At 42.5% G+C, this 288,358-nt stretch overlaps 1 protein-coding gene across 4 annotated transcripts; it reads right to left on the bottom strand.

Moving 5' to 3' along the window:
• Nucleotides 1-59,062: 59,062 nt before the first annotated feature.
• On the bottom strand, nucleotides 59,063-234,433 carry ADAMTS16 (ADAM metallopeptidase with thrombospondin type 1 motif 16). 4 transcript variants are annotated; one of them, XM_002815404.4, is made up of 23 exons: nucleotides 233,800-234,433; nucleotides 233,573-233,675; nucleotides 227,883-228,208; nucleotides 194,054-194,315; nucleotides 190,166-190,365; nucleotides 188,645-188,728; nucleotides 186,325-186,484; nucleotides 184,690-184,795; nucleotides 176,218-176,355; nucleotides 167,580-167,733; nucleotides 155,239-155,334; nucleotides 146,219-146,367; nucleotides 143,323-143,495; nucleotides 141,380-141,510; nucleotides 139,208-139,331; nucleotides 138,558-138,802; nucleotides 136,367-136,505; nucleotides 115,795-115,921; nucleotides 75,283-75,484; nucleotides 74,986-75,180; nucleotides 72,483-72,707; nucleotides 61,095-61,242; nucleotides 59,063-60,354 (listed from the first exon to the last, which is right to left on the bottom strand). In XM_002815404.4, the coding sequence occupies exons 1-23, from the start codon at nucleotides 233,869-233,871 to the stop codon at nucleotides 60,239-60,241; spliced, it is 3,675 nt and encodes a 1,224-aa protein (XP_002815450.2). In that variant the 5' UTR covers nucleotides 233,872-234,433; the 3' UTR covers nucleotides 59,063-60,238. The 4 variants fall into 4 exon arrangements, with proteins under 4 accessions (XP_002815450.2, XP_054411363.1, XP_054411362.1 ...); XM_054555388.1 differs by having other exon boundaries at nucleotides 59,075-60,354; nucleotides 74,986-75,484; XM_054555387.1 differs by lacking the exon at nucleotides 59,063-60,354 and having other exon boundaries at nucleotides 60,552-61,242.
• Between the last annotated feature and the right edge of the window lie 53,925 nt (nucleotides 234,434-288,358).

Raw genomic sequence — 288,358 nt, 5'->3', positions numbered from 1 at the left:
AGGCCCTGGGGACCATCATTCTGCTTTTTCTCACTAGTGAGCATATTGCCTGTGATGCTTGGAATGGATGACCAGCCGACCAAGTAAGCTCATCTCCAAAAAAGTAAAACAACAAAACAAAGTTTTGCTATAAGGAAAGCACAACTTATCTAAATTGAGAAAGGACTCCTTCCCTGATTCTGTTCCAACATGTTACATAAGATTCCATTATTGTGCAGAAAAAGACTGGGTTCTTTCTGACTGTGTGGGTGGGGTATAGACAAGCTGTGAGTGGCTGCCCCCAGAAGGGACACAGAAACACATCCTGAGCTTCCATGGCTTTGTAGTGAAAGTAGCAGGGTAGAACATTGCTCCTCTAGTAAGTTCTTCCAGACTGAGTAGGTGGACAGCATCTGCTATGATTTGAATTCCCACCAAAACTCATGTTGAAATGTCATTGCCATTATAACAGTGTTGAGAAGTAGGACCTGTAAGAGGTGATTAATTATAATGCCATTATTATGGGAGTGAGCTCCTGATGAAAGGGTAAGTTCTGCCCCATTTCTCTGTCTCTCTCCAGCTTGCTTGTGCTTTCTGCTTTCTGCCATCTGCCATGGGATGATCCCTGCCAGGGGCTGGTGCCATGCCCTTGGCCTTTCCAGCCTCTAGAACTAAAAATCAAACAATCTTTTTTCCTTTTATAAAGTACAGAGTCTGTGGTATTCTGTTATACCAGCAAGAAATGGACTAATACAGTATCCCTTTGGCCCAGGCATGGCTGATGTTATCTACATATTTCATTTTCCTCTGGACTGAGACTACTTGTAGCTCAAGCAGGAAATGTGATGACCTGGAATTAACAGTTAGCAAAGAGGGAAATTTATCAGGCCCAAACTACTGAGGGTTCTTTGTGGGCCCCCCCGCCCCTGCCAACATCCCCCTCTCCCCTGGATGGTGGGCTCTCCATGCACAGCAATCCTGTCATCCTTTTTACCTCAATGTGTCCACCTCATGACCTGGTGCCTAGTAGGTGTTCAATAAATATAAAGTGACTAAATGAATCTATGTAATCATAATAACATGTCATTATCACATTTCCATAGAAAAAGCAACATTTATGTGTAAAATGAGCTAAAACCCAAGCCATAAACATAAAATATCTCTGCAAACTTTTCTCAGAACTCCTGGTCTTTCTGTGGATGCTCAGCTTCCTCCCCAAAGTTGAAGCCAAGAAGGGGTGAGATAATGACAGTGAATCATGTAAAGTGGGACAGGCGATGCAATCTTCAGAGACTCGTGGGCCAGTGGCTCAGGAAGCTGCCACAATCCTCATCAAAACACATTCTTTATCTAACTTGGATGCAGAAATCATAAAAAGGCCTTGGAAGGTCTAAGTGGCAGGGACCAAAATCAAAGTCGGTAATTCGAAAGCTGTGAATTTATAGATCTCCCCTCAAATTGGCAGGAAGTGCAATAGCAGCCACTCCTTAAACACATTTTATGTGTCCCTGAGTTGTTTATTATCTTCCATCTTAAATTTATTCTGTGCCTCTTTCTATGGCCTCTAAGCCAGGATGACAGAAGAACGAAGAGTATTCTGCAACAGGAGAATGGCCCAGGCCAAAGGCAATTCCAGAGAAGAGAGCAAATTGGATGTGGGGTTAGAATCCCGTTCCTGTGGAAAACCTATTGCCAAGAAGGAAAATAAACAGTTGGAGTTTTCCTTAGCAAGAGAAGTTGTTTGAAAGTGCTCTGAAGAAGCTCTGAAGAGGCTGGAGAGAATGTCCATGTTTTTCTACAGCAAGTCTCCAGCTCAGCTGCACTTCCAGTGACTAAACGTTGATGATAGAAAAAATTAGCATATATTCATGAAAAAAGAAACAGTGGGAGATGGGTCATGGGCCTGTGGGAGAGAACTCTTGAACCTAAACTGGTTCTGGGGTAGAAGCCAATTTTGTGTGTGTGTGTGTGTGTGTGTGCATGTGTACATGCACATGTGTTAGAATATGTGTGCATGTATGTGTGTTTGTCCATGCAGATATGTATGAGTGAGCATGTGCACCATCCTTGTAACCTTCAAGACCTAACAGACTCTTACCGGTCACTTAAGAGTGAAAAGGGGGCCGGGCGCGGTGGCTCATGCCTGTAATCCCAGCACTTTGGGAGGCTGAGGCGGGCAGATCATGAGGTCAGGAGTTTGAGACCAGCCTGGCCAACATAGTGAAACCCCGTCTCTACAGCAAATACAAAAATTAGCCGGGCATGGTGGCAGGTGCCTGTAGTCTCAGCTACTGGGGAGGCTGAGACGGGAGAATCGCTTGAACCTGGGAGGCAGAGGTTGCAGTGAGCCAAGGCCACGCCATTGCACTCCAGCCTGGGTGACAGAGTGAGACTCTGTCTCAAAAAAAAAAAAAAAAAAAAAAAAAAGAGTGAAATGGGGAGAGAGAGAGAGTGGGAGAAGGAGGGAGAGAAAGGAGAGATTCACATGTGGCAGATCCACATCCAGGTGTCTGGAGTGGTAGTGATGCTGGAGGCGGCTGGACAGCAGGTGAGACGGCCTGGTGGGAAGGGCTCCCTGGCAGGACCACCTACCGGCCTGCACACTGGGAGGGCTGCACATGGGGGTGGAGCTGTGGGAAGTTCGCACCTTTTGCAAGGGGGAGGAGCCTGGCCTCTCTCTCCTGTTCTGTGGTGTGGTAACCTGGGATGCAATCTGTTAGATGGGAGCCTGTTAACAGTAACCTCTCTCACTTTGCTGAGTTTTTTTCCTTTTCATCCAATAAATTTCATTTTTCTCATCCTTCAAAGTGTCTGCGAGCCTAATACTTCATGGCCATGTGACAAAGACCCTGTTTTCAGCTGAACTAAGGAGAAACTCCTACAACACAAGGAGGCATGGAGCCTAGGCCGGCTGCTCCCCAGGGCACATGTGTGGGGCACCAGCTGTGCCTCCAGGCTTACTTATGCTTGTGTCTTCTGTGTGTGGTTCAGTTTGCTTTTGTAGAGAGCTGACAGCTTGGTTTGACGGGTATTATGAGGGAGGTAAGGAAACACTTATTTGCACTTGTAGGGAAGGACACTGGAGGCAGCTGTGATACCAGTGAGACCCTGTGTTCTCAGGCCAGTCCTCCTGCCAGCCAGGAGTCCACTGTGGAGCACGACTTACTATCCGTGAGTCTGTTTCTCTGACAGTCCACATGAATATTAAGAAGCTATTATAGGCCGGGCGCAGTGGCTCACACCTGTAATCCCAGCACTTTGGGAGGCCAAGGGGAGCAGCTCACCTGAAGTCAGGGATTTAAGACAGCCTGGCCAACATGGTGAAACCCCGTCTCTACCAAAAATACAAAAATTAACTGGGTGTGGTGGCGGACACCTGTAATCCCAGCTACTAGGGAGGCTGAGGTGGGAGAATCTCTTGAACCCAGGAGGTGGAGATTACAGTGAGCCAAGACTGTGCCACTGCACTCCAGTCTGGATGACAGTGTGAGACTTCATCTAAAAAAAAAAAAAAGCTATTATATGCAATATTACGCACACATTTGATATTAAACATTGTGTCTTCACTCACAAAACCCTGTTACCAAGTGGAGGTTCTGAGCACACCTGGAATTAGCTATTTTCTTTCATGTCCTTTCTGATCTAAATATAAAGTCAACCACTATGCTTATTTCTAGATTCAATCGCTGATTAAAAAATAAAATCACAAATTTTTATTTCATTTAGAGCAGGGTCATGAATTAAAATAAAATTGTGAAAGTACTATGTGCCACTGAATTGCATGCTGGAAAATGACGAAAATGATAAAATTTTTGCTATGTGAATTTTACCATTAAAAAAGTTAAGTAAATAACATAAAAGAAAAATGCAGCGGTAGTCCTCAGTCTAACTTTCCCCTTCTAGGCTTTCTCATTGGTTACAAGACAAAGTCCCCACGCTGTGGGGCAGTGGTGTGGGTATTTAGAACCTTCTCCACAGGCTCTAGCCTACTTCTCCAAGGCCTCTCCCCAGCAGGAAATTTCCCTTCACGCTAACTCTAGTCCACAGGACATTCTCATGTATTTGCAGACCAATTTCCACCTTTGTATCTTTTTACAGAGCATTGCCTCTGCATGAAATAGTCTCTTATTTATCCCAGGACCCCAGGCCCACAGGCCCCACAGGCCCCACAGTCCCCTGATCTATCCATTGCTTCTCAAATGTTCGTCTTCCATGGCAGTGCTGGGCCCCTCTCCTGGAACCCTACTTCGGCAGTCTGCGGTAACCCTCCCCTACCATCCCTCAGCTGGCCTCTCCTTGCTGCCTCTCTGTAGCGTCCCTGAGGCTTCATGAATGCCCTTCTTTAAATTCATGCAGAGAACGCTTATCTAGTGGCTTTTACAATACATGCTTTTTTTGTAGCCAAATTGTGCCCCTTGAGATCACCCAGGCAGCCCCAGCAGGTGGCAGGGCTGTCCCCTCACAGGCCTGCTTGCAGTTTCTGGGCTGCTCACCAGAGAAAAGAAAGAGTCCACTGCAGCCAGTTCAGGGGCATCTCCAGCTCTAGGGGAGTCCAAGCCCTGAGCAGATGCTACAGGCCACCCCTGCCCCCAGCAGCCCCCACTGTTCTGTGCTGTGGGCTGGGAGCTCTCTCAGGGCAGGGGTGGTTTCTAATTTCTCTCTGGTCCCCTGTGCCTAGATGATGAGGCCTGAAACGGGGTGGGTGCTTACTAAATGTTTTTGACAGCATTATTTTCAAGTTTCTTCTTCCAAAACCACTAACAATTGTTCTCCTCAAGTTACCTTCCAGATCTGGGGGCTCCTCAGAGTCTCTTCAGCGCTGGACCTCAAGGCCCTGCAGCAACAGAAAGGGAGCCCCGGTTCTCGTTGCTGCCATTGTTTTTCTCTGTTCTTTTCTCACCGTATAGAGCATAGCAAGATGCTGAACTGGAGGAACTCATGACGCAGTTAGACCTAACAGATTCTGACCCAGGCGACCCAAATCCCAGGACGGCCAGTGACCTATTGTCCTGGCTCAAAAAATAGGGGCAAAGCCAGACCTCGGTTCTCATGGGGATCTGGGTCTCAACAAGGTTGAAATTTACCAGAGCCCTGAGCTCCTGCCTAACAGTGAAGGCTGAGCAATGCCCCCACCCTTTGTGTTCCGGAGATGGGCTCATTGTGAAGACCACTCTTCCCATAGGAGGCCATGAGACTCCCAGATGCCCCCATTTTGTCCAGCACCAGCCAGACACAGACCTGCAAATCCCCATCCTCCACCTCAAAATGATACACTGTGTGTCTTGTCCTCATGAGTTCACTGGAACAAAATGCCTGTGGACCAAGCTTGGTGTCAGCATCCCCTTCCTTTAGGCCACTGAGGTTTGGCCACACCTTCAGCTGGAGTCTACAGACCTCCCTTCAAGAAATAGCCTGGCCTCAGGGAGAAATCTTGTCTCATCTGTGGTCCCATCAGCTACCATATCATTCCCTTTTACCTTACCCCAGTTCTTTCTAGCCTTTTCCTAACCCTTGAGAAGGTTGCAGACCTTCGGTCAAGCCTTCTGCTGCAACAGCCTTCATCCCACAGTGCAATCGCCCTGTCCTCTTGCAATAATTCTTTCGAATAAAATCTCTCCTTAGATGAAGAAGGCTGCCTTTGTTTTTATTTGAGGTGAGGCTGCAGCAGTCTCAGTGGCCTTGGAGGAGCTCAGGAAACACTCATGTCCTAGCCTCAGGAAGCCTGTCACCTCTCAACATTCGGTCCACGGAGATGCCCAGGTGTGTCCCTGCAGTTGGGACCCTTGGACCTGAGGCCTGCTGACCCTCAAGGAAGCTCAGCTGCCATGGCCACAGGAAACAGGCTCTGCCCCTAGAGTGGGGAAGTGGCTCATGGGTGAGCTCCAGAAGGGACATCCCAGGACAAGCCCTGCTTCACAGTAGTAGGTTGGAGAACCTAACTCACTGGAAAGGGGAGAAAGGCAGAGCTTGGATGTGTACCCAGGCAGTCTAGCAGCTCCAGGGTGCCCACGGCTTAGGTTGGGCAGCCATCGAGGGTGTCATGGACCCCCAGCCTCAAATCCAGACCCTAGGTCCAAAAGCAGCAGTTTTCGGACAAGAGGCATCAATAAATGATCCCCTGGGAGAGGCTCCTCAGTAAAGCTCTAAAACCGGCGGGTTTCCATAGACAAGAGAGGAGTTGCACACTTAGGTCAATTTGAGCTGAAAGGGACCCCAAAGGGCAATCACTCCAAACTGCTTCTTTTCCTTTTGTCGAAACAGAAGCCTCCCTCCTAGTGTCAAACAGAAGTGGGAAGCAGAACTATGATGAAAATCCTGGTCTCAGCTCTCAAATAGAGTGCTCCCACCACTCACCCCTGCCACCTTAGCAAACAGGAAACCCCCCAGGACAAAATGTAATGAGAGTATAGGAGAGAACTGACCTCAAATGTGACTATCCGGGAGGTATGACTCAATGTCTTCCTCAGGCATAATGGGTCAGGTTTTGTTTGCTGTGGGGGGAAAAAAAAAGAAAAACCTGACTCTAACTTTAGCCAAAAATGGGAACTATCTTAATGAGGCAAAAGAATGACATCGAGTTAGTTTTCTCCAAGAACAAAACACCTATTAAATGTATGAACTCATTTTGCATAGGGAACACGTGAACCCTGAAAATCAGAGACTGATTTCAGTTAACTTAAAGAGTTTATTTTGCCAAGGTCTCAGTTAAGTTAAAAAGTTTATTTTATGTGACACAGCCTCAGGGGGTCCTGACCACAGGTGCCCAAAGTAGTAGGGGCACAGCTTGGTTTTATACATTTTAGGGGGACATGAGATGCCAATCAATAAGTGTAAATTGTACCTCGGAAAGCTGGGACAACTCCAGGCAAAGGCGGGACAACTCAGAAGCAGGGAGGGGGCTTTTGGGTCATAGGTAGATAAGAGAAAAATGGCTGCATTGTTTTGAGCTTGGATGAGCTTCTCCAAATGAGGCAATCAGATCTGCATTTATCTCAGTGAGCAAGTGGGTGACTTTGTATAGAACAGGAGACAGGTTTGCCCTAAGCAGTTCCCAGCTTGACTTTTGCATGTAGCTTGGTGATTTGGGGGCCCCAAGATTTATTTTCCTTTCACAAACATTTTAAAGAGCTAGAGAACTTTAATTTGTTTTTGTACGGTATGCCTCAGGACAAACAACTGGAAGAAACAAAGCAAGAAACAACACCTGAGGCCATGTCTAAATTCAGGTAAGGAGAGCTTCAATCCCTTTATTCAGTTTTTTGTTGTTGTTTTTGAGACAGGGTCTTGCTCTGTCACCCAGGCTGGAGTACACTAGTGTGATCATAGCTCATTGCAGCATCGACATCCTGGGCTCAAGAGATTCTCCTGCCTCAGCCTCCTAGCTGGGACAACAGGGGTGCACCACCATGCCCAGCTAACTTTTTATTTTGTCTAGGGACAGAGTTCTACTATACTGCCCAGGTTGGTCTCAAATTCCTGGGTTCAAGCAATTCTCCAGGGCCTCCCAAAGTGCTGATATTCCAGGTGTGAGCCATCACGCCTGTCCCCTTTACTCGGTTTTATTTGTAAAGTTCTTGGAAAAAATCACTTGGTTTTCATGTATAGATTGAATGTAAAACTATACATCTTTTTCAGATAAAACCTAACTAGTCTCAGTATTATGCTTATAAAAAGGGGTGCTATAAGGGAGTGATAGTTTATATCTTCTTTTTAATTTAAAGGAGATTTTAAGATTATTTCTTTCTTTCTTTATTATTATTATTATTATTTGAGATGGAATCTCGCTCTGTTGCCCAGGCTGGAGTGCAGTGGCACGATCTTGCCTCACTGCAAGCTCCTCCTCCCGGGTTCACGCCATTCTCCTGCCTCAGCCTCCCGAGTAGCTGGGACTACAGGCGCCCACCACCACGCCCGGCTAATTTTTTCTACTTTTTAGTAGAGACGGAGTTTCACCGTGTTAGCCAGGATGGTCTCGATCTCCTGACCTCGTGATCCACCCGCCTCGGCCTCCCAAAGTGCTGGGATTATAGGCGTGAGCCACCGTGCCCGGCCAAGATTTTTTTTTTTTTTTTTTAACTGGTATAAACAATCATCACGTGAGACTATTATATAAGAACAATGATTTTAAAACAGACCCAGCCCACAAAACACTAAAAAGAAGGCAATTTTCTTTGTATTCAGTTGGGCTGTGGTTAATTATCATCTTTTATAAGTGAAGTGAGCCACAAAGGTGCTCCCAGCCTCAGCGACTTTATACTTGTTGAGCTCTTCTGACAAATCTTGCGCTTTGAGTTTGAATTCTTATACAGTAAAGGAATACCTTCCTGGCAGTGGTCCCTTAACGCGCGAGTCCCCAGGGTTGAATCTATCCCTGATGGGTGGTGACAGCAGGAGAACTGAGCAGGCATGAAGATGCCATGTCCTGCCAACATCCTACGAAGCCCTGCCTCCATGTCTCAGCCCTGGGATGCCAATGCCGTCTCTGTGCCGCTTTCCAGGTGAATGTCCCTCATAGAGACACTTATCCTAATCACTCTGGACAGACGAGGAAAAATGAAGATTTCTGGGATTGCACCTTTTGTGCCCAGACGGCTCTATTTACCAAACTCATCTGGTGTCCCTGGTGATGGCTTTTGTCTTCTGCACAGGCTGAAAGAGCTTTTACAATGAGAGAAACCAGAGGTCAACAGGGGTAAGGACGGCCCTGGCCACTGGTTGTCACAAGTTCTCAGGCTTTGAGCCTCTGGTGTTCAGAGTTCACTGAGGCTGACATGTGATAAGCAATGCTTCACAGTTCTTCAGTTTAGACTAGAAAAAGCATTTTGCTTCTTTGTTATTGGTTTAGCTTTCTGAATCTGCTCAAATACTTACCCCTCTGTTTAGGCAAAACTATAGGAAATATTCATTTAAAGAGGTTGTGTTTTCAACTTCTAAACGTTGAGATTATGTTTTCCAAAGATGTCACACGGCGATTTGGGGCACAGGGTGTTGGTTGTCAGACAATTGGTTATTCTATTAGTCATTTTCCATCAAATATGACAGCTGGTCCTAAGCCTACCCTTTACAAGTCCAGCATAGTCACACAGATTATTGGGGAGAGGCCTCTGTGTGCCCAGCAGACCCTCCGGTCCTCATATTCTCCAGAATGTGCGGCAGCTCTGTAAGAGGGGCGCAGTCAGCAGGCGCGCTCATAACAGAGAGCGGGATTCAGTAGGCAAGAGTATGGGAAACGTAGATATAAAATTGTTAGTGCAATTATATCAGTCAACTATAACAGACCAAAGCGCAGCAAAGCAGGCTTGTTTTTGTTGCCTTAAACTGAACATGTGCACTTAAAACATCCCCACATTGTGCTCCCACGCACCGGCTGCCTCCCTGCCGGGGAGCCTACTCTGTGTCCACCTCTTCTCAAAGCTGTTCTCAGCCCACGCTTAGATCAGCCGACTCTTAGACCTCTCTCTTGCAGGTCTTGCTCTCCAGCCCCTGTGGGCCTCCAGCCTTGATTTAGGGGGGTGACTGCTGCCATTAAAAAACTCACCCCCTTCCCTGCCCTTTTAATGGGTGCCTTGTAGGATCATCTTTCTCACTCCTTCCTTTCTCTTCCCTCCTTTTAGCTTTGCTTTCTTCATCCACCTCTTTCTGGGCACGTAGATCCTTCTGCTATGCGCCGAATGAGCCCTTCTCTCCGATCCAGAATGTGTACTCAGAGGCATAAACTTCTGCTTCCGTCCCCTCCACCCAAACACACTTGCCCTGCATTCCAGTGCTTTAAGACTCTGCTCTGCGTAAAATAATCTGTTAGACACACCCACTGTAAGACGATCATTGAGTGACTGATAGGGGAAGATCCAGGTTTTGTGGGGGCCTGAAGCTTTACCAGTTGTGCCTTCTGTAAGAAAAATAATATATTAGGTATAAAAGTGGGCATTGATCTGGGATGGGAAAAGAAAGCCCAACCAAAGACGGGAGAGGCTCAGGTCACTTTCTCCTGGGACTCCAAGAAAAGATTTATGAGAAATGCATCCCGGAAACTGCTCCTGGAGTGCACCTGGCTTCCCTCCCCACCTGCCCCTGGGCAGAGCAGCCCGGGTTACCCAGAGGACCCTGGGAGCAAAGCATCTGCTGCGTCAGCTTCACCGCGAGTCCTCCCTCTGGCGGCACACAGCGAAGTCTTCTGGGTTGAGCTAGGCACATCTGATTCTTGAATCATGGCTCCAGCCTCAACTTAATCACTGAATGGCCTTGGAAAAGACTTTTACACTCAGGGCTTTCCTCGTCTGTAACAGGGAACCACAGCACCTACTTCCCAACTGTGTGATGACATCATGTAGGTAATTCTTTTGTCATACCTGGCACCAAACACCCACTAAGTGGTTAACTCTTAGTAATAGGGTTGATTTCATAAACATGTAGGCAGCTATCTCCTGGCACACAACTGTGGCATTTCCAGTCCACCAGTGGAGTGTCCCAAAAAATTGATCTGACTTAAAAATGATAAAAACAAAACAACAATGATAGAAACAATAGCACATTTCAGAGAAAAATCCCCCAATTGTTCTAGAAAAATATCAATATTAAATAAGCCACAGCACAACAGAAGATCCTCCTCTGCATAAATATTTCACCTGTCACTAGCAGTTTATGTCCGAAGTGTGGGGAAGATGCTGTACACCGATGATGTGTGCCCGTCCTGGGGGTGCTGCTGAAATGGGAGCTGTGCTCACCCAGACCCTGTGATGCCTCGTTCTTCTCCCAACCTGTCTGCTTTCTTGAGTGATTTCCATTACTTAGAACAAGAGATGGAAATCAATTCCAGGAGAAGTACATGGCATGGGGGGCATGACAGGAGGTGTTGTTGGCATTTGGGTTTTATTTCAGGTTTTAATTTTCGGGTTTTCTTTCTTTTTTCTTTTCTTTTCTTTTTCTTTTTTTTTTTTTTTTTTTTGAGATGGAGTCTCACTCTGTTGCCTAGGTTGGAGTGCAGTGGCACTATCTCAGCTCACTACAACCTCTGCCTCCTGGGTTCAAGCAATTCTTGTGCCTCTGTATCCTGAGTAGTTGAGATTACAGGTACACAACACCACGCCCGGCTAATTTTGTATTTTTAGTAGAGATGGGGTTTTATCATGTTGGTCAGGCTGGTCTCAAACTCCTGACCTCAGGTAATCCACCCACCTTGGCCTCCCAAAGTGCTGGGATTATAGGATTGAGCCACTGTGCCCAGCCCATTTTGGGTTTTTGGTTCTGAAGGATGACAGCAGGATTTCTAGTCACCCTGGGCCTTGCTGGAGATCTTGGTCAGGCAGGTCACAGATGGCCGAGAAACACCAGGGGACATACATGTTGGGAAGTTTTGCTGCCTGAGCAAATCCAGGGCACTGGGATGGCAAATCCATGCACCCAACCCAAGAGGCATAAGAATAGAGGGAAGATGAGAGAACTTGTCTAACCAGCACTCCGGAGAGAGCTTGCAGTCTTGACAATCTATTAATTACAATTTTACAACTTGACCTTTGTTTTTTCCCTGACAAGAATAGAACCATTTTCCCCAGTGAATTTTGTGTGTAGTATGTTTTCTGCCTAAAAATAAAAGAGAAAGTATGTGGAAGGGAAATTCCATATTTGCCTTGTTTATCTTGTGGAAATGTGAGTACTTGAAAAAGAAATGCATTTGTGTGGGGAAAGAGAGGAGAGGACATTCGGAGAAGCAATGGGACAGAGTCTTCTTCCACATGTTATTTTGATTCCTTTCTCTAGCAAGGCTGAAAATCTGCTCACTGGGCTCCAGTTGCACCCCTCAAACATCTTGGTTTGAGGTTGCCACCATCCATTTCCTGGGACCCATATAAGTCTTGATGAGAAAGTAAATGAAAAATATCCCCCTGTAAAGAAAAATACCAAAGGCCAAGTGGAATACTATTCATCTTTTTGTCATCATTTTATGCTAGTGTTAATGATATTGTTACCTAATTTTAGAAAAAACTTAGATGTTTCCGGGAGTGAAGAGTTGGGTGCTAAAGAAATAAAACAATTTAATACTTACTGTTGATCTGTGTTGGTCCTCAGAATTCTCCAATGGATTTCAGTCATTCTTGGTCTATCTGAAGATTTGCTCCTTCAGTCTTGGTTCTTAACCAAAGCTTCCAAACAGCATCTGTAGTTTCAGGGTCTAGGGCTCCCTTGCAGGTACCCACAGGAAGAGTTCAACATAGTTGGCCCAAATTTACATAAAGACTTGCCTTTAAAAAATTGGTCATATACGCATGTTGTCCCTGAAACGCTGTTTTCTATAAAGCAAGCAAGTTGACACGAATATCTCATATCTGACATCTGTGCTTGTCATGTACTATGACCATCAGTCAACATGACACCCTCGTGAAGGACCCCAGCATAGGCATGTTGTTAGTCCCTTTTTAAGTAAGTCACAATTATAAGGACCTTAGCTCAGGCTGTGTCTAAGCATACAAAGGGATTTAACTTTGTATTGACCTGATGATCAATCAAAGTTTTTAAAAAACGCAGCTCAAAACATTAAACAACCTGAAATATTAATTCCATAGCATGTGCTACAGTTATCTTCTCTTTGGAACGTCAGAGAATATAGATGATCATCTTAATGTGATGAGAGAAATATTTTATTAGTCAAGGTAATAATATTTGGTATTGTCTGAACAGCTTGGTTCTCTAAGCTATCTCTTTTATTCTTTATGGTAACCTGGATGCTTCCCAGGGTCCTTTGGCTGCTGGGACCTCATGCATAGATGAAGTCCCCAACCCTAGGTAAGTTTGCATTCACTTCTGTCTTTTATGATCTGCAGTAGGATAAGAAATCATTTAGTGGCTCCTTGGTGACCCTCCTTGTTTGTGTACTTTGGGCTGGTTTATTTTGCTTTTAGGTGTGGGGCTATACCATGTCCAAAAGTGAGTTTCTGTGTCATGATGAGAGGCTGTTTACATTTTTAATAATTTCAATGAGCATAGTTGACACTGGTTTCTCAAAAACACCAACCTCTTTGTCCTCTACAATGCCTGCGATCTCTGGCTTGAGAATAGTCCAAAAGTTTCACTTTGATAGGCATTTCCAGGAGGTGACAGACTTGAGGTAGCAAAAAATCACTTCTTTCTGAAGGTAAATTTCTCAAGTCTTTGGGCTTGACACACGAGGTGGCTAATTATACTTTTTATTCTACAAATAAATAGAATGTTATAATTTTAAATTATTTCTAAGAGGTCTATAGAAACACAAACACACAAACACAAGTATTGACATAATCACATTTTCTACTTCATTGTTGAAAAATTGGATTTTTATTTAAAAATGCACATCTCATCTTTCAGCTCCCATTTATAGTGGGAACATGTGGTGTTTGGTTTTCTGTTCCTGTGTTAGTTTGCTGAGGATAGTAGCTTCCAGCTCCATCCAGAACAATGAGAACACATGGACATGCTGGGGGAGGGAACAACACACACTGGGGCCTGTCGGGGGGTGTGCAGGGGGAGGGGCAGCATCAGGAAAAATAGCTGATGCACGCTGGGCTTAATACCTAGGTGATGGGTTGATAGTTGCAGCAAACCATCATGGCACACGTGTACCTATGTAACAAACCTGCACATTCTGCAGATGTACCCTGGAACTTAAAATAAAAAAATAAAAACGCACATCTAATCCACAGACTTTACAAATAATTTACGACACCTCAGTAGGGATTGGCATATTTTTCAGAATTAGTAACACTGAACTTAATTTATCATTCCAGGAGGGATTGTGTACTTTGGTGAAATGATTTCCAAAGAAAAGTAAAAACTAATTTTGGCCTCAAATTTCTGCTAATTGTGTAATTTAAACCCCTATGACCTTAACTTCCAAAGATTTTGGCCATATTAAACAAAATAAAATTGATTTGTTAGAAAATGACGTTTCGTGAATGCAACCATCCATCCATCCATCCAGCCACTCATTCACTCCTTCATTCTTTTGTTCATGTCTTTATTCTCTCACATTAGTGAGTTGGGTTTTCCTTCTGCTGTGGGAAATAGTGCAAGGAATTACATATTATGAGGTGTATCTCACACAGCTTGACTTCCTTCTCTCGAGTCAGTTCATTCACTTTGAAGTTTTTAAGAGAAATGTAGAATAGAAAATGAGGAGGGAGCTTTCGGAGAGTGCCTGAAGACACCACATTCCTTTGGTGTCTAACACCAGCGCATTAGGGCTGGTGAGGAAATGGGGGTATCCAAGAAGGTGGCCTAACTTGTTCTCCTTAGCAGTGTAGCTCTTGGAGTCAGAACACAATCTGGAAGGAAGCTGTGATTCTGGCCAGGACCACCAGCAGTTCCTCACTCCACCTGGAGTGTTAAGGACCATCCACAAATCCCTGGGGCCTGTGGTGGCTCAGTAAACACGATTTGTGCCACAGTCTAGGCCTGGATTTGCCATGGAGAAACCAATTTTTATTGATGTTGAGGGCATATGACAAAGTCATATATAACCAAGCGTTGTTATTTATGGTTGAAATCTGAATGGAGATTAATAGTATAACACATTGACTGATTGATAAAATTGTGTCATCAATATTATTATCAAACTGTAGCAATAAGATGAAGCAATTTATTTTCCTAAACAAAAAGAAAAAAAACAGTCTATGAGTTAAGTCCAATGTTAAACCCCCACTTTTATCCTACAGGGGATAACATTAATGTTTACTATTAGGTTATAATTCCTTTCAATGAATCGAAGGTCTAAAATTAAAGGGCTCACAGATTTCTAGGCTTCACTGGGCAAGCATTTCTCTAGAGTAATCTAAGATGAAAAGTAATTTTTAAATAGCTGAGCACATGATTTTCTCAAGTAAGGAAATATCAGAAACATGTAGAATTACAAGGTTTCCCCATCTTATGATTGATGAGAGGCTTTTGGGGTGCTGGCATGTCACACCATGGGGGGCAGCTGTGCCAGACTGTATTTATTTACTGAAAACTTAAAAGGAGTATAAGACCATTGGGATGGCCATGATTTTACAAAGGATTACATCAAATAGGAGTGGAGCTTTAGCACGCGGTCCAAAACCAATGTTTAGAATAGGATAAAGGAAGTCCAAAAATGCAACAAAACACAAATCCCTTGCCTTTTCCATTATGATGTTTATACCGGGTGGGGCCACATTAGATGTTGATCCCGAGTGGGACGTTGTTTCCTTTCTTTTGAAAGGGGAGCCTTGGCATTGGAGAGGCCTTCTCTGTCGAGGTCTTTCTTCCTATGAGATGTGGATTAGTCTCTAGGGGGAGCCTGTGGCTCCTGCCCACACTATGTCTTGTAGGGAAGGGGAGGGAAAGGCAATTCTGTGCTATTTGTGGTTGGCAGGTTCACCAGAGGCGGGATTATAGGGTAAGTGTATTGAATACATTCTAATACACTGAAACTTCGAGTCATGTTTAGCCAATGAGCTAGTGAAGGGACTTGCCTCGCTGGGCATCCCTGGACCTGCAGAAGCCTCAGTGGGAGTGACTCCCAGGTTAAGGAGACCACCTGAGGCTCTCCCTCAAGGCAGAGAATGAAATGCACAGGCGCCCGGGACTGGGTGCTAGGTAGACACCGTTCAGGTCTCAGCTCCACCTGTTTGCCCTTGGGCCATCTTGGACAAGGACTCATATACTCTCTGCCTTGTTTTCTGTATCTGTCACAGACAAAGATGACAATGCCACCCTCAATTTTCACAAGACTGTCATGAACCTAGTAAGAGAGTTCTCAGAGAGCACGTTGTCCAGAGCTGTGTCACTATACAGGTTGTGCAAAATAAGTTATTTCAACAAGTGGTGCTGGGCCCATTGGACATCCGTATATGAAACAATGACCTTGAAATCTCATGCCCAAAACATCTCCAGGGGATCATAGATCTACATGTAAAACCTAAAACTATAAGACTTCCAGAAGAAAATGTAGGAGAAACTATCTGTGTCATTGGGTTACCCAAAGATCTCTCAGATACAACAGCAAAAACACAGTTCATAACAATTTTTAAAAAATGATAAACAGGACTTCATCAAAATTACAAAGTTCTGCTCTTTGAAAGATGCTGTCAAGAAAATGAAAAGACAGGCTACAGATAGGAAAAAAATATGTGCAAAACCCATGTCTGATAAAGGACTTGTATGCCAAAGAATCAAAACTCAATAATAAGAAAATCATGCGATAAAAATGGGCAAGAGATTTGAAAAGACACCTTGCTAAGGAAGATATTCAGATGACAAATGTGCACCTAGAAGAGAGCTTACCATAATTAGATACCAGAGAAAAGCCAGTTAACACCATGATGAGATGCCAATGCTTTTCTGTGAAAATGGCTGAAACAAAGCATCATCGGGCCAGGAGGTCCACCAGCTGTGGACACCTCAGCTGAACACAGAGGCTGGGAGGGGCGTGGAAGCCACTAGGAGTGGCAGGTAGAGCTGGAGCTGTGGATGCTGTGGGCGTCTTTGGAATATTACTATTACTACTAAGAGCGGCACTGTTGGAGGGGAGAGCATCCTATCAGAAAGTGAATTCAACAGAACTAAGCGTATCCCTCAGCAGGAGCAGAGGGGGAGCTGTGAGTTGCAGTTGACCAGCCAACTGGAGTTTCCGCTGCCATCAGCAGTGTGAGGGGCACTGGAAGTTCAGCTGTAAGGAAATACAGAAACCTTGTCTGTTTTTTAAAATTGGAGTTGCATTGTGTGAAGGTCGTACCCCTACCTACTCACCCCCGTGGTTTGTCAGCAGTCTTGGGAATATCTGAGTGTTCTTTCCACCAAACTAAATTACCAGGAAGCTGGGGAATCCCTCCTGTGCTGTTAAAGAGTTGCCCTTGACACCTGCTCACAAGTGCTTGTAGGATGTGTCCCTAAAGTAGAAAACCAGTGGGACTAAACTGTGGCAAGAACACCGTGAAGACGGCACTGGAAAGTGCAATTCGTTTTTGTTGTTGTTGTTGTTGTTGTTGTTGTTGTTTTGAGACAAGGTCTCGCTCTTGTTGCCTAGGCTGGAGTGCAATGGCAGTCTTGGCTCACCTGCAACCTCCTCTTCCCAAGTTCAAGCGATTCTTCTGCCTCAGCCTCCTGTGTAGCTGGGATTACAGGTGCCCACCACCATGCCTGGCTAATTTCTGTATTTTTAGTAGAGACAGGGGTTTCACCATGTTGGCCAGGCTGGTCTCAAACTCCCAACCTCAGGTGATCCGCCTGCCTCAGCCTCCCAAAGTGCTGGGATTACAGGCATGAGCCACCGTGCCTGGCTTGGAAAGTGCAATTCTGCCTTTTACAGAAGCTGATAGCATTTTAAATGACTTTACTGCAGTGGGAGTTTTAAGAAACATTTTTAAGCACCAGAATCCTTTTTCCCAGATCTGCACATATCCAGAGCCCCCAACAGGAAGAGCCGACAGACGGGCCTCGGTTGCAGCTAGAAGTTGCAGATGACAGACAGTTGCCATCCCCAGTACCCCCTCAGCTGGCTCCTGGGCCCTCCCCACTCAAGGGCATTTGTTTTTGAAACCACTGGCCTCCTTCACTGGGAGATTCCGTACATCCATACCAATTCTGTGAGTTTACCTGTTGAATGGAGTGGGAATCTTACTGTTCAAAAGGTTGCAATCACAAAATATTTTTTAAAAGGCTGGAAGGAAATATACAAAAAGCTTAATGGTGATTATTTCCAGCTGGCAAGATCAGCCAAAATCTTTTTTTTTTTTTTCCTATATTCTCTAAGTTCACCTACAGTGAGTATGTGATCATTTCATAACTGGGGAGCAAGGGGAGCAGGCTGCACTGTTGGCAGACGGCTGCATCCCTGTGGGTCAACACCAGTGTGAGAGGCTTGACCACACCATGCAGCCTCTCTGTGACATTGTGGCTTTAATTATGGCTCAGCTTTGCTCCAAGCAAATGGCCATTTTGCATTATAAAATTCTCTAAGGACCCATTTTCCTATTTGGTAACCAACAGAAGCGTCTTCAGAAAAGAAGACTTTAGCCTTTGCTTTCTGTGACGTGAAATGTGAATTGCACATATTTCGGATTAAGATGTTTTGGTAACAACGATTCCTTAAGGAGACTTTGTTTGTATATTTATTGTAGCAGTAGTTGTGTGTGTGTGCGCGTGTGTATGAATGTGTGTGTTTATCTGAAAGGAAAAGTGCTCAAGTTAAGTACTTCTTACCCCTGGGAGTTTTGCATTCCAACCTGATGGGCCTGTTCTGTGAAAGTGCTGCTTGTTTGACACTGAGTTGTTGCAGGGAGCCCTGAGGACAAGCCTGCACTGCAGTCAGAAGGCCCTGGCCCCCTTCCCACCCCTGACCAGCTAAGTTCCATGTCGGCCACTTCGCATCCTGAAGCCTTAATCTTCTCACTTGTACGAGACGGAGAGGTGTCCCATCCTGCTCAAGTCACCTGGTGTCTCCCAGGATCGAATGTGTGAATGCACCTAGAATAATATGTTAATGTTATGAAACACATATGTGCTTGCAGGCAAGTGTGTGCCTGAATGAACCTGGAATTCCTGAAACGTTGTAGTTCTTCCTGCTGGAGTACCAGAGTGGCTGACTGTCACTGTCCCTCGAGGGGCCTTTTGGAGTAGCCACGGTGCTTCCTGCACAGTGCTTCTGGCCTACTACCCTTTAGAAGCCAGTGTTGATTCCTGTGAACTTGATTGTGTGTTTATTAAGAGGACGTTTGCTGTGATGGAGGAGAGCAAGCTGACCCCCTTTTTCTCACCGTGCTAGAGTCTTGATTTCCTCGGAAACCAAGGGGGAGAGCTTCTCAAGTTGATGGGATGGAGTAAGTGCCAGCACATCAGATGTTTCTATGACCACGTCTCCCAAATGCCCACACCACCAGATAGCAATGAAAACTAGCTTTCCTGACATTGTGTGGACCAAAAGGGTTTAAACCAAACCATTTTCACTGTGCAGATGCATCCAGCACAGAAGTTTTATGTCAAAACAGCAACCGACAGAAAGGGCTGCTGTCTCATGCTCACACACTGCCAGGCCGCTCGCACTGACGGACCTGGGCCTCGCTCAGTGAGAACTACACGCTACACGAGGGGGACAGCAAGTCACGCATCAGGCACGCGTCCTGCGTCCCAGCTCAGCTCAGACTGGGGAGTGCGCTGGTGTCAGGCCCATGTTACAGAGTGGGTGTATGTCCGGCCCATTCTGCTGTCCGCCTGGTGGGGGGCTGTCCCACGGGCTGCAGGCCAGGTGGCCCTGTCTCTCTCTCTATCTTTACATCTGCTTCACAGAACATTTACCAGTATCTTCATGGGATCAGTATTCTGAGAAACACGATTCAGAAGCCAAGTGCTACGGGCTGTAACTGTGTTTTGGTGTAGTGATAGTCTAAGAAAATCAACTAAAATCCGCCCTAAGTACGGCCTTGGAGCCGCAATGACAAACCTGTTTCCCTGACACTGTCTGATTGTGACCCTTGCCGCACAGGAGGGACAGCGTGGGATGACATGGAGTGGCCACGATGGGAGACGCTGGTGCATGGCAAGGTCTGGTGGGGCCGGATGGAAGGAGGATTCTGGGGGACCAGACCCAAGGTGCTGGTTGGGCCTCTCCCAGGAAGGGAAAGGGCCATTTGCAGAGCAGCGGGTTCAGAAGGCATCACATCAGGGCAGAGCCATGTTCCAGGGCCAGACCTCTCCCAGGGCTGGGGCAGTGAATTCAGGAGAGCACCAAGAGCAAAACGATCCTAAAAACGCATCAAAACACCCCCGCAAGTTATGAAGAGCAACAGCTTCTCCTGCAGCTGCAGGCTCCTACATTCCTGGCAGGTAAACGAGAGGCCGTGTTCTTTCTTTCAGGGGCCACTGGAGGGAGGCTGGTGGAGAGAGGCGGGGGCAATGCTCGTGCTACCCAGAGGCGCTGGGCTGCTCTCCCTCCCCTCTGTTGGGGTTGAGGTTGCTTGTGACTGTGCCACCTGGACTGAGTGTCTGGGAGAGACTGGCTGGACCCCAGCAGCAGGGGGGCCAGGATCATCAGTGGAACTGATCCACACTATATTTACTTAGAAATTTTATCATCCACTTATTTTAAAGCCAGGTGTTTTCATCGTCTCTCTCTCGCTCTCTCTTTAAGAAAAAACATCTATCTGTGTATATAGAGACAATTTTTTTTTCTTAAGCATTTATCAGATGAGGAAAAAATATCTTGGAGTCTACTTTTATTTTTTACAAAATAAAATATTATTTTGTAAAATAATTTTTTTTAAGATAATTAAAGTATCTTTAAAGGATGGGTGCAGTGACTCACGCCTGTAATCCCAGCACTTTGAGAGGTCGAGGTGGGTGGATCACCTGAGGTCAGGAGTTCGAGACCAGCCTGGCCAACATGGTGAAACTCTGTCTCTACTAAAAATACAAAAATTAGCTGGGCGTGGTGGCGTATGCCTGTAATTCCAACTCCTAGGGAGGCTGAGGCAGAAGAATCGCTTGGACCCAGGAAGGGGAGGTTGCAGTGAGCCGAGATCGCACCACTGCACTCCAACCTGCACGACAAGAGTGAAACTCCTCCTCAAAATAAATGAGTAAGTTAAATTAAATTTAAAAATTAAATAAATTATCTTTAAAAAGATAATTTTTTCTAGACTTGCTAAGAATATAATCACAGATGTGAAATAAATCTGCTATGAATGTTTGGTTAAAAAACCTTTTAAGTGATTTTCATTCCTTAAGATGAAAATCTGAATGGAACAATCAATGAATAGGTATGTTTATGTGAGAATGTGCATGCATGTGTGTACTTGTGCGTGTGTGTACGTGTGCATGCGTGTGTGTCCATGTGTGTGAGTGTGCGTGTGTGTATGTGTGTATGTGTGCATGCGTATGTCCATGTGTGTGAGTGTGCGTGTGTGTATGTGTGTGTATGTGTGCATATGTGTGTGTGTCCATGTGTGTGAGTGTGCGTGTGTGTATGTGTGTGTATGTGTGCATGTGTGTGTATGTGTGCATATGTGAGTGTGCCTGCATGTGTGAGTGTGCATGGATGTGTTTGTGTGTATGTGTGTATGTGTATGTGTGTGTATGTGTGCGTGTGTGTGTGATAGTACCTTCGTTTCTGATACTTTGAATATAGAGTTCCATTAGCTCCACTTATTATTATTATTATTATTATTATTATTTTGAGACGGAGTCTCACTCTGTTACCCACGTTGGAATGCAGTGTCACAATCTCAGCTAACTGAAACCTCTGCCTCCTGGTTCAAGTGATTCTTCTGCCTCAGCTTCCTGAGTAGCTGGGATTACAGGTGCCCGCCACCATGCCCAGCTAATTTTTGTATTTTTAGTAGAGATATGGTTTCACCATGTTGGCCAGGCTAGTCTCGAACTCCCGACATCAAGTGATCCACTCACCTCAGCCTCCCAAAGTGCTGGGATTACAGGTGTGAATGACCGTGCCCTGCCAACTCCACTGATTTAATTAGCATTGCTCGCCATCCTTTCCAGGGTGAGGCTTTGGGAGGTTTGCTTCCCTCCTGACACCAAATATATGGTGTCTTTTCTAGGGCCACTTCTCCAAGTCTTTGACACCTGCTGAGTGTCTAAAAATTCAACTTAATTCATCCACACTCTACCAGGGGTAGCATCAGATCCCATCAGTGAAGGACTAGTCCCACAAGACTGGTCTCACCCCACACACCAATCCAACCCCGCATGCTGATCCCATTGGTGAAGGACTCAGTCCTCACTCCACAGGCCAATCCAACCCCACATGCTGATCCCACGGGTGAAGGACTCAGTCCTCCCTCCACAGGCCAATCCAATCCCACATGTTGGGCTCCCAGTTCCTTTGACCAAGTGGCTACACGCTGGGGGACCCACAATGCTTCCTCAGGAGGATGATGTGGTAGAATGGCTCACAGAGCTGGCAAAGCCACTCCCTTTATGACCACCAGTGTATTATAAAGGGCAAAGTGTATGGCCAGATAAAAGGGTGCATCACCCAAGGTCAGAGAGGTCCTGAGAACAGGAGCTTCTGCCCCGTGGAGCTGGGGTGCGATATCCTCCCTCCAGGCATGTGGAGCTCTCTCTGAACCTGTCATTTAGTGGTTTTCATGGAGGTTTTATAACATAGACGGAACTGATGCAATCACTGGCTGTTGGTGATTCACTCAACCGTTGGCCCCTTTTCCCTGTGGGGTGGGGCTGAAAGCCCCAGGCTTCTAATCAAGGCTCGGTCTTTCGGATGACCACCCCCATCCTGAAGCTTTCCAGGAGCCCACAGGGAGCTGCCCCATTAGAACAACAGATTCTCTAATCTCTCTTCTCACTCAGAAAATTCCAAGGGTTTTAGGAGCTCTGAGTCAGGGACTGGAGACAAAGACCAAATATCCTTTCCTAATATACCACAAGCACTGTGTATTCAGGTCTTAGATGGATTCTCTAGAGAGCCCTACCCTATTAAATTGTCTCTATGTGTTTCTGATAAATGGGGAAAATAAAATTTTAAAATTTAAAAAACATTAATTTTGATTTTCTATTAAATCACTAACCAGGCCTCTAATCTAGATTTTTCTGGAAAATAACTGGTAGATGGTTGAAAACAGAATATTGTTACAGCCTCTCTCAAAGAGTGGCCTTTTTAATTTTTTTTTTTTTTTTTGGTAGATTTGGATATTTTAGGTGCCCACAGAAACACTGAAGTGTAAGAAAGTATGAGTTTAAAATGATTAAGGATTTCTTAGTGGCATCACCAAATAGAAAATTCTTCCAGAAATACTTCATCTCCTTAGCTATTGTGCAGAGAACTGAAGACTTTCCATTGTAAACCTTGCTGTTGTCACCCCACCTCCTCTCCCCTGTCCCGTGCACCAGACCCCAGAGGGCCCTGTCCCTCCCTCCCTTGTGCCATGACTCCACTGTAGCCCTTCTCTGGCTCAATATAAGGTTTTGTTTGGAGTCGGTCTCTTTTCAGCTCTCTAAAGGTGGTAAGATGCATGGTAGGTCTCCACAAAAGTCGGTGAGATTAATGGATGGATCATCTCTTCTTTAATAAGAGAAAACTTCTGAAATTTCATATGTGGGCTGATTTGTTATTAAGTCTTTCTGTTCCTCTCACTCTGTGATACATTGGAATTTAACAGCAAGAAAACCATCATCTTTGTCTGACAAAGTTCTGTGCAAAGACGTCTTAGTCTTGTCACTGATCTTAGACCCTGCAGAAGACATAGGAGTCCAGTGTCCTCACAGTGATGAATGAAGTAACAGTTTTACTTTTAGATCCTTGTGTACTTGCAAACAACATTTTTTCTTTGGCCCTTGAACCCCCTGGGAAGAGAGGAGCTCACCAGCCAGGGTGAAAGAGCCCCCGTGGGCTCCAGTAAGGGGTGACTCATTGGGACACAATGAATGTTTGCCGTGGACTGGGGGAAGGACAGTGACTAAGGCACGCCCTTGCTCCACAGTCCCCACTCCCCCATCCCCAAGCATGACTTGACAGCCTGAAATCGGGGGAACCGAGGAGCGGTCAGACAGGCACACAAATACTATTTACATTACTCTGCAGCACGAAAGAGACCTGAGACGTTTATAGCCCAGATGGATATTTAGTGCTGATTTAGAAATTCCATGGCATCCTGGTACATCCATTTTTCACTCTTCTTGACAAGTGCTGCAGCTTGTCTCTAGGATCTTAGAACTCAGTGCCTGAGAAAGTTTACAAGATCTGGGATTCAAAGCATGGGTGCAAATAGAAAAGAAAACAACCTACCATGAAGACAATACGGGCTGCCAAGGCACAGTGACATGGGAAGTGTCCCCCCAGACGGTCCCAGGGCAACCGCAAAGAGAAGCTGGGGAAAAAGTAACTCTTCCTATGAGATGCCAGAGGACCTCTCCCTCGTGGATGTGCTGGCGTCCAACAGCCCCACAGCATTCCTTCTCCACGTCACCTTGCTGCTCCTCTGCTCTTCTGACCCCCAAGCTCCACAGCTCATCCATCTCAACGTGCCTTGGACCCCAGGAGGAGCTCCCTGTACTAGCCCACCCCACAGCTTCCTGCGAGGTGTTTTCGCTCTTTCAACTTCCTGCTTATACTAGAACTGCCCTCCACATTCCTTTCCTTCTAAATGTCCCTCAATCCAGGTTCTCTAGCTGTCCCTCTAAAGGGATGACATCTCATGCAAACCCACCCAGGGATGGCCTGTGGAGCACCCGTGGGTCTCATGGACAACGAGGCCACAAAGTAGGGGGTCAGCCATCAGGGGCGGCCTTGCTCCAGCCTCTCTCACCATTGTCAGTGTTTCTTCTCATATTTGGTTCTTGGCTAGGTATTTGGATGGCTTGCAGGCTATGGAAAACAAGGAATTTGAAGTTCCTGAGAGTCTTACATTAGGAACAGGCAGAGCACATAGGGAGGAAGTTGTGAGTTGCTTCTCGAGTAATGGACAGAGAGGTAGGGCTGTAGGGAGCCCTGGTCCTGCTTTGCCATTCTCCATGACGTGACCTTGAAAGTCATTGAAACTCTTCAGCTCTCAGCTATTCAACCTATAAAATAGAGGTGGATTCTATGAGCTCTTCTTCTAAAGAGTCCTCCACAGAACATTGGTTCTTCTCAAACATAATAGTTCTATTTCAACTTTAAATAAAGTAAATTGTACTTCACCAGGTCTACTGCTTTACACCAGGTCAGCACAGTTCTCATGGCTTCATTTTCTCTGTGTTATTATTTTTATTTGTATGCGTATATGCGTGTGCACACAAGGGGAGTACTTCTATCCATCCACTTGTCACCTCAGTAGCACTGGAAGCAACTCACACAGCTGGATTTTAATTTAGATTTTTGGATGCCTAATTGTTGCTTAAGTTGTCCTAAAAAAGATTGGCTGGGTTGCAGCTTGGAGAAGAAAAATGTTATGTTCCTAGCTGATTGCCTGTCACTGACAATCCATTCCACTCAAGCCAGGGAGAATTGTCCAGTGTCTTGGAACAGATGGTGGAGGTGGCTCAGGAATGAAGACAGTTTGGTAGAAGCTGGGGCACCTATTAGTTAAAACCCTTCTGTCTGGCATTACAGAGGAGGTGTTTAACTTTCAACAAGGGACAGTTTAAGGTGGAAAATGTTTGGCCAAATAAGAATGCAAATGAAACCTTAGTATTCTTCAAAAATTCTGCAAAACGTGTGCTGCCTGGCTGCCATGCTGCGCTTTGAGCCAATAGGTTCTGCCTTTTATCCCTGCTCCATCACTGCAGGGAGCCCAGGCCCATCTGCGTAGATGTTTCTGCCCCAAACCTTGACACCATCCTTGGCTCCACTCTGCTCACGCCCACATCCCATCCATCAGCAAGGCTCCTTGTCCCCACCTGCAGGAGGCATCCAGGCTCGGCCTCTTTCCTATGCCCTCCATTCTGGAGCTACTGTCTCCCACCAGCATTTTCGTGACTGCCTCTCAGTCGGCCTCAAAGCCTCCACCCTTCCTTCCTCCTCATCACTTCCTCCTCACTGCAGCCAGAGGGTCTTACGAGTCACAGTCCTCCTTCCGCGCCCCCTGCGCCTGCCTCCTACCTGCAGCTCAGCAGACACAGGAGAACATAGTGGTCCAGGAGACCCCACATCCCATGGCGCCCCTGCCTTCTCACTCGGGCCCCCACCCTACCTCCCTGAGCTCCTAGAGGCCCCTTCCACCTCCCAAGCCACACCCTGCTGTGGGGACTCGGCCCTGCGGTTCCCTCTGACCAGTGTGCTCTTCCCCTGGCACTTGCCTGGCCTTGTCCTCCTTCTCTGAGCTCTCAGATGCCCTGAGTATAGTGAGACTTTCCCATGAAGCAGTGATGTCCCTCCCTCCCTTATCCCCGCTCCCAGAGTCCCACTGCCCTCACTGTTTATCATGTTTCTCCATAGCTCTTAAAACCTTTTGGCATATTATGTGTGTGTATGTTTATATGTGTGTGTCTGTGTGTGTGTGTGTGTAGTGTGTACTTGTGTGTGTGTGTTAGTTCCTTAGCGCCTCTCTAATGAAGCGCGGGAAACCAGATGGCCTAAACAAGATCAATGTATCCCTTCCCGGTTCTGGAGGCCGGAAGTCTGAGGTCCAGGTGACAGCAACTTTGGTTTCATGAGGCAGCATCAGTTCCAGCTTCTCTCCCACTGTCACGGGGTTCACAGGCGATCATGGCGTTCCTAGGCGTAGAGAGTCACCCTCCCAATCTTAGCCCTCATATGGACATGGTGCTCTTCCCCTGTGTCTGTGTCTGAATTTCCCACTTTGTAAAGATGCCAGTCATACTGGATTAAGAGGCACGCTAATGAAGCCAATTTAACATGATTACTTCTGGAAAGAGCCCACCTCCAAAGAAGAAGGTCACGTTCAGAGGCACGCGTGAATTTCAGGGAACATGTTTCATCCATAACAATTTAAGATCTACCTGGAATAAATAAAAACAAAATGGGAGCTAAACTTGTGTAGGCCGGGTGCTGAATACAGGCAGCAGGGATGTATCCTTCAGACACATTATATAGGTAAGTAAGGCAAAGGTGAGGTGTCAGAGTGTATGCATGCATGTGTGTGTGTGTAAGTGTGAATGTATGGGTGTGTATGTGAGTGTGTGTGGGTGTTTGAGCAGGGGAGGATTTGTGTGTTGTGTGTATATGTGTGAGTGTGTATAAATGCACAGCCAAGGGCACTAAAGGATGCTAAGACTTATCTTCAGGAGACAAACAAGAATGGTGGTGAGGATCTTCCACAGTTTGATCTGATTCTTCTGAATATCTTAAATCTTTTTCAATAGGAATTTATTCATACATTTCTTGTATAATTTAAAAAAAAAATGTGAAAAGGAATGACCGACAGCCACAACACAATACGTCTCAGGACTGATTGAGGAAAGAAGACCAGGAGAAGCAGGATACATCAAGGCTCAGAAGCTTTAATTTGCAATGTTACTTCCAGCCTTCACAGTCTCTCTGCGTCTAGTTTTCCCCAGCAAGCTTTTGATTCCAATTCACATCCAAGTCAAGCTTCTCAGCTTTGCCAGACAGATTTCAAACCTACCTTGTGCTGGCCTGAGTCTGAATTTAGGAAAATAGAATGGCCACACTCCACGCATTGTGAAGTAGAACTTTGAGCTTTCTGCCACTTAAGGGCTTATGAGAAGCTCGACGGACAGAAATAGTCTCCAGGAACGATTCAGAGTACAGCCCTGTGATCCTATAGACACTCCATGGGCTGCCTTGGTTCAGCGGTTCATGAAAAAGGAGTCAAGCAGTGCTCTTGCACAGTGAAACGGCTTGCTCCGCTTTCGGGGATAGCTGCTGCATTGTCTGGCACTCTGGCCTGGGGCCATTGGTCCACACCAGGGTGTGCAGGAGGAAGCAGGTCTAAGAACTGCATTGACTCCTGGGCCACTGCTGAAGCCGGCATTACGTGCTGCTCTCTTCATGGTGACCCAAGGGGGAGATGTCTTCATGTCTCAGTTGCTGGGAACATTCCTACACATTCTGAACATCTACTTTACTTTTTATGTTATGGGTACTATGAATAGTAAACAGCCATGCTTGCATAGTCTACTAATTTTTCTACAAAATGGAAATGTGGGGCTCTGCCTAGCTGACCCCTGTGGAGTGGGCATGGTGTGCGTTTCACAGCCCTGGCCTGATGGCTTCTCCACCCTCCTCTACCTTATCCCCAGATGGCCTTGGCTGGTAATTTTGTTGTCCTGTATTTATTTTTAGAAAAGGTGACAAATTCTTTGCTGATCTAAATAGCCTTACATAAACAGACAGTTCTTTATTCTAGGAAATAAAGGATTATTAATTTATCCAGGGCTACTTAAAGACTACACCCTAGAGATTCTCTAAAACATTTCTTGTGGTTGACGAGCAAACATTTAAAAACATTTCCACATTTCCTTCCATAGTTATTTCAATACATTTTAGGATACACATTCATATATACATCCACACATACGTTTAATTAAACCTATGACCCCATAAATAATGTTAATTATGACAAAGTTAAATAGGAAGAGTTAGTTATCTTTTAACTTTTGTTATTTAACTTTATCTTAATTAACTTTTTAAGATAAAGTAACACCTATTTAAAATTTAAAGAATTGAGTCAATTTAAAGATATATATGTGAATATAATATATGTATTATGTACATAACATTAAAGAAGTTTGAAGAGAGGCAAAAATCACGAAGGACTTGAAGATGTGACTTTACTAAGCACAGTTACCCCAACACAAAAGTATTTCTGCAACTAGCTAGGAGAAGTCACGGGTAATTTTTAACATTCAAAATCTGGCTCTATGCTGTTACATGTGACACATCGATAACATAAAGATGCAGAAAAATTGCAAGTAGAAAAATGCAAAAATCTATACCCAGAAAATGCTGGTGCCGCTACAGCTGAGGCAGCAATGTCAATGTCAGACAAAGTGGATTCTAAGGCAGAGAGCACTAGGGATAAAAATGGACTCCCGGAGGATAAGCGGAACAATTTGTTGTGGAGATATAATGATAGTAAATTAGTATTTACCTAATAACAGAGCCTCACAACAGATAAAGCAAAAACTGCCAAAATGACAAGGTGAACATCCTCATTGCGGCGGGAGAGATTATGAAGTAGGGAAGGCTTCGGCCAGATCTCGTCAGCAGCAGGTGTGAAGTTGCCCCAGCAGAAAACGCATGGCATGCTTGGGAATTATAATTCCCAAATTATAAAGATTATTGCTCAGGGGGGTGTTGGTGGACTGGGCTGCACCTGATACCACAAAGGACTTTGAAAGCAGGTAGGGTGCTGGGACATCATCTCCAAGGACCCACTGATGTCCTCACACAGGGGAACGGTATGATATAAATTTTATTTTGGAAAGATTGGTGTGTTTGTGCATGATTAGTAAATGCCCAACTGCCTGAGGCATTGCAGCAGAAACTGAAGCCCCCTCCTGGCCAGCATGATTGCCGAGTGGCTGAAACCTGAAACAGAATGGGAACTGAATGGTGGCTCCCTTAAGGCCCATCTCATGCTCTGAACCCATGACTCCAGGTCTAGATCAATCTGGATTTTTTGTCCTTAGGTTTATGTTATCCTGCTGCTATGCTGAGGCCATGCTGCCATGTGTCTCTCAGTGAGTGCTCGATGGGTACAGCACTCTCCTAAATTCAGGTGCCTTCCTTTCAGCCATCTTGGAAAGATGGGGTAGGTTGAGAATGAACTCCAAAAGCATTAGATCTGAAGTCTGGAATCCATGAATGTCACCTCTTATAAGACAAAACAGACTTTGCAGATGTGAGGTTATCCTGGATTATCTGAGCAGACCCTAAATATAATCATGGGGGTCCCTATGAGAGACAGTTGGAGGGAGATTGGATCACAGAAGAAGGCAATGATGAAGACGGGGCAGAGAGAGGCTGGAGGAGCCTGGGGTCATGTGGCCAAAAGCCTGGAATGCCGCGGGACACCCACAGCCACAGGAGGCTGGAAGGAGCAAGGGAGGGACCCCCTAGCCCCTGGGAAGGACCACCCCCAGAGCCTCCAGGAGCACTGCCCTGCTCGCATCTTCAGTTTTGTGCACTGGCCCTGATTTCAGGCTCCTGGTCTCCAGAACTGTGGGAGAATAACTGTGTGTTGTTTTAAGACATGAGATCTGTGGTCATTTGTTACAGCAGCCAGAGAAAACCAACAGAGGAGGCTCTTGGTATAGAGGTGGAGGTGGGAATCAGGAAATAGCTGCTGTGCCTGGCCTGTGTAGGCACAGGCTGGATAACATAGACGCCCATCCTTAATGCCCAGTGATTCTGACCCAAAGCACTTTGCTTGAAACAATCAGAGGATCCATTGGTGTGAATCCTGATATGGGGATAACACAGGGGAACGAATGGGAATAGACAGAGAGAAAGTTTTAAAAAACAACTTAATATTCCTGGTAAAGTGCTTAGTGTTAGAGAAATTTTTTCATTTCTCCACGTTGATTCTTCTCCAGGTGCTAATTTCCAAGAGGCAGCCCTTTACCCCCTCACCTTGTGGAAAAGAAGATGCTTTTGACAGCTCTTCTGGTGGTCTCCTGCAGGATGTTCCATTAGTTCATGCATCTTTAAGTCTCATAGATGATGAAACAGGAAGGCTGTGCTATTTCAGCAGCCATTAGGCTCTTCGTTTCATGGCCCCGTGGCTTCTGAGCTGCTTTCTTCTAATGCTGGTTGCAGGAGAGGTGGGAAAACTTCACAGGGTCGTAGGGAGCCCAGAGCCACCTGCATTCTACCGGAGGACACAGGGGGTGATGAATGACCTTCAGAGGAATCTGCTGGTACAGAAGAGTGTTCTATCTGCTTCACTGAAGGATTTAATTTCCAAGATCACATCAGGAGCCCCAAATGAAAAACCTTCATCAAGTTCTGTAGCCAAGAAAGAAGACAGAATATCCTCCACTTGGTTAGCTCATATGACCTGAAAGGGTGTCATCCACACATATGCCTCTGGAAGAGTTACATTGGTTGATACTAAATCTCATGGTTATTTATTAGTTAGTATCCACAAGCAATATATGAATGAGTGGTTTGTCTTTGCATCTTAGACATCAGAAATTGCTGGCTTCAGGGCCGTATCTCCTGTGCAGATGTCCTAGTCTGTTGGGGCTGCTATAACGGAATACCATAAGCTGGGTGACTTAAACAACAACCATTTATTTTTCACATTTCTGGGGACTGGGAAGTCCAAGATCAAAGCATTAGCACATTCAGGGCATGATGAGGGCCTGTTTCCGGGATATGCATCTTCACATGGTGAAAAAGGTGAGAGAGCTCTCTGGGGTCTCTATTACAAGGGCTATAATCCTACTCATGACAGATCCACCCTCATGACCTGTCATTTGTCCAAGGTCCCACATCCTATTAACCATCCATAATAAATTCACAAGGTTTCAACATGCGAATTTCAGAGGGACACAAACATTCAGTGAATAGCAACAGATAATCTACTTTTGGCCTACACAGCTTTTACTTTTTAGAAAACGTGATTGAACATTTTTCACTGAAGTATGCACACTCTAATTTGCCCGGGTCACTTCAGCTTCCCCACCCTGCCTGTTGTGTGGATTTATAATTTTATTTGTACCCTACTGGTGACTGAGAGTAAAACCCTTCTTTGGCAATGTCTGTTCACATCAAAATGATCATTTTTCTCTTAAGGAAACCTGAGAGCAAGAATAAAGGTAGCCAAAACATATATAAACTGCTTCTCTAGAATCCTCAGTGGTGGCACAATCCATTATTTGCTAGTGTTTGGTGACTGTTAGATGATGATTGAGCTTGATGTGAGATAGGTAAGCTTAAAGACATTCTTAAGTTTAATTTTGTTTGATTTGGTACAAAATGCATTTGTGTTTATTTTAAGAAACTCAATGTTTTTATGGAGTAATCCAAAATGGAGATAAACCTTGATTAAATGAAGAGTTTTTGAAACTGGAAGAGATTCTGGGGAGCATCTGGGATCCTAATTTTTCTATTGAAAGAATTGAGGGCTGGAGGAGGATTTTGAACACAAGTGAAAAGACTGACTTCTGAGTTTTTTTCTTTTGCAATATTTCTTTTTGAACTTATTATGAAAAAGGCACCACTTGCTTATCCAGAATTTCTAGTCCCCCCTCTCTGCTGCTAAGAAGGTATTTCCTGGAACATCAGGCTGTGGCCAGATTGGATGCAGTGGTAGTGTATGCAAGTCTGCAGGTGCAATGGCCTGTGATGGTAGATGGGCAAGGATGGCACCCCTGGGCTGGAGCGGACACCAAGATATAGCTGCCCCCTAGACAATTCGACAACCAGGGACAAGTGGACACAAGGAAAGCCACAGCAAGTGTTAGGGGTTGCCAGGAGAACCCTGAGATTCAAGAGAGACTGTCTGTTGCTGGAACCATCAAGAAACAGCACCAGAACCAGGGAGCCCATATGACCAGATTATTTCCGTGAGTATAAGATGCTCAGCTGTGAAGCTCACTCTCAAATCAACAACAGCTTTGGCTGGAGGATTATTGTGGTGGAGATGTTAGGGAGAAGAGACTAAAATGTATACGCTAATAATAAAAGAAACAAGTGTGGCATTTATTTAACATCCTTCCTTAGTATTGCACAATTTGAGCATAAACCATTTTTTTTTTTGAGACAGAGTCTGGTTCTGTCCCCCAGGCTGGAGTGTGGTGGTATGATCTCGGCTCTCTGCAACCTCCATCTCCTGGGTTCCAGAATTCTCTTGCCTCAGCCCCCCGAGTACTTGGAACTACAGATGCGTGCCACCACACCAGGCTAATTTTTGCATTTTTTAGTAGAGACAGGGTTTCACCATATTGGCCAGGCTGATCTCGAACTCCTGACCTTGTGATTTACCCTCCTCAGCCTCCTAAAGTGCTGGAATTACAGGCGTGAGCCACCACGCCTGGCCTGAGCATAAACCATTTTATATTCAGTCCAGAGAGGCTTCTGAATCTTTTTTGCATTTGCAGTTATGCTTGCATAAATGACCAGATGATGGTGGTACGACCTCATGACATCTTTTGGATTCATTCCTTTGTTCAGTCAAGATTTATTGTTGTTACCAAGACTGCAGTTCTGTTCTAGGGGCTGAATGTACAACATTGAACAAAATGGTGAAGTTACCTTCCTTTGTAGAGTTTCCATTGAAGTGGGGAAATTCAGGCTGTAAATTGCAAATTTACAGATGGTCACGCCAGTTGTCAAAATGACATTGGACTTGAAGACCAGCTCTGGGGATTGAGAACTTGGCTTCAGAGTCAGTGAAACTGCCTGTGCTTTGATCTTCCACTGACTGTCCATGTGACCTTAGGCCAGTTACTTAAAATATTTTTTTGACTTAGTTTGATTGTTCTATAAATAAAAATGTTAATACTATTTTTTAAATTTTGAAGTCCTGGTTGTAAATATTTAGCATTTTTCCTGGCTTATAGTTAGAGGTTTGTTATTAATACACATTATTAATAACTGCGTATTCCTCTCATAACTTATATGCCTTAAATAAAAAATCAAAGTAAAGATTATTGTCCAATCTAGAGAAAGAATCCTTGCATGATAAATTATCTCAGTCCTTTAATTTCCAGAAAGGCTGGGGACACTTTGACTTCAGGTATTTTAGAGACTTTTTGCCAGTTTCTACTTGAATGTTCAGAGTAGACTGCTTGAGTACTGTCTTCCCTACACAAAGCTCACCCAGTACATTTTACTTTTAAATCACTTAATTGATTTTGGTCATAATTTTGGTTAAAGTGTAGAGAATCTGGATGTACACCAGCTTGCAGGAAGTGGTTTATCATTGTGTTACCTCAAATCTGACCAGTAGAGCCCGCGTCAGCCATAGAGCAGCACCCTGGATAGAGAATGAATTGCTGCTGGAAGGAACAGCGTAAGATGAGAAATGTCTAATCTTTTGGCATTAAATACACAAATCAAATTATGTAGCACTTGCAAATTAATATGCGTCATAATTATAATTTCTGAGCTGATGGATGAATGAATCGGAGACAGTGTTACTACTGTGGTGTGTGTGTGTGTGTTTAAAATTAGTTTCTTCTTTCTCATTAAAAGTGAGCTAGTAAAAGGGGTAGGGAGAATGGATGGGTAAAATGCAAAGTGTGATTAAATGTCAGGAGCTGGCTTGAACTGCCAACTCCCCCAGGCTTGGCAGCAGAAAACCAAACCAAACACACTCCAGGAATACTGTATATTAATGAGAAGCTCCAGCCTCCAGGGGCAGATGTGATAAAATCTGGGAAAATGTGGGGCTTTAAGGATGTTGCCTAGAAAGAACAATAGTCGGATTTTTCCAGGGCAGGAAGTGTGGGTTGAATGAGTTTTTATTTTATTTTTTCTTAATTTCCTGAATGTGTAAGCAACAGTTTTGAGCCCCAGAGGCCTGCGCTGGGGGTAGGACTGCAGCCAGGGAGTGCTGTACTCAGAGAGCTGCAGACTGGAGAGGAGGGAAGAGCTCCAGCGGCACCTCTGCGGAGGCTGGGAGTCCCCTTTGTGGGACGCATCTTGGTGTCTGGGAGAGAGGGAAGCATGCATCACGTCCATGATGAAGGCCTAGAATGTCCTAATGCATCACATTCAGGTGTCTGGAAAATGTTTCCATCTGCAGCCAGGGCTGAACCAAAGCTGGAAGATCCCTTGTTCTGCAGGGAGGATAAAAACTTATATGTTTCAGATTTGTGCAGCACAATCTAGAAAGGAAGAGCCCCGAGGAGCTGAGATGTGGGTGTGGAATGATTTTTAGGTAGAGTCTTGTTGAGGTAAGACTCAACAAGAGTCCTTTTCAATGATTTCAAGTCTGTTGTATAACGTGGAACACAACAATGGCCTTCTTAATCTGGTTTGGCCCTGAGGAGGCAGCCACTGCATGTCACACATGGCTACACTGTTAAAAAGTGCTGGTCCCTGGGGTCCTGTGACAGTCTATAGCAGCAGCAGGCAGTGCAGCTGTAAAAGGACAGAGAGGGGGCCGGCTGCAGTGGCTCATGCCTGTAATACCAACACTTTGGGAGGCTGAGTCGGGTGGATCGCTTGGGCCCAGGAGCTCCAGACGATCCTGGGCAACATGGTGAAACCCCGTCTCTACTAAATATACATACATGCACAAAAATTAGCTGAGTGTGGTAGCATGCACCTATAGTTCTAGCGACTCAAGAGGCTGAGGTGGGAGAATTACCTGAGCCCAGGAAGTCGAGGTTGCAGCGAGCCATGACCTAGCCTCTGCACTCCGGCACTCTAGCCTGGGTGAAGGAATGAGACCCTGTCTCAAAAAAAAATTTAAAAAAAAAGGAACAGAAATTCAACTTCAGGAGAGTGGATGGAGGGAGACAGGAATGGGAAGGTCTCCAAAGGCTTGCAGCCTCCATTACCCAGTGCCAATAACAAGCTCATTTAATTCACACGCACAGAAAGCAAACCTGAAGACCACCAGTGGCATGTAAAGAAAGAACACTGGAGGAAAGAGAGGGAATCTCCCCAAAATATACAATTTAATAATTTCCATGTAGTCTTAAGTGTTGGTCTTTTCTATGATGTCAGCCATTAATCTCTTGGGATTACTAAAAAAAGAGTGCATTGGAGTGACTCATTTTTCTGTAATATTTTTCCTCCTTATCCTCCTAGAAGAGTGTAGATCATCACTGGAGTCATCAAAAGCAAAGGGAGATTAAACCCTGAGAAGCAACCAGGCATAAATCTTCATGACCTTGGATGAGGCAATCATTTCTTAGACATGACATCAAAAGCAAAACCAACAAAGAAAAAAAAAATATATATATATATTAGACTTCACCAAAATTAACTTTTGTCTTCAAAGGACACTATCAGGAAAGTAAGAAAAAAACTCACCCACAGAATGGGAGAAAATAAATGCAGATCATATATCTGATAAAGGACTCATATCGATAGTATATGAAGAACTCTTGCAACTCAACAATTAAAACAAATGACCCAAGTTAAAAATTAGCAAAGGACATGCATAGACATTTATTCAAATAAAATATACAAATGTCTTATTAACATGTGCAAAGACACTCAACGTCATTAGTTATTAGGAAAATGCACATCAAAGAGGCTGTGAGATAGCACTTCTTGCCCTCTAGGATGGCTACAGTGAAAAAGATGGTGGATAACAAGAGAGAATGGAACCCTTGTGCCCTGCTGGTGGACACAATGGTGCAGCTGCTTGGGAAGCCCATATGGCAGCTCCTCAAAATATTAAACATAGAGTTTCCATACAACCCAGCCATCCCACTTGTAGTATAAATCCAGGAGAAATGAAAGCATGTTCACACAGACACTTACACACACATTGTTTACAGCAGCATGATTCTTAACAGACAAACCATGGCAAAAACCCTGATGTCCATCTACAGACGAAAGAATTAACAAAATGTAGCACCTCCACTGTCTGCAATGAATAGGTTTATCCTTTTTTATGCCAAGTACAAAAATCAAATACAATGGCCATGTAGCATATGATTCCACTGATGTGAAATGCCTGGGGCTAAATCATTAAGACAGAAAATGAATCAGTGGTTACCAGGGGCCGAGGCTCTGACTGCTAATAGTATGGAGTTTCTTTTGGGATGATGAAAATGTTCTGGAATTAGATAGTGGTGAGGATTGCAAAACTTTGTACATATAAATATTTTAAAAATACCAAATTGTACAGGTTAAAAGGGTGAATTTTATAGTGTACCAATTATGTCTTAGGAAGGCATCCACAAGCCATTTGTAGATAAGATGTTGGGGGTTGTATTTAAAGAACATTTCTTGGGGTATCCTGGAGGCTGGATGGTGTATATGACACAGTTCAGGCATTCCAGTACTCTCCAGGGGCTTAGAGGACACGTCACTCAGTGAGGTGGTCACAGAGGGAGCTCAGCCAGGGTCTCAGCCTAAGACAAGCACACCTTCCCCCACTGCCCACTGCAGCCGCAGCCTCAGGTGCGGATTCCGTGTCTAGGGCTTGGTCACAGAGGACAAATACAGACAAGGATGGTCAATAAGCAGGGACATGTCAGGGTCCTCCCCTGGGACTGCAATTCATGAGGATGACTGAATGACGGCATGGAGAGTGCCGTTGAAAGTAGATATTTATTCTTCATGTTTTCCGAGTGGAGAGGTCACATCATGCCAAGTGGGGCCACACGGAGAAGCACCTATGTCTGGCAAGAGGCAGAAAGGAGGAGGAGTGAGTGCAGAGACTGGGCTGCAGCTTGTGTTTTCTGTGGGAAAGGGAAGGCCTGATGGGAAGGGCTTGGCACTGGATGGTTACAATAGTGTCAGCAGGCTCTGGGCTCCAGGGGTGGTCTCTGGTTGCCTGGTACCTGGCTTTGGGGTGATTTAGGACGGGGGATATACTGGCTTGGTGAGTAAGAGTTAGATAAAGGGCGTGGTTGGGGGTATGGATTTGGGATGGTTGGTTTGCACACTCCAGGGTGAGCCCGTCGCTGGCTTTAGGAGCTGAGTAGTTCTGGAAAGATCAGGCTCTCCCATCAGGGAGGCCACACATACCACAGAGTCAAGAATACAGAAAGCAAGAAAACAGTTAATATTTTCTCCCCCCAGCACCCATCCCCAAGAAAAATCACATTCTATGAACATGTTTCCACGACTGTGGTGGGCTCCTCTATTTTAATGCCTATACTGGGGGTGTCTGGAGTGTCTGCCTTTCCGTTCGTGGCAGAGATACTCAGGGTCACTCAATGACTGGCTGGTGAACTCATAATGTTCTGTGATTTCATATTCGATCTTCAGTTCTGATGAATGGCTTGCACTCCTCCAAATAAACTCCTCAGTCAAGTTTAAGGGTCCTACATTGGGTGTTGCAAATGGATCAAGAGCCCTGTTTCCGTGAGTGCAATCCTGGACCACTTAGAGAGGCATCTGGGCCTGGGAAAACCCCAGCCAGGCTGTAGGAAAGATGCGGGAGGCAGCCGCGAAGAAAGGCAATGCTATAGAGTTCCATCTGCAATTGATTTTCCAGATACTTAGAGATAAATCAGTCAGAATCCATTAAGAAAGGAAGACTGGAGAGGGTGATCTGTGAGCCGTCTGGGGATGGGAGGGAGCCTCAGGCCTGTGAAAGCTGAGTCATCCATCATGGGATGAGTAATGCCGAGAGGAAACAAATGCACAGAGAATTCCACACACACGAGGGAGCCAGCCGGGGCCTAGGGACGCTGCATGTGGCAAGAGCGTAGGAGGTCTGGGAAAGTGTGCTAATGTTTAGGATCATCTTTCTTGGTATCCCCCACTGCCAATTACGATCTCCTTGCAGTGACTTTTCCTGAGTGGATTGGTAGGTTGATTGCTTTCCTCGGTGATTTGCCTTTGAGATGTTGCTCAGTCCCCCTGGCTTTCTCAGCCAAGCATTTGGCTCTCTGGAGACACACGCAGTTCTATTCTGGCCTCAAATCCTTCTAGGGGATAGGGAGGTACCGAGATGAAGCTGCCAAGTTTGGGCAATTTTACCACTAATCGTATGAACACAAATGGAAGAGGCAAAATGAAAATTGTTCCATACATTTGGACTCAATGTGAACAATTTGGGATTTATCATAAAACACAGTAATCAAAACAAAAAGGGTCCCTGCCCCAGAAATAGTTTAATATCTTTGAGAAGAAAAGAAACACAAGTGGTAGTAGGTTAGCCTACGTGTTCTAAACTTCACTCTGGCAGCGGCTTATAGAAATGTCCTGAGAAAAGTCAAGGAAACTTCAAACCTGCTTCTTCCAGGTCCCAGGTTTACCAAATCCAGGAGGAAGTGTAGGTGCACAGACACCCCGGCTCTGCCACAGCTTGTTCTGCTACCAACCGCGGCTGCTGGAAACATTGAACGGCAGATGCAGGTGCATTCTGACATCTCCAGGCCCTCGCTTACTTGATGCAGATTTGGGAGTATGGCCAGGAGAGGTCGTGGCAAAGGCATGTGGTTCCAGGCTGGCCCCAGGCACAAGGATTTCTCTGCCCAATGAAATGGATTCTTCCTTGACTTCTTAGAAAATGGTGACAATTGTTAGTCTCCTAATAGACTGTTCCATGAAGAGAGAGAATTAAAATGTACTCTTCCAAAGTCTAGTGTGTTGCTGACCCTCAAGTTTGGCTGTGACTACTATGAATAATGCTGTTATGAATATTCATGTTTAAGTTTTTCAGTGAATATGTTTTCACTTTGCTTGGAGTTACACCTGAGAGTGGAATTGCTATGCATATGGGAATTCTATGTTTAACTTTTTGAGGAACTGCCAAGCTGTTCCAGGCTGCAACATTTCACATTCCTGAGAGCAAGGTTTTAGGGTAATTTTTCCACATTCGCATCCACACTTGGTATTTAACTTAAAAAAATATATAGCTGCCTTTGTGGATGTGAGGCACTATCTCCTTGTGGTTTTGCATTTCTCTAATGACTAATAATATGTAACACCTTTTTTTGTTCTTGTTGGCCATTTGTGTATCTTCTTTGGATAAATATCCAGTTAATTTCTTTGACTATTTTTTATTTGTGTTACTTTCCTTTTTATTGTTGAGTTGTACGACCGTTTATATGTTTGGGATAGTAGAGCCTGTTTTAGTCCATTCTGGCTGCTATAACAAAATACCTTAGACTGGGTAAGTTATAAACAACAGAAATGCATTGCTCACAGTTCCAAATGCTGGGAAATCTAAGATCAAGGGAATAGCATATTCTCTGTCTGGTGAGGGCTGCTCTCTGCTTCAAAGATGGTGCTTCATCACCACATCCTCACATGGCCGAAGGGGCAAGGAAGCTCACTTGAGCCTTTGTCGTGAGGGCACCAATGCCATTCACAAGGGTGGAGCCCTCATGCCTTAATCACTTCACAGAGGCCCCGCCTCCTAATTCTATCACATTGGGTATAAGGTTCCGGTATGTAAATTGTGGCGAGATACCAACATTCAGACTGCAGCCGACCCTTCTCAGATAATTCATTTGAAAATATTTTCCCCATTCTACAGGTTGTCTTTTCACTTTCTTGATAATGTCCTTTGATGCATAAAGGTTTATACTTCTTAGCCAGGCGCCGTGACTCACACCTTTAATCCCAGCATGGGATTACCTGAGGTCGGGAGTTCGAGACCAGCCTGACCAACATGAAGAAACCCCATCTCTAGTAAAAATACAAAATTAGCCAGGCATGGTGGCATGAGCCTGTAATCCCAGCTACTCGGGAGGATGAGGCAGGAGAATCGCCTGAACCCAGGAGGCAGAGCTTGCAGTGAGCCGAGATTGTGCCATTGCACTCCAGCCTGGGCAACAAGAGCAAAACTCTGTCTCAAAAAAAAAAAAAAAGTTTATACTTCTCATGAAGTCCAATTTATTTTTTTTCTTTTGTTGCTTATGCCTTCTGTATTATAATAAGAAACTGTTACCAAATTCAATGTCACACAGATTTATAGAAGAGGTTTACAATTTTGGCTTGTACATGGAGGTGTCTGTTCCATTTTGGGTTGATTTTGAAGATGGGGAGAGGTAGGAGTCCAACTTTATTTTTCTCCATGTGGATATCAAGTTGCACCAGCACCATTTTTTGGAAAGGCTATTCTTTCCCATTGAATTGTCTTGGATGAACTATTATAGCAAATAAAAAATGAAATCTATTATCTGACTGACTTTTTTCTAACCTCAGGGTTTCCTTAGAGTCATTTCTTGTGTTTTTCACTGGACAGTATCTCTTAAAAGTTTGGTTGTTTTTAGCTGTCATGTTCAAAATGATCTAAAGGAGACACAAAAGCTGAGTGTTGAAAAATGCCAGGTGTGTCCTTTGTAAGGACACACATATCTTACAATGTGTCTGTGTGCCCGTTGTGCCACTCCTGAAATGCTCCAGCCTTCCTTTTACCATTTAAGACTCAATTCCAGTCTCTCCTCCTATGCTGAAGTCATCCTGAGCCACCTCTGTGCACTGACTGGGCTTCTGGAATTGGTATTTTACATGCTTCTGTGAGTGGATTTTTCTACACTGAGGTACAATTACTGATTTGATTCACGTGCCCCCTCCCACGTTCCTCTGCATAGATGGAAGGCCGTGCTCATCTTGGCAATGTGTACATCTTCCCCTGGCAGAATGACCTGGCTGTGGCTCCCCCTGGGGTGTTGCCCCCACCCCCAGGGAGCATGGGGAATGCACATGCTGTCCTTGCTAATGGAGGGCACGCCTGGTGTTCTGTTTGGAGAAGAGGCACGCAGCACCTACCACCCCACAGTGGGCCACCAGAACAGTCGCTCATGGTGGAGAATGATCCTGCTCCCACTCCAGTGATATCTACTTTGGGACACCTTGGCTTCTAAAGAAAAACACTATATTAGCTTTCATAAAAATTCCAAAATGTCCATTTAGTAATTATTGAGAAAGCATCTGTCACACAATCAGTCAGAATTAGGATCCATGAAGGAAAAGAGTTAGATTGATGGTTGGCCCAACCTGGCTCTCTGCCTCTAAGATGGAAGACCTGCGTCTCCCAGGCTCCTACCTTTCCCCTTCCCCCGGCACCATGACACAGGTACTCAGGCAGTAAATCCAGGATTCATGGGGTCTTCTTCATGTTCCGTACTTCTGGTGACTTACCTCTTAGATTCTCTTCCTGTTTTCCATTCCTGCTTCAGTGCTTTGCCACATCATTGAGGAGGACTCTCGTCCCTCCTCCCTGTGCTGCCCATGGCACTTGTCTCGGCTTCCTGAATGGTCCAGTCTTCTCTCACTGACTGGCAAGTCTCAGTTCATCCTTAGAATTGGTTCCAGCCTTGACTCCATGGCTCCTGTGGGAAGGTACCCTTCCTCCCCAGCCCCTCTCCTGCCCTCCATCCTGGCCCTGCACTCAGCCGGTGTACATGGTTCACACAGCCTACATGTACTTTTGATATTTTGCTTCTTGTGCTTGTGTTGTGACATCAGCCTGGAGAGTTTTTGCCTCCAGACCTCAGCGAGTTCCTCCTAATCAGATAAGTAGCTCCTCTTCCCACCCTCATCCCAAACTCAACATCAACACCATGATTTTAAAATCAGCATGTCAATTTCCATGCTTATTTATGCAGGCTCTTATGGTAGCTGCTTACGGCTTCACATTTGGAAAACTTATTTCCAAAATATAATTAGAAAGCCACTCCAGAACAGGGATTGCCTTATACACTTCTCATTCTTCAACCTATGTAGCACCAGTAGGAACTCAGACAAAGTTATTGATGAATTAGGTGAAATGAATTTATCTAAACACTTACTCAGCCTCCAGTGTTTTTAGCCTTTGTGATTTTGAGAACAACATTGTCTAACCTCATGGTGTTACCAGACATTGGAAAGTTTTAATGTCTCAAGTGACAGGGTGGATAGAACTGGGTAAAAGACAAGAAAACAAAGAGAAACAGGAATTGAAGGAGATTCCTGGAGAGGTTTCTGGAATGAAAAGTTCTTGGGGTTTGTGACCCTAGAAACCACAAACTTTGTGGTCCTGGTGTTAAGGACAGAACTGCTGAGGCTCGAGGAATGTGTGCACACTAGTCCCTGAGTGCCATGACCTGACAGCGTCTGCAAACAATGTCTCATGTGATTAAAGCCAAAGCATGACCTCGGGGATGGGGACTCCTGGCACACAGCAGCTTAAAACTCCAGGGAGAGTAGGTATTTTCTTTACTTGAAAGCACTCTTTGCATGAAAGAAGAATGCACACTCGGGGGCTGCTTTCATACTCACTGTTCATTTAACCCTGGTTTGTAAGATGTCATGGTTGAGGAGGAGAAAAGAAAAGGTATCTTCAATGATTCGTTTTGTTTTCCTTTGTCATAAGATAGCAACCGAGGAGTGATTTAAGGAGGTCTGAGATGTGTGCTTAAGATAATCCTTTTAAAATGGTAATTAATCATGACTGAGTCATAGATGACTCTATCAAAACAATATCTTACATTTTATACAGCTTCAACTTTTCCAAGTATTTTTATGTCTTTTATCTATTTACTTTTCAAGAGGAGGCCAGATCCAGCACACCAGCTTCCCATGCACAGCTCTTTCTCCTCTTCCATGGTTTTGTGTGCATAAATACATAATTTGGGTCACCCACTTAATTTCAAATAATCCTTATTAAACAATGAGTATTTGTTAATCGTCTTTACATTTGCTATTTCATTGACAAGGAAATATGGTTCAAACATACACATTTACTCTCTTCTCAATAATTCCTGACCTCCAACCTCACCAAACTAAGTTGCAAGAAAATTGGGACGTATCTGGAAGATAATCTTTGTTCTTCTACTCTGCGCATATTTGCCCATTTATGATGTTTGTGGAAGGCAGGAAGAAGTTTCTCATCTTTTCATTTTTGGCAGACTTATTGCCTGAGAGCTTTGGAGTGTCAGATACCTCATCCAATGAAACACCATCTGCTACTGGACAGAGACTCTTCCTTGAGGCCCCAACATTCTCTGCGATGGTCTTCTGGGCTGAGCCATCCGTCTTTTTCTATCTCTTTTCAGTAAGCTCAGGAGAAATGCTAAGCACTCAGGCTGAAATGAAAATATCTCACCATGCGCTCCCATCCATAAGAGAACCAGGTGCGTTTGCAGCATGGATCCTTCATCACTGTGCCAGTGACCTCATTTTCTCGGGACTAGATACTCTATTGAGAAAAGGGGCTCCTTCCTCATTAAATCACTTCCTCAGTTAAATGAGTGTGTTTCTGAGATTCTAAAAGTAAATTCAGCCAGGTCTAAAGATATTCGGACCCAAGGAGAAAGGTAGGTTGTTCTTGTGTGGATGGAAGGAAGAAAATGTGCTGGGGACCCTTCAATGTCCTGTGGAGGGACTGGGGGTGAGAAGAATGGATAAGGGTGTGGGGCTTGCTGGAGCCCAGTGGAGCTGGGAGGGAGCTGGGGGCAGGTGCTGGGCTCGTACTTGCACATGGTGAGTGTGTGGCCCTGCCAGGACACCCAGGGGAGCTTGTCTCAGGGGCCAATTGACAACCAGAGGCCCGTGCGGGAAAGATTTGGAGGATGAAGACTAAGCAGGGAGCCAAATGGGCACAGGGAGCTCTTGGGAAAGGCAGAACGGGAGTCATCCCTGCTGCCAAGCAGACAAGGTGGCCATGGACCATCAGAGAGGAGCCACGCAGAATCAGCCTGGAGGCTTCTGTCTTTCTACATCTTTGACTCAGTTGGGTCTAAAATAGACAAAGTGAGCTCAGCTTCCAAAATCACCATGTGACCATGGCGAAAATCTGGAGAACAGGTTGATGAGTGTTTGCAGCACGCTGGAGCAAGGTCATTCCTCTACTCAGAGTCTAGGAAGGAACCGCGCCCTCCACTAAGGCCCTGAGAACTGCCCAGGCCCTGGGTTTTGCCTCTTGCAGCCCCTAGAATAGAACTTGCAGAGACCTTACAACTCTGTGGCTGACCAAATGCAAGTGGCAACATTGTCCACACACAGCCTTTTCCCCGTTGTCTGCTGATCTGCAACCCAACCCTGCACTCTGTCCAGAAACAAAACTCCCTCCCTGAGTTTGGAGAAGCATGAGTATATGGAGTAGAGGCTGAGGCATAAAACAATGTCTGAGACTGGACCCTGTAGAAAATCACCATACCCTGGGAGGCCATGGGTGTTAATGTCCGCGCACAGACAGAAACGTGGTGGATGTGAAAAGTGACTGACCACAGTCCTAGGAACTCTGTCCTGCTGCTGAGGGGCGCCTGAGAAGGAAGGACTGATGCCAAGAAGATCCTTGATGTTTATTTACTGTGGTTTCCTGTTTCTCAAAATGGAAGACACAATGCCACTGGTCATGGGGTCTTCCCAGGCTGCACCCTCAGTGAAGACGATAATGAAACGAACTACTGTGCAAGTGTATGTGCCTGCATGTATGCATGTATGTGTGTACATGTGCATGTGTGCCTGCGTGTGTGTGCATGTGTGTTTGTGTTTTTAAATTATCCATGCAGGTTGCTCTATCTTGATGAAACTTCCAATGTTGAATGGCTGTGCCTACAACTTTAAGGCCTACGTGACCACCAATTTCTAAAAGCAGCATCAGGGCTGGGGACAGTGGCTCATGCCTGTAATCCCAGCACTTTGAGAGGCCGAGACGAGCGGATCACCTGAGATCAGGAGTTCGAGACGAGCTTGGCCAACATGGTGAAACCCCGTCTCAACTAAAAATACGAAAATTAGCCTAGTATGGTGGCACGAGCCTGTAGTCTCAGCTACTGGGGAGGCTGAGGCAGGACACTCACTTGAACCCGGGAGGTGGAGGTTGCAGTGAGCCGAGATTGCTCCACTGCACTCCAGCCTGGGTGACAGAGCAAGACTTCGTCTCAAGAAAGTAAATAAATAAATCAAAACACCACCAGCAGCTTTTTTCCTCCTACCTCCTTCTCCTTCCTTCATTAAACTCACCAGGAGCTGACGGAAGCGCAGGTGAAGATACAGGGCTCATTTTGAAAATGGAAATAGAAGAAAGAATTAGAAAATTCTTTTTTGAGAGAAAGAGAGAGAAAGATAGAGACGTACATATCTAGGGGAGCTTAAACAACAGACATTTATCTCCTCACAGTTTTGGGGGCCAAAAGTCCGAGGTGGAGGCCCCTGCAGGGTTGGTTTCAGGTGGGGGCTTTCATCCAGAATCATGGGTGATGCCTTCTCAGTGTGCCCTCGCATGGCCATTTCTCTATGTGCACAGAGAGCAAGAGAGAGGTCTCTGGTGCCCCTTTCTCTTCTTATAAGGACACCTGTCCTCTTGCCTCACCCTGATGACCCCATTTGACCTTGATGACCTCCTTAAAGTCTCTATCTGTCTCCAAATACAGTCACATTTGTGGGGACACAATTCAGCCCATGACATGTGGTCCTGAGGAGGGGTTTTGGGTACTTAAGGGTCTGGAAGTAAACCTAGTGGGTACAGACGTATGACAAAGCATAGCACATTCAACAATAATTGCACTCACTCAAAAATGATGGGATAGAGTTAAAGCTGAACAAATATTTGGTCTGTTTCCCCTCAGGCACTGATCCCCACGTGCAGTGATGGGCTATTTAGGTGCACTAAGTACAGAAGACAAATAGAGCTAGGGGCCCTTCTGCATTTGCAGGAGGCCTCCTCCAGGGAGGACAGCTTTGTGACCTTCCAATGCTCCAGGAGAAGGCGTGGTTTTCAGGTTGAGTGAGAATGGGAAGCTAATGGCATACCACGGTGCAGAGTTATTTGGTGAAATGAACCAGGGGAAATGGCACTCCAGGGGGATTATGGAGACAAATGTAGCATGCCTTTCATTTATCCTGATGGTTTTGAGCCTGGTTTTCCTGGGGAGACCAGCATGCCTTCTTCAGCTCTGAAGAAAGGATGGTGATGACCAGATGTGCAAGCAAAGCAGGCAGCAGTGCCCCCTCCCCACGATCAGGGCACCCACCTGCATAACTCCTCAGGCCTGGGTTCCTACCAGGGCTCGGCACTCGCTTGACTCTTAGCCCTGGGGCACATGAGTGTTGCTGGCTCTATTTCCAGACTTCAGATTAAAGCTCTTAATGATTGCAAACCCACTACAGAGGCTTTGTGGTTCAGCCTCCAGCTGGGAGTCAGCTGCCTGGGCCAGCCATCTAAACCCTGAAGTCAGAAGAAGAAATCCTGCCAATGAGAACCATGCCCAGAGGCTGGCACTAGTGGGAAGATTTGCGAGACTCTTCTCAAGCATCCGGACCATGGAGGGGAGCCAGGTCGCTGCCCTGGCGAGTGTGGCAGGCTTGTGGGCCTGCACAAAGCTTCTTCAAAGGACCACTGGCAGGAGGATTTGCCAGGTGGACAGGCAGCCCTGGATATTCTGACCTGGACTCTTACTCACTTGGCCTCTTGAAGTATTACAGGTGGTTCTGGCTCTGTCGGCAGCAGGAAGTCTGTAAATGTAGCTGTAAAAATGTGAACAGGCATCGCCAAAATCCTTAAAAATCCTCCAGAGCCCACTTTGCCTGGCTTCTATTTCAGAGCATAACTTCCTATCCGTCTCCTATATTACGTGAGTTGAGATTCTGTTTTAAAGGTTGGTGCATGACTTTAAGCAACGGATTAATTTAATAATAGTAAGTGAAATGGAAAGGCTGACATGTCAGAATTTTGGAGGAGCCTAAGGAATCCAATTCTTTTGTTTTATAAGTAACAAATCCAACAGCCAGAGAAGTAAAGTGAGTTGCCCAGGGCCACCCAGCTAGTTAATATAACCACCTGTTGCACTGTGGAACCTTAAGGGAAGGGGTCATGCCTCATTTAGTTTGGAGCCTGGAACATAGTAGGTGCGGTGGGTGGTATTGTTCTGAATTACTCATTCCCTTTCTGTGTGAGTGCCTTACATACCCCACCACTGATATTTACCATGCAGAACCTGCCTGTAGGAGTTCACTTCCCTGCCTCATTGACATTGGGCTTGACCATGTGCCTTGCTCTGGCCAGTGGGGCATGAGTGTGTGACAGGGTGCTGGTTCTAGGCAGAAGCATTAAGAGGCAGCTGACATTTCTAGTAGTTTTTCACTCTTTTTCCTCTGCCAGAACAACAGGACGTCCTGGATAGGGGCTGTTCTTCAGCCTGGATTCTGGACTGAAGAAAATGCAGAGGACAGACACACAGGCAACGGGCAGCCAAGATATAATGTGTTGAAGAAATGAACCTTTATTGTTGTAAGTGGCTGAGATCTTGAGGCTCTTGTTCCAGTGACCAAGTTGACAGATACAGTGGTGTGCAGTCACTATAGGTTGAATTAATGGAAGAATAAATGACCAGGCATAAAGGTTGTTTCTTTCCTTGCCCTCTAGATACTGTGGTGTTCATCTGGATTTCAGGCCACTCCTTTTACAAGTTGGTGATGTGATAAATGGGGCTAAACTAGAAGAATCTGGGCATGGACAAGGGATACCAAGATGAAGGAGCGTTCTTGAGAATCAGCCTGAGGCAGGTGTGGACCCAGAGTGGTGACACTGCCAATATGTATGCTTTGCACGGCTCTGCCGATGACCAGACTCAGCAGCGTGACCCACGGAGAGCATCAGCTCCTGCTGCTGCCACTTCTGGCAGGTACAATGAGTAAAGCCATTGTCTCGCCTGGAGGAGACTAAAAGCAGTTCCAGTGAAGTGGCTAAAGAAGCATGTTGCCTGTGTTGGTGAGCCTGTGCCTCCCCTGCCATCCTGACGAGTGTGTTGTTTTGCCCTCTCTTGTCCTCAGAAGTGAGGTGATCCTTCTTGGATGATGAGAAACATGGTTGCCCTAGGGATGGCTTAGCCCCAAGGGCAAAACTAGTTCACCTGGATAGTAGCATATAGGACTAGCTGAAGCCTAAGCAAAAAGCCTTTAATAACTTTGGGTTGAAGATAATTAAAATGAATTGATATGAAAAGAACTTATTATGTATCTATCTGTCCTACTGATAATAACTCAAATACACACACATTACTTAAATATTGCATTTGAGTATCTGAACGTACGTGTAGAAATAAAACAGGATCCTGAATTCATAGATTTGTGTTTTCAATCCCTCATCACAGCACCCCTTTTCCATGTCGAGGTGATTGGGCAAAATTGGGTTTTGGTTCTAGGGCAAATGATCATCCCAGCGTGATCTCTGCTTGATCCTGGGACTCTGCTCACCTGAGTTGTGCTCTCAACCTGGATGGGTCAAGGCAGCTTTTCTCCCTGGTGAGCCACAGCCTCTTTTAAGTCTGCCGTCACGACTTGGAGGACAATGACATGTAGATGGTTACTGAGCCTTGAGTAACCATAAAATGGGATAAAAATGTGTGTGAGAACCAGGGTGTATTCGTCTGTTTTCACACTGTTGATAAAGACAAACCCGAGACTGGGTAATTTATAAAGAAAAAGGCAATGTGCAGCTAAGATATAACGTGTTGAAGAAATGAACCTTTATTGTTGTAAGTGGCTGAGATGTTGAGGCTCTTGAAAGGCTCTTGAGCTTGGAAAGTCAGCATACCAAATTAACCTGAGATGAGTGCATTAGTCAGAGCTCTTCTGTGAAACAGAACCAATAGGATACAAGCATACATACATAGACAGATGTGAATATCGATATACAGATATACGAGAGGGGATTTATTATGGGAATTGGCTCACATGGTTGTGGAAGTCCCCCTCTATTCCCTCTGCAGCCTGGAGAACCAGGAAAACTGGTGCTGTAATCTAGTCCAAGGCAGAAGATCCGAGAGCTGTGGGGCTTGGGAAGGGGCTGGTGTAAGTCCTGGGGTCTAAAGGCCCCATACTCAGGGGAGTTCTAATGTCTGAGGGCAGGAGAAGATGAGTGTGTGCCCCTGCTCAAGCAGAAAGAGCTGATGTGCCCTTTTTCTGCCTTCTTGTTCTATTTGGGCCTTCGGTGGATTGGATGGTGCATACCCACATAGGTGAGGGCAGATCTTTACTCAATTTACCAATTCAAACGTTAATCTCTCCCAGAAACACCCTCACAGATGCGAGTGGAAATAACGGTTATGCAAGCTTGCTCAACCTGAGGCCTGAGGGCTGCATGCGACCCAGGACGGCTTTGAATGCAGCTAACATTAAACATTCTTTCTTAAAACATGAGATTGTGTGTGCGTGCGTGTGTGTGTGTTTTTTAAAACTCATCAGCTATTGTTAGTGTCAGTGTATTTTATGTGTGTTCCAAGACAATTTTTCTTCTTCCAATGAGGCCCAGGGAAGCCAAAGATTGGACACCTCTGAGTTAAAAGGACCTGGGCAACCCTTAGCCCAGTCAAGTTGATACCTAAAATTAACTATCACAAAATTAACCAACTGAGTTATTTGGGAACTGGCCTCCAATGACCTGCTGATCTGCCAGCACCTACTTAGCCTGATAATGCAGACCCATCTCTCTACTTGCAGCAGTGGAACCATTTTCCAGACTGGCTGCTCCATGACCTCACCAGGCTCCCAGGCTGCCCACGCCCAAAGGAATCCATTTTCAAGCATCTGAATTTATGGCACTGTTGAATGGCTCTTATTTACAATTAGAGTTTCACTGTATTTCAAACTCCTATGACTTCCTGAAAAAGGTCTTTTAAAGAGCAGGATCTTCTACAGGGTAAGGGGAGATGGTGAATTCTGCAAAGCTGAGCTTGCAATGAGGTGATAGTCTGTCTTAGGATTCAGCAGAGGAAATGAGAGTCTATTAGGAAGCTCTTGAGTTCTAAAAAATAAAAAGAGTACATTAAAAGTACCTACTGCATATTTTTACTTTTCAACTATAAATTTGACACTGGAATCAATGACAATTTAGGAGCAGAAAAAAAATGTGCTTGAGATAACTGAGATGGCCTCAGGCTGGGACCATGTCCTCTTTAGTGTGAGCCAAATCATCCTAATTTACACTGCAATAGGTTTCCCTCCATTCTAGCAACCACAAAATGGCATCTGAATTAAATGTCAAAATATGGGACTCTTATATTTAGCCTTTAATTTTAACCTTGATACAATATTTCCTTGCAAAAAAATTGCAAAACATTGTTGAATGAGGTGCTGTTACTTCTTTCCAAATGGTAGTTGCTTTTCTTTCTGAGGTTTAAAGTTTGCCATCAGATAGTAAAGGCGAAATGTGAAAGCTTTCCCCTGAGCTATGAAATCCTGGGGAAGGCACTTGTCTTTCTTGGGTATCAGGGTCTCCCTCTATAAATTTAGGCCTGGACTGCAGCGTCTTTAAGATTCTTTTCAGCTCTGACAACCTGCACCTCTGTGATATGGTTTGGTTGTGTCCCCACCCAAATCTCATCTTGAATTGTAGCTCTCACAATTCCCATGTGTCATGGGAGAGTCCCAGTGGGAGACGACTGAATCATGGGGGTGGTTTTCCCCATACTATTCTCGTGGTATTGAATAAGTATCATGAGATCTGATGGTTTTGTAAAAGGTTTCCCATTTGTTTGACTCTCATTCCCTCTTGCCTGCTGCCATATAAGATGTACCTTTCACCTTCCACCATGATGGTGAGGCCTCCTAGCCATGTGGAACTGTGAGTCCATTAAACCTCTTTTTCTTTATAAATTACCCAGTCTCGGGTTTGTCTTTATCGACAGTGTGAAAACGGACGAATACACCCTGGTTCTCAAAGACATTTTTATCCCATTCGGTCAAATCTCTTGGAGCCCTTTCCACAAGGTCTCCAGTCTTGGTGAGCCAGAGCCCAGCATGTGATGTCCCTGGAGGCTGAATCCCCCCTTTGCTTATTATTTTCCTCTTTCTTGGTACCTCTTATTTGGTACCAGTCTTGCCGACCTTTCCCTATTTCTTTGACTTCCTCTTGTATAAAATCCTTTCTTCTTGAACCTTAACACTCTGTTTGCTGAGGCTCACTAGATGCCAGACCCTTGCTAATTCCAGGACATGCACGGTTGGCTGAAAGCAAAGTTCTTACTCTTGAAGAAATCCCCCCGAGGTGAAGAGACAGGAGGCCAACCAGCCTCACATGCTGTGGCTGGTGCTGTGATGGGGTCTCCACGACCAAGTACTGGGGGCTAGAGGAACTTGGGAGGCTGGTCTAGGCCTCTCAAATGTGCCCGTGTTTGAGAGGGGTACCCTTAAATAAGCTGGACTTTTCCACTTGCACTAGAGAGAAAAGTGCAGTCCTGGCTTAGGGGTGACTGGAGATTTCCAGTGAAAGGTTATTACCAATTAGGAGGAAGCAGAGGAAGCTCGGCCCACAGTGAGAGGCTCTGCACACCCCACTGAGAAGCACAGGTTTTACCCACAAGTCCTTCATCCAGCGGCTGACTGTGATCTGACGGGTTCAGTTTGGCAGATAGAGTGAGAGAAGACAATTGAATGGAGACCATTTAAAAGACTATTGCAACAATCTAGGCAAGATGATAGAACGGAACACTTTTTAAGACTGGACAGTGACAGCGCTCAGAGAAGGATTTGGAGGGGGTTACAGAGTGGAGCTGGAGCAAGAGAGGAGTCCAAGGATGACCCTAAGTTTCCAGTTTAGGACACTGTGTGAGTAGCGACCCTAGAATACAGCAGACGAGGGATAACTTTAGGGGCTGAAGAGTAGGAAATAGTGAGCTTGGCCTGGGGTGTGTCGCATCACAGTGCCTGGGAGCATTTGGAGAGCTGACAGGAGACAGAAGAAAGGTGTGCCCCAGGCCTAGGAAGGTGAGCTCTATGGCAGAGGACATGTCTACAGCGGAGATGCTTTAGAGGCTGTGGAAGACAGCAATGACCAGTGTGCCTTGATTTGGCAACCAGAAGGCTGTCAGCGACTTTAGCAACAGCAGTTTCCAGAGAGAGAGAGAGCAGGGCAGGAATCAGGGACAATAGATGAGTGGGTGGTACTTGAAGAGTCACCGAAATGGGACCTCTTTCCCCTCCCTGGAATACTTCTGATTACTTAAACTACAATGAGACACTAGAGCAGAGAGGGGTTGGTGACAATGTTTGATATACCCTCGGCCCTCTGTCCACGCAATGAGATGTGACCACATGGTCTCTGGCCTCCAGCCTTCTAAGCTCTGCACCCTGAGCCCCCGTGGCTGGGAGCGACGGCAGGCCAGTGTGCATCCTCTGCAGGTATGCCCCGTGCAGAGCTTGGGGCCACCGTTCCAGCAGAGCGCTGGTTGCTCTGACCTGTCTTACCGCTGTGTCTAGGCTGGGGTGAGAGGTGGTGAGGGGAAACTTGTGATTACTTACCCCAGAGCAGAGCCTTGCTGCCTCTGCCGATGGCCCCTCCAGACACAACTGAGCAACAATGTATCATGGGGGAAAGAGGATCTGTGGATCCACCGGGTTTTCTTTTGGTGTATGCAGGAGAAATAAACGGCAAGAGGGAGTGAGTGGCTCCCTTCCCACAGGGGCTTCCAAGTGAGTGGATTTGTGGTCCTCGTGCAGAGGTGAGGAGAGGCTGTTGTGCAGGGAAGGGCCTGGTCTTGCCTATGGACCCTGGACATGATTCCCATTAAGGGGATGAGCACTAGTGGCGGGTCTCAGGAGGCCCACCTCTGCGGGATGTCCCAGATGACCCCGTCCTCATGGAGGAAGTGAGAAAGCAAACACAGGGACCAGGGCACACAACTTGTATAAGTGAGAGAAGGGGCAGGAGGGTGACTTGGGAGGGACAGGTACAGCACCTGGCATTGCTGAAGCTCTTGGAAGGGGGCTGGGAGAAGTGGAACACCAGGGAGAGGGCACAGGGCGGGCTCAAGAGGGTTCAGAGAGGCCTCCAGGCAGCCTGGCCTGCTGCCTTGGGGAGCAGACTCTGCTGGCAAACTGGCCCGAGGAGCCTCTGAACCCATCCTTTGCGATGCAGAAGTGAGAATTCCAGGCTGAGAAAGGGCCTGTGCTGAGCCCCTGGTCCAGGCTCACACACACTGTTCAGGATGCAGACAGGATGGCAGGGGTAGGGTGGGGGGTTTCACTTGAGTTTTTGTCATAGGAAAAGTGCAGCGTTCTGGGGTTTTGGGGAGAGTTTCTTCACTTTCCCAAGTCTCCCGCTGACTTTCTTTGTTAAAGCTGCTGAGCTGGGAGCTAGAGGTGTTTCCAGCTGGGCGTGGGGGTGGGGGTGGCATTGGAGAGCTGGAGGGAGACAGAAAGAGGCAGCCTGATTGCAGGCTGGAATGTGTCCGGCTGGAGCCAGCCCTGCTCCTCCTCCAGCACAGCTTTGTTTTGTCTGGACTCCTTCACTCAGCCTGGAATTTCTGGGGGCTGCCTTTAGTCCAGGGCATTGTGCTTCCTGGCACATGGGGATATGCCCTTCTCCCCTTCAGGTTCCATAGGGCAGCTTCTGTTGGGCTTCCTGGGGGTCCAGCGAGACTAGAACAAAGGCTCTCTGGGCTCTGTCCTGGCACTGGAAGGCAACTGAGAAGCAAGCAGAGAAAATCCCCACAGGCAGCCCCCTGCGATGAGGAGAAGCCTGGGTCTCACCACCTGGTGCAGCTGGGCGTCCACCTATACATCAGTCAGGGTGCTGTCCAGATGCTAAGACGGCTGTGTAACTGCACCAGCCTGGCCCCCTTTTCACCCATCTAGGGCAGGCAAGGGCGGTGAGGATCACACTGAGATTCATGAGAATCAGGTTAAATGAACACCCCCCAGAAAAAGCCCCCTGCAGCCCAGGAACCACACAGCGACTTCTGGGGAGCTGCAGTTTCAGAGCATGGTGGCCTGAGACTGAGTGGAGAGGCGAGTGAATCGTGGGCACCTGTGGATCCACTGAGGCTGAGGGTTCAAGATATTCATGTCAGGATGGGATGCGGGTGAAGGAGCTCTCTCTAGACTCGGATTTTGAAGTCACCTCTGTGGTAGCTACGAACTTCACATCTAGAGCTTCTTTCTAGCCAAACATGCTGAGACTATACTGTGAAAAAACAAAGAGAAGAATCCCAAACCCCATCACTCCAGATGGAAAGAGATTCTTGGCTGGCCAGAAGTTTCCAGAGTGCTAGGCGGGCAAGGCCAGGCACCTGCTTCTGAAGAGCTCTCAGAACATCAGGAAGTCAAGGAGGTGCAGGCAGGAAAATGGTAGTGTACAGGGAGGGGCTGCACTGGGGAAGAGATGATGGATGTGGTCCGGCAAAGCCACAGAGGCTGAGATGACATGGGCACTGTGTGTCCACAAAAAACAGACCACCTAGAGAGAGGAACAGAAGGTGAGGGGCACAGGGTGAGGTGCGAGGTCACAGTTGAACACCCAGCTGTGCCATTTACTGGCTCCATGGCCTGGGAGAGTCACGAGGCCTCGATGTGCTGCTCCCTCTTCCTCCCGCCGTGGACAGGGCCATTGATGGCGCCTCCCCCAAGGGAGGGTCAAGTGGGGCTTTGCACATGAAGTGCTCATCTCAGGGCTTGGCACACAGCCAATGCTAGATATAGCCTGAGGCAAATGCAGCCCACCCCAGTTGGATGTTGTGATGTTGGCTATAGAAGCAGATGAAGGCTTTGGCCAGTGCCTGACATGATCTAAGCCAGTCTCTCTCGAGCCCCTTGTAGGGGTGTGTCAGGCCAGTTGGAGCAGTGGATTGGGACACAGAGATGGCCTGGGTGAGAGATGCTAACCAGGTGCCGGGCCGATGCTTGCAGCCCCAACAATCCTGGCTCTAGGCAACCCCTCACCTGCCATGCCACCCTTCTCCACCCGGCATCTGTCTCAAGTGCAGAGTCATGAACAGAACACAGGCTGGTCACAGGCAAATTATGGGCAGATTATTGGCAAGTCATAGGCAGGGCCTGGGCAGATCACAGGCAAGTCACAGACAAATCATGGGTGGATCCTGGGAAGGTTATGGGTGCTTCTTCCATCTGCCCCTCTTGCCCATGCTCTCTTCTCACTGTAAGAACCAAGGTTGAAGAGCCCAGGTTTCTGGTCTATCATTTCCCTCCTTAACAGAAGCAAATCCACCCCCTCAGCCTGGCCCCATCCTGTGGCCATGGTCAACCTCATAGTACATCCATTTGCGGCCATACATTATTTCACTGCTGGAACAAAATGCCCTTGAAGGCAGGCCCACATCTTGGCCATTTTTGCCTCCTTCATGGAATGAGATCAGCAGGTGTCCCATGAAGGGCTATTGACAATATGATAAAAGGATTACTGAAAAGCTTCTGTTTGAAGGACAGAGGTTTAGAGGAAAGCCCCAGTGCCTGGGTGAATCAATAAGATTGTGGTACCCGACGGCTCTGGGTTTTGGAATAAGCTGCCCCCAGCTTCCCAGAATCCTGTAGAATTCTGCAGAATCCCCCTTTCTGTCTGGCAACTCCAGAAAAAGCTATATAAATTTTCGGTCAGAATTTCTGCTCTGTAAAATGGGATTGGGAATATCTCCTCCCATGAGTGGGTCTGTGCATTGGAAGAGGTGGTGCAGAGCCTGCTGTGCCACATCAACAGCTGGTGTTATGCACAGACCAGGCAGCTGGAGTGTGCATGGGACCCACCATCCATTCCAGCAGCGACATCCCGAGAGCAGGTGTCTGCCTCTGTCACACCAGTGGTACTGGCTTTTCACTGGGTCCCAGTTACTGCTGGTTAAATCCAACCCCAGAGAAAAGGGCATAATGGTGAATTTTATGTGGCAATGTGGCTGTGCAGTCTTGAGGCAGAATTGCTGCTTCTCAGGGAAATCTCAGTCTTTGCTCTTAAAGCCTTCATCTGATTGGATGAGGCCCACCCATACTGTGGAGGGTACTCTGCTTACAGTCAATTGATTGAAATGTTAAGCACTTCACAGACTGCAACACAGAAGCCCTGCCTGGCAGCAATAAATAGCTTACCAACCAAAAAGAGCCGTGGACTAGATGGATTCACAGATGAATTCTGCCAGAGGTACAAAGAAGAGCTGGTACCATTTCTGCTGAAACTATTGCAAACAACTGAAAAGGAGGGACTCCTTTCTAAATCATTTTGTGAGGCCAGCATCATCCTGGTACCAAAACCTCGCAGAGATACAACAACAAAGAAAAGGAAACTTCAGACCTATATCCTTGATGAACACCGATGCAAAAATCCTCAATAAAATACTGGCAAACTGAATCCAGCAGCACATCAAAAAGCTTATCCATCGTGATCAAGTTGGCTTCATCCCTGCGATGCCAAGTTTGGTTCAACATATGCAAATCAATAAATGTGATTCATCACATAAACAAACTAAAGACAAAAACCACATGATTTATCTCAATAGATGCAGAAAAGGCCTTCAATATAATTCAAGGCCCCTTCATGTTAAAAACTCTCAATAAGCTAGGTTTTGAAGGAACATACCTCAAAATAATAAGAGCCATATATGACAAACCCACAGCCAATATCATGCTGAATGGGCAAAAGCTGGAAGCATTGCCCTTGAAAACTGGCACAACAAAAGGATGCCCTCTCTTACCACTCCTCTTAAACATAGTATTGAAGTTCTGGCCAGGAAAATCAGGCAAGAGAAAGAAATAAAGGTATTCAAATAGGCAGAGAGGAAGTCAACCTATCTGTGTTTGCAGATGATATGATCCTACATCTAGAAAACCCCATTGTCTCAGCCCAAAACTTCTTAAGCTGATAAGCAACTTCAGCATAGTCTCCGGACACAAAATCAATGTGCAAAAATTGCTAGCATTCCTATACACCAAAAGGCAAGCCAAGAGCCAAACAATGAGTGAACTCCCATTCACAATTGCTACAAAAAGAGTAAAATACCTAGGAATACAGCTAACAAGGGAAGTGAAGCACCTCTTGAAGGAGAACTACAAACCACTTGTCAAAGAAATCTGAGATGACAGAAACAAACCATTCCATGCTCATGGATAGGAACAATCAATATCATGAAAATGGCCATACCACCCAAAGCAATTTATAGATTCAATGCTATTCCCATTAAACTACCACAGACATTTTTCACAGAATTAGAAAAAACTCTTTTAAAATTAATATAGAACCCAAAAAGAGCCCAAATAGCCAAGACAATCATAAGCAAAAAGAACAAAGCTGGAGACATCATGCTAGCCGACTTCAAACTATCTCACAAGGCTGCAGTACCAGCATGGTACTGGTACAAGGACAGACACACAGACAAATGGAACAAAATAAAGAACCCAGAAATAAGATAACAAACCTACAATTGCCTCATCTTTGACAAACCTGAAAAAACAAGCAACAAGGAAAGGAATCCCTACTTGATAAATGGTGTTGAGAGAACTGGCTAGCCATATGCAGAAAATTGAAACTGGATCCCTTCCTTACACCATATACAAAAATCAACTAAAAATGGATTAAAGACTTAAATGTAACACCCTAAACTATAAAAACCCTAGAAGAAAATCTAGGCAATACCATTCAGGACATAGGCATAGGCAATTGTAACAAAAGCAAAAATTGACGAATGGAATCTAATTAAACTAAAGAGCTTTTTCACAGCAAAAGAAACTATCATCAGAGTGAACAGACAATCTAAGAATGGAAGAAAATTTTTGCAATATATGCATCTGACAAAGGTCTAATATCCAGCATCTACAAGGAACAAATTTACAAGGAAAAAAACGAAGAACTTCATTAAAACGTGGGCAAAGCACGTGACTGGACACTTCTCAAAAGAAGACCTACACGCGGTCAACAAATAAATGAAAAAAAAGCTCAACATCATTGATCATTAGAGAAATTCAAATCAAAACCACAATAAGATACCATCTCACACCAGTCAGAATAGCTATTATTAAAACGTAAAAAAAACAACAGATGCTGGCATGGTTGTGGAGAAGAAGGAACGCTTCTACACTGTTGGTGGGAGTGTAAATGAGTTCAGCCATTGTGGAAGACAGTGTGGTGGCTCCTCAAAGACCTGGAGACAGAAATACCATTCAACCCAGAAATCTCATTACTGGGCATATACCCAAAGGAATAGAAATTGTTCCATTATAAAGACACATGCATGTGTATATTCATTGCAGCACTATTCACAATACCAAAGACATGATCAACCCACACGCCCATCAGTGATAGACTGGATAAAGAAAAGGTGATACATATACACCATGGAACACTATGCAGCCATAAAAAGGAACAAGGTCATGTCCACTGTAGGGACATGGATGGAGCTGAAAGCCATTATCCTTAGCAGACTAACGCAGGAACAGAAAACCAAATACTGCATTTCCTCACTTATAAGTGGGAGCTGAATGATGACAACACACGGACACGAGTCGGTGGGGGGGGCGGACAACACACACCGGGTCCTGTCAGACGGTGGGGGATTGGGGGAGGGAGAGCATCATGAAGAATAGCTAATGGATGCTGGGCTTAAAACCTAGGTGATGGGATGATCTGTGCAGCAAACCAGCATGGCACACGTTTACCTATGGAACAAACCTGCACGTAAGATTTCTATAATACCTGGCTTCCCACCTGGCATTATAGAAATGGCCAGACTCATAGAAAAAAAAGATTAAAATCTCACAACACACAAAAACAAAACACAGGACTCTAAGGTTATTGTCACATCGGCTGTGTGGCTGATGTCTGCTGTAATAGAACCGTAACTCTTCTCAGGATGGTAGGGTTTTGATGTAACCTATGCTTCCCGCACATGTACCCTCAAACTTAAAATAAAAGTTGGAAAAAAGAAAAGAAAAAGAAAGAAAAGAAACTCTGCTTGAGGCGCCAGGCTGCTGTCCTGTGGAATTCAAACTCGAGGCTGCAACATCAATTTTTACCATATCTCCAGCCTGCCGGCCTGCCCTCCAAATTCCAAAACTGCCAGCCTCCACAATCCTGACAGCCAATCTCTGAAAATAATTTGCTCCCCATCCCCCACCCCACCAGCCCTCTCGATGTCCTACTGGTTCTGCTTCTCTGAAGAAGCCTGACTAATACAAGTTGAGGTGGCACGGGGAGGTCCCACGTCCTTTTAATTAAATGCAGCAGGAAGCCACCATCACCAACTGCCACCATCTCCCCTGTAGCCTCCTCCTCACTCAGGGGCGCTTTCTTCTAGGCCATTTCTAGTTTTCTCCTACAGTCTAGAGCCCCATTTCTTCTGCTTTGAGACCTGTCTCATGGTATCTTTTTTCCATCCTTTGATTTCAGAAACAAACCTTGTGAAGAATCATGAGGTAGTTCAGAAGCACACTGTACCATATAAACTTTATTATAAAACTTCAGCAAATATAAATATCCAGGTGCCCCTTCGGAATGGAGCCACAGCACCGGACAGGAGAACAGCAGCGGCACTGAGGATGGCAGGGAGGGTGCCAGAGACACCGGGCAGATTCCCAGCCTAACACCCGCAGCCTGGCTTCCCACCTGGCATTACAGAAACGGCCAGACTCACCGAAGAAAAAAAAAAGATTAAAATCTCACAACACACAAAAACAAAACACAGCACTCTAAGGTTATTGTCACATCGGCTGTGTGGCTGAAGTCTGCTATAATAGAACCATAACTCTTCTCAGGATGGTAGGGTTTTGATGTAACCTATACTTCGATCTGTCATTTACAAAGAAAAGCATGAAGAAGTGGGTTTTTAAAAGGACGCTCACTTGCAAATAACTGAGAAAGATAAAACATAAAATATAAAAAATCTCTCCTTCAATGCATGAATCTGAAAGAGACGGAAGCACCTTAGCAGGAATTTCATTTTTCCCATTTCCATAGGCAAAGTCCCAAATCAGAATGCAGTCCCCTGGCCAGTGACCCTAGAGATGACGCTGGCTCCGGCAGTGGCTCCAGGTTCCTGGTAAGAGATGCTCAGCAGCTGGGGAGGAGGAGGAGGAGCCTGGGCAGCCTCCTGGAGCTCCTCTGACCTCCACTCAGGAAGTTGGTCACTCCTGATGGCTCGAGGGGCCTTCCCAGTGGGAGGGGAGGCTGGTGAACTTGGGGGTACATACTTTGTATGTTTTCCTTATTTCATGGTCTTTCTTTCTTTTTATAAGGCACCAGACATTTAGCAAGTTCAGCCCGCCTGTCTTTTTGACTTGATTTAGCTGCAATACAGGCAGCGGTGAGTGCTGCCTCTCCCGTTGTGGAGCCTGCCTTCTGACTCATGAGCCACAGCTCCGACTGCCAGGGTGCCACATTTCAGCCTAACAGGAGAGGCTGTGTGCATGGGGACACAGGTTTGCACCCAGGCTCATAGTGAAACATACATACATACATACACTCCTGGTCAAAGAGCCTAACACGGTTTTCTTCTTTTGGCTTTGATCTTCCTTGGATGTATTCCGACGTAGATTGCACAGCTCATTTGTGGGAAATTTCTCTGCCACGCAGGCACTTTCTCTGCTATGGAAAGCGGTCCTGACTCACAAGTTGGACTTAGAGCAAGTCTTGCAGCACTGCTTGCCATAGAACTTGTGGCTGCACATCCCGTGCTGGGGTACCAGGTAGCACCAGTGGAAGTAGTCTTTGCAGAAGGCATCTGAAAATGAGCAGAGCTGCATTACTCAGGATCCCGAGCGCAGTGACTGATGTTGCCAGCTAATAGCTCTGTCTGGCAAATAAAAGCACATTTGTCATGCTCCGTGGCTGCTGCACAGAGGCAGCCCCCAGGTCTGATGGGGGTCCTGTGGAACCCATTATTTTCACAAGACCCTTCTTGGAAGTTTCCTGCAAAACTGAAATTTTCTTCTTGTGCTGAACCCACTCACTCAACCACGCATCTACCCATTGGAGCCTCTGTTGACTGAATTTCAATTCTCCAATTCTCTGGTTGAGCCAAACCACTCGCCTTCCTCGAGCCACATTCTCTCTCAGAATAGCCTTAACAGGCGCCCAGCCATCTGTCTCTGCAATGCTGGGGGATTTTGTGTGTGCACAGGGATGGCATTTAGAGGGCACCCAGTGAATAAGGGAGGCTTTTGTTTATCCTAGGGAGAAAAGCTGCTTTAGTTAAGACTGCTTTCTTTAAATAAAGTGAACAGCATTGATATAGGAAAGAAGTCATGCTTAAGTCACTACCATCTATGTTGTCCTGGGGCGTCATGAGAGGCAGCAGGGTCTGCTCTATGGACCTTTTCATTGTAAAACTGGAGAAGATGCAAAGAAAGAAAAGGTAGATCAGACGCAAGATCCTAACTCCAGGCCCTCCAAGGAGCTGCTCTAGAAACCTGACATTCCAGCCCCATGCCCAGGTCATGCCGAGGGGTCCCATGCACTCACCTTTCTTCTCTGCAATGGGGCAGAAGTGAGTGTTGCAGGCCAGGGAGGCCGAAGGCTTCTGGTGCAGGAGGCAGCCTGAGGCTGGCCGGCCCCCGGCCAGGCACTGCACGGACCTCGTCTGAACGCCACCCCCACAGCTGGCTGTGCACTGTGAGAGCAACACACACATGTCACCATGGCCCCAGGCTCTCAGGCACCTGGTCAAACTTGGTGTGCCCACCTTTCTAAAAGTCCTGCTGCTGCAGGCCAGTGAGGGAAGAGTGCCTCGCAGAGGCAGGTGGAGTTATGGTTGGCCACGATGTGCGCGAGTGAGCACGGTCCCTGCTCACCTTTTCCAGAAGCAAGCACTAGGCATGCGTTGGGCCAGGCCTCTAGCAGAGCATTCCAAACCAACCAGCTGACATAGCTCCTGGAACCCTTCCTGTTGTTCAGATACAAGACAGCCTTGAGCGGTGACAGGACTTGCTCAGGCTGGGATTTGAACCGCTAGAGTTAGATTCTACGGTCTCAACAGAGGGTTCCTGGGCTTTGTGGGGGCTGAATTCACTTTTTAAAAAAGTAAGTATACTGCCAGGCACGGTGGCTCATGCCTGTAATCCCAGCACTTTGGGAGGCTGAGGCGGGTGGATCACCTGAGGTCAGGAGTTCGAGATCAGCCTGGGCAACATGGTGAAACCCCGTCTCTATTAAAAATACAAAAAAAATTAGCTGGGCCTGGTGGTGGGCACCTGTAATCCCAGCTACTTGGGAGGCTGAGGCATGAGAATCGCCTGAACCTGGGAGGCAGAGGTTGCAGTGAGCTGAGATCATGCCACAGAACTTCAGCCTGGGCAACAAGAGCAAAACTCCATCTCAAAAATAAATAAATAAATAAATAAATAAATAAATAAATAAATAAGTATACTGATTTAAAAAGCTGATATTCATTGATTGGCATGTTATCTCCTCAAATTACAGGCAGCAAGGAAGAACAAACTTAGATCCCCCTGCCAATAAAGTTACCTACAAGTTATCCTTCTGATTGAAAAACATGAAAAGACTTAACATCTTGGTTTCTACTTATGGTATTTCAGAGAACACGGTTGCTGATGTTACCATCTGGGACCTGGCGCAAAGGTACTTACTTCCCTAACTCTTGTCCCCAGGGCCAGCCCTTGTCACTGCTGGTTGGGGTAACCCCTCATTTCCTCTTGCCTCTGCATTTGAAAGCACCGCCCCCTCCACCCAGACCATTTGAGGTGGTCTGTCTGTCTACAACTGTGAGTGGCTGGCCAAAATTAATCTCAGGTATGGATAGAAGGAGAAGTGTCTGGAAGTCTAGAGTATTTTTGAGTGTGTCAACGATGGTTGCATGGCCACAAGGAAACTGGTGCATATCTGGGGATACCAGGCTTGTTCTCTGAGCCTAGTGTGAAAGAAGTAGTGCCCTTCAGGGAATGCCCTTGCCAAGCCACCCTTTCTGGTGGTCTGACGGGGAGACGCTTGACAAGCCAATCTTTACAGTGGCACCATCACCCACATTCCCAGGCCCCTGATGCATGAGGGTGGGCACTGCCAGCTGCTGGGGCTTATTTTGCTAAGGTGTTGGCATCCTATTGAGGCTCCCCCAATACTTGGAGTATCAACAGCACAAGGAGAGAGAGGGAAGGAAGGGAGTGAGCTCAGTTAGATTATCTTTCATGAGCTGGCATAATGCACACGCCACAGAACACGAGCAGGATCTCAGGATCAACCACTGCAAATAAATCAGAGGTTAGGCAACTAAAGAGACAGAGACACTGGAATCTGTGATTGAGTCATTTGAAAAATAAAACTACCCACTGTCTAGACTAAATCATGTAAATTGTGCTCAAATGAGGTTAGGGTTGGAATATGTTGAAAATGTAAGCAATTAAAGGAGCACCTGCAAGAAGATTGGGTCAGATAACATTTTGGAAGTTCTGGCGCATGGTGGGCGAACAAAACCACAAAACTGTTGCTTTAAAATGCAAGGATCACACTGTGAAAAACTGGGGACATGCATGACTCCCTTTGCTGCCCCAAACCTACAAAAGAGTATGTCAGAGACCATTCCAGCAAGTGAAGGCATCAGGCCTGGGGCTGGTTCTCCACAGCCCAAACCAGCCTGCAAGTGAACAATCAGGGACTGAAACTTTCTGGGACCTCCTACAATCAGAGCTTGGCAAAGTGACTTAAATCGCTGGGGACTGGATTCAGTGATGGAGCAAGTCAAACATCTTTATCTGCCCATTAAAAAGAGAAAAGTTGGAGACACAAATGGCCCTGAAAGTCACAAGCTGAAACTGTGTTTTTCCCCTTTGGATGAAGAATGGCTGAGCCCCTGAGCATGTGTCTGGAACATATCTGGGAGGCTTACTCCCTTTGCTTCAAACCCAATTTTAGCAAAAGTTGTCAACAATATATGACTATGGAAAGTAGAAAAAAATAATGTGGGGAGATTCACATTTGATTTCAGAATTATCAGGGTCACAAGGATAGAGCCAGATGTTGCCCATCACTTATTACATCTTTCTGAACATTCTGCAGAACCACATTTCTGCCTTTTTTCTCTGCTGTCTGCATTCCAGACACCCTCTTAGCTCACACAGTGCGCCGAGAACCTTGGGGCTGTGGTCACCCTGCTGAGACAGCAGGTCACAGGAACTCTTTGGTCACATCCACATCCATCAGTGTCCACAACATCTTTTGTTTCTTGAGTTAGATTTATTTTATGATAAGCGGCTCAGGCAGAATTCCATTCTTGCTTAAGATATGCCTCAATTAGAAATCAAGAGATCTAGCCATTGGTTTTTTTTTTTTTTGTACCATTTAAACAGTTCCAAAATAATTAATATGTGGTTTGATTCATTTTTGTCACTGATTCACTTATTCAGCAGATTTTAGTCACTGATATGGTTTGGCTGTGTCCCTACCCAAATCACATCTTGAACTGTAGTTCCCATAATGCCTAAGTGTCATAATCCCATAATCTCCATATGACCAGGAGGGCAGTAACCGAATCACGGGGGCAATTACCCCCATGCTGTTCTTGTGATAGTAAGTGAGTGAATTCTCATGAGATCTGATGGTTTTGTAAGGGGCTTTTCCCCCTTTCCTCAGCACTTCTCCTTGCTGCTGTCATGTGAAGAAGGACGTGTTTGCTTCCCATTCCACCATGATTGTAAGTTTCCTGAGGCTTCTCCAGTCCTGCGGAACTGTGAGTCAATTAAACCTCTTTCCTTTATAAACTGACCATCTCAGGTGTCTTCATTAGCATCGTGAGAACAGGCTAATACAATCGCCCACCTTCCCAGTACCAGGCACTGTTCTAGGCACTTGACATAAGTGATGAACACAATCGACTTGGCCCCAAGCTTTAGGACAGTTGCAAAACCTTGCTACTCACAGTGAGGTTCTTGGCCCAGCCACAGGAGCCTGGGGGGAAGCTTGTTATCAGGGCCAACTCTCAGCATCCCTGCTTCCAAGACGCACAGTGTCAGAATCTGTGCCATTCCCAGATGACTCCTACGCACAGGAGGTGTGAGAAGCACTAGTCCACAGAGTTTTACAATTCCCCGTGAAAAAATTCATGGGGAAAAAAAGCTTCCACATTTCTCAAACTTTTCATTTCTTTACGTAAGATGAAAGAAAGATGTTCAGCTGCACATTTTGAAAACATTTTGAATGGATAAAGATGGTGATATACTAGGAGATGAAAAAGAAGAAACCTGAAAATGTTTATTCACTTTTCATTCCAGGAAGAAAAAAATCCAAGTTGTTCCTCAGTCTCCCAAATATGATGGCTTAAAACTCAGCACAGCCATTTAGAATTCACCTTCCAGGCATTCCCTTGGCGACTTCCAAACAGATGGATCCTAAAAATCACCTGGAGCCTTGACAATCACATAGACTCCTGCAGGGCAGAGCTCATCTCTCAAACAAAGGGAACAGAAAATAAACAAATACATGCTAATTCCTGGAGGCCACAGGCTTCACACATTTATTTTCTTACTGTGAAGTCTCTCCTGAGAGGCCTGCTCTAAGTCCCTCTCTTTATTCACCTTCCTCCTGAGGGCCTTGGTGTGCTCTCTCTCTCCCAGCTTAGAGCTTCTGCCCTGTAACTTTCCACTATTCCAGGACCAAATGTCCATGCTCATTTCAGGATGGGACGGCAGAGACCTCAATGGCCTCATTCACAGAAACCTCTGCTGTCCACATAACCGACGTTGTGAATTTTTGTACAAATCCCACTGGTTACAAATATAAACTCCCTCAAACCCAGGAGGTGTACATGGTGACCTTCTCTATCCAGCAGCAGGCCGGTTCTTGTTTTTCTGGGCACCACATAATTTTGGAAGATGATGACAGCAGATTTAGTGTGGAATTATCAGAGGTGGGAGACTAGATCAGGGTTCAGGGGATAACCCTGGGATGGACTGCGCAGCGTTCACCCAGCCTCATCGGTTGAGATCTCCATGCACTCTGTGTGTGTTTGTGTACCCATGCAGGCACACGTGTGCTCCTGTGTACACTGGGTGCAGAATGCAGTCTTACGCAGTCTTAATTGCCACGGTGGAAAATCAAATGCATTCTCTGACATGGCTGCTGCCCCTCAGTGCCCATGAGTTTCCAAATCAGTGTGTGCACTGTCCTGGTCACAAACTGACCAAATTGTGGGGAGCTCCCAGAATGAGCCAGGGCCCCCCCACACTGCCCAGCACTGAGGGCACACCCCGTCTCTGCATGTGGGGTCAGTGTCCAACAGGTGATCGCACGCAAGCCATTCCCAGACCAAATTAGCGTGGGAACAACCTGACACTAAGCCCAAATGATTGCAGTGATTTAAATCAGTCCTGCGCTGCCCTGCACTGGGAAGTGTGAAGATAAGCAAAACATTTAAATCAACAGAAATCCTGCAGACCAAATAACAGGAACGGCGATCTTTAGACTGTCACAAGAATAAGCCTGTCTGGTGGCAAAGTTCAGCCAGGCCCGGGCCATTCATTACCGTCTGACAATTTCCCACAGTGTGAAGGCGGAGACTTGGGCCCAAGTGCTACGGTAAACACTGCACTTTCAGCCATTACCACCCCCAGGAAAAGTTACAACCTCAGAACACAGCAGATGAATCATGGTGGATAAAGACTTCAGCCAGCTTATGGTAAAAATGACTTAGACAAACAGATTGAGTATCTCAGACCAGCAACAGCTATTAAAGATGCAGTTTAGGCTTTAGATGTATTTTAGGGTATACGTTAAATAATGATAAAGCTTGTTTTCCACTTTCTAAATTTGCCTGAAGTCTCTGCAGTAAGCAGGAGGGTGGTGAACGTGGGCTTGGCAGCCAGAGGTTAGGGTTCAGTTTCAGGGTCCTCAGTTTCCTCTTTGTCCCTGACCCACATTTCTCACAGACAGAGAAGGCAAAGTGTCTGCCTGAGAAATGCCTCGACTCAGCTGCCTAGCTCACTTGCTGCTTCACCTGACTCAAAAGACAGCAGACTCAGAAGAAAACGAAAGGAAGGGGGCTGGGTGCAGTGGCTCATGCCTGTAATCCCAGCACTTTGGGATGCTGAGGTGGGCAAATCACCTGAGGTCAGGAGTTCGAGACCAGCCAGGCCAACATGTCTCTACTAAAAATACAAAAATTAGTCTCTACTAAAAATACAAAAATTAGCTGGGATTGGTGGTGCACACCTGTAATCCCAGCTACCTGGGAGGCTGAGGCAGGAGAATCATATGAACCTGGAAGGTGGAGGTTGCAGTGAGCTGAGATTGCACCACTGCACTACAGCCTGGGTGACAAGAGCAAAACTCTGTCTCAAAAAAAAAAAAAAAAAGAGAGAGAAAATGACAGGTTTTCTGGGCAAAGTTTGTAGCTACTGATATTTTTTGTCCATTTAAAATAGGACTTGCTTGCAAAGGATAGAGTTCAAATGCCCCAATAATTTAATTTCAATTATTTATTTCTAATGGGAATACTTTTGGGGGAGGGGTTCATGGATTTCTAAATGAAAAAGCTTCATCTGGTTTGGAGGTAAACGACGCAGAGGTGGAGCTGGCCCACAACCCGGGGAAGCATGCAGAGCTGGGGAGAGCTCTTTACGAGCTGCTTCTCCCCGGGTTCCCAGTCCCTGTAGAGCTCAGGGACTGGGACCAAAAATTCTGTGGAGAAATAAAGAAATACAGCTGCAGACAGGCTCGGACACTACGGTTTTTAAAGAAGCGAACCTATGGCCGGGTGCAGTGGCTCACGCCTGTAATCCCAGCACTTTGGGAGGCTGAGGTGAGTGGATTACAAGGTCAGGAGATCGAGACCATCCTGGCCAACATGGTGAAACCCCATCTCTACTAAAAAATACAAAAATTAGCTGGGTGTGGTGGCATGCACCTGTAGTCCCAGCTACTCAGGGGGCTGAGACAGGAGGATCACTTGAACTGGGGAAGCGGAAATTACAGTGAGCCAAGATCACCCCACTGCACTCCAGCCTGGTGACAGAGCAAGGCTCCATCTCAAAAGAAAAAAAAAAAAGAAGCGAACTGATACACAGCAACGCCGTCTCATACATGCACACCCAGAGCTCCAGCAAGCGGAGTGAAGGGTTGTGTCATTTGGAGGGGATTTTGAGCTGGTTTTATTTTAGTAAAATTTTAGCTAATACCGAAAAAAGATTCCAGGGTGGATTAAATTGGTTCAGATAAATATTTGTTTGTTTCCTTTAGATTTAGATAAAACAATAAGAATTTTTTTTTTTTTTTTTTTTTTTTGCCTATGTCAAACTCGCCTGGTTCATTGCAGCTTCCCGTGCAGGGCTGGGTTTAACTTGGCGGATGCTGATTTTAGGTCTCGGTGGGTGGTGGGTGTGAGTGATGCCAGAGGCTTGCAGAGTTGGGGCTACTCCGGTTCAGGGGGAGTCAGGAAGGCCGAGAGTAGAAGAGCCAGCAAGTCCCTCACTTCTCAATGTCCTGGCCACAGGGGCTGCGAGGCACAGGGCCCTCAGGTCTTGATTCTGTGTCTCTTGCTTGACACGGAAGGAGTCCAAGTGCCAGAAGAAGCCACGGGCATTCAGTGAGATCCAGCCCCTGCTGCTCACATAGCCCTGGTCCTCGTGGCTCTGGGCTAGGGCTCTGCAGCATATAAAGTGAAAGAAGACACTTGCCCTCAGGCAGCTGACCCTCTCTGGGGTCAGGAACAGACACAATGAGGCAAGGACACAAACAACACCCATGTGAGTTCCCTGGGGCTGCTGTAATAATTGCTACAAACTAGGGGCTCCAAATAACAGAAATTTATTCTTTCACAGTTTAGGACGCCAGAAATCCAAAATTAAGGTATGAGCAGCAGAGGTGGTTCCTCCTGGAGGTTGAGGGAGGGTCCGTCATGCCTGGTCCAGAATCTGGTGGTGCCGGCAGTTCTCGGTGTTCTTTGTCATATGGGCACCACTCCGATGCCTGCCTCTGTCACCCATCACACAGCCAGTGCCACCCACCACTTGCTCCCCAGGTGAGGCGTCTCTGTGTCTTCCTGTGATCTTCTCACGAGGACAGCCAGTCTTTGGGTTGGTGCCCACTCTAATCCAGGATGATGTCAGCCCAGGTAGTTACGTCTGCATCTATTTCCAATAAGTCTACATTCTGAGGTCGTGGGTGGACATGAGTTTTGGAGACATTACTCAGCGCAGGACGCTGCCAATGAGACACAGTGTGGGGTCCCTCTCCAGAAGAGAGATGACCAGTGGCGGGCTGGAAGTGGCCACAGAAAAGGGAATTGGGGGCTAGGAAGGATGAGAGATTGGCTGTGCAGTGTGGGTGGGGTCCTACGAGCTACAGGATGGTGGACATGAGAGGAGAGACACAGGCTTGGGGAGAGCTGGTCACCATCAGGGACCAATGGCTCCATCTGACCAAGCATTTGGGGGATGCTTGGTTGCTGAGCTCAGCCTCCCTTGTTCACACTTTGACCCCGGCTGCCCCACAGGCACCTGCACTGATTTCTGTTCCAGGACAGGCTGTGCAGGCAGGGAGCCCTCTGCCTATGGAGTGGCCTATGGTGGGTTTTGCCCCACTGGCAGGTCAGCCTCAGGAATTCTTCAATCCTTAAAAACCCAATCAAATTCGTTACTAGGGCACCTGGCCACCTGACCGGGATGTGAACTGTGCATGACTCTTTATGAGCTCGTCTGGCCACATTCCGTTTGCTTTTTCTGGCAGTGCCTCTCCCTCTTCTGATCACATGCACACACATACACACACACCCGAGGACATGGCCTGGATCTCCTAAACCCACACACGCACTCTCCAGCCCACCCCAAACCAGCCGTGTGCTTGGGTGTGTCTGTTTCCACTTGCATTATGGGTCAGCAGCCAGGAAGCACATGGTTGGCCAGTGAGGGTTACCTTTGGCTTTTAAAGATGACACTGTCACAAACAGGTCTCTCAACAGATGCACAGTATCCATGGACAATGAAAGAAAAACCCCAGACAAGTGTGTGCTTTGATGGTCTGTGCTGCAGGAGGAAACTTCTCTAAAGACGGAATATTAGTAGCTGCCGGGACCCGCTCATTGAATTTGCCTTTCCTTTAAAAATCGCCATTCAGCAAGCATTTCCTGAATACTTAGTATGGGTTAGGGGCATGGCTGGCATATATATGGTATATCAAAGACAGTGAGCCCTCCTTATCTGTGGGTTGCACATCCCTGAAATCAACCAACCAAATCAACCAACTGCAGATCAAAAATGTTTGAAAAAAAAAATTTCACAAAATTCCAAAAAGCGCACCACTTACTACATTGACTCCACGAGAATGAAGAGGTGTGCAGCCTTGTATTAGGCATTATTAACAATCCAGAGATGGCTTCAGCCACCTGGAGGATGTGTGTAGGCTGCATGCAAATCCTGTGCCATCTTCTGTCAGGAACTTGTGCATCCTGAGATTTTGGTATCCAGTTCCCATAGACAGAGACGGATGACTGTATATATGGTTTATGCATGTGTGTGTGAGTTCGTATGTGTGTGAATATGCACACTTGTAAATATATATAATTACATGTAAAACACGTAGCATAACAAAGCAATCTGGATAAACATCATTCTTGATGGTTTTCATGTGATCCAATCTGCTTATTTTTTTTTTTTTTGAGACGGAGTCTCTCTCTGTTGCCCAGACTGGAGTGCAGTGGTGCCATCCAGGCCCACTGCAACCTCTGCCTCCTGGGTTCAAGCAATTCTCCTGTTTCAGCCTCCTGAGTAGCTGGGATTACAGGCATGCACCACCACATCCAGTTAATTTTTGTATTTTTTAGTAGAGACGGGGTTTCACCATGTTGAGCAGGCTGGTCTCAAACTCCTGACCTTAAGGGATCCATGTGCCTCAGCCTCCCAAAGTGCTGGGATTACAGGGATCCTATCTGCTTTTGAGCAGCCTTGATCTATGCTGGCCTTACTAGGCCTGGGGCCCACAATGGGATGGGAAGCGTGTCCAGGCAGCTGTCTGTTTTCTGTCCATACTTCCTTTTAGCGCAGGCCCTGAGGGAGGTTGAGGGTGTGAGGTGCTCCCTGGGAGGATGCTCCCTCCTCCTTGGGATGGGCTTGTTATGCTGAGAGCTCACAGCAACACCTGGTACAGTGCAGGGGGACCCAGAACAGGTTGGCCTGAAGAGGTGGATGAGTGGGCAAACCGGGAAGAGGACTCTTGGGAGAGGCCAAGCAGGGACTTCTCTGTGGACAGTGGCAAGAGGTGGGCAGAGGGGGAAGGCTGTACGTACACTGTGGATAGGGTTATTCCTATGGCACCAGGCAGCACACTGATCACTTGGGAAATGTCTTTGGAGACAGGCAAAGACCTGTGAAAGTTTTTCTGAATGACAGAGCGCAGGCCACAGCCCAGTGGCCTCTGGAATCAGATGCTGGAAACCATGGAGGCCTAGCTGGAGGCTGCAGGAAAGGCTTTGGTGATGGGTGTCTTGGTGGCACGATCAATGTAGGATTTCACCTTGGGTGTGCCACCTGTTACGGTCATGCAACCCTGGCTGGGGGCGGAGGTGTTTTGATGAGGTGGGAAGCAGAAGCACATGCATGAGGTGATTGTCATTTGCTTTTTAGCAACCAGCATTCAGCCCCTATGACAACAGGCTTCGACTGGGTCTTTGTTCTGCTGCCCTCGCCCAGGAAATGCAACCTCTGTCTGCCTCCTAGAAGTGCGGATATAGAGCAGAGGGCCCTGGGCAGGACCATGGCTAGGACCCAAGGACTCCAGTGCAGTGACTATTCTCCGAAGCCAAATGACACATGTGGACCCCATCGAGCAGGTGAGCTTACACCTCTCACTAGCGCTGTGGGGGCTGACTCTGTGCCTCAGTTGCCTCATCTGTGAAATAGGGATGATAATGTTACCCCCTTAGAGGGTTAATAGGAGAGAGAAAGGAATTGACTCAGAGCAGCGCCAGCACACAGGGCTCTCCACGGTGGCTAGCTGTTGTCCCTGCACTTATTCCGGTTCATTCCGCTGTGGCACCCAGTTAGGGACCCACATGGAGATGCGCAAGACAGTGAGAGAGTGCATGTAGGGGCTGTTGCCACACACAGTCATTCCTATTCCCTTCCGCCTGCTTCCTTCCACCTCCATCTCTCCAAAAGGAGAGAATCAGAGCCAGGGCCTCTGCGCAGGCAGAGGGCCTCTGTGTAAATTGGAAAGAGGCTCACTCTCCCAGCCAAGAGATGGGAAAAGGAGACCAGATAAAGCGCCACTCTGCCGGGCAGCCACGAGCCAGTGCACATGCTTGCGGTGTGCTGCAGAGAAAGCATACCGCAGAGTGTCAGCCTTCGGAACTCCTAAGGGGTCTGGGCCCACCCCGACCCGAAAGCAGAAATGCCAGCAGCATCATGGGGGTGGAGGGAGGCGCCGGCACAGACGAGGAGGAACACAGAAACAAAGACCCCGAGGAAGGAACCCCCGCTCCATGGTGGGCGTGAGGCTGCTAGGGACCCGATCAGGAAACAGTGAGGGCTGAGGGTGGGCTGAAAAGAACTGTAAACTTACAACCACCTATTTATGCCAGGGCTCACATTCCTTTCCTGTTCACACTCATCTCTGGGGAATTCAGCCCAGATTTTACCCAAAGCATTGCATTTCCTTATACTTAATTGGGTGACATTTAGAGGAAAACACATGTGCCCTAAAAGATTCAGCAACACTTGGAGACCATCCTCAGAAAGCCACACCCACACCCAGGAACCAGGCCACCCGCACATGCTCTGGAAAGAAAACCTCATGCAGTAGCTTGGCCAGCTTTGGGGAAAACACCCTTGCAGAAGCATCCCCGGGAGCCAGCTGCCAACCCCAGGCCAAGCTGTGCTCGCTCACTCTCCAGGAACCGAGGGCCTCCCCTACCTGAGACCAGGGTGAGGCAAACCAGCTGCCCCTCGAGGGTCCCGCAGCAGCAAATGGGGGGTGCTTGGGGCATGGAAGCAGGGCGCAGGCACGTTCCAGCTCCAGGCTGGGCTTCGGCAAATGCGAGCACTTCTTTGAGGCCAGCTCTCTATACTTTCCAGAAACATACTTTTCAGCACATTTTAAGAATCTTTTCTGTGTTCCTCTTTCACATGTCACAGAGCACTAAAAATAAGAGAACAAAAGATGTCAGTGAAAAAAATCTCTTTTTGCAAAATCTGTGGGTTAAAATATCAGAGATATCCGCTTGAACATTTATATAAGTGTGAACATTCAGTGAAAATTATTGGACCTTAGCATTTTTAAGAGACATTATAGAATCTATCATTAAAAATAAGAGGACCTTGAGGTCATAGTGGCGCAGCATCATGGGGCATAAGTAGGGGCGGGGCAGTCAGAAACTATGAAGGGAGTAATTCTAAAGCTACCATTTCACTGGAAAATTAAAATGCTGGGCTGTCACTGATATCGGAGCATACTGAAACTTAATACATAAGTACATGTGGTAACTACCACGGCTCCATGGATTAACCCACCCAACTGCAGTGATGTTGGCCCCTAAAGCTGGGGCAGGTAGAAGAAACTCAGGGCTCACAATCTTCCCTAGGCATCTGAGTGCTGCCTGTGAGGAAAGGAAGCGTGTATGGAGAGCAAATCCCTTAGCTCCCTGCTAAGGTAGGCTCTAAGCTTGAGCTGCTCCAGTTGCACACACCCTGGCTTGTGCAGAGGTGCCCTGTGCAAACCAGCAGGCCAGGCAGGAGGCTGCAGCCCCCACTTGCAGGGAGAACACACAGGAGCAAGGCACACTGTCTCACCACAGACTGGGTACGGAGGGTCTCTGGGACAGAGGTCCCGGCCCCTGGAGTTGCTGTCTCCTGCTGGGGTAGAGCGGACGATGCTGTGCAGCTCCAATGGACCTCTGGCTGAAGTGCCCCCAGGTTTCCCAGCAGAGGAGCCCAGGTGGCAACATCTGCCCAGGTCCTGACCTCGCACTGGCACCTTTAGGCTTACGGGTGTGCTTTTTGTGCATCCTGATCGAAGATAGAGAGGACTTGGAACACTCCTCTTGGTTGCTCGCTGATCCAGGCCTAAGAGAGAAGCTCTGACGTGTGTGTGTGTATGGTGTGGGATGTGTGTGTGTGTGTGTGGTGTGGGATGTGTGTGTGTGTGGTGTGGGATGTGTGTGTGTGTGGTGTGGGATGTGTGTGTGTGTGGTGTGGGATGTGTGTGTGTATGTATTAAATTTCAGGGCGAGAACTTTCTACCTGGACACAGCCCATAGATTATGTAGCCCACGTCGCTTATTTTCTGTAGACTCTGCCTCCAGGGATATGCACCCAGGGATGTGTCTTTTCCAATGACAGTGCATTCAGTTCTGTGGGACACTCATTCCTACCCTCCAGGTGAAAGAGGACCTGAAGTGCATTGTTAGCAATGGCAAGCTCACTTAAGCGAGCAAGGGTGTTCTTATTTTTTAGTAACAAACTGAAACAGTCTCAACAGGATTCAATGCCTTGCTTGGCACTTCCTACCAATCTGAACAAAGAAGGCATCGTTTGAGGGTGGAGAAAACGCAATGCCTGATGAGATCCGGGTCCCTCCCTGAGGACCGTGGGATCAGGGAGGAGCTTTCGTCCCACAGCTGCTGTGGCAATGCAGAGGCGCAGCTCTGGGTTACGGTGATCTCTCAATACCCCGTTCAGACAGGTTCATGCTTGGCTGGTGGTGCTGTTACCACTCTGTGGGGTGTAAGATTTCCAAAGTGCTTTTGGAACCACTTGATCCAAAGCTAGTCATGAAACCATCAGTATTCCAAACTCATGATTCCAACGTTATTCCCATAATGAAGGGCTCCAGGACAGCTCCTGAATGGTGTAGAGGAAAGGGCTTCCCAGCCTCCTGCAGCAACAGGTGATCGATTTCAACAAAACTAACAGGAGAGTTTCCTTTCACAAATAGAACAGCTGCCCCGGAAACTTGTCTCAGGAAATGGGTACTATTTCTTCCCAAGCAACCCATGTTCTTCCTGCTCTCCAGGAGCCACACATTTCCTGGAATGTGGCTACACCTGCCCAGGAGTTAGCTGAGTCTCCAGGGCCCCGTTGTCAGTGAGATGAGTGAACCCCTATTCTCACGCTCACACCCCCTCAACCCTCTCTTCCTCTGCTCCACGCTGGACCAGTGATGATGACATGGACACCACTGTGTGATTTGCTCCCAGGACACGATTCAGAAGCCAAAGGAGATTAAGCAACCCCATGAAGTTGACGGAAGCTGAGAGGGTGGTCCGAAGCTGGCGGACCAGAAACTTGGCAGTGCAAGGAAGCCAAGAAGAGATAAAAAGGGAGAAGACAGAGGAGTGGGAAGAGAAAAACCAGGAGAGATGAGGCAGTCCCGAGGGGAGAGCTGGTCAATCTCGCTCCCCCGAGACCAGTGCACCTACCTGGGACCAGGCGGACACCAGCCACTGCAGCTTCTTGGGCTTGTGGCAGCGCTGAAGCAGACAGGCTTCATGCATCCTGGGCTTGGGTTCTGAGGTGCAGACAGCATCGGGCAGCAGTTGTGCTCTGGCTGAGGGGTTGGTGCTCTTACAGGCCACTGCCCGCTTCCTCCACCCCTTCCCACAGGTGTGTGAGCACTGCACAGAACAGTCAGGATCAGGACCCAGTGAGGGCCATGTACAACACAGCAGATCATGCAGGGGCCCTGCTGCCGCCCATGCCAACCCCGCCCTGGTTACCTCTGCCCAGGGCCCAGTGCTCCATGCGGGTGGGCAGCTCTGAGAGTTGCAGGCCTGCCTGCTGGAGGGAGCAGGCTGAGGGCACAGGCTGGCCGGGACTGGCTTCGAGTCATAGTGCACCCGCCGTGTGCACTGCACGAGGCGGCTCTGGGCACCCCCGCCACACGTCCGACTGCAGGCACTCCAGTTCCCCACGGACCAGCTGGGCAGGGACAAAGAGATCTCGGTGAGGGATGGCTCCATCACTCTGATAGAAGCGGCCCCACATCTGATGTGGAGGTGGCTGCGCGATTTCCCAGCCATGGTTGTGTGTGTGCAGTTATTTTCAGTTCCACCTTTCCCGGGTGAGAATTCCTACCGGGGTGTCCTTGCCCCTGCTGTTTCTCACCTCCCTGATCCTGATTCATGCTCCACCATTCTTTCCCTTCCTCTGGCTTTTGGGTTCCAGTGGACTTGGAAAGAACCCTATTCGGCACAGTGTGTCTGTTCTCTTCTTTTTTAAAAAATGCAAAATTTCAAGCATATAAAAAATAAAACACTCTGGTTTCCTGTCCACTCAGCTTTCACAATTTTCAGTGTATGCCCCCAAGCCCTACAGCATTTTGAAGGTGATTCCAGATATGGAAACATCTCAGTATGCATCTCTAAAAAATAAGGATTTTAAAAAATATAACCGTAATATCATCATAACATCTACAGCATTAACGATTCGTTAACATCCCTGAAGGGCTAGTGTTCCAATTCCCAGCTGTGTCGTTAATATCATAATTTAATATGTTTGTTTGAGGAATCCAAATAAAGTCCAGATTGTGCAACAGATTCACATCTTCTCTTTTAGTCTTTAGGCTTTCCCTTAAATTTTGTTTATTTTTATGTTCAATGTATTTGTTAAAGAAACCAGATCTTTCCCTTACTGAGTCTTCCACAGGGTGTTTTGCTGATTACAGGATTCTTGGAATTACATCTCTGTGGTGTTGGTTCTTGTGTTCCCCTGTCCTCTATTTTTAATTCTTTAGTGGTTGGTTCTAGAGGCTTCTTCAGATTCTGGTTCTACTTTCTCACATGATTATTGTGTAAGTGATCATGCATTCTTCCAGCAGGAGGCTCAAGATGTCTGATTATCTTTCTTTCAATTTGTTAGCAGCTGTTGATGCTTGTAAATGTGTTTTTCTTTCCTGGTGATAAAAGTATACCCCATCAACATGCATGTTGTCAGGTGATGGGGTGCGGAGTGGAGTCGGAGCCAGGTTTTGCCCAGTGGCATCACCTTTAATCAAGACACTGCGCCTGAGTGTGTCTACCAAGCCTCAGCTGGTTTCACACAAGCTCATTTGCAGGAGGGCTTGGTGTGCACCCTGGAGAGGTCGTCAAGAGGAAGGGGGAAACACGGCCCCATAACAGGACTCACTGGGCAGGAGGGCTTGAGCTCCCTCCTGGAGTCACTTCTGAGGACTGGATGATTTCCATTCATGTTAGTTTCCCTGTGTAACGCCCTGTGGGTCAGTCACAAGGGGATGAGAGGGGAGCTGGCTTCCTCACCACCTCTTTGCAAGCACATCAGTGCAGGGCACCAGGGGTCCCACCTAGGCGTCACCTGCGAGGCTCTACCTGCAGCTGTGTCTGTGCTGAGGACCCAGGGCAGGGGCATCCTCTCTTCCACTCTATGGCATTGCTGAGTAGAGTTAGGGCAACAGTGACTTGCTCCTGAATCTCAGGGTAAACCAGAGGACTTGTGAAGATGCTCAGGCTTCTCCTTTGACCCTCCATCCTGTGCCCCCACACTGAACCCCACAGTCACCCTCAGGTTAGGTGTCAAAGCAGAAGCCCAGAGAGCTTGGCCAGGAACTCCGGAGGTGCCTCTGGCAGCAGCCACGGCACCTGGGAGAAGTATTCTCGAGAATGGCATTTGTGGACCCAAGTTACACAGAGAGAGACAGAAAGGAGAAGGGAAATCCCGCTATGATCCCTCCTATGAACATCACTATGACTCTTGCTTCCAGTGCTTTCTGTGTGTAAACATATTTTTAACATGGTTCAGAGCAGGCAGTATATGCAAGTTTTATTCAGCATTCAAAAAATTCAGTGTCTAGGCTGGGTGTGGTAGCTCAGGCCTGTAATCCCAGCACTCTAATTCCAGGCTGAGGCAGGAGGAATAAGCCTAGGAGGAGGACGCTTAAGCCTAGGAGCTTGAGACCAGCCTGGGCAACATGGCAAAACCCCGTCTCCACACACAAAAAATACAAAAATTAGCTGGGTGAGGTGATACACAACTGAAGTCCCAGCTACTCGGGAAGATCACTTGGGCCCAGGAAGTCAAGGCAGCAGTAGGCTGTGATTGTACCACTGCACTCCTGCCTGGGTGACAGAGCGGGACTCTGTCTCAAAAAATAGAATACAATACAATAAATAAATAAAAATAAAAATTCATTGTCCAAAGCAAGCGTTTTTCTTATACTTCAAAGCCTTTATAAACACATTTCAGTATCTCTAATTCCACAATCTGGATCGAGGTATACAGATATCTAAGTAAGCAAATACAGACAAAAAGTTTGGACCTCAAGCTCCAGGAGATCTAGGAACATCCTGAAACTGCTCCAGTTCTGTGCATGCCTGGCTGGACGTGATTTCTGAGCAAAATGATGAGTGCCTTTCCTCAAGTTCTCCAGGGAGTCTGTGACTCAAGTAGTTTTAGAGCCAAGGTTTGGACTCTTCTGAAAGTTCTGAGGATGAATTAGGTGGTAGAACCTTGAAGGAGAGGGAAATTGATGCTACTTTCTGGATGGGAAACAGAATTGATCCCACCCCGAACCCTTGATAGCCACACCACATTACTTACAGCCTTTAGAATGAGCACCATGATCGTTTTACCTACTTTGGTTTGTAGAATCCTTGAATTATTTCATACCAAGTGTTTTTACTGAAAATATTCAATTGTATTTTTAAGAAAATTATACAAAGACTACAATGTAAATTTGTGTACACCTAAAATGTAAACATGTCAGGGTTGTAGGAGTTGCCCTATATGGATTGTGGTAATGCTTCAATTTTTCAGTGTCAACAAGATTAGTGTTTTTTTTTTTTAATTCCATGTTAAGCCACCTAAATTACATACACATCCTCATTATGAAAGATTGATTCTTGGCTTTCCGGCTGTGATAATTCTGCATGTAAAGCCTCTCGGTTACTCTGTTGCCGCTTCTGTGTGTTTTCCTGTTGTTTTTAACTTTCCTCCCATTTCTTACATTTGCTCTCCATCCTGCAGCCTTATAAATTACAATGGGTATTCTACACTGAGGCTGCAAAAGACATGCTGACTGTTCAAGAGCTTTTCACACCGCCTCGTTACGTCTTCTGTCTCCATCATCTTAAGACGTCCCAACTGGGTCGATCCATTCTCTGCCTTCTCTCTTAGCTGCACATCATTCAAACAATCCTCCTGAACAAAGCTCCTTCATACCACATCTGGAAACACCAAGTGTCTGTTTCATTTAAAAAACCGAGCTTTAGGGGAATGTCTTCATTTCAGCTCATGAATGAGTCAAAATCCACGCAAGCTTCTGTGCTAATGTGTGAGGGTTCCATGAGCAGTAACAAGCTGTGTTCAGTTGCCCACCAGTGGCCACAAGTGTTCTCGCTTTGTTTTGGTTTTCCTAAGTCCACCAACTGGAAGAATGCAAAGTGGCTGGTATTACCCAAATCAGTCAGTTTCCATGGCAGGACTCTGGAGACGCAGTCTCCACTGGCCCTCAGGACCTCCACTGCCCAAGGCTCCCTCCCAGGGTGTGCCTTTGTGGCTCTCAACACTGCCCAGAAAAGTGACAGGGTTTACAGCCTTCATTCAACAGTCTACTCAGGATTTCCTGGTATCATCTAATCAATATGCAATATCCCTAATGCCAAACAGTCTTTAGTCATTTCTCAACAAAATGACTCCCTCTTCCCCAATAAAAAAAATTAAAATGACATTTTGGTTTTTGCATGTAATGCTTTCTTTGAAAACGCAAGTTTCCAAAAAGGGTTTAGTAAAGTCCCTTATCATGATGCACCACACCAGCAGATTATGTGTTGTAACGACAATTCAGATGCAGAGGCCAGCCCTGGGCTGGCCCCGAGCTGCTGCCTAGGGCCAAGCCCCGCTGGGGCAGCCATGCTCTGCCTGTGGCTTTCACATCAGCAAGTCTCCCTGAGCCCTCCCTTTTAGAATTTAGTTTCAGTGTCTTTTGTCTGCTGATTCTTTTTGAAGTTTCACCATCCAGCACTCTGTTGTTCTATTTTCAAGATAACTCTAGGAATTCTAGGCAGGAGTCTCTCATAACACAATAAAGACAGAGAATAACAATGGGGCAGAAACCTTGTCACGACACAAACCTACACGAGGCATTGATGAGTATCAGGGCTCCAGCTGCCAGCCGGATTTAGTCCAGAGTGGTGGGTGCTGGATGCTGTGAGACGCAACATTAGAATACAGCATTCGCTAGGCGGTGCCTCTTCAGCATCAGAGTTAGACGTGGGGACTCCTGACTTCCACAAGCTGGTGTATGGGTCACAACTGTCCAGTAGGCTGTTCTAAATTAAACCGTTCATGTCACTGACTATACCCAGATACTCACACACTGCAGACTCAATGGCCCAGGGGTCAAGACAGCTGCCAACATGGTCTGACAGGATCAATATTACTTGGTTTTTGAAGACACAACAACCTTGTCTTCATATAAAACAGCAGCATCTTCACGTGTATAATTTGAGATCTAATGTAATGTAAGTGAATTGAATGTTTTAAAGATAACAATGCACATTGAACAATAAAGAGATGACAGTTGGAAGAATCTGCCTCTTCCATAGGGAAAACATTAGTTAACAAATTAACTAAGAGTGCAGGCCGGCTGCAAGCTGAAAGTACAGAGGCCAGGATCCACAGAACTTGGGAGACAATGATGTCCTAAGCCTGTCTGGCAGGTGGCCAAGGGCCTTTTTAGCTTGCATCCTCCTCGGTTGGCTTGGGGATTTGCTATGGGTCTAGGACAAAGGACGCTTCATCAGTATCACCTGGCGCCAGCTACACTCCAAGCAAGTTCAAAGGTAGAAGTCCAGCTCTGAAATAAACAATGATTTCTGTGACCAAGTAGGTAAATGAGCACAGTAGGTAGAATGAGTTATTAGACAGATTGCACTGTGTCCACACACGATGCCTTCTGGAGCAATGCACTCCAGTCTCCAAATCCTCCTAAGTCCACCAGTCAGTACATCAGAAATCAAATCCTCCAAAAACCCAGCAGTTGGGACATCAGAAATGACAGCAACATGCCAGCTCATCCCTCCCAGCAGCAGTTGGTTTGCATAGATGTTCCTGACACTGCCTGGCAGGGCAGGGCCCTTGGGCTGTCTCCTGGGAGGTGTCCATGTAGGAGTTAATGCCAGGTTCTGGTCTGGTTTTTCACATAGGAACGGACAGCCCATTTCTGATGACTGGTTGGCAAGGAACAGGGCCCAGCACTCCAGGGCTCGCTGTGAGCATTTGGAAGCTGCAACTTGACAGTCACTTCATTTTCTTCAGTCTCAAAAGTCAAACCACTTTGCCTGACTTGTGAAACCCAAGGAGAGATTTACAATGAGCCAGACACAGACACTGAATTGTTTTCACCTCTAAATGCAGGATTTCTTTGATGAAGCACACAGAGCCAAACCGAAGACATCAAAGCTCCTCACAAAGGCGGTGCTGTGGGCGTCAACTTCAGGGATTGTGAGGAGCTAAAGGTGTGTGAGGAGTTACTACTCCGAGGCCAGCATGCCATTTTTACCAGGTTTTCCTGTCTCACCATCCTGTCATCAGAGCTTATCTTAAAAGGAATCAGTATGATCTACAGAGCTTTCACTGATGGGGGAAAGACAGGAACATGGAATTATGAGACACGCAGACCAAAGAAACTGATCTCGCTTTTCAAAACAGCCTCAGTAATTCCCTCGTTCAACAAAAACCCCTCATCTGAGGGTTTCCTCTGCAGAACACTGGGGGCTTTTGCATTCCCTTTTAAAAGGGAACTAGTCAACTCTAATTGGCAACAGCACTCTGGTTCTTGGGATACTGCCCCTCTGCCCACTTTCCAGGGAAGACTGGAAGAAAGAGCAACGCACCCTACTTTTTTCATCAGAGTAGGAGGTTTTCTCTTCTGTCTGGTGTTGACTCCTGCATCCTCTCTACTGTGCTCCACAACCATATATGCCATTGCTTACAGACACCTCTGTCTCATGGGTAAAGGGCATCCAGAGCCAGTGGTCCCCACCTTTGCCCTCTATGTGCTGGGAAGGGCTTCAGCATTGATCTCATTTACCAGCCTTGTCTTATGTGTGTGGAGACTGTGCTCCCAGAAGCAAGGAGATGCACATTTTACTGCCAGTTCCCTCTCCAAAACAGTGCTGTCATCACAATCAGAATCATTCCTGTTCTACTCAAAAGAACGAGAGTATTTTGTCCTCTTCAGGTTTCTGGGCTGAAAGGGCACTTCTCCCTTGCCGCTTCTTCAACACCCACCCATTGGGCCAACGGTTTCTACTCCAAATACCTTTGCTGTGGACTAAAAACTACTGGGGTGGTAACACACGGGTAGGCAACCTAACGATCTAGACCTAATTACATCTGAGGTTGAGTCCTGTCTGAGTAAGAGGTAACTCCCTCCTCTTTACCAGGCTTAACATCCAAAGTTCTCATGCCCAAAGATAGCACAAAGGGGCAGCTGCTGTGGGGCTCTCAAACACCTGCACATTCCTGGTCTCGCTCCTGTTCTGTATGAACCAGAAATCGGACGGCCTTGGCTCTCTAGGGGTTAGGGGTCAGGAATCTGAAACTGTGCAAAGCCCTGGGGGCCTGGATGACTGGCAGCTTTTGAAACACGATTTTGGAAATGTAACATCCAGCTCTTCAGAAAATCCCCGAGACTGGCCACAAAAGTTCTGAGCTACCCTCCCTTCCCCTTTGTGGCCTCAATTTCTTGTATTAAAGTTGTACTAATTTTATTTTTTAACCATTATGAGGACTAACTAGGATGGCAGGGAGTCTGATAAATCGATTCTCCCGGAGGAAAACAGATGCTTTAATTCCCTGTCATTAGCATCTCAGCAAAGCCCATCTGAGCTCCTCTGTGGAGCAGGCTCTCTGGTTCTGCACAGCCCTCCTGACTTTGAAGAGCGTGTCTGCAGCAGGCTGCTGGCTCAGAGCCCGTGACTTAGCCTCTGTGAGTGCAAAGTCATGGAAGCTTGAGTTCCTTCTCAAAGAGGGACCCGCCCAGAACCAAAGGGGTTTCAGAGCTGGGATGGACCACAGCCGCTTCCTTATATACTGACTCTTCCAATATTGAAATATAGATATCTGAAAAGTAAAGGTAATGGTCTCCAATATTAACATTCTTTCAAGCCTCCTAAACAACTCAGCTTAAGAACTGAGGAGATATTCCTAGCCAAGGATGTCCTACCCTTAGGGCAAGATCTTAAACTTACATTGTATTTGGACATAGAAGGTTGTAATGGATGTACTGATAACTGTTCAGGTTACAAACATTCTTCTGCTACCCTGACATGGAAGCACACAAGTGGTTTTCCACTGGGTATATAACTTCCTGTGCAAGACCCTTCGGCTTTCTACTCTCTGGAGGGCAGAGCACTAGAGTATTCTCTGGATCTATTTGTCTCCTAGTGGCTCTCTACCTGTCTGCTCCGTTCATCTCTGGACACTAGATGTGCTGCCTGGATGGGCTCCTCCCTGCCCACTGGTTTACTTCCAGCCTTGTTAGAAACTCTTCTTTAGTCATTCTGAGCTGACACATGAGACTCACTGCGCCTCTTCATCCCTTGGCAAAACACATTGGCGGCCGCCCACACCATGCTGAGCGCCAGTGGGTAAGGTGCCAGCCTTGCCCAGGGATGTCAGCATCCTTCTGCTGCCACTCCAGGGCTCACAGGGAATGGGCTGAATCTGTCCTCCAATCTGTTTATGGCAGCTGAATTTGTTATTGGAGTTATGTAATATAATTAAATTTGGTGTAGCTCTATGAAACATGAGCATTAGAAAAGAAGAGCTGTTTCTATGAAAATGAAGTTAAATCTTTGGAATGACTCAGTGGAGACCAGTCATTAAACAGCATTGCTGTCAAATTAGGTGTGGCTGAGACAAAAGTAAAATATTGAGGAAACATACAAATTTTAAAATGACTTCCCACTCAGATAAATGGGACAAGTTTCATCCTTCTTTAAAGAAACTCAAACTAGAAATTATATGCAATGAGCATGTTTTATGAAATAATCCACTTAATTCCTTCCATAGGCAGACCCTACTCAAAAAAATGCTTGGGCCATAATTAAAAGAATTAGCAAATGAATGCACATTTGTGTCTTTTAAGTGAAAATAAATGTTTCAGGTATGTGTGTGCATTTTTTAAAAATAATTTTTCCTTCTATCTACTTTTTTCATCAGAGTAAGAGGTCTTCTCTTCTGTCTGGTATTGACACCTGCATCCTCTCTGCACTCCACAGCCGTATAAACCATTGCTTATAGACATCTCTGTCTGGTGGGTAATGAGCATTCAGAGCCAGAGGTCCCCATCGTTGCTCCCTCTTCCTTTCCTGTCACCTGCCCTTCTTGTCATCCTAGAAGTGGGATGCCCCTGGCTTCATCCTCCAGCCTTTTCCTGATCCTACCAAATCACACAGACTCTGCTTTCCGATTTTCCAGCAAAGCTACTCCCTCCTGTGTATCTGATATTCATGTTGGCTGAGTCCAGGTTAACTTGATGTGTCAACGTGTCTGGACTGCAGTAGACAAATATTTAGCTGAGCATTATTCTAGACATTTCTGTGAAAGCATATTTAGGTGAGATAAACACTCAAATCTGTAGACTTTGAGTAAAGTTGATGACCCCTGTAATGGGGGTGGAACTCATCCAGTCTGTTGAAGGCCTGAATAGAGGGAGGTATCCCTGCAAAACTGCAACTCCTTCCTGGGTTTCTGGTCCACTGATCTGTCCTGCAGATTTTGGACTTGCCAGTCCCCACAATCACACAAGCCAATTCCTTAAAATAAATCTTCCTTTGTCTCTTGTCAGCTAAAGAAAAGGCAGGTTTTTAAAGAATTAAAGTTAGTTTTATTTCGAAGTCTTACAGATGATTGCAACCAGGAGAGCCTTTACCTCACACATGCACATTCACATATAATTGGTTCTGGTTCTTTGCAGAACTCCAATACAAGATCCCTGTCATTTTTCACAGGAATTGCTCCTTAATTGTCCCCTAGCTTCTGAGTCTGAGTTGATAAAAGCTAATCTCCACTCTGCTGCCAAGAAGAAGTACTTCCAGTGCGAAAATGAACATACAGCATTACTATAATATATGAAATACTCCATGGCTCCCCATTTCCCAGGGCATGGGGCTCACGCACATGGACCTGTGGCCTCCATCCCCCACCTCTCTGAATGTCCACAAGCCCCAGTGTGTCAGCGGTTCTGGGAGTTCAAAGCTCCCAGGAAAGGGCCCCTCAGCTGTTAGACTAAAGATGGGCTGTGTTGGCAAGATACCACAGGATGGCAAATCTCTGGTGTTGCTTCCTTTACGTCCAGACCAAGGGTTCGTTTGGCCACACCAAGTACCTAACTAACATGTCCACTGGTTGCTTTTTTACCAAACGCTCAATTAGGCAGTCTTGCCCTATATGTGGCCCCTGCCTCAGCAATATAGTAAACTCTTTTTCCTTTTAAAGGAAAGGAACGCAAGCTCACTGCAAGCACACTGGAAAGGCATGGACAAGGACGGAAACACAGCTGCTCCCGATCTCAGGACAGAGAAGCCCCCTCTCATAGCATCCAAGCTCCAGGACAGACCTGCCAGCCTCAGCTCCCGAAACCCGGCCTGGGGTGCTCCCCTGCCAGCTCTTTTCTGACAGTGCTGAAGAGAGACATCGTGATGCAGGGATGGCAAGAATGAAATCACATCTTTTAAGGGAATGAGAGAGACTGGTTTGCGGATCAAGAGGAAATAGCATGAAAGAGCTCTGAGGGCTTCATCCTGGGCAGGAGGCCACTTTGCCCACTGAATATTTTCTTCTCACATAAAGGACTTGCATGAGGGAACCGAGAAAGGAAACTGGGAACACACAGCCACACGAGCCAGTGACTCCTAACTGTCCTCAGGTTCAATGCTACACCCATCGAGCTAAGAATATGCCAGCGCCATCGTCAGAAAAATAATGTTAGGAATTACACCTCATAAATTAAAAAAGAGCTAGAAAACCGTGACACCATCAGAGCCTCTTCCTGCCACCTGCACACAGGCTAGGAAATGGCCTGTCAAGGTGCCCTCCATCTCCGTGTCCTCCACTGGGTCCCCTAGACTCACATGGTCACTGTGGCTTCTGTTCAGTGAGACACACTGCCTGTGCCTTGCCCTCCATCCACGGCATTCGCTGTGTTGAAGGGAATGAAGGAATGCCTGTTATCCCTGTCACAGACACCACGTGGGGCCCAGGGGCCAGGCACCACAAGCCTGTGCACCCTGCCAGACCCGATCGAGGGCCTCCCTGGACATTAAAAATGGCTATGAAGAGGGATGACAAACAAATGTGTCCCAAGAAGGGGTGAACGTTAAGATAGGCTGTGCAGGAAGTCAACAGTGAAAGGTTATGGTGACAGCAGGGCAAGGAGGCCTTGAGTGTGGCAGGAATGAGGGCTGCTAGGACAGGGCCTGTGAAGACACTGGAGGAGGCAGTGGCAGGTCCTGGAGGGTCATGCAGGCCACACGACGGCATTTCGGTACCAAGCAAATGACAATGGAGAGCCTTGGAAGGCCGGACTTGGAGAAGTGTCTATACTGGGTTTGTATTTTATTTTATATTTATTTTTTATTTTTTAAATTATTATTATTATTTTTTGAGCTGGAATCCCACTCTGTCACACAAGCTGGAGTGCAGTGGCACAATCTCAGTTTGCCTCCCGGGGTTCAAGCCATTCTCCTGCCTCAGCCTCCCAAGTAGCTGGGATTACAGGCATGCACCACCACCCCCTGCTAATTTTTTGTATTTTTAGTAGAAATGGGATTGCTTCATGTTGGCCAGGCTGGTCTCAAACTCCTGACCTCAGGTGATCCACCCCATTCAGCCTCTTAAAGGGCTGGGATTACAGGCCTTGAGCCACTGCGTCTGGCCCAGGTTTGTATTTTAGAAAGATCACTGTGATTGCATAACAAATAAGACACTAGGGGAAGCTAGACTGTAGGTAGAAATTTCTACTCAAATCTCCTGAGGCTGCAAGGGTGAGAGGTTGGTGGCCTGACTATGACTAGAGTCTCATTTCCATTAGAGGGGGCCATTCTGTCTGTCCACAAAACTTATGCTTTATAACTTGACATTTCATCAATGCCTCTGTGAAACTCACAGGACTGAGCACATGCAAAATACTAAACATTTGTTGACCAGTTGACAATGAACATCACCCTCCTCAATTCACATATACAGAGCTATGTTATTTCTTAAATATAGTAACATCACTAGAAGTTTCCTTTTGGGCTCACCATAATGTACTGGTGTTTCAGCAGATTTGCTTTTGCCTGTGGATATAGAAATCCATAAACTTATAGCCAGGCACCAACAGGGCAACACAAATCAAAGTTCTTTGTGAAGTCTTGCCCTGGTCCATGACCCTGGCTGGCTGACTGCCCGAGGACAGCCTTTCTGTGTCTGAGGCCTTGTGGTGTGTGAGCGGCAGGGGAAGCAGTGGCTCTGTAGTCAGGATGCCTGGGTTCCAATCTCAGCTCCAACCTTGCCAGCTGGATGGCCTTCAGGAAATCATTGGACACCAATGTCTCCATTCTCTCCTCCGCAAAGGGGAGATGGTCACAGTAGCTTTTCTATGCAGTGCTGGGCAGGCTGGGAGGACTAGCAGACAGGAAGTGCGCAGGAAGGGCTGGCTGTGGTTATCATGATTTCACTCCTTCGTCTCTTCCTCATCCTATTCCCTGCCTCTTCTCCTCCTCAACCCTCACCTGGGAAAGGGAGCTCATTCACATGTGGTCCACAGGATTCCAGACATTCAGTCCCTCAGCCTGTGTACAAGAGGGAAAGCCATGTTTTCCTATAGCAGTATTATTTTATACTTATTATATACATCCCTTCTGAAAATCAACAAAGACCTGACTGGTAAATATGAATTAAAAAAAAATCACAGAGACACAGACATTAATTTTGTTGTATTGCCTCTTAGTGATTTTCTGGCATGGGTAAAAATGATGTCATGATATGGTCATTACATGGAACTATGTGATTTTGGAATATTTACTCTTATGAGAACTATTGAGAAATTTTAGAATTTCTAAAATTAGAAGGACGGGGAGGTTGGAAGAATGCAGAAAACAATGCTCCCGAGCAGTGGTAACTGGATGGATTTACTTATACCTAATGAAAAGAAAGTGAATGCCATCTCAATGACGCTGGAAGAGCCCGCACAGGTGTTCCTCACCTCGTCTGGGGAGAGAATGAAAGCAAATGGTCACAGTGGGAAGAACAGGTCTTTCAGGTCCTACGCAGTGAAAGTTTACAAGGGGAAAGAAAAGATTGCCAGTGCCTCTTACAAATCCCTCGTTTCAGACAGAAAAATGATATTAAAAACTTGATTAACTCCCAAGGGAAGCTGCTCCCAAGCCCACTGCAGCATGGAAACAAGAATTTTAGGGCCTCTATTTTGTGCAACACCTTTTTTTCCTTTGAGACGGAGTTTCGCTCTCGTTGCCTAGGCTGGAGTACAAAGGCTCGGTTTCAGCTCACTGCAACCTCTGCCTCCCTGGTTCAAGTTCCCATCTCAGCCTCCTGAGTAGCTGGGATTACAGGTATGCACCACCACGTCCAGCTAATTTTTGTATTTTTAGTAGAGACAGGGTTTCACCATGTTGGTCAGGCTAGTCTCAAACTCCTGACCTCAGGTGATCCACCCGCCTCAGCCTCCGAAAGTGCTGGGATTACAGGCGTGAGCCACCGCGCCTGGCCTGGGCAACACCTTATTAACATTCCCAGGGGAGAAGTGGCCCTTCTGCCACAAAGTTCATGGACTGTGATAGTGAGACCGCTGACTTCGTTTAGACATTTTAACAGCTGGCTAGGAAATGTCTTCCTCATACAGTTTAGGTGAAAGCCAGCTGCAAGAACGCCAGCTTGTGTGTTACACAGATTTAATGATGTCAGATCTGACTTGCTTCTTTACCTCAGGAGATTTTCCTATCCTGAAGACAGGCCATTTTCTTGAGAAAGGAAATATGTTTCCTAAATCGCTGAGAAGATAAATGTACTAAACAATACATCATCTAAGTCAACGAAACATACTTGCATGTTAATAATGAGATGACTGTAGACTGAAACTAGATTTAGGTTTTCTGAACTACTTGGAAATTCATGACTGCCATGCCATTAACACTGCTATTTTGCCCTGATTGAAAGGTGATGTAGAGACACCACTTTTGATTAAGACACTCATTTTGCTGGAGGATGCTTTCATCTAGCCCAAAAGTTGGCAAATATCTTATTAATGGGCCAGATAGTAAATATTTCAGGCTGGTGGAGATCTCTGCTGCGAGGACTCATCCCTGCTGCATCAGTGAGAAAACCACCGGAAACCCCATGTACATGAACAGGCCTGACCGTTCTGATGAAACCCTATTAACATAATCAGGTATGGCAGGCTGCACTTGGTGCACAGGCATAGGTTGCCACCTGCTGATTTTACCAATTCTACTTATAAATAATCGAACTGGACATATCTGCAAAAACCAGAAAGCAACTAGTGTTTTTACAGCACCCAAGATACCTTACAAGATAGACCTGTTGGAGTTTGATACCTATGTTGAGCCTAGCCATCATGGATTACTAGGAGACTAGGACAAATGACCCCATTGTTGGGAATGTTAACAATGAAACAGCAGCAATAACAACAAACAACAACAAGCCAACATATTGAAGCCTGAAGTTCTAACAAAATATCTGCAAATCTTAAAGGGATGAAATGAAGCATATGCAGACAGCTTCAAATATTGCAGTAAGTAAGAAAGCAAACCAGTCGCACCTTACATGTAGTGTATGAATTTGGTTATTAACAGCCACGCAGAATCAGTGCCCCTGGAGGACAAACCAAACGCTAGGCAGGGCACTAAACTTTTTTTTCTATTGAGTGGTTTAATTTTCCCTGCAAACCAGTGATGTGGACAGATGCTATTATTTCCTAAAAGTGAAGTGCAGAAAGGTGACATAAGTGGTGTGAGATGGAATTTACACCCAGGAAGCCCAGCTCCAGGGCCTGGACTCTCATGACCAGTTCTGGTTCCTTTTAAAGCGCACATACACACCAAGTAACCCATTCACATGCATTAGCCCACTTAACAACCCTATGGGGCAATGCTGTTAGAATTTCATTTCACGAATGAGGAAGCTGAGGCTAGAGACACCGAGGACCCTGTCTGTAGCCACAGAGGTCGTTGATGGTCAGCATCATACAGCTGGAGCGGCAGGATCAGGAAGGGAGCCCTGTGAGCCTGGGTTCTTATCCACCGTGCTGCATTGCTCCCAGATAAATACAACTTCTGCAAGGCTAGCTTGTCAGCTGGAGAAAAATCTGATGTGAGTTTGTAATTTAATGTTGCTTAGCTCTAAAATGACCTAGAAAAAATGTATATATTTAGTAATTTTGTGGGCTTGAATATTTTAACTGGACAATGGCAATTTATATGATGCCTATCTATTTCATACCCAGATAAGTATAGAATTCATTACTCCTGGTAAAAGTTGTATAGTTCTACTTTCTGGCTGATTATCTACTCGAAGAAGTTTTCCGAAAATTCTTGAATGATTCAGTATTGAATTAGTGTCAAGTTATTCAGAGCCTCAATCATTCCAAACAGGTTTCCCTTAGTCATTATGCACATTTAGATTGTCTATAACATCTGAAATATCTTTTCCTGCCTCTCACCAGAGCCTTTTACATGGTATTCTAGGGAAAGCCTACGTGTCTAACATGAATTTAAACATTTCATGAGTAACGTAGGTTAATTTTTCTTTCTTTTGAAATGAATGACCTTCCCACAGTAGATGGTTTAATTCATTTCTCAAGGTGTGAAATGCAATTTAAATCACAGAGGATTCACTAGCAACTGTGTATGGGCTTCCGTTCTTCAGCTCTTTGTTTTCTTGGGAACACTGTCAGTTTCCCATTCTATTACAGACGTGAACCCTCCCCGCTGCGACTCCTTCCTTTTACGACAAGGATTTTAAAATGATGGCCTCCTTCCTCCTCTAGTTTCGGGCTTTTCTGGCATTTTCGCGTTAGGGTTTCTTGGATGTTTACTCTGAGATTAACACTTAGAAATGATCTTCTCCAGGCTCTTGAGCTGTTTTTCTGAAAATTTTTTCCAGGTGTCCTCCTGCAGCAAACCTAGATGCTTTGAGGCTGACCTGCAGCCGCATGGTTCCTAAGGCTCCTGAGCTCCACCAGTACAGGGGCTGTGAGGGTCTGGGCCGAGCAGGACTGGCCAGTTAGGACCATCCACAAAGGTTTTATGTAAAGTCTTCAGTGACAGGGTCATCAGGAATCACCATAAATCTAATGGGTTTTAAGAAAGAAACCAAAGAAGCGGATTGAATCCATATTTTACACAGATCAAATCCACAAGCAAGCTGACACCGTCTGTGAAATCAACATCAATATCTCGCCCGGAGCCTCAGGGACATTCTTTACTTTCAGGCAGTAAGAATATCTTGGTCACATCATTGGATCCACGAACTCTCTACGTCGCTTTCTAAGTGGTTAGCTTGCTCATGCTAAACAAAATTGGGAATCGAATTTCCTTGCTTTTAAAGAAATTGGTGAAAGCAGTCAATGGCAACTGAATGATGAGGCATATGAGGTATAAGCCTCTGTAGATGGGTCTAGGCAAAGAACTGAAAAGTGAAGAGTTGAAATGACAGCCGACTCAGGAATACTGACTGTCATTTCCACATAGGATTTGAATTTTTACAATGATTTGTAAGAATCTGTAAGTTTTATCTTTTAAGCTTTCAAATAGCTACAACGATGAGACTCAGGTGTGGAGGCATCACACGCTGCAGACAGTTTTTCTGGCCGATAGACGCTGCTGGGCCAGGGGTCTGCCAAGAGTATATGGCTAACATTTGACATTGGAGTCATCTTTCTTGATAAGTCTGGAACAATTCCATTCTCTGCAGGAAGGACTTCATACTGTGGCACTTGAGGAGATTAATCAGCTCCAGGAAATGAATATATTGAGTAGGTAGAACAATATTTATGTAACCTCTTGGCTCCCGTCCCTTGAAACTACCTTTCAGATGCCTTCATTCTTCTTCAAGATACCTTCAGATTAGTTATTTCTGATTTTCTTACTAAGTCTTAGGTACTCATTGGTTGAATCTTTTTCCCATCAAGTAGGTTCTATATGTTAGCACATACTAAAGGTTTATAAAACCTCTTTTTTTTTTTTTTTTGAGACAGAGTCTTGCTCCGTCGCCTAGGCTGGAGTTCAGTGGCACTATCTCGGCTCACTGCAAGCTCCACCTCCCGGGTTTGCATCATTCTCCTGCCTCAGCCTCCCGAGTAGCTGGGACTACAGGTGCCTGCCACTGCACCCGGGTAATTTTTTGTATTTTTGGTAGAGATGGGGTTTCACTGTGTTAGCCAGGATAGGATGGTCTCAATCTCCTGACCTTGTGATCTGCCCGCCTTGGCCTCCCAAAGTGCTGGGATTACAGGCGTAAGCCACTGCACCTGGCTAAAAACTCTTTAAAATATTTAAATAATATTGTTAGATATTTAGTTTAGTCAGCTAAATAATTAGTTAAGCAACAATTACTGTTTCATTCTTTGGAATCTACTTCCAAATGTAAAGCTTTAGCCATTACATCACAAAACTTATCAAATGAATCATGTTGAAAATGTCATATTTATCTGTTGCTCTTAAAAACATTGGTCCAGAAAACTAAGGGAATATGAGGAGGAATATACTGTACTGTGTAATGAAATTAGCTGTATTATCATTGGCATAATTTATTGGTCTATGCTGCAAAAAAGCCTAATGATTCTGTGGTATTTATGTATATAAATACAGACATCAGAAAATACTCTATTTTAGATTTCAATGGTTTCACATATGCTCAGTATTGTTACAACGAGTTGGGAGTAGAGAAAGGCTGTATTTAAAGACCTCATTCTCTAGTTCATCCCATTTAAATGGGAAAGCAGCCAACCCATGTAGCATTTATAATAATTCATTCTGAAGGGTCATATGTAGAACAGAGGAGCAGTGTCTGGGTAGTTTAGGCAGTGTTGTGATGTCGTCTTTGAAATGCCCCTATGATGCAAAGTCTACACACACACAAGTCGCAAGAGAGAATTGCATTAGCATTCACAAACTCAGGAAAGCACTGGGGAAATTCAATTCTTTGAAGTAAAGAAAAGGTTCTCCTGAAGAAGAAGAAGAAGTGAAGGCATCTAAAATGCTGACATTACTGGAGAGTTGAATGCAGACATCTAATGTACGGTTCATTGTGTATTACAAGCTAAAAGGCATTAAGTGGCCTTGAGCACCAGTGAAAAATCTCATTGTCTTAAAGAAATCAACATCTATTGCAAGTCTCTGAACCATCTACAGTCAGATGATTCCTGCTGATTAATCCAATGTCCAAATCCCTCTAGTTTACAGAGTTCCTATAATACTAATAGCTAGTATTTAATGAGGTGCTTCATCTGTGAAATTTTTAATTCTCACAACAAATCTGTGTGGTAGCTTTGATTATTGTGCACATTTCAGAGATTAATAAACAGGTGCAGAAATACTAACAAATGTGCCCAAGGCTTGCAGGAGCATGTCGTGGAGCCAGGATCCCAGCACAGACAGGCAGACGGGGCTGCACCCGAGTTTGGAACATTGTGAGACCCACCATTCAGAGGTAGACTAAAGGCATGCCCCAGATGTGGGCACAGTGGCCACTGGGAGAGTGTGGCCACTGCCAGTGCTGAGGAAACTTTTCACAAGCATCCTTCACTGCAGGTGGAAAGGCAGCATGGTTTTCAGAGAGAAATAATGCTCCTGTTGGTCAACACACCAGATTCTGAGTTAATGTCTTTGGTAACTATAAGGCCATACAATTATTTAATGGGTGTGGACCACTCTTTGATAGCTTTATTTTTTTTGAAAAAAAGACATCTCTCTGAAACTTCTTTTTTATCTTAAACATCATGGTGGTCATTTTGGGAGAGATGGTGCAAGTGAGGTAGTACAGGTTCCTTTTCCCCAAATCAAATAAAGGCTGACAAACTGTGAACATCTCAAAAGAACCAAAACAAAAGCACTATTCTTGTTACAAGCCATTGGTATTGGTTCCATAAAGCACTCAGAATAAGTGCGCCAGAGGAACGAGGCCTGCAGCAGGGAGATCAGCTCCATTTCTGGTCTATAAATGACTTGTATGGAAATTCCTTGGTTAGAATGAGTTGGGAAAAAAGAAACCTCACATGGAACCTACAGAAAAATTACAAACCCCTCCCTAAAAAACCACATATATGAAAAGGGTATATGGCATTAAAATTTTAAAAATATTCTGGAAGAAGACTGACTTAAACAAATCAATTTCACAAAATGTGATTACACTGTCAGGTAACATAAGAGAGTGAGAATTCAATGAAGACACCAAGTGGAGAAAAGAAGACAGAATTCTATTAACAGGAGCTGGCATGGAGCAACAGAGAAGCAGCAAGCAGCCAGGAAATCCAGGAGCAATCATCCTTCTGAACAACACTCCTGAGATGCTCACTCTCTGAGCGGGGAGATTATACCATTAAACTTGAGAATCAGAAAGCTACGGCACAGAAGGACTGGCAAGGCCACTGGATCCACTTACATAGACAATTCAACCTGAACAATGTGGTCAAGATTGTGAAACAGAATTTACATGCATTACTACTAAAATGTTAGAGGTACACAATATAAAAATAATATTAAAGCTAAACTGAAATAAGGAAACTGCAGGCAATTATAACAAAGGTTGGAGCTTGAACTGAAATGAGAGGACTAGAAAATGAAAGAGGTAGAAATGTGCCAATAGCTTTATTTTGCCTGTGAACGTCTTTATGGCTTTAGTTTAATTTGTAACATTAATAAATCAAGAAAGAGTGGCATAAGCAATGATTTTAAATTGTAGAGGCAACTATAGTAGTATTAGAAATATACGGTGTGTTTTCTAAATAACCAAAGGGTACAAAAAAGAAGACAGTCATATAGCAAAAGCTATAAAAGAAAAGTAAACATTAAAAAAAGAAATAATTCAAATAAGAAGTAAACTTAGATGAAACAATATAAGACATCTTTTGAAAGGTAACACACAAATAATATCATAGACCAATCTTATGAAATGTATAAAAAATTATAAAGAAAATACTATTCAAGCCACCAGACCATTAAAGAATACATAAAGATCATCTGGGGCTCATTACAGGAGTGCAAGGATGGTTTAATTACTCACACACCCCAAGCTTCATTCACCTAAGGCTATAGAATGAGGTGCACTTTTCTTCACAAATATAAAGTCATGACTGCTCACTTCTTTTGAGTGATGGAAATGTGCATGGGTTCAAGTGTTCTTCATTGATGGAGCTGACACAGTGTCATGTACATAAAGACACAGAACATCAGTCAGTACTCAGCATCCTCTGTGACTCTGCGACTCTGGGGTCTCATGAGTTTATACCTTTTGCCTACTGAGCCCAGGATCCTGTGTGGCTGGACAAGGCCAATCTTCTCGATAAAAGGAATAGTCACCAAGGATTGGTAGCCACAGAGCTTGAGGTGACAGTGTCCTGTGGGCTTTCTGGGGGTGAGGTGGGGGTAGGGGCATGGGTCTCTTCCTTGTGTTGTGTACAGATTGTCACAAACATTAAAAAACACATTTGTCAACTTCTTTTCTTACAATTTCTCCAAGGCCACTATAGAATAGCTATGTAGGAGAAAAGCCATGAGCAAAAATTTAGTCATGCTGAGAAGATGGAAATAAGTGAATGTTTCCATAATCAGATAAAAAATTACAATGTAGTAGGTGATACTTATCAAATAAGAGCCAGCACTTAATTGTGAAAATGCAGAAACATTCCAACTAAGATCAGGGACAGGAAAAAATACATTGTAGTATTGTTCTAGAAATATATGTCGTTGCCTTTAAACTAAGGGCAGAGGTGAACAAGAGATATACACACTAGAGAGGGAAGCTAAAATTATCAGTATTGACTTATGATATTAAAATATAAGATTATTGTTTGAAAAAATGTAAAAATATAAAATTTTAGGATCTGGTTACACAATGAATGTTTTACTCTAAAAAATAATACTAAATAAAATATAAAATTTTATTTCCGATATTAATAAAAATTATTAAACATTATTTAGGAAAAAATAAATACACTTATATTCCCCTACATAAATAAATCTATAAACTGTTCTTGAGAAAAATAGTGACTAATGTAAAATTTTTTAAAAATGGTTTCTGATAGGTGGTTTCCAAGTTTTTGAGTTTTCAACTTTGCCTAAATTTATCTAATAATACAATGTAATCCCAACCAAAATTTCAGAAAGATTATTTTTTATTTTTAAACTTGACAATGAGAATATATATTTCTTCTGGGAAAAACATTCAGGAAGAGCCCTAAACCTTCTAAGAAAGACAGATGTTGAGAGGTGGGCTTTCTCTGTTGGGGAGTAAGCTTTAGGAACCACTGCAGGGATGAAACAGTGGGGAGGAGAAGCCAGTGCCACAGGGAAGCGCGGGGAAGGACAGTCAGGCTTTGTGAACCGCAAGAGGATTTAAGTGAGGAGAGGGCTGGCCTTCCAACTTAATGCAGAGGAAATAAATTTTTTGATAAATGGTGTTGGAACAGATTGGTAGGCATTGGAAGAATAACTGGGAACCTTACACTTCATTCCTTATGTCAAAATAAATCTCATTTTGGTCAAAATCAAATTTAAAGTAATCAAAATGTTTGAAGAGAATATGAGTAAATATTTCATAATATTAGAGTATTAAAAACTTTCTAAATGTGTCATGTAAACAAGAATCTATTAAGGGAAACTCCATTACAGAACACAAATATAATGTGTAACAGCAACAAATCAATGTGTCTGGCAAGATGCTACAATGAACTGCCATGATCGCCACCCAAAGCATGAAGGTTATGCATCAAGGACCAAACAGTTAATCTCCCAAACCAGCCACTCATGAGGGTAGGAGGCTGCTAGCCAACAAAGGCGCAACGGGTGAGCATATACCACTACTGTTCTGAGCAAACCAATGCATTATCACACTCATCGTCATAATGCAATAACTTGTCATGTTATTACACTCATCATGAGGGCCTTCGTTTTCTGTATTTTGTATACACACAATCAAACACACATTATTCACTTTTATCACACACACATATGTGTCTGTATTTACATATTTTCCTAATACACACATACACACATGAAAAATTAATAAGGTAAAAATAAGAGTCTGTGAAATACACTTTCATATGGATTCATTTACATTCAATGCCTATAAACCACACAATAGGGTGGTGGGTTAAGCATGTCCCTGGTATTTTTCTCACTCTACAATCCCCAATGGCCAACTCCCCAGTCTCCGCATCTACACATGTTTTAAATACAAAATTTATGGCCTGGTTTGGGAGACAAACTGTTTGGTCCTCAGTGCATAACCTTCGCGCTCTGTGTAGCAATCATGGGATTTTGTTGTAGCATCTTGCCAGTCACACTGATTTGCTGCTGTTACACATTATATTTGTGTTATGTAATGAAATTTCCCTTAATAGATTCTTGTTTACATGATAAAAGTTTTTAATACCCTAATATTATGAAATATTTACTCATATTCTCTTCAAACATTTTGATTACTTTAAATTTGATTTTGATCAAAATGAGATTTATTTTGATATAAGGAGCGAAGTGTTAAAATACATGTTTTAATACAAAAGTTTTAAAAACCTTTTATCATCATCATAAGCACTATTATCTGAGTGGATCCTGGAGGTTTTGTGAGGCCTGGAGCTTATGTAACTTAGGGCTACACCTTTTAAGAAGAGTATTTTCAAAATTAGGAACTTGCGATTAGAAGAGCCTGAAAGCTTCAGCTTTCTTGGCTTCACGTGATGCTCTCCTCCCCAATAATTACTATCATTTCTGCACTGACACTCCACTTGTATTCCCTGGACATTTCTGCTTCTCTTTTTAAAGAACAGTGATTATTTAGCATCCAATGGTGAATATTGCTGGCTAGAAGGAAAATAACTGTATTAACATTTTCTACTATAATTCAGTATGTTTATCAAACATGAAGAGATAGGGTAGAGTGAACAGCTGCGCTGGTTTGCTTGGGCCTGAGATGGTTCCCAGACTTGGGATTTCCAGTTTTAAAATCAGGACAGTTCTGAGCAACGTGGGATGGGTAAGTTCCCCTAGAGGTAATTTACTTTATTTTCTTCTCAATATATTTAATTATAGGCTTATATCATTTTTTCCATATTTCAATTGCTTTAGCTTCAATTTATTATTGCTAATTGTTACAATGAATGTCTTATGACTAATTAGTTGGCACTTTAAGCAACAACAACAGAATTCTGTTACTCAACAGGTAGGTTTAGCATGCACTAAACCTCTCCACCACCATCCCTAATTCTAATGAAGGCCAGGAAGGAGGTTCCCATTGCAGAGACTGACTTGGGGATACCAGCCAGAGGTGTTTAAACGGGAAATTCCAAGACACTTTCCCAACCTTCTCTCTGTGCTTCAGAGTACTAGGCACACATGTTCATGCACCCCTGGAATACACACACACCTCTAACTAAGTAGTCATAACACACACAACTTACAACTAAGTAGTCATAAGATGTTCATTGTAATAATCAGCGATAATAAATTGAAACGCACCCACCCCTCCACTGTCCTTCACTCCGCCACAGGATCTTTCTCCAGAGAAATGGATGAACCTGGAGGAAATAATTTGGGAGGTGGCAGGGCAGAAATAAAAGGCTTCCTGCCCAGCCATTGATGAAGGAGTCTCTCAACACCGAGAACATCTAAGTGAAGTCTTGGTGACTCACTCTTAATGTGCCTGGATTCAGGATTCAGGATTCAGTTCAGGATTATTAGATATTTATGGAAGATATCAACACACACAAAAAAGGAGCAAAATCTACCACTCAGACAGTGGAAGGAATATGGAGGAAAAATACTCTACAGATAAAAATACTTTACAGAAGGCAAAGAGAAGAGAAGAGAAAGAAAAGAAAGAAAAAAAGGAAAGAAAGAAAGAAGGAAGGAAGGAAAGAAAAAGAAAGAAAAGAAAAGAAAAGAAAAGGAAAGAAAAGAAGGAAGGAAGGGAGGGAAGGAAAATAAACAACTCTAGTATCTTTATAGAGAAAAAAGTAGAGCAGGATGCCTTAAAAGAGAAGAAACAAAGACCAAAAAATAAAATGAGCATTTGAAAATATAAAGGAGGATAATCAGGTATAAAAGAAGCAAACGAACAAAAGCAAAACAAAAAGCAGAAAACCTGGAAGATAAAACTCAAAAAAACTTCCAAGACAAAAAGACAAAGAGATGGACATCTGAAAAGAAAACACAAGAACATCATAACATTCGTCTACTGTGTTAGAGTTCAGAAGGCAAGAGTATAAACAAATGAAGGAGAGTATTAGTAAAATCTTTTTTCCCCAAATTGAAAGGAACCACTGTGGACTCAGCAAATGAGTGAAAATACAAAGCCATTAAAGCACATAAGAGACCAGGAATAAGTAAAAGTCCCTAAAGCTTCCAGAAAGGGAAGAGGAAAATGAAAAAAAGACAGTTTCCAAATGAAGGGCTGGGGATTGGAGGAGCAATGGACTTCTCAGTAGCCACAGTGGATGGGAGACAAGGACATTACGCTAAAACTCCTGGGGAAAGTGACTTCCACACCAGAATCCTGTTCTCTAACTCTTTGTTAGCTGAGAAGCCTTAGAGGCAGTCAGAAGATGGCTTCTGTGTTTCCCACATACAGACAATGCCTGGCAGCCACAAACAGGGTGTTCAGCATGGCAGAGACACACAGGAAGCTCCAGGAGGGTGACAGGCCTGGGCTGGAACAAGGAGGGCAACACTGGGAATGAGGAGTGCAGGGAAAAAGGGATGGAGAGATTGGCCTGTGTGGGGGAAATAGAGCGTGGATATTTCACATGCTCACCTCCTCCTAACCTTTGTTCAAATGGCACTTTCTATTCAGTCTACCTACAACCTGCACCCCCTTCTTTTAGAATTCTAATCTTCCTTTCTCCCTTCGTTTTGTTTTTTTGTTTGGTTGGTTTTTTATTTGTTTTTTTCCCCCTTTTTTTTTTCATTTTTATCCATGACACTTATCACTTTCTAAAATGTGCTATCATTTAAAATACATTATAAACATCTATAAATAAACAAAAATAGAAATAAACATAAAGTCTAAGCATATGGTCTAAATAAACACTGTATCTATTGTTGGTTCTATGTCACCCCCAACTTAAACACACGCTCCTCCAGGACAGGGAGCTTTGTCTGTCTATTCACTAAGGTGTCCCAAGGGCCTGGCACATAGTAGACACTCAATTATATTTGTTAAATGAATCCACGAACTTGATATATCTTTTGGAATTTATATAACAAACCTAAGCAAACAAAAGTCAAGCAATCATTAGCTTCTAGACAAACAACATTTTATACATGAAAGAAGATAGAATCAGGGAGCTCTGCTTAGCTAGCAACAATAATAAGCAGTGATGACAATGAGTAACCATGGGTTCTAATCACATAAGCAGGACGGAGGGACAGGAATTTGGTGGTAAGAGAGCTGACTGATACAAAACTGATAAAAGGTGCCACAAAAAGGCTAAGTCCTCACCTGCAATGGATAATAGGATAATCTTTAAAATCAATAAATAGAAAACGGCTATCATGCATGTTATTTCCAAATATCAGAATACCAGAACAGAGAACCAAAGTCACTGCAATTCTTGGCACCGGGTCATTGAGGTTGCAGATGGGTGAGTGGCTGGAGCAGGGAGCTGTGACTTCTCATAGATGACTTTAAAGTACAATACAATGAATGTTTTAAACAATGTTCATGTGGTGACTAAGTAATAAAAGTTCACTGAAATAATAGATGTAAGAAAAAAAACCCTAAAGTTAGTTTAAATGTTGAATTTTAACAATTTAAACAGATTCTTCTCTTTAGTCTTTTTTTTTTTTTTTTTTTTTTTTAAGACAGAGTCTTGTTCTGTTACTTAGGCTGGAGGACAGTGGCATGATCATAGCTCACTGCACCCTTGACCTCCCAGGTGCAAACAATCCTCCTGCCTCAGCCTCCTGAGTAGCTAGGACTGTAGGTGCATGCTATCACACCTGGCTGATTTTTAAAATTATTACTATTTGTGTAGTTGGGGGTCTCACTGTGTTGCCTAGGCTGGTTTCAAACTCCTATCCTCAAGCGATCCTCTGGCCTCACCCTTCTACAGTGCTAGAATTACAGGTGTGAGTCACCACACCCAGCTTAGTCTTTGTAAATTAAGGAAATATATCATAAATGCATCAAAACAATGAAAAAGTCCTAATTATTGGAATTTCATTTGGCGTAAAAGTATAATCAGACTCTGGGACAATGAGGGTGGCTGGAGCTGAGAGAGGAATTCTTGCATGGATTCTTGCCTTGCATTGGATCCAGACAAACCCACGCATCCTAGGAGACTGTGGTCTTCCTTTATGATGACTGCAATCATTTCAAACCTTGAAATGATTCTGTGCGTTCACTGGTCAGCCTGGTGAGCAACTGCCCCTCTCTAGCACGTTGGCCTTATAGCTCAGGGGTCATTTCCAAACCATGTAGTCTGTGGCAGGTGTTGGGCTGTCTGTCACTCAGTAAGTATCTGCCGAGTAACTGAACACATGCTGTAGTATATATTATCTCCCTGATAAAAGCTGTCTTGGTGAATGGGGAGGAAGCCTGGTTTTCTTCTGTGATGTGGCCGAAGCATCTGTCCTTCCACTGACATTTGACTGTTCTTTTAAATTACATTAGCAAACCTTATGCTGGGAGACAGCATAAGGGGAGATTTCAATCCAACTCTGTCATTGAAAATCACAAATTCTAAATTAGTGACATCTTCATAAATTTCATGTCCAACACATTTAGCATCTGCAATTTTTCAGAATCAAAGCATGGTTTAAAAGACTGCAACATTTTGCCATGTTTTCTTTAACAGAGTTCAATGCTCTCGAAAATGAGGCCTCGGTGAGTATCTTGAAAGAAATCGTGACACTAAAACATATTTATTCTTAATAAACACAGGGTTAATGAAGAATTTTTTTTTTTTTTTGCATTTTCATTCATTTTGTTTTGTTTCTTGTTTTTGGCAAGAAAAAAGAGAAAAATGAGGCTAGTGGTCATACTCTGAGGAAGATGTTCTCTTTCTGGGGCCAGTTGTGCTGGGTCCTGCTTCTAGGCTCAATAGTCCTGGCTGACCCCACTCCAAATGCGAGCAGCCCCACTGTGTGAGTCAGGGATGCCTTCTCTCCTGCTCGCTGGCCCAGCCTCCCCAGAGACCGTCCATGCTAGTGTGTCTGCTGCGTAGCGCCTGGCTCTTGGCCTGCTGCTTTCCAACACCCCTTGAAGAATGTGCACAGAAAATCTAGGAACTCTGCATCATGGGTCTGCAAAAAGATTTAATCTCCAGTTTAAGCTCATCACAGCTCACTTAGCTCTTTGTATAAATTACTTATTTCTCAGAGTTTTAAGATAATCATGTGTGAGTAATCCTGGATATTTAGCAAGTTACGGTAATTTATACTCGGGTCTGTCTTATCTATTTTCAATCAGAAAGTGGTGGTCTTATAGAAGAATATATCACTTCCAGCAGTAGTAGAAATGGAAGAGAATAAAGACAATTCTACAGATTCGTTAGAAATGAGCAGAGACATGAAACGATAAGATGAAGAAAAGAAGACATGGTAAGTAGAAGACGTACAATAAATTGGTGGACCTAAATCCAAATATAACCACACTCCATAAGAAGAGATTCAGCTATGTTAAAAGAAAAGATAGATTTGGCCGGGCACTGTGGCTAACGCCTGTAATCCCAGCACTTTGGGAGGCCAAGATGGGTGGATCACCTGAGGTCAGGAGTTCAAGACTAGCCTGACCAACATGGCAAAACCCCTTCTCTACTAAAAATATAAAAATTAGCTGGGCATGGTGGTGCGTGCCTGTAATCCCAGCTACTCGGGAGGCTGAGACAGGAGAATTGCTTGAACCCGGGTGGCGGAGGTTGCAGTGAGCCGAGATTGCGCCACTGCACTCCAGCCTGGGTGACAGAGTAAAACGCTGTCTATAAAAAAAAAAAATAGATTCTTCACTTGATAAAATCAAAATCCAGCAGAATATTATTTACTAAAGACATAGGTAAACCTAATGACACAGACATTTAACAATAAAAAGAATTAAGAAATGTAAGCCAGGTCAAAAAAATAATAATAAATGGAGCTGGTGCCCGTAGTGTTAATTTCAGACAATATAAATCATAAATTGGAAAGCAAGATTAGAAATAAGGATGGTCATTACTTAATAACAAAAGAACAATTTATGCAGAAACTATAACTATCTAACAATACAAAGTGGAATTTTAAAGTCAATTGTAAAGTAAAACTAAGAGAAAAAATGGAAAAACAACCAATCATAATAGACTTCTCTCAGAAGCAGAGAAAGTAGACAAATATAAGAATATAACAGATTTAAATAAATAACTATGGAATTTGATCTAGTTGTCATATGAATAACCCTAGTCAGAACACATTCCTTGATTCTCACGGGAAATACTTATAACAAACTCCCATTGCTAAGCCATAAAGGAAGTCTCAAAAATGCCAAAAATAAGATAACTTTAAAACTTCCTTTGATTTCAATATAAGAACACTTTAAATAACAGAAAAACATGTGCCCTGAAGCTTCCATACATTTGGAAATATAGAACCACAATTCTAAATTATTGATGGGTCAGAGAATAGAGCAATGGTGCCTAATTGTATCTAAAAACAATATATTGTGTTCTTCCCTCCAACCCCAGAACCTTGATTCTGAATGAAGCTTGCAGTTTTCAGCAAATATTTCAGGAAGCACTTATTAGTACATCTGCAGTAATTGCATGGACATCGATATAAACAGATTTGTAATGCAAGCTATCTATTCTATCTATCCACCAGTTTGTTTTGCATTCTCATTCCAAAATATTTGAAGCATGTGCCACGGTTTTAATTATTAGGGGACAGTTACGCTGAGTGTGGGAAATCTCAGTGAATTTTAGAGCCAACCACACTGAGTCCCAGAAAACAGAAATGAAAAATTTAATGATTTAACCTAAATAACCAGCTAAGTTTCCTGAAAACCAGAAGTATTCTTTAGTTCACAAGGTATCTTTCTGCCCTTTCTTATATGGATGATATACATATATGTGTGTATACACATATATGTGTGTATGTGTATATATATATATCTGTGTATGTATGCATATATATATACACATATACACACATGCACACACATATAAAATACTAAAAATGTACTAAAAGTAAAGCAACCAAGATGTCCTTAAGCAGGTGACTGGATAAATAAACCTGGTGCATCCAGACAATAAAATGTTATCCAATGCTAAGAAAAAATGAGCTACAAAAAGACGTGGAGGAAACTTACATGCATGTGACTAAGTGAAAGAAGCCAATCTGAAGAGGTTACATGCTGTATGATTCCAACTATATGACATTCTGGAAAAGGCAACACTGTGGAGACAGTAAATAGGGCAGTGGTTGCCAGGGGTTGGTGGGGAGGGAGGATGAACAGGCAGAGCACGGAGGATCTGCAGGGCAGTGAAGCTCCCCTGTATTATACTATCATGGTGGATTGATGTCAGAATACGTTTGTCCAGACCCACAGCACGTATGACACTAAGAGTGAGCGCCCATGTAAACTATGGACTTCGGTGATAGGGATGTGTCCACCTGGGTTCATAAATTTTAACAAATGGAGCACTCCGGTGGGGAATGCTAATGGTGGGGAAGGGTGGATGAGTGTGGGCCTAGGAAATATATGGGAACGCTCTACCTTCTGCTTAATGTTACTGTGAAATGAAGCTAAAGCTGCTGGAAAAAAAGGTCTTTAAAAATAAGTAAGTAAATAAAACAAAACACATACACATACAACACAATGAAAATCAAGCAAAGAAAATATAAAAACTCAAAGTACAAAATACCTCACAGAACTACTTAAGGCAGATTTCTAGATGTACAATGACACACTCAAATTCAGAAAGTTAATGTTGTATCCCCACTGCTTCTGCAATGGTTTCTATGTTCCTTTTCAGCGTTCCATGAAGTAAGTCCAGTTAGTCTGGCTTATGGTTTATTGTGTTTGTCTACAGTTATCACTTGACTTTCATTAGAGATGTATGCAGGCCAATGTCTGTACCTGCTTAAATACATTTCAAGCTCATTGTTTTGGTGTGAAGTCACATTTTCCCCAGGGGAGATACAGTAAGGTGTCATCTTTTATATCTCAGAATCAGCACATTAATCAGACAGTTTCAAGCCACGGCATTCCTACCTGACCTGGTGACGTCACACTGTAGCTGAACAGCTCCCTAACAGTGTTTATCTTTTATTTTATATATCTATTTATTTATTGAGGCAGGTTTTCACTCTGTGGCTCAGGCTGGAGTGCAGTGGTGCCATCAGTGCAACCTCTGCCTCCTGGGCTCAAGTGATCCTCCCACCTCTCCCTCCCAAGTAGTTGAGAGCACAGGCGTGTGCCACCACATCAGCTAATTATCAGCTAATTTTTTTTGTGTTTTGGTAGAGCTGAGGTTTCGCCATGTTGCCCAGGCAGGCTGGTCTCGAACTCCTGAGCTCAAGTCATCCACTTGCCCCAAAGTGCTGGGATTACAGGCGTGAGCCACTGTGCCAGGCCCAGCACTCATTCTGGAGGGGCCATAGCACTTCTGGTTTCCCTGATTAGACTGAGATTGGTTAGATGTCTTTGCAAAGGGCACAGTGGAGGGCAAAAAGGTACTCAAAGACGATCAGGTGGGCCTCAGCACGGTGGCTTTTGTGGGTGAGACACATAGTCCCGTGTCCACCCCACTGGGCTCTCTCCCAGCAGAGCGGGGAAGCCTTGGGATTTACAGAACAAAGCTCTAATGACTCTGGAAGGGCCCCTCACGGTACTTCCTCCCCCTGCAAGTACTCCAAAGTTGAGTAAAACCGGCTCTCATTCCAGAAGCACAAAGAAAGTAACAGCAGAGAACCACTGCCGGCGGACCTTTGAGGCTCACACCCATGATCTGACAACAGTATAGAACGGCTTCTTGAACTCAAGTAATGAATGCGTAGTAGACTTGCTAAAACGCCAAGCATTCTAATACAATCCCCAAATATTCCAGAAAGCCATGTTGACCCAGAAGCGGGGCTGCCTGCCACCCTGGCCGTGCCATTCATGGGCCCCAGTGCAAAACAAATGTGCCAAGCCCCTTGTTAAAAATCCTTTGGGGCCGGGCGCAGTGGCTCACGCCTGTAATCCCAGCACTTTGGGAGGCCGAGGCGGGCAGATCACGAGGTCAGGAGATCGAGACCATCCTGGCTAACACGGTGAAACCCCGTCTCTACTAAAAATACAAAAAAAATTAGCCGGGCTTAGTGGCAGGCGCCTGTAGTCCCAGCTACTCGGGAGGCTGAGGCAGGAGAATGGCGTGAACCCGGGAGGCGGAGCTTGCAGTGAGCTGAGATTGTGCCACTGCACTCCAGCCTGGGTGACAGAGCAAGACTCCATCTCAAAAAAAAAAAAAAAAAAAATCCTTTGGAATTTCACATCAGCAATAGCCGAGAATAAAGCTACACAGGACGCTCCTCCGAGCAGGCAGCCCTGGGGGCTGCGCGGGTCTCACTCCCAGGAAGCCCATCCTGCTGCTTGGGAACGCTCAGCTACTTAGATAATTAAATGAACCGAGATGTTCACTTCTCCAGCATTCCTGTGAGCAAAACCCTCTCCTATACAAACACCACCTAAGCAACCAGGTTTCTTTTCATTCCCTTGGTAACCTGTGCATTACTGGGTGATTAGTATTTTCACAGCCTCAGATCAAAAAGAGATAAGAAACTACAGAAAAGGAAATTGCTCCCCCCTTTTCATTGCAAATGTTTCTATCGGAGAGCAGTGGAAATAAAGCTGCCCTGCTGAGCCTTATCTTTCATTTCTAGAGTGTGCAACCAGCAGGCAGAGCTACGGATCCACGTATCTTGGTTGTAAAAGGAATTATTCCACTAATGGGTTTGTATAAGCAAGAAGAATAAGCCATCCAAATATCAAGTGGAGACAGGGCTACAGAGAAAACAAAGCATTTGATCATGATATGTGATCCGGACTCTTACTCGGCGTTATCTAGACTCTTACTTGGCGTCCCTAGAAGAGTCCTGAAAACAGAGGGGAAGTCTCCATTTACCATCTGGAAAGCATTTCCTCTTGTATCTTCAATCCCCTGTCCAGGAAGGTGTGTGATTAGTGTTAATGCTTCGAAAACGAGAGTTAAGATGAATGACCCGGAGAGCTACTCCATTTAGATAAACTGAGAAGTATAAAGGGAATAAATATTTGTGTGATTTATCATCCATGTTTCAAAAGCAAGTGATAAAAAGGCCTGATTCATGCTAGAATGCAGATGGAGGCGGGGCAGCCGTGGGAGGGCCATAGGCTGCTCATCTGGGCAGCGCCCGCGCAGGGAGGAGGCTCCGTGTGAGGGAGGAGCGGGAGAAGCGGGAGCCAGAGGCTGTGCAGCTCCCCCCGTCCTGGAGGAGCAGCTGGGAATTGCTGATGCCTGTTATTTCTCCAGGATACTCCTGCTGGCCGAGGCTGCACAGCCATTTTAAGAGAATCTCCAGCAAGAAGACTTCTAGACACCCAACACCCTACCCCCTGCAGAGATTTATGATTTAGGGGATCCCATCTGGCAATGCAATTGCAGGAGCCCGCGAGGCTGCAGGATGACCTCTGGGTGCTGAGGAGGAGGCTGGGGCTCCAGCCAGCACAGCAGGTTTCCTTTTTCATTTAAGTTAAAAGTGAGAAGGCTGTGGATTAAGATGTTTTACAGGTTCCACCCCTCAATCCCTGTGGGACCCTCCTTCAAGGTGAACGTGAAACACCAGATCACACCCCACTGAGCCCCACTTAGTGTCAGACAGAGCACAAACTGTGGGGAAGGAGAGCGCGGCTTATTCCCTCGGGGCTGTGGCTCCAGCTTTGCCAGGCTGCTGAGGACACAGCTCAGAGCACCTGCAGCCTAGAGGCCAGGGAAGCCTCGCAGGGAGACAGAATTCAGTAAGGAAGATGCACACTCCATCCTCAGAGAAATGGAACATGGGTTTCCTGACCATTTAATCAGGAACAAAAAATTGTTAGTATCAAGGACATAATAGAAATATATTTTGCATTTCAGAAGAAAAGTAAAGCAACATTTTAAATTAAAATCTATGTTCCCAACTCAATTGTTAAAATAATACAATGAAACAACAATCCCCAAGGGTTGATATACGCCATGTAGGTCCATTATTCTGTGTTTTTACTGAGGATAGTTTTGCTTTATAGACTAAATACATAACTGTTGTGAATTTCTTTCTTCTTTTACAGCAACAATAATCATAGCCAAGATTTAGTGAGTATTTATCACACCTGAGAGCGTTTACGTGGAATCCTCACCTTATCCTAGGAGACAGAAGACCTGGATCATGCCTGAAGTGGGGAAGGCAGGGTCAAGCCCAGGGAGGCAGGCAGTGTCACGGCTGCACCTTTAACAAGGTGCAATGCCACCCAGCGCCTTTGTCTGACTCTGGCCCATGGACATAACCCCTGCCAACCAGGCCACTCCATAGAAAGAATTCCAGTGCAGGAGAGTTGTGGGAAGGGAGCCTGGAGATCTTGTTTCTCCTGTGAGACAGAAATTTACTAAGCCCCACGTGCGATCAGGCCCTGGCTATTTGTGGGCGATGGACGGGGAGATGCACTTGGTTCTCCTTAAGATTTTCCCAGACAGGAAAGCATGGCATTGGTTCACAGAGAGGCTTCTGTATTGTCTCAAAGTTTCCCCTTTCAGAGGGCAATATGAACATTCCAAAATATGAGGTCCACATGTCAAAGGGTGCCATCAGATGGAGGGCTCCAGGGTTGACTGAAGTGGATTTGGGACAGCCTCAGTCTCATGTTTCTACTTGCTGTCAGATACATCAGTTCCAGCTTCCCCTAGACTGGCCCTCTCCTGCTGAACTGCACCTTTTCTTCCAGCACACAGTGCTCTTGACAGCATGTGTGTGCTCAACCGTGTTTGAAAGGTCAAGTGTAGAAGATAGGACACAGCAGAACACAGGGATGTCTTTGGCTCTGAATCTCTCAATACCAGAAAGATCAAGCATAGAGAGGCGGAGGCAGAGGAGGCCCAGCCAGAAAAACAATAGGAACCACAGGGTGAAATGGGTCACTTATATGGAAAAAATAGTAACTTCCGAAGGCTCCTCTAGAGGCTTGGGACCATCTGCCCTTTGTGATGGGAGGGAGGGCAGAGCAGCGGGGTTGGAGGCACAGGGAGATTCTGGCAAGAGGAAGAGCTGGTCATTGTTTCCTTCTCTTTAGTCTGAGGTCCCCAGGTGGAGAGTGTGGGGCAGGGAGATGGAGGAGATTGCAGGTGATGTGAACCCAATGTCCTGGGAGGTGGGGAGCAAATGACCCAGGGGCAGGTGTAAGGACTGTGTACCATCCTTGGGTGACCACACTTTTAGAGTGATAACATGGGATTTTGAGGGTAGCATTTACTGCTGAGCTCCATGTGCAGAGTGGGTCAAGAGTTGGGGGTATCCAGGCTGAGGTGACCAGGGTAGTATAGGGGAGTGAGGGTGAAGCAAGGCAGCTTAGGTACTGGTGAGGGGAGGGTTCCAGCACTGCCATGGATTCTGGCCTGGGTGGGGGCTCCGGGGTCCTGGGCAGTGAGCGGTGGGAAGATCAGCCATGCAGTGAGACAGAAGGACAACTTCAGTGTGGATCTTGAAGCATAGGAGCTGCATGACAAGAGGCATGGCCTGTCTGGAGAGGGATGTTAAGGACCGAGAGGTCACAGGTGAGGTGTGTATGAGCTCAGAATGTGGCTGAGCTGCACCAACTAGACACAGCAGGCATGGCTTAACAAGGGAGGGAGCGGTTCCCTTTGTGCGAGTCTGAGCTGGTGGGCAGTTGTGGGGTGGGGGAGCACAGTCCTTCTCCAGGTCAGCAGGCTCAACTACCTCCATCTTGGCCCTCTACTCCCCTAGGAGGTGACCCCTGCCTGAAGGGCTGCAGCTGTTCACTAAGGCCAGGCCCTGCTGCAGCCACAGAGGTGGACAGAGAACGAGGAAGGAGCAGCTGCCTCTTGAGGGCTCAGCATGGATGGCACAGGCTCACATCCCACGGGCCAGACCTCAGCCTGGGAGGACAGAAACAGTGTCCAGTCGGGATCCCTGTGCATGTGGGTGTATGCAGTGTATGGGGCAGTGGCTTCTATTAACAAAGATGGGAAGGAGAAATGGACCTTGAGGGATACCTCTGGGCAGTTATTGTTGATAGCAGGAGTGAGAGACTGAATCAGGGGAGGCCATTTGAGTGGACAGTCAAGGAACAGAGAGGTAGGTGCGTTGGAAGGATCCCACAGGTGGATTTAGTGTTGACAAGCTGACCACAGCAGTAGCAGTCGCAGTTGCAGTAGCTGTGGTGACCGAGTGTCTGATGAGACCTTCGTCTGCAGTGCTATGGTGAGTCAAGGATACCAAAAATGCTCCTATCTTGGGGTCTTCCCAGGGGAGCTCCTGAAGGAGGGTGACGTGAGGCAGATACTTTACATGGGAGATACGTGGGAACATACAAATGTGGTTTAGATGTATTAAGGAACAGTTGATTCCAGAAGATTTGTGAGTCTGAGTAGTGCCTATTTCTCAATGGTGGCAATCCAGACAGGATCTGTCAAGCTTCTCTACAGAACAGCCCCAAGGGAGAGTGGGGTCACAGAGCTTCTAATCTTGGGATGTGACTGCACACATTTTCTTTTTGTCATCTCACAGCCGGGCAAACTGAGGCATAAACAGGTGCAGCCACTTCCCCAAGGCCACACCACAAGCCTAAAGTGTCTCTTCCTGGCCTAATGGGACCATGGTTCATCCACATCTCCTACGAACACCTATTAAGGTCCCACGTGAGCCAGGCACGATTCTCATCCCTTGGGATGTGTCAGTGGACAAAGCAAAGATCTGATTCTGATATGGGAGTGGGGCAGGGAAGTGCTGGGAGGAGAAGGGGGCATCCCTGGTGAGGGCTCCACTCTCGGGCCTGTGCCCATGGACCTAGGTGAGGACAGGCATTTCTGTTTTCATGCCCAAATGTTGCATTTTCCAAGACCAGCCTGGCCCACCATGCCCCCATCCTGTGCCTACAAAATCCCTGAGACCCTAGCCAGCACACAGACAAGCGGCTGGACGTCGAGCGAAACATATTGGTGGAAGAACACACAAGCGGTTGGACATCGAGAGAAACACATCGGCGGAGGGGCACGCTGCAGATGCACCAGCAGATGCCGGCAGGCCATCAACCAGAGTTTGTCTGGGATGGTCGGAGGAGAACTCAGCCATGGAGCAGCCCAACTCCAGGGGAAAGACCACTTTCCCATTCCATCCCCTTTCTGGCTCCCCATTCACCTCGCTGAGAGCTACCTCCACTCAATAAAACCTTGTACTCATTCTCCAAGCCCACGTGTGATCCAATTTTTCCAGCACACCAAGGCGATAACCCAGGATACAGAAAGCCTTCTGTCCTTGGGATAAGGCAGAGAGTCTAATTGAGCTGATTAACACAAGCTGCCTAGGGATGGCAAAATTAGAAGAGCACACTGTAACACATGCCCACTGGGAGTTCAGGAGCTGTAAACATTCACCCTTAGACATTGCTATGGGGTCGGAGCCCCACAGCCTGCCCATCTGCCTGCTCCCCCTAGAGGTTTGAGCAGCGGGCCACCAAAGAAGTGAGTCACGCCCTCATCGCACAGCTTGTGATGGGGAAAAGGGAGTTCCTCCCATTTCAATTCCAGAGATTTTTTCCACATAGTTAGTATGAAAATTCTCCACCAGGAACAAAGATTTATCTAAATGAATACAAGAGGTGAGGATGTCATTCTTGGATAATGGTTGGTGGTAAGGGCAATTTTGCCTGACCACATAAGGCTGCTTAGATTTCCATTATTGAAATTCAATAATCGTATTACAGTCTCGCTTGGAAAGCGACGTTTTGACAGATTTAAAATAGGGTGAGACAATATAGAAACAGCAAACCACTAAGAGTGACAGTAAACAAGAGCCACATAATCGTTGAGCATGTTCTACCTGAGGTTGGGTTGAAGAAGAAGTCTGGGTAACACCAGGAGGAGGAAAGCTCCCTTCTCACTGGGGCCAGCCCCAAAATCCCAGGTTACCTCTTGCAGTGAGTGTCAAGGAGGACGTCCCTTTGGGCAGTATGGGGGAGGTGGCAAGAAAGAAAACAAACAACCAACAAGCAGATTGCAACAAGGGGCAACCATGATTTAAATAAACTCTTTTGCTCTTTCCAAGAAAGCACTGAAGCAGCTGCCAGCATTCTCCCCATGCGGTAGGGCGGAGGTCCGTCCTAGGGAAAGGATGTAGTTGCTCCCATCTGCCGTTGCTTTTGCTTCTCTCTGCTGCCCTGGGGCCACCAGCTCTCCTGCTTTCTATGCCTTGTCCTGTGGGGTTTGCAGATGCAAAGGGGCCTCTTCAGGGGTGTCCCAACTATCACTTCCTATCTGAATTATATGATACCTCAAAGCACACAATTAGGAGCCCAGACATTGGTAGCTTGTTCCTGTGTTGGGGTGAGTTTTCTCTAGCATTCTCTCTAGATGGGCTTCACAGAGTAGACCAGGGCCGACTAGACTGCAAGGGTATGCTTGATCCACTAACACGACTAGCTTGAGAAATAGCATGCAAGCACTCAACATTTCCAATTATCCTGAGATTTAACATCCTGATGGATTTATTTCCACATGGAACTAGTAACCCTAGTCTCTCCTGCATGTGAAAGTCTCACACACACACACACACACACACACACACACACACACTTCTTTAAGCCTAATTTAGTGGTTTCCCCACTTCACAGCACTGGTAACTAGGTGCGTTGAGGGACCACAGATGCTTCTCCCTTAACAAACCTGGACTAAACACAGTATGGAAAGAGGAATTCAGCATAGGAAGTGATGCTCCCAACTTCCATATGGCAAGGCAAGGACCTGCAATCAAGGTCACAGTGATGTCAACACCAACTGGAACACAAGCAGACCCCACTGTCCGGGGAGCAGGGGGTGTGAGGTCAAGTTGGTGCAGCAGTTAACAATGCTCTGTCCTTGGCCAAACTCTAGCCAGGTTCCTCTGAGCCCGCTTCACCACAAGGCCTCACCTTGGCTTATAAAGTCACGATCAAACATCAACATGGTTTCTAACAGCTCAAGGCTACATCCCTAAGATAACCCCAGCCCCTCTTAAAGTGCCTGTCTGAGAAATCTCAAGGCTTCCCAAAGAATTTCCTGTTTGTTCTGGCTGACACCCGAAGATAGGACCCCTGTCTCCCAGTCTCTGTGGGAAGGTGGGAGCCTCACTTCTATGATCGCCAGTTGACAAACTGAGATAGATTTCACAAGGACCAACCCTTCTTCATGCTTTTTCCAGTTCTTCACCTCCCCAACTCGCCCTAGTTCGGCCCCTCCCCCCTCTTCTATTCTCCCTGTAAAATGCCCAGTCCCTCTGTGCTGATCGAAGGTAGTTCACTTCAGGCCACAATCTTTTCCCTATTGCAGCAGGGATCACTGACTAAAATCTGTTCTGACCACCTTACCTAGTGTTTGGCTTTGTTTGTCTTTGACACAACTCAGCAAGGGGCCTCCGTTTCCTTCGGACAGGAAAGTCACTTTTGCCGACAACGGTGCCATGCTACATACTGCCTCAGCCAGCCATGGGGTTTATTTCCTAAACGATGCGGGTGTGTCTGTATTTGGTGTGTCATTCCAGGCACAGAGGGAGCCCCTGGTGAGCGAGCTGTGCTCTTGTCATGGAGCTCAGCACAGGCTGGAGGCCTGTCTGGGTGGGAAAGGCCAGCAGCCAGCTCTCCTGCAGTGGCCCACAGGGTTGGCTCAGGGACAGCTGAGGGCCGTGGAGCATCGTCGTGTGTGTGCATCAACTCCACAGGCCCTGGCTGACACTGGGAAGAGTCCCTCAGAGGGTGTCCCATGCCTCAGTGTGCGGCATCTTAAGCACTTAACTTCTTGTGTAAATTCCGACTGCATCTCTCTCGATAGCAGATCGTGGGAAGTGGTGGTTCAGGAAACGTGGCTGAGGCAGGGCTGGTGGCTTTATAAGGTGACAGGTCCCCGATCACATCAGGGGCAGGTGTGCTCAGAGGACAAGATCTTCCCAGGGAGGTGTCCTCCTTACTGTGATTGCAAGAGGGGTGCTGGCCCTTCAAATGTTGGTAATTGACCTCCTTCCCTTTACTGAGAGAGAGAGACCAGAGGTAACACATCCAAAAGGAGACAGTGCCTCCCAACTTCCTGTATTTTACTGCCTCAGGGAGAGTACCCAGCTTCATGCTTTTGAGGCACAGTTCAGCAAACTTGGGACCCATTTGCCAGCTACTGTGGATCTTTATCAAAATGTATTAGATTATCTTGTATTAAGTCTTTCAGTGCCTTGAGCTATTTGAAAGATCTAGTTGGAGTTAGAATTTCATTCTGTAAATATGTGATCTCAGGTGGTTTTTAATAGAGGCAGGAGGCAGAGAAATCCTAGGCAGACAGGGGCAGGTCCCCTGTGAAACCCCAGCTTCAAGCCAAAAGCAACCTGAAACCCACAGACCAGAGCGAGAACTTCCATTCCTGTTTGCCTGCTCTCTTCCGATTGGTTCTTTCTCAATAATGCCTTTTAAGCAATCAAATGTTGCCCTTTCCAATAGTACATATGGCTTGGCCTGCCCCCATCCTGTGCCTCTAAAGACCCCAGGCTCAGTTGGTAGAGGGGAGATGGCCTGACTTGGGGGAGAAGATGTCCTGCCATTCTCATCCCCTCTCCAGCTACCCTCTCTGCTGAGAGCTATTTTTATCGCTTGATCAAATTCTCCGCCCTCACCATCCTTCAGTGGTCAAGCATGACCTCATTCTTCTTGGATGCTGGACAAGAGCTTGGGGCCCACTGAACGTGGGTACCAGAAAGGCTGGCCCTTTGCCCCCGCTGGTGGAGGGCAGCTGCCCCACACTACAGGGTCAGGGGCTGACTGAGCTGCTAACACACCTCCGTCCATTGGGCTGTGGATGATGGAACTAAAAGAGCTAATTAGCACATTAACACCCCCTCTGGGGATTTGGGGTCACGGGCACCCTTGCCTGGATACCACTGTGTTCCCCTCCAGGCAACAAGCCTGGTCTGGCTGCGGGCTCTGCGTGGTGCTTGTTCCTGTGTCTTCAGAGTGACCAGCTGGATCCTGTACTCATTTGCTCACATGCTCCCTCCCACAAGGGGCTGAGTTCAGGAGGCCAAGTAGAGAGGCACCCCTGCTGGGAGTCCAGCAAAGAGCCTGAGAAAAATCCTGCCTTGGTTTTCACAACCTTCTGTGACATGTCCCACGTAACGATGAAGAAAGTGAAGACCAGAGGGATGAAGACTTTGCCCAGACGTGATGGCTCCTGACAGTGCAGCAGGACCATGGCTGCTTCAAGGGGCGCTTCCCCACCTCCTGCCTCTGAGAACCCGAGCTTGGGTTTAGGAACTCCTAGGGTCAGTAGCAGTGAGGGTAGAGTGGATGACAAGAGCCCTGGCTTTCTGTGGCTCCAGCCCTCACACCTGTATGTTTGCAAGGCACTGAGGAATTCAGGGTCCCTTCCCCACTGGCAGGCCTTGTGATGGGTTCTTCCAGCAAGTTTCACTCGGCAAGAAAAGCACACACTAGTGGACAGGACAGCAGGCTAAGAGAGAATGCATCATTATCACCATAGCGTGTTATCACTCCTGCCAGCCTGCAACCAATTAAAGCACAAATACAACAAACAGGACGCCATTCTAAGAATGTCCACTTACAGTCACAAGAATTTCCAGACCACTTCCCGCCTAAACACACTCTCTAGGTCCCTTGTCCAGGCAGCTCTTGTCCCCTTTGCTTCTCCACTGTTATGAGTGACATGATGGCAATCAGCACTTCTCTCTCGAAATCAGGAGCTGCAAGACTCGCTGAGCACATCTGCAAACTGGGAAACCTGCTTTGATGAACACGATGCTTCTTACCTGGGAGGACAGGCGGATACTTTGCAAGGCACCAGCCCCGTGACAGGTCGGGTCTTGGGATTGCAGAAGGACGTATTTACTTGAAACTTCAGGTCTCTGTAGCAGCCCTCTCTCACCGTCATCTGTCCTGTAGGAAAGGATGAAATGTAGAATAAAGACTCACATGCATGCCCCACAGTAAAAGGCAGATGATGAGCTAATAAAATCTCTTTCAAAAAATCTTAGCCATACTGGCATGTCTTTGTGTTAATGACCAACTGGCCAACTATTAATATTCCACTTTTCTGATCTGTCTTCATAAGCTGTAATTCGTGAATTTCATTCATTCTAAGATACACATATTTTCCCTCCATATTTTTATATTTACATCTTTAAAGTCAACATTTGTTTTGCGATTGATGTCATCATACATTTGCTGAAATTTACCTGTTTCTTTTCTACTCTTTCCATAGTTGAAAACACTGGTGGATTTTCAGCAGAAACACCAATATTAAATACACCTGTTCCACATTTCCATTTGAGATGACAAGAAGAAACAGAAATAAATCAGCAGGAAACATAGACAACAAAATAACAAGCAGTTTGTCACCAGAGAATTCACAGAGCTAAATCTGAAAGGCTAAGTTTAACAAAATCCTGACTTAGGTGTTGTATAGAAGGAAGTCAATGGAAATGGAAGTTTGTTTGATTCTCAGCCTCTATCTATTTAAGACTTTGTGAACATTCCTATATTTGTTCAATATTTCAATTAATTAAATTTATCCCAAAGGGACTTTAACTTAAGTGAGGTACCAGGAATAGTCAATTCATTGAGATAGAAAGTAGAATGATGCTGGCCAGGGTCTTGGAGGAGAGGGAATTGGGAGCTAATGTCTAATGGACAGAAAGTTTCCATTTGAGAAGATGAAAAAGTTCTGGAGACAATGGTGGTGATGGTTGTACAACAATGTGAATGTACTTAATAGTACTAAAATGTACATTCAAAAATGGTGAAAATAGCAAATTTTACATATACTTTGCCACAATAAAAAAGAGACACTTTGGGCGGCTGAGGCGGGTGGATCACGAAGAGAGGGGATCGAGGCCATCCTGGCCAACATGGTGAAACTCCGTCTCTACTAAAAATACAAAAATTAGCTGGGCGTGGTGGCACGTGCCTGTATTCCCAGCTATCAGGAGACTGAGGCAGGAGAATCACTGGAACCAGGTAGTTGGAGGTTGCAGTGAGCAGAGATCATGCCACTGCACTCCAGCCTGGTGGCAGAGAAAGACTGACCAAAAAAAAAAAAAAAAAAAAAAAGAGGCTATAACTAAAAGACACTTTGAGGAATGATATTAAAGAGTAAATGCAGCACCAGGCATGGTGGCTCACACCTGTAATCCCAGCACTTTGACAGGCTTAGGCACGTGAATCGCTTGAGTCCAGGAGTTTGAGACCAGCCTGAGCAATGTGGCAAAACCCCATCTCTACAAAAAATACAAAGACTAGCCAGGCATGGTGGCATGCACCTGTAGTCCTAGGTACTCAGGAGGCTGAGAGGAGATCACTTGAGCCTGGAAGGCAGAGGATGCAGTGAGACGAAATGGCACTTCACTGCACTCCAGCCTGTATGACAGAGGGAAACCCTGTCTCAAACGAGTTGATGCAGTAGGGGAAAAAATAAATAGAACCAAACTAGTGTTGATTTAAAATTACCACAAAATATATTCAGATCTAAAAGTGATTTTATCACTCCCCTTGGAAATACTGATGAAGAAGTCCTGTGGATTGGGTGGAACACCTGGTCTCATTCCTCTGCAGCCCAAGCCGTGTACAACTCAGATGGACTCAGACAACTCAGAGTTTGCTCATAAGGAAATACAACAAAGAGATTGTCTCAGAGGAGCAAAGGAGCAGACTGTAGACACAAGGCACAAAAATCTCTCATGCCAGTTCCACAGAAGTCAAACCCTTCCTGACTTAAGGAAAACTGAAAGTCTCTAAAATATACATTGAAAACAAGTTTGACATTTTGGGACTGCTTAGTTAAAAGGAGTGGGGCCATTCAGAAGGGAAAGTTACACTCCGTACAGTATCAGTTTTCTCAAGTGTAAAGAGGAGGGCAGCTCTCCTAAGTTCCAAAGCAGGAGCCACTGTAGGAGCTCATGGCTCTAAGCCCCAAACCACCCATTTCCTGAGGTTTAGCCCTTTGAGTGTTGATAAAGCAGAAAGAGTGGTTACATAGTATCCTCACAGTTTGGTAAAACCAGTCATCTCTCTGCTAACTTGGCAGAATTATATATTTAACCCAGGTAAGTGGTTTCCACATGGTGCTCCCTTAAGGTGAATTTTGCAATTATTTCTCTGATTTTAGTGATCTCTGATTAGGAATAGGTTATTTAAAAATGACTTTGATACATACTCTAGAAATGTAAGAAAATTATTTTAACATATTGAGCCTCTTGAAGAAGAATATTTCTATGAAAGAACAAGATTTAAATTCTAGAAATGTAAGAAAATTATTTTAACATATTGAGCCTCTTGCAGAAGAATATTTCTATGAAAGAACAAGATTTAAACCACTATAGACTAAAAGCAAGAGGGCCAAGGAGGCGTCCATTGAAGATGGACCTCGATCCCTTGGGACAACAGAAAGGCAATACAAGTAAATATTTCCAGCACTCTGGTAAGTCTGTAGCTTCAACATCTGTTCTAAAAGATCAATTTAGGAAAATCAAAGATGGATTTGGGATTGGCCTTTGAGTGTCCAAAGTCTCCCCAGGCAGGTGTAGTGGAGGTTGTGGGAGGGAGCTGCTCAAGTCTGTAGCTTCAACATCTGTTCTAAAAGATCAATTTAGGAAAATCAAAGATGGATTTGGGATTGGCCTTTGAGTGTCCAAAGTCTCCCCAGGCAGGTGTAGTGGAGGTTGTGGGAGGGAGCTGCTCAGGGCAGCCTTTGAAAGGAGACGACACAGCAGGGTAAGAGTAATGCTAAAAGAAAACAAAAACTCAGGATTCCAATTCACTACACCAAAAGGAAAAATGAAGCTGAAAGTTGAGTCATGCAAAAAGCTGTCTTTCCTTTTGTTCCTAACAAGAAAGCTGCAGATACAAGGTTAAACATCCCCACTGGTAGCTACTGCATGTTCACCTTGTCTCGTGTACAGTGCTGATTTACTGAGTGAGATGACTACTCAATTGATGATTCCCTGCCTGCTCCTTTTCCCTCACAAACTGTGGATTCAGTAGTGGGACCATAACCCTACTCTTTCCCCTCCAGCCCACTTCTCCCCTTTAAATATTGAAGCTCTCAAAATAAATCATCTTTGGAGAAAGACACAAACCACAGACTGTGTTTCTGGGATTCTGTATTCCTTTCTCCTGGCCTATCCTTAACTTTGGCAAAATAAACTCAATTGGTTGAGACTTGTCTCAGATACTTTTTACAGTAAACAGGGTGGACTTCTAGAATTATGATGCTCAGCTGCCTGAACCTCGATTCAACAGATGTGTCCTTGTGTTGGAGATGAGAGCAGAAGTGGAGTCTCCAGAAGCCTGAGTGGTCACAGGATCCTGCATCAGTGATGCTGGACAAGGCTCAGTTACAGCTCAGGTGGGACTCAGCGGGCCAGAGACATGCACAGGTGTGTACAGGATTCACAGTGGCTGTGCACGATGACCCAAATGGCTGCACAGTGGAAGTCACTGTGAAAGGAAGTGATGTCCCAGAAACTTATTGCTGTCAGTGTCTCTGCGATAGTAGTGGACCAGCTCTGTAAGCCACCACGTCACACCCAGCACAGACACAGGTACTGAGGGGTGGGCAATAATGTGCCCCAAATACCTCATAGTCAAGGCCTCACAATGGCTCCTGCCCTCAGTAGGGAAGGGCAGCACTCTGTTCTGCATCAGCTTCTGTTTTCCAGCAAATGAATGTCCTTTTAAAAATGGCATTTCCTTTTAAAAATATACATACACATGCACACATTCCTGCCACTCCCAGATTAAAAGCCCATTTTTTCTGTGTTTAAGCTCCGGACTTTCCAGCCTTGCCCTTCTAGCCCTGTGATGCTGTGACCCTGCCCTGCAACCTCTCCTATGTCCTCTGACTCCCCAGGACCATCCACCTGCTGTTCTCTCCACCTGGAGTGCTGTCCTCTACAGCCATGCCTCTGGGCTTCCCCGGCAGGTTTCTTCTCATCCCTTTCAATCAGACTCAAACACCTGCTTCTCTAGATTCCTTGGCTCACCGGTTCTCAAGCTTGAGTTGGTATCAGGGCACCCTGGAAGGGCTCATTCATTAAAATACGGAGTGCCAGGCTCTGCTTCTAGATTTTAGCTGCAGCAGGTCTGTGGCTGGGTCTTAGAATTTGCATTTCTAACAAAGGCTCAGTTGCTATTGCTGATGCTGGACCAAGGACTACACTTTGAGAAGTCTAAGTCTGCTCTGGCCAGTCTTAGAAGCCACCATTGATTTCTATTTCAGTTTACCCAGGTGTGATTAGTACACACAGCTCCTAAGACTCCTGGGATCTCTGGAATATGGAATTTTCAGTCCCCACTCCGCCACCTCACCAACATCCAGAGAGGGGAGAGAGGCTTGAGACTTGGATAATGACTAATGGCTGATGATTCAATCAATCATTCCGATGTGATTCAACCTCTTTAATGACAGAGTTCAGAAAGATTGGTAGTTGGTAAACAAATCCACATGGTGGGGGTGGCACACCCCAACTCCATGGGGTCAAAAGCTCCTGTGCTCAGGACCCTTCAAGATCTCAAGACCTATGTAACGCTTCATGATTTGTAACCTTTGTAGTAAACCCATGATCGTAAATCAAGTGGCTTCTTGAGTTTTATGAGCCATTTTAGATTAGCAAACCTGAAAGGGAAAGCCTGTGGGAACCCCTGACTTTGTAGGCAAGTTGTGGGTACCCATGAGACTCAAGACTGGAAACTGGCATCTGAGGGGAGGAAAGTCTTGGGGAATTAAGCTCTTAACACTCTGGGGTCTGATGCTAATTCCAGGTAGTCAGTATCAGAATTGAACTGAATTGTAGGACATCAAGCTAGCAGCATCTAGAGAACTGGAGAACTGGTTGTTAGTGTGGAAAAACCCCACCGATTTGGTGTCAGAGGCTGTGAATAAAAACAGCTCATATCCGTCTAGCTCAGCTTTATGCACATGTGCCCCGAAAAATGATAGCAGTAACATCTTTTCCTCTCAAAGCATCCCAGTTGTTTGCATTACGTTGCGGTTTGCATTATGTTGCGGTTTGCATTACATTGCAGTTTGCATTACGTTGCAGTTTGCATTACGTTGCAGTTTGCATTACATCCCAGTTTGCATCCCAGTAATGCATTACATGGTGACTCTAATTATAAGGTTCTGTTAACATTTGTGTGTCATCTGTGAACAGATTTCTCAGGGGCAGAGTGCATGTGTTATTCATTGTTATAATTTCAGTAGCATCCATGGATTAGTTTGTCACTTCACTTAGTAAGTAGTTTTTGAGCCACTGGGCAATTCTGTTACATTCATTAACTTCTAAGCTTGGACAAGTTAGTAGTGGATTAACTAATACTTATCCCCCCAAACATCATCAAAATAGGGGATATTCTTTTCTTTATATATTACTTAAGGGCAAACTGGGGCACAATTTCAATGACTGACTCATGTATCGATGCTGAGATGCAATTTGAAGATGTTTTATGAACCCACTTTCCACTTGCTAACTAGGGCTGAGAGACTATCAAATTAGAAAAAGAAACAAATGTTTGTTTAAAAATATTCTGCAGGAAATATTACGGACTTCCTTAAGTGTAATAGTTATGATGACCCAATTTAAATAAGAAACATACTGAATAACCATACTATTTTTCTAAAACTGTTAGAAGTCTAATGAATACAGATGAAAATTAATCTGTTCCTTTCCTTACACTTATTTTTCAAGTTTAAAGTCCATTTTTAAATTCTTAACCAAACTCTTAGGAGGTGTGATTCTATAAATAATGGCTTCAGTTTGGTTTCCTGCTTTGAAATTAAAAACGTGAAATTCAAACCTTCTGTTCAAGTCTGAACAAAGAATCATGCCTTTATGGTCATTGATGACTCTGTGCAAAGCACAGTCTCTTAACTAAGCAAATAAGGAATCTGTTTTGCTTTGAAATAGAAACAGAAGTTGGCTTTATTAATGTCCTTAGTTTTCTTTCTTATTGGAGACATTTGTTTGGCTTCACTCTTGAGCTGCCTCAGTGTGGGCAAAGTCCTAGGTCCAAGTCCCAGAACTTTCACCTGTTAATTGGGTAACAAGGAAGTCTGGATCTAGTAAGTCATGTGATCATTTAGTAACAATGTAGTAAAAAAATTTAAAACTCAATGAAAAACACTGTGTTTGTCCAATGTAGGTGCAAGTTTTGCCTCGGCCAGTTATTTTTTTGCTGTGACTTTAGAAATCTTTTGTTTTCCTTAATGAGACATTACTAGCAATTTAGGCAACAACATTCCTTGTTATATAGCACAGCAGTGCATATTGCAAGACTTTTAGCATCCCTGGATCCTGCCCACTAAATGTCAGTAGCATCCCTCTCCCAGTTATCATGACAACTAAAATACTGCCACAGGTTTCCAAATGCTCCTTATGAGGGACAGTAGAATCTTCAGTTGAGAATGCTGATGGATGACAAGCACATAAGTTAAGTATATAATTAGGAAATAAAAGAGGAATGTAAAGTGTTCCTTTGAGAGTTTTAGCAATTAACAGAAATAGACCAAAAGGAAGATCAGGTAGCAGGTTCCAAAAAAACTTACTTAAGAAAATAATGATGAAAATGCTACGAAAGATAATCTGTGGAATGTAGCTAAAGCAGTATTCAGAGGACAATTCATGGTCTTAAATACTTATGTCAATATATGAGTAAGAATAAAAATAAGTGAACCAGATATTTTTAATTAGGATTTTAGAAATAAAGGATAGCCCAAGAAAGCAAAAAGAGGGATCTGATACAGAAACAAAAGTCAGTATATTAGAAACAGAAGTCAGTATGTTGAACATAACATACAACTTTGCATACCTTCTTCTTTTACACTCTCCCCTGTATCACAGGTTCTAAAAATCAGGAGTACATTTTCTAACTCTCCTGTCTGTGAAGCTTTCAGTTAGATCCCACCAATCAGAGGCACTAGCATGAGATTTCAAAGGTGGAAGAGTGAGAAGCCACATGCTCCCATCTCTGGAAGCAGTGGATGTAAGGATGGGCTTTGGCAGATGCAAAGTCTGTGGCCATCTTCAAGCATTTTCCTGGGAAACATTTGCTCCAGTGCTGGATTATCTGTAATCATCACCAGTGATCTCTAAAATTTTCTGCAACTTTCTGGCTTTTCAAAATCCAGAGTAACTCTGAGAGCTACAGATGTCTGGCCTTTACTCCTTCAATCTCTCTATTTTGTAAACAACCAGTCCTCTGTATTAAATAACTTCTTGCTTGAAATACCTAGAAAGGTTTCTATTTTCTTGGTGAAACTGTCACTCATACATTGACTTCATGAAGAAAATAAGTAGTAAGCACAAATATGCAAGATAAGAAATGAGAAAAAGAAAATATTTACATGTAGAAGAAATGAAAATAATCTAATGGGATACTCTTTTCAAATATATAAAATTAAATTTTAAATTATACATTTAAAAAGATGGTTTTCTTAATTAGAAAAACTAATTCCAGAAGGGATAAACAATCTAAGTAGTCCAATTACCACACATAACAATATAAAAATTTATCAAAGATCTAACTCCTTCAAAAAGCAGCAGATTCAGCTGCTTCAAATGTATTTTACCAAATGCTAGGAGATAGTTAACACCAAAGCTATTAAATTGTTCCAGAGCATAAAAAATACACTTATAGAAATTAATGTAGTATATTTTAGCACACAAAAGAAAACTACAGCTCAATAATACTTAGGAGTATTAATCTGAGAAATACTAAATAAGTTAAGAGAAGGTAGGATCAAGTAGCATATTAGAAAGAAATAAATCACCAGATAATGATTCATAGCAGGAATGTAAGGATGGTTCAATGTCAAGAAAATATGTTAATATACTTCACCATTTAATGGATTAAAAGACAAACATAAACTCCATAAATGTAATAAAGTTCAGCATTTCATAAATTTACATAAATTTCATTAATATAAAAATATTAATGAAACAGGCAACAGATGGATATTTACTCACATCAATATATCTGAATATTTGTATGAGTTTGTGTGTTTATGTGTGTATATCTGTATCTACATATGTAAATATACGTACTTGTATGTTTATTTAAACCTAGAAGCTAGCATTATGGGAAACACTAGAAATATTCCCATTAAGGTCAGAAATTAAAAAAAATTATTATAAGTTAAAATTATTTTGGAGATGCTGGCTGACACAATTTGACAAAATAAAAAGAATATAAGGAGTATGAAAGTTATGACAAGGGGAAAGCTTACGTGGTATGATTATGTATCTAGGAAGTTCAAGAGAATAGGTGTTAAGATAGATCTGATAACTGATTATTGGAAGTGGGGAAAAGAAAGGACTAGAAACAGGGAGAGCAAGATGAATGATCAGAGATTCTTGGGTAACTTGAAAAAAATCAAGCCTGAATGTAAAAAACCCAGAGAAGTCTTTGAGGTAACTGGGAAATTGACCCCTGTTGCCAAGACAGTGTGAATTCGCTACAGTAGGGCAAACCAGGCCACCGTAGGTGTAGGACTGACAAGAGAGCAGAGATAGAAGCAGAGATCACGTGAAAAGACGCAAGCCCTTTCCTGGGTAGTGATGGTGGGGAAAAGCAGGCGATAAGCCATCACTCTAAGGGAGAATACAAAGAAAGAAGGGCCCTGATCTTGTTAGACATCTGCATTCATGAAAATAAACAGGTCTTGGAAATCCAGAGGAAAGAAGTTTCAAGGGAGCGGTGGCCAGCTGTCGAAAGCTGCAGGGTGGCGAGGGTGGAAGTGCTGAGAAAGAGCCTGTGGATGTGGTGACCAGGTGGGGTCTGGATTGGAGGATCTTTGAAGATGTGGATTGCACAGATGAAACTGAGGCACTGGGGATGAGTTGGTGGTCCCTGGGTGGGAACGCAAGCAGAAAGTGTGGATTGCATTGATGAAAACTTGTGAAAGGAAAATAAATCTTGAGACCTCAAAATTACTAAGCTAAAGGGAAAAGTCAAGCTGGGAACTGCTTAGGGCAAACCTGCCTCCCCTTCTGTCAAAGTCATCCCTCTGAGGCTCACCTGAGACAAACGCATATCTGATTGCTTCCTCACCCCTACTGTTTATGTAAAAATGCAGAAGTGCTGAGCCAGACTAAATAGTGTATTCAGTGGAAGGCTGATCAAGGACACAAAAGAATGCAACCTTTTGTCTTGTATCTACTTGTAACCTGGAAGCTCCCACTTTTGAGTTGTCCCACCTTACCGGACTGTACCAATGTACATCTTACACATATTGATTGATGTCTCATGTCTCCCTAAAAATGTACAAAAGTAAACTGCACCACTGGCCACCTTGGACACATGTCTCGGGACTTTCTGAGGCTGTGTCATAGAAGTGTCCTTAATCTTGGCAAAATAAACTTTCTAAATTGACCAAGACCTGTCTCAGATATTTTGCATTCACAAGCTTCACACAGAAAAACAAAGAAGAGGAGGAGTAGGAGAAAGAAGAGTTTAAGATTATGGAGGCCTGAGCACATTTAAGAAAAAGGAATGGTTGGGAAGGAGAGGGAAGAATGACATTGAATGAAAAAAAGGGTATATTGGATGATGAGAAAAGTGGATAATGGGATGAAGAGCACCAGCGGAGTATTTCATTTAGACAGGAGCATCCCCTCTGGGGCAAAAAGACATGACAAGATGAGTAACAAGGGACCCTTGAGAGAAGGTGGTGGGAGCAAGCTGATGCTTACATGTGGCATTGCCTTTCCTGCATAGGGGGGCGGAAACTGCCTGGTGCACACGCAGAGACCTAGGCTGATGGAGACAAAAACATATGGAACCTATTGCAGCGCATTCCATCATGGGTTTGGCTTTCAATTTGCTTCTGAGGGTAAAGTTTTGACTTTAATCTATAAAAATCAGTAGGGTTTGGGATTCTGTTAACAGAAATTGTTTTCCTCTTTTTACAAAATTTCCATGATTAAAGTCATATGGGGAGGGGCGGTCTGCTAACGATCCTCAGGCTTGCATCCTCAGAGTTCTCCAGGGAAGCCCTTGTCTTCAGTTTTTACCCCCATGTACTAAGGTGTCTACACTCATCTTTCAAAGGTCGTAAAGGTGGGTCTTTCCCTATTCCAATCCCTGAAATGCCGCTTTAAAATTAACTGCTGCATTCAGTGGAGTTACTGTTTTTCCTTAAAATGCAGTTTTTCCCCAAGGCAATCATTTTCTCATTGCGACTTCTGAATGCCAGAGATTCCAGAAATCTCTCTGGGGGCTCCCTGGAGTACAAGTCAAGGACTGGTGAGTGTCCTTTGCATAGGATGTGTTTGGAGAGAAGTCCCCTGGTGAAAACACAATGGAAAGTGACTTTCCTATGCATTGTAGACACTGGGACATAGTATTAAAAGCACCGACGGCCAGGCACGGTTGCTCAAGCCTGTAATCCCAGCACTTTGGGAGGCCGAGGCGGGCGGATCACGAGGTCAGGAGATCAAGACCATCCTGGCTAACACGGTGAAACCCCACCTCTACTAAAAATACAAAAAATTAGCCAGGCGTGGTGGTGGGTGCCTGTAGTCCCAGCTACTTGGGAGGCTGAGGCAGGAGAATGGCGGGAACCTGGGAGGTTGCAGTGAGCTGAGGTCATGCCACTGCACTCCAACCTGGGCGACAGAGCGAGACTCTGTCTCCAAAAAAAAAAAAAAAAAAAAAAAAAAGCACCGACTACTTAGCCCCATACCCAGGGCTTTTGATTCAGTAAGTCTGGGCTGGGGGCCCAAGAATCTGCATTTCTCAGGAGTTCTCAAGTGATGCTGAATCTGCTGGCCTGGGGTGCTACGATGCAGAGAGCATCTCAGTTACTCTTCCACAAGATTTCTCAAGCAGTGATCTTACCCTGGGAGGCACCCAGGTTCATGAAAGTGAAATCAGAATCTTTACAACTCCATCTCCCTATAGTCTCTGTGCCACAGAAAACTAAAAATCTCTGTGTGTGTGTGTCACATGCACACATATTTGTAGTCAGGGTTTTTCCAAGAGAAAAGGTTTTAGACTTTTAGAAACCACCCCATTTGAAACACTCTCCATAAAAGTGAAGCCAATATCTGTAATTTCTAAGGAACTTTCTTTGGAGTATGGAAGCATTATTTGTCTATAGTCTGTTGAAAGTAGGAACAACACTTGGATGTATTAATAATTGCTCAAGAATGTGAGCTGCCACATTAGAAGTGGGCTGTTCATGCTCATACCTAAGGAGAAACTCTCTGCAAATGAAGGATACAGATGACATAGTGACATAGAAAAAGCCGATCACTAGGCCCCTCCTGAAGGAAGGTATGCATTTGCAGAGCTGTGCGTGGAGGGAGAGACGGAATAGGTGCACTAAGATGCTTACAGTGATGCCTTTCAAGGAGGGGTGTCTCAGGAATGATTTGTGTTCCTTACTTTCCGTTTATTTATGACATTCATAATGAAAAACATGCCCAAAACTTGCAAATTTGAGCCTTCATGAAGGTGGATATCCTGTCTTGCTGACGTCCCGGGCAGGCTTGGCTCAAGGACACTGGGGAGGAGGCCCCAACTGCTCCGAACTTTCTTATTTGCCTGCACTGTCTCTGTCCACCACTGCTATGGCCTCTTCTTTCCCTGACTGCCCCGAGGACTCTGCATCCAAAGGCCTAAAGGGGTGAATGGAGGGAGGAAGGAACCAGGGGCTACCAGGCAGCAGACTTTTGGTTTTACTTTGATCATCTTATATATTGCTGACTGACACAGATCACAGAATACCAAACTGGAGAGACCTTAGAGGCCCCTTTAAAACACACATCTCTGTGCCTGTCCAGGAGTACACATGCACACACACACACACACACACACACACACACACAGAGACAGACAGGGTGATGAACCAGTTCAAGTACCTTTCTCAGCAGAAGGCAGAATAGAAGTCAGTCCCAAACAGTACCCTCCCCACCACACCATCCATCACACCAGGGTCCTGCTCCTGGGCCTGGGACCCAACACTCACACCTGAACTCTCAGGGATCACACAGGTGTCACATGGTTGGGTTACTAAGGAGTAGGTTTGAGTTATGCTTTAAGAAACCATTTTTCATGGTTAATCCAGTGCTTTTGGGAAACACATGAGATCAGAAGGTCTTTGCTTGGCTGGAGAACCTGAAAATCTGAGGTCATAGGCTGGCCAGGGACATTCAGATTTCTTCTCCCATATCTTTGATTTTGTCCCTTATTTTCTGCATGGCTCCTATCAGAACAGTTCCCCTAGAGGATTTCTCCCTAAATCCTCTCTCAAACTCTTGCTTTTCTGTTGTCTGTTTGATATGAACAGGAGGCAGGGAAATACTGGGTAGAAGAGGGCAGGGTTCCTGGAGAGGACTCCATCCTTAAGCCTAGACACACAGCCCCAAGTGAGAACTCTTCCTGTTTTCTTGCAAGAATGTTGCCTTTTGGCTCACCTTGCCCCCATCCTGTGCCCATAAGAACCCCAAACCTCAGACTCAGTGGACACACACATACACAGAAGAGAGAAGCATCCGAACATCGAGAGGAGAAAAGCAGCCGGACATTGGAGACTATGGTTGGAAAGTTCAGCCAGGGATGGTTGGAGAGGAGTTTGGCTGGGGACAGCCAGACTCCAGGGGAAGATTATCTTCCCACTCTACCCGCTTTCCAGTTCCCTTTCCCGCTAGAGTCACTTCCACAACTCAGTAAACTCTCACCACCCTTCAATTTGTTCCTGTGACCTGATTATTCCTGGATGCTGGACAAGAACTCGGGTACCAGGAGGGCAGGGTGTAAAAGGCTGTCACCTGACCCTCCACTGAGCTGGTTAATACTTAGCAGTCTACAAATGCTAAAAGAGCACTGATTGTAACACAGGCCCTCTGGGGCTCCAGGGATTGCAGACACCCCTTCCTGGATGGCAGAGCTAAGACAGTATTGTAACACACTTGGATGCTACTGCAGGGCCCGTGCAAAGCCTGCTTCCACCACACAGGAGCCACCAGCCAGTTCCAACGTTCATTCACTCTGGTTCCTACACCCATCTGCTTGTGTGCTCCTTCTCATAAGGGATTGAGCATGGTGGCTGAGTAAATGAGTCACCCCCTTCACGGGTCTCATGCAGGGAGTCAAGGGCATTCTCCCATCTCATATGCAGAACACCGTGCCAATCCATGCTTCCATTATCCAGTAATAAGACATCTACTTCTTACATGTCCGCCTCACATGTAGGAAAAACTGCAAGAGCTAAAAATTAAGCAAAAGAAACTACACTCCAGTTCTTGCATGCTCTGTCTGTTTTCAAAGGGTTTTTCTTGGGTCCTTAATCAGAGACTTTTGATGACAATACACATGTTATTTGCTTGCTCAAGATCTTGGATTAGTCTACTTAGACCTAAAGTATTAAGTTCTTGTATTTGACATCAGCACTCCTGGTCCTTGGCCTTCAGGCTCCAGGACTCACAGCATTCTTCTCCAGCCATCACCTCAGACTTAGACTGGAAGACACCTCTCTGGTTATCCTGTTTCTCTAGCTTGCATACAGTGAATTATGTAAGCCAATCTCTCCCAATCAATCTCTTTTTCTCTACATAGATAGATAGATGAGTAGATAGACAGATACGTCCTCTTGGTTGTTTCTCTGGAGGACCCTAATATACCAAGCCATATAAACAGTAATAGACACAAAAGTGAATTTAAATGTTTATTCCATTGACTAATTCCAAATGTCTGAATATTCTGAGAATGTAAAAATATGTACAGACAGCCATATGTCCAACAGCACTGAGGCTTTCCAAGGTCTATTATTACACCAGATTTTGGATGATTATGTTTTCAGATGCATCTCACATGATGGAATGGAGAGCCTCCTTGGCCACTAAGCTCAGGTATTACTTCTCTGAACATTTATGGAGACTCAGGTATTATTTCTCTGACTAATGGCACATCCATGAAGCAACTTCTCAGCAGTACTTACAATCATTTAACTTTGTCAGAAAGAAAAATCACAGAATTATTTGAATGCCAGAATCATGCAGGCCAATTTTCTAAATGATCTATATTAATAGATAAGAGAAAGGAAGGGCATAAGTTTCAAAAGGTAATGTAAGAAACTTGGAGAGAACAATCCATTAGCTGTAGAAAGACAAACCCTGGCCATGGGGTGGTGAGTTTGATGAGCAATGTGGTTGGGCACTGCTTTCATCTTTTTACAGAAACCAGCTCTGGCCAGGTCTTTGGAAACCGCTTAAAAATCCTCATGTTTGCCAGGCTGTCTAGAAGAAGAGACTTAAGTCTGAAAGATCACGATTTCATCAAAAAATTGCTGAGTTTTCCATAATGTGAACGATAGAATGAATTCCAGCTGTTGCCAAAAGCTTTATCCTCCTTTTATAAAGAAAAAGAAAAAAAAATCAAACGAATTCTGTAAGCAAAATTACATGGAAAACCAGACGGTGTTCCACAAATGAACGCATGAGCTCTCAAAAGAAGCATCCATTGTTTCTATCACATGTGCTAGATATATTATTGACGCCTCATGCATAAGCATTACAGGACCTTGAACTTGGAAGAGGCAAGATAGCTCAAAGGAACTAGTGTATTCCTGGATGCAGTCCAAATTCTGAATGGTTCCCAGTGTATTTAAGTGACAGGCTGGCCCAGCACAATCACTGTGGACACATGTTATCCCAACATTTACTAGAGCTTGGAGGCTGAGGCACCTTCACATGTCTTACCAGAGGCAGATTCCCTGCTTCACAGGGAACTGGCTTCACTAGCTGATTTCCCTGACAGCCTTGACTTGTCAATGGCAAAGGGACATGCAGCCCATCTGGATATACGCAGCAATCGCCCATTTTGAGGGCTCCAAGTTTGCAGACGTTAAGACCTGTGGGTACAAGTGACCTGCACGGCGAGGGTGGAGAAGAACAGGCCATGGCCACATAGTGGGAACGTGGGAGGGACCCCGGCACCCCTGATGAGTGGAGGCTTGCTGGAACTGCATAGACTCTGGGAATGGGAAATAATTCCTGCTTTTTGGGAAGATGTGGGCTTCCTTGTTTTACCCTGGACCTCTGAGCACACTTGAAGAAATGGGCCGGGGTGACATCACACAGCCCAGGCCCCTGAGGAACACACCCCACTCTCTGGGAAATAAAACTTTGTTTTTCTCTCGGCTTTTTTGGGAAGAAAGGGGTTGGGAGCGGGGTGGGGGGTAACATATTTTGTAATTTATAGGGACTTAAATAAAGAATAAAGAACAGGAGACGTTTTTAGTAGATCAGCTCAAAGGTGACCCAAGGCAGGCAAGAAGAAACCAGAATAATTTCAAGTTGAACTCTGGGACCCAACCCTTTAGCTGAAGTTCAAAAGAGAAAGAGACACACCCACTCTAGGATTCAGAACATTCTAGCACACAAAATGAGGATTGGGAAGATCTCATTTGAAGCAGTTCCTGTGAAAAAGATCGAGAAATGTTAGCCAATCAGATGAGCAATAGGAACCAAAACCCACTGCTGCTCTTTAAAGCCATCCCAGCAGTGGAACTCAGAGGAAGACAGGCGTCCCAACTGCAGCTGAGCTGAGACTCTTCCTGCCCACAGGCCTGGAGATCTCTCTGAATTCTCACAGTTCTTGGAACACAACACAGTCTATCATCTTGCATTGTCACACATGGGCATATGGGTAACTCCTTGCTCCAGACTGCAAATGATTTGGAGGACAGGGCCAAGTATATACCATGTGTCTTTATACACTCCGAACTCAGCATAGTGGCTTGCACATTTAAGAAAAAATCACTGGATCAAAGTACTCGATTCCCCAATTAAGACGCACAAATGTACAATACCTCAACTAGCTATGACACTAAAGAGGCACTAAATAGTTTTCACGTAAAGCAACACCTACTTTGGCATTTCATTGCTCAATTCAGATAGAGAAGAAATCAAGCAAAAGTCTCTTGTATTTCCTCAGGTGGCTTTAAGATGTTTAAGGTTCAGATCCAAACATGGAAGCATATGCTGACTGACAATGAATGAATGAATGGATAAATGGATGGTTTGATATCAGCAAAGTAAGGCAAGTTTGCAAGTGATATCAATCATTTTTTTCAAACTTAATCCCTAAATGAATTAAACCTTAAGCCCTAGAAATATCTCTGGATGGCGAAGAGAATATTATTGAAAAAAATGTAAGAGAGGATGGTTTTCAAGCCAGTTTTAAGATTTGTCTTGAGAAATTTTTGTTGTGAATTGGATGAATATTTCCATTTGAATAAAAATGCATCATCCCCAGACATTACAGCATACATGTTGGACAATTTAAGACACAGGTCAAATTTTAATAAGTATTTTTATTTGGAAATAAGTCAGAGGCTGAAGATTAGTTAGTGATTTGGAATACATTGGGCCAAGTGAATTGTAGATACTGACTTTAAAAGATGACAGCATATATAATTTTGAGAAAAAACTGATGTTTTGACAAGGTAAACAAAAGTCTAGTGAAGTCATTACCACAACAAAAAGTCTCCATCTCAGAGACAGACACGATAGGATAAACTGGTTCTGGGCAATATTCTTGGCATGCTGTTTCCCTATTTGAGTTTTATGCCCCATTACCAATGCCCCAGATGCTCACTGAGAGTCCAGTTAGGGCATGACAAAGCAGGAACATTGAAATTAAAAAATGCAATTATGTCATAAAAGTGAGAGGAGAGAAAAAAGAAACAGAAGAAGCTGTCAAAAGGGAGACAAAAGGCATTACCTGTCTGTGTGAAAACCTTATTTCCTACAGAGAGATGGACTCATTGTAAGAGATAAGGAAATGAGATCTCTTTAAATCAAAAAGAATTATCCATCCTCTTTTGATGCGAGGTAATGTTTCTGCAATGGAGCAGGAGGTGGGGGAAATTTTCCAGCTATCTTCTTCCCATTCATGAATTCCATAACTGCCCCTCGTAGACCCTTAAATTCTCAAAGAGAGAGCTAAGAAAAAGATGATATAAAAGTTTCAAATTCACAACATCGGGAAGTCTATGCAAGTAGAAGTCTTAAAAATTATACAATATGCAGATAAGAGGAACATGGCATCTATACTTTCCCTTTTCCTTTGGGAATCAGGTCAAGAATTTTCAGGTGATGCATTGACCTCTAAGAAATGAGAACAATAATCAAAGGTTATTATAGCACGCTCATTGGCAAAGTTATTCCCTCACAAAACTGAAAAACTGAGAATGAGATTCATTTTGGATTTTCACCCTCCAATATCAATCATCCAAGCAGTTAAAACATGCTATTGTCAGATACCACAGAATTTAAATAATCTGATTTAACTTTGGAAATTTAGAAGCCTCCAACAGGATACAACTAATGAAGCATTTAATAAACTTAAAGTAATTGAGGATTTAGTTCTAAAGGATCTATGTCATCAGATAGCATCAAATCCTGAAATTCCTAAAGTTTACAAGGCAGAGACAGTAGATTCTGATAAACTGCTTAATCAAAATAACCACTTAAAATTGAGTAATGAGGTCTTGGGAAATAAAAGCCCTTATCTCAAAAGCAGTCACTGTAATTAACGTTCAGTGAATAACTATCTTAGTTAAGACTATTGGGGGAAATTTGACAAGTCCCCCAAACACAGATCAAGGGAAAATTGAATACCAGAACTGAAGAAGATCAGCCTTCACCCTGAATGGCCATGAAACGTGAGCACCGCCTACGTGTAAGGTCGCCTCCTCATTGCTGATATTTCAATCTTATGTTCAATGGACTGCAACGCCATTGCCAGGTAGAAGCTGTATTATGAAAGGAAGACAGGAAGTTCAAAGAACACGTTGTGCTTCTCTGGCAGAATAATCTTTGTTAAAGAATGTGAACATCAGTAATGTGCTAAGTTGCAGTTTGGCTGTGGTGGGGTGACAGAAGAATGGGAGTCAGTAAACCTGTTTGAACCAAGTTACCTGTAACCTCTGAGATGATAATAAGGATTGCTTCCAGGCATTGGTATTCATACAATCTTTAAACTTCACAGACATGAAAGGCTGGTTCAAAATTTCTAAGGAGCATGGCCTGATGAAGCCAAGACTTGAGTCTGATATGGCTGCCTCAAACCTGTGGTCTTTCTACCCCTCAACCTGTCAAAGGTTTTGACAAGATAATATATGCGAAAGCACATAGTAGGTGCTCAATACATGGCAATAATGTGTTTCTTGCTTTCATCTTGCTTGTATAGAAAGTAATTCTGGGGATACTAGGGAAGGAAAGAGAGAGAACAGGAGAGAAAGGCTGTGGTTTTACGCATCTACGAAAACAGAGGAGGATTGACTATTGTTCAAACCCTGCAGGATACCATTTGCAACTGTACCCCTTCCTAATCATACACACATGGCCAGTGACATGGTGCCTTGATTAGGTTCTGAGTCTTCTGTCCTATGAAGAGGTCAGGTTTTCACCAGGAAGACTGCAGAGCAGTATTCTACAGAAGGTGGGAAATACAGACATCCTGTACTCCATCCAGCTGTTGAAATGAGAATCCCTGTTTTCCACTGAAATTAAAAACAAACAGAACTCACTAGCTCTATAATGCAGCTCTTTAGAAAAGTGATTTGGGAATGGATTTTGGGTTGATTTCCCCCAGAAACTATCAATTATTCCTTAGGGATAGTTAGGTGACTTGCAAATACACTAATCATCCATTCAGTGTTTCAGAATACTGAGACGAGTAGTCTGTTAGCAGCTGAGAAAACTGAGTTCCCCTGAATGCTTGATGCTCAAAGGAAAGACACCAGTGAACTTGGTAGATTGAAACAGAATCATCGACTGGCCATTCTCTACAGATGTTTCCATGGAATTCATTATACATTTTTTACCAAATGAAAATGTACAAGAAAGAGTTCAAAAATTCATACTTTCCTTACACAAATATGAAGCTTTCTGATTCCATTATTATCCTAATGAACTACTATTTATTAGAAGATCCTAAACAGGGAGAGGTAAAATCAAGTGCATTCAACATAATCCATAAAAACATGGGTATGGTTTTAAGATCAGAGGGAAAAGAAAGGAAAAATACATATGGTTAGGAATGTCCCATGTCACACAGAGAGAACATACAATGTCCTTCTGTTCCACTATTTTCTAAATAAAGTAAACTGGTGGCTGACTTGGGCCATATCACTAGTGTGAGATTTCCTTCATATTTCTCTCTGGTCACTATTAGAGCAACGCGCTTGCTATCCTTCTGTGCAGAAGGTAGTCATGTTTTTCCTAAGACAGTATTTCATTCAGTCATTAGCTTTACCAGCATCCGTAATTTAACTATTTCATCCTTAGTTCATACTGGGAAGAATGAACATATGTCAAGCACATAGTGTTAACTTTTAGGACTATTTAAGCTTTTTGTTAATCTTTCAGTTTTCCTTTAGTTTCTTCATCTTATTTATTTAGAGCAACTATTGAGAACATGTAAATTTATTTTTATTTATTTTTGTTCATTCATTACCTTCTTACTTTATGCCAGTTCTCATTTATGAACCATTTTCTTTTACTTAAACATAATATTGTCTAAATTAACTTCTTAGTTATTAAAACCTAGATTGCACAAAGCTGAAATCCATTTGGCCAGATGGAAACTTGTGTATTTTACACATATCAGATAGAATTTACTAGGTTGTTTTAAACTTGCAAATATTTACTCATCACTGTTTGTATCAGACAGTCAGTACATATTGGCTCTAGCTAAAAATTTTCTTTAAGTGGAACTAGCTTTACTAATATAAATGTGAGTTTCCATTTTTTACGGTATGAAGGCGACAAGGCAGTCAATTGACATGTGCAGTTCTTTTTGACATGTTTTTTTCTTGATGTTTTCATTGCAACTTTCAAAATACTCTTTTATTTTCTGGACAAATCTGACTATCTGACTTGCAGGCAAAGCTCTTTCCAGGAAACGTTTTGAACAAGATTAGTTAGATTAAAAAACCCACTCTAGGTCAGTGTATTTTCCACGCTAGTGTCTGCTTCTCACCATCAACATGATGTATCTCATAATTACAGTGACTTTCATTTGACTCATCTCAATTAACAAAATCATCCTTTAAAAAACCTTAAATTAGATGGAAAGTAGGAACCAATGCATCTACTGACTTCCTCAGAGTCACACACTGAAGCAGATAAACTGGAGAAGGCAGCTCAGGCTGAAAAGTGACACTCAGGACTACCACTCCCCACCTTGGGAATGTCACTGCTACTGGCAGGGAGAAGCCCCGGGCTACTCATTAGGATTCAAGAAAGGCCGGTGCAATGTACCCCATGGCTGAAGGCTGACATGCTGCCTCCAGGAGCAGCACTGGAAGGCACCTACCCCCGCCGCAGGACACGGAGCACTCAGAGCGCACGATGGCCCAAGTGTAGCTGGGCTGGGCAGGAGGCTGCTTCTCTGTCCCCAAGCGAGGCATGGAGTATTCCCAGGCAACACCCGGGTTCCTTCCCTGAAACAGCAGCTACAAAATAAGAAAGGGGAAAAAATAAATTAATGCAAAACCAGCAAGTACATGCTAACGGGATTTAGACTACTTAAAACAACAATCAATCAACAAAAAGTTTGTTATGATGATAAAATACGTTCAGACTATCATCCAAACTTTACATAAAATTTCTGAACCCTCCCATCTAGATTCAAGCTCATCTAAAAAAATGTCTAGACTTGTACCCTTCTCCTTACAGTTAGTGTATGCCTGCATGTAAAACTTCAAACACTTTTGCAACTTAGAAAAAGCATTTCTAAGTTATCAGTTTTTATTGATACATAATAAATACACATATTTTGGGGGTACATGTGATAATCTGATACATCCTAACACAAGCATTTGGCTATCTCATTGGTGTTTCTTTGGGATCCCCTGCAAATCCCTGCATCTGAGCAAATCAGAAAGAGATACCTACAAAGCATCGTCATGCTTCCTGGTGAATTCAAATAACCCAGGACACTTCAACAGCAATAGGTATGATCCATGCCTGACCAAAGTTAAGTTAGAGCACTTTCTACTGGGAGAGATGAAGGGGACTTTTGCCTATGGGCAGGTACCCGTTAAGTCCGCGGGAAAAGGTGTTTTATTAGTAAAGAAGATGACTGAGTCACAGTTTAGGGCATGGAATGGGTTTGGACTCTACATTTCCTAGCTTGAAACCCAATCATATGGACCAGCCGCCATTTCTCTCATGAATGTATCAGATCCTTGTATCTTGGTTGGAAGACTTTTCTGGAAAACTCACCATAACCTGTTGACATAAATCCTATGCCTGAAGCTGACAGTCATTGCATCCTGATATGATGCCCATGTAGAAAAAGATCCTCACCCTCCCCTGAGTGCCCTGGCCCCATGCTCCACCTTCTGCTTGATGACACAGCTCCAGTCTCAATGGTGCTGATGTTGTGGGACAGGTACAAGCCCAGGACAGGCAGTTGCACTGCAAGGCCATTGAGATACTCTCCAGCCCTGACATTCTGAGTCTCTGCAACTCTTCTTCCATCGAGAACAGTTTCCTAACAAGCCCCACTTATTTGCAACCCGGAGGCATCTTTCTCTCTGATTGTTAAAGCTAAAAGCCTTAGATGGTGGGAGACATGATCAAGGAAAGAATTCAAGATAAATTTGTTTATAAAGGGATAGGATGAAAGAGTTCAGGGGCAGGACAGGAGATGGAAGTAGGACCTGTGGAGATGCAGCAGCTGCTCCACCTAAACCACACCCCAAATGCCTGGGGAGGCATCTCCCAGGAAGACACAAGAGGATGGGATAGGGCGGCCTGTCCCAGGGAACAGGTGAAGGTATCCAGGTGGCTGTACCTCCACAGCAAGGTGTAGGTGGATGGGGCAACTTTTGAACCAAGAACCTTCTTTCAACTGTGCACAGAAACATACTAAGGTGGGGAGTTAGAACATCCACTGCCCACCACTGGCATCTGCACAGTCGTGTGTGAAGATGGTGTTGTCAGAATCTGACTATATTTTGTGAGCCTCTGCATTCATGAGTAAACAGAACTGCTCGGTTCAGGAGGTGACCCCCCACACTGGACACTGGGTTGATGTGACTACAGAGCGGTGGCCAGCCAAGGTCAATGATGTGACACAGGCAGGTCATCACATAGCAAGGGGCTTCACCTCTGGGCTCTCTTCTCCTATTGCCACAGAACGCAGCAGAAATGCTGATCCCACCCCAGACACAGGCGAAGTCAGAGCCCACCTCCTTCCCCCAAGAGTGGCCACATCTCACAGCCGTCGAGCTTACAGGACAGAAGAAGACTTCTGCAAACGTCTACTGCTAAAAACCCCAAATGGGAACACAAGTGAGCACTTAAATACAAATGTAATCATACACCAAAAAGTGAATAATGATAAAAGCAAGCCTGCTGCCCCATTCCGGCTATGGATGGATCACTGTTTTTTATAACTGTTTACATTCTTCTTAAAATTATGCCAACAGCCATTAATTTACACAGACACCAGAACACCCCCAATATCCAAGCCCCAAAATCAAGAGGCTGGACTTTACCTCCACAATCAGTGTCTCGTTGGTTGGTCCAGCAGCGATTAAGTTCTCGGGCTCATTATAGGACCGTCTGTAGTCGAAAGTAGTGCCCGAAAATTTGTACCGGCCGGGCCAGTCTACGGTCCAGTGCCCATTCAGGTAGTACCTTCTGAGGGCATTGCGCACAGAAATGTAGGAGGTAGAGACGTTCATTTCATAGATGCGGATACTCCGGGCTCCAGAAGGAATGGTGACCATGTGATAATACTCTAGATGAAGGAAATGGGGAAGATACAGCTTTTCATTCCAGAAAGCAGGGTCAAAATCTCTAAGCAACCCCAGTCCTCAGTAAACAAAACCTGAGAATCCACATTTGGAACTGGGTGAAGATGTGTTCTGGTGATCAGTTACCTTAGAACTATACCCGACTGCTTTTTATTCATTGGAGCAGAGCTCTTGTGATGTTTTTCCTAAGAACAATTTTATTTCAAATAACTTAGCAACCACTTCCAATAAAAGCAAGACGCTCAAGAAGCAAAGCGCTAGCTGAGGCAGGAAGTGAGGCAGTGGAAGGAAGGACTGCTGTTTTCACTGTTGCCTCAAGCTTCTCTGCTAAGAAGCCCCAGTTACAATCTTCTTTGCCCAATGCTTGCAGGCAGCTCTAAAGTACTCACGGTTGGTGTGGTGGTGCTTGGTATAGAGACCCCTGTGAATCGTGCAGGCTGAGTTATTCCCATTACACACCCCACAGACGTCTTCAACAGCATCAGATCCAAGGACATTGTCACATCCAACTCTCTGGAGGGCCCACGAGGTCACATGTCATTCATGAAAGAGAGGACAACACAGCAATACTGTCATCAATCTCATGCAAGAAACCTCCTCCCCGCTAGAGTTGAAAATTTCACCAACATAGGGTAGTTAACAAATATTTATTGGATACCTAATATGTGCACAGCGGGGCTACAGTGTTACCCTTCAAAACTGTAGGAAGCTTTTAAACTGTGAACCGTAGCCTGTCCTCTTTAGTATCGTTACACAAGTGGCCCTAAATTAAACCTATAGGTTGTCATGTTGGAGCGATGGGTGAATTTCACACTGACCCAAAGGGCTTAGTACAATGACAAGCAATGTGTCTACACAAGGTTCTAACAAAATATGCCACTGTGGGCTTTAATTGTCTCATGCAATGACAGAGAAGGAGCAGATGACACACAGAAATTCTCCTCAGTAGTAATTACATAAGGGGCATGTTTATTCACTTCCTTAGAATTTTAGGAGCTCTTTAAAATTACTCTGATGTTTGTTTGTATTACACTTTCTAACAAAGAGAGTAGGCTCTATATATAAAAAAAAAATCCATTCAGAAGCAAAATAACTACAATTCTTGGCTTGAAATCCATAGGGCCAGATGTATTTCAGAACTTAGAGTGTTTTTTAATTTTAGAAAGGTAATATCTATTACCTCTAAAATTAAAATTTTAGACCTATGTCTAAAAAGTGACGTATGTAATGCATATGAGAATCCCACAAGGGCTTAGGGTGGCATCCCATAATTAACTAATTAATGTTTCCATAGTAAAACCCTACATATTTACAGTAAGTGAGATAAATAAAACCAATCAATAGTCTCACATCAGTTCAGGGCAGGCTTTGCCACCAAACAAATTCAGGTCCCCCACATTTTCACAGGTTTTTGGATTTCAGAGTTACAAATAAGGGATTATGACATTATATCATTAAGAATACCTAAATACAATAAAATAGTGAACACATCAATTAACAATTAGACAAAATTGAGGACTGTACAGCTGAGGTACAATGAAAGAGATCTTAATGGAATCATCCAGCCTAACCCTCATGTATTAAAAACGATCACACTAAGGATCTCAGTGGATGATTCAACTTTACCATGGTCAATAATTTAGGGGAAGCGAGAACTAGAAAAGATGTTTTTGGACTCCATAGGATACGCAGAATGAAAAACTTCTTCATTTCAAATCCCATTGTCTACATGCAATGTGTTTGATCTGCTAACACCTTTGCTTGGTTTATAATAACATTTTTTTCCACCCCTTCCCTCTGCCAATCAGGGTAAGGGTAACATCAGTCACTTATGTTCATTTAGCCGCCGACACTTCCCCAGCTTGTCTCCTGCATCCCTGTCTGTCCGCCCTCCTCAGCGAAAGTGTAGCTGCTGTATGTTGCTGAGGCCCCCGTCCAAGCTGCAAAGTGGCCCCTGCTTCACCTACCCCTGCTTCACTGAGTCTCCACACTAGTGCCCATAAGCCACAACTGAATCCCGTGGCTCCACTGTTCCCGGACTCAGTGCCTGCTCTATCTACATGTACACAGGATAAAAATCCCAACTCCTCATCCAGCCTCGGAGACGGCCTTGGAGACCCTCTTCTCACCCCAACCCTTCCCACAGCATCCCCCAGTCCCCCACTTTCCCTCTGGGCATTCTGATGACTGAATCGGCAGCTAGCAACCCATGCATCTGGCACCACCACGTCCCCTCTCTATTTTCCTGACATCCCTCTTCCAACTCACCCTTTCAGATTTGGCTTGGATGTGGATGTCCCCTTCTCCTAGGAGCCCCACAAATGTCCCAGACCCACATCTAAGACAGAATGGGCCCCTCCCTCTCCTTATGCTCTGCACACACTTCCACTGCAGCAAAGCAGCGTGTCATCAATGTGTTCTTCTGGCTTTCTCCCCACTGGGCTGAGGCTTAGAGGGAAAGGCTTGTCTTATACGTCTGGTCTTTCTAGCCTCTATGGGATGCCTGACACAAAGCAGACTGTCTGGAATCATTTGTTGAATGAATGAAGGATCATGATTACCTCACATATCCCATCTATACAAACATTACGGCTATCCTCCGAGCATGGAGTCCCATCTTTGACTTTATTTGACAAAGAAAAGAAGAAATCAAATCCTTCTGCGATACAGTAGAGTTTGCATAAGTCCTGATCTTAAAAAGAAATACACACACAAACACAAATAAGAAAAATACTTAAGCTCTGATCATTTTTGCTCTGAATTTTAGATAGACTTTCTTTCTTCCCCCATAAAATAACTCCCACACAATAATACATTACAATGGCATTTTTAATGGTTGCCTCAGTATCTTTTGTTTTGTTTCTTTAAATTTATTTATTGCTTCACTATTAAATTTTACTCTACAGTGTCCTTTAAGACCTTTGATTTTTATACAGTGTTTGGCACATAGTAGGCATTCAATACATATTTGTTGGCTACAACATTAATGCTTTACTATTTCACTAGTATCATTAACCACTATCTTATAGAAATGAAAATATCACTACCATTTTGTAGCAATACACAAAATTCTTACAGATAAAATGTAATAAAAGAATCAAAAACATCACTGAATTTCTTAATGCATTTGGTAAAATACATAAAAATTAAACTAATAAAAGGAATAACTTAGATGAAATCTCTTGAGAACAATGTTTTCTACAAATATAACAAATTGTTTTAAAATATTGGTACCTAGAGAAATAGGAAGTTTACTTCTTTCCTAAATAATCCATTTCAAGGTTTTTTGGTTTAGATTTAATATGAACTTTTTTGAAACCATTTTGCCCCTTTTGTTCTCTTCTTGGTAAAAAAAAAAAAAGGGGGACAATTGATGAAAATTTTGTCTGTCTTAGAAATTTTTATAGGTCTGAGACTCATCTACAGATATTTTCCCTATCATTCAAGATAAGAGGCCCAACTGAATAATTCTAAGAATCAAATTTAGTGTGTGCTTCCATGATTAATGAGCTTATTCACTGAAGACTGGCAGTCAGGAGGAACACACACACATTTTTGAACCATGGTTTCAAAGTTCATTCTACCTTTCTCTCCTCCCTAGGGGCCTGTATCACACTGGCTTCATTTGTACAGATTTAGGAGTAAAGGGACAACCAAACATGCTACGGGGAAATTGCTTGTAATTTTCTTTCAGAATTTTCTAACTGCATGAACCTGACACTGTGAAAACACTGTATACACTGAAATGATGAACGTGAATGTCAGATGGGACAACCCACTTGTGTATGTCCAAAGGGCTTCTGTCATTTTTCTGGGCAATGTTCCCAGTTTCAAGCAATGAGATGATTAGATTTTCTTCGAATTTCCCCTTAATTATGCCACTTGATATACTGACCTTAAGTTATTTTAATCATGAAAACAACACTTATTTCTTTCCCACTGGGGGGTAAAGTCTTATAGATGCCACAAATAAACTTCTTGGTTTATAGTTATAGATCAAGACTTTCTGAACATAGTATGCTTCAAAATTATTCTATTTTCTAAAATATACTGAAATTTCTTTTTCATTCTTTGACAATTACAAGCAGTCAATGGATAACTTGCTTGTAGCAACAACTACTGTAATTCTTAATTCATCAACTACTGTTAATTCTTAATTCCAAAACATTCAATTTCCATTCCATTTCCATGGAAATTTCAATTCAATTTCCATGCAGGATCTACTTTGTATTTTTTATCACTTCTTTGATGAGTTTCATTGTATTATGCACACGCTTTCTATCTGGTGCGTTGATTTCTGACCTCACAGCTGGTCAAGTTTAGATAAGAGGTCGTGACAGTGGGGCTGGCAAAATAAAACTAACCTCCAGAAGAGAATATGCGACCCTCACCTCTCAGAGTGACGTCTGGTTTATTTGTGCACCACACTCTCAATCATGTACTTCTTTAAAAAGTAAAGGTAGTAAAGCATGAGGCTATTACCCGAAAGCAGTTTGAGATTTACCTTCTACTTGAGTGTAAGGCTTCCACTTGTAGTGCTGCCCTCTGAATCGTCTGCTGTTGTGCTCGGCGCACTGAGCGGCGCGGAAGTCAACACTGTCCCGGGGACATTTCTGACTGTTGCAGAGCTTCAGAGTGCGAGTGGAGCCCTCACAAAACTTCCCTCCATGCGATGGCCTGGAATGTGTATTTTGAAGTTAGAATTTTCATATTTTAGTAGCTATTAAATTCTTTAAAATTAGGCTTACTGGAGAGATGAAGCTAAGAGTGTTAGAGTGGGTACTCAAGAAAAGTGGATTTTTTTTTTTTTTTGAGACAGAGTCTCACTCTATCGCCCAGGCTGGAGTGCAGTGGTGCGATCTTGGCTCACTGCAACTTCCACCTCCTGGGTTCAAGTGATTTTCTTGCCTCAGACTCCCGAGTAGCTAGGACTACAGGCACTTGCCACCATGCCCAGCTAATTTTTGTAATTTTTAAAATTAGGCTTATTGGAGAGAGAAGCTAAGAGTGTTAGAGTGGGTAATTAGGAAAAAAGTGGATATCTTTTTTTTTTTTTGAGGTGGAGTCTCGCTCTGTCACCCAAGCTGGAGTGCAGTGGTGTGATCTTGGCTCACTGCAACTGCTGTCTCCCGGGTTCAAGTGATTCTCCTGCCTCAGCCTCCCGAGTAGCTGGGACTACAGGCACATGCCACCATACCCAGCTAATTTTTGTATTTTTAGTAGAGACGAGGTTTCACCATGTTGGCCAGGATGGTCTCAATCTCTTGACCCCGTGGTCCTCCCACCTCAGCCTCCCAAAGTGCTGGGATTACAGGCGGGAGCCACCGCGCCCAGCTGGAAAAGTGGATTTCTAAGTGGTCTAGAACACATTCTTGCACACAAATGGTGAGGTTGTGCTCCCTTTTCTATTGAGTGAATCCTTTACAAGAGCGGCAGGGCAGGCTTGCTTGTCCTTGTCCCTCTCTGGGCCTAGCACCTCTGCAGGGGTGAGGCATGGTGGGCAGGGCTGTCCTCACCTTGCACAGGGAGGGGTTGATTGAGGAGGACCACACTTTCCCAGGATAGCTCATTTGAGAGAATGTAGAACTCAGAGGGAAGTTCAATGACTTTGCCTTCCAGACCAAAATTTCTTTCCACCACCAGTCTTCTGGTGACAAGGCCAGGACCCAAAGACCAAGACTAAAGAACCAGTCACCTTTGCTGGTTGGCACTGACAGCTCACCCCAGAGGATTTGCATGTACACACTTGTAAGTGCAGGCAGCCCAAGGGGTACAGCGGGGGGTGGGGGGTGAGGGGAGCTCATGCTTTAAAGTTGGGACTAAAACAACAAGCCAAGTGACACAACTTAAACAAGCTTACGGGCAAAGGGAGATGTAAAAAACACCAGTCAGAATGGCTACTATTAAAATGTTAAAAGATAACAGGTGCTGGCAAGGTTGTGGAGAAAAAGGAACACTTATATACTTTGGTAGGAGTGTAAATTAGTTCAAACATTGTGGAAGACAATGTGGCAATTACTCAAAAACCTACAGAAAGAAATATCATTTGACCCAGCAATCCCATTACTGAGTATATATCCAAAGGAATATAAATCATTCTACCACAAAGACACATGCACATGAATGTTCATTGCAGCACCATTCAAATAGCAAAGGCACGGAGTCAACCTAAATGCCCATCAATGTTAGACCAGATAATGAAAATGTGGTACATACACACCATGGAATACCATGCAGCCATAAAAAAGGAAGAGATCATGTTGTTTGCAGGAACATGGATGGAGCCTGGAGATCTTTATCCTTAATAAGCTAATGCAGGGACAGAAAACCAAATACCGCATGTTCTCACTTATAAGTGAGAGCTGAATGATGAGAACACATGGACATATAAAGGGGAACAACACACACTGTGGCCTGTTGGAAGGTGGACGGTGGGAGGAAGGAGAGGACTACAAAAAATAACTAATGAATACTAGGTTTAATACCTGGGTGATGAAATAATCTGCACAACACATACCCGTGACACAAGTTTGCTTATGTAACAAACCTATACTCTACCCCTGAACTTAAAATAAAAGTTAAATTTAAAAGATTAAAAATTAAAGCCTCTTCACTTCCACACATTGGTGATGCTTCTCACATTCATTCTTACTTCTTACAGAAGCTGGCAGTTAAACCTCCTGTTGTGAAGGTAAATATATTTGATGGAAAACCCCAAATTTGCTTTTTTCCACATAAAACCATTGTTCTTATTGATCTTATTCATTTGTATGCTATATACTTTTCTTATGATTTATTTATTTGTTTTAAGCCGATCCCTGATATGTCAAGTAAATGTGGTTAGAATTCAATTCCTGAATATCACTGTTGGTGCTGTTATTTTTTGCTGCGGTCAGGTAGTTACAAGCATCTTAAGTTATAGCACAGAGAGGTAATTAAGAAATGCTTGAGTGAAATACCTTTCCTATTCAGTGCTTCTTACAATCATATGCACAGCACAGGCTTGCTATTAAGAGCTGAGGCCGGGCGCGATGGCTCATACCTGTAATCCCAGCACTTTGGGAGGTCACGGTGGGTGGACTGCCTGAGGTCAGGAGTTCGAGACCAGCCTGACCAACATGGTAAAACCGTGTCTCTACTACAAATACAAAAATTAGCAGGGCGTGGTGGTGGCAGCTATAGTCCCAGCTACTTAGGAGGCTGAGGCAGGAGAATAGCTTGAACCTGGGAGGCGGAGGTTGCAGTGAGCCAAGATCACACCACTGCACTCCAGCCTGGGTGACAGAGCGAGACTCCATCTCAAAAAAAAAAAAAAAGAGCTGAGACACAGGCATTCTGCTTGGAGGGTTCATGGCATGGAAATCAGTTGTTTATGAGGAAGGAGGTCAAGGCATACTTACTTGGGGTTGGTGCAGAGGCGACTCCTATGAGACACTCCCCCTCCGCAGGTCCTGGAGCATGGGGACCAGGAAGACCAGTCCGACCAGTGGCCATGCGTGGGCTTGGGGCCTTCATCACCATATTTCACACACTGTCCTCCCCGGCACCACTAAAATTTTCAACATAAATGAGTTGACTTGACTCAGACAGATAGGTAGACGGGTTCATCTCATCACTGCTATAAGGCTGAGTAGTGGGGAATTTTATAAACTATGCAGACATTAGCCTCCCTACACTCAAGTAGCACCTAATATAAATACAGTACATTCAATGTTGCTTTTTTTTTCCTTTCCCAACCTAACATCCTCCTATAAATTCACATACGGGGAAGATGAATAGAAAATCATTTTCAAATGTCTGATCTCCTGGAAACTTAACACATTTAATGAAGGAGTGTTATCTGAATACTCAGTCTGGCTGTTCAACTCCCAAGCTGGTGAACTCTGACCTGTCCTGAAAACAAGGTGCTTTTCACATCTCATGTTCAGAACAGAGAGAATCGCAGGTAGGAAAGCACAGCTGGAGGCTCCGCATGGCTCAACACCTTGTCATTTCAGGCCCACACTCTGTGCTTTCACCCCAAAGCACCTGGGCTTGGAGCCTTGGGGTGATTAACCGATGCCATGTTAGAGGTCACATAGCTTCCGGGGCGATGAAGCAATCCATGTGGAATTTCATCTGTCCACGAAGGCTGGAGATGCTATCTCTTCCCCTTTCTCCAGAGAAGTGCTCATTCATTTTAATTCATGCTAAATTCCACGTGGCAAATTAACTGCACCACACATCAGTGCTATGCACTATTTAACACCGTGTCCAACAGCGGTGGTTTCCTGGGTGGTTTGGTGTGAACTTCTAAGATTTTAAAGGTCCAGACTGTCTGTTGCCAGGAAGAAGGAAGATGTTTGTCTCTTGTCCTGGCCCCAGTGGAGTGAGAAGAGCTTGGTCTGTGGGCTGGGGAGACCTGAAGTCAAGTCCGTTTTTATCTCCAAGATTAGAGCCACTAGATTTGTACCGACAGAAAAAAAAAAGGCTACTTTCATAGGAGGAAAGTAATACTTCTCTTATTAGTTGATGTATTAGGGTAACACATATCAAAACACTGATATTTGACCAGTGTTGGCACATACTATGGCAGTTCAAATGGCTCCATTTAATGCTATTTAAGTAAGAACAATTCAATTTAAAAACAAGAAATTCTGAAGAGTAAAGCCTCATCCATTCAATTCTTCATTTCTTTTCTTTAAGCAAAACAACATCATCTCTTCCATCCCTGCCTGCCCTCCCACCAGGTGTAGAACAAAGTCCACTGTCTCAGGCTCAAGGAGAAGCCCATTGCCCGGAATAGGCTCCTGCTCTTGGACAGCCTCCTACAGGTGTGGGGACAGGAGTGAGGTTGCAGTGGTTGTCAGAGAGGAAGGAGATGCAGGTGTGTGCTAGTTGTCATTTTTCCCCCCTTTTTAAAAACCATCTGGTCATAGCTTTCTAATGCAGGAGACACGAAACATAAAACAGAATTTCAACAGGTTGAATAACTCTGAAAATATTTCTGGGAAAATCTGTCTTGGTTTGAAGATGAAGAACAGGATTCGAAGCCCCAGAATGAGGTCGGGTTAGTGGAAGACAGGAGCGCTGTCTCGAAAGCAACGATGTTTATCAAAGAAGCACTGTTTTTACCAGGAATCTGTGAGCAAACTCAATGTGCATCGTAACATCGTTGTTGATTTGCTGTTGTTACCTGGCAAAGTTCATAGACTCAGAAAGGGGTACTGACATGGTAATAGCTTTCACTGTTTTGTTTTTGTAAAAAGCTTATTTTTTAATGAAAGATTTGAAGATACACACAAGTAGAGGAAATAGTACAGGAGCCCTTGAAACCTGCAGTCCTGCCTCAACATTTAATAACTCACGTCCAGTCTCATTTCACCTAAATGCTTGTCCACTTTCTCTCTCCCAACACTGACTCCCAGACTTGAAATCATTTCTTCAAAGCTCTTTCACTAAGGGTTCTCCAAATTAAGAACTTTAAAAAACATAACCACAACACCATTATATCTCTGCGGTGCCATTGAACATGTCCCCTGGGTTCTCTAGATGTGCTGCAATCAGGCAATTGGATCTAAGGCATTGGTTAGGTTCAGAGTTGGATTTTTGGCAAGATTGCACCATTGATGGCTTTATGTATATGCACACAGAATGCCTGGTGAGGCCCGGAGCATTGGTGTTAGGATGCTTCGGTGTTCAGGGAATACAGGCTGACTTGCAGAGGTCCCCATCAGCTTCCCACCTAATACTTTTAGCAGCCATTAACAATCATTTCCCAGATCCTTTACATCTTTGAGTGTTGCAAGACTAATGATATTCTTTTTTCTTTTTCATGATTGGCTGGATTACTTCTTTTAAGAAAAAACAACCTTCATCAAATATCTCAGTACCCTGAGTTTGAGATCGTACAGGAAAACCATAATGCTTTTCTCTAAATGATAAAGAAAAATATGCTAATGTCATATGTTTCTTTTGGAAATGTTGCTTGAATTTCCTCTTGACAGGAGACAGGAATCTTTGGCAGGCTTCTAGCTTTCTGACTCAGCAAGGTATCCCAGGCTCATCTTGTACATTCCTTGTGTTGGGAACGGGTGCTTGGTGTTAAAAAAGTCAACACTGAGACAAAGGATCTCTCAGCAAGGCTAGTTTACTTTCTGCAGAAAGGGTATACCCGCCAGCAGTTTTGCCACCAGAGTACACTGAACAAAGGATACAAGGTCATTTACAACCTGGCACATCCACCCTACTGCAGTGTCTGGTTTCCACTGACTGGAACGGAACCTAACATTCTCTATTTGTCCCAATTGGTTAGCAACTTAGAACTTCTTAAAAGAGGCAAAGGCAGAGGAGAACAAAGGAAGGAGGAAGTAACTTGTGAAATGCTGAGAAAGGTAAAAACACCTTCAAATAAGGAAGAGGAACAAGCTATGACCTAATGCTTGCTTGGACCAGTATAAGCATGCCAGGGCAAATATTTAGGCTAAAATGTGGGAGCTAAGAACACAAAGTACATTGATTTCTTTATTACGGCTAGCAGATATCTAAGAATGTTAGCACAGGTCTTGAATAAATTTTGCTTCTAAGGGAAGTTACTATTTATTCCTAATTAGATGGGGAGAAAAGTCTCTTTGAAGAGGAACCTCTACTACACTTTTTACACTTGTTATAGGCCTGGAATCATCCATTTATACAAGAAGTTCCGGCTCCTTTTATTGAGAAAGCTAGATTAAGAGGCTACAGCCTCTTAATCTGTTTGAAGGGTGGTCATTGTTACTGAGTTGGTAAATAGAGCTTTTGTGTGAGTGTATCTTTAAAAATTTTAATTTTAAAGAAAAAAATACTTCATTAGTTCTTAGAAATGTATTAATTTTAAATTTAGGACTATAAATGTTACTTAGCTTCTTTGATTTTATATATGTACCTCTTTTATATATTAAAAATCTTGGTTCTTAACAACGTAAGCACATTTAGTATTTCCTTTATCCTAGCAAAATAAATCCATCAATAATAACGTGATTACTGAAAACAGTTTAAAATTATTTGTAGCACTTTTTTTCTCCACTGAATTTATCCCACTTGGAATGTACAGTCTAATACTGGAGTTTAAGGTCTCTTGAAATAATTCTTCTCTTAGGATTCTGGTTAAGCCAACAACTTGATACATGCAAAATGTTTCATTCTGCCTTTGATGTTTAGGGATTATTTAATAGCATTTTAAGTTATCTAAAATATTTACAAGCTTTTTCAGCATTTAGGGTTTATCCTTTTTAATGTAAGCAAATAGCTATTGATTAGTATTTCCTTTTCTTTGATAAATGACACCATATTACACAGAATTTTTTCCATCCTACGTTTCCACTTAGCAATATGCTCTGTTCATCATTCCACAGAAGTATATAGACATGTCCCTCGTCGCATTTTTACAGATACATAATATTCCATGGGGTGTTTATCCAACCAGTCCTCTATTGATGGACATTTGCATTATTTCCAGTTTTTTGCTGTGATAATGACTGTTGCAATTCCTTGTATTAGGCTGATGCAAAAGTAATTGCAGCTTTTGCAATCAAAAGTAATGGCAAAGGAAGCAGCAAAAGATGCATTTATTAAGATGGTGCAAAAGTAACTTCGGTTTTTACATCTTTTGCTATTTCTGTTAGAGTATCCTTAAATGATTTTCCTACTTTTAAAAAGTATTAAAACAAAAACATTTTGAGAATCTGATGAGAAAGCACTGTATCTTCTGCTAAGGAGGTTGGGGGAAATATAGGTGCATGTAGACACACACACACACACACACACACACACACACAATATTAGATCTAATTTTAGGCAGATAACAGACCAGTGCAGCCATCAGGTCAAGATTAAGAATGCTGTGTTAAATATACACATAGATTTCCACTGAAATACCAATTAGGTTTCTTAGGACTGGCTTTATCACAGTTTTGTATTTTATTGACAGATACTGTGACTTATGAAAAAAGCTTTATCTTAGAGAGTAAGATGCCACAACAAAGTGCCTCTGCCTGTGGCGATTACTGTTCACAAAATAAGCACATCACACCTAAACGCAGTAGATGCAGGGGAGCAGTGTATTAAAGCAGAAAAAAAACACTGAGTCATCAAACGGGCATCATAGATCAGCTCTGCGAGCTCCGTGACCTGGGGAAGGCACCCATGTGCTCTGAGCCTGGTGTGCTCTTCTGAAATTGGGGATGATAGAAACTACCAGAATGAGTTCAGAGGGAGGGTTCAATGTAAGATCTAGGCCAAGTGCCTAGCACTGGACCTGATAGAATCGCACAGTGACAGCTGGTTTGATTTCACAAGAGGGGTCCCCAGTGACCGAAGAGCTAGAATCCATCAGGCATGCATCTCAGCTGTGGTCCCCGTCCCTTGCCCTGGATTTCTCCTGGGGTGACCACAGAGGAACCCAGGGTCCCTTTCCCAGAAGAGCTCTGGAATGTCCAATGGGGACTGCACTAGGCTCACCTGTAGGGCTGTTTTGAGGATGAAATGTACACAACGTACTAAGCTTAGAATTTGGCATTAAAAATGAAATAAATATCAGTCTATGTTACCACCTTATGCAACCACTGTGGAGCCTCAGCAGCATCCTCAGTAGTAGAGAGAGGAGATGGGGTCCCATCAAGAAGAACAACATTGGGATACTGACCACTGGACACACACACATCTACACTGATAAACCTCAGGGGCACATGCAAACCAATGACACACAGACACACGACTAATATCAAAAGAGACTGTTTACGTGAGACTTGGATGTCTTATATGGTTTGGCTGTGTCCCTACCCAAATTCCATCTTGAATTGTAGCTCCCACAACTCCCATGTGTCATGGGAGGGACCTGGTAGGAGGTAATTGAATCATGGGGGCGGGTCTTTCCCATGCTGTTCTTGTGATAGTGAATAAGTCTCATGAGATCTGATAGTTTTACACATGAGAGTTCCCCTACACAAACTCCCTCTTGCCTGCTGCCATGTAAGATATGACTTTGCTTCTCTTTTGCCTTCCACCATGATTGTGAGGCCTCCCCAGTCATGTAGAACTGTGAGTCCGTAAACCTCTTTCCTTTATAAATTATCCAGCCTCAGGTATGTCTTTGTTAGCAGCTTGAGAAAATACAACTTATGAAAGGAAAATAAAATCTTGGAACTTCACACTCACTATACCAAAAGGAAAAGTTAAGCTTGAGAACTGAGTTGTGCAAAAACCACCTCCCATTTTGATTCTAAATAGAGAGATGCGAAGATGGAAGGCCACGTGTCTCCATGGGTGGCCTCCCTCACAAATTACTCACAAGGAAATTCTTTGTGGGCCCCCAAATCTTTACCCTAAAACAGAGCTCTGTTGAATTTCACCATGACCATGTGAATTGATGAATTAATTTCACCATGACCACGTGAATTAATTATCTTCACAGATACAGGCCAAAGACAAGACTAAAAGTCATCTCTCCACCCACCCCAGACAAATGCATATTTGCCTGCTTCCTCTACTCTATGTTTTCTTTATCCTCACAAATCCTCAATCCTCCACTCACATGTAAAATGTGGATTCAGTGAGTGTTGACTGAAGCTTCCAAAGAATGTAACCGCTGGCCTCATTTGTCTACTCTCCCCTCTTTTCTTTCTTTCCTGCTTCCCTTGCTCCTCTTTCTTTCTTTTTTTTTTTTTTTTTTTTTTTGAGACCAAGTCTCCTTCTGTCACCCAGGCTGGATTGCAGTGGCATGATCTCAGCTCACTGCAACCTCCATCTCCGGGTTCAAGTGATTCTCCTGCCGCAGCCTCCCGAGTAGCTGGGACTACAGGCATGTGCCACAATGCCCAGCTAAGTTTTATATCTTTAGTAGAGACAGGGTTTCACCGTGTTGGCCAGGATGGTCTCAATCTCTTGACCTCGTGATCTGCCCGCCTCAGCTTTTCAAAGTGCTGAGATTACAGGTGTGAGCCACTGCGCCCGGCCTCTTTCCTCTTTACATACTAAAGTCATTAAGGTCCTCTTTGGAAAGAGCAGGGATCACAGGTCCTCCTGTGATTTTTGTCCCGTCCCCTCCCAGAGCACATCCTCAACTTTGGAAAAGTAAACCTCTACATTCATTGAGATTTGCCTCAGTTATTTGCTTTGGCTTACAGAGTCCCACATTGGCCACAGAACAGCCAAGTGACCCTGGACAGAACTTTATTGCTTTGGACCATGGTTCAGCTGTGTAATTTTTAGGAACCTACTCTATCTCAACATAGCCTTTTTTTTCTTTTCTTGGTACAAAGGAAAAAGCTATATTTGAAATACAAGGGAAAACAATGTCAAATACCAATGGAAATCAATTTAGTGGTGCTTTTGAGATAAATAAAATGTAACCAGAACATACAGGTTATTGTGAAAAAGCATTACAACTACATTACTCAGGAAAAAGTAGTACCTGACCACAAAGAAAGCAGGATGCCTGGAGGACCACCTCATGTTTCATGCAGGCAATAGCTCAAAGGCAACATCAGAAAGGCTGTTGGTCTTTTAAGAAATAGGCATAATTTTGCAAATGATCACCTGAATAATCCATTTTAATCAATGACAGCAGAAAAGTCATGATTATCTGCAGCTTAACACTCAAGTAAATTACCTGATGTCCTTTGACAATTAGAATTTCCACGCCATGTCTCATTATACTCATTTTCTTTCAAGAAACTGAAAGCAGTTGGCCGGATGCGGTGGCTCATGCCTGTAATCCCAGCACTTTGGGAGGCCAAGGCAGGTGGATCACGAGGTCAAGGGGTTCAAGATCAGCCTGACCAACATGGTGAAACCCCATCTCTGCTAAAAATACAAAAATTAGCTGGGCGTGGTGGCAGGCGCCTGTAATCCCAGCTACTTAGGAGGCTGAGGCAGGAGAACTGCTTGAACCCGGGAGGCAGAGGTTGCAGTGAGCCGAGATCACACCACTGCACTCCAGCATGGGTGACAGAGCAAGACTCTGTCTCCAAAAAAAAAAAAAGAAAAGAAACTGAAAGCATTGCTATTACATTACATTACATATTATGGATTAAATCAACTGGATCACTGGATCACTAGCAGAATTCAAAGAATTAGAAGAATTCAATGATCAATCTCATGCCCTTCGAGGAACTGAAAAAAAAAGCATATTAGCAATGTTTCCAGAATGAATGGTGGCTGGGGGCTATTCTCAATAAGTTTATCTTATTTCTGTTCATTTCTTCAGTTGGCACTGCAATAATTTAACCTGAAAACATGTGTTAGCATTGTTGTTAACATTTTAAAACCTTTCTGTCTATAGTCACATTCGAATATGTGTAAGATGTGATATATTTTCTTTGGTATTTAAACATAATAGAACAATGATATTTAGGCATGTTCAAATACCATACTAGATCAATGCCTAAATATCATTTCATATTCACTAATGCCACTAAAAAACTCAGATACATAAAAAGCAAAAATAGTTATAGTGATAATTTGGGTCCAGGATCTTTCTATCTTTATTAATAGTCTTTTATATTTAAAAATGCAATTATAAGTTAAATCAAAAGAATTAAAATATTATTATGGAGTATTATAATCTTTTTAAGTTTTAATAATGAAATTGTCATTCTTTACCATTTAGTAATAAACTTGTTATCTTGTATATTTCTTTTTTTTCCGACTTTTATTTTAGGTTCAGGGGTACATGTGCAGATTTGTTACATGGGCAGATTACGTGTCACTAAAGTTTGGCGCTCGAATAACCTCATCACCCATGCAGCAAGCACAATATGGGATAGTTTTTCAACCCTTGCCCCCTCCCACCATCCCCCATCAAGTAGTCCCTGGGGTCTATGGTTCCCATCTTTGTGTCCATGTATACTCAGTGTTTAGCTCCTGCTTATAAGTAATAACATGCAGTATTTGGTTTTCTGTTCTGCATTAGTTTGCCTAGGATAATGAATGGCCTCCAACTGCGTCCACATTGCTGCAACATCTTGTATACTTCTTCTTTTCTCTACCATAGCTCTCTCTCTTCTCACCGAGGCAACCATAGGTGAAAATGATGTGCTCCAGGGTCTTCAAACCGATGTTCTGTGGCTTTCACAGCACTGTTTAATGTTGGTCCTTTCCATGATAAATGGTGGTCAATGGCTTAATGTTTCCCCTCAATAGATTGAATCTGTCATCACCTATTGTCTGATTTCTATGTCTATGAATTCCAGGTAGCTCATCAATTTTATTTTCACAAAAGTAAGAAAAGGATTCCTCTTCACATTATCAATATAAAATAAACACAGTGTTTGACAGGATCATGGGTATGCATATGTATGTGAGAAGTACGTGTTTTAAAAATACCTATGCAAGAGGAGCAAAGATGCATGGGTTGAAAGACTAGCATGTGAATACAGTGCTGTACCTACAGTTAGCTTCTTACCATGTCAGGCCCACAAATAGTGCCTTCCGCTGCTGGCATAAATTTAGTCTCACATTTCCTTCCAACACGATGGCACCACAGGGCTTTACAGATGTCCTAAAGAAATTTTGTAAAAGGTCATTAGGATTACATCATATTGTCAACTCATGCATAATAAAAATATCACTGAGAGATTCAAGGTGAAAACAACAGATATAATTTACAAGCAAATGCCTACTTAGCAATATGATAGCATATAATAGAGCAAAAGGAGACTCATGTTCTAGACTTGGTTCAAATTAATTCCATCTCTTATACTTTATTTGTTTTATTTATATATTATCTATTTAACAAAATTATATTTTCTAAATTAAAATGTAAAACACGCTTAATTCAGACATTGCAGAAAACTATAAAAAGTTAAAATAAAAAAACTAAACTTAATATTTCATAGTGTATCCTTCTCAACCCCACCTTCCTGAATCTGTCCAAGTCTGAATTCTTATTTTTAAATTAAGGATGTTTAGGATGCTTGTTCACTTGTCCGTCCATCCATCCATCCATCCATCCATCCATCCATCCATCCATCCATCCATTTAACCATGCATCCACCATCCCCAAATCTGTGATTAAAGTTTAAAATATGTGAGGCATCTTGCCAGGCAAGAGGTTCCATTGTGAATATGACCCTCTTTGCCTCTTGGTCTTCATAGGGTAGAGAAGGAATTTGCTGTAAATCACCAATTGGCGCATACAGAAAGAGATGCCCCAATGAAAAAGATCTGTAAACTATAAAAGACTCTCCAAGTGCAAGGAATTGTTTTTACTGAGTCCAAAGGAATGTCTCGATGAAGGGCAAACAGTAGGACTTGTGAAATGATGGAACCTTCTGGAATGCTGGTGGTAGACTCAACTGGACATGTTGAAAACATTTCTTAAATTCTCTGCACAAGTGTTCAGAACATTTAAACAAGTGCTGCATTATTCCCCCAAGAAATTAAATGGATGCATCTACTGGGTGATTCATGTTATGAAGAAAATGCAAGGCCGTGAAGCACATCCACATAGTGCAGCTGGGAAGATGGCATTTTGCTGCATGGTGATCTCACTCCATATTTCAACCATGTTAAAAGAAGGTTTTCTGCATGGTGTGAGTCATCTCACGAAGGGTTTTAACACTAGTTCTTAAATCTCCTGCATGTATTTCATTATATACTTAGAAGTTAAGGTACTAAAGACACAGCTTCATATTTTCCCTGGCTATATCTCCTTCACTAATAAACCAGATTTTGGAGCTTGAAATGTTAACAAGTAAACGTTCAGTGTTTTAATTCAGATATCAATTGCTTTCATATTGCGCTGTTGTTTAAAATCTTGTATGGTTACAATCATTGTGCAATGAAATGTCATGATCTTTCGAGTCCCCCGGGATCCTTGCCATTGTGATAAGTATGTTGTGTTAATGGCCAGGGCTTTGCCTGGCTGAGGTCTTTGTCAGCAGGGAACAAACAGTGATGTTCCTATGGCTGCTCCCATGAAGACTGCTGCGAGCACCTGGGTTTATTCTCTTTCAGACAGGCTTTAATTACGTTCATTACTATATGGTGTCAGGGGCCTCTGTTCTTGGCCAGAACGGTGTTTAGAGACAAAAAATGTAGGCAGAACCCAAGGAACCCATGAATTCAAGGGTCCTGAATGTAATTCTCCAAACAGACAACTGGACAGCTCTATTTGCTTGCAGGAATGACAACTTGATAGAATGCCAGAATAAAAATAAACTCCCTTAAAACCACAGTCTGCACACCGGCTCGGTGTCTGGGTGGCAATATGATAGGTCAGAACGGGAGACTAGGGAGAGAGATTGAGCAGCCCCTGGGTGGCTCACAGAGGCCTCCTGGACCAATGGGGTTTAGAGACCTCCTGCTTCAGGAGGCTGAGCATGCATACTTAAGGAATGAATGAATGAGTGTGAAAGCAGATTCCTTCATACCGAATGAATGAATGAATGATAGTGAAAGCAGAAGCTGTTTGTGTGGTTGGGTGTTCTGGGAGATGGCCACAATGGTCCAGTAGAGTTTGGGATTCCCAGGTAGATAAGCAGATCCAGTGTGAATTTTGCAAGCAGATCTGGGCAGGCAGGACCCCTGAGTCCTCACTGTGCACATGAGGATAACAACATCCAATCATCGACTTGTCCTGGGGGCTAAATGCAGTGGTTATAGGTAATGTGTTCAGCTCACGGCCTGGCACCTAAGGTAAAGGCACTAAGGCACTGCACCTTTCCTTTCTCACTTCAAGGGCTTGAGGAAACAATGGCACAGATCTCCGTCTGCGTTCAGGGCTCTGCCGTGTGGCTGCTGTGATCTTAGGGATCTAGGGTCCTAATTCACAGGGCTGTTTCTAAGACTACTCAAGATAATACGAGGTAAATGGTGTTTTAAAATGTTAAATTATTTTACTATGTTCCTTATCATTATCTGGTACAGTGCTTGCTACTCGTCTTTCAATAAATGCTTTCTGGGCACATTGAACATGTACTCATTTGCTCCTGTGAACACCAGTGACAGAAGACCAGGAAAGCTTTACGTACAATAACATTAGCAAGAATCAGGAAATTGTGATCATAAAATGCCAGAGATGACTTAAGATGACCATGATTCAGACTACCATTCAGAGTAACTTCAGAATATTCTTATGTTTTAGTTTTGGGGAGCATTTTGCAGAATAAATACTGATGAAGATATTGTTAAAGGTATGGGCTTTCAACTTTTTAAAGTATAAAGCCTTCAAATATAGGATGCTGGTGACAGCTCACCACCAAGTCACGTGGCTCTCTAATTCAGTCTGTGAATCGGCTCATGCCATCTGTGTTTTTCAGCCTCATTTTGGGACCTGCTCAATCCCCAACTCCAGTCCTCAAGGCTGGAATAAATCACAAAGTTAGAAGAAACTTGACGACCATATAACCCATGGTATTGTCTTTCAACATTTAAAACATAATTTGGGACCTTGCTATCCTATAGATGTACTTGTCTGCCATTTAATAAACATGACACTCTGACACTCTGTCGCAGACAAATAAAAACTATAGTGTCTTAAAGAGTTGTGATGACAAAATAAAAATATTGTACATTCTCATTCACACGTGGAAGTGAAAAAATGGATTTCGTAGTGGTGGAATGATGGTTATCAGAGGCTGAGAAGTGTAGTGGAGGGGGATGGGAGGAATAAAGAGGAGTTGGTTAATGGGTTCAAAAATACAGTTAGATAAAAGGAATAACACCTAATGTTTAGTAGGGCCATAGGGTGACGACAGTTAACAATAATTTATTGTATATTTCAAAATAACTAGAAGAGTGTGATGTTCTTTACACAAAGAAATGATGAACATTTAAGGTGAAAGATATCCCAGTTTATCTGCTTTGAACATTACACATTGTATGCCTGTATTGATATGGGAGGGGGCAGGGAGGTGCTGAGTAGAGAAGGGAGGGGTCCCTGGAGAGGGCTCCACCCTCAGGCCTGTACCACAGACCTAAGTGAGAACAGACACTCCTGTTTTCATGCCCAAATGTTGCATTTTCCAAGACTACTCTGGCCCGCCATGCCCTCGATCCTGTGCCCATAGAAACCCGAGACCTTAATGGGCACACACAGTGGCTGAACGTGGTCAAGAGAAGCAGAGGAACAGACCAGCAGACACCAGCAGACTGGCAGACCAGTGACGGTGGAAAGATGAATGACGTGGCAGAGGAAGAGAGGAAGAGAGGAGGGATGCTAAGGGGAATTCAGCTGGGGGCAGCCAGAGAAGGGTCTGGCCACTGGGCAGCCTGACTCCAGGGGAAGACCACCTTCCCACTCCATCCTGCTCTTCCAATTCCCCATCCATCTTGCTGAGAGCCACCTCCACTACTCAATAAAACCTCGCACTCATCTTTGAGGCCACAGGGGTGACCTAGTTTTTCCAGTACACTGGGAAAGAGCTTAGGATACAGAAAGCTGTCACACTGGCCCTCTGCCCTTGGAATAAGGCAGAGGGTCTATTGAGCTGGTTAATGCAAGCCATCCACAGATGGAGAAGCTGAAGGAGCGCACCGTAACACACACCCACTTGGGCTTTGGGAGTTGCAGACACCCACTCCTAGAGGCTGCCGTGGGGCCGGAGCCCAAGAGCGCTCGCCACAGTCTCTGTACCTGCCTGTCTGCGTGCTCCCCCTAGGGGTTTGAGCAGAGGGGTGACAGAAGGAGCGAACCACACCCCTGTCGCATGTCCTGCAAGGGGGAAAACGGAACTCTTCTGTTTCAGTATCGATGTATTACAAGCACCCCATAAATATGTGCAACTATTATGTATCCATAAACATTAAATAGAAAAAGTTAAAAAAGGAAAAGTAAACTACAAATGAACAGCCAAAAACTAATTGTTCTGTCCAACTTTATCACTTTGACTTAACTGCTGACTTCATGGTACACAACATACCATGATTTTATTAAAGCATTATTGTCGTAGGTCATTATATCCTTAATGAAACTTCAGAGTCTTCTTGGAACAAAGATCCTATTAAATCACGGTTCTAGAGTCCAGGCAGTTGGAATGTAAGACTTGCTGGGTTTTGGGGTTACTCCCAATTTAACAACAGTACCTAGGATGCTGAGGTGATCAAATTTCAAAGTAATTCTGGCGGCTTATGTTTCAGATTGCAGGGTCAGGCCACCAAAGCAATGCCAATAAAGCATGATAGGTACACGATGAAGACAAAATGTTTTTAATAACAAATACCTAACTTGGGCAGAAAAGAGTCAAAACCTACACAGAGTATTTACTCTTGCTTCATCTTTGTAGCTAAGGTATACTATCTTTAATGAAGCCTCTCTTTTTATTCTAGTCCATAATTTAAGAGTTATGTTCACAAAAGCCAATTTCAGTAATACCAGCTTGGTTAAGGTTTAACGTCACAACATAACACCTGGGTAAAACCAACATTCTCAGATGGCTGGGCTGAAACTGTATTGTGGTGCTTCAATATTGTGAATGGCACACCACCAGATTCACTTCCTCAAATTGTCTGTACTACACTCTTCAACTTGAGTTGGATTACAGACTCAAACCTAATACCTGAAACTAAAAAAATTCTAGAAGATAACATTGGACAAACCCTTCTAGACATTGGCTTAGAAAAGAATTTCATGACCAAGAACCCAAAAGCAAATGCAATAAAAACAAAGATAAATAGCTGGGACCTAATTAAACTAAAGAGCTTTCGCGTGGCAAAAGGAACAGTCAGCAGAGTAAACAGACAATCCACAGAGTGAGAGAAAATCTTAACAATCTATACATCTGACAAAAGACTAATATCCAGAATCTACAATGAACTCAAACAAATCAGTAAGAGAAAAACAAACAATCCCATTAAAAATGGGCTAAGGACATGAATAGACAATTCTCAAAAGAAGATATACAAATGGCCGACAAACATATGAAAAACTGCTCAACATCACTAATGATCAGGGAAATGCAAATCAAAATCACAATGCAATACCACCTTACTCCTGCAAGAATGGCTATAACCAAAAAATCAAAAAACAGCCGATATTGTGTGTGGATGCGGTAAACAGGGAACACTTCTACACTACTGATGGGAATGTAAACCAGTACAGCCACTAAGGAAAAAAGTGTGGAGATTCCTTAAAGAACTAAAAGTAGAACTACCGTTTGATCCAGCAATCCCACTACTGGGTATCTACCCAGAGGAAAATAAGTCATTATTCAAAAAAGATGCTTGCACATACATGTTTACAGCAGCACAACTTACAATTGCAAAATTGTGAAACCAACCCAAATGCCCATCAATCAACAAGTGGACAAAGAAACTGTGATATACATATACATATATACCACGTATATATATATACCACATAAATATATATATATGATGGAATACTACTCAGCCATAAAAAGGAATCAATTAACAGCATTTGCAGTGAGCCAGATGAGACTGGACACTATTATTCCAAGTGAAGTAGCTCAGGAATGGAAAATCAAATATTGTTTGTTCTCACTGATATATGGGAGCAAAGTTATGAGAACACAAAGGCCTAAGAATGACACAATGAACTTTGGGGACTGAAGAGAGAGAGGGGGCCGAGGGATGAAAGGCTACAAATATGGTGCAGTGTATACTGCTTGGGTGATGGGTACACCAAAATCTCACAAATCACCACTAAAGAACTTACTCATGTAACCAAATACCACCTGTGTCCCAATAACTTATGGAAAAAAAGAATGCAGTTACAATTGATGTTACAGTCAGATATACAGTGTATTGTCATTATTTGTTCTTCAAGCAGTGAGATGCTTTTATCACTAATCCTGATTATCACTACATCAGTGGACAGAAAAAGCCATTGTCATATATGTGTCATGTATTATACATAAATATGTAAACATACATATACATCAAATATACATTCACATATACAAAAAAAGGATGCATACACATTTACATTGCCTATTCACTTTTCAAACGAAATAATGTTAGGTATTTAAAAGAGATTCATCCCTTCCTAAAATATCATCCATCCATCATCTAGATTAGCATATTTCTGAGTGAGTCTACTGTGCCCAGGGCTGGTCTGGGCACTGGGCCATTTGCTTCTTATTGTTATTTCTTGTTTTATATCCTCCCATTAAGAAACTTCCTGATCTCCACATTTCATCTGAACAAAATAGGCCCTTTTAAATAAAAATTGAGCAGGTGTTCATTAAAAAAAATAAGTTTTATAGTTTAAATTGTTCTGAGATGTTTCAATTCACATAGAAAATTTAAAAAAATCTCTAATTGCCAAACCATATGTAATTTTGAGATTTGGTGTCTGAGAGATACTAGCCACACAAATACCTTTTAATTTTTAAAAGAAAATACAAAGCTGGGTGCGGTGGCTCACAGCTGTAATCCCAGCACATTGGGAGGCCAAGGCAGGCGGATTGCTTGAGGTCAGGAATTCCAGACTAGCCTGGCCAACATGGTGAAACACTGTCTCAACAAAAAGTACAAAAAATTAGCCAGGCATGGTGGCATGCACCTGTAATCCTAGCTACTCAGCATGAGAATTGCTTGAGCCTGGGAGGCAGAGGTTGCAGTAAGCCGAGAGCTGGGATGGTGCTACTACACTCCAACCTGGGTGATAGAGCAAGACTCCATCAAAAAAAAAAAAAAAATAAATAAATAAATGAAAAAAGAAAATATATAAAGTTTGTGTTAAAGAACAATTTTATATATCATAAGGAATGATCTGACATTATGTGATTTTAATAGATGTACTGTTTGTTTAATTTTAAAAGATACTTCACTTCTCCCACTGTCCACTATGAAGTAACTGGTATCAAATTCACTTTTCTGCAAAACAAAACAAAACTGCCACAAAACTATGAAATTATATACACCATATATATGGACCAATCGTTTCAGGTCTTGACAATAGTCAACACAGTACTGTGATGCTCGAGAGAAGGAAAACATGCAAGGAGAATGAATGCCGCATTTGCCCACCTCTCTGCCTGGGAGCACTTTGCAGACCCTGCTATTGGGAGGTGGATACCAGGCGGATGATAGCAGTCTCACTGACTGGAGGATACAGAAGTCAGAGTTGAGGCCTGTTCAGTAGCTAGTTGAGAGTTGGCTCATACAGAAAAAAGTTACATTGGGCTGGGGGCCCCAGGTGTCTGTCTTAGATTTTGCTGCAGGTCCTAATGGTAAGGGGTGAGCAGCTGCCACATAGAAGGAGATTCCAGGTGTCCTAGCAGAGGACCACAGCTGCACGCTGAAAGCTGATGAGGGCTTCAAGACAGAGGATGCATAGGGCTGGGAGAAACTAGAGTTTTGGCTCACACAGAGTAGAGAGACCTCAATGAGCATGCTGGGCATTCAGTGGAAAGCCCAGAAGTCCATGCCTCATGGGGAAGAACCACACATGAGAGTACCGGCTACACCACAGGGCCCAGAGAAAACTGAAAGAGATGAGCCCTAATGAAGAATAAAACAAAGTCTTCGGGGATCAAAAGGACTCACCTTATATGTAATAACACAATATAATAGAAGTATCTATAACATAAAATAATATACTATTCAAGGAAAAGTAGAGATAAATGAATAAATGGGAAAATGCAGAAGATAAACAGAAACTATAAAAAATGGAATTCTGGAACTAAAACTTACAATAAGCCAAAGGTACATTTCACTGATTTATCCAAACACTTTTCATCTTCAAAACTGAGGATGAATTCATGACATTTTCAGACAAAGAAAATTGGAGATAATTCGTGGCTAGCAGATATGTGCTAGAATAAATGCTAAAGGAAGTTCTTTAGGCCTTAGGGAAATGATACCACTTTGAAACAGACCTATAGGAAAACATAGATACTAAACAGTAAATATAAAAAGATGGTCTAATTTATTGTCTTATTTAAAAGCATCTATTTTAAAACAAAAACTACAACATTGCATTTTGTGGCATTTAATTTGCAGAGAAATGAAATATATGTCAATGATAGCGCAAGGAAGAGGGATGCATGGATTTATTTGTTGTAAGGATCTTGCATTTTGCACAAAGTGGGCACAAAGTTAATTCTACATAGACTCTAAATTAAGGATGTATGCTGTAATCTCTAAAGCAATCACTATAAATTAACATAAGGAAGTATAGTTAAAAAGCAAGTCAAAGTAAAATACTGAATATAAAAAATAGTTTAATCTAAAAGAAGGCAGAAGAAAGGGAACAGAGAAACAAAATAGAAATGAGACTAATAGAAAACAAATAGCAAAACAGTAGATTTAAATCTACTATATAATTTTTACATTCAATATAAATAGATTAAACACGCTGGTGAAAGGTCAGAGATTGTTCCAGTGAACAGAAAAGCAATACTAGGCAAAAGGATGTTTACAGCAGACACATTTTATATAAACACACACATAAACTGAAAGTAAAATAATGGAAAAAGTGATCATGCAAAGAGCAATCCTAAGTGAGCTGATGTGGCTATATTAATATCAGATAAGTAGAAATCAAGCAAAGTAATATTACCCAACAATAAAGGAGGGTATTTTACAATGAGAAAAGAGTCAGAAGACATAGCCATCTTAAATGTATGTACACCTAATTATGAAGCTTCAGAATATATAAAACAGAAACTATCATGAGGTCAGGAGATCGAGACCATCCTGGCTAACACAGTGAAACCCCGTCTCTACTAAAAACACAAAAAAATTAGCCGGGCGTGGTGGCGGGCGCCTGTAGTCCCAGCTACTCCGGAGGCTGAGGCAGAAGAATGGCGTGAACCCGGGAGGCAGAGCTTGCAGTGAGCCAAGATCGTGCCACTGCACTCCAGCCTGGGCGACGGAGCGAGACTCCATCTCAAAAAAAAAAAAAAAAAACCAGAAACTAATAGCACTAACATGAGAAATAGAAACATACGTAATCATTGCTGGAGATTTTAATGCTTATGTTTGTGAAATTGGTGGAACAAGTAGGAAATATGATGGATGATGCAGAAGATGTAAGAAATATTATTTAAAAAATAGTTATTTCTTGAATATTCTACCCAACCACTGCAGAATTTATATTCAAGTCTCCACAGAATGTTCACCAAGATAGATCATATGCTAAGCTATGAAATATGTGTCAATACACTTTAAAAGTACATGTAGAGTATATTCTCTGAACAAAATTATGAAATTAGAAATCAAAACTAATAAGTTATCTGGAAAATTATTTGGCAAATAATATTTAATATATTTCTAAGTAATATATTGGTTAATGAAGAAATTACTAGTTAAATTAGAAAATACTTTATGCTTAATAATATTAAAAACCCAGTATGTAAACATTTTCAGGATACAGCTAATGTGCTTAGAAAGACATTAATAGCTTTAAATATATTAAATGGTTATATTAGGAAAATAAGAAAGGTTTAAAGTCAATGATTCAAGCTGCTACTTCAAAGGGCGCGAAAAAGACAGGCATACTAAACCTTGGAATATAATAAAGACAAAACAGAACTTAGTGAAATAGAAAAGAATCCAACAAACAAATTTTAAAAATTAACATTAAGCCCAATATTGATGTTTTTGAAAAGATTAATATGATAAACTCCTAACTAGACTGATAAGAAAGAAAAGATTTAAAAATACATATTATCATTATGAGGAATGAAAGAGATATATCATTATAGATCTTACAGTAATTAAAGGAATTCATAGCCATTCACTGAAAAAATATCTCCTTTAGTGTCACTTTTAATGATTTCTTTACTTTTTCCAATGAAATTGATCAGTCTAGCTAGGAGTGTCTTCTGAATAACCCTTTATCAGTTGGTGTAGTTGAATCAGTAATTACAAAAACCTTTCCATAGACAGAGCTCACTGGTGAATTCTAATCAACATTTAAGGAAGAAACACCACCAAACTTTTACAAACTCTTTGAGAAAACAGAAGAGGAGGGGATGTTGTCAACTGATTTTATTAGGTCAGCACAACTCTGATAATCAATTCTTGAAAAGAAATTATGAGAAAGAAATTTCCCAATAATATCAATCAAGAACACAAATGTAAAAATCATGAGCAAATATTAGCAAATCAACTCAGCAGATTATAAAAATGAACAATAGATTACGACCAAGTGAGGTTATCCCAGGAATGCAGATTGACTTGACATTCGAAGTCCAATGGAAAAAACTAAAGATCAATCAATATAATTCACCACATTAATAGAACAAAGGAGGAAACAATATAACTATATCAATAGATGTAGGAAAAGATTTGACAAAATTCAACACAATTGTGTGATAAAATCTCTGAACGAATTGGGATTAGAGATGAACTTCCTCAGTTTGATAAGAAGCATCTGTATAAACACCAACAGCTAATATCATACTTATTAATGGTGAAATATTATACAATTTAATTTTAATGTTAATATATGGAGCAAGGTAATTATAACATTCAAGAGCAGGCAACATTTAGCAATTATGATAGAAATGAGAATAATTGTTACTTACTGGAGTCAGGGAGGGGTTGAAGGAGGGGACACAGGGAAGGTTCTGGCTTATGTCAATAAAACATGTCTTGATTAAGATGCCGGTAACATGGGAGAATACATTTGTTAAAATTCAAATTGTACATGTAAAATGAATGTGTTTCTCTGCATGTAAATATGTCCTCAATAATAAAAAAGCACCTTGCATCTAACTTTTCATTGCCTATGTTTTCCAAATGACACCAGGGCACCAAGAATGACCCAGTACGTGGTCACAAAGCTAACTACCATGGAAACCAGAAGCACGATCTAGAAGATCCTATCTTTGAAAAAAACCCGTTAGTTTTATGTCCATTTTCCTTAACAAACAGAAGAGTAACACTCAAAAAAAATTTCTTAGGGAATTCACATCTTCTGCCCATAAGAAAAGGCAGTATTGAGAATGCTGCTGCTGATGGATTTACAGCTCTTGTTGGGACTGCCCAGCCAAGGAGATAAGGATCCAATTCTGGCACATAGCTGGAATTGATCTTTGGGGGAGCTCTGCTTGACTTTAGAAGAAAGAAGATTATCACATTAGATTTAAGTTGGGAGTATTCCCAGTGCATTTTGAAATGTTTGGAAGTTTCTGGAGGACTATATTTTTCTCTAATTTCTTCTTGATTTTATTATAAACTAGAATAAAAGAAACCTTAAAAATAGTTACTTTTATTTAATTTGTGGGTAGCTTTTCCTGTGTTTGATAGAGCAGGTTCCTAAATCTCGATTTTCCCTTTTTAGCAAGAGCATATGTCTCTGCGTTACATGAGGAATTTCTGTTAGTAAATCACTCTGGTAAAGTTCCTGGGGTTGACGGAGTAGGTATTACCTTCTATGAGAGACAACTCTATAAATACCTTGTTTGAGGGAAATTTATTAATCAGTAGCCCCTAGGTAGGCTGCTGCTTTATAGTAAAGTATGCTTATATTGGGAGAGAGGAGGGGGACTTCGTTTTTTTAAAACCATTTAAAAAAATGCAGAGTATTAATTTGCCAACTTACACTGACTAAAAGTTATTGCTGAGCTCCCACATGATAAATCAGAAAGAAAGATCCAACCTAACAGGCCAAGTTGGTTCTCAAATGAAAACTGATACCCACAACAGTATCTCCTGTCTTCTTCTTTGCCAGTGAAACATGTGTTTCCTGTTATACAGGACCAGCCTTAACATACAGGATTTGACATTTGGTAGGTACCCAACAAATGCAGACTATATCAACATCAGTTACACTAAATAAAACAGTCTTATGAATCATGTTGCATTGAGCATGTGCCAATAATCACTTGCCTTTTTGAAGTTCAGCATGCAGAGCTTGGCTTTCTCTCCGAACTGCCACTTGCACTGTGTGTTTGCATCATATAATTCTCCTGGCAATTTCTCAGGATACTTATATTCCTTCACAGGCTTTGGCTGATCAGCAAGGCAGATAGCTTGAGCGGTGCTGAAACAAAGAGGAGATGAGCTACTAGTAACTGCCCATAGAGTAACCAAAGGACGTACAACTAATTATGCCTTTCTCCCCCATGCAATTTTACAACATATATTGTGTATACAAAGAGGAGAACTTTTTCTCTCCTGAGGTACAATATAATATTTATCTTAATTATATTTAAATACAGAGACTCCATTTTCTGAAATTATTTATTATACATTGTACCTGTTGCAGGGAGATGATTTGTACTTATTAAATTTCTCAAACTTATCATGAGGAAAAGTGCAACTGAATAATTACAACCAGTGTTCAATGTGAGAAGCTCTTATGATGGACATCTTTTATGCACACTTCTTGCCAGAATCAACCAAAAGATGGGCATTATAAAAATAAAACATAGTCTATTTCAGAGACTGGAATTTTCTTTGTTTCTTTGCTTTTGATTCTTTTTCCCCCTAGGCTAGGGGACACCTGTATATTATCTTTCAGATTGTAGAGGTTCTTCCCGGAACACTGGATTTCCACCAGCAATGCTCTATGCTCAGGATGATTTCTGATGACCCCCAAGTCAAGCAGAAAATTAACCTCACTAAAATCATTGGTAGATGGCTGAAGAACAAGTAATAATTTCTTTTTCCATAAACAGATTATCCTCTTCTCTGCCAGGATGTTCTTTGGTATAATTTATGCATTTGGGAAAGCGTATTTAAATATTTTTGTGTTTTCAAATAGCAACTAAGCCCCTCCTATAAATTTCAATAGGCCCTTCCCTAAGAAAACCAAAAAAACAAAAATCTATAATCACAATACAATGAGCAACGGCAGATCATTTTCCAAACTTGGCTCTGAGTGGTTGTCCACCTTGACTGGAAGATTTCTGGCTCATTTCTAGGACCCCCAGTCCCATGTTCCACTGCTTCAGAGCTCAGGACTCCGTGCATATAAAGCAACATATAGCCCAGATGGGTTCTCTGTGAATTATACCAGAGATTAGGGAAGAACTTATACCAATTCTCTACAATCTCTTTCAATAAATTGGAGCAGAGGGAATACTTCCTAAATTTTAAGATGAGGTCAGCATTATCCTAATACCGAAACCAGACAAACATAGTACAAGAAAAGAAAGCTTTTCTTATCTCTCATAAACATCGATACAAAAATTCTCAACAAAATGTTGGCAAATTGAATCCAACAATGCATGAGAAGAACTATACACTATGACCAAGTGGGATTAATCCTAGGTCTGCAAGTTCTGTTCAATATTCAAAAGTCAATTAATGTAATCTATTACATCAATAGGCTAAAGAAGAAAAACCACATGATCATATCAACAGATGAAGAAAAAAACCATTTGATAAAATTTAACACTCATTCATGATAAAAAAAAATCCCAGCAAACTAGGAATAGAGGAGAACTTCCATCTACAAAAAATATACAGTTAACATTATAATTAATGGTGAGAAACTTAAAGCTTTTCCACTAAAATCAGGAACAAGTAAGAATGACTCCTCTTACCACTCCTTTTCAACATTGTAATGGAAGTGCTACCTAGTGCAATAAAGCAAGAAAATTACATAAAAGGCACACAGACTGGAAAAGAATAAATAAAACTATCTTTGTTCATAAGATGACATGATTGTCTATGTAGAAATTTGAAAGAATCCACCAAGAAACTCCAGGAACTAATAAGTTATGGCAAAGTTGCAGGATAAAAGCTTAATATGCAAAAGTCAATTGCTTTTCTATATGCCAGTGACAACCAAACAGAATTTATTGAAAATTAAAAACATGTCATTTATATTAACAACCAAAAATGAAATAGATATAAATCTAGCAAAATATGTACAAAGCCTACATGAGAAAAATCTACAAAACTGATGAAAGAAATCAAAGAAAAAGTAAATAGGGAGATATTTCATGTCCATAGATCAGAAGACTCAATCTTGTCAGGAGATTAGTTCTTCCCATTTTAATCTACAGCTTCAATGCAATGTCAATCAAAACTAAAGAAAGTTATTTTGAGGATATAAACAAACTGATTATAAAGTTTATATGGAGAGGCAAAACACTTAAAATAACCAGAGCAATATTGAAGGAAGAGAACAAAGACTGACAATACCTAACTTCAAGACTTACTGTAAAGTTACAAAGAATGGACAAATAGATAAGTGGAACAGTACAGAAAGGCCAATAATCCACCCACATAAATATAGTCAACTGATCTTTGACAAAGGAGCAAGGGCAATGGAATGGAGAAAAGATAGCTTTTTAAACTGATCATACTGAAACAACTGGTCATCTACACGTAAAAAAATTAATCTGCCGGGCACGGTGGTTCACACCTGTAATCCCAGCATTTAGGGAGGCTGAGGAAGGTGGATCAGTTGAGGTCGGGAGTTCGAGACCAGCCTGGCCAACATGACGAATTCCTGTTTCTACTAAAAATACAAAAATATTAGCCAGGCATGGTGGTGTGCATCTGTAATCCCAGCTACTCAGGAGGCTGAGGCAGGAGAATCGCTTGAACCCGGAAGGCAGAGGTCACAGTGAGCCGAGATCATACCACTGCACTGCAGCCCAGACAACAGAGTGAGACTCCATTTCAAAAAATAAAATAAATACATAAATTTGAAAAATGAATCTAAATGCAGATCTTATACCCCATACAAAAAGTAACTCACAATGGATCATAGAGCTAAATATAAAATACACAACTACAGAACTCCCAGAAAATAACATAGGAGAAAATCTAGGTGACCTTGGATATGACAATGGCTTTTTTGATACAACATCAAAGGCACAATCAATGAATAAAATAATTGAGAAGCTGTACTTCATTAAGATAAAAAATGTCTGCTCTGTGAAATAAACGTCAAGAAAATGAGAAGACAAGACACAGTGGGAGAACATGTTTGTAAAAGACATAACCAATAAAGGACTGTTATACAAAACATATAAATAACACTTGCAATCCAAGAATAAGAAACAATAAGAATAACAAAAAGTGGACAAAAATCTGAACAGATACCTAATCAAAGAATAGATATAGATGGCAAATAAGCATATAAAAAGATCTCAACATCATATGTCATTAGGGAATTGCAAACTCAAACATCAGTGAGACACCACTACACACCTCTTAGAATAGTGAAAATCCAAAACACTGACAATGTCAAACACTGATGAGAATGTGGAGAAACAGGAACTCTCATTTACCTCCAGTGAGAATGCAAAATGGTCCAACCACCAAAAGTGTGGGTGCAGAAAGGAAAATCATTGCAACGATTTTATAAACAATCGACCACAATAACCACATGGATAAAATGAATGTTGACTTTTTTGCATGCCATATACAAAAATTAAGTGGTCTACATGTGATAAGCAAACAATAAAACTTGTAGCAGATCATGTGGAAGAACACCTTTGCAACTTCGGGACAAGTAGAGTTTTTTTTTTTTCCAGCAGTGTACAAAAGCACCAACCCTAAAGACATATCAATAATTTGGACTCCACTAAAAAAATAAAAATTTCTGTTTAGCAAAAGTCACCATTAAAAGTGTAAATAAAAAGTCACAGAGTCAGAGAAGATTTCATAATACATATATTCCAGAATGGACAAAATGTTTCTACTCAGAATGTATACAATACTCCCATCAAGACAGAAGAAAAAAAAACAGGGCCTATTTTTTTTTAAGTGCACAAAAGGTTTTAGCACTTTACTAAAAAGATTATTCAAGTGGCCATTAAACTTATAAAATGTATTCAATATTATTAATTAATACATTGATATGAAACTAGACACCCACCAGATACCTAAAATGAAAAGTGTCAACATCACCAAGTGTTAGGAAGGATTTGAAACCATTTTGAAAGTTTCACAAATGCTTCTGGGAGTGTAACTTCACACAGCCACTTAGGAAAGCTGATTAGTACTGTCTATTGCACCTGTGCATATATATGTATGACTCTGAAAATTCCATTCCTATGTACACTCAAGACATATATGCAAACCAAGAGAATATTCACAGCGCTGTTCCTTGTAATTGCCAAAAATTGGAAACTCAAATGTCCATCACCAACAGAATGAATGAATAAGTTTTAGTATATTTATATATTTAGTATATAAGTTATATGCAACATAACTAAGTAGACTAATGCTATATTTAGATGCAGCAACAAGGATGAATCTCATAACTGCACAATAGTGCATAACTCCTGATTCCAATATACAGTGTTCCATGTCAGGAAGGTGGTTATCTTTGGGGAAGAGAGGAAGCTCTTGGGGTGGGGAGAAGCAGCTTCTAAAGTCCTTACCACACTCTGTGTCTTGATCTGGGTAGAAGTTAGTTACACTACTGTGTTCATTGTGTAAAAATTCATTGAGCTGTATGCACTCTTATAATTTTGTACTTTTCTGTATATATTTCGTACCACAACAAAAATAATGTTAATGAACACATTAAGGAAGGTTAAAAGTATCATTACGACATTTCAAAATCCCTTTCCCACTCTAAGTGGTGAACCAAAAAATGTTAAAGAGCTTGAGAGATCTTTTAGTTATATCCCATCATTTTTCAGTTAAGAAGACTGAGGCCCTCAGAAAAGGTTATATTACCCACCAAAGTCAAGACCTTCCCAGACATGGGTGAACAAGACATGACCTGATTCCCTCGGTCCTTCTCTCCTCTGCAGGAAAGTGCCTACCATCCAGTCTCAGAGTCACACTAGCATCGCAGAGACAACTGGCCATGACTTAAGATGAGCTTTGTATCACAGAGCAGGGTGTGAATCGAAATGTATTATTTCCATTATGTGCAAAAACATGCTTAATGGGCTCTCAGGTCAGATCTCATTTTCCCATCAACAGAAGTAGTATGGGGTATGGCGCCGCTTACACTCCAAGTTCCCTGAGATGATGGTCACCTTTCTCATGCTTTGATGTGTTCAGATTCATGTGGTCAGAGAGCTGGCATTTTCGCTGATCTGCAGGGCATGATTTAAATTTTTAAAAAGTAATTGAAGATGAGTTCCCGTTGTCATGAAATTTAAAATAATGAGCTAAAATTTCCTTAAGTCACAGGCCTCCTGGATGCAGACATGAGTAATGTGATGAGGTCTGTGTCGGTTAATGGAAAATGACACATGACTTTATTGACTAGGTTGATGAATTCACTCCAAAAAAGTATCAAGCCTTCATAACTCTACCAAGAATAGAGAAAAGTTGTGCTGAAAACTTCAGGCCAATTGAGTTCCCTTACATTTTTTCCACTATCAAATGCTAGACTACTAATGAGAACAGATTCATCTTAAAAGGTAGCCATTTATCCTTACTCATTGTTGGGATCATATCCAAAGAGCCACCTAATTGGTGGAGAATATAACAGTATTTTGATTACTTGGAAATCAGAAAGTCAGCAAACAATCAAACAAGACAGTCTCAGATTCATTAAGTCAGTGAAAAATCAAGATTTAACACACTGTAGAAGTGTCCAATTTGCAACTGGTTTTTGAGTAAAATGAATCTTAATAGTGAATTTAACAAGAGACTTTCTTGGAAAATTTCACCATTCAAGAAAACAAATTTGTACGCAAGTAAAACCTTACCTATTTATTTATACTCATGTGGTCGAAAGAAATTGGTATAGTCTCTGAAAATAAATGTTTATCATTGAAATGCTATAGAAGTGTTTTGCTGGATTCACACAAAAACACATCAGCACACTTCAACTTATAGTTCAAGTGTTCCAGTACCACAGAATGAAAATGGCTTTTAATTCCAGTATCTTACCAATCATTCTTAGGACTATATTATGTCTACAAGATGATATTCTATTTTCAACGTCCTCAAAATAATTATTCCCTGAGCATGTAATTATCATCTTTCCATGAGTCTGCCTATATTTCTTGGCAGTTTCAAAACTTTTTTTGGACTTTCTTAACGCTGGTTCTCACTACACACCCAAACTATAATCCCCTGATTTTTTAAGTTGTCAGAGGATATTTCAAAATAGAAAAAGTGTTATTGTATCTTCCTCATAACCATTAAGATGAAAAAGAGGTTTAAAAAATTCTGAATCTAGAAAACTATAGAAAGGATCTGGAATATAGAAAACTCCAAATTTTCCTCGTTAATGCAAATAACAGCATGGTGAGCCTAAAGTGAATAATCTTCCTTGTTACCCAAAGTAGAATTTCTACATACACAGAGAGAGAAAAATGTGAACAGCTGCAAGAAACAGCTAAAAACAATGCTAAAAATCCCCAGCTTGACTCTGAGAATACCATGCAGGGAAAAACAAATGCTAAATGTACTCCTATGCATCATGTCAGTTGTACAATAGCTTTAACATTGTCTTTTTTGGTAATGAAATTTTTTTTAAAAAATGATCAAGTGTATATTCCCAGGATATGGGTTTATATTACCAAGATACACATATCGTCCAAACTATTGCCACTTATCCTGGGTGGCATAAACTATGAAACACAGTTGTTCCTTAATGTGTTAACATACCTTAGTCCTTAGAGTAGGAACACCAAAAAGGACGAAGCTAGAGGAACACAGCCCCTGGAGGCTGATGATCAAGATTCTGGCTGGGAAGATGGGAAGTCAGGATCCCTAGAGAATGAAGGAAGAGGCAGCCATCGGGGCAATCCAGCCCCAGGTAAGCCCTGGGGCAACAGACCACCAGAAAGTACACTGGAGTAAAAACAACAGAAGTACTGGTGTGATCCTCCTACTCAAATAGTGTCCTAGAAATAAGAAGACTTAATTTGCGCAACAGAAAAAAAGAGCTCTATTAATTAAATAAATGAATAAAAAAGGAACAAAGAAAACGAAAAAAAAGTAGGACACAAAGAAGTAAGGTCAGTGAAAGGAACCAGAGAGGCCGGTTGAGCACTGAAGAGTCTACAGGATCTAACAGGATAGGGGAACTTTGTTCTTAGTTCTTAGTTTGGAATAACTAGTTCCTAGTTTTGACTGCAAAGACATGTACGTTACAAAGACTTGGAAGGCAGATAATCTGGTTTCCTAGCCTGGGGACTTCTTGGGTGCTGCCAAGAAGCTATTTTTTTCTTCCACCAAACCTGCTGGAATCTCCCTGGAGATTATTTCACTGGTGTATGCAAACGTCTAAACTCATCTTACTATATACATTAAATATGTGTAGTTTTTGTGTATTAATTTTAGCTCATTAAAGCTGTTACTTAAAAAAAAACCTTTGCTTTTGTTGGAAGTATTAGTATTTGCCCTACTTTTTAATAATAGAAATCAATTGCTTTCTTGTCAAATTTCAAACTTTCCTATCACAACTAGCTAGTTCCTTAGAATCTATACACTTGTGTCCTTCCCTCTGTTCTTCATTTTAAAATTTTTATTTGCTTTTTTAAATTTTTAAAAATTTTTATTTACTTTTCTGCAATAGGATTTGGGGTTCATCATGTGGCACAGATGGCTCTCTGTCACCTGAGCACATGGGTAGAGCACATTTCTCAATGCCCCTTGCACTTTTGGGCGGTCATATGAGTTCTTCCAGGAACACCACCCTTGTCCCGCACACCCTCCTGTGCTCTCTCTGTCCTCAGTCCCAGGATGGCTGCAGTGGGGAACTAGGTCCTGGAAGAGCAAAGGTCACAGGATGGAAGAAACCTGGGTCTCTGAACGACTGTGTGGAGCAGAGACATTCCAATCCACACTGGACTGTAATGTCAGAAATAAAGTTTTGGCTTAAGACTTAAACCAAACTTCAAACTCAAAGCCAAAGAGATTTAGGGAATAGTGTATAAACTAGCAGTTCTAAGAATGTTTCATAAAGTTCCTCATTTCTCTGAAATTTTAAAATCTACTAACTATTTTTCAAGGATCAAACCCTACTTCCCTAATGTTTTATCTCCTAAATACTGCTTAGAGAAAATTTCTAAAAATATTATTGAAGATTACAGAACATTAGAGCTAGGTTAAAGTTTATATACTCAAGTTGCTTTACCTAATGAGGAATGCATTTAGTAAAAAGAAAGAAAGAAAGGGAGAGAGAAAGGAAGAAAAAGAAAGAAAGAAAAAAAAAGGAAGGAAGGAAAAGAAAGAAAAAGTAAAGACAAAGAAGAAAAACCAAAAAAAGTTATGCTTTATTTTTGTGTGTACAGATGTGTACATGTACAATCTTTCTATTCACTTCCTGAAGATTCCTAATTATAGAAGTGAGAATTGTAAAACTTAAATGTTAGTGACAAATATTTTGGTTAAGTGTCTCCTGGCTCCCTTTTACTCTCGAGTCATTGATTCCGTTTGAATCAATGTCGGATTAAGCCAGCAGGCCTCCATGCTCTAAGGCGATTTTTAGCAAACTCTTCGGTCAACTGAATGTCTCAAGACACCTTTGAAGGGAACCATATCAAGAAGCACAGCCTGGGGCTGCTTGCACAGGATCTGGTTGACCAGGCAGTGAGCATCAAAGGCCCCGAAAGATCACAAGACCAGCTCAAAGAGTTCCTACCTTAGAAATTTGTGTAGATACTGGCGGCTGCAGGGTGACCAGGAGAAGACTCCATTGCGTCCTGCCAATGTAGGAGACATGATGTTGCCCTCAGACTTTTTGCACATGTTCCCTTCTCCATCATGAATCATGCCAAAGCTATGAGAGAGAGAGAGAGAGATGGTTCTTTCAGAACAAAAACAGTTTAAATTATCTGATACCCTCTAACAATTACAAGTCAAGACTGTGAGACTCCCTCACCCCTGTATGCTAGGCAGGCAAAAATAAAAGCCACAATAGCCAATTGGTTGAGAATATTCACATGTTCCAAGACAATTTCTGAAGAATGGACCATCCACTAAATTGCCTCAAAGGGTACACCAATATCAAAGAAGAGTAAATGTCCAGATGCCTGCGTTTTGAATGGGGTGGAGGGACTTGGGATCTTCTTGATTAGGCTACCACTGCTCTATGTTGCTTCTTTTTCTCCACACTCTTTTCTGCTCAGCAGGATCATTAGAGTTTCCATGGGTGTTCGTTAGAAATGTAGACGCCAGACTTCTACCCAGGAATTGTTGACTCGGAAAAGAGAGATCCAGGCGATTGAGCTGTCCAAACAAGCTCCCCAGGTGAGTTTGATGCTTACTGCAATGTGGGAACTACAAACAGCTACTGCAACTCATGGTGGGCTGACATTGTGTCTCTACCCCTACCTGGGGATGTTCCATCTCAAACTATTAGGCCTGTACTGCTGGAGGCTGTGATGGGCGGGCAGTGCTTGACCTGAATTTGTCTGTCTATTTGGAGAGAGTAGCTCCACAGAAACCCAACAGGTGACTATGGCTGCATGTATTTGTGGGTGTCGTTTGAAGAAGCACAGGTTACTTTCATGTGAAAACCACACCACTTTGGAGATCCACACCTGGCTCAGAATACAGGTACATCTCAAGCTACAGCAGCTATAGGAACCCTTAATGGGGGCCATCAGAGGTGTTGAGATCCTACAATGCCAATTAACACTCCCTTAATAACACCTGAGAAAATGGAGCCGTGCACCTGTGAGAATCACATTTTCCAGGGCTGCTACCTCCCTCATCAGCAAGTCTCTTCTTCTTCTTAACCTGTGAAAGCTGTAGGAGGGCCTTGAGTGCTCTCAAGGCTCATTTCAATGATCCCATTTTCAATTATCCCAGAAGAACACAACATAATTCCTTGGGAGCTCTTGTGGCTCTGAAGACCTCTCATTAAGGTAAATACATTCTTGCAGAGCTAAGCCACTATCGCCATTAATGTCTGGCACCCAGCCATTGTATGGATTCCCTGACCACAGGATCCCATGTGGTGAGATGCAGAGAAAAGGGGGAAGGCAAGAGAGAGGGAAAGCAAAGAAGGACATGGTGGTTTCTATTTATGTGGGACATTATGCCGCCAAGAATTCTATACAAAGTGGACAGAAGGCAGCTGGGACAGGAAGACACCAATGTAGGGGGAAGTCAGCTCCAAAAGGTGTCAAGAGAATCTGTACTTGTTGCCTAGGCTGAAGACAACTTTGTCTATTTAACTGCTTTGCTTAGAGCTATTTAGTAATATATTACTAGTAAATATAGTAATTAACATTTATAAGCACTCACCATTTTACAGCTATTATGGTAGGCTTGTAACCTATATTCTAATTTAAAACTCAACACAGCTCTATAAGGTAGCTTTAATATAAAGACAGCAAGACCGAGGACTGGAGAGAAACTACATCCGGGGTTACAGAGTCAAGGCTGAAACCTTGACACTTCGATGTCAGAGCCTAGCCAGGATTCATGGAATAGTGTAACCTGAACGTGACTGAAGGCTGTATCCAAGGAAATCTGGCGCGCAAGTACTGCTGAATTTCTGCAAAATTCTTGATCAGTACCAAGGGTGATGTAGATGTAGTCATTTTAGCCTCCACCCATTCTCTGAAGTTCTATTAAAGGCAATTAATCAAGGCCAGGGTAACCATACGGCAGAGGAAATGTGTCACGGCTGTGAAAGATTCAGGCTGAAATCCCAAATGGGAGGCTGCCTTAGGGAGAAAAGGAGGAACACGAAATACCCAACTACCCTCCCCTGGCTGGCCCTTGAGCTGCTAACGAAGAAGACACATTACGGTCCAGAAATTGCCCTTGATAAACTTGCTACCGTGTCTGCTATCTTTCTAAGGAATTCAAAGTCCACAATGTCCCAAGTCTGGGGAAATCTTGGTCTTCAACTTTTACATTTAAAGTATTTTCAATGATCTTTTTCTAGTATCAAGTCTCAAACTCTGATGCATCAACATCTGAGAGATACACAGCACAATGTAGCTACCCAAGCCTGCAGTGGTATAGTTCCAATTTTGTGGGTTGAGGATCTGGCATTTGGGTGTATTTGAATACATCCCCAGGTGATTCTGATGCCCACCAAAATCTCAGCACCACTATTTCACAATTTGTGTCTCCAATCAGTACAATGCCCACATTTGTAATGCAATGAATGTCAGCAGATCAGCATAAAAAAGTAGCACACAGTGATTATATTTGATACCACCATTAATAAAGTCACAGAAGAATGAATAGAACACATTTTGAAGATAAGGTTGCTATTTGGCAACCAAGAACTGTAACTACTATTAAAAATTATGCAGACCAGAGAACATATCTTGCTCCTGTGCACTGTAGTACTTTAAAATGGTTATCATCCCATTTGCTAAAATCATAAATATATTTTATCTTTTTCCCCCTTACTAGTCTATAAGTTTCTAAAAGACAGAGACTCCTCTTATCCATGCTCACAGCCCCACTGCCAGTGGACTTGACAGTACATAACAGGTTTCTATTCATGTTTGTTAAGTGAAGGAAGGACAACCTTTTCTGCTGTAACACTAACTCAAATACCCAGACAGAAGCCTAATTTCAGATTAAATTGAATTTGGGAATTATATTTCAACGTCATGCTTTTATTGTCTTCTACAATATTTTTTGAGTGATTCAATTACTCTTGGGAAGTACTTGTTTATTATTAAAGATATATTGAGAATGCTGAATAACCATCCAAGTGTTTGTAGAGGCTGTATCACTTATTTCAGGCTGTTCAGACAGTAGTGGTTAAGGACATGAGACATTCTTTAAAGGAACCATGGGCCAATGTTATCTGGATGGCAAAGTCTACCTTTGGCATAATGATGGCGACCACAGGTAGGACTGAGTTGCCCAGAGCCCTGACGCAGGCTTCATGCAGGCCTCTGGAGAAGCATACCTCACCCTCCATGAAAGGCAGAAGACTGAGCTGAAGACAGCAGTTGCAGGGAACTGAGGGAAATGGGCAGGGAAGAAAATGGGAGAGAGCATGGGCTGTGGAGGTGAAGGGACCTCAGTCAGGGTTTTGGCTCTGTCATTCACAAGCTGCTTGATATTGGGCAAATTACTTGACCCCCCCAGCCTCAGTTTCCTTATATATAAAATGGGATAGTAAAACCTTCCTCATGAACTGTACAGAATGCCTGGGACTGTGCACATCACAAAGGAAAATTCAAAACTTCTATTCCCTTCCAGGATCCAAATGTGGTCTTGGTCAAATCACATAACACCTAAGTGCCATTCATGGTGGGCATGTGTGTGTGCATGCATGTGTATGGGAAGGTCTGGCCAAATGTTAATGGATTTCAAATACTTGTTGGACACAGAAACAGACAAGAAATCCTAAGAGGAATGACAACAAATAAAATTGGTAAGAACTGATGCTCTGACCTACCACAGCTACCCAGAGAGTAGCCTGACAATCCCCAGTCCAGATGATGGTTAGAGGGGGTGGCTTTCTCCAATGTTCTTCAAGTCTTTAAAAATCACCATGTGCCTCCCTGATGCACTGGAAGAGGCCCAGACTGGTGACAGAGCACATCCACAAATGGGGTGGAGGCACATGTCATCATCAAATACTGAAAAGGGCATCGCCAGTGACTGTGATTGAGCTGAATGGTATTTTCAAGCTAACTACTAGTGACACCAATAGTGACACCAATGCTGATTTTTTTTTTTTTGAGACAGAGTCTCTCTCTGTTGCCCAGGCTGGAGTGCGGTGGCATGATCTCGGCTCACTGCAACCTCTACTTCCTGAGTTCAAGTTCCACTTCCTGAGGTTACTCTGCCTCAGCCTCCTGAGTAGCTGGGATTACAGGAACCTGCCACCACACTCGGCTAATTTTTGTATTTTTAGTAGAGATGGGGTTTTGCCATCTTGGCCAGTCTGGTCTGGAACTCCTGACCTCATGATCCACCCACCTTGGCCTCCCAAAGTGCTGGGATTAACAGGAGTGAGCCACCACACCGAGCCCAATGCTGCTTCTTTTAATAAGACCTCCCTGATTGTCCCTGTGTGGTCTCCTGTAATACTGACAGCTCTCATTACTTGATATCTTGCATGGCATATCTATTTATTCTTTTCTCTTAAATTTTGGAAGGGCATAGATCACTAGTCTTTTTGTAGACTCCTACACAATGCCTTGCTCTCAGAATGCAAATTGTGCCCAATAACTGGGTCCATAAACTTGGGGAAATGCAAGAGACAGACTGATGAATAATGAATACTTTTGAACACAGTTAACATGTTTGTTTTATAGCACCTCAATGGTCTCAAATGATGATGCAATTTAGCTATTTAAGCCTATTTTATATAAGTGGAATGTATAGCTCAAATAACACAACCTAAATTACACTTGCATATATGAGCTATGGAGCATATAGTGCTCTATTGTTTTTGCAGATGGGAAACCTAGGTGAGAGCTGTTAACGGGACACTCCCTGGTCACTATCAGACTGTGGTAGCACTGTGCTGATCTGGAATCTGAGTCCCAGAGCCCTACCCATCAAATGACATGACTTCCCTTAGCAAATGGGAATTTTTCAGATGGATTCATGCACAGATGACATATTCTCCCAAATGCGCAGTTCAGCCCTTGGTGAATCTGTGCCAATGCTTCAGCACCTGCCTTAGCAAACCACATGTCCTGTGTCAAGTGATTTAACATAACCAGGAAACTCTCCTTGTACCACCAGCTTAATACAAATCCTGATTCAATCCCATGTACTACAGGAGAACACAGATCTCATTTCTGGTTCCAGTCTCTCCTCCTCTCTTTCCAACACAAATCCAAACACCTGTTCTTAGCAATTTCTATTTTTAGGTCGCATTCCCCAGCATAAACTACATGATATTTTGAGATTTTTTAAAAAAGTGGAATTTAGGAGGACAGACTGGATGGACACTAACTGAAATCTTTATTTGAGTTAAAGGTTAGAAACCTTTGGCTTGCAGGCATGGAGAAGTACTCCTCCATCCCAAATAATGTCCTCTGAATGTAAACAGAACTGAAAAAGTAAAATTTACCTTCGAAGCAGGATGTTTTACACGTTTTTTTTATAGTAAAAGTCATAATAAATTCAGAATTGCTTTTTAATTCTTGAAGTACAGAACTAAAAAATTTGACTCTGCTTGGAGCTCATTGATAAAAGCAGACTGTTGATGTTCTGATGTTTGCTCCATGCATCAAACTTATCATTCCTTCTTCCAAAAATAAAACTCACTAAATAAATGAACTGAACAAATGTGTTTGTCTTCAGTTTAGTTCAACTAAGATACACGGAGTTTTATCATTGAGTCTTACACATCACAGCCTTTCTCATTTGAAGTGGTGGTCACAGCTAACAATTCGTTTGAAATGTTTACTCCTCACCTGTTGCTTGCTCACGCCCTGCGTCACTCATTCCCCGCTCCATTCATACACATTTGCTGAATATTCCACATAGTCTCCCCTAAGTCAGTGAAGGCAACAGAAGAAACTGTCCCGAGTGGTCTCCACGGTTTGAGCTGTATGTGAAATTGCTAGGCGAATTTTACAGAAAGTGCTCCACGAAGAGCAGATATTACTATTATCATTACCATTACTACTATTACTATTATTGCCACTCATTTTGGCATTTAGCACATGATAAATACACATATTTCCTAGTTTCTCAACATGGTCAGAAGGTTTTTCGTCGACAAGCTCCAGGTTCTCTGTCTCAGAGAACTTGAAGAAGTCAGGTGTTCAAGAAAGATCTGATACTTTCTGGCAGTTAATCCTATATTAGCAATGGGACTCTCCTTCATCCACATGCAGGGCTTATTTTTATTTATTTTTTTATACAGGGTCCCATTCTGTCATCCAGGCTGGAGTACAGTGGTGCAATCTCAACTGACTGCAGCCTCGACTTCCTGGGCTCAGGCGATTCTCCCACCTCAGCCTCCCAAGTAGCTGGGATTACAGATGCACACCACCATGCCTGGCTAATTTTTTAAATTTATTGTAGAAATGGGGTCTTACTATGTTGCCCAGGCTGGTCTTGAACTTCTGGGCTCGAGTGATCCTCCCACTTCAGCCTTTCAAAGTTCTGGGTTTACAGGCATGAGCCACCACGCCCAACTGAGCTTCTTTCTTTATTCACATCTAGATTCTGACCTTCCAGAAAAAACATTTTTTTCTTGTTTGGAGAAAATCTTTTTCCAACTACACCCAATTTGAGTGAGGAAAGGAAATAGTAATAATTGACTTCTAAGAAAAATAAATGCTAACACTGATACTTGTTTGACACTGAAGATCAACTGAGGGCCTTGTGTCGGATGCCTCTAGTTTAACTTAGTTAAGTTCACCACCTGCAACGGCTGGCGCTGCCAATTCCCATATCTCAACCGCTTATCGAACGTTCACTGGCTCAGCCCTCAGTGACTTAAATATTTCTTGCCTTGATTGTTTAATTAAATTCAGGTATGGTTCAGAGGACAGCAGGAGCCTTATGTTGTTACAATAATGAGAGTTTTTGAAGTTTTAACTCTAGCAGACTATTAAAAATACAACTATGATTCAACTGAAAGCTTTATAAAGTGAAGGTGTAATTTTCTAAGCAATGAAATAGTCAATCATTACCTGCAGTGATGAAGGGATCAGTAATAAGATATGAAGCTTCGTTTTTCAGGTCATCAGTTCACACACAGCCAAAGCGTGCAGAACCTTCGTGGAATTCCATTAAACATAAGCACATGTGTATACACACGCAAACATACACGTACACGTATATGTGTGCACATACACACACACACTGCTTTGAACAAGTCTGAGGCCTCAGTCCATTTTCCAATAATGGATAAGTCAGCTTTGCAAAACCACAAATCACAAACACTTGCCTTGGTTTTCCCTTTGCCAATAAAATCAGGTTGAAATTTTTAAAAAACAAAAACTTATAATTCCTGGTTGTAAATTTTTCTAGGAGAAATTTCAAGTATTGTTTCAGCATAGCAGGAAAATATTTGCATTCCATCTGGTGGTTCTGGTGTTAATCAGCGTGATTGCAGGAAGTCCCCAGCTGCTTGGGCAGCAAATGAGCCCTTGAATTTTTTATTTAATAGATGGTACTTCAAGGTAAAGCAGCTCACAGAATTATTGGCCTCAGAAATTGTATTAAGAATAATAGTTTCCACAAATAATTGCTAGAAACTGTTCATTCTACAATTGTAAGCATTTCATGTAAGGTGAAAACACTAATGACCCACCGCCGATTGCTGAGACCACCAACCCAGGACTGGCCTCTGTGTTGAGCCCCCAGGCTCGTGGGGCTCCTGAGACTTTTATTTCCAAGCCATTAATGGTGCAGTCAGAGGTGGAATAAGGGAGGCAAATCAGTTCCTAGAGGCCTGCCCGATCTCTTATCAGTACCCACACTTCCAAACTCTTGTTTGGAGTACCAATGAAAAATAGCATCTCTATAAATTGTAAATAAATATATATATATATACAAGAACACCAACGCGAGGGTAACAGCAGGAAGCAAGGGGAGGGTTGACACTGTTCTTCATCATTTAGAGTCCCCTGTTAGCAGCTAACCATGGAATGAGATCAGCCTACCAGACCACGTTCAAAACACAGGACAGAGGAATAGGGACTGATACAGCTATCCTCAATCTTAGGCACAGGTGTGTACAGGAGTGTCGGAGAGAGACCCAGGGACATGGAAACTTGTGCGTTGCTGTGGCTTTAAAATGTGCACAGCCTGAGCAACATGGCGAAACCCCGTCTCTCCAAAAATTACAAAAATTAGCCAAGCATGGTGGTGTATGCCTGCAGTCCCATCTATTTGGGAGGTTGAGGTAGGAGGATTGCTTGAGCCCAGGAGGCAGACATTGCAGTGAGCTGAGGTCATGCCACTACACTCCAGCCTGATTGACAGAGTGAGCCTGTCTCAAAATAAGTAAATAAATAAAAATAAAATTTGCATGATGCGGGACATAGAAACAAAAGTCTTAAGTGACAGCATTTTATAACTGTCAATGGCATTCTCGTTGGATATATGTGAATTCCCTTCATGGACTTGACTTGATGAGTCAATATTTCTATGGAAATCATCCAGTAAGGAAAAAACTCGGGATGCCATCCTCCCATGGAGATGCACTTACTTGTGTCCAGACTCATGGGCAATGGTGAAGGCCAGTCCAAGGCCTGTATCTTCATTAATCGTGCAGCTGCGATATTTACTACACATTCCACTTATGGGTGCAAATCCTACGAAGGACAAAGATCAAAAGAACACATAGCGGTGTTGTAATAAAATAAAACATAGTATATTTATTTTCTGCCCCTTAGTGAAATTTAGTTCTTATGTTCATATGGGGAAATATGAAATGGGAAACACTTAGACAACCGTATAAAGGGCATTTGATAACATAGGGGAAGGGACTCCATTCCAGGGAGCGCAAGGACTCTCTGCATCGTGGAACACAATACATGGTTCCACGTAACGTTCCTGGTGCAGGCTCTAATTGGGGCAAAATAAAGCGGGGAATCTATTGCAGATGCAGGAAGGTCTTTGCCTTATTCTAAACACCTATGTTCCCAAAAGACCAAGTGAAAAAGTGCTGTAGAGAATGGGTGTGCTGGGAGGTCCCCAAGACCACCCCCAGCTTTAATGATTCACATCTGTCATAATGAGCATTTGTCACACTCACGGTTATTATTTAATATGGCAAAAGGATACAGGGCAAAATCAGCAAAGGGAAAACACATGGGCAGAAGTCAGGGGGAAACAGGCACACACGTCTAAGGGTCCTTGCCCTGCAGAGTCACACAGGATGTGCTTTCTTCCCCAGCAATGAGTCGTGACAATGAAGGTGAATGTTGTCCGCCATGGACACTCATTAGAAACTCAGTGTCCAGGGTTTTCTCTGGGATCTGGTCACATAGGCACCCACTGCCTAAAGTGTGCCAAAATTCCAGAACCTCAGAAGGAAACCACATTGTTTGTACACACAATTTAGGCACAATGAGCCACTCACTGGAGGTAGGGCAGTAGGAACCATCCTACAACCTGAGTTCTTGGAGTCCAGCCAAGAGCCAATTGGGTGAGCAGGCCTGTCTAAGGACAAGCAGCCAGGACACCACATTAACTTCTTTTTGCACAATAAAACTAACCGCTATTAAATTGGGGTTTATCTGGAAGTTTTTATAAATAAAAACCCTTCCTCCCTAGGAACTTGGGAAGAAATGGAGAGTTAGAAGAAATGTTCAGCAGAATCCTGGTCAGTAGCACAGTGTTTTACACAGACCATCTGGAAAAAATCACAAAGTGCTGCCTCTAAGTCACACCCAGCCCTGTAAATGTCTAAAACATTGCTAAGATTGAGATACAGAGAGAGAAGGGAAGAAAACAGGAAATATAATATGGTCGTAGTATCTCCACAAATACTCATCAGTGTACTATTTCCACTATGTAATGAAAAAGCCTTCAATCTATCCACCCCATTCTCACAAACAGTAGGAGAAACAGAAAAAAATATGTATTTATTATGTTAGAAGACATAGGAACTCTGGAATCTGTGAGAGACATTTACTTGTTGAATAATCACTCTTGATGAATGCAAGCATACTTCTATGTTTGGCTAAAGTTTATACAGGGAAGTGAGACTCTACACCTTCACTAAGCAGCTGCTACTGCTTATTAACAAGGAACGAGGGCAAAAATACTCAACACTCTGTGTCACGGCCAGGGGTGCACATTCCACACATGGTCCTCACACTCTGCTGGAGGTTCTCACCCAAAGTGTCACAGGGCTCATTCTTCCAGGAACATATATCCAGACCAGTCAGTAAGATGGCGTGGTCATGACGAGTCCCATCTTTCCCCATCAATCCAGACTGCCACTTGCAGAAGCTACTTAAGGTGTGATCTGCGTGGTGACTTATCACCAGCCCTGGCTGTGCAAGAGACAAGGACCAAGGATCCCATGATAATGGAGAGAAAACATGTTATAACACATTGTCATCACAGCAAACTATCATTGACCTGGATTTCAAATACATGGCTGGATCTGGATGGCATATAAGCTAATGCATGTGTTTTATGTATTCTATAAAACCTGTACAGATCCAGTGTACACACTTATGGACGTTTCTCCAGTTCCATATATAAACAGTTGAAATGTATCTGGCCGATCCTGAATGCGTGTTCAATGACCCGAGAAAGATTACTTCCGTGCATGAATTTTTTGTATTCAAAAATCTTTGAAAAATACTTTTCAAAATTAAATAAAGCCACAGAATCATTTATACATGGCTTTGCACATACATATACAAAAACACATCTAGACAGTGATATGTTTATCTCATAACCAAGTTAAGCAAGTGGGATTTCCAATAAGTAAGTCTTTTAATACTTATTATTACAGTGTTAAATTAAATATCTTTTCTACAAAGGCAGTATATTTCTGAGAGGAGGTAGGTCAATTGGTAAAGCTTTATTTCTGGAAAATAAACTGCAACTAAAAGGAGACTTTGCAAGCCATGTTCAACCTCCTCTGTCTCCATCAAGTTCGGATAACCCAACAATGAAATAACAGAGTGTAGAACATTGGAACTCTTGGGAAAGGAAGAATTTGAGACAAAAGAACATGCATCAGACCAGGCTGCACCAAGTTATTTGAACCTTATTCACCGGCATGCTGTAGTTTCCTATGGCTGGTTGGACAGCACCAGGTTTAATTACATCAACTTCAGGACACTGGCTTGTTTAAAGCTTGCACTGTTAGAATGTCATATTGAAATTTTTTTCTTTCAGTCACTGAATATGTTTTCTCCTGAAATGTTTATTTTGCTTTTCCAGAAAGTCAAATATACCCAAGCTAAATGCTACACATGAACACGGGGGCATGCCTTGTGTTCTTTAGCAGGTGATTTCCAGGAAAACTGCATTAATTAAAGTTAACACAGGTGTACGATCAAACGATAACCTAGCTTATTCTTTGCAGCTTGGATGAATTCCAAGGTGAAAATGTTTTAATACCAGGAATAATTAACCTGTCACTTGAGAAGCCCGGCATGTTCAGCAACCCCCTCCCCAACTGCGCACTCACACAAAAGACAATGAGGTTGTATCTTCCCTGACTAGTCAGACTAGAAATAGCCCTTTCCACGCATGCCCCCACCCTGCACAGAAAAATAACAACATCCCAGAACTTTAACATCGAAGCCATCTTAGATCTTATGAATGATCTCAGGTTTCATCTAAAAAATTCTTTGTTTTATAAATAAGACAACTGTGGCTAAAAGGAGACTCTGAAAATGTCAGCAAGGGTGGAGCTGAGGCTGGGCACTTGGCTCCTGTCCAGCACCCACTCTCCTTTGCCCAGTCAATGATTAGCTTGGGGAAAAATGGAAGTGAGAGACTTTTGTGCCTAAAATGCCTCCCCAATACTTATGCCACGAGGTGTTCATGTCCATCCTTTCTGTGAAGGGACCATCTCTATGCATTTACGGGGTTCCCAAATGAAGGCAAAGGATCTTTAACCCACTGCTACCAAGACCCAGCATAATCTGGGTTTTTGCATGCAGTGAGGGAAATGCACTTGAGAGTCCATAGAAATCTCAATAAAAATAAAAAATCTCAGACTGTAGATGGTGAAGGTTAAGAGCTGGGAGATAACTGAATAAAGCAACGCAGGGCCACACAGTAAAATGTAACTTCAAGACCACAAAACATTTATACTCTTCTAGCAAGAAGCAGAACGGGCTCATTCCCACTGGCATCCTGAAAGCTCCTGATGGCTAAGATATATTTTGTGCTGTGTATTCCTAGTGTGTGTCCCACCTATATGCTGAAGGCAGCTTTTATAGGCCATTTTCTTACAGGCCAGTTAAAGGATAATTTCTTACCACTTTTGCACAAAAAACCCCACAAAAAATCCAAAAAACATTTAAAAGGATTGAAAAGACACTCATTTGCAGTAGACACAAAATATTAAATACATTTTGCCCTCAAGAGAGAAGAACCCATAGAACAATTATATTAAAGAAAAAAGCATTATTTTGCATTTATTTTTCTAGGAATAAAAAGAGTAGATAGTTTCAAAGATAAACTACCTGTTCATCTTCTAGAAGAATCAGACCTACAATTGCAATGTTGATGTTTCCTCCTATTGTTCCATCTTTGAATAAAGCAGATACCTGAAAAAGACAGGAAATCCGTGTCAGCCCCATAAATGGCATTTTCCCCCCTACTTAGTAGTGGGCCTAGAATCCAACGCCCTTGTTCTTCAGTGACATAGCACTGTTAATTTTCTTGTATTTCTAGGCAGACAGATATATTAATCATACCACTGTAAAAAGCCAAAGCTTCAGGTGGGAGTGGGGTCCACCTCTTACTGTCAAACACCTATGAAAGGATCAGAAGGCTGTGGGTTGGTAAGGGTTTCCCTTAGAATATAAAGAGGATTTTTAAGCTAATCATGATGATGACAGAAGCCAATCACTTCTCAAGCTCTCCTGACAAGGAATTCCATAAGTGCAAGAGAAACTCTTGCACTTATGGGATTCCAAGAAGATACAAGAAAGAGAAAGAAAAAATCGTGGTAATGAGATGATGAGAGAAAGACACAAATATTAGATGTGATGGATCATGGAAGTGGAAATGAATGATCAGAGTGGCATCTGGGGTGGTGAGCAGGAACAGCACGACCACCATGGAATGCAACCTGAAGTGATTTGGCACTGAGCTGCGGAAATATTGGAAAAGCTCTACAGAAGAGAGGTAAACACTTCCACACATCAGAGCAGCTGGCTGACGACAAAAGGGCAATGCTTGCTTTGACCCCGTGCGGTGGGAAGGTGGCTCTATTTCACCGCCTCCTCAGCTTCCTGGGAGACCAGAAACCGAGTGGTTCAGTCTACCAAAAATGACACTAGCCATAGTAATCACATGACATCATGGGAAGACGGGCACATTCAGGGGTACTCTGTTTATTGAGGCAGAAGAATGCAAAGGCATGCTTTTAAAATACTGTCATTAAAACTATTCTTAAAAACATACTTTGGCAACCCAAGATTTTGTCTTCTGTTATTTAGATTTCACTTACATGAAATGAGGCTTAGTATACCTCTCATCACTCTTCAGTGATTAATACAACTGCCAATTTGAGACACAAACACATTTTACCCGAGGTGATATTCTAAAAGGTTGCACTTTTCCCGTTTTTATAGATAAAATAATTTATATTTAGCATTTGAACATTAATATTTCTAAAAACTTGGGCATTTCTATAGAGCCATCTAAAATCACACATCTAATGCTGACAATCAGATTTAAGTGGCTCAGCATCCCCTTAGAGATTTCCAGTAAATAGACACCAGTAAGCCCAAAACATCTCACAGGCTTACAGAAGCTTATAGAGAGGGTCAAATGATTTTTCCTACTGAATCAGTCTATGAAGTTCTGAAAATGGCTCTTTTCATTGGAACGTAGAAAACTAAATGAGTTATCACTAGCAAAATATTTCTTATATATGAAACATCAATCCACAGGTAATAAGTAAAATGGAAACACACACACACACACCCTATGAAGTGCAATGACACGGGTGGCCTCAACTGGAAGGATGATCCTACCATGTTGAGTATCGTGAGCACGTAGGTGGTGATATTTTCATGGCCATGGTTTTGCATCATCTTTTTGTCGACCACCACTAAGGTCTCCACGTTCAGTTCTTCATTTCTATGGGACCTCAGAAGAGAGCGCTTATGCCGTAAGCAAGACTTATACTCGTCTGGCAAGATGAAGAGGTCTTCCTTGGGAGGCTGGGGCATGTCTATGGAGGGACACATGGAGGGCAAATGAAAGCACAAGTCACACACAAAATCAGGGCTGTAACTCGTTATAGAGAAATTTGATCTCAAAAATGAACACTCATGATAAAAACCACATAACTTTTAAAACCTTGTGATGCAGAAGCTTGTATTAAAGTAGCACACTAAATTTAAGTAAAATTCATGTAGTCTAGGCGTCATGGAAATCATGGCTGTATTTCCCTTTACATAATTTCATCCTAATTTAAAACAGCAAGAGAGGGCACTCTTTGGCTATAACTCCTAGCATCTGGTAGCAAAAGGGTTCAGAGACTTTGAGCGTAGGGATTTGTAGAACAGATTCCTCTGCAAAGACAAAGCAATGGAACAAACAATTACAAGAACACGAGCTGGCTGGCTTGCATTGTTTTCCTACTTGAAGACTCTTAACGACTTGACAATGTTTAAAGTTGATTTCAATGTCTGGACACATAACTAGCTTGTCTACACTGTTTCCAATGGATTATAAAATGCTTGAGGCAGCTCCACTTCACTGAAGAGCTTAATTTCCTAGAAAGTACCATAAATATTTACGTTTTTGATTAGAAGACAAAGCATACACTTTCCTCTTGAAGTAATCCCTTTAAAAATATTTTTGGCATGTATAATTGTTAGGTTAACACTACATTGAAAACAATTAGGTTTAGTGGATGCCTCAGAAAACGTGGTTAGAATTGTTTCATGTGAAAGTGGACTTCAAAAAGCCCAGATATTTAGGTGGCATGCACACGAAATCTATGCAGACTGCATTCACGGAGCATACTGTAAGCAGATGCTATTTTGTTTGACTGGTACATCCAACACATTTCATTTTCCTTTGCTGACATACTTCCAAAATTAAATAAAGTTTTTGGAGAATAATAATGATACCAGCTAATGTTTATTGAGCACTCATCATTTGCCATTATATTTATGCATAATATTTATGCAATGCCCACAGGTGTGAGCTCCACCTTAGGAGATGTCTCTGTGTAACTCGTGCAGTCTGTACCCCAGCCCGAGCACGGGGTTCTAAGGATGAGGTCACGAAGGTAGAGGAGAGGAACATTACTTGCTCACACCCCTTCCTTCGAAAGTGTTGGAAATAGCTTTCAGACTTGGACAGGGTGGTCCTAGAGCTCTTGTTCTTAATTACCACTGGTGGAAAAATGTCTTTAGGATGAAAACCACATGTTAGCACAGGGCCCAGCAGCTACAGGCCCTCAGTATTGGGGGCAGGGGTCAGAAACTCCATGGGGTGGTGATCTCATGGGCCTCGGCTCTGAAAACCCCTCAGCAAATGACTGCCCCTCAATATGGAGCTTGCAACATTGTCCCCAGAACACACAGGCCCCAGATGCACACCCACCATCACCTGAAGGGCAGCAGGTCCGCTGATCAGCCTGAGGTCCAACGTCACTATTGGTTTTCAGCAAATCAACCTGCCTCTGTTTGCCCTTTTCCACCCAAAAATGCCTAAGTGAACACAGAAAAGGCTCCCATTTTCTGAACTGGAGACTCTAATAGGAAAGAATCATTGTAAGTGTGAGTTCCACCAAGATAGAAGAGCAGGACTGCCCTGAGTTCAAGGGAAAGTCCAAAAGCCTCAGGGACAACATGGAAATATCAATGCACAGATGGCACACGGATCTGAGGATGTGTCCGTGCACGGGTGACACAAGGCCTTGCAGTACATCCATGCATCAGTGGCACAGTGCCCTGGGGGTGCATCTGTGCATAGGTGACATGGGGCCCTGGGGGTGCAGTGCATCCATGCACAGGTGACACGAGGACCTGGGGGTGCATCCATGAGCAGGTGACACAGGGCCCTGAGGATGCACGCTCCAGTAGGAAGCAGCACTGTTGATTCTGCTCACTTTTCCGGGGCCTGGGCTGGTCACATGGCCCCCAGCCACTCGAGGCCTAGGAGTGTAGTGCTGTCACCTGCATAACCCAGGGGGGACAGAAATATTTGGCAAACAGCAGGATGTCAATCACCAATGTCCTCCACCTACAAGAGGCAGTTTGTTGAGATTTCTTTCGCTAGTTTTATTAAGAAACCATGGGAACTTTTTTCCACTTTTCAAATACAAAATGTGTTATAGTTTAGTATCCTTTTTCAAATAACTGCCTTTCACTTACCACCACTATTACAATTCTGAAATGTCTCTCAAGGCAACATACACTACACACACACGCACACTCACATGCCTATGCACACATGCACAGATGTGGGCACCACACTGAGGGTCATCTCTACTGCCTTGCACACAGAGCTATGCCTTAGCTGTGCCACCAGTCTGAGTGATGGCGACCACCTTCAGAGAGGAATGAAAGGATCGCAGTCCTCTCACAATGGTCTGCATTGCTTGATGTTTTCAAGGTCCACTGTGGCATCTGCTTAAGAGCTTGGTGTGTGGTCTGTCAAAGCGGTTAAGATGGCCCTGCTATCTCTCCTGCTGAGATGCAGGTGTGTGGGCCACTTCATCTCCCTGGTACATGGAATTTGTCCTGCTCTGACCACATCCACGCTGTGAGCCCTGGCAGCAGAGTCCTGACTCTGACCTTGTGGAAGCCTCCGCCAGGCATCTGGGTCCTGACCTTCCGGTCAAGGCAGCCTCGGGCAGCTGATGCTGATATGCACGCCCTTTTCAAACACTCACCCAACCTCAGGATTCCCAACTCTCTCAGCCTCCTGCTCACCTCCGTTTGTTCTCAGCATGGTTCTTCCTGCTACCTCCCCTGCACCTGAGCCCACTAAGTTCGTCTGGGTGTGAGGTTTTCAAGTCATCTGAATGCAGCACATGACTTTCAGGGGTAGGATGAAATGGGTTCAGAGGATACAAAGGCAGTGATGGTTTAACAAGCACTGATTCTGTTGTTGTAGGTGCCAAGAGATTTTTGTTCATTCACTCATTCAACGAGATTCACTAAGTACTTGCAACAGGCCTGCCTCTATTCAGGGTGCTGGGTAAAGCAGTCATAGAAACCAACCACGCAGGAAACAATGGGCTGGGGGAGAGGGGGCTGTTCAGAGGCTCCTGGGGAAGGTTCACCCAGTGATGTTTGAGGAGAGAGCTCAAGGAAGTGAGGGACATTCCAGAAAGCACCCAACTTCAATTCTTGAATTTCTGAGAGGTTTCTACATAAAATGTAAGTAATAAACCATTTCCTAAATGTTCATTACAAAAAAACACTTTGATAAAGCCTCGGTGATAAATTGTAGGTATACTATGTCACACTGAGTCTGCTCTTTTGATGTGGTAATGTGTGTAAGTATGCATATAGATGAATTACCTCAGCAGGAAAACTATGTGGGCTTGAAGAAATCTAAACCTCAAAAACATAGAATGACTGAGTAGTGATGCCAGGGTTCTTTTGAAGATGTCTGGTATATTCCGCCCTTCTGCACACTGTGTCATTTAATCTGCCCAGGAAAGAGTTCTTAGAAAAACATCATTTACCATTATCCATCCATCTGCCATGGAGAGATGTCCCGTGCTGAACTTACAGATAAGGGACTCTCTCTGGAATCATTGCTTCAGTTTAGCAATGACAGTCAACAGATTTCACCTTGTGGGCAGACACGCTTTGAAGAAAATGTACAAGGTTCCATCAGCTTACATAAATGTCAGAATCACTAAAAACACGCAAAGATTCGCCCTTACATACATTTCTTGCGTCTTCCACAGAAATGCTGCTTTTGTGGCAGTCCCAGGTGAAGGTCGCTGCTGTGCAGGGGTTGATGCGCCAGCTCCCACGTCCTGGAGGTCACCAGGACCTCACTGGCCCCAGGAGCATGGGGCTCTGTGGATCTCTTGTACAGTACGTGGGATGGCGAGCTACCCTGGGCAGCTCTGCCGAGTTTCCATGAGAGGTGTGAAGGAAGTGGCTTTAGGAAGTAATCTGCCTCTTCTGTTCGTATCATGCCTGACTGGAAAAAATAAAAGGAAAGAAAGAAAACACAATTAGACTTTCTGGTTGAAGCCAGGGCCGACTCTTGTTATTATTCTCTTGGAAGCATGCTGTTCCCTCCAGTGAGAGCGAATATTGGAAAGGTTCAAAAACCCCGGCTGAGAATTAGCAATGGGAAAGGCCTCCACACACAGTCTGAGCTCTCTGGCTCTGCATACCTGGAGAAAGGCTGGCGTGGAGCTGCTCCAGGACTGGACTCCAGGAATGAGAAAGGGACAGAGGGTGCACAGCATACCAAAGTCAGTTAATTTACACCAAAAGTAATGACAGTGCAAGAAAGAACATGTGCACACTTAAATATTAAATATTCATATTGGTGAGGGGTCTCAGATAAAGTGATAAAAATTGGAATCCTAATAGGGTAATGTGCAAAACTCTGTTAAAACGAATTTGAAAACAAAGCAAATGTAATACTTTCTAGAAAAGGGTAACTTAACAAAATTAATCCAGAGGAAAGCATAAAAATTTTTCTTAGGGAATCAGGAAGGTTTCTCTAAGCAAGATATTAAAGGAAATAGGAAAGCAGTGATTTTATAAAAATACTAAAAATGTCTGTAGGGCAAAACAGACTACAATGTTAAAAATCGTACAGAGAAAAAATCTATTGCTTTTTTACCTTTTAGGATGACAAATATTTTTAAGATCTTGGTAGCACAATTGTTGGTGAGCACGAGGACAAGCAGGCAATCTTACATTCTGGGAAATGTAAACTGAGGCCCCACTCAGGAGGCAGCCCCAGGGCCAGCCCATATATCTGTGCACCACAGACATTATGAGTTAAAAGTACACAATTCAACTCCAGGGAGTTAACTTTTGGGAATTCTCACCAAATATTTCTTGTAAGAATTTCTTCAATATCAGTGAACAGGTGTGAATGTGTATGGCAGCATTGTTTATAATAACAAAACTAAAAATAATAAAAACAAGAAACAATTTAAATGGTTACCAGTAAATTCAGGGTCAATTTTTAAAGTATATTTATATAATTGGAGGTTACATAACCACTAAAAATTAGAGTTATATACTGATGATAATTATAATTAAACATTTTTTTTAGTTCCTGAAGCTGTGGCCCATATTTTCTATATAATACCTATTGATTACTCATCCATAGGTACATTCTGTAAGGTATCAGTGTCCCCTTTTTATGGGTGAGGAAATAGAGATGTAGAATGATTGAGTAATGTTTTCAAGGTCAGCTCGCCAGGAAATATAGTGTAAGGATTAGAACAAAATCAGAGTACTTTCAGAACTTGTAAGTTTAAGGTTTATGCTACAGGGTTTCCAAAAGGTATTGATTTGTTAAAAGTATATAATAGAGTACATAGCATGCTCTCAATTATGTTCATTTTAAAAATTGTGTATCTACACTTAAATAATTTTCTTGGATGACTGAAGAGAAATTGTTGATGTTGGAACAACAACCATCTTCAGGGGGAAAAGCCTCTTCAGGAGGAGAAAGTTGAGTAGGAGGGATGCAAGAAAACTACACTTCCTTTTTATAGCTCTCTGCACTACTCAAGTTCAAGTCCGTGCATCCATTCTTTTAAAATAATGTCAATGGCATTGCTGGATCATTGGATTACACATGAATTTTAAAAATCCTAATAAATGTTATTACATATTGCTCTAATTTTATAATGCAATCTACTCCTACAGAACATCAGGGTATCATTTAGAGCTCTGCAATACTGAACTATTAGTATTACTATTATGCTGATTTTTTCAGTGATTTTGCAAATCTACTGCTGCACACTGACTAAGACACTCACTAGGTATTCTCAGCTGCTGACCCACGGCGTCCAATGTCCATTCTAAATTTGCCTCTGATGTGGGGAGCCTGGGTCTGATTCTTACTTGGGAGTTGCGGGGAGAGTTCCCTTGCATTAATGTCCATGTAGTGAAGCCCTGTGTGGGGCTGGGCTGTCCTGGGTGAGTCTGCGCATTTGTACAGTGTGAACTGCAGGCCTGGAGGAGCATTTGCTAGACCTTGAGAAAACGCCAAACACAACTCTCAAGGAAAATAGGGTTTGGGGTGGGAGACATAAAAGAAACAGGAGAGTAGTTTTATCAAATATTGGGAGAGGAAGCATTGGCTGCAGTGTTACCACTGGGGGTGAGAGGAGGCAAGACAAAGGTGAGCTTGGTAGACTATCAGCGAAGCCATCAGCACCACCATGGGGGGTAGACCTCCTGGGGCCCAAATACCACATAGCCATGGGAAAGTGAAATTCTTGGAATTTATGCCCAGGATTGAGGGAGAGGGCAGAGGCAGCCTTTCCTGCAGTGCTATTCATGAATGGTTTCGGAACCTTCTTGGCCTTCTAGAACTCCAGGAACTAAACGAAGACACAACAACACTTTACCTTTTGCAGTTCTACCAGGGAATGCCAAGTGTGAAATAAATTAAGTAATGGTTAAAGCCAATTAGGTTTCAACCTTTTTGCATTTTAACTAACTGAGAAGCGTAAGCAGTCATCAATGTGTTCAACCTTGTATAACGCTACCCAATTAGTTTCTCCGTTACCTAAGGTAACCAGTTTAGGTATTAAACCAAAAAAGAAGAAAAATTCATGCATGGCTTAAAACAATAACAACACTTTTTGATATGCAAACAATTGCTCACTTTTCAAACCACCCCTCAGAAGATGATTGGCTCCTTAAGAACCTAGAATAGACGTGATTCAGCATCTTCCCTGCAGGTTGCAGCGGACTGATAGAAGGGAACGGCCAGGTGAGTTGGACACTGCAGAATTTATCATCCCATTCTCATACTTATTAGCTGTGTCACTCTGGATGATTTACTCAGCCTTTCTGTGCTGCTCTGTCATCCAGGATGCAGATATAAGAACAGCTACTTGTCACGAGTTTGTAAGACTTAATATACTTAAAGTATATGATCTAGTGAACATTCAAACAAGATTTGCTGAATTAATAAAACAAAGGAGGTAAAATATCATAGTTCGCCCTGATGATCCAAAGATCATTGCTTCCCTTCCGATAATTCAGTGAGCCCCTGAGGAATTTTTCACTCTGCAGTTGGAGATCCCTCTGAAGCCCTGAGTGTTGGTGCACCCAGCACCACAATCATCCCAAACACAATTTTGTTTCTGACCTGCTGCTTTGCTTTTTACACTCTTTCTGGTTCCTGGCCTACACACTTGTGATCCAACACAGCTGTTTCAGATTCAGAACCATCTCTCCTTTCCCCTAGGCTCAAGGCTACATTCTGGGTGGCCCAGGCTGAGAGGACCGGATCCCCAGGCAAAGGTGTCCGGCTGCAGTTGGCAGATTTTTGAGTTTTCATTAACCAAGTCGTCAAGCATTATACTTGTTTCATTAATAATTTAGTCTGAGTTACAATATTCAGTATTTAAATAATCTCCAATTTCATTAAATACATAGAACATAGTAACTGATAAGACTGATATTTTGATATCCCTTGATAAACAACAGATAATGAAAAACACAAAAAAGTTACTTCATTAGCTTGTTTCATTATTAGTTTGCAAGCTATTCTAAAAGATAAGGTAAATTGCAGAAGATTAATGTTTTCTTCTTATCAGAATGAAGAATATTTGTTTGGAAACTCAAAATGTCTAGAGGAACCTGCCTGTAGCTCACAGTAACCACTGGAATGTCAGGCAGGTGGATTATTAACCAGGCTTCAGAAAAGGCCAAGTCCTTCAGGCTTTGCAAAGGACAGGCTTTGCTCTCACAGGGTCTGCCTCTCTCATGACCAATTCTGGAAATCATTTTACATTAAAGAAAACTCACCAAACACTTATATTGCCTTCATAAGAAACGAACGAATATGTGTTGTGTTACTGCTGGGAAATGCTAGCTCTGAGCAATGTAAGTAAAGAAAATATTGAAGCTCGGCAGTGGGATGTTTATTGTAGTATATTTGTTGTCATTCGTAATTAAAAGTTGGTAGATTTGTATTAATTGGGATCTGTTGAGATTCATAGAAAGTGCTCATTAAAGTTTCATAAATCAAAAAATAAAATAGAAATTTAGAAGAAATGAATAAACGCCCAGTCACTGAGGTTATTTCTACTGCAGTGAGACAGACTCCCAGTGAACCAGTTCTAAGCGTGTCTCAGGTGACGCCATGAGAGCCACCTATCAATAAACACAGTAAAGAAGTAACTGGGCTCATTATAAGAAAGACGCATTTTAATTATCAAGTAATTTCATTTTTACTCTCCTCCATCTTTTCTCCTGAAGTGTCATTTGTTTTGGGAATATTCTATTCATTTTAGGTCTTCTTAGTGATATTTCAGAAACACTAGACAATTTCAACTTTTATCAAACTTTAATCAAAGTGAAACTTTGCTTTTTATTTTCTTATAACCTCAGAGCCAAATATGAATCTACACTAAAAGCCACAGTAATTCTTGTTGTGTGATTATATGTGATATCTTGAAAAAAAATTTGGCTAAAATCTTAAATAAACCAAAAAGCTTCCTTTTTCTCCAAGAAATTTTGTATCTGTTTCTTTTTATTCCTCTCTCCACTATACCTGACTTAGGCACTGGACTCTCTCAACCTTTCTGTCTTCAAGGACAATGGGGCTGATATGCTGGTCACAGGAATCATGCATCATCCTAAACCCAAAGAAGTCCAGGCTTCACAATTTCAGTCATTTGCTCAGCTCTAAACTTGGCCCCTGGTCACTTTCCAGTTGCTTATGTATAGACTCAAACTACCAAGGCTTTGACACTGGACACTCTGACAAAGTTTCTGGTTAAAGCTGAATCTTGTGAGTGACGAGTTACTCCCATCATCATAATCCATCAGAGAGGACTCAGTCCTTGGTTTCTCACAAACCCCAGTTCCTCCTGCAGTGATATCAGCACACATTCATAAAACATGAATACCTGTTGTTTGTGCGTGAGGAGGAGGGGGGCAAGGGTGAGGCAGGGCCGGGCAAAGGAGAAGCAGGACTGGGAAGGAGTCATCTGGAGGTTGACTGGATATAGGCATAGATGGAATTTCTGAGTTCTACCTGGATCTTGTGGCCTGGCTAAACTGGATCAGTGTAATAACAATCCCAGCAGCAGAAGTGTGACTTGGGTGAAGTGCCAACTGTCTACATGCCCCACAAATACTGTCTCAGATTGCCAAGGTGCCTCCCATGGTTTCTGCACAGCTGGGCACACCTGAGTCATCAGCCAATCAGGCTTTGGATGAATTCTATGGCAGCAAGAAGGCTAGAGAAAGCAGAGTGTAATTTAATAGTATAATTTAAGAATGCGCTATGATTATCCTTGGTTATTCCAAATTATCATTGACTGTGGATTTACTCAAAACCATTCCTGTATCTATATGTTCCTTGTTCACTAGAAGCCGTGATTTTTTTTTTGTACGTTAAAATCTCATCACTGAAGCCTCAAGAGTACAACACTGAGAACATCCATATTTCTGGCCTTGTTCTTAGAGCATGAAGAGCTCTCATATTTTTAGTATTTAATACTCATTTAATTCACCTGAACATTAATTAAATTTACCAAGATTTCTTGCCAAACTCTACAATCTAATCTTCACAGTGATATAATGTTTGATTAGAGCTTAGATGAAAATGATATTTGTGACTTCCTCCACCCCCGGCTGAAGAAGGAATCGAGTGAAAGGTGATCCTCTGTCAGGGGTAAATACTGCTTACCCAGTTCTTAGGGTTTTCTAAGAAGGGCAGGACCCAGGAGCACAGCACTTCTCAAACCCAAAGTGCAACAAGGAAACATTTCAGTGGGAGAGAGGACGTTCTCACCATTGTCCTTGCCTGTGGTGTCAAGGGGAAGGTCAGGTGGAGGCAGCCAGCTGTGAGTAAGGAACAGCACAAGCCTGCTGAGAAGCAGATATTAAGAAGGCAGAAGCCAGAAGCTTCTACCAAACCTCCTCCTCACAGAAGCACCAAATGGAGCAACCATCCACGCAAAAAAGTACCCTCATGAGAACCAAAATTCTGGTAAGCAACCACAGTACGTGGTTTTAACTTCATATTGCTGAAAGAGTCACTTGAGGCTCTGAGAAGGGTAGGAGAGACAGTCTTGATTTGCCAAAGCCATCCCTTCCCCATCTCCTGGCAGTGGCCACATGGCACGGACAGAATCTGTGCGATTGTGGGAGGGAGAGCGCAGCGACCATGGGACTTGGCATTGGAATTCAGTGCTGCCCTATCACAGTGGAAAGCAACACAGGGCAGAACTCAGCCAACACCCACAGACGGAACATTTAGACCAGACCAGGGCAAGCTGGAGGGTCAGAACCATCCCAGTGGACAGAACCCGAGATCCAGTAAGCCTTGCCACTGTGGGCGAAAGTGCTCTGAGGTTCTACATAAACTTGAAAGGCAGTCTAGGCCACAAGAAATGAAATTCCTAAGCAAGTTCTGGTGCTGTGCTGGGCGTACAACCGGTGGACTTGGGGGCATGCAACTTAATGAGACACCAGCCAAGGTGGCCAAGGGAGTGATTGTATCAACCCTCCCCCAGCTTCAGGAAGCACAGCTTGCCACTCTGAGACAGACCCCTTCTCTCTACTTGAGGAGAGGAGAAAAAAGTGTAAAGAGGACTTTGTCTTGCAATTCAGAGACCAGCTCTGCCCCAGTAAGATAGGGTACTGGGTAGAATTCTGAGGCCCCCATTCCTGGACCTAGCTCCCAGATGACATTTCTAGACACACACTGGGCTTGAAGGGAACCAGCTGCATTGAAGGGAATGACCCAGTCCTGTCAGGATTCATCACCTGCTGACTAGAGAGGCCTGGGGCCTGGAGTAATCCACAGTGGTACTCAGGCAGTACTCGATATGGGCCTTGGGTGAGAGTCAGAGATGTGCTAGCTTCATATGTGACCCAGCACATTTCCAGCTGTGATGACTATGGGCAGAGACTTCTTCTGCTTAAGAAAAATAGGGGGAAAAGTAATGGGGACTGTGCCTTGCAGCTTAGGTACCAGCTTGGCCACAGTGAGGCAGAGCACCAAGCAAGCTCTTGGGGTCCCCAATTCCAAGCTTTGGCTCTTGGATGGCATTTCAGGGTCAGCCCTGGGCCAGAGAGGAGCCTACTGCCCTAAAGAGTGAGTCTCAGGCCTGGCAGCATTCACCACACATTGACTGAAGACACCTTGGGCCTTGAATGAGCATTGGAGGCAGCCAGGCAGTACCTATCAAATAAATTTAACAAAGAGATTGAAATAATTAAAAAGAATCAAGAAGAAATTCTGGAGTTGAAAATGCATTTGACATACTGAAGAATGCATCAGAATCTTACTAGCAGAATTCATGAAGCAGAAGAAAGAGTTAATGAGCTTGAAGACAGGCTATTTGAAAATACAGTCAGAAGAGACAAAATAAAAGAATAAAAAAGAATGAATCATGCCTACAAGATGTAGAAAATTGTTTCAAATGGCAAATCTAAGAGTTATTGGCCCTAAAGAGAAGGCAGAGAGAGAGACGGAAAGTTTCTTTAAGGAATAAAACAGAGCACTTCCCAAACCTAAAGAAAAATATCAAAACCCAAGTACAAGAAGGTTATAGAACATCAAACAGATTTAACCCAAAGAAGACTACCTAAAAGCACTTAATAATCCAACTCCCAAAGATCAATGATAAAGAAAAAAAAAATCTTAAAAGCAACAAGAGAAAAGAACAAACAACATACAATGGAGCTTCAATACATCTGGCAGCAGACTTCTCAGTGGAAACCATACAGGCCAGGAAAAAGTGGCACAGCATATTTACAAGGCTGAAGGAAGAAAACTTTAATCCTAGAATAATATATGCAGAGAAAATATCCCTCAAACATGAAGGAGAAATAAAGACTTTTCTGGACAAACAAAAGCTGAGGGATTTAATCAACACCAGACCTGTCATCCAAGAAATTATAAAGAGAATTCTTCAATCTGAAAGAAAAGGACATTAGTGAGCAATAGAAAAATCATGCGAAGGTAGAAAACTCACTAGAAATAGGAAATACACAGAAAAACGCAGGATTTTATAATACTGTAATTACATTTGTAAATCACTCATATCTTGAGTAGAAAGACTAAAAGATGAACCATCAAAAATAAGAACTACGGCAACTTTTTGAGACATAAGACTAAGATACAAGTAAAAACAACAAAAACTTAAAATGCAGGAGGACAAAGTTAAAGCACAGAATTTTTATTAGTTTTCTCTTTACTTGTTTCTTAGTTTGTTTATGCAATCCTGATAAGCAGTCATCAGTTAAAAGTAATGAGTTATCCGGTAATCCCAGCACTTTGGGAGGCCGAGGCAGGCAGATCATGAGGTCAGGAGAGCGAGACCATCCTGGCTAACATGATGAAACCCCATCTCTACTAAAAATACAAAAAATTAGCTGGGCGTGGTGGCAGGCGCCTGTAGTCCCAGCTACTCAGGAGGCTGAGGCAGGAGAATGGCATGTACCCAGGAGGCAGAGCTTGCAGTGAGCCGAGATCGCCCCACTGCACTCGAGCCTGGGGGACAGAGTGAGACTCCATCACAAAAAAAAAAAAAGTAATGAGTCATATTATTTGCAAGCTCATGGTAACCTCAAATTAAAAAAAAGTACAAAAGATACACAAACAGTAAAAAGCAAGAAATTAAAACATACCACAGAGAAAATAACCTTCACTAAAAGGAAGACAAGAAAGAAAGAAAGAAAGAAAGAAAAGGCCACAAAAAACCCCAGAAAACAAATGACAAAATAGCAGGAGTAAGTCCTTACTTAATAATAAAATTGAATGTAAATGGACTAAACTCTCCAGCCAAAAGACATAGAGTGGCTGAATGGATTAAGAAAAAAAAAAACAAGACCCAATGATCTGTTGTCTATAAGTAATTTCACCTATAGACACACATAGACTAAAAATAAAGGAATAGAAAGAGATATTCCATGCAGATGGAAAAAAAAAGGGCTGGAGTCCTAAACTTATATAAGACAAAATAGATTTCAAGACAAAAACTATAAAAAGAGACAAAGAAGGTCATTATATATTGACAAGAGGGTCAGTTCAGCAAGAGGATACAACAATTGTAAATATATATGCACTCAATATTGCAGCACCCAGATATAAAAAGCAAACTGTTATCAGAGCTAACAGAGAAATAGATCCCAATAAAAAAATAGCTGGAGATTTCAACGCCCATTATCAAGACAGAAAATCACCAGGGACACATTAGAAAGAATCTGCATTATAGACTAAATGAACCTAATAGATATTTAAAGAACATTTTATCCAATAGTTGCAGAATACACATTCTCCTCCTCAGCACATGGATAATTCTCAAGAACAGACCATATGTTAGGCCACAAAAAAGTCTTAAAAAATTTTAAAAACCCTGAAATTCTATCAAGTATTTTCTCTAACCACAATGAAATAAAACTAGAAATCAGTCACAAGAGGAATTTTGGAAACCATACAAACACATGGAAATTAAAAATAATATGCTCCTGAATGACCAGTGGGTCAATGAAGAAATTAAGAAGAAAATTAAATTTATTTGAAAAATGATAATAAAAATACACCATACCAAAATTTATGGGATAAGGCAAAAGCATACTAAAAGAAAAGTTTATAGGTATAACTGCCTACATCAATAAAGTAGAAAAACTTCTAATAAACAACCTAATGGTGCATCTTAAAGAACTAGAAAAGCAAGAGCAAACAAAACCAAAAATTAATAGAAGAGAAACAATAAAGATCAGAGCAGAAATAGATGAAAGTAAAACAAAGAAAACAATAAAAAGATCAACAAAATGAAAAGTTGGTTTTTTGAAAAGTTAAACAAAATTGACGAACCTTTAGCCAGACTAAGGAAAAAGAGAGAAGACCCAAATAAATAAGATTAGAGATTACAAAGGAGACATTACAGAGATACAAAAGATGATTAGAGGCTTCTGTGAACAGCTATATGCTAATTGGAAAGCCTAGAAGAAGTGGATACATTCCTAGACACATACAAACTACCAAAGTTGAATCATGAAGAAATCCAAAACCTGAACAGACCAATAACAAATAATAATATCAAAGCCATGATTAAAAATCTCCTAGGGAAGAAATACCCAGGATCTGATGGCTTTACTGTTTAATTTTACCAAACATGTAAAGAATTAATACACTCCTACGCAAACTATTCTGAAAAACAGAGGAGGAGGTAATACTTCCAAACTCATCCTATGAGGTCAGTATTATTCTGATATCAAAACCAGATAAGAACACACCAAAAAAAGGAAACTACAAGCCAATATCCCTGATGAACATTGATGCAAAAATCCTCAACAAAATATTAGCAAACCAAATTCAGCAGGCAAAAAATATTATTCATCATGACCAAGTAGGTTTCTCCCTGGGATGTAAAGATGCTTCAACATAGACAAATCAATCAATGTGATACATCACGTGAACAGAATGAAGGACAAAAACCATATAATCATTTCAACTGATGTTGAAAAAGCATTTGACAAAATTCAACATTCCTTCATGATAACAATCATCAAAACACTAGGTATAGAAGGAACATACCTCAGCACAATAAAAGCCATATATGGCAGACCCACAGCTAGTGTCATACTGAATGGGAAAAAAGCTGAAAGCCTTTCTTCTGTGATATGGAACACCACAAAGATGCTCACTTTTACCACTGTTATCCAAAATAGTACTAGAAGTCCTAACTAGAGCAATCAAACAAGAGAAAGAAAGAAAGGGCATTCAAATTAGAAAGAAAGAAGTCAAATTATCCTTCTTTGCCAATAAAATAATCTCAGATTTGAAAAAATCTAAAGACGCCATCAAAAAATTATTAGAATTGATAAACAAAGTCAGTAAAGTTGCAGGAGATAAAATCAGCATACCAAAATCAGTAGCATTTCTATATGCCAACAATGAACAACTTGAAAAAACAAACCAATAAAGTAAATTCATTTATAATAGCTATAAATAAAATAAAATACCTAGGAATTAACCAAAGAAGTGACAGATCTCTACTATTAAAACATTAGGGAAACTCTCCAGAATGCTAGAAAGGGCAAAGTTTTCTTGAATGTACCCCATAAGTACAGGCAACCAAAGCAAAAATGGACCAATGGGATACCTGCAAGTTAACCTGCACTGCAAGTTAAAAAGCTTCTGCACAGCAGGGAAAACAATCAATGAAGTGAAGAGACAACCCACAGAATGGGAGAAAATGTCTGCAAAGTACCCATCCGACAAGAGATTAACAACCAGAATATATAAGGAGCTCAAACAACTCTACAGGAAAACAAATCTAAGAATTTGATTTAGCAATGGGCAAAAGGGCTGGGCGTGGTGGCTCACTCTTGTAATCCCAGCACTTTGGGGGGCTGAGGTGGGCAGATCACCTGAGGTCGGGCGTTTGAGACCAGGCTGACTAACATGGAGAAACCCCGTCTCTACTAAAAATACATAATTAGCCGGGTATGATGGCGCATGCCTGTAATCCCAGCTACTCAGGGGGCTGAGGCAGGAGAATCGCTTGAACCCAGGAGGCGGAGGTTTCCACGAGCCAAGATCGTGCCATTGCACTCCAGCCTGGGTGACAGAGTGAGATTCTGTCTCTAAATAAATAAATAAATGGAACTAAAAATAAAATAAAAATGGGCAAAAGATATGAATAGACATTTCTCAAGACAAGACATATAAATGGCAAACAGGTATATGAAAAGGTGCTCAACATCATTAGAGAAATGCAAATCAAAACTACAATGTGATATTATCTCCCTTCAGTAAAATGGCTCTTATCTGAAGAACGGGCAACAAAATGCTGGTGAGGATGTGGAGAAAAGGGAATCCTTGTATATTATTGGTGGGAATGTAAATTAGTACACCCATTCCGTAGAACAATTTGGAGATTCCTCAAAAAACTAAAAATAGAGCTACCATAGGATTCAGCAATCCTATTCCTAGGTATATATCAAAAGAAAGAAAATCAGGATATCGAAGAGATATCTGCACTGCCATGTTTATTACAGCACTATTCTCAAAAGCCATGGTTTGGAAGCAATCTAAATGTCCATCAAAAAACAAATGAATAAAGAAAATGACCCAATATTTACAGATGCAGATGAAGTGCCTCAACATTACTTCAGCAGAATCAAATTAGGAGGTGACACACATGTCCAGGGAGTAGACACATCCACTTGTGCTGCCCACCCAAGTCCAGGCAAGAACCCGAGGGTACATGAGTAGACGAGAACAGGAACTCAGTAAGCACCCTCTCAGCAGACACTGGGCCTGGACGACCTGCTTCTCACTCAAAAAGGAGCCATAGAAGAAGTCCGTGAATGGTCTATGAATATGCAGCAAGGGCACCTAGCGAGCAATCGTGTGATTAAATGTTAATGATGAGAATCAATGCTGCAGAAAGGCAAACCAGCCACGTGGAGGAAAATCACTAACAGCTCTGTCAGATGCAACAGAGGAGGACCGGTACACCAAAGGCTCAAGAAAGATGATGATACAGAAGCCAGCTGAGGCCCACCTAGGAATTCCACAGCGCACATCCAGTTATGAGAGGTCCCAGATACTACAACTAACACGGAAAACAAAATTTCAGGAGACTGAGTGTGCCGGGCAATGAGGAATGAATGTGGGGGTCCTCCTAGGTCCCTCTTTAGCCTTCGCTGGGCATTTAACAAAACTGGAGGGGCCTTCTGTGAGAATTCATAGCAGCTAAGCATGAATGTTTTCCAAAGACCAGTATTTCCTCCTACACTGAAACAAGAAATGTTGCCAGAATGAGCATAGTAATAATTATTAAATAGAACTTCCATTTACTGAGCCTGTCATCTATGCAAGGAACTGCATTTCATAGGTATTAGTTTATTGGTCTTTGCTGTAGATCTGTGAAGAGGCTGTAGGAACTGATACCTAGGAAGGATTAAGCCATCAACCTGAGTTTCCAAGCCAGGAAGTGAGAAATCAAATCCCAAACCATCTAGCCCCCATGCCATAGGATACCCATGCTACGTATCACTACCTCATGAGATCGAGGAAGCAGCACTGCACAGTACTACTGAGAGGAATCCGGGGCTCTGGGTCTATCCCAGATTCAATGTGTTAGGATACTCCCGACCCAGCTTGTTAGCTGCTCCTTGCTAATTAGTAACTACTAGATCAAAAAGAAAAGATTATAATAATTAGTTAATTATAAAGTGAAAAATAAGGGTTCTATCTATAATAAAAATGGTGATGGTTACTTATGGTGCAATTAGAGACATTTAAAGTCCTGAATTTTTTTTTAATTAAAAGTAAAGAAAATAAATAAACTAGGCATTAACTTGAAGACTTTTTAAAAAGTGCAAAGAATGACCACCCACAAACCAGAAAGGAATTGTAAAATAATAATAATAATAGTAATAATGTTTTGGATAAATAAAGATGTAAAAGAGTAAAACAATGAGAATATTAAAGGAGTCAAGACAATTCAAGAGCTAATTTTTACACAAAATGGACATGCCTCATAAAAATGTAATGAATGAAAATATTAAAAGGTCAAGAAAATAGATGATATGTGACTGAGATTTAAAATAAGTGATGGAACTTTTCTTGGAGATTAAATGTCATCATAGTAAGTATTCTTACTTTACATTAGTGAATTTGTTGTTACATTTGTAGTTATATTTGTTGTGCTTTTCAATTCTATGACATCTTTCAGGCCAACATACTAAAAGGATCTAAGTCTATTAGAGGAAGCCTTCCAGATCTGGGCTGTTCAACATGGTAGACATGAGCCACATGTGGCTATGCACATTTAAATTTAAATTAATTAAAATTGGATACAGTTAAAAACTCACTTCTCCAGTTGCTGAATAGCCCCATATGGGTATTCACATTTAAGTTCAAATAAATTAAAATCAAGTGAAATTTAACATTGAGGCCTTCAACTCCTCAATTGCCACATGTGGCAGGTGGCTATTACACTGAACAGCACAGATATTTGTACCCCAGGGCAAAGCACTAGTGGAGAGCAAGGCTCTGGAACCCTGGGTAATTAACACATCTTTGAAAGCTTACTTAAGACTAATTTGCTAGACAAAGGAGAAGTGGCTACAATATTTCTCTATAAGTAGCACGCATAGCCCAGTTAGGGGCAATCTTAGAAATCACACTCACTAGCAACCTTCTAAAACTGTCCCAGTTAAAATATTTAGAACACGCCAATTTAGACTGATTAATCAATAAGACTGCTTTGGTTGACACAAAAACATCTGAACTAAGAACAACCAAAACTTAGATTCTGAGATCCTGTACCTGTACATTCTGAAGACACAAAGAGAAATATTGAAGCAAATGATCATCAGTCAAAGGACTGAATATATTCCTGGGACCTAAGATACCTCATGTTACCTTTAGACATGAATCTCATTCCACACTGTGGAACAAATTCAGTCTCTCTTATTCAGGAAGTGTAGTGTTTTTGTTCAGTCATTCAGTCACTATTCATGAACTGCCTGTTATGAGACAGGTACTCTACTACACAATCCAGACACAACAATGGATAAACTAGGCAAATATCCTTATCCTCATGAAGCTTGGGTTCCAATGTGGGTGGGGGAACTGATAATCAACAGTAGTCATCATAAAATGTGAAGCATAAGAACTTGAAAGGTAATGAGCACTACAAAAAAAGAAGAAAAGAAATAAACAATTCTGGATGAAAAGGGACATCAGAGTGCAGAAAAAAGGGTTTGACTTTTACACAGGGTCATCAGGTAGGGTCATCATTAAATAGGGTTATTATTTCAGTGACAGCTTTGATGAAGCGAGAAGCTGGCTGTGAGCATACGGGAGGGAAGGCCGTGGGCCCAGCAGAGGGAAGAGATGCTGTAAGGACCTGCAGCTCCACGTGGCAGCCACTGACATGTGTGTTCTTTGCAAAATATCCACATATGATACTTTCACCAATTAATAATAATAGTTCAGCAGGGCCTTATTTTCCAACTGGAAACACTGTCTTGGAAATTATCTTTTAGCACATCCTATGGAAGGGACAGCTCAAAGTTTTGGGATTTTCTGTGCTATCTGAGACATCGCCATCTTCTTCCTCAGAGAGCTACACTTGTCATCTGGCTAGTATCACTCTGGAACCCCTTATAATTTTTTTCTCTACTGCTTTATAAACCAGATCACCCTCTACTTACAACTTTGCAGCATTGTCTCTGGGAATACAGCCCAGGACCCCCACGGGAAGCCTTCCCAGGAGCCTGCACCCCCTGGCCAGTGTTAGTTTCGCCAGGCTCTCTGGGGTCTCAAGACCCTCCAGATCGTGCCACTGCACTCCAGCCTGGGCGACAGAGCGAGACTCTGTCTCAAAAAAAAAGGAAAAAAAAAAAAAAAAGAAAAGAAAATAGAACAAAGCTGAAGCCCTGGAGGGTGACCAGGACACGGTGAGCCCAGGGCTGGCAGGCTCCTACTCCAGCCACTTCCTCCACACCGTGGTGCTTCCTTGGTGCCCAGGGTGTTGTGCTGTTGTCAGAGAGAATGCCCTTGGAAGAGAATCAGTCTAACAGCGCAGCACAAAGACTCAGAAGGCTGACTGAAGGGCTAGATTCCTCACAAAAGAACACAGAGGCAACTAAGAAAGCTGAGAGACTGCAGCCAGTTCCAGGAAGGTGGCATGTGCCAAACACGCTCCCCTTGACTTATGCAGAACACAGCAAGATTGTGGACAAGAATCATTGTTTCCCTTTCAGCAACGTCACTCTAAAGGCAGCTACGATTTGAGACCAGTTGTTTCCTGCCTCCTCCACACTGCCACTGCACAGGGCAGCCCGAAATGGAAGGTCAGAGATATTTTCACTTGTGGGTTCCCAGCTGTGGGCATACAACAGGAACTAAATATATCTGTGCTGAAAACAGGACTGATAGGTTGAGGGTTACCTATGGAGTTTGCCGCCTTCTGCATATCCACCCATGATTTTCAGAACTCTTGTCTGTGAGAATCATCTCAGAAGATCTTCCTTCCCCAAATATTCTGCCTCAGCTGGTGTGGGTGGGGTGAGATAAAGGACATGTTTAGTAAGATTCACAAACTCAACACTGGGATACACCATGTGGGTCACAAAGGCCTAGGTCCTGTTCACCCTGTGCTCTGTTTGTTGTGTTTGATTTTCTCCTCAGCCCCACAGTCAGGGAGCAGGACACGGCCTCTGCAGGAAAGCACGGTGTTGTGGGGTGTCCACCACGTATCCAAAGGACTGCTAGGACACAAGCTGACTTTATGTGGAGTTTGTTATCACTGACACTTCCTTACTCTCAAGCAAGTTGACCTTAGACACAAAAATTTTCTGATGGTAAATAGATAAATATCGAAAGCAATACTGAGTACAACAACCATCCATCAAGTTCACTGGCACAGACTGAAGACATGGCCTCATCACGGCTTTTGCACTGTAGGGCCTGAGGATGATAATTTGTACCAATACTCACATTCTACATGACTTCCCTTACACATGTAACACCCCAGGCCATTACCTTAAACATCTGTTGCTGTGGCTACCAAATTTGACCATTCATAAATTCCAGCCCCAGTTGTATGTATGACTGCATATACTGTCATACATGTCAGAATCCTGTGGGGATTAGAAAAGTTATGACTGATCTTTCAGGATGCTAGCTCAAATGGTATAATCATTAGATGATGTGGTAACTACAATTCAGATGAGATTTGGGTGACGACACAGCAAAACCATAGTGGGCAGTGAAGTTATTTATGCTCAGGTTACCCAATAAAATAATTTAGCAAAACAAAAGGTTTCTAAAAAGAACTTTCTGAAATCACTATATAGCAGTGTATATGCCTGTCATTCATTGACAAGGATGGTTCCTGGCAAGTTACATATTTTTCTCCACAAAATAAGTAAATAAATAAATAAATACAAATGCCCCAATACCTATTCTCTCAGCAATTTGCAGGTGAGACCCTCACCCTTTTTGGTCAGGCAGTGGTGGCTGTTACCACAAAGCTCCCTGAAGTCACCTTCCTGTCAATTCTCCAGGAGCATTTTTGGCTTGGCCATATTAAATGGAAATAACGCTGTTGGAACTATTGCTGTTATGTCCACAATAAAAGCAGAATTCCAGATAGCTGTGAATCAAGCTGAACTAAGGAGACCATCCACTCTCTAGGACTGGAAATCTCTGTAGGCTTCTTTCAACTAGTTTTTGATTTAAAAATGTATGTGTTTCTCTGTCTGTCTACCTTATTCTCTCTCTTCCTCTCTCTCTCTCTTTCTCTCTCTCTCTCTTTTTTTCTCTCTCTCTGGTCTTTCATCACTCAATCATATAATCATGGGAGCTGATAACCTCCAGAGCTATGAAAGTTAAAGAAGCCCTCCAGAATTCTCTGTAGGAATCCTGGCTTTCTCAGCAAGGTCATGCAGAATTGCAGAGCTGTTCCCTGTGCATGCACCAAAGTGATTAAAAGCACAGACTTTGTAAATCTAAGTTCCTCTTTTCCTGCCAATACCCAATGTTGCCCAAACAATCAATTAGACTCCAAGGATGCTCATGGGAATGTTCCTGGGAGGAGATATGGATGCCTGGTCGAATGCTCAGCCTTTACACTGAGATCCCATAGCCATGGTGTGGTTTCCGGGCTCTCACCCTTGTTAGACATCAACTTTTGACAGGTTAGATAATGAGTCTGATTGGCAGATTTCCCTTAAATAAAATAGGAATAAAAATGTTTCCCATAATGTTAATATAATTAAATGCAATAGTAGTTCCTGTAATGAATCTGCCTAAAATTTTTTTTAAAATGCCTGGCATACAGTAGGTGCTTGTTTCAATATCAATTATTTTCCCGACTTATAATGGGTACATTTTCAGATTTTATTGAAAACTTCAAATTATATCACTGACACATACATTAACATGCATATGTCTATGGTAATAAAGTAGAATTCACCATAGGCTTGCTCCATAACAACCAAACATGGAAATTAGATTACAAGTATGCCTTGGTACTGGGGTACACTAAAGATGAGAAAGCGTTTTTCTCCCAAGCTCTGGTTTGGGAGTTGGAGAAAAGGGATATGTATGTTGAAAAAGAACAGTGAAATAAATAATGCCCTTTGCATAAAACTTTCACAGTCCCTGTCCCCCACCCCAGCCATTATCTAGTTACAGGGAGCAGAAGAACCATTTCTGAAGACCCACATAACTGAAGCAGGTCAAAGCCTAAGAATGTGTCTACTCTTCCTATGATAGAAAATTTATTATTGAATGCACCAGAAGCTACTCTTCTAGGTAAGGGCTGTGAATGTGGGCTAAAATAATGGTATTAATGTGAAGAGAAAGACAGCGGAAAGGACATGTGAATGGAAGGTGAATTAAGACATTTTGGAAATTCAGCTCATCACGAAAGAAATTATTCACCAGCATCCAACCACACATGGCGGCAACAGCAACCAGACTCTTCTGACACCTCTACGTATCTACTGATATTTTGCCCAACATAATTAACTGTCCATTACACTTATGGACTCTACAGTTTAACCCATATGTGCATTGTATCTAGGACAGCTGTGTTACGTCCCCTTATCCCATGACAGAGCCTGGAGTCAGCCACACCATTGACAAAGGGTGGATGAAAGGCTGAAACTGGAGAAAGAAGTTGGTTGTGGTTGACTTTGAAACCAAGATCAAACAAAAATGACCTCTTGAAAGTCTCCAACTCTAATCCATTTTAAAGTGCAGAAGATGAAGGCGAAATCTAAACTGTGAATAATTGCCAAATAAGAGGATTAATCTGCAAACTGTACAATGGAATGTGATACAATGTCAAAATGTAATTAATATGCTTGGCCTTCATAGTTGGATATGTCTGTTGTATAGAACAGATAACTCTTGATTTTATCATAGTATAGATACTGCCATGTGCATACAAAAACACAGGTAATAAACTAGTGTATATGTAACTGAAAGCTGACACTCAATAATGTGATTACTAAGGTATGGGCTTTTAAGATATTTTTACATTTAAATTGCAATCTGTGAGATTAGCAAATTATTCTAAGATAGTTAACACTTTAAGACAAATGTGCCCAAATCTATGGAACACTGTGTTTTTTGTATACATATAAAGGCACAGGGCTCCCAGGGCACTTGTCCTCTCTAGTGGGACTAAAAGCTGAGTTTGCCAGTTCTCAGCCAATGGTGCACACATGTAACTTAGGCCTGAGGTCAAGTAAAGCTGTTTTCTGTTCTTTTTTTGTTTTTTTTTTTTTGGTATATTTTTAAGTTTGTAAAGTTTTAAGTCAAGGTAAGGTGCACTTTCACTAGTTTAAGTAAATGTAAACTTGTGCATGACCCAGTCAGTATTTGAGAAACAAAATTCAGAGGAAATTATTTATCCCATAAAGATTTTGCACCTACCACAGCCTGGGGTTGCAGTTGCAGGTATTTCAAGACTTTAGACTTGGGTCTATTTCAAATATATGGGCACAGACAATTCTTCTACATTTGTATAAACCAAGTAGCTCTAGTTCTTCATCTAGTAGAGGAGGTATTGCTCTAACTTTTCATGGGGTAATCACAGGAAACTTCAAAGTGCTAGGAGTCAGTGGGCTTTAACTAGACTGCATGAGCCCACAACTATTTCCCAATGGACAATATATTGAACTACTGAAGGCAGAATAGATAATTAGGATTGACATTAGATCCAAGAAAGTTTTAAAGTAGTAAACATACAATCATGTTACATGTCAAAGCAACACTAGAAATTCAGAAGAATGGGGCTGAATGGTGAAGATAAGGTTAAATTAAATTTGGGGCCTTCTTATGGAACAGATAATGACTTTTGCTTTTACTTATGGTCTGCCTATTCTGCATAGCCCTTTAATCTTAAACATTCAATATTTACTCACCCAAGTCTTCTACACATACTTGTACATTTCAGCTAGGGATGTGCTATAAAAGATCCTAGCTTCTTTTTGGCTTAGTATCTGCAATCCATCATTCTTTATTTATTACCTAATGATAACCTGCAAAGTGAATAGTAAAAACTCCCCCATCTTCAGTTAGGTCATCTCTGCAAATTAAAACAAGGTTTATGGCTCCTTTGACTGCCTCAGGGTGAATAGAAATCAAAATGCTGGTTATTCTGGGCACTTCCCTTGTTTATGATAACTTGTTAAGCACAAGTGATCTCCCAGGTGTTGGGAATAGACAATTTTCTTCCAAAATGTGGGCGTCAGCAATGGCTCTAAACGTTGCAGAACACTCTCACATTTTAAATAGCTTGCGCAAATGATATGTCTTTTTACCATCCTAATTGCTTTCATAAGTCACTCTGAAGGTTCTAATGTAACAAAATACATTCTAATCCTATTCCCATCCCATCTGTGGGACTTCTCTGAAGGTCAGTATAACTTCACCTCTTGGTTCCTTAACTCTGTTTGAACTGGCTTGCATTACAAAATGTGCACTGATTTTCTGATTAGATTTTATTTGTATTACACAGTTCAATAATGAGTGGGGGGTGGGGGGACTGAGGAGAACAAATACTTGTTCAGTTCTTACTTTGTGCCAAGCCCTGTATTAAGGGCTTTCATATGTTCTTGCTCAAAACTCACACAGCCCTAGGAGGCCACAGTGTTAATTGTGAATTAAGAAAGCTGAAGCCCAGGGTAGTGAGCTTGCTGGTTAGTAAGATAAATCACACTTGATCAAGACCCGTCTGACTCCAAAAGCCATGTTTTCCCATCATATTTTCCATTTACTTAAGAAGCATTTTTATTCTGCTTCTCATTTGAATGTTTAAGTCAATATCTTTCTTTGCATGTAGAGTTCATGTTTTCCCGCTGATTTATTTTGCAGAATGACTTCCACAGTCCTTCAATTGTAGGTTCTCTGAAGTGCTTGTTGACTCACTTGGTTCTGGATTTTGATAAAAGACATTGATTACTATCTGGTTTATCTTAACTAACCAAACAAGGTAAATGTTGAGCATGTTTCTGATTTTATGAGAAGTGCCAGCCTTTCATCTTTGAGTGTCAGTATAGATGGTCACTGCATCACTTTTTGTGGAGGATGCAGGGTGGTGAAAGTGCCTATTCACAAGAATCTTAATACACAATAGGCAATCTCTCCTTGGAGTAAGCTTGGTAATTAAATAAGACATGCCTAAGAGACTGAAGCACAGAAATTACAACGTCTCTATGCTTAAGCAGTAGATACAAAAGGCTAAGAGCTGGACAAATGCCACTTAGTTGCTTGACTTGTACTTCATATAAATTATATCATATCATGTTACTTAAAGTGTACTGTGACATTTATTATTTAGAATTTGTATAGAGATTTTCTTTATCTATAACTAGAAAAATGACTCACATGGTTAGGACTGAAGAGTGCTCACCTCCAATTGGCCTTTCCTGAGATCACCCACATGTGAACAGCACTTGCCCCATTTGCTTCCCTGCTTTTGAGATATGCTCCCAGGGCCTCAGAGACACTCCTTGGACCTGTATGATGGCTGACTGGGGAGTGCATGCTTCCCAAATGCAACTTAGGTCCAGTTTTAGATTGGGCCTTTTGCAGTCAATACACTCCCTCTGTAGATAAAGAGACTCTCTCCAGCACAGATAGAACCAGCATCTTTCTTCCATCCATTTACCCATCCATCAACTTATTCATCCAACCATGCACCCATGTTCCCACCCATCCATCCAGTTCCTTTCATGGGCTGGGAACACTGCCAGGCAGTGGTGGTACTGTAGGAATCGTAACAATCATGGTGCTGCCCTTAAAATGCTCTTTGTCTATCGAGAGGAAGGGGTAAATGCTAAACTGGTAACCCAAATAAGAATTTAATTGAAATAAGTCTTCATAAAGAGAAAAATAAGGTGTAGTATGGATGCATAAGAAGGAAGCCTGCCCTGGCTTGGAGCAACAGTGAAACAGTGTGATATTACTTATGGGAGTGACTTTTCAACTGAGACCTAAAGAACAAAGTGACATTTAACCAGAAGGAATGGGATAGGAGTTGTTTTGCAGGAAGAGGCAACAGCACCCGCTAAAACTCTGAGGGGATGGGGAGTTTCTTTACTTTGGAACTTACAAAAAAGTTGGTGCAGGCCCCTTGCCCACTTTTGCTGGAAGTTCCACAGGGCACAATTTGAAGTGCCTTATGTGGAGGAAAGCTCAATCAAAAATAACATTCTATGAAAAAGTTCTCAACAACTGTGGAGGTAAAGAGGGGTTTAACACATTGAAGGAAAAGCTCTTGCTTTTTTTCACCCAAGAAGAAAAGACTCATACAAATTTAAATTATGATAAAAGAATAAAAGGATCCTAGGGTTATTGAGACAATTACTTCTCACAGATTTTGGATACTAAAAGAAATCACCAACTGCTTAAGCCACATTTCACTTGACATGTTTTGCATCCAATTTCTAATGTCTTAAGGGATGTGCAAATAACTATTAAGTGACAGAAAATTAGAGCCACCAGATGCATCATGTCACTACTACTGAAGCTTTCTATTATTTTATTACCATTTTTAAACTAAAGGCAACCAGCCATTTAATCATATATATAAAGCTAGGGAGTGATCAGCATATGATTTTTTTTTTTAAGTTTTATCCCAGTGAGGCTTATTTTTGCTACAAAACTGCTAAGATTTTACATAATGCCAGTACATCCCTTATTTGCTATTTCCATTTATCATCAATTAAATATGAAGAAAAAATAGAAATTCAACCTATTTTTAGGTAGATATTTTTCAAATAAATTATTTTAATTTAGTTTTTATATATTTAGTTTCTATATATTTCTGCGAAATTATAAGAAAGAAGATATAAAATTAGCACTGATTTTGCTACTAATTTAAAATGCTGACTTACTTGATTTTAAACACATGCCGTTCTTCCTAAAAAAAAAAAAGTTAAACTCTTAAGTAGTGAAAAATACATTCAACAAATGACAAATGATGGATGTTATTATTTTAAAAGGAATCAAAGTCAGTAAAAATGATCCATGCCTGGAATCACTGGGGATGGAGGATCAACAGGAGAGCAAGTGCAACTAGGAGTTTCTGATTCACTGTTGCGGCTCATGGCACTTGAGAGTTGGTAGGGGATTACTGAGAACAGTTGCTGTCCACAATCACGAAGGACAGGACTCCACTGAGTGTGTAAATTCCCTTTGATACAGAGTCTGGCCTCAGGCCTCTAGAAGATATACTCTAACATCTCCTTCAGGAGTGATTTAGAGTAGCCAAACTCAGACTGAAAATAGACACACACACAAGCCCCTGAGTGCTAATTTATACCTCTATGAGTCATGAAATACAACCCCCAAGCCTACTGAGGAAACTGTTCCTTCTCCCTCCTGGCAAGCTACATAGGAGGCTTAATTTTAATCAAAGCAGTAAAAGAGGTCAAGTGCAGCCTACCATGGGGGAGGAATGTCTGGACACATGTGTCCGGCAGTTCCAGCCTCATGCAAGAATAAGCCTGTCACAAGGCCTAGCAAGGTTTAGCTAGCCCATTCCTTTCCCTATATAAGGCTGGAATATTCCTACTTCTGTTTTTGGGGTCTCCTTTCCCCCATCTGGTTGTGCAGATGATTTTTGTAAGGCAACGGAAGTCTTGTTCCGCCATTGCAAAAATCATTCATTCTTTGAAGAAATTTTTATTGAGGGCTTTACTATATGCCAGGCACTATTGAAAGTGTTGGGGATAAAGCAAGAAAAAGTCAAACATCCCTGGTAGTTATTCTCTCAATATTTAGGGTAGTGGCAGCTTGATTATACAAAGAAATCACCTCTCAACTCAAAGCTCTCCCTTTAAACTCTGTTTCCTGATGTGAACCTGGAACTATACAAATCCCATTTCTGCTTTGCCACCTGCTCTCTATTCACATCCACCAATAGCCCACACAATGGGGACAGTCTAAGGAAAGTGGAAGAACCTGCTCTTTCCTGCCTAGCCCCTGCAGACTGTCTACGCCTCACTTCCTGTCTGTTCCTTGTGGACTTCCTGTCTTTCCCATTGGGCTTCCTGTCTAGCCCCAGTGGACTTCCTCTCTGTCTCCTCACTTTCTGTCTGTTCCCTGTGGACCTCCTGTCCATCCCAGTGGGCTTCCTGTCTAACCCCTGTGGACTTTCTGTTGGCTCCCTCACTTCCTGTCTGTCCCCCATGGACTTCTTGTCAGCTCCTGTGGACTTTCTGTCTGTTCCCTCATTTCCTGTTTTTCCCAGGAGTAGACTTCCTGTTTGTCCCCAGTGGGCTTCCTGTCTGTCTCCGGTGGGCTTCCTGCCTCCTGTTCCTGTCATTCTCACTTCACCTTTGCAGTGGCAGATCATTCCAGTTGCAGCCGCTGATTCTCGTTTGTAGCTTACTTAAAGAACCAGCTACATTGTTCTCCCTCAGAGTCCTAGCACCAGCTAGCTCCTACTACTAAGGGATTTGAGGCCCAGCTCCAAACGTCTGAATTTTGAACATCCCAAACTCTTCCCTTAGTTTCCTCAGCCCCAGGGGCAGTATATTCTTGTAGTTGTTGTCTAGGGTGCTTTGATATTCTCTGTTTAATTTTTCAGTTCTCAAATGCCTACATAATGCATTGTATTAATTCTCTCTTCAAATAATTTGTGTGGTTTCTGTCTCCTGACTAGACTGTTATTGATACAGTTAATGATAAATGCCAAATAGAAAAATAAAATAGGGATAGGAAGTGGGAAACAGGGATAGGAATGAAACAAGGACTGGGCGAGTTTAGATGGGTGGGCCAAGGAAGTCCTTAAGAGACTTCCTATCTGTTCCTTGTGGACTTCCTGTCTGTCCCAGTGGGCTTCCTGTCTAGCCCCAGTGGACTTCCTTCTTAAAAGGTAACATTTAAGGAGGAAAAAAAGGTCACATCCATGTTAACCAGATACAATCAGGCTGCTGTCGTTAAACCTCAGGCAAAGCAAGATCCTGCCTTCAAGAGCTTGGTTTCATTTGGACTCTTTTACTCTTTGTACTGGACTTTTGCTTGAGCAAGCACTCTCTTTAAAAGTAGATTTCAGACATCCTGTCATTCAGACAGTCCCAGGCCTGTATCATCCCCGAGAGTCAGTGGCCACAGGGATCATCTTCTGTTACACCCAGGGAATCAAGTTTCAGGTCTGAGCATTACTAAGAAGTCATCTCTTAACTCCAAACTGTCCTTTTAAACTCTGCTTTGTGAGGCTGAGGCTAGAACTCTACAAATCCCACTTCTGCTATGCCACCTGATCCCTATTTCATGATGAAGTGATATCATCAAGTGATTCTTGGTGAAAACATTGCTGGACAGAGAATCTGAAGAGACGCACCCTAGACCTGTCTGAATTCCACTGGACTTTGTGATATTGACCAAGTGACTCCACTCCACTTGGATCTCAGTTTCATCACTTCAAAAATGAGAGAAGTGGAACAAAACCATAGATTTTACAGCTAAATTTATCTAGTCATGTAATTTTTGTTTACAACTAACAGTAAATTAATAGAAAAATCTGTCATCACTTCAAAGATGAAAGATTACATTATGAAATATTGATCTAATGAAATATATTCATTTCTGTTAATTTCCAAATTGCACTATTATGTTTTTTCTTATGTAATTAGCAGAAAAGTAAGAAATTATCTACACTTTCAATTAGTTCTTCACAACTACCTTAAATTTCCTAGTCACCACCAGTTTTGGCCATTCTTTATCCAAAAACCTAACACCTGTCTCACATGCCTCCCAAGACTGACATTTTCATCTGCTTATGCCATCAGCAGTCTTCTCAGATAGTGACACCTTTCTTTCAAAAATCATAGTATCTCTTCTGATCATCCCCCATGTGGGTTCTTCCTTTCTATTCCTATTTTATTATCCTGGCTCAAGAACATTTTTTAAAGTCAGTTGAAAATCTGGCAGCATTTCAGACAGTTTCCTAGGATTTATTGAGTATTTCAGAAAAATCTCTCAATGACTAGAATTTCCAGGGAATCCCTGGAGTTTGTGGCTAGAAATAAACCCCAGTACAATTCAAACCAGGGTCCTGAATAAGTGTCAAATCAAGTGAGAGTATAGACAGAACTAAGAATTACAACATTTACAAGTTTCCAACATTTTTGAAAACAATAATTAGACTTCAAGAAAAATGATACCTATCCTGTGCACTAATGCCTTGACAAACATCATGTTTTATGCAAGAGGAATTACATTTCATGCAGATTTTATGCCAATGGCAGTCGACAGATTATATTTTTTTTTTTTCTAATCCAAGTACAGAGCTTTCAGAAAATCCTAAGAAAAATTTATTCCCATCATATGCAATAGAAAACATTTTTAAACAAACCTCACTTAAAAATATTGACTAATGGAGTTTCTAAAAAATAGTTTTGTTAAAAACCCTAGTGATTGAACCATTTATTAATAAACTATATACTTCAAAAGAAAATTTACAATTTGACATTAATCATAGCAAGAAATCAGATGAAGTAGATTATAAAACTAATTTTACCTTTATTAATACCCAAAAATAGAGGTTGAGAAGATACAGGATTTCTGTTTGTAAATTGGAAATACAATCATGCATTACAAGAACAAAATGAATTTAGGTTAATGTTTAACGAGAACTTTGGGATACAAAGATGAATAATAAAGGACTCTTGAAGAGTTCATAGTCTGGTATTAAAAAACCTGTAAATAAATAATTATGGAATAAAGTACACATATGTGCTTTAATATTTACACACTGCAAATTTAACATTACATACTGCAAATGTGGTCACTAAGCTCAAACAGCATTAGATGCTGAGGAAGATGGTACTGAAGTGGTGGAAACCAATGAGAAAGTCATTACCCCTTAGAGAAAGTTCAGGTGACACAATGCAAATTCATGTGCATGAGCTCACAGGTCCCTGTAAGGCAGCAACAGCTTCATGATTAAGGGAAGTGAAATGGTACTGTGGTTTCAAGTGCTAGTTCTAGATTCCCATGTTTTGAAGAATTAGCTTTGGGATCATCTGTAAAATGGGGATAATAAAGTGGTCTTGGATCATAATCTGTAAAATATGTTAATAATAGTGTCTATTGAAGACAGACTTCCAGAATGGCAATTTGAGGAGCAAGGTGGGATTTCACCCCAGTGAAAAGAACCACTTATTGCTGAAAATGACACACATGCATGCACACACACATGCTTCAACCATTTAAAGTCCTTGGAAATTATCTTAAGGGCATAAAATATGGAGAAACAATTACTGAAAAACATTTTAATAAACCTTGAACAGAACAGTGAGATTTGGTAGTGTTTGAGCCATGGTTTGCTCAAGTCTTTACCTTGGCCCCAGCTAAATGCAACAGAAGTTCTTCTCCAGGCATGTGTAGCCAAGAAGATAAGGAATCCCTATTTCCTTACCCCCAACTAACTTCTATTCTGGGACTCCATTTGCACCACAAGGGAGGCAAGCCACTTGCATCTGAAATTCCTTCAGTTCCGTATTGCAGAAGCTCTGTTCCAGGCAGGCATGGCCATGAGAACTTGTTTCTCTTCTGCCAAGCATCCCCTACACTACTCTCCAGGCTTATCACGCCAACAGCAAGGAAACCCTGAATACCTCCACTCCATCTCACTTGTAGGTTAAACTTTCAAGAGAGGAAGCAAAACCAGGGAAGACAAGGGGTTACCATACCCACCAGAGCTCTACTCATCGAGTATGGGTGTCACAGTAGGAGAAGCAAGCCACTCTAGCAGTCCCATCTGCAATTCAGTGTCTTGGAGGTTTTGCCCAGGAGAAGAGACAGGCTGCATGAACAAGGAGCTTGCCTCCATGGCCTGAAATTATTTGGAGCAGAATGTGGGAATTTCTTGCCTAAGGGCATTGTCAAAAATAATAAAGATTTTAGTTGTGAGCAACCAAGAAGAACCATTTATGACAGGAAGGATGACCCTGGAGGACAATATGCTAAGTGAAATAAGCCAGACACAGAAAGACAAATACTATATGGTCTCACTTATATGTGGAATCTAAAAAAGAAGTTGAATACATAGAAGTAGCAAGTAGAGTATTGATTAGAACATTCCTTCCCAGTGGCAGAAAGGAGGAAAAAATGGGGAGAACTAGGTCAAAGAATACAAGCTTACTGTTACATAGGATGAATAAGTCTAAAGACCTAATGTACAGCAGGAAGACTATACTTAATAATACTGTATTGTATACTGAAAATTTGACTAAAGAGTAGATTTTAGGTGCTCTTACCCCCCACACACATACACACACACACACACACACACACACACACACACAAAAGGAACTATGGGAAATAATGGATAAATTTGCTTGGCTGTAGTAATCATCTCTGTGTGTGTGTGTGTGTGTATGTGTGTGTGTGTGTGTGTGTCTATAAACATCATGTTTTCACCTTAAATATATATGATAAAAATACATTAAAAATAAAAATGGGCCAGGTACAGTGACTCACACCTGTGGTTCCAGCACTTTGGGAGGCTGAGGCGGGAGGATCACAAGGTCAGGAGTTCGAGACCAGCCTGGTCAACATGGTGAAACCCCATCTCCACTAAAGATACAAAAAATTTGCTGGGCATGGTGGTGTGCACCTGCAATCCCAGCTACTCAGGAGGCTGAGGCAGGAGAATCACTTGAACCCAAGAGGAAGAGGCTGCAGTGAGCTGAGATTGTGCAATTGCACTCCAGCCTGGGCAACAGGGCGAGACTCCAGCTCAATAAATAAATAAATAAATAAATAAATATATAAGAAAAAAGAAATAAAGGAAGCCATGATGGCAATGTTGTACAGAGAATTTGAATGAAGATACATTTTTAAAAGAAATAAATAAGAAATTTGGAATTGAAAAGTACAATACACAAAATGTAAAATTCATGATGGGGCTTAATAATATATTTGAGTTGCCAGGAAAAAATCAGTGAACTTGAAGATAAACAAAGAAGACAGAGAAAAATGAATGAAGAAAAAATAAATGGAGCCTCAGAGAAATGTGGTACATCATTAAATATATCAACATATGCATAATGGATACCAAAATATACATACTAACCTATGCGTAATGCAATGAGCATAATAAACCACAGTGAGATAAACAGTTGACTTCTCACCAGAAACAATGGAAGTCAGAAAGCAGTAGGATGACATATTGAAAGTGCTGAAAGTAAAACAACAAAAAACCGTCAACCAATGCAGAACAGTTCTACAGATGACGATGGACCAACTGAGTCCTCCCCATTTTCTTCCTTGCCGTTCTCAAGAATGACTGCAAAATGTGCTGGAAATACAACATCATGAGATAGGGAGGAAAGGCCAGAAACAACCTGGACTCTGTTGCAGTCCCTGCCTTGTGGTATGAATGATGACTGAAATGTAGAACTTGTTGTGATGATTGAACTGCAAAACTTGTCCAGCACGTCATGTGCCAAGGTATAAAACCCAGGATGGGCTGTTTTCCTGGGTGCCTCAGCCATGTTGCATGCACAGACAAGACTTCATCCACTCAGGCAGCTGTACTGAGCCTCGTGCACCAGCCTGTGATGATTCCTAGGCTTCTGCTGTCCCTTGCTGCCTTACCTATCTCTAAGTAATAAACCCACTTCATGTAACTTGTGTGTGGGAGTTGCTGTCTCACCAAACTCAGACAAGTTGCTAACCTCTGCACAGTGAACCCACTTCACAAGCCAATAATCTCTACCCAGTAAATCAGAACTACGACGGATACTACTTCGTACTCACTGGGATGGCTATTTAAAAACAGAGAACAATAACAAGGTTTGGCAAGAATGTGGAGAAATAGGAAACTTCAGACATTACTAGGGTAATATAAAATGGTACAGCTAATATGAAAAACAGTTTGAAAATTCCTCAAAATGTTAAGTGTAGAGTTTCCATATGTCCCAGAAATTACACTCCTAGGTATTTACCCAAGAGAAATGAAAACACATGTTCATACAAAAACCTGTACACAAATGTTCATAGCAGCATTATTCACAGTAGCCAAAAAATGTAAAACAGTAATGTCTGTCAACTGATAAACAGATAAATAAAATGTGGTATGCTTCAGCAATAAAAAAGGATAAAGTACTGATATGTGCTGCAACGTGGATGAATCTTGAGCACGTTATGCTAAGTGAAATGAGTCAGTCACAAAGGCCACCTAGTGTATGCTTCTGTTTATAATCAATGGCCAGATTAGGCAAACCTATACTGCCTAGGATGGGAACGGGGAGATTAGGGGAAGTGAGAACTGACCATGAGGGGTTTATTTTTGAGATGATGCAAATGTCTCCAATTAGATTCTAGTGATATTTGCACAATTCTGTTAATATACTAAAAACTACTGAATTATACATTTTAAAGGGTGAAACTCTATTAAATGAATAGAGCTAATTAGCTCTTTAAGGAGTGAGTTACATCTCAATAAAGCTGTTTTTAAAATAGTACCTATTTCTTCAACTTATCTTCAAGCTAAGTGAGATAACAATTGTAAAGCTATTAGCAGAGTATAACATTCAATATGTCATTATTGTTCTTTGTGCTATTGCCATGGTCATCATTGTCTCTTACTTATAACTAGCCCTCTAAGTCTGCCCATTATTTAACCAAGTACTAGAAAGTACCTGAGTGACACACATTTATGTGCTTATGGTTGGTGACCACAAACAGATCTCTAATGACAATTTGGTAGAGACATAAATATAACAGGGATCCTTTTTCCAAAAATTACCCTTATTTAACTGAATAAGAAATATTTTAAGTCAAGATACTTGGTGGCAATACCAGGGTAAACTCTAGAAACAATTTTAGGGTTTACAGATCTCATTGAATATATTATACTTGGGTTTAATATGCAAATGTTAAGCTCTTAACATTTATAGGTGGTGTTAACAGGATCTGTGAGCTTGGCAGATGCCAGCAGTCTTCTACAGGACTGCATGTTACTCCTTCATTTATGGGCATCATGTTCTAACTTTACTATGAGGACAGGGCTTGGACTTGGTTTCCGGACAGTCTCCAAAATCCTACCCTGACACTCTCCACCTACCTGCAAGGCACGCAGAGGCATCCTCCTCTGGGTCCTTCTGGCTCCCATGTCTGTCCCTGTTTCCTCCCCCTGTAGGGGACTTGCCTGTGTCCTGCCTCTCTCATTAGACAATAAACTCCTGGGGCCCAGGTCTGCTGGGCTGCAGCCATACGCAGTTCTCAAGGTCATTCAGTACTCAAACTGTCATTGTGAACATGAGATTTAATGTATTATGTTTGTTTAGTTTTTCCTTTCTTCTTTATGAATATTTACTTACTATGAATAGGACAACACTTCAATGATTCACTTTCACACTACTCCTCAAACCAATCATTAGTGGACAACAGCAAAATCCTTCCAAATGCAGAATCTGAGAACCAGGGTGAAAAACGATGTATCAGCTTGGAAATTGCATTGTCTCACAACTGTAAACCATTTTCTCTAATTAAATGATACAAGATATTATGTAATAATTAAGCAATATATTTTTAAACTTGAAAGTAATATTCTTATCCTACAAATTAAACAGATAGAATGGAATATAGAGCATTTCCTGCTGGAAGAGATCTTCTTTTCAAAGTGATCACCCCTAGGCTCTGCAAAGATACCTAAATAAGAACAGGGCTCTTTCAAATGCCTTTGATTTGTCCTGTCTTATGACGAAAACACTAAGCCTCACACTCTTAAGTCTGGTTGAGGTCTCATTTGTAGTGACCATCTATGGACAAAATATCAGTAAAGCTGGACTACAAGTATTTGGAAGATTAATGAAGAAGAAATATAAATTTCTCTTCCAGCAGCTACAGTATCAGACACCACTGTTTATTATCCAGAGAAGCATTTTTTTCTGTTATTTATAATTTCCTTATCTTTCATTATAATTATACACTTACTTTACTGTTAACTTTTCCTGTTAACTCTGATCAAGCTCAAAAAGAGCCAGAAATTTCAAGCTACTGGAAACCACCTCGATTCAGGGAACAGATTCCAGGGCACAGCTCAGCCTCCCTGGCTCAGGGAAACCCAGGGGCCTCAGGGAGCTTGCATCCCTGCTGGGTTAGCAAGAAGCACCTCACCAATTTCCACAACCAAATCCAAAATTACCCAAGTGTAAAGGGCACGGCACACCTCGCTGCCACACAGATGGCTTCCATTTCTGGCTTAAGCCCTTGTGAAAGAAAACCAAGGAAGATGTATCTTCATTTTGTGAATTTCATGAAGAGCTCTAGTCTGTTAAGGAAGACTTATTTTTCTTGGGAGAGTGTGGAAGAAATCAGCCCCATTGTCTTCATGTTTAACAAGAGTGCCAAATAACCACCACCCTATCCCTGGCAACTCAACCCAAAAACTTCTTGCAAGTGAAATAGCAATGAGATCAACTCATATCAAATTTCCCTAAAAAGCAGAATGTTAACACCTAAAAAAATTTTTTACAGGATTTAGCATTTGCATATATTCAGTATTTTAAGGAATTGGTTATGAATTCAGCATCCAAAATTCACACACACAAAATCTTTATGAGATGTGGGGTCTGAATTCCCTCTCCTCAAAGAGGGAAGGAAATTTAAGACACACTGAAAGCTTTTTCTAGAGAAGCAATAAATGTCCCAGACCTGTTGGCCAAAACTTTAACATCCTCAAGACCTTTAACTGTTGACTGCACATTTTCACTCTGCTGTCTAAGTCCCACTTCGCTCCTCTGCACCTGAGCAATTCATTTGTTGCCAAGAATCTAAGAATCTCCTAAGATTTTTCTCCCTAAATATATGAAAATATTTTAAGAAAAGTAAAAAGCAAGCCATTGAGATTTTGACTTGGGTAGGCCTGAGGGATGCAGGTAGATTCTTAGCTCGGCCATAAGCCCTCCACTCTAGGGTCCCTGTAAATCGCAGCACCAGAAGCATCGAAGTGATGTGCCATTCCAAACCCGATATGCAGGACATGGGGAATGCACCCCTGGATTCATCAGTCCAGGAAGACCAGCAACACCCTGCCATGGATGAATGCCCTAATGTGTAAGCAGATTATCATCATCAGAATGAAAGATGTACAGTATTCAAAGTCTTTCAAATATCTGATCAAATAATCCTTATGGCCAATCTCTTGAATAGTGTTGTTTTATTCAAAATGAAGACATTTCTCCAGTTTCTGTCAGTTAGAAGCTGTAAGTTAGAGTAAAAACATCCCTTAAGAAGCTAAAGAATTCAGATTTGGCCAGAGGTTCTTATACACAATTTTCAAGCTGAAGTGCTCTTCCACAATAATTCTAGAACAGCAGCAGCAGGGTGGGTGTGCACACTGTTTCCAAATAGGCCAGAAGAGGCACAAAATGTTTTTTGGAAAGTTTTACTTGGCAATATTCCTCCTGCTTAATCTGTGCTGCAGTACTAGAAGAACATCTATGCGAATTCGAGGGAAAGTCCTGGTTACGCTCTCCTTTCCGCCATCACCAACCTCGCCTCCCTACCTGGGACTTGCGCTGTACTCACCAAGCCTTGGCAGGTTGAAAGGGCCACTGAGGAGTTTCTGTGGGATCGCAAAGAGCCTTGATAGAAACAGAAGTCCTCTGGCGGTAAAGTCTGCACAGACTTAGTGCCTGTCTTTCCCAACGTCTGCACAATAAAGCCAGGAGCCACCAGGCTGCTGGAAGTCCTCAGATCCATGTGGAAGTCATGCCTGGAGCCTTTCAGCCGAAGGTGAAGAGACTCAACCCCTGACACGGCCACTGCTCTTCTCCGCCGCTGATGGTGCATGATTTCATGGGACACGTAATCACCCCTGTGGTCAACCTCATAGGCAGAGACCAGGTCATATTCTGAAATCAAAAGAGTGAGAAGAGGCTGAGTCATTTCGGAATACTGAGAAGAATCAGGAAGTCTTAAGATATAATATTATTTTACCACATGACCTTTCCACCCAGTCAAAAATGATAAAGAAAAATGCAACACCTATCCATACTGAGTTCAAAGTGTGGAATACAGAACATCACAGTTTAAAAAAAAGAATTGTAACAAGGGCCCCATAATGTGCTATTACCAAGCCAGGAAATCCTACAACAGTGATGCAGTGATGTTAACAGCTGTCATCCTGCCCTCCCAGCCACTCAGGGGCATGCTCCTCACCTCCCACCAGCTCCTACCACTGTAGCTGAGTCAGGGGAAGGATGACAGAAAGCAGGATGGCTTGTTCCAAACAGTGGCAGGTTAGCACATTTTATTGTGTATAAAAAGGTGATTACCCTTTAAAAAATCAAATTATTCTCAGATGAAATAAGTCATATTCTTATGACCTTTATTTCGAAGAGAGACAATATTTGTCCTTTATTGGGGGCACATATAATATTTATCATGCAAAATAACTACTGATAAGCCACGTTTACATAAACACAATGCTGCGGTAATAAACATTTAACAACCTGCTGTCTGGAGAAGAATGACCTGGATTTTGGCATTTGCCAATTTCCCTAGTGTAAATCTTCTCCTCATGGCTGATTTCAATGACTGCTGTGCCGTCACTGAATATGCAGTGCACAGAGATATGCAGCAGCCCCCAATGTGTGGTATTTCTACCATACAGATGCAAAAGAGGCCAGTGGCCTCAAGAGCCTAGATTATTATCAAATATAGTGAAATAATTATGAAATGATGAGCTTTGAGTATTGCAACGTTTTTCATATAATTAATTTCACTGTAAATTTATGTATTTTAATTATTCTCCCAGTGATTTGGTGTCTTTATTAATACAGTATTTTTTCCATAAATGGGAAAGACGTATTTGAAAGACTCCAAACACAATAATCCTGCAAGAGGAAAAGTTTGTCCTGTCTAAAAACTCATATATATAAGTGGTAGGCTCATAACCTCAGCGTTCAGGCAAACTGAACTCCAAGAAGCCCTGCAAGGCTCCCGTGAGGCCCTGGTTGTTTTGGGAGAGCTCAATTCCAAAAGGCTGGGGGAGACGGCCAGAGATCCACGCCTCGCCCACCCAGCAGGAGCATCTCCGATGAGCTCCACCCTTCCCACTCTTTCCACAGTTGGCTGCTTAGATGGCACCTGACTGCAGCTTGCTCCAGACTCAAAGACAGAGCCTGTAACTCTCTAAGAGCAAAGGAATGTTCACGAGCACCCTAAGAGGATAGCAGGGAAGGAGAATCCAGAAAACAGAGAGAGAAGGGTGGGGCAGGTGGCAGGAGATGTATAGCCTTCTAAATAGAAATCAATCACATTAATGAAAAATCAGTCCACCACCAGCCACCTCTTTCAAACACTGCTGATGTCAGGAAAGAAAAATGACACTACCCTCCCAAAGTCGGCTTTGGCAATGAGTTGCAAAATCCTTTGACCTGGGAAATCACCCTGAGGAAATAATCCCAGATGAATTTTAAAAAGTTTATGTAAATATTTTCATGGAAGCATTATTTGTAACGAGGTAAAATTTTAAACAATAATCAACAACAGATAATTGGTAACTAAATTACAATAAAGGCATAGAAAGGAATACCTTAAAACTTGTAAAAAATATACTCTAAAAGAATGAAATCTAAAAGATTATTTCACCACATAAGGCAAAGTTCATAATATAACGAGCTTTCAAAGTACATTGTAAGCTCTGAAGCCAAAGTGACCTTTAAAAGAAATAAAAATGTAGCCTGTAAGGAACACAGGGCAATAAGGAAATTCTTGTAGATTATCTGGACAAAATGCAGAAGGCAAATAGTAAAGGCAGAGGGGAGTAGGAAGAGAAACTAGCACAATTCTATTTTATGCTCTCTGCATTGTTATGTTCACTAGTGAGCATGTGACCACTGATTTTTTATTATTATTATACTTTAAGTTCTGGGATACGTGTGCAGAACGTACAGGTTTGTTACATAGGTATACATGTATCATGGTGGTTTGCTGCACCCATCAACCTGCCATCTACATTAGGTATTTCTCCTAATGCTATCCCTCCCCTTGCCCCTCACCCCCCAACAAGCCCGGTGTGTGATGTTCCTTTCCCTGTGTCCATATGTTCTCAGTGTTCAACTCCCACTTATGAGTGAGAACATGCAGTGTTTGGTTTTCTGTTCCTGTGTTAGTTTGCTGAGAATGATGGTTTCCAGCTTCATCCATGTCCCTGCAAATGACATGAACTCATTCTTTTCTTATGGCTGCATAGAATTCCATGGTGTATATGTGCCGCATTTTCTTTATCCAGTCTCTCATTGATGGGCATTTGGGTTGGTTCCAAGTCTTTGCTATTGTGAATAGTGCTTCACTAAACATATGTGTGCATGTGTCTTAATAGTAGAATGACTTATAATTCCCTGGGTATATACCCAGTAATGGGATTGCTGGGTCAAATGGTATTTCTTGTTTGAGATCCTTGAGGAATCGCCACACTGTCTTCCACAATGGTTGAACTAATTTACACTCCCACCAACTGTGTAAAAGTGTTCCTATTTCTCCACATCCTCTTCAGAATCTGTTGTTTCTTGACTTTTTAAAGATTGCCATTCTAAATAGTGTGAGATGGTATCTCATTGTTGTTTTGATTTGCATTTCTCTAATGACCTGTGATGATGAGCTTTTTTTCATATGTTTGTTGGCCGCATAAATGTCTTCTTTTGAAAATTTTCTGTTCATATACTTCACCCATTTTTTGATGGGGTTGTTTGTTTTTTTCTTCTAAATTTGTTTAAGTTTCTTGTAGATTCTGGATATTAGCCCATTGTCAGATGGATAGATTACAAAAATTTTCTCTCGTTCTGTAGGTTGCCTGTTCACTCTGATGATAGTTTCTTTTGCTGTGCAGAAGCTCTTTAGTTTAATTAGATCTTATTTGTCAGTTTTGGCTTTTGTTGCAATTGCTTTTGGTTTTAGGTCTTATGTTTAAATATTTAATCCATCTTGAGTTAGATTCTGTATAAGGTGTAAGGAAGGGTCCAGTTTCGGTTTTCTTCATATGGCTAGCCAGCTTTCCCAGTACCATTTATTAAATAGGGAATCCTTTCCCCATTGCTTGTTTTTGTCAGATGTGCCAAAGATCAGGTGGTTGTAGATGCGTGGTGTTATTTCTGAGGTCTCTGTTCTGTTCTATTGATCTATATATCTGTTTTGGTACCAGTACCATGCTGTTTTGGTTACTGTAGCCTTATAGCATAGTTTGAAGTCAGGTAGGTAGTGTGACACCTCCAGCTTTGTTCTCTTTGCTATTTTGTAATTACTTAAGCCACCAAGAATGATCTGCAATAATAGTTTGAGTCATGTGCTACTTTAAACAAAATGTATGGCTACAATTAGTTATTTCAGAAACAACTTGTCTAATGGATACCTAGACAGGCAGCAGTAAGTTGACCCCAGCAGTCACCAAGTGTCTTCTAGCTCTTCTGCTCCAGGTCAGAGGGAAACAGGCAACACTGTTGAGCAGGATCTTTTCTCTGCTGGCATAGAAGCTTGTTGTGGATGTCCAGACTCACACGCTAGCCATTTATAATTAAGGAGCTAAAGTGCATAGAAGGTAGGGGAGGAGGGTGTGCTGTGTCCACTGGGCTAGAACTTCAGCAAGGGTTTGCCTCTTCCCCTTCAGGTTCTTACCAAGCCAGGTAAGTGGTTGTCATGGAGACGATGGGCTGTGACAACAACTGAGATGCCAGGTGTTCAGAGCAGCACGCTGGCACCCCACTCCCAGAGAGGATGCTGAAGCAGATTGAATCGCTTCAGGGGAAAAGCACACTTAGGCAGGAAGCCCTGGCTTTTCTTCTTCTTTCTTCTGTGTCTATAATGTGCTTTATCTTAAATAAAACTTCATAAATGCCATGAACTATTGTGAAAATCTCCTGAGTCCCTCTGGAATTTTCATGATTTTAGGGAACTAGAATTTTTTTTTTTTTTTTTTTTTACAAAAATCTTACTTAAAAAGGTGAATTAGAATTAACTTTTAAAATTGTAAGAATTAACTTTTAGTATTGTAAGCAAAACCCTAAAAGGGACAAGGACAACCACAAGAAGATAGTCTGTAAATGGACAGATAATTAACTTTCTCTTGTAAATTCACCTTGACAATTTTTTTTTTAACATTTTATATCATTTGCACCTAGCGCCCTCTGGTGGTTCTCCAAAAGGTCCTATGGTGAGCGTCAATCTGATATTGGTCACCTTATATACTATTTGTATACTCATTTGGTAGCGAATAATTTCAAAAGTTAATGCATATATTAAGTGCTTGCCTTTATGTTATTTTATCAAATTGAAGTAACTATACTGAGAAATTCTGAATTATTAACTCTTTAATTTTCTAGATCTTCGGGAAATACAGTGAATGAAACCTAGTTCTTCCCATAAAAGTCAATTAATAATAACATTTGATACGGCAATTTATTGTTGGTAACAATGCAAAATAATATTTATTAACTGTCATTAGATGGGTTCAGGTTAAAAAACCACCTAGCAACCAGTGCGACACACCTGCTTTCTCATTTACCTGATGCAGTAATGAAGACACGGAGATCCCTTCTCATAAGACTGCAAATTTGCAAATGTCACTTTTAAGTGGCAGAAGTAAAAGCATGCATTGAAAAAGAATAAGATTTGCCGTCATGTCAAATGTGGCCCAGGACATGAACGTTGCTGATGGTGTCACAATAAGCTGATTAGCCATTTCCGGCACTATTATGTTTCAAGTACGCCCTGATTGTTGGAGCCTTAACTTTGGTATTGAGATGCTAAGCGCTTCTTTTATCTCCTTCACTGAGAATAAGCAACGATAGAGAAATACTTTAATTTTAAAGGAGGAGAAGGAGGAAATGTTGGGGACGGGAAGGAGGATCCGAGGATATAGGAGGGGACGGAAAAGAAAGTAATTTGCTCTTTATGACGGCTTTGATGCATATATTAACAGCTTTAGATTCTTCCTAAGCTCTTTAGAATAAAATAAAATGAACTTCCTCCCCTTTTTTCCTAATGTTATATCAATAACTCTGGCAAACCGTTTTGCCAGGGAATAAAATGTAAATATTGGTGGAAGTCCACTCATCGGGGCTCGCTCACACAGTTAAAAAAAAAAAAAGTTCACAACAGCACCTTAAAAGTAGGGTTCCACAGAGTCATGAACATTCACAGCACCTAATAAACCAGCGGCACGGGGACTACGAGCTGCTAAATGGCAAGGATTAGAAGCCCCCACCTCACGGACTTACCGCCCTTTTCCATCCAGCCCGGCCGCTCCGCGGGTGGAGGAGGACGCGGCACGCTCCGGCTCCCAGGCGCTGCCGCTGCGGCTCCCATGGCGCACGCAGGTGCCTGCGGAAAACAGCGGCGACACCGCGGTGAGACGGCGGGGTCCGCGGGAGAGGAGTCGCGGGGGACTCGCCTCCCGCTGTCGGGACCCGCGGTTTCCGCGCTGGCGGGAGCGCCCGGGACTCACCTGCTCGGCCACCTGCGCCAGCAGCAGCCACAGCACCGCCCAGCCCCGCCATCCGCGCGCGCGGGGCTTCATCCAGGAGCGCTCCGACGGGCTAGGGGCCACCGGAGGGTCCCCGGCCGGCAGCGTGCGAGCGGGCAGGGAGGACCCGACCCAGGCAGAGCGCGGGAGGATTCCCCACAGCGACTCCGCGGCCGCGCCGGGGTTATTACTGGGGCTCCGCGCGGCGCGGGGGGCGGGGGCGGCGGGAGCCGTGGGAGAGCGCGGGGCGGGCAGGGGAGAGAGGAGGGGAGGAGACGAGGGCAGGGGGGGTCAGAGGACCGACGAGGGGAGAGTGCAGGGACGACGAGGGGAGAGTGCAGGGACGAAGAGCGGAGGGGAGGAGGCGAGGTCAGCGGGGCGCTGAGGCGGAGGCGAGCGGGGAGCAGAGGAAAGGCGGGAGACCGCGGGCAGCTTCAGGGGAGGAGGACGCGGGAAGATGGAGCTGCCCAAGGCCTGCAGTCCGTGCCTCGCTGCCCGCGCGGGGACCACACGGTTGGAGAGGCTGCCGGGCACCGGCGCGGGAGATGCTCAGCATGTACCTCCCGCCGGTGCGCGCTCCTGCTCTGCCTTGGGGCTGGGGATTCGGTGGGACTCCAGCTACTTCAGTCGCTCTGTGGGCTCCCACCTCGGAAGCCGCACCGGCGCCGCCAGAGGCCGGAACACCTGCAGCCCGCGGAGTGCGGTCTGGCCGCGCCTCTGTGCCCGGGCACAGCTGTGGGGACACTGGGTGCGGAAAACTGGGCGCCAGGACGTGGGAGAGCCGCGGACCTGCTTTTAAAGACGTGTGCGTCTCTCTGGAGTTTGCGGAGTGATCGGAGACCTGGAGGCCGAGGAGGAAGCTTTTCCCCCGCGCCATTTGCCCCGGGATGTGGCGGCGCTCACGGCCCCGGGGTCACGGCCGCCCTCAACTGGCCGGGCCGCGGATGCCGGTGACTGGCTGCTGGGTGCAATCCCTAGGGAGGCCCCAGGGCTGCGGATGGGCCTGGGTCTCGGCCGCCACGGGGGTCGATCGGGCTACTGTGTGGACAGGGTGGCCAAGGAGGCAGCAGGTGTGCAGTCAACAGCCTGGCCAGAGTTCTGCGTAGCTGGATGGGGTGTGTGAGCACCCGGGTGTACATGTGCCTGGGTGTGCGCGGGTGTACATCCACACCTGACTGCGTGTGCGCGAGTACACGCTGTGAGCCCGTAGGACTGCGCGCGTGGGAGTGCATGTTTGCACACGTGTGTGCGTGTGGCGCTCCCCGTCCCTGGCTGCTCTCCCATCACTCACCTTATGCAGATCCTGGGCCTTCAGCTGCCCTTTGGTGCCAGTGTCCTTCACAGCCAGCTTAGCTTGACGTTGCCTCTTTTGCACACTTTGGAGAGGGGGATGAATGGGGGAAATGGTGTCTTGGGCTCTAGCTTTCTTTGCCCAGCCTGTCGCGAGTCTGTGGGTACCCAAAGAGAGCTCCCAGCAGGCGCCCTGCCAGGGCTGTCCTGAAGCCCCGGACCCCAGGCAGGGGCAGTAGAACCGCCTGGCTGTGTATGGGCATCCTCATTCCATAGCAGCACACATTCCCTCTCTTATTCATTTATTTGAAACCATTCTTCAAAGTGCAAATATTTTTACATAAAGGCTGGCATTGGGAGGGACCTTAAAACACCTGCCACCCTTCCCCTCTGCCAATGCCTAACAAGTGTCTGCCTCAGCTCACACCTCAGGGAGCTTACACTTACCTTGAAGGGGGGTTGGGCAGTGCCTGGAAGTCTCCAAAATCTCCTCCCGGCAGAATTTCCCTTGTCCTGAGTACATTGCACGCTTGATAAATGGGGATCTCTACGTACTTCTAATTATGTCCAGTGTAACATGAAAGGGAGTGAGATTTTTTCGAGTCTATCACATGGAGATACCAGGGGCCCTCTTCTATAAGTTCAAACAGATGGAAAAAAAGAAGAATGGCTGATGTAAAAGGATTCACTCTTAGGGTGTGCTTAAAAACAGTAAGACCAGAACAGTGCTTAATGAGTCTCTTTTCATTGTGAAGAAAGAAACAACATTCTTTAAAATGACTAGTGTTTCCCAGTTCCTCTAGCTGTGCACGGATTTCAGCGCTCATCCTGCAGTATGAATGTCTCCAGGTAACAAAGAGGGGTGGTTGAGTCCAGGCTATAGAGGCCAGATTGGGAGCTGAGATGCACAACACACGAGTGGACCGAGTTTAAGACTGGCCATCTAACGTGGTGGCAGTAACTCGCAGCTACCTGTCAGTCTCAGGGAGGGGTGGAGAGGGAGGGGAGGGGCCTGGGCAAACTGGAGCACACATGTCTGCCTTAAAAGGGCCTCCTGGCACTGAGTGGCCAGCGCGTGGGTTGGTGCCATACGGTACTGGGGACCAGACCTGCCTAATTTTTAAAGGTAAAATGGAAATCTAAATATGTATACGGAGTCCCTTCCATTTAAAGGTGTCCCAGCAAAGTAACCCTGAGAACAAATATTGGAAGAGTCAAAACAAACCGCCAGCCTCAAACTACTTCACTTTGCAGCCCTTCAAGAACTTAGCACTCTTAGCTTTGAGGTCAAAGTTTAGGAAAGCAATTTTGTCATCATTTGTTTTGATCCAGGATGAGAAAACTCACTACTGCCTAAGATCAAATCTGGCCAGCTGACTCATTTTGTAAATAAAGTTTTATTTGTTTGCAGATCGTCTGTGAATGCTTTCACGATGGCAGAGTTAAGTCACTGCAACAGAGACTGTGTGCCCTGCAAAGCCTAAACTATTTACCATCTGGCCCTTCACAGGAAAATTTTGCTGTAAATTATTTAGACCATTCACAGCTAGCACTTGTTTCCTTTCAGACAGAGGTTCTGATTACTTAGGAGGTCATTTTGAATATCAAGTAGACGTTTCAATAGAGAATAAAAATTAAATTAAAAATAAAAAAGTGCTTAGCAAAGGATCTGAGAGAGAGTTTCTTCTAACGGCTGCGTGCTCTCCCATGCCCAGTGCCCTTTCACAATGAAAAGAGCCAGGGCCCTTTCTCATGTGGAAACAAATGGCATTTTAGATTATAAGGATCAAACTTTGTCATAATCCTTTTCTAAATTGCATAAACTTTAAACTAAAGCGGTGCAAGTGAGCACATTACCTTGTATGTAAAACCACCATCCACACAACCGAAACAAAGAATTGGATGTGTTTGTGCCCTACCAAGATTCTGTTTAGTCTGTAATTTTGTTCCTTCCTCATCTCACACACAGCTGAAACTAGTCAGGTTTCAAAGAAGTTAGCATTGTATTGTGCATCAACACTTTTCTTTAGTGGAAAAAATTACAATGATTGTATGAAAAATGTTTGTAGTTCGTATTCTTTTCTGAAAGATTAGAGTCGTTCTTTATTACTTTATACAAATTATGAGAACACAATGTCATGAAAACACAAACACAATGATGTCAAATAACTTTCCAGCTTGGAGGCCTATAGGTGGCTCTAGTCCTTCTTTGCAGGTTACAGTTGAGAAAACCAGGCCCCCAGGAAGGTCAAGCAGGTCTGCTGACCCACTACAGGGGCACAGCGCTCAGGCCTCATATACTTACTCCTTCCCAGCCCTGCTCTTGGCCCCTCTGCAATAAGATGATTTATAGGCCAAAAGTAGTGAGGCGCCGCACTGTGTCCCAGTGCTCACAGTACCCCGACAATGTGAGAAGGTCACATAGTAAAACACAAGAAAAAGATATTTTGAAGAAGAAATGTTAAATGAATTATATAAAATGTAGAACTCACTATGAATTTGGACTGAGTATAACTTTAGAAATCAGAGGGCTCTGGAAGAACTGTGCCTCTGGAATGGTTGGCAACAGTTGTCCCAGCCCCCTGTGTTTCCACAAGATCCTTTGGCCAAGTGCTAACTGAACCTGAGCATCTCAGCTCCTCAGTGCTAATAGGATTAGCGTCCTTCCCTCCACGGGCCAAACACGTCCTACAAATGCCTAGGCAGTAATGAGATCACGTCAGCCCACGGTTTACACGAAGATCCTGTTAATGACTGCACTCTTGTTTCTGTCATCCTCCCTTACTTTGAGACTTGACTGTTTTTAGTAAAAAGAGGAAAAGAAAATTGCAAACCAATGACGATCACAATATGGCATTTATAAGCTCCTTTCCTTTCATTACTAAACACAGAAAAACTTAGGTTAAATAGTAATAATGTATCTAATTATACAATAATTATCTTTTTCTAATAATAATAAGTTAAATATTTGTTATTATTTTATTATTATTGCTATTGGTATTCCATACCATCTCTTGCAGTGAGGCCCCTCACTCTTCCCCAGTGCTGAAGCTACACATAGAAGATCAGTCACTCAGACACCTCAGGAAATAAGTCTCAGCACTTTTCCCTGAAGACTTCTGGTCCATACTAACACTGGCTTCTGCCAAACATACTTTCTTCCAATGGGTACAAAGGTGGCATAATTGTTGGAGCTTGGTGTATCAGTTAGCTATTGCTGCGTAAGAAAATACCCCGAAACCTGAAACAAAAGCCAGTTCTTTTTGCCTGTGCATCTGCATCCTGGCTGGTTATCTGGTGGTCGTGACGGCCCTGTTGATCTTGGCTGGGTTCACGCAGGTGTGCTGTCCACGGGGTTGGGTTGTGGGCTGAGTAGAATTGGGCTTGCTCACATTAATGGAACAAGTGGTCAGATCCAGCTTTATTTCTTACAGTTTCTCACCCTCCTGCGGGCCAGCCTGGGCTTGTTTTCCCAGTGGTGCTGGGTTCTGAGAGAGAGTAACTGCAAGGAAGGCCTTGAAGACTGGGCTTGGGCCTGCTGTACCCACATGACTGCTTCTGCCACATTCTACTGGCCAAGCTCTATGGGCAGCTCAGACACAAGGGAAGAGACTCTGCTGCTTCCTGGGAGAAGCTGCAAGGCCACATTGCAAAGGTGTGAAGACAGGGAGGAGTAGAGAAAGGTAGTCCTGCTTGCCATCGGTCTATGGCTTTTCATTTCAAACCTCACCATTTTGTGGATTTGGATCTAAGGAACATGTTGTCCCTGCTCCCATGTTAAACCTTCGTCAGTGACCTGAGATGCAGACTGGATCCAGGGAATGGTGTTTCCTGTGTGATGCCTTCCAGGAGTATCTGCACCGTCGGCAGTGCCAGGCTGAGGACAGAGGTACATGGTGTTAGGTCAGGGCCGTGATGCTGGCGGGAGTGGGGGTGTGGTGGAGGGTGGGGCTGTTAGAGAGGCAGCTTTCTGCACTTTCACCCCAGTCATGCTCTCCAGGGGTAGTGAAGAAGAGCCTTGGTTTTCTTCATTTGTTGGAACACAGTACGTGTTTCCAGTTGAATCTACCCACTCCGTCTCTTATGTTGAAGGCTTAGACTCTAATACCTCAGATTGGGACCTTCTTTGGAGAGCAGGTCTTTACTGAGGTGATCAAGTTAAAATGAGGCCTTCAGGGTGTGCGAACACATACAATCAGCCAGAGCCAATGACGTTTCTATCCCCTAGGAAAGAGTGTTGAAACATTGTAACGTGAATATCCATTACAATCTTCTTTCCATCCCAGGGCCTAATGGAGGACACTCTACAACTCCATCCTGCTGTTGGGGGGGCTTGGGGGTGCCTCCACGAGGGTCTTCAGAGGAAAGGCATGTGTGTGATCTGTGGCCTGCCAGCAGGAGAGCTGGGGGAGGCTGGCGTCTTGAGGCTGTTAGCAGCAAGTGCAGGCGGAGGCCTCGGGCCAGAGGGGAGGTGGCAGGACTCAGGTGCCCTGTGCTTCCTCGGAGAAGGCACTTGGGATGAAGGCTTAGTCCTCCCTGGTGCACCTGGAGGCCTGTGAGCACTGGGGTTAGCCCCAACAAGGGAGGAGGTTCCCGCTGCCTCACTAAGAACAGCCTGCTGCTATACCCACCCTAACAGGTGTTCCCCTCCCAGTGAGTCCCACCCTGAGAAGGCTCATTGGGCCGTGGACCTCCCGCTGTGCTGCATTCAGAATCCTTCAAGAGTCGTAAACTTCCTGATTTCTGGACCCATCACCAGAGCCCAACATCACGGGTAAGGGCTAGGGCCTGGATGTCAGGATTCAATTTGGAGAATTCCCCGGGGCAATTCCACTATTGCAGACACTGAAACGGAGCTGGGGGAGAAGAATCACACCAGGTGGCTCGAGCTGAGAGGCTGGGAGGGTGACAGTGAAGACACTGAGTGTCCATCGGGGAAGATGGCTCTGGGTACAACAGCGTGCCCAGCCCCTTAGATATTCTCTGCACGGAAGTGGCCCCACCCTGAAGCACGTGTGCAGTGACTGTTCATGCTTCTGTGTGTGTACAGGAGTAGTTTGGTTGGAGTGTGCATATGCAAATGTGTGTGTATGGACGTCTAGCTATCTGTAATGTAAAGCAGTTGTGTAATGCGAATGTGTGTATGGACGTCTATCTGTAATGTAAAGTTCCCAAGTATTGTGTATATCATTGTTTGAGTTTTTAAATTCTAAGATAATTTCTAGAGAAAAAGATGTGCGGGTGATTCCTGGTGAGAAGCAGGGACCGTGGGCCTCATATTGAGACACATTTCATGCTGTTTAGATTGTAATGGCAATTATGTATGACTTTTGTATGTTTTTTAAAAAGCCAATAAAATACATTTTAAAATATGGAATTATTTCTTCTAATTTAAAACCAGATGTTGGCATGGTTAGATTTTCTTTTTTTTTTCCTTATCTCACTTTAAAAAAATCAAAGAATGACTTTTAAAATCTAAGAATGACATAGCCATCTTCACTCCTGATCTTACTATTCTGTAAGTAATCATAATGCAATGTTTCTCTAAGAAATGTTGAAATGTTTAGTTTTTACAAACTGGACTACGGAATTTAGATTATATCTTCAGCAATGTCATTGCTTCTTTTTAAAATTTTTTTGAAAAATGTTTGTAGAGACAGAGTCTTGCTGTGTTGCCCTAGCTGGTCTTGAACTCTTAAGCTCAAGAGATCCTCCCGCCTCAGCCTCCCAAAATGCCAGGATTACAGTGTGAACCACCACTCCTGGCCCATTCATCCCTTCTTGGCAGGATAACTATGTTGGACAGAGCAGTGGAAAAACGATATTTGGTATCTGCTTTAAACACTTTCTTCTTTATTGATAAATAAGAAGAAAACTGGAGTCAGAGGAAGTCTCATGAGAAGAAACCCTCTGAGTGGTCCACAATAAAAGAGAAGAGGAAAGAGTTTATGGTCTCCTGAAGGTGCTGTCCCAACCAGGACAGAGCAGGCACCCCCTTTTTCTGCCCCTTTATTCTCTATCACTTTAGCTTCTCCTTCAGCTTCCAGACAGGAGAGGGGGCCTGATTGAGGCACAGGGCACAGGTGGCCTTCCTGACTAGGGATGGAGGACATGCTCAGCTTCACCACCCAGCAGCAGAGCCTCAGTCACTGTATGAGCCCAGTGGGCTGACCAGGACTATGGGATGCAGCAGGCTGGGCTCTTCCCCCAGTCCTCCCAGCCTGATGCCTTCTGTCCCAGTGCCACGGAGCCCTAGTCACTGTTCCCCTGCACGCTTGACCCTCCTTCAGAAACCGCCTCTTTCTGTGACTGACCTTGGTGGAGTGTGAAGCTAACTGCAAACAAAAGCAAACATCTAATGCTACATCAGCATCATGTTACCCAAGAGGAAACACTCCCATATTGAAAAGGGCCCTTGGATGCCAAATATTCTCCTCAATGGTGTTGTGCAAGGGGTATTTGAAACAGAATCCCATCATAAATGACCTGTCTACTTCTATAGTCACTCTCTTCCCTCCCTCCACCTCTTCCAGCTTCCAAAGAAAATCCAATCCTACCCCACAGGGAGTAGTCAGTGCTATCTGGTATCTAAACTCATTTCTTCCACAATTTCTAAAACATTCTATTCTTTCCTTTGCACATTAAAAAATCATGTCACTGGGGCCGGGCACAGTGGCTCATGCCTGTAACCCCAGCACTTTGGGAGGCTGAAGCGGGCAGATCACCTGAGGTCGGGAGTTGGAGACCAGCCTGACCAACATGGAGAAACTCTGATTCTACTAAAAATACAAAATTAGCCAGGCATGGTGGTGCATGCCTGTAATCCCAGCTACTTGGGAGGCTGAGAGAGGAGAATAGCTTGAACCTGGGAGGTGGAGGTTGCGGTGAGCCAAGATCTCACCATTGCACTCCAGCATGGGCAACGAGAGTGAAACTCCATCTCAAAAAAAAAAAAATCATGCCACTGTGTCCATCACGCACAGAACTCCTGTAATCTTTCCTCTCTCCATGTATTGCTCATTTGCGAGTGCTGTGAAGGTGGCTGCACTTGCTGCAGCTAGAGCTGAACAGAGTGGGAGATCCAGGCTCTGTGGAACCTACACTTTCACCGTCTGGGAGTCCTCCTTAAGATAAACTATACAGTTACAAATATAAAATTGATACTGAGCTTTTAGAAAGGGTCAGTGCAAGTGAGGGGCCCCAGAGCTGAAGTTTCATTAGCTGTGTGTGTGTGTGAATCCACTTCATGATCATTCGTGACCCTTTATAGTAGCCACGGTGGCCAGTTGACGTATTGTACATACAGCTTTACCCCCAGACCTATCTCCATCTTGCATCCTTCAGCTCCCTGGCGCAGGCATGACCTTCCTGGCGCAGGCATGACCTTCGGGTTATTTGTGCATGATCTCGGCTGGGATCTGGGACACTAGAGTTCTGTACTCATCCAAGCACATTTTCTAACAGGACTGTGTGGAAGAAAGTTTAGATTATCCTGCTAAGAAAACGCCAAGATGTGGTGCAGACTGTGTGCTGGCTATGAGTGGTGATACCAGCTGCCAGCCCGCCCTTCCGAGGCTGTGCATGATCAAAAACCAGTGCTGCCCAGGCTCCCTTGCTGGAAGGAGCCCTGTTTGGCTCTGCTGGGGAGGGGCACATGCTCTGGTTGGAGAGGCAAAGAGACGGGCCAGCAAGGGCAGAAGGCAGATGGGTTTTGGCATTATTTAGGGGCAGGAAATCACCTCTCAAGAATCACCTCTCAAGGATCACCCCCCATGGTGCTGTGGGCAGCAGAGGCTGCAGTGGTCTCTTATGTATTCCTCACCCCCGAGGGGTTCCTGCCTCTGCCTCCCCACCCAGGCCCTGGTGTGGAAGTCTCAGTTCCCTGCGTTGAACTTGCTAAAGTGGCCTCTGTTTTTGCTGCTCACCTTGAATGCATTGTGAGCCCCATCTTCCACGTGGCACCTTCTCTGCTCAGCTCAGCATACTTGAGCTCTGTGGTCCACAGACAGCCCTGAACTGATTCTCCAGAGGAGCCCTGGTCTTCGTTTCTATGCTCCGTTTTCTATCACTGGTTTGACAGCCACCTCTGCTTGAATGCAACCGTGTTTTGGCTTAATTTTTAGTTTGACTGTGACTAGCAAAGCTTTCTTGATACTTCTTTTCTCCTGGAGACGAGACTGGTTTCACACTAGCTTCCTTGTTCCAGGTTTGGCCCTGGCTTTAAGTGTCAATATTTTATGTGTTTGCTATTTGTATATTTGTATTATTTCATTCTTACACTGCTTTAAAGAACCACCTGAGACTGGGTAATTTTAAAGAAAAGAGGTTTAATGGACTCACTGTTCCGCAGGTTGTATAGGCTTCTGCTTCTGGGGCGGCCTCAGGAAACTTACAATCATGGCGGAAGGTGAAGAGGAAGGAGGCACGTCTTACATGGAGGAAACAGAAAAAAGAGAGAGAGAAGGGAGAGGTGCTACACACTTTCAAACAACTGGATATCATGAGAACTGTATCACGAGAACAGCAAAGGGGATGTCCGTCCCCATGGCTCAATCTCCTCCCACCAGGCCCCTGCTCCAACACTGGGAATTACGATTCCACACAAGAGCTGGATGAGGACACACAGCCAAACAATATCACTATTTATATGTTTCTTTAGACATCTATCTGTACCTCAAATTAGAAATATTTCCCAAAATTAATATTCTCATATTTTTTCTTCTGAACATATTTATTATTTTAATACATTTGCAAAATTATAGATTTAAATTGCTATTTTCTTACAAGGTATGAAGTAGAGATCTAAATTTCAGGTTTTTAAAAATTAAAAATGTCCCATTTTTCTCAATTACTTGTATAATTCACTTCTTATCACCACTCATTTAAAAATTTAACTTTGTTTAATAATAAGTATTTTGGGTATTTTTGGCTTTCTGCTGTCAGTAAAACACTGCTTTGTTATTAATATATTTTATTTTTTATTATGATAGATTTTTAACACTGGCTGACTTGTATTCTCTTATTACTCTTTTTCAACAATTTTCTCTCTATTCTTTTTTGTTTATTCTTTCAACATTATTTTAAGTTTATTTATATCAAGTTTTAAAATCCCATTGGGATTCTAACTGGGATCACATACATTTATGAATTAATTTAGATAATATCAAAATCATTAAAATATTCAATATTATGAGACAAGTAATACATTTTTTCATATATTCCCATTTTAAAAATACTTATAAAATGTGTATTTTTGTTTACACAGGTATTTAATGTTTCTTATAATGTTTATTCCTAGGATATTCATATTTTTATTGAATTCAATTGGCTCATTGTATCTCATTTTCTAACCAGAATGTTAAAATAATGAAAGGAAGCCAGCTAGGTGCACTGCATCAGAGCACAGGCTCTGAAACCAGATGTCCCGGGTCCAGGGCATAAATCCTGGCTTGCCCACTTAGTATGGACACATCACTCAGCCTCTCCAAGCCTCAGTGTCCTCATCAGTAAAATAGAGACATTGATAATGACAGTAATAGCACTTACTTCATAACTGCTATGAGGATTAAATGAGTGAATATTTAAATAATCTTAAAACGGTCTTTTAAGATTTAAGAAATCTTAAAACAGTCTTTGAAACTTATTAGTGCTATATATGCAGGGTTTTATTTTAAATAAAATAAATAACTTATAGAAATGGTACAGGTATTTTATTTTCCAGTTTCCTCTGTTTTTATGAGGTCTAATAAACTTTTAATTCATTTGCTTGCTTTTTCCAAAAAGACAAAATTACATTATCTCAAATAATTGTCTCTTTTTTTTTCTAGTATTTACACCTTAGTTTTTCTCTTACTTTAGCTTATTGACAGAGTTTCCAGAGACAGCGAAATATTGGTGATCAGGAGCACAGCTTATTCCTAACTATAGTGGGAATGGCTCTTGGATTCTGTTCCTAAGAATGGTATTAGCCCTTGGTTTCCAGTAGACTTGTTTTACAATGCTAAAAAGAGTTCTTTTCTAGTTTGCTAAGAAGTACTAGTGATAAGGAATATTGAATGTTTAACATAATCTCTCTGGATTAGTTTTCTTCTTCAACAAACCCAAATCTCCGTCATGATTCTCATCCTGGAGATTAAGAAAATGTGAGAAAGGGGGGATTTTTTTATACCTTTTAAGTAATTCTAATGTATCCCTCTGGTATGGGTTGGGGGAGTGATGTGTCTCCTTTTTCAATTTCTAAAAGTTTTAATTCTTCTTTGCCCTATTAATTAATGTAATTACCTAACTTAAAAAAATTGAACAATGCTATTCATGAATTTATCCTGCTTTATTTTGGTATGTTTAAACTATATTGATTAATATATAAAACTAAAATTTAAATTGAAAGTATACTGATTAATTCAAATTTAGAGTATTTTGTTGAGTATGTTTATATAAATAATAATAAGAAATATTTGTCAATTGTGTGTGTGGGGGGGGGGCGTGTCTGTGTGTTGTCCCTAGACATACTATAGTGTAAGACCTAAAATTAAGGGTCACTATTATATGCTGTCTTGACATCTGGTAAAATTGACAACCTTCCTTATCACTGGGATGAAGCAGTGTCGCTTATTCTCAAGTAGAAGATTTCAGTCTTCTTCTATCTCGTGGAATTGTTCAAACAGGCCAATCGCACCCTCCCATGGGAACAGGGGCACCTCACCCTCTTGATACTACAAAGTCTTCTCCACAGCCCTTATTGTTCAGTCTGTTCCAAGTGCAGCCCCACATGACCCTCCATGGAGTGTAGCGTCCTCTTCCCCAGGCTGTGAGTGTAGGTGACTAATAAACATTCCCTCCTGCCCAGCACCATGTGTCATGCACTTGGCCCTCCCCATAACCTTAGGGCAGGAATTCCTCCATCACCAATGGGGCAAAAAAGAGGCAATTAAAACATGTTTGCCTCCCTTTTTACATTTTGTTTTTAGTGCTTTAGCAACTTGCAAAGTTAACTGGAAATTTTCCCAAATGATTTCTGTGTTCTGGAACATTTTAAACAAGTGAAAATTATCTGCTTCTGCATGATTTGACAAAACACTTGTACAATTATTAGAGTCTGATTTATTTTTTGGAGGAAATTTTTTGCCTAACTATTCAATGTGTTTTATTGTTAATAGCCTGTTGTGTCTTCCTCCATCATCTTAAGAGCCTGTTTGGAGGTTTTAGCAGGGAAGCATAACTACTCATGTAGGTTTGACTGAAGACCAGTCCTCTTCTATTGGGGATGGCTGTCCTCTTGGACTGAGTGTGCAGCTTTGGGAGAGATGCACATGGAGAAGTGAGGGAAGAAGGGGACACCTAGCTAGCCCATCAGATCAGCTCAATCCACCCTGGTGACACATGTTACAGCCAGATTGCCCTCACTTCCTCTCTGTCTTCTTAAAGCAGTTTTTTAGTTTATGTTTTCCTATAAGAGAGCTCCTTTCATTGAGATCTTCAATCAGTTTAGAATAGTTTCTTACTTTTTTATTAGTCTCTCATTAATCATGTTTAATTATGAATAATTATCTACTTATTAAGAATCCACCATGGAGGTTCCTTCCTCATTAAGCTTATTACTCAGTGGGGAAGACAATATTGAACAATTACTTTCAATGTTTCAGTGATCGCATATTTTGAAGAAATACAGAGAGCTGTGTGAATGGTTACTGTGCCTTATAATTTTATTTTTGGACTTTATATTTTATTAAGAATATATTTATTAATCGGGCTCTTTTCCAAACACTTTGCAAATTCATGATAATATATTTAATGTAAATATATAAATATATGTGTCTTTCCTATCTACATTTATAAATATTTTCATCCACAGTTTTTTGTTTTTATTTCTAGAGAAAAGGTCTTCCTCTGTTGCGCAGGCTGGAGTGCAGTGGCACAATCAGCTCACTGTAGCCTCAAACTCCTGGGCTCAAGCAATCCTCTTCCCTCTGCCTCCCAAGTAGCTAGGACTGGAGATGCATGCCACTATGCTCAACTAATTTTTAAATTTTCTGTAGAGATGGGGCCTTGCCTTGTTGCCCAGCCTGGTTGCAAACTTCTAGCCTCAAGCATCACTGCCACTTTGGACTCTCAAAACACTGAGATTATAGGTGCAAGCCACTGCACCAGGCCTACCCCCAGTTTTGATTAGTAAAGTCGTCATTCTTGTCCACGTGTCCTCCATTGTGAAATTAATTTTCCCCAATTTAATGTTTGTTAAATTGGGGTTACATCTTAAAACCTAAATGTATATTTAACATAACAGTGTGTTTTATCACAGCTCCCCTCTATCCTGCTCTGTCCTCATCCCCAGTCCCTGCAAAGAAAACCCCTGTCATTGGATGTTGGACCCACATCAGTGACATTGTAGAGTACAGGTATCTGGCATCTGCTTGAGTCGTGATTCGTTCTTTGTAATTCGGAAGTCCATTACACATGTATGTTGTTGAGCATCCTTTGTCTTGTATATAAATTATCTCCTGGCATTAATTTGATCTTTCTCTTCTTTTGTTTCCTATATTACTTAACTTGCATTAAAGTATTTTTTTTATTTTTCTGAGTGCCGATTCCCTTTTAATTTGCTCCACTGTGTTTATACAGTTTGCTTCTGCATATTTAGTTTTCATGACAAAAAAGTCTCTAAAAAGTCTCTATTAACTGAGTAAATCATTATATGTTTTTCACCTTCACTTTTAGCTCATATTTTTTTAGAACTTCATGGTCTTGTATCAACAATTTAGATATTTAGCCCAGAACACGTCAACCACTGTACCTCACAGAGTGGAGGCTGATGTGGAGTGAGGAGTTCCCAAGGCAGAGGAGGGAAAATCTTGAACTGAAGTCAAACTATCATGGATGAGGAACACTTGGGACAAATAGTGCATGTTTGACAATTTATATCTGCTCCTTACATTACCAAAAACATCAACTTGGAATAGAAATTGTAAACCACAGGTTTTTTTTCTCTCAAACATGTCATTGTTGTGATCTGACATGTACTTTTGCAGAGGAGAAATCTGGAGGCAAGTTTGGATTTGTTATTTTATTGGTAACCCCTTTTGCTCTTCGGACTGGATCCTCATAGGATTTTCATGTGTCTCTGACCTTGTGTTTTTCAAGATGTGTCTGGCTGTGCATTTTGCCATTCATTTTGCCTGGAACAACATGAACTTTTTTGAGCCCTACACTCAGTTTTGTTTTGTTTTTCAGCTTTAGAAAGATCTATATACTTATGTGCTCATTATTGAGGACGTATAATATTAAATGAGTAGTGTCTAGCATTAAAAGAGATAAGCTGAGAGTTTATACAACTGTTGAAACCATAAAATGACAAAGACAATTACTTTAAAAACTATATATGCATATGTATCTTTAACTAAATGAGGTTAATAAAAATAGTATGCTTCATATTGTTCACAATAATTTCAAGGATCAGAAAGGGAAGAAGTGGCAGAAAAGTGAAGTGAAATTCTATGAAATTCTGTCTTACAGATGAGGGAATAGTGTTTTATTCATAACTGAAAATCAGAGAACTAAACTAAAATCCTTTTGAAAAGTAAAAAGAAATATATTGTTGATAAAAAAGAGCAGAATATATTACGGAAGTAAATAAATGTTGGCTATTTAGAAAAAAAGCCAACTGTAGCAATAGAAAAATTCAAATTGGAAGGCATAAGATGAATAGAATATCCAAAAAAAACTTAATCTGTTATATGCAATAGATTAAATTTGTTTATTACAAAACAATGTCTTAGTTTTTTTAAAGAATTGAAATTTAACAGTATACTGAAAATACACACATACTGTAAATGAAAACTGAAACATAAAATTAAATTAATTGTTCCATTAATATTAAATTAATTTAAAATATTTTTTCGGGTAAGTAGATAGCAGGGAGAACAGGCTATGAGCATGGATGCATTTCTGGACCTTCAAAAGTCTTCATGTTTCCATCTGTGTAGTGGACATGATAAAAATACAACCCAAATCAGAAGGTTGTTATGAGAATAGAATAGATTAATATTTGTAAAGAACTTAGAACAATACCTGGAACATAGGAACTGCAATGTAAGTTTAGTAAAACTTCAATGTAAATGAAATTTAATACATTTAAATGAAAAATAATACAAATTATTAAAAAATAAAACGTGGGAAAAAATAGCTGGCAGTATCCGATCAGTAAAGACCAAATTCAAAATCAACATGAACATTTTCTTTGCTCTAAATGTTGCTTCCAAATCTGGTTGATTTACATGGGAAATAGTTCCAGTGATCCTTCCAGGATAAAGATTGCAGCTCTTGAACAGAGTTTAGCATTCCTGCATCCCAAAGACCAAAACTGCACAGCAAATCTGTTGTGACAAATCTGATTCATTTTTCCCATATCATATCTCATTTGTAAGTACCTTGAACGAATGGGAAAACTTCCCATCAGATTCACAAAAATTATAGGAGAAGACAACCCAGTCTTAATCTTTGCAAAAGCATATGGGAAAAGTCTGGATTATTTTCAGAGATAATGAATATCATCCATGATGTTGCAAACACCACAGTTTATGATGTTCTTCATGCCCTGGGACAGATTCAAGTGGAAAACTTTGATATGTACAGCTAATTAGCATCAAGACTCCATTGTGAAGTGATTTTAGTTCAGCTGTCCCATTCTATCTTCGAGAGATGAAAAAATTCAAGTTTCCAAATTATGAAATTCCAACTTGGTAAGCATACGATTTAATTTTACGGAGTAAGACCAGTGTACTTATAATAACAGTATTGTTTCTTTTATGAACAAAATTAATGGTGTGTAAAATCACTAGAATATAAAACTCTAATTAACTTCTGATAACTGAGCAATAATTTCTCATGAGAAATTTCAATGCCTAATTTTCACATCTTAATAATCAAAATAAAAACGTCTCAGTCTCTATCTTTTTCTATCTGTCCTCTCAAAATAACTGATGAATTTGACTATTGTTTCTGAAATATCCTTAAACAAAATCAAGCTTGATAATGTACATATCTGACAATTTTCTTTAATGCAATTTAGAATGTAAAAAACTGCATATATAATAATTAAAGCAAAGTAAATCAATGGAATTGTAGATTACACTTTTTCAAATGCTATCTGACTCAAACCTTTAACATATCTCTCTAGCAAGGGCAGACACTCTGATTGTGAATCACTAATTTGGACATTGAAAAATCCCTGTGTATAAAAAGCATTCTTGGTGAAAAACAACAGGCCTGGGGAAATGTCATTCTCTTTTTTTCCTACCTCTTCTGAGTCATATGGTTTGACCATACTGATATGTTTTTCTCAGAAGAGATAATCACTCCCTATCCCCTCACTCTAGTTTATGTTCTTTATCACTCTTCTACTGCCTGGAATCACATAACATAATTGTTCAGTGCCCTGTTGATCATTTGCATTCCCCCTAGAATGTCTTGACCACTGCTGTATCTCTTGTACTCAGAGAGTGCCCAGCACGTGGTGAAGTTGAATACCTGTTAGTTGCCTGGATGATGGAATGGGTCTATATACAAGTTTCCTTTTTGCCTTTTATGATATTCAAAAAAATCCATGGCTATTACTTTCCTGGAACAGTAATAGAAGATCTGATATCCTTCAGCCTCTCCTCAAAAACTTCAAACTCCGCTTTCATGACAGGCAAAAAGTAGGAGCTCTCACTATGTATTTTAGCGGTGCAAATTGTTGAAAGAATGACCTTATTTTTTCTGCCCAGAAACACTGTGGCTGGCATAGAAAGCCCTCATTTGCCAGTGGAATGCTTATTAACCATGGACGTTCAATCTCTGTACCCCTTCTCTCATTCCTTCCCTCGGCAGTCAGCACAGAGTAGAAGAGAATTTAGACCTTTATATTTTAGGACATGAAGAAAGTTTAAGCCTTTATTTATTTATTTATTTATTTATTTATTTATTTATTTATCTTTACCAAATAGCCAGACTTCAAGGAGATGTTTAAGCCTTTCAATTCAATGTATGCCAACATATTTTTAAATTATTTGGGCTGCACCTTTTTCATTCTTTAGGATGGGATGACTAGAAGTGAAGAAGGGTTAATCAGGTTCCAGGGAAGGAACTAAACAAGGGGAGGCCTAAGTGGACTTTCATACCTCAATAGGCACTTGGCAAGGAATCTGGCACTGCCAGTGAACAGAGCTGGGCCAGATGAACAACAGATCAACACAGAGCAGCACACCAAAGCCACGGGACAGGAGTGGTTAAAAGGCTGGGGTGGCACGGGCACACACAGAGGCAGGTGCTAAGAGCGAAGGGCAATCAAAGCACCAGAGGAGCATGCCTTGTCCATTGTCAGGGCCATGTAAGTTAGGTCAATTTCAGATATGCTAGAATTAACTCTCAAAGAACACAGTGAACTCATTCTTGTTCAGCTGTAGTCTTTTGTTGGAGTGGAGTAAGGATCAGCTTAAAGACTCAAGATGATAGACCCGAGGCAGCTCCTCATCACCACTGTTAGAGAGAGGGGACAAAGTGATGAGTAAACACTGATCCTGAAAGCTGATTATCTAAGAAACCATATAGGGATCCATCAAAAGAGTGAGGGGAGAACAGAGAACAGAGAAGAACGAAGCTGAGTAGCTGCCCATCTGGGATTGGTGTGGAGCCAGGAGAAGCTCCTCAACATGGGGAAAGGGTGAACGAGTGAGAGCCCCCACAGGATCCAAACTTTCCACAAGGGCCTGTGAAATTCTGAGAATGACAGACTCCCTCTAAACCTCTTCACCTCTAGACTAATAAAGAACGTGCCTGCAGATTTGTGGAGGCAACACTCATGTCTATGGGGCCCCACGTGGGCCTTGAGATCTGGAGAAGCCTGGTGCCAGTGCCATAGCCCCCATAGAGGCCACAGTGACAGTGCCTAGAAGCAGTAAGATTGCTCCACAAACCCTCACTAGACAAGGCTCAACGACAGCTTCCAGCAAAGTGGTCCTGCTTCTGCCTGAATTTTGTGGGTAAGTACAGCCCTGTGTTTCCCTAGAAAGAACTGGAGAGCAGAGTGGACAACTCCACCCACCCTCCACACTCCTAGTTGAATGGGTCATGCCTGCTGGGACTTCCAGCACAGTGGACTGACTTCTGCCTGAACTCTGCAGGTGGGCACAGCCCCATGTTATCCCAGGAAGCACTTGGATGTCAGACAGTGGAACAGATGATTCCACCCACCCTCATTGCTCCTAGCCAGTCAGGACTCACTGGCTTGGGTGGCACCCAAGCAGGAGGGGAGCCCTCACTCTCAGAACACTGAGAGAGGTGAGACACCTGGGTTTGTGGATTGGTGGAGGTTGAGGCATACCTCCCTCTGCAGAACCAGCCTGGGAAGGGCATGGCCTGTCTGCCAACCATGGCTTCTGCCTGAAGGATCCCCATGGACCAGAGCACCTAACAAAGAAAATATGGGTGCAGAGCCAGTGACTGGTTGGAGCTGTTTTAAAGCCCAGAAGCAGACCATGTGAGGGGGGTAATCTCTCTTTCCCCTACCACAGAACACTTCTGCCAACTCCACCAAAAGGCTAAGAGCATATCTGCTGGCCAATACTCTTAAGTGCCACCTACTGGATTGAAGCCCACAATACAACACCAAAATATGCTGCCAGTATACAATGCTTGTGAAAACTAAGAAAAAAATCCAGCCACAAATAAAGATTCTGCACAGAGTCTTGACCTTCTACAAACACCCAGAAATAAAGTCAACTGACTATACTCAACTTATACCACAGTTAAAGGAGCACCAGCCCTCATAGATGAGAAAGAATTAGTGCAAGAACTCTAGCAACTCAAAAGCCAGTGTGGCTCTTTACCTCCAAACACACTAGGCCCCCAGGGATGGTTCTTAACGAGATGGAGATGACTGAAATGGCAGATGTGGAATTCAGAATCTAAATGGGAAAGAAGATCACCAGGAGTTAGCAGAAAATTGAAACCCAATAGATCAAGTTGAGGAAACAATCTCAGAGCTTGAATATTGGTTCTTCTGATCAACTCAGTTAGACAAAAGTAAAGATAATTTCAGAAAATGAATAAAACCTCCAAAAATATAGAATTATGTAAACAGACCAAATCTATAACTCATTGGTATTCCTGAAAGAGAAGGGGAGTGTAGAAAATTGGAAAACATATTTGAGGATATAGTCCATGAAAATTTTCCCAATCTTGGTAGAGAGGAGGACATAAAAATTCAAAAACTACAAAATAACCCTTGCAAGCTACAAAATGACCATGAGATCTGCCAAGGCATAGATTCATCAGAATTACCAAGGTCAATGCAAAAGAAAACATCATAAAGGCAGCTAGAGAGAAAGATTAGGTTACCTACAAAAGGAAGCCCATCAGACTAACAGCAGACTTATTATAAGAAACCTTACCAGCCAAAAGAGACTGTGGGCCTATTTTCAGCATTCCTACAGAAAAGCAACTCCAACCAAGAATCTCATATCTTGACAAACTAAGATTCATAAGCAAAGGAGAAATAAAATCCTTCTCAGATAAGCAAGCACTAAGGGATTTTGTTACTACCAGACCAGCCTTACAAGAGATCCTTAAGGTAATGCTAAACATGGAAACAAAAGTTTGAAACCTGCTACCAGAAAAAAACACAATCAAGCACATAGCCCAAATAAAATATAAAGAAACTACACAATCATGTCTACAAAACAAACAGCCAACAACATAATGACAGGATCAAAATCATGTATATCAATGTTAAACCTTAATGTAAGTGGTCTAAATGTCCCCACTTAAAAGGCACAGAGTGGCAAGCTGGATAAAAAGTCCCAGCCCTCTGCTGTCTTCAAGAAACACATCTCACTTGTAATAACACCCACAGGCTCAAAGTAAACAGAAGAAAAAACAAAAACCAAACCAAACCAAAACAAAAAAACTACAGAAAGATTTACCATGCAAACAGAAAAGGAAAAAGAAGTGTCACTATTCTTATATCTAATAAAACAGACTTTAAACAAACCAACAAAAAACAATCAGGAAGGATAAAGAAGGGCATTACATAATGATAAAGGATTCAATTCAAGAAGACGTAACTATCATAAATATATATGCACCTAACACTAAAGCACCCAGATTAATAAAACAAGTTTTTCTTGACCTATGAAAAGACTTAAACGGCAACACAATAATAATGGGGGACTTCAACACTCCACTGACAGCACTAGACAAATTATTGAGGCAGAAAACTAACAAAGAAATTATGAATTTAAACTCAGTACTTGACCAATTGGACTGAATAGAAATCTACAGAATACTCAATTTAACAACCATAGAAGATATGTTCTTTTAACCTACACACAGATAATATTCTAAGATCAATCACAAGTTTGGCCATAAAGCAAGTCTCAATAAATTAAAAAAAAAAAGAACTCATACCAAAGACACTTTTAGACCACAGTGCAATAAACATACAAATCAATACAAAGATCTTTCAAAAATACACAAAAATGTGAAAATTAAACAACATGTTTCTGAATAACTCTTGGGTGAACAACGAAATAAAGGCAAAAATCAAAAAATTGTTTGAAATTAATGAAAATAGAGACACAACAAAATCTTTGAGATGCAGCTAAAGCAGCATTAAGAGGAAAATTTATAGTGCTAAATGCCTGCCTCAAGAGGTTAGAAAGATCTCAAATTGATGATCTAACATTGCACCTAGAATAAGAAGAAAAAAAGAGCAATCCAACCACAAAGCTGGTAGAAGAAAAGAAATAACAAAAATCAGATAATAACTTACACAAATTGAGACCCCAAAGTCCATATAAAAGGTCAATGAAACCAAGAGGTGGTTTTTCAAAACAATAAACAAGATTCATAGACTGCTAACTAGATTAACAAAATAAAAAAAGAGAAGATCCAAGTAGATGCAATAAAAAATGACAAAGACATTACAACTAATCCCACAGAAATGCAAAAGATTCTCAGAGACTAGTAAGAACAACTCTATGCACACATATTAAGAAATTGAGAGGAAATGGATAAATTTCCGGAAACACACAAACTCCCAATTTTGAACGAGGTGGAAAGTGAAAATCTGAATAGACCAATAACAACTTTGAAATTGAATCAGTAATAAAAAATAAAACTGTATCACCCAGAAAGAGCCCTGGGACAGATAAATGATATGGTTTGGCTCTGTGTCCCCACCCATATCTCTCCTGAATTGTAATAATCCCCACATGTCAAGGGCAGGACCAGATGGAGATGACTGAATCAGGGGGTGGTTTCCCTCATACTGTTCTCATGAGTTCTTGCAAGATCTGATAGTTTTTAAGGTGCTTCCCCCTTCACTTGACACTCATTCTCTCTCTTGCCACCCTGTGAAGAGGCGCCTTCTGCCATGATTGTAAGTTTCCTGAGACCTCTCCAGTCATGCAGAACTGTGAGTCAATTAAACTTCTTTTCTTTATAAATTACCCAGTCTTAGGTATTTTTTCATAGCAGCATGAGAATGGACTAATATAATGGATTTACAGCCAAATTCTACCAGACATACAAAGAAGAATTGATACCAATCTTACTGAAACTATTCCAAAAAAAATCATGGAAGAGGGACTTCTCCCTGACAATCTATGAAGCCAGCATCATCCTGATATCAAAATCTGGCAGAGAAACAATGATAAAAGAAAACATTTGGCCAATACCCCTGATGATTATAGACACAAAAATCCTTAACAAAATACTAGCATACTGGAGCACATCAAAAAGTTAATTCACCTTGATCAAGTAGGCTTTATTCCTGAGATGCAAGGTTGGTTTGACATGCAAATCAATAAATGTGATTCACCACATAAATACAATAAAAAACAAAGACCATATGATCATCTTAATAAATGCCGAAAAAGCTTTCAATAAAATCCAATATTCTTTTATGATAAAAACCCTCAACAGACTAAGCATCAGAGAAACATACCTCAAAATAATAGGAGACATCTATGACAAACCCACAGCCAATGTCGTACTGAACAGAAAAAAGCTGGAATTATTCCCCTAGAAAATTGCTACAAGACAGAGATACTCACTCTTACTTTTCTTATTCAAAACAGTACTGGAAGTCCTAGCCAGTGTGATCGGGCAAGAGACAGAAGTAAAAGGCATCCAAATAGGAAAAGAAGAAGTTGAACTATCTCTTTTTGCTGATGATATGATTCTATACATAGAAAACCCCATAGACTGCAACAAAAGGCTCCTGGAACTTATGAAGGAATTCAGTAAAGGTTCAAGATGCAAATTAATGTACAAAATCAGTAGCTTTTCAATATGCTAATAACAGTCTGTGTGAGAACCAAATCAGGAACACAGTTTCATTTACAACAGCCACATAAAAATAGAATACCTAGGAATTCATCTAATCAATAAGGTGAAAGACTTCTCACAAGGAGAACTACAAAACACTACTGAAAGAAATCAGAGATGACACAAACAAATGGAAAAATATTCCATGCTCATGGATTGGAAGAATCAACATTGGTCATACTACCCAAAGCAATATACAGATCCAGTGCTATCCTTATAAGAATATAAAATATTATTTTTCACAGAATTAGAAAAATCTGGGTGTTTCCAAGATGGCCAAATAGGAACAGCTTCGGTCTACAGTTCCCAGCAAGATTGACAGAGAAGACGGATGATTTCTGCATTTCCAACTGAGGTAACTGGTTCATCTCACTGGGACTGGTTGGACTGTGGGTGCAGCCCACCAAGTGTGACTCAAAGCAGGGCAGGGTGTCACCTCACCTGGGAAGCACAAGGGGTTGGGGATTTCTCTTTCTCAGCCAAGGGAAGCCGTGAGTGACTGTACCTGGAGGAGCGGTACACTCCTGCCCAAATACTCTGCTTTTCCCATGGTCTTCACAACCAGGAGACCAGGAGATCCCCTCCTGTGTCTGGCTATGCGATTCCCACACCCAAGGAGCCATGCTCTCTGCTAGCACAGCAGTCTGACATCGACCTGGGATGCGGGAGCTTGGTAGGGGGAGGGGCGTCCACCATTGCTGAGGCTTGAGTAGGCGGTTCTATGCTCACAGTGTAAACAAAGCAGCAGGGAAGCTCAAACTGGGCAGAGCCCACTGCAGCTCAGCAATGCCTACTGTCTCTCTAGATTCCACCTCTAGGGGCAGGGCATATCTGAACAAAAGGCAGTACACAGCTCCAGATTTGAACGTCCCTGCCTGACAGCTCTGAAGAGAGCAGTGGCTCTCCTAGCATGGCGTTTGAGCTCCCATAATGGACAGACTGCCTCCTCAAGTGGGTCCCTGATCCCCATGTAGCCTGACTGGGAGGCACCTCCCAGTAGGGGCCAACAGACACCTCATACAGGTGGGTGCCCTTCTGGGATGAGGCTTCCAGAGAAAGGATCAGGCAGCAATATTTGCTGTTCTGCAGCCACTGCTGGTGATACCCAGGCAAACAGGGTCTGGAGTGGACCTCCATCAAACTCCAACAGACCTGCAGCTGAGGGGCCTGTCTGTTAGAAGGAAAACTAACAAACAGAAACGAATAGCATCAGCATCAACAAAAAGGACATCTACACCAAAATGCCATCCGTAGGTCACCAACATCAAAGACCAAAGGTAGATAAAACCAAAAAGAACGGGAAAAACCAGAGCAGAAAGGCTGAAAATTCCAAAAACCAGAACGCCTCTTCTTCTCCAAGGAATGCAACTCCTCACCAGCAAGGAAACAAAACTGGACGGAGAATGAGTTTGAAGAGTTGACAGAAGTAGGCTTCAGAAAGTCAGTAATAACAAACTTCTCCAAGCTAAAGGAGCATATTCTAACCCATCGCAAGGAAGCTAAAAACCTTGAAAAAAGGTTAGATGAATGGCTAACTAGAATAACCAGTGTAGAGAAGAGCTTAAATGACCTGATGGAGCTGAAAACCACACTACGAGAACTTCATGAAGCATACACAAGCTTCAATAGCCGATTTGATCAAGTGGAAGAAAGGATATTAGTGATTGAACATCAAATTAATGAAATAAAGTGAGAAGACAAGATTAGAGAAAAAAGAAGGAAAAGAAACAAACAAAGCCTCTAAGAAATATGGGACTATATGAAAAGACCAAATCTATGTTTGATTGGTGTACTTGAAAGTGACGGGGAGAATAGAACTAAGTAAGAAAACACTCTTCAGGATATTATCCAGGAGAACTTCTCCAACCTAGCAAGGCAGGCCAACATTCAAATTTAGGAAACACAGAGAACACCACAAAGATACTTCTCGAGAAGAGCAACTTCAAGACACATAATTGTCAGATTCACTGTTGTGTTGGGGATTAAGTTTCCAACACATGACCCTTAAAACAGGGGACGCAATTCTCTGGCATGTTCTGAGTAGTGTTGACCTCAAATTTTTTAAAAATTAGAATTTTGGAAATCAAAATACATATATCTATGGTGATATACACAGGAATTGCATTTGACTGGACCATCACATTGCAAATAGAGAAAGCAAGTTATAACGTAAATTATAAAGTGAGTGGTCTGACTCTCCAGGTTTGGAGAACAAACACACGAACTCGAAAAAACGCATGTTCAGGAGGAAGCAATGGACAACTGTCTATGCCACATATGTGATCCTTATTTTAAGAGAGTCACTCTAAAGAGAAATAAGGTCCAATGAATGCCAGTCATCCATCAGTATCACCCATCAGATAAATCACAGGAGTAAGGCCCAGGAAAGATGGAAAAGAGTCCCCTGAGAAGAAAAAACCTTTGGTAAGGGGGAAATAAGCATTCTCTTTCTCTGAGCTGAGGTGGAGATATGTGGATAGCAAAGGATTCAGCCATACCCTCTGCTTTTGGCATATTTGAGCACTAGCAAGATGGGAAGTATTTTCTGTTTTTATTGGCAATTCATATATATTCAGTAAATTAAATATTGCCTTTCACTTTGTATTTTGGGGTGTTAAAGTTTTCCTTCACGATTTTAAGGGCTCTTTATGTAGCTCTTTATATACTGATCATATTGATCCTTTTCTGTCATAATTGATGCCAATATATTGCATAATTTAAGTTACTATATATTGGGATTTATTATTTGGAACCTATAGGTAACTTATTTAAGGCTATGTATTTGCCTCTGAATTCAACTTTGAATGTAATTTCATTTTTCATATTTTTTGAATTCTTTGTTGTTATTTTCTCATTGATTTTCTCTAAAATCTGCAAGTGACTTAGAACCTTTGCCATTAATTACAAAGATGAATACATTATAGTTAGATGTTGCAACTTGTACAAGTTGAGATCTGATCAACAATAACAAATTATGAACTTTGACTCTGCTTATGGAAAACAAATAGCATGTGTAGCCTTCAGTTGCGTTCTCAGTGCTTAACAGCCTTTCCTGCCCAGAGACTGCTGAAGTGGAGTCATCTGCTGCCTCTAGTATGGCTGCTTGTCCTTCTGCATTGGTAGGATGCATGGGTTAGCACAACATCCAGCTCGTATTTACTAGCCATCTCCTGCCTTTCCTCCCCACCCAGATCTCCAGAAACGCAATGTGGCATGATCAAAAGCTAGTTCCCAGCCTGTCCTCTTCTGGAAGCTTCCATCTCCAAATTGAATTGCAGAGGTGTGGAGTAAGGTGCTTGTCTACTATGAAAAACAATGCTGGAAGTAGAGGAATAGGTCTCTAGGTTTTCAACTTTATAGAATTGGAGATACTGAGTCGTGTGACATGGAGTGGGAAACAAACATGGCATTTTTCTAGCATTTTAAAACATGAGTACTATTTCAAGAGGCAAAGAACAGGTGGAATACTGACCACAAAATAAATATCTTCATTTATTTGTCATCACTTCCTCTATTTAAAAATGTGTTTTTTTATCATAATACAGGTATGATGAATCATCACTGAACAGTCATTCAATGGTCATTGAAAAACTGGTGGTGGTGTTTGTCCTTTTGATGAGTAGAAATCCTTGCAGATTTTCTATCCATCTTAGATTTATGTTGGTTATGTTAGTTATTTTCTCTCTCTCTTTTTCTCTCTCCACCTCTCTCTCTTATTTTCCTTTGATATGCCCTTCAATTTCACTTTAACTGGAATGTTTTGCGGTATTAACTTTTAACTTAGATTTGGGTGCTAACAAATCTTCTGCTTTTTACCATGTTTGGACATTGAGCGTCTCTTAACTCTGGGATTCTTCATTTTCCAGCTGTAAATGGCACATGAGACTACCCATTTTACATGCCTATGGAAAAAAATAAAAGAGAAAGGCAATTTATGAAAAAGCAAAAGACACTTAAATGTTGGTTTTACCTACTTACCTACCTATCTATCAAGGAAGGTTGATTTATTTCAGGTTCCACGGTGACTTTTGGAGTACACTCAGGCACTATCTTCTCCTATCTATACTATAGAATTAATCTCCACTACCATTTAGCTCATCTGCAGAAAGCTTAATATGGTCTATCTTCTATCCATTGAACTTTTTGTTGATCAAGCATAATTTCTTAATTTGACTTTGATTCTGGTGCTGTTTCTGTGAACACAGGATTTTCCTTCTCTGCCTTTCAAACCCTTTCAATGTTTTATACATTGGGCCAATGCTATATTCTTCTTGAAGCCTGACTTGCATACATGATGTCTCCATTTATTTGTCATCACTCTCTATCTAAACTTGTATTTTATTATTGATATTCAGGTATGGTGAATCATCATTGCAATGTCATTCAATAGTCATTGAAAAGGTAGTTTGTTACTCACAGATCCCAAGAGGAGTAGGAATGCCATACCATGGAGGTCCACATGGGGAAACACCAGGTTAGCCAGGAGGCAGAGGGAATCAGAGGCAAACATGAACAAGAGCTTGCATTGTGGTTTCTGCAGGAAGGAACAGGCCGAGACAGTATAGACAGGCTTAGAATTGGCTAGTTTCAATAATTTCAGCATGCACTGGGGCTTAGGAGGTGTCCCTTATCTGCTACCTGATGCTGGTGTAATTAGGACAGGAAAGTAGCAGCCCTGAGTATAAGTGTCAGTAAAGTTGGTGGTCCAAGGTATAAGCTCTGGATTGGTTGATTTGCATATGGAAGGTACATTTGCAGGCAAGTCCTTTAATATCTCTGGCAATTAGCTAGCCCTGGAAGGGGCAGTCTTTCCAGAGTTAGCAAGGCCCCAGATGTCAAACATAAAAAACACAGACAATAAAAAGGCATAATTAATATCCTCTTTTCTCTTGATACTCAAATTCTGCCATATATTCTTCTTGATTAACTTACCTAACTTATTTAGTTAACCTCCTTAATAAGATGTTTTCTTGTTCAACTGTGTATGTTTTACAGCATTTACTAGTCTTAGATGCTTATTTTAAATACTGAATCAATATTTATTCACCAAAATACAGCACATTAGATGTTTTTCTTGGAATATGGCAAAGAAGAAAAAAAAACACAGAGTTTAGAAAGGTGATGATGAATTGTCTCAGGCACAGTGGTGACCAATAAATGAAATTAAATAGAACATGCGTGCTTTGTCTATCCAATACTCATTATTTGACCTCTAAATGGATCATTAATAAGTAATTTTAGCCTCATTGCTTTTCTTTCTTTCATTTTTTCATCTCTTTTAAAAATCCAATGTTTCTATCGTGCTATCAAATTTTTATCATGTGCTATATTCTACATATTGTATTGAATCTCTAAAGAAAACCTCACAAAATATGAAAGTGCTAGTAATTCACAAAAGAACTGAAGCATAAGCCCTTCTATTTAGACAATGCTTATCTTTCCTTGACTTGCTATGTATTTTCATGTCTTTATTCTTGGCAAATCCTAAGAAAGCTCAATATTAACTCAGTGACAGTGACTGCCCAGGGGACTTTTCTAATTAAGTAGGCTGAATATAATAACACACATTTATTTTATACATGTGTGTATGAATATGTATGGTGACTGAATTCATTTCCTTTTGGTCACTTGAGGAATCTGGAGAGGTGTTCTCCAGCTGCTCCCGGCAGCTTGGGCTTGGTGGCCCTGCTCACACTGCTGAGGTGATTCCAGGAGACAAATGCAGGGTCAGGGACCCAGAAAACCACAAGACTCTGGGAAGCTTGCCATAGCTTTTCTTCAAACCAATCTTTCAAATTAGATTTGCAGTTGCCTTTTTTTCTCAGTGGGGAATTTGGAGGATAATGGAATATTTGTACAGTATGTGTTAATCTAATGATCTATCTCTTTTAACAACTTCAAAGCATCATAAACACAAGACACTCGTTAATGCTTACATGTGAGGCACACAGCTGGCCGGACCATTCTGATTCTGAATCTTGACAACAGCTTTTAGAAACTGCTTATGTCTCTGCTGTGACATGAGACACCATCTTGAGAGATGTCTTTTAACTTTCCTTTTTGGGCACAGAATTTCAGGAGTAAATATGCCACAAGTGTTCAGTAGAACTGTCTACACTATAGGGCTGATGAGTTGAATGAGCTGATCCCATATTGCCACCCATTTGCTAGGGTGGTCGTCTTGCCTCACCAATCCACACAATGAACTTTATATAAGCGTCGGATAAACGTAAGGGCACATTCATCACATTAGTGATGTTGCAGCTGGGGAAGAGTTGCAGGTGGTGTCGCTTATTCCAAGCTCGTCTCCTGTGCTTCTGTCTTAGATGGACAAGCACTCCTCCTATCTATCAATGCCGTTTCTTCTGTCCATGCTCTGGACTCCATCTCCTCAACTCCTAGCTTCCTCTGGATTCCTGCTGCGAGTATCTCAGTTCTCTCTCTTGTTTCGTCTATATTTTCCTCTTATGTGGCTCTGTTTCTTCTAAGAATGCACCCAGTTCTTTCCTCCCATTAAAAGAGTCTTCTGAGTCTATGGCTTGCTTAAGCTACTATTATAATGTTCTTCTCTTTACTGCAAAAAGCCTGAGCATATCCCCTTTCACATCCTACATACCCCAAGTAAATGCCAGAAACTTCTCTGTAAATGTCACTCATGTCATCTTGATTGCCAAATATGATAGCCTTTTTTGTTTTTCTAGCTAAATTGCTTCTTCTCACATTCTTTTTCTTTAAAGGACAGGACCTAAATTCTATGTTCTTCCATTCTTAGCAAATGGTGCCTAAATCCAGAGTATTGTAACCACAGGTCTGTTCTGGAGCACAGGGATGCTATCTAGAGCAGCAATCAGGAACACAGATGCCAGAGCCCACTCCCTGGGGGACCTGGGCAAGTCACTCCCTGTCTCTGTACCCATCTCTAAAATGAGGTTAACTACAGCCTCTACTCACAAGATTGCTGCAAGCTTTGGATATGCTAATATATGAAAAGTTTTTTGAACAGTTCCTGGAATGCAATAGGCATGCTCATGTTTGTTATGTTTTTGTTTTGCTTTATTTTATTTTATTTCTAGGCTTAGCCTCCACTTACTTCTGGTCAAACACTGATGTTCATGCTAGACGTTGGGCACAGGCTTTACATAGGAACTCAATCTATGTTTTTTCTCATCACACTGCATAAGATGAACATTTTTTTTTTACCCTTTGTCACCAGCTGTCCGGTATTTGGTTTCTGAAGAAGTGGAGACCTATTGGCAAGAACAGAGAAGTCTGGCCACTTTGCACATGGGTTTGAATTGTACCTAAGAGGAGGACTGATCATATGTCTGGAGTTAGAGGGGAGAGTTTCTCAACTCTTCAATACCACTATTTACCTTTGTTAAGGAGTAAAACTTCAGAATTAATTCAAGTGGCACTGTGAGACTCTTCCAGACTTGGCTAACACTCATCGAGAGCCACTCATTTCTAGTGTATTTCTTGTAAGTTGTGCATCAATTCTGTTGGATGGCTACTACTTTCTATTCACAAAGAGGAAAACCTAAAAATTCCCAAGCCAGAGAGCGTCATTTTATCATTTAGGGAGTGGCAAATATAGTACTTGACTGAGAGCTCCTGGGTCTAATTTTATTTTATCACAATCTACTAACAGAAAGAATTTGAATTTTAGTGATAAAGAAAAGAAGATATGAAAAAGACAATAAATCATGGAAGAAAGATATGCCTCCTGATATTTGGAGGGCAGCCACTGTCTGGGGGTCTCCCCTACTCGGTTCCTCCTGCCGTGTGTCTATGTTGCCCTGCAGACTGGTACTTATGAGAATCAAGTATGGTTCATGGAATACTGGAAACGTTCTCATTAAAATATGACACCTTTCATGACAAGTGGCCTTGATATTTCAGGGGCATTTGCAGACCTCAGGCTCTCACCTCTTTCTTCACCCTTGCTGTGATAAAATCCCAAAGACTTCTACACTTTCTCCTAAAGGAACAAAAAACATGCACCTCCAGTCACGTTGCTAAGTGTCATTGTCTTTATTCAATGTCATCAAAGAGAAAGACAGACTCTGTAAACACTGACAATAACAAACATACTTAATGAATAATTGTAACATAACAATTGGCAGTTTTTATAACCAAAAAGATGATGCTTGCAAATGAACAACCAGAAAATAAAACGTTTAGAGATTAAAGGATTAAACATACAGAAAACATTTTCAAATGTCGATTGAAAACTAGAGTTTCTACAATTTTGAGCAAGAAGAATAAAGCTGGAGGCATCACAATTCTTGATTTCAAAACATATTTAAAAACTACAAAATCCAAATGGCATGGTACTGTTGTAGACACAGACATATAGATCAAAGAAGCAATAGAAGAAAAGGGAGTCCTTGTACACTGTTGGTAGAAATGTAAACTAGTACAGCCATTATGGAAAACAGCATGGAAGTTCCTCAGAAAAATAAAAATATTTACTGTTAGTATTAATTAACTATTAACTATTGAACATAACATATCTTCCAGCAATCTCACTTCTAGGTGTTTATTCAAAGGAATTGAAAAAAGTATATTGAAGAATTATCTGTACTTCCATGTTCATTGAAACATTATTCACAATAGCCAAGACATGGAAGAAACCTAAGTGACCTTCAATGAATGAATGAAGAAAGAAATTGTGGTATATATACACAATGATATATTATTCCACATTAAAAAAGAATAAAAAGATTCTTCCATTTCTAACAACATGAATAGATATGGAGGGTATTATATTCAGTTATAAAAGCCAATTACAGAAATACAAATACTATATGATTTCATTTACATGTGGAATCTAAAATAGTCAAACTCACAGAATCAGAAAATAGAATGCTGGTTTCCAGGAACTGGATAGAAGAAAATAGGAAGGTGATAGTTGAAGGATACAGAATTTCAATTATGCAAAATAAATAATTTTTGTGACTCTACTATGCAGCATAGTGTCTAGAGCTAATAATACTTTATTATACACTTTACAGTCATGAAGAGAGTAGAAGATGTTATGTTAAGTGTTTTTATCACAATAAAAATAATAATAGTAAATAAAAAGGGTAGGAGGAAAGTTTTGGAGGTAAGGAATAGGTTCGTGGCATAGATTGTGGTGATGGCTTCATGGGTGTACACTTCTCTCCAAACTCATCAAGTGGTACATATTAAATATCTACAACTTTTTCTTCATTAATTATAGTTCAACAGAATGGTTAAAAAAACTAGACTTTATATAAAATGTAACTTGTTTGCTTTTCCATGAAGCAATGACTTAGAGAGGCATATAAAGAATGGTTAATTTTTTTAGCAATACAAGAAAAACAAATGTGTTTGGTTTATTAAATTTAACCAATTTAACACATCCAGAATTATAGTCAAGATTTTCTAGTAAATCTTGTGTTGTTTCTGGTGTAATTCAACCTCTGTTAAAATTGTTCAGCGCAAATAAAATTCTCTTGCCACTTCTAAAACACTTGTTTTATGATTTTCTACTGTACTGTTACTTTTTGAGTATCAGTTACAGCCTTCCCACTGACGTTTCAGGTCAGGTTCTGGATGAAGATCTGACCCCCCACACAATTACTGCCTCCTGAATTTCTAGTAAGTGAAAAGAAGAATGGGGTAAATGGAAGAAAACTGGCATTGGCACTGACATATGGGAAAATAAATCCAATATGCCATCTATAAACAAGAAACACAGAAGAGTTTCTGCAAGAGAAAAGGCAGGGCTGGCTTGAGGTAAGAACCAACAGGTAAATAATGTGAGACAATGCTCACTGGGGAAATCAGCCCAAAGGGAATCTGAGAACACAAGTCACTAGGTAGAAGGGGTTGCAAGCGAAGACCAGAGCAGGCGGGAACAGAGATGAAGGGCAGAGTCAGGCCAGAACCTTCCACAGTCAGTGCCCACACTCCAGAGCTGAGACAGAAGAGGCTGGGGCCATTGGGAATGGGAATGGTGTCAGGGAAAGCCAATGGGTGGGGATCTGAGGTCTGTGCCTGCAGGTGACCTTGCACCTGGACAATGAATGGGAGAATCAAAGGGAGCATGCCTGCAAGAGATCCTGAGAGGGGACAGGGAGGCTCGATGAGAGACGGGAGCAAAGCTTAGGAGACTCACAAGTGAAGATGATGCACAGGATACCATTTGGAATTCTGACCATTGAAAATTCACTTTGTGAAACTATTTTTAAGACAGAGTAGCCTTTTCTAATTAATTTGTAAGAGCTTGTTATGGTCTGAATGTTTATGTCTTTTCCAAATTCATATGTTGAAGTTGTGGCCTTCAAGGTAATGGTATTAGGAGGTGGGGTCTTTGGGAACAGGATTAGTGCCCTTATAAAAGAGAGCCCTGAAAGCTGCCTTGCCCTTCCAGCAGGTGAGAACACTGTGAGAAGATGGCCATCTGTGAACCAGAAAGTGGCCCTCACCAGATATGGAATATAGTGTCTTGATCTTGGACTTCCAGTCTCCAGAACCATGAGAAATAAATGTGCTGTTTATAAGCCACCAGTTTAGGGTATGTTATTTTAGCTGCCCAGATAAACTAAGATGGAGCTCATTAATATTAAAATAAGAACATTTTCTCTTATACTGTCTATGTTACACACATTTTCTTCCCAGTGGACAATGAACTTTAGCTTTCTTCTAAATCTTTTAAATACATTGGTTCTCAGCTTTATCAATGTTTTCCCGCATGGATTTTGGCTATGGTGTCCCCTGAAAGGCCTTTCCCAAACTCTTCACCTCCCACTGGTGCCTCTTCCCCATTGAGTAACAGAGGAGATTCTCCATTTATTCACATCTTTATGTCCTCTGAAAAGGTCTTATAGTTCTGTTCACAAAAATCCTGTAATTAAATTCTGTGCCACTTATTAATATTGTTTTCCAATAACATTTTCTAAGCAGTTACTTCTAATTTATAGAAACTTTGTGGTTTTTTAATTTATTTTTTAACAAGTCTTGATTTTCTTGTGTTTTTCAGCACACCAATGTACTTTTTATAAATAATGATTATTTACCACTAAAGCTTTCTGTTATTTGTGACTTCTCATATTCCTTCCAGTCTTGTAGTAATACTTATTGCTTACAGAAAAATGTGAATTACAGAGATAATGGCAAATAACCTTGCTTCATTAGAAACTTTAACAAGAATAACACTACAATTCCAAATTATTTATAACAACAGCCATGCATTAGTCAATCACTAAGTGTGGATCAGGTGGATGCAATTGTTTCTTGGTATCCACAGGGGATTGGTTCCAGGACTCCAGTGGATACCAAAATCCACAGATGCTCAAGTTCCTTTTATAAAATGACATAATACAGTTGGCACTGTGTATTTGAGAGTACTGAACAGGAGGAGTCAACCAACTACGAATGGAAAATACTTTTAAAAAAAGAACAAAAAATAGTACAATAGTAAAAACTAGTACAAATAAAAAGCAACACAGTATAAGTATTTACATAGCATTTACATTGCATTAGGTTTTGTAATTTAGAGTGGATTAAAGGTATATGGATGTTCACAGTTCTGCGCAAATACTGTGCATTTTATATAAAAGATCTGAGCATTCACAGATTTTGGTATCCATGGAGGTCCTGGAACCAATCCCCCATGAATACCAAGGGATGAGAGTATTTGCACATATAACAGCCTACACATTCTACTGTATACTTTAATCAACTCTGGATTACTCATAATACTTAATACAATGTAAATGCCATCTAAATAGTTGTTATACTCTATCGCTCGTTTGTTGTTGTTGTTGTTTTGAGACAGAGTCTTGCTCTGTCGCCTAGGCTGGAGTGCAGTGGTGTGATCTCAGCTCACTGCAACCTCTGCCTGCTGGGTTCAAGCAATTCTCTTGCCTCAGCCACGCGAGTAGCTGGGACTACAGGCATGCGCCACCACGCCTGGCTAATTTTTGTATTTTTAGTAGAGAAGGTGTTTTACCATGTTGGCCAGGCTGGTCTTGGGTTCCTGACCTCAAGTGATCCGCCCGCCTTGGCCTCCCAAAGTGCTGGAATTACAGGCATGAGCCACCACACCTGGCCTCTGTATATATTTTTATTTATATTTTTCAAAATTGTTATATTGTTATTTTTGTTGTTAGTTATTTTTTCAAAGACTGTTGATCCAAGGTTGGTAGAATCTATAGATGTGGAACCTGAGGATACTGAAGGCCAACTTTATACTGTATAAAATTCTATAAAAAGCTTTGTGAAACTATTGAAGTAGATATCTTTTTAATCCCTTAATACCATAATGTGATGAACTCTATTAATTTCCTAAGGTTAAATTATTCTCCAGTCAATACGAACTTCTGGGTTGATAGAATTTTGCCCCTCAAAGCATTGTTTTGGCAGATTTTGTTGGTAGGGAGATGCCTACTCTCAATTTCACAGTGGTTCCACTGTTGGTATTTTTATTTTCTCTCCTGCAGGTCCACCACGTATAGGTGTTCATGTTATATACTTTACAAACTAAAAAGTGCCATTACAAAACAGTCCATGTGCAGTGCACAGCCAGCGAATCTATGAGCAAAAGTCTTTTAGCTTTCAGGTTTTCTAAAACCGATTTATTTCTATGTATTCTAGTCAGCATATGGTGTACAGGTGGAATCTGGATTCTCATGTCTCTTTTATTCTGGAAACTGTTTATTGCCGATTTCAATATTGGCTTTCTGTCACTCTTTCCTGCTCTCTTCTGGAGATCCTATTTAGACATGTCCTTGCTTCTGTCAATCTGCCCTACATATTTCTTAACTACTTTTCCTATTTTATTTCAAAATCTTTTTATCTCTCTAATTAGATTCTATATCTGTTTGTTGTTTTTCCATCTTGTTTTTATTTTCATTTTTCACTCTGGGCTTAACCCTAAACAAATTCTTTTTAATACAATTGTCTAATGTATTAACTATTTATTTGTAGCCCGTATATAGTTCCTCCCATCTGTTGTTAATTTCTATTTTAATGACCATTTTTAACTCTAAGTTTTGTTTATATTTTAGGAAGTATTTTTTATTTAAATAAACTTGTTGATTCTAGCATGGTTTTAGAGTTTCAGAGAAATTGCAAAGATAACAGAGTTCTTTTATACTCTGCACCTGGTTTCCTTTATTGTTAGTGAATATTTCAGGTTGGTATTATACATTTGTCACAACTAATAAAGCAAAATAATCCATTATTATTAACTAAATCCTTTACTTTATTCAGATCTCCTTAGTTTCACCTACTGTTCTTTTTCATTCTGGAATCCCACCAGGATATCATGTTACATTTAATCATCGAGGCACCTTGGTCTTTTCTTGGCTGTAAGTGTTTTAATTGAATATCCCAAAAAAGTTTATTAGGAAAGACTGGGACAAACTCTTTTTTACTAACAGAACAACTGAGATCCTTTTTTTATATCTGTAGAACCCATACTGAATTCTATTTTGTCTTCATGTGCACATGCTCTATAGGGAACTGTTAGATGAAAGTTGCTCCAGTGGCTTCCTGATTTGCTGAGATGGTGTAAAAAGGTATGTAAGTAGTGATTGTATCAACTGCTGGCATCACTCTGTTGTAGAATATACATTTTTTTTTTTCCTTTTTGAGAGGGAGTCTCATTCTGTCTCCCAGGCTGGAGGGCATTGGTGCTATCCGCTCACCACAAACTCTGCCTCTCGGGTTCAAGCAATTGTCCTGCCTCAGCCTCCTGAGTGGCTGGGATTACAGGCATGTGCCACCATGCCCGGCTAATTTTTGTATTTTTAGTAGAGATGGAGTTTCACCATGTTGGCCAGGCTGGTCTCGAACTCTTGACCTCAAGTGATCTGCCCACATAAGCCTCCCAAAGTGCTGAGAATTCAGGTGTGAGCCACCATGCCTGGCCAGAATATACTTTTAATTAAATAATTTTAGTCTTGCTACTTCTACTTTACTTTTTTTTTTTTTTTTTTGAGACAGACAGAGTCTCACCTTGTCACCCAGGCTGGAGTGCAGTGGTTCGATCTTGGCTCACTGCAACCTCCGCCTTCTGGGTTCAAGCGATTCTCCCACCTCAGCCTCCCGAGTAGCTGGGACTACAGGCACACACCATGTGCCTGGTTAATTTTTATATTTTTGGTAGGGACGAATGTTTCACCATGTTGGCCAGGCTGGTCTCAAACTCCTGACTTGAAGTGATCCGTCTGCCTCAGCCTCACAAAGCACTAGGCATGAGCCACCATGAGCCTCCATGCCCAGCCTACTTTACTATTATTACCAAAACAAAAGGCCTAACCCTAAAGCACTAAAAAAGGTCATAATTTTGACTACATATAAATGAAAAACCTCCCTACTCTAAAATAAAATGATTAAAAAGGAAAATTACAAGCTGGTTTGGTTTGAGTGTGTCCCCAAAGTTTATGTGCTGGAAACTCAATCCCCAATGCAACAATGTTGAGAGGTGGGACCTTTAAGAGGGTGATTAGGTCATGAGGGCTCTGCCCTTAAGAATGGATCAATGCTCTTATCAGTAGTGTGGGTTCCTGGTAAAAGGATAAGTTTGCTCCCTTCTCTTTCTCTCATGTGTTTGCTGTCTTACCCTTCTGCCCTTCCATCATGGGATGATGCATCAAGAAGGCCCTTACCAGATGCAGCCTCTCAATCTTGGACTTCCCAGCCTCCAGAACAATGAAACAAATAAATTTGTTTACTGTAAATTACCTGGCATCTGGTATTCTGTTAAAGCAGCAGAACATGGACTAAGACACTAGTTGACCTGAAAAAAGTTACTTTATGAAGGCTAAGGGTTAATTGTTTTAATGTAATGAAGTTAAAAAAAAAACCCATGTGGAAAACAAGGAAGAATGCAGTAGAAAAATGGCAAAAGATCTTAACAAGAACTTCATATACCCTAAATCTAAATAAATATAATGAAATAAATATTAAACATGACAAAATTTATTCACAATGAAAAATGTAGGTCTACTTGGTATCAATCAAAAATATAGCACAATTGACTGCTCAAGAGAACAGTAAGATGCTAACTCTCTTAGGTAACAGAATCATCAGTGGTGCCCAAGCTTGAGAGGATTCTATGACAATACTGATGGCAGCAGATTCTGTTGCTGCCCCACCCACATCTCCTCTGTACCATAATGTCAAAGCAGACTAGTCTGACTTTCAGCTGCTGAGCACCTGCTTCTCTTCCACCAAGGGCTCACTCTGCCCCAGGCTGCTCATTCAGGGAACATAGGAGGTGGAGGAAATCACACCCGCCCTCTAACCAATAACTTACTGAAGTTGGTAGTGGACACCTCAGTGCCCAGCCTTCTCTGGGGTGCATACACTGAGGTGTATGCTTCATTCTCACTCTCAAGAGTTCCCCAATTGGTAACTTGCGGCTCAAACACTTACTGCTTTTCTTTGCTTCTCTTCTGATGTTTCCCATCCTCTGTTGAAAAAGAAACTATTTGCACTTGAATTTTTATGTCAGGGTCTGTTTTTTGGGGGAACCTAAACTAAAACACTGATATTTGTGTAACTGTGAACAGCTTATATGGGGCTTTCTCATTCATGATGTCAGCATTATTAAGTGCATAGGAGGAGTTACCGTGTGAATTTTACAGCTACATTGAGGTTCAGAGAGATTGAGTGATGTGCTCATGTTGACAAAGCTAATTGAGGAGCAAATACTAAAACCAGTGCTCTTGGGTACCACTTCCTTTCCTCATCTCCAAATTTGCCACTCAAGTAGATAGAGTCAGTACATAATTCTCAGTTAGAAGGGATAAAAACTGGAACAGTTTTGTAACTGGTCACATACATAAAAGCTACTTGCCTCTAGTTTAAGAATTTTTCGTTTTAAGGAGAGTAGCCGAGCACAGTTTGCCAATGGGAGTTATAGTAGGAGAGAAGATTTAAAGCATAATCTTTGAAACTCAGATTTGCCCACAGTAGATCAAAGTTACATAACAAAGGCATTTCCTTTGGAAGAAGGTAAAAGCTCTCTGAGGTACAGAGAACTGGGCAAGATCCTGCATGAGGCCAGTAAGTGCTAGGCTGACGGATCTGCTGAGCAAAGTTCTATGCCTGGCTTGTTCTCTGAAAACAGGGCTCTTAGTTCATGTTGGCGTGGGGCTACTTGACAAAGTTGGACCCAAATGTTGTGCTCCTCATTTGATAATTACATTCCAGCGTTATTTTTGGCAAGTTTTTAACATGGAAAAGTGTGTAAAACATACACAATATAAAGCAATAAAAGTAAAATCATAAAGTTTGACTCAAAAATACATGAACTAAGAATTCTTGATGTATGAAAATAGATTTTATGGAGAATTTCTTGGAAAAGAGGCAGAATGTGAAAAACAAACAAAAATACAGCAGGTAAGTGTACATATCTATCCATGCACTTAAGCCCAGGATGAAGAGAGGCCAGAATTAGCAACCCTCTTGCATTTCCAAGTCCTTATGGAGATTATAGCCACCAAAGAAATATTTTATAAGAAATTCATGTTGGAAAGAGTAAAATTAATATGCTTGCCACCAAGAGAATACTTCTCAACATGTGAAAGCCATATACAACATGCATCCATGAAGCCAACGAAATCTATGATCCCATGTTGTCCAAGGGGCCCAAGTGCCACCACTACGTTGCTGATGGAATCAAAACAAGAATGAAGGTTTTCTATTTGGAAGGTTGTGGAGACATTCTGGGTGTCAGACTTCAGATGGTGTAGGAGCCATCTGTGGTCAGAGGGGCAACTAAAGGGGACAGCAATCTGTGGGGGGTGCTTGGAGCACTCTAGGCTGTCTACATGAACCCTACCAATCAATCTTACCCAGGCCCTCAGGCAGAGCTCTCCCTCTTCCATACTATGATGCTTTCAGATGCAAACTTAGTCCTGCTCACTGGGCCATCTGTGATAGTCACAGAACTTAATGTATTTATATAAAACAAGAACTGTCATTTGTAATAGTGTAAGCATATCTTTTTTTACTTTTTTTAAATCCAGAATACTTGTGAATCTTTTGCTTTTCCTACATGCTCTATGGGGCATTACAGGACAGAGATAATCAGTCTAGAATGTCTGAAGCACTGTCAACTGGCCCTGGATGTCTATTTGTGGGAACCATGGTTTATATCTTGGAAGAGCCATTTAACCTCCTGAGACTTAATTGTCCAAATAAAGATTTTCAACCATTCGTCATATGGAATGACTTCTGAGGCCCACCATTTTTCTCTTAACATCCCAACATTTTGTTATTGATGTAATCCATATTCATACTTATAGCCCACTTTACTTAAATTGCTGTGTAATATTCCATTCTATGAATATCTATTACTTATCTGTATAACCTTTCCAATGACCATAGTAGGGTGGAAGTGGAAGTGGCACCACTCACCATCACCTCTAGTAATACACTAGCAAAGTTTTTGCTCCCTTTTCTGCGACATTATGTTCTGCTGGCCTAGAGGTCTTGGTTCCAGAAGGAGGAACGCCGCCACCAGGAGACACAACAATGATTCCATTAAACTGGAAGTTAAGATTGCCACCTGGACACTTTGGGCTCCTCCTGCCTCTAAGTCAACAGGCTAAGAAGGGAGTTACAGTGTTGGCTGGGGTGACTGACCCGGACTATGAAGACAAAATCAGTCTACTACTCCAAAACAGAGGTAAGGAAGAGTATGCATGGAATACAGGAGATCCCTTAGGGCGTCTCTTAGCAGTACCATGCCCTGTGATTAAGGTCAATGGAAAAGTACAACAGCTCAATCCAGGTAGGACTACAAATGGCCCAGACCCTTCAGACATGAAGGTTTGAGTCACCCCACCAGGTAAAAAACACTGCCTGCTGAGGTGCTTGCTGAAGGAAAAGGGAATACAGAATGGGTAGTAGAAGAAGGTAGTCATTAATACCAGCTACGACTGCATGACCAGTTGCAGAAACAAGGACTGTAATTGTCATGAGTATTTCCTCCTTATTTTGTTAAGAACCTGTTTGTGTATGTATAAACTTGTACTAAAAATATCTTTATTTTATTTCCTTTCTTTTTTCCTTTATTATGTGACATAAGATTTATTGACTCATATCAGAATTTCAGTGTTATTAACTTTATGTAATAGCATTTAGGTTAAGGATTAATGCACTTCCGGTTGTATGAAGGATAGCTGTATTATGTTAGATATAATTATGACCTTATTATTGTCTTCATTTGAAGATTATGTCTGATTTCAGGAGATGTGTATGGGTTCAAGTTGACAAGGGGTGTACTTGTGATGGTTAATACTGAATGTCAACTTGATTGGATTGAAGGATGCAAAGTATTGTTCCTGGTGTGTCTGTGAGGGTGTTGCCAAAGGAGATTAACATTTGAGTCAGTGGACTGGGAGAGGCCCACCCACCCTCAGTCTGTGTGGGCACAATCTTATCAGCTGCCAGTGCAGTTAGAATAAAGCAGGCAGAAGAAGGCGGAAGGAGCTGACTTGCTGAGTCTTCCAGCCTTCATCTTTCTCCCATGCTGGATGCTTCCTGCCCTCAAACATCAGACTCCATGTTCTTCGGCTTTTGGACACTTGGACATACACCAGTGGTTTGCCGGGAGCTCTAGGGCCTTCAGCCATAGGCTGAAGGCTACACTGTTGGCTTCTCTACTTTTGAGGTTTTGGGACTCAGACTGGCTTCCTTGCTCCTCAGCTTGAAGATGGCCTGTTGTGGGAATTCACATTGTGATTGTGTGAGTCAATTCTCCTAATAAACTCCTCTTTCTATAAACGTATATCCTGATAGTTCTGCCCCTTTACAGAACGTTGACTAATACACCATTTTGGGGAATTATCAACCCAGCACCTGGGATTGCAAAACCGTAATATCTGATACCTAATATGTGCAAGTTTGGCAGGAAACACTGGTGGGGTTTTCTTTAAGGTATTATTTATTCTTTATTTAGAGTGTTTATAAGTTCAACTGGAATTAACTTCTCTTATCATGAAAACTTTAAAAGTATATTAGTTTCATTTATTAAAAAAAAGAAAAAAAACCCTATCACAGCACTTGGAAACCTATTTCCACTTTCTCTTTGGGCTCCTTTGAGGTAACTGGCATGATTGTAAAGTGAGGAGATGATTGTGAAGGTCAAGTTCATGGGCTAAGGTCCTGTGCTGTGTATAGACAGACAATGAGGAAGAGAGAAGACTTTCATTTGCCTTTGAAATTCTGAGTTGCTAGTTATAGAAACTAATGTAAATCACACAATAATTTTGACTCAATATCCTCATTTGTGTCTGAGAATAATTCCTTTCTTGACTGTTTTACACTTATGACTGTGAAAATCACATAAGATGGCTTAGGTCAAACCATATAACAGCACAAAAAGTTAAGTAATTTAATATGATGCTATTGATAGTTACAATCTTCCCTAGAACTGTATACCTTTATATCATCATTTTTTCTAGTAATTTAGATGGCCTTATTAGTAATAGTGGAAAAGTATTAAGGGAATTAGGGGAAGGGAAGGTGGAAAGGAAGAGAGGGAGAAGGCAGGAAAGGGCTCTTTCCACACTGTTGGTATCTCATCGACCAGCTGTCTTTATTCTAGAGCTCAATTACTCTTTTAGAAAGCAGCAGGTAATAATAGTTTTTATTGAAACAAAATGAATTACAGGTAGTAAGGGTAAAGCTGCTTTTGAGGGAGCTCCCAGATTATAGTCCCAGGGATCATAAGTAGAAAATCAACAGGGTTTGGTTAATATCTGACTATCAGAGAAAGAAACGGCTTTCCTTTGTACTCATACCCAACTCTTGTGTGACCAGATGTGTGTGTGTGTGTGTTTTTCCCCACACCAACCCATTCCTCAACTTTCCAGAAACCAACTGGATGTTCTACAATTAAATTCAATTCTGGCACTGTCTATCTGGAGTTGATGTTGGATCCCATAAGATAAGGGCTCTGCCCACATCACATGCCAATCACAATATGTGTTGTCCCTGGAGCTGCTCTCCTTTCTTATGACCAACTGGCTATAAATCAGAAGTTCCTATGACCCCCTCCTTGGGCTTGATCACTTGCTTTGATGGCTAACAGAACTTGGGGAAAAACTTACATTGCTAGTTTATCAGAAAGAATATGATCAAGAATACAGAAGAACAGCCCGATGAAAAGGTGCATAGGGTAATGTCTGGAAGAGACCTAAGCACAGAGGCTTCTGTCTCCGTGGAGTTGGGATGCACTACCTTCTTGGCATATAGATGTATTCTCCAACACAGAAGCTCTCTGAACACTCCAGTTCAAAGATTTTTATGGAGGCTTCACCACATAGGTGTGATCAATTATTAACTCAGTCTCTGGCCCCTCTCCCTTTCTCACAGGATAAGGGTGTGGGACTGAAAATTCCAAGCTTCTAGCCATGGCTTTGTGTTTCTGCTGACCAGCCCCCATTCAGGAACACACCAAGCCATAGGAACAAAAGATGCTCTTATTGCTAGAAAATTCTATGGGATTGGGGCTATATGTCAAGAACTTTGGTCAATGAACAAATATTCAAACAGAAGATGCACATAGCATTTCTGTCACTCAAAAATTACAAGGATTTTAATTGCTGTGTGCCAGAAACCGGGAGCAGAAACCAAATATATATTTCTTACTATAAACCACAATATCCCAATACCACATAAAATAAAAGACTCATATAAATGCTAAGACTCTCAACATAACAATTCATCTCTGGAGAGAAAACTGGCAAGAATGAGGCATATAAATTCATATTAACAAACCCATCATTGGATTCGAAACAATAGCAGTATAAAGAAAAGTGGCCACTAAATTCATTTTGAAACCACAATAAATTGGCTTTTCTATGCTTATAGGAATTACGTACAAACAAAATCTGCATCATCTTGCTGCCATCTCATCTAAAAATACATTTTAGTTTAACCAAGTCTCAGGATATAGTGCGAGGCCCCACCTTGCCTGACCAGGCACTACAGTGGACTGTGTCTAGAACTATGCCTGTGACGTTATGTTACTTTCTCCCCATCTCCCACTATGTTACTTACCATCTACAAGCCTCAACTTCTGCACCTGTAGAAAGGGAGTGGGGTAATATTTCTATTTTTACATTCTCTTCTAGCAGGACAAGCCGCAGACAAGAACCCCTCAGACACTGAGTTGTGGAAGGAAAGGGCTTTATTCAGGTGGGAGCATCGGCGAGCTCATGTCTCCAAAAAACCGAGCTCCTCGAGTGAGCAGTTCCTGTCCCTTTTAAGGGCTTACAACTCTAAGGGGGTCTGCATGAGAGGGTTGTGATTGATTGAGCAAGCAATGGGTACGTGACTAGGGGCTGCATGCACCGGTAGTCACAATAGAACAGAACAGGACAAGGATTTTCACAATGCTTTTCCATATCAAGTCTGGAATCCATAGATAACATAACCAGTTAGGTCAGGGTCGATCTTTAACTACCAGGCCCAGGGAGTGGTGCCAGGCTGTCTGCCTGTGGATTTCATTTTTGCCTTTTAGTTTTTACTTCTTCTTTCTTTAGAGGCAAAAATTGGGCATAAGACAATATGAGGGGTGGTTTCCTCCCTTACTCTAAGAAAAAATAATTTGTTACATGCAAAGTTAATGCACACATGTATTACAGTAGTGACTGTCCAGAGTGGCTACTGGAAGAAAGAAATCTTTCGGATTCCCCACAGAAACCATATAAAAATGACCATCCTGTTCCCTGGATAAGATAACGGCATGTGGAGTCTGCCAGTCACTGGGACTCTCCAGAAATTAGGATGGCCTATGGTCCATGAGCCTTGGATGTGAAGCCATGAGATTGTGATTTTGGTGATCCTCATGGGTTGGTCAAGAAGTCTATTCCAAAAGGAGAATTTCCAATAGGTTGTTAGACAGGTTTATCAATTATAGGATAAAAAGTTAGAATGACAGCACAACGGGCATTTGGACTAAAGTTTTGGTTGTACTTGCAAAATGCACTTAAAGGGAATTGTAATGGTTGAATTACAGATTTCAATGCATGTTAAGATGTGGTATTTTTAGGAACAGCTCAAGTATCAGAAAAGCAGAAAACAAGCATCCATTTGTGGGTCCTAGGGAATGTTTACTCTTCACCTTCTGAAGGTTCACTGAAAATCAAATGACAAAGCAAAGCTTAATAGGAGAAAAGAGGCATACAAATTTATTTTAATGTGCTTAGCATGGGGGAGTCCCAGGAATATGGTCACTCAGTAACCCAATAGGATATGAATGCTTGTGTATTCATCTTTGTAGGGGAAGGGAAGCTGAAAGGTGTAGGAGCAAATGATCTTCAAGGGGAGTGAACGGACCCAGAAGACAGAAATTATCTTGGGAATGATTCTTTTTGGGAATCAAATGGGACCTACAAACAGACAACAGTTTGAAACAAAGTTCGAAGTGATTTTTTTAAAAAGCTAAGTTGACTAGCTTCAACCTCAGGAAAAATTTTTTAGTGATTCTAAGCCAGAAGGGTGGGAGAAAAATGGAAAACATTAGTCTGGAGGGTCAAGCCCAGATATTGGAAGAAACGAAAGATTCAGGATTGCAATCCAGATTTTTTTTTTTAAAGACAAAAACTCAAAAACAAACTGTCAAGGCTAGAATCAAACAGCAAGTACAGTATAGTTTTCTCATTTTTTCTGAAACATGATTTTTCTTTTTCTAGTCTCCTCATTTTTACCAAAGATAATCACAGTAAGACCAATTTGTTTGCAAAACTAGTCTTTGTTCTGATTATATAAGTTCAGCAAGGATAGTGATTTATGATATAGAACCTATCTAAATTGGGTTTGTTGAAACTTTTTCATAAGGAATCTCAAATCAAACCATTAGAAACTTCTCTAGAATAAGGAGCCAATCCAAGGATTTGACTTGCCCCAGACTGCCTGTTTAAGTTGGGTTAATTACTCTCTTCTTGAGGTCTTCCAAATATCTTGAGGTTCCTAGGCCTGTCAGAAAATGACATTATTTACTTAACTATGATGTCAGGAATCTTGTAAGGAAACTGCGTAGAAAAGGTGCCAGGCCAGTCTTTCCAAGAGGCTTTTTATTGGTTCCATAAAAGTTAACCTCAATCCCTCAAAGCAGTCTGTTCACATATGAAAATATGATATTCCATTCAAATCTGTGGTAAAATAACCAGTGTTTCTAATTGTGTCCTGTTACAAAAGAAAACAGATTCATATCGAATTTATGCAAATAACTATAGTGTCATAAAAAATATCTGTGAATAGCTTCTAAATTCTGGAGGGATCAAGTAGAAAGAACGATAAATGTTTTGATTCTATTTACAAAAGTATACCAAATTGCTGCAAGTAATAGATAACTTTAAAAAAAAGTTGTGTAAACTCTGGAAAACAAAGCATGAAACAGAATCAGAACAAGTCTTAGAAGAGCCAATTAGGGGAGATGTTAAGCTTTCCAAAAGGCCAGTGATGTTCTAGTTAACAAGGCTTAGAGAAAAATTTGTCTAGTTGACTAAGACATTCCCACTGAAGACATAGTATTTAAAAGAGACCACAAAAGAATAAGTGCTCTTAATTAAGCTGACATTTGACTGTAGAGCTCTAAAATATTCTTTTAAATATACGAGTAGAAAACCTTCTGTCACACAAGCAGCTGGCCTTTGCTGGAACCAAAGGGATGGCAGCTGTGAGCTCAATGTTCCACCACCCAGCCCCCTGTCTGGGAGAATCCCAGCTTATCTGTTCACCAATTCAAATACCAGAGGTGGTGGGAGGCCTGTCTTTCCTGCCCATTAGAGGAAGAAAAATAAATGAGAAAAAAGATACTATCACACTCTAGATATAAACCAAAGCTTTAAACCAGAGGTAAACCTAAACAAATGACTTAAAACCAAAACAAATAAGCACATGTGATACTAAAACCAAGAAGCCCTTTATGGGGTTAATCAAGGTCTCTAAAAAGGAAGCAAAGGTGCAGCCTTTTCAAGATCCAGACCCCTCACGATGATGGCTGAAAGAAGGGAAGGTTTGCCTGTGGCAAATGGGGAGCGACCCACATCTCTGGCCATATTCTCCAGGGCTCCTACCTTTTTGGTTGGCTACCTGTATTCAAAAACCCAACAAGCTTGTACACTGATAGATGGAAAATTTAAAGAGATAAACAGTAAAACAAATAGGAAATCAAAAGCTATCACTGGGGGAAGAAAGAATGATAATAAATGGGTACCCCAAAGTCAAGGAACATACAAATAATTTAAACTAATTCCCATAAATGTTTTCTTTTTATCCTGTGAGTTAAAGGGCTTACATTTCCAAGGGACTGGCCCCCTGAAAGGGAATCAGGGAATTGAACTGCATTCAGGCTATAGCAGTGTAAGTGCCCAATTTTAAACACTGGTCTAAGGGTGGGTGCCTTTTTTTACAAATCCCTCAGGGAATCCAAAGAAGACAGTTGGAACATTCAAGGATTTTAACTCTTGTTTTAGGTTAGATTTTGTTCTTCTGTTTTGTCAAGAGAATTTCCAAGGCTAGTCATGACATTATTATGCATCTTTCTTTTAACCTGATCCTTTGGTAAATATAAAAAAGGCCTTGCTTAGAATGAGAGATTTCTAAAATATTTTTAAAATATAGGGGTTTCTAATGCAAATAATTTATCTTCTGGCCACAGATGATTAGACCTTCTAGTGGTGTACTTATTTCAATAGTGACCCAATCTAACAAGCCTCTTTACGGAAAGACTAGGAGCTCACCTTCCAGGCTTAGGATATGTTTTTACTGTATAAACAAGAGGCATTCCTGGAGAGGGCATAGAAAAGGCAGTCCTTTTGATCCTAAAAAATTCACTTTCAGAGGTAGGTTAGGAAAGCAAAAGGACTTTGCTGCCCTGGGCGGTTAAGGATGGTGCAGTGTGAGTGATGCCTCTGGTCTCAGAATCACATGGATGCAGGGGCATGTGGAGGTGGCTCCAGTAACAGGCCTGCTAACCTGGGCTGCCAGGCGGGCACTTCTGGGACTGGACTTTTCCAGTACTAGACAGACAATAGAGATGGAACTTATTAAGACAAACTCTCCTGAGAGCTTGGCACATTCAGAACAAAGAGCGTGCTGCTCAAAATTTTACATGTCTTGAGATTCCCAGTCCTTTCAGAATGGTCACTAGATGTAATCTGAAGTCGTGCTCCCAGCTGGCAGAGACAAGGGGGAGAACCTTCCCACTTGGTTACAAAAGCCAGGTTCTCAGGGTATAAATCAAGATGAAGCAGAACCTTATCAGATTTTCCTAAGGTATCCCTCTTTACAACAAAATGACACAAGAAGACAAAGACAAAAGAAAAACAAAGACTATTTCTGGAAAGAAAAGGATCAGACCATATAAATATTCACACCAAAAGTATACCAGAGTTGCTACCCCTAAGACTAGCCGTACAACGCTTTTCTCTCATTAATCTTAAATTTGGAAGCGAAAAAGAGATGTGTAGTGATGACATTTCACAGAGAGAGAGATTTCATAGAGAAAGAGAGAGACTGGGAGTAATGAGAACTTATCATCTTTTTTTTTTTTTTTTTTTTTTTCTGGTTGTCATATCCTGGGTTCCCTTGGCTGTGGCTTCCAGAAGAGCAGAGTGGTTGGGGTCTACCCTGCTCACTGTGCCAAATCTCTAGGAGTGAAGGGAAAGATTCCCCTTTACCCTCTGAAGGTTGGCTGAAAATCAACCCACAAAAGGCAGATTAATAGGAAAAAAAGTCTATATTAGTCTGTTCTCATGCTGCCAATAAAGACATACCCTGGGCTAGGTGATTTACAAAGGAAAGAGGTTTAATTGACTCACAGTTCAGCATGGCTGCGGAAGCCTCAGGAAACTTACAATCATGGTGGAGGGGGAAGAAATGCATCCTTCTTCACATGGCAGCAGCAAGGAGAAGTGCTGAGCAAAGGAGGAAAAGTCCCTTATAAAACCATCAGATCTTGTGAGAACTCATTCAGTATCACGAGGACAGCATGGGAGTAACTTAACTGCCCCATGATTCAATTACCTTTCACCAGGTCCCTCCCATTGTAGATTATGGAAACCACAATTCAAGATGAGATTTGGGTGGGGACACAGCCAAATCCTGTCCAGGAGGTACAAACTTATTTTAATGTGTATAGCATGGAGAAATCACAGGAACATGGTTACCCAATAACCCAATGGGGTATGGATTCTTATATGCACTTCATCATAAAAAAGGGGAGATGGGGCTGTAGGAGCAAATGACCTTTGGGGAGAATGAGTGGACCCATGAGGCAGACATTATCTTGTGAACAATTATTTTTGGGTGAATGAGACCCGTGAACAGAAAAAGTTCAAAGTCTCTCTGGGATCTGGCTGTGGTATTTAATTTTCAATCTCTTCCTCTGTGACACGAGTTTTAATCTTCTCTGATTAGGCCAAGTGCAGTGGCTCACACCTGTAATCCCAGCCCTTTGGGAGGCTGAGGCGGGCGGATCACGAAGGTCAGGAGATACAGACCATCCTGCCTAACACGATGAAACCCCGTCTCTACTAAAAATATAAAAAACTAGTCAGGCATCGTGGTGGGTGCCTATAGTCCCAGATACTCGGGAGGCTGAGGCAGGAGAATGGCCTGAACCCGGGAGGCGGAGCTTGCAGTGAGCCGAGATCTCGCCACTGCACTTCAGCCTGGGCGACAGAGTGAGACTCCGTCTCAAAAAAATTAAAAAATAAACTTCTCTGGTTAATGAAATTTCAGGGAAGGCAATTGTGTTTCTCTCTGACATGTCTAGTTTCTTGGTAGATAAGGACATTTCAGAGAACAGTTTTGTCCTGTGCTTTGGGAGAGTCAGAGGATTGAGAGGTGATGGTGCGGGGGAGTGAAGGGCTGACAGATATTGTGACTTTTACTTTTTTAGTTCACACATATTTTGAAGTGAAATAGTCTAGTTTCCTACACAGTCATGGCTCCAAATAACCCAGAAACATAAAAAGAACTTGTAGCACAAGATAAATGTCACCTCCGTGAACGCTTGAAGAATCTACTCATGTCATAAGATGAATGAATATGACTGAGCTGGCCCAGTAGCTCCCAGTAGGGGCTTTCCCTTGTTGCTGAGTAATAAGACCCCTTGTTTTTTATTCTAAGTTGGGCACAGGGGCCATACTGAATAAAGACTACATTTTGCAGTTTTTGCTGAAGCTTGTTGATGTCAAGAGATCAGTTCTAGCTAGCAGAATATAAGCAGAGCAGAAACAGGTAATGTCCTTGGAGGAAGAATGCTCTTTTCTGCCTCCTTCCTGCTAGCTGGAAATAGATACAATGGCTGGAGCACTAGTGACAATCTTGGACAATGAAGTGGTACCTGTGTGTGGAGTGCTGAGGAGGGTGCTGTCCTCAGAGATCAGGAGCCTCTGAAAATCCTGCAAAGCCCATCCCGCAGCCTGCCACCACCTGGCCAGCTTTCGTGAAAAAGAAATGCATATCAGTTTTGTTTAACCCAAGTCTAATACTCCTAGGGACAGAAGGAGTGATTAACTCTCCTATATGTGACTTCCAGGGTAGAAGACTAAAACTCAGTTCCAGAATGACTCACAGTTATCTATAAAGACCAGATAAGAATAAAGTAATAGATATTTTAGGACACAAAGGGGACAATAATTTCCTAAAATGACAAAAGGAATTAATGTTTACTTTTTCAAGCCTAGTTAATAGTTGAAGTAAGAGCAATATGTTTTTTCTTTATTTATATTGGTATTCACGTTAAGTATTCCCATGTTAATGAACTGATGTGTTTCTTACAGTTTGTCACTATAATAGGGCAGCAGTTTTGAATGATATTACTTTGCTCAATATCAGTGTACTAACCACCATTGTTTTTTTCTTGGGCATCAAGAACTGAAATATGAATGTTCAGCTTGTAGATTTAAGTGTCCAAGTCCCTCTGCACATTGCCAGCTTTCATACTGGGTTTTACATGAAGCCTGCAGGCACATGGGAGTGAAACTGAGGACATAAGACAGTCAAGATGTGATGAAGCAAACTGGTCTCCCTTTTGCATGATGAGCAGTGATGGATGCTGTGAAATAACATGCTACCTGACCCAGAGATGATGGGACAATGCCTGGGTCACCTGTGTTGCTCAAACCACCTCTCGACCTCGGTTAATTGTTCACTCTTTGCATAACTTATTTCTGACCCCAAGTGGTATTTCTAGTGTTCCAGTGACCACGCTCATCTGAGTAACTGGGGTTAACACAACACACTGCTGTAGTGTCTCAAATTCTTTTTGAGCCTCCCTGCTATATATTATCCTGGGACTTCAATTTCCCTCCAGCCGAGAGATTCCCCCTTCATCCAAACAGAGTGAACTCGTTAGCTCCCAGGGTGGTGGAGTCACACTGAGGATCTTGGCTGAGGTATGGCCACAGACCAGCTCACCCTGTGCTAAAAGTGGAGGTTGTGGCAATCTTGCCTGAACAGGTATAGTAGCTCTCCCTACACAAACACACACAGATACACAGCCACTGTGGGGAGATACAGAGAGAAAAAGACAGAGAGAATGTTCCCCATATTCCCTATGGTGTTCTCAAATTTTTGTTTTTTTTTGAGACAGGTTCTCATTCTGTCACCCAGACTGGAGTGCAGTGACACAATCACAGCTCACTGCAGCCTTGACCTCTTGGCCTCAAGCGATCCTCCCACTTCAGCCTCTGGAGTAGCTGGGACTACAAATGTGTGCCAGCACATCTGGCTAATTTTTGTATTTTTTGTAGCCATGTTGCCCAGGCTGTGCTCAATTTTTTTTTTTTAATTTAAACTTTTGGGAGCATATCTGACACTCTGGCTTATAAACATAATTTTCTAAAACATTGACTTTTTCCAAAGTTGAAAATACTGAAGCAGCTTGTCCAAAGGCAAAATTGTAAATAAATACTGAAAAATAAACAGAAGTGACCAGCATGGTTGCAATGTCACCCACAGCAGCCCCTGTTTGGTGATTAAAGGTTCAGTGGCCCTGCCTCCTGTATGTACAACTTCCCTCTCATTGCATGGGTAGAAAAGCTCATCCTGAGGCCCCCCGCCTGTATGCCAGCATCTCCTCAGAGCCAGCAAGGCCTGGAGCACGTGTGGGGCAATGGCAGTGAATGGAAGAGCAGTGATGTGTGAAGTTCAAGTTCTCCCCTCTTTCCCATGAGGTCCACTGCTGGTGTGTTCTCTTCTCCCTATCAGGTTACTCCAGGCAGGTTAGGAGCAACCCTAGTAATCCAGAGAATCTTAAAGTCAGGCCTGGCTACATTGCTCCTAAGTGTGCCAAGAAGACAACACCCTCCATTCTGATGATCAATTCCTTGAGACTCTGTTTATTAACTCTTTAATCACCACCAATCACCCTTCAAAGGAGATACTGTCAGAAGCATTCGAACCAGAGTGACTCCATCTTGAATGAAGCCTGGACAAATGAGGCTGGGCTTGCTGGGCTTCATTCCCAGAAGTTTGACATTCCCAGCCTCTAGATGTTTGCAGTTAAGAGAACAGATTAATAATGTTTACTAAATAGACGGAGGCCCAGGAATGTCCTGATATTCTGATAGCTTGAGAACAAAAGCATTCCTAATTTTGCTTTAAAGATAACAGTATCAATTCTTGCAAAATATTGTAATTAATGAAAATTAATCTTTTATCACAAACCCTTGTAGGAGAGCACATCACCCATGATTTTTTTTTTTATCCTATATATAAACAAGCATTATACCTAGGGTGGATGCCTTCCTCCCCTTATTTTCGGGAATACCCTGCTCTACCTATGGAGTAGCCATTCTTCCTTCTTTTACTTTCCTAATAAACTTGTTTTTTCTTTATTCTATGGATTCGCCTCAAATTCTTTCTTGTGTGAGATCCAAGATCCCTCTTTTGGGGTCTGGATTAGGACCCTTTCTGTAATAATACTGTTATTACCCCTACCTACAGATGAGGATAAATTGTGACACAGAGGTGTTAAGTGGTGGCTACAGCTGGAGAGCACCAGGCCAGGCTGGAGTTGGATGGGTTCTCCTGGCTTCAGAGTCTCCGCTGTCATCAAGCATCCCTGATGGATGCTCCTGTCTTCCCCAGGGACCCTGCTCAGGTTCTCAGAGTTTTGTGTCCTATTTTACTCAAGGGCTTTTCTTGGCCGTGGCTGTGGAGGACATGCTTGCTATTGACAGCTAGGGTCATCATACTCAAGAGAGGACTATCTTCATTTCACTGTTTTGGCCAGGACTTAAAAATTTACCGCTTTCACAGTGATTCTCCACCTGCTCTGTGCCCCTGGAACACCAGCTTTCTGTGCATGAATATCCTAACCTGCTGGGGGGAAGCCGTCACTGGCACAGGCTGCCTTTTGAGGTTAAGAAGGTCCTTAACAATGAATCCTTATGCTAAGCACATGGCTTATGCTTGCTTTTTTCCCCCCCTCCACTGGGGAATGAGGAAATGCAAGGGAATCACCTCGTTTATGCTCTGGTTTCCTTTCAGTGCATTAAAGAATGCCCTTAGGCTGACAAAGCATTGTCAGCAAATGTTTGTTTCATGTTTGCACATTTCTTTTGGCAAACACCCAATTTCCTCTCTACCATTTCTGATCAAGGCTCACTCTTGTCTTGGGGGTAACTTGAAAAGTGAGTAACCAGGATTTTAGTTAACATAACCAAAGTCACAGGCGCATGATATAAATGCTGATTTTGCCCCTGGGATGCCCTTGCAGTTAGCTTTTGAGTGCTCTCCATGTGACGAAGCTGTGCTGCATGCCTTTTCATTGTGTTTCACATGCCTTTTGGGGTTTGTTTATCACAGATGAAAAAGAACAAAGACAAAGATAAAACTGTTTTGGTGCTTTGAAACATCACGATCGGTAACCGGGTTCTACTCTACATAAGAAAACTTTCTAGGATCGCACCCTCCCAAACGGCGTGCTAACAGTTGTTTCTTGATTGAAGATATCTGTGATCAAACAAGTTCCAGAAATGCAGGATTGGACCCAGCAAGGTGGGTTTCTTGCAGCAGAACAGTCCTAGCCTTTATTCTGTTGGGGAATCTGTGGCTCATTGTAAGGGAAGTCCAGCATTGGGCAGCACAGGCTTAACAGACAGAGGAGAGCTTTCCTGAGGGTCATTGCAAGGGATCAGTATCTGTTAAGATATTATTTAGGAAATGATATACTCGATTTAGGATTCTAAAGGTGAATTGCTGTGGCTTCTGCTTGCAAACTTTCACATATTCTGGCTAGGCATACATAAACCAAAAATGAAATTCTAAGCCACCCAGCCAACTGAACGGACCTCCCTTTTGGCCAAGGGAATCCCAAAGAAACTTTAAAGACCAATTCAGGTCATGACGGAAAAGGCGGCCAGATATGCATTATTATGCCCTCCTCCCTTTAGGAATTTAGGCATAACAGACCAGCATTAATGCTAAAATGGAGATCTTAAGACTGATAAAATGGACTCTTTGTAGCAATAAGATACCAAATTCGAATTCCAACCTGACTCTGGTATAGCATTGCATGGCAGAGAACAGATCCTGAAGGAAATCAAAGTATTTTACCCCACTGTATATTAATATTTCTTTGACATATTTTGGAAGGGCTCTGCACAGCCTTCTCTTGTGAGGGAAATTTGCATTTTGTAGAGAATCTCCTTCCTTTACGAGATCTTTTCCACAGAGTTTGACACCTTTTAAGGCTGGAAAAGAGACATTTACCATATATTCGCTCTGAAGTCGGCTACCTGGACGCTTCATCTACGCGACAAGAACATCGGCTTCTACAACTTCCCTTATTTTAACACAAGTATGTCTTTCTGCTGACTACAAAGCTTTCAGCAAAGCTTAACTCTTTCCACCAATTGCCAATCAGAAAATCTTT

This window comes from Pongo abelii, chromosome 4 (genome assembly GCF_028885655.2).
Source record: "Pongo abelii isolate AG06213 chromosome 4, NHGRI_mPonAbe1-v2.0_pri, whole genome shotgun sequence".
In the NCBI taxonomy this organism is placed as follows: Eukaryota; Metazoa; Chordata; class Mammalia; order Primates; family Hominidae; genus Pongo; species Pongo abelii.
This window is presented reverse-complemented; position numbering and strand designations above follow the sequence as displayed.

Bases quoted from the DNA above. Each gene is read 5' to 3' on its own strand.
- ADAMTS16 (XM_054555386.1), bottom strand. From the start codon at position 233,871: ATGAAGCCCCGCGCGCGCGGATGGCGGGGCTGGGCGGTGCTGTGGCTG. The intron at 194,316-227,882 runs GTGAGTACAGCG...TATTTTTTCCAG, and splicing joins TTTCAACCTGCCAAGGCTTG to TCAGGCATGATACGAACAGA. The intron at 136,506-138,557 runs GTAAAGTCCAGC...CTTATTTTGTAG, and splicing joins ACGAGACACTGATTGTGGAG to CTGCTGTTTCAGGGAAGGAA.